This window comes from Paroedura picta, chromosome 8 (genome assembly GCF_049243985.1).
Source record: "Paroedura picta isolate Pp20150507F chromosome 8, Ppicta_v3.0, whole genome shotgun sequence".
In the NCBI taxonomy this organism is placed as follows: Eukaryota; Metazoa; Chordata; class Lepidosauria; order Squamata; family Gekkonidae; genus Paroedura; species Paroedura picta.
Genome location: NC_135376.1, coordinates 40431998 through 40649773, shown reverse-complemented (window position 1 = coordinate 40649773; position 217776 = coordinate 40431998). Strand labels below are relative to the sequence as shown.

Sequence of the window (217776 nt, the reverse complement as noted above, 5' to 3'; positions counted from 1 at the left end):
TGCTTCAGTACTCCATCCAACCACCTCATTCTCTGTCGTCCCCTTCTTCTTTTGCCCTCAACCACTCCCAACATTAGGCTCTTCTCCAGGGAGTTCTTCTTTCTCATGAGGTGGCCAAATTATTTGAGTTTAGTCTTCAGGATCTGGCCTTCTAAAGAGCAGTCAGGGCTGATCTCTAGGACTGACCGGTTTGTTCGCCTTGCAGTCCAAGGGACTCGCAAGAGTCTTCTCCAGCACCAGAGTTCAAAAGCCTCAATTCTTTGACGCTCGGCCTTCCTTATGGTCCAACTTTCGCAGCCATACATTGCAACTGGGAAGACCATAGCCTTGACTAGATGCACTTTTGTTGGCAGGGTGATGTCTCTACTTTTTAGGATGCTGTCTAGATTTGCCATAGCTTTCCTCCCCAGAAGCAAGCGTCTTTTAATTTCTTTGCTGCAATCCCCATCTGTAGTGATCTGGGATATTTTATTTTATTTATATTTTTATTATTTATATTTATAAAATAAATATTTATATTTTAAATATTTATAAATTATAAAATAAATTTTATAAATCTATAAAATATTTATAAAATACCTTATTATAAAATAAATATTTTATTTATTATTTAGATTTAATTAGATTTAGTGGAGGTCAGTAGCACTTATTGGGGGCCGGCAACAACCAGTCAGTTAGCCATAGCTAACTGCAGCATTCTCTGGGGGATATAGTCAGGCAGGCTGTCACTTATATATGCAGATGAAGATGGCAGTTCTTTGTCTTAAGTATTTTTCTACAGCCTAGCAGCCACCTATGCATCTTACACCATCATTTGAAATACAAAGATGGCTGCATCCTTCTCAAGGTTTTGCCCCCAAACCCTCATTTAGCATTATGTGTCTGATGAACTTGACTTTCACTTAATGAAAATCTATGCTTCAATAAATCTTTTAGTCTTGAATATAATACAATAGACTTCTTTCAGTTTTCACTGCAAGCAGCTACCCCACTGGCATTTAGCCTTTGCTTATCTTCACCAACTGAATTGCTTCTATTAGATTTCCACAAGACTGGTACAGCTAAAGCAAGCAGGCTGGAAAAAATGGCAAGTACAAAAGACAATTCATGCCTTGCAAAAAGGCACATGGATAATGAAGATGCTGATAAAACAAATGCCCCTAAGAAAAACCCTCCCTGATCTGTTCTGAATGATTCTTCCAAACCTGAAATATCTTCACGCCATTCAATACAGAAGGATTGATTTGAAGTGATTAAGTAAGAAGAACAATTGTATCATCAGAGCAACCAATCCATTTACTTGGATTATATAGGCATTTTAAGGAATCTGAATTTATCGTTAATGTTGTCTAGTTCTTCCTGTCCTGAAAACAATGGGTTTTATTCATAGCATTCTGTTCAAATACTTGTTCTTGGAAATAACAACATCTACTAATTATTATCCTCCATTCTAGTGTTGCTTCAGCAGTGGGATATGAGTCCAGAAATTACTGGTGCAAGATCACTTTACATTATTTAAGCCTTTTCGGAATATCAGTTACCCTTAGAGGAAGGTTAGGTATATAGCAAACAATTTCCACATGGCTAGTAAAAAAAGAGGATTTTTTTTACAGTGGAGATAATTCAAGTGGAAGCTGTTTTAGCCTCAGCTAGCCCCTTTCATTCTTGAGTTTCTCATTTCATTAGTCCTTAACATTTGAACATGTGTTCTGCTGGGGCACTAACATGTTCATTTCTGTACATTGCTTAGAGATAGTTCAGCAGGTGGCAATGAAACAACCAGGAATGTAAGAAACAGAACCTGTACTTATGTTAATATTACCAGAAGTAAAAGCTGCTGACCCAAGTACAATTCAATAAAAGCTTTGTTTTGTCTATAATGAACTGCCTTGGGTGCACTTGTGGTTTCTTTCTTCCTACTTATTCTTGAAGGCAGTGGCAACTGGTAAGAGTTTTGAGAACTAGCTTGGATCCAGTTGAAGCTTCCACTGATGGAAGTCGGGTTATTTTTGCACATTCCCTCCTCGATGGAGACCTCTAGCTTCCCCCCCCCCCCAACACTTCTAGGAATGTCCTATTTCCCTGCAGAAATTCAAAGGGCATTTTGGCCTTCTGCAGGAGTGGACAGGAAAGGAAGGTCCACTCCACTAACAGGAATCCCTTCCATTAGGTCTGATTTGCCAATGGATCTAATTCTTTGTCTCTAGCTGAAACCAAACATTACAAAACCCATACACACAGATTTTATACCTTTCAAATTTCACAATAGCTCCCAAAGCAGCATGCTCATCCAGGTCACCAGGAATTGAAAGGGTACAAAGGAGAGCGATGAAGATGATCTGGGGCCAAGGGACCAAGCCCTAAGAAGATAGGTTGAGGGACTTGGGAATGTTTAGCCTGGAGAAAAGGAGGTTGAGAGGGGACATGATAGCCCTCTTTAAGTATTTGAAAGGTTGTCACTTGGAGGAGGGCAGGATGCTGTTTCTGTTGGCTGCAGAGGAGAGGACACGCAGTAATGGGTTTAAACTACAAGTACAATGATATAGGCTAGATATCAGGAAAACATTTTTCACAGTCAGAGTAGTTCAGCAGTGGAATAGGCTACCTAAGGAGGTGGTGAACTCCCCCTCACTGGCAGTCTTCAAGCAAAGGTTGGATACACGCTTTCCTTGGATGCTTTAGGATGCTTAGGGCTGATCCTGCGTTGAGCAGGGGGTTGGACTAGATGGCCTGTATGGCCCCTTCCAACTCTATGATTCTATGAATTTTACCAAAGCTAAAATGAGAATATTTGGTTCTTTGTCACAATCAAAACAGCTACCACACCATGCAAAAAAGGAACACATGGTTCACTCTCAGAAACAATTGAACAGGCCAAGGCATCTTATCCACTTTATGTATCTTAGAACAGGGGTAGTCAACCTGTGGTCCTCCAGATGTTCATGGACTACAATTCCCATGAGCCCCTGCCAGTGTTTGCTCTCATTTCAATTTTACTGTGGGGGTGAGAGGACACAGCAGCATAGACCAGCCCCAGTCCTGTTTCTGCAGGCTCACTTTAATGAAAAACAAACAGGTAGCCAGCCCAGAGTGTAGATATGTTTCTGTTCACAAATCATCTGAAAATATTTGTCCTGTGGGACTGGCCTGGTGATATCACATCCGGTGGGAGTGTCTGGGTGATGGCACTTCTGGTGACATGTGACTTCTAGGGGCATGATAGGAGGGTGTATCCTGCTGACATTTCTGGAGTTTCTCAAAGCCTGAAGAATCTTTCAGGGGTTTCTCAATGATAAAAAAATTGAAAGACTGCTCTAGGATAACCAGGCATGCCCCTCAGAATATTGTCCCGCCCACACTCTTGGCATTGGTAAAAATTGGTAGAAATACAATTATTTGACACTTTCAGGAACTAGTCTTTGTGGCTTCCTGAGCATTAAGGTCAGAATAGTAAACCAAGAGTTTACTTGGTGCAACTACTCTATGCTATCATTAATATATTAGAGTACATCTCTTAACTTTGATATGAAGTACAGACACATGTTTCAGAGTAGAGATCTAAAACAACAAATTCTGAAACAGAAGATGGCACAAACAATTTCATGCTAGCATTTGGCAAGTTAGAAATGTTTTATTTGTATAACTAAGCAACAGAAGAAAAATAATTCAACCTTTGTACTGTATAAAACATTTATTATAAATATAGCTAAAAAGTGTGATTTTTATCAAATATAATCTGTGGACTTGCAAATAAAGTTTTAATTGTTTAGTGGTTCTCCCACTCATTGTTTAGAATATGATGGACCCCCTTTTGCTATTCCACGCTCACAGCTTAGTATCACAGTGTAAGAAGCTAAAAACTCAAAGTGAAAATAAAAACCAGAATGTGGTATCTGTTACATGGACTGAGAACAAATTTGACAAAGAACTTGACATCCCCCCTCCTGTATATAAATAGACATGTATACACATGTCTGTTCTGAATATAGTACAAGCCGATTGGACAGTATTAACATGCCACTTCCTTGTTTTGGAACCTAAACTCTATTTCCCTTTCAAAGCAGAAACACTGCCAAACGTAACTGACAATTTCAATAAAGTAATAGCTCTAAAGAAGTAGTTGCATTCCCACACATGACCATAAGAGGGTAGAAGATCTCCAGAGGTGGCCAACTGATGTGCCACCAAACAATCCCACCCACTTCAGTGTCAAATTTATCCCCTCCACACTGGAGGAAAGAGGATATGGACCCAACACCTTAGATGCAATGTGATGTGACCAGAGATGAGAATCAGAAAATCTATTAGTAAGATTTGTTTTTTGCTTAAAAGAGAGCCATTTATGCACGCACGTGAAAAGGTGGCTGCTGTTGCTTAAACATTTAAATGGCATTGTTTCAAAGTCAAATTATATTAAAAAGACACTCCTCCCTACCCCCACTAATGAGACTGCCCCAGAAGCCTGCTTGCTAGGACAGAGAGCACATGAAAGGAAATTAGCATGTGCAAGGGTCTGGCACAATTGTTTGCACACAAAAGAAATACAGGTTATATCTAAAAGAAGCACCTGCTCCCCTGGAAGCAATAAATGGTTTGGGGAAATTAAAGAGGAATTAAAAGATATACAGAAGGGAAACGTAAGAGTTATATAACTATGAGGCAGGGACATTCAGAATAAAAAGGGAGAATAAGATACGATTTTCTACCTATTTTCTGACCAAGATGTACTTGTTCAGTACAAATGTTACTTATTAGGTGCTCCAATCTTCTGCCTCAGACTTCAGCATTAGAATGTTTTCATTCTTCTAGGCCACACCTATTACAGTAAAGAGTCATCTGAGCCATTTTTGGCATGATGCAAATGTTACTTTCTGTGACATATTTGCAACCAGCTCAGCTTTTTTGTTCATTTTTTAAAAAGAGCTTCAGATCTGTTATGATTCCTCTTGAGGTGGGTGCCCAGTCCACAGCACAGCTTGTAAGAATGTACGCCAGTCTTAGGTGGCAAATGAGGTGCCTCAGTTATTGACTGAATGCTGACTTGAGCTCTCGGAAAGCTGCTCTGCGGTGCTTCCTCTCCTCTTCCTCACGTTTTCGTTCATCCTGTTCTGCTTTGATCTCTGCTTCAAACTTACTGGCCGAAGACAATGCTTGAACCTATAATGCAGTGGTAGAAATGTAAAGAAAGGCCTGTCATTTCTCCAGGACTGTTAAGGTCTGGTAAATTGTAACATGAGACTGATGGCGAAATTTCTTTAGGAAATTCATAATAACCCATTTCCTCTAAAAAAAATACCTTTGGTTGGGTAAATTTTCCATTAACAGAATGGAGCTTTCCTGCCCGGCCCCCCTCACTGCTGCTCACATTAGAAATTAATTTTAAAAGCATTATTATTGAAAAATATAAAGTCCCTAACATCCACCCAAGCACACAGAAGAAAATTAAAAGCTGAGCGGTTGCAACAGAGGATTAAGTTTTTCAGTCAGCAAAGGCTTGAAGAGCTACCATCCAACGTACAGAAGTCCAATGGGGGTCCATGTAGAGAAGCAGCAAAGACCAAGCTAGCATACAATTCCAGGTGAATGTTAGGTCCAAACCACCACACTGGTCTGAGCCAAGTGGTGTATTTTTATACCCAAAATGTATCCTAGAGCTAGGTTTGGATTATTAGCTTCTAAGACAATGTGTTGCCAGCATGAGACAATAAAATGGAAACATGGCTAATGAGTGAGCCAGTCTTTGACAAAGAAGCCTTAATTGGCTCATTGGGAAACAACTGGGGAGTTCCTCAGGTGTTACCCACATTTGCATTCTGCCCTGTCTTGGGCGAGACAGACCCACCCTACTGGGAGTATGATGTGCCAGCAATAAGGATAGGGAAAAGCTGCCAAAAGGATGACTTGACTGGGAAAAGACATTAAGGGGAAACTACTTCCAAGTATAAAGGGTCGTTGAAGAGGTAGCTTGGTGTAGTGGTTAAGAGTAAGTTGGGTTTGATTCCTTGCTCCTCCACATGCAGCCAGCTGGCTGACTTTGGGCTTGCCACAGCACTGATAAAGCTGTTCTGAGCGAGCAGTAATATCAGGGCTCTCTCAGCCTCACCTACATCACAGGGGGTGTCTGTTGTGGGGAAAGGGAAGGGAAGGTGATTGTAAACTGCTTTGAGATGCTTTCTGGTAAAGAAAAGTGGCATATAAGAACCAACTCTTCTTCTTAAGATATTAGCCAATTGCCAGACACTGTTGCTTCCTTTGTCCTTATTGTTCCAGAGTGCGGGAAAGAATTGATGGCCCAGCCCTGTGTGTCATTACTCTGTGACAGCCAGATTCCTTTGGAGAAAACATGACTAACAATTAGAGCAGGCTGTCTCAACCAGGGTTTTGTGAAACCCTGGGGTTTCTTGAAGGCCCTGGAAGGGTTTTCCAAATGGGTGGTGGTATGTAATTTTTAATATATTTTTAAAATGTGTTAAACATTCATCAGGTTTTATGGCCATATATGGTCATGTCGACCTGTTTCCCCCTTTCAAAACGGCCAAGGAGGGGGTGGGATGGGGAGGGGTCCTGAGTGGGAATGTACACAGCTATGCTTCATAATCATATTCTACACAATTGCGCCACTTCTGGAGTTTCTCAAAGCCCAAAGAAGGTTTCAGGGGTTCCCTACAGTAAAAAAGTTGAAAAAGACTGCATTAGAAGGAGCTTGGCCTATTTCTGATGATCAAGACATCCCTGAACAAGTTCCCTAGCCTAGCAATCCCCAACCTGTGGGCCGCGGACCACATGTGGTCCTTCGACTAATTGGAGGTGGGCCCTGAAGGACGCCTTCTCCCCCCCCCCCCGGCCCTTTACTTCATCCCCCCCAGCCCTTTACAACACACTTCATTGTTGTGGCGTGTCTGTATCTTATTTTGAAGGGATGTTTAAACATTACCATAGCAATCAGAGAGCGCTAGGGCAGTGGTTGAGAGTAGAGGAGTAAACTACCCCCCACTGGGCCTCAGTAAAAGGCGTTGAGTGGTCCCCGGTGATAAAAAGGTTGGGGACCACTGCCCTAGCCCAGCCAAGTTTTGCTAAGGATGCATCCAAAATATTAATACACACAGAGTGAAGGGAGCCTACAGCCCTAACACACTGCCATGCACCAGTGTTGAGGATCTGATCCTAAACCTATCTTCCTGCTTGTACCACTTGGAGAATTACAATATTTTGTATCAAAGTGCTCCACGTCACTCTACATATCCTTTATGTAGAACGACCAATGCAGCTTGTTGTGCTCAAAAATACAACAGGTTCTAGAAAACATGCTGGTAAGGGCTGGCCAGAGCTCACTGCCCAGGTAGAACACATCGACAGCATTCCACCTCCACCTCAGTCTGTAGGCCATCCTTCATCTCCACCATCATTGCTTATCTCCAGGCTTTAAAGATCAGGTCCCCAGGTGAAAATGGCTGATTTGGAGAATGGACAGGATTGTTGAGGGGGATGAAACACTTGAAGCCCACTGAACAGGATTGTCAGACAGAGGAAACGTTTGAGGCCTACCACATGGGGTTGTTGTGCAGATGAAACAGGAGGCAAAAGAACCCCTGCAACTACATCCAGTTTGAGTCCGGCGGCAAGGGACCAATCGGGAGCCGCGCTGTGCGCAGCTCACAATTGGTCCCTTGGCGGCGAACGGACACTCGGAGGGCCCAATCGGCAGGCGCTTCGCGTGTCAGTCCGGGGGAAGGGGCCTATGGGCACCCTTCCTCATCACGGACAGGGCCCGCCACCATGGCCCTTAATGAATTATTTAATCCGCGGAGCGGGTTAAAGATGATGATGATATATGGCAAGCATGTGGGCATGCCTAAGTAAAAAGGGGCTTGCTGTCCCGTCCTCCTGTCTTTGTTTCAAGGCTTAAGGCAGAGTCACTAAGCAGCTGACATATGAGTAAGTTTTCTCCAAGAATTCCCTGTCAGACCAAATACTGGATTTTATCAATTTTATATTTACTATACATACATACTGAAATCAGATATTTGGGAGCAATCTGTGATCATATGGAACAATAGAGAACATTACACAAACAGGTCCAGGAGCAGGCCTAACTCCACTATGTCACTCCACCCCCATCTGGTGCAAACTGAGAGAACTACTGAACAGCAGTACCCCAGTATGCGCCCTGTAAGGCCTGGACTTAACCTCACCCACCAGCTGCCAAGCCAGCCAACGCAAAAGCAGCAAGGACAGGAACATTGCCACATCAGTGATGTAATCACGTCAATCACCAGCAACAGCTGCTGGCAGTTTTGGTAGGGTAATGGGAGCTGAAAACAGGCTACAGGGCCAAGATTTCCTCTCTCCCAAGGGCTCATGAGATGGCAAATTCCCAGGAGACTGCAGGGGAATTGGCTGAGCATGTGCTGCCCACTGCAACAGCTGCATAAGGAGCACAGAAGCAGTACAGCAAGGAAGTGGTTGGCTTCTCTTTCCAGGTTGTACAAAAGAGGCCCAGTCAAAAGGAGGGGAACTGGGTGCTGTAAACCCCCTTCCCCTCTTCAATTCTGAAGCTGTGCAAGCACAAAAAAGGGCAGAGTGAATAATGTAGTTATTTAGGGCAGAAGCATGGATGCCCTTAAGCCTCCCTTCCCCACCCCAAAAAAGCTGCCACTTAGATATGCTAGCAATATGTAAACATCTCTTCATCTTGAGATGAGGATCATAGCTGCCCCTTCCCCACCCCAGCACTTGAGTCCAACAGAATAAAGACAATTCAAAGTCTTTCTAGTTGGGAGGTTCCTCTCTGAAGCAAAAAAAAAAACTTGTGATATAAATAAATTCCTTCTAAGAAAGTCTTTTGATCTATCCGTTCCAAAGTCAAGAAGAGAGACATGTACAAACTACCACATGGTGTGCACAATATAGGAGGAAAGTGGTGTTAGACTGGAAATACACCTGAGGTTTCTCCCCATTGAGATCATTGAGGCATTGACAAAATGTCCAAAAGAGGGAAGCCTACTTTTTAATAAAATCCTATGTATAAGATATAGTTCCTAGTATGAAAGCCAACAGGTGCTCTACTAGGTAACACTATAATGACTTATGAAATTCCAGTAAGCTTTAGTTTCCTCCCATTTCCAAAAGTTCTGTTTTTTGTTTGTTTTTTTCACCTTTGCTTCAAAGAAGTTCTTGGCTCCTTTTACCCCTTCAAGGGCAACATCAATCTCTGAGAGTTTCGCCAAAGCCATCAAACCACTGTCTTCTTCAAGCTCTCCAGCTGCAGCTTTGTGAAAAATGAGCAGGAACTAAGTAAGAAAGAGTGAAAAAGAATTGCTTAGGAAATGTAATTGAATGACCCCAATATATAAGCATGCTGGGTGATGCTATAAACCTTTCTAGAGAGAGAAAAATCAATGGTAAAATTGTATTTTGTATTCATTTGGTTACCGTACTGAAGACTTCCATTGCTCTAGTTAATCAGGCTGTTTCAGAATAAGCACCCACCATGTTGTTGGCACTGATTTCACTGTTCATCTGGTGCAAACATGCATTCCTTCACTAGAGGACAGCAGAGTTTCAGGATGCCAGAAACCACATCCAGTTCCTTTCATGAGGAAGTTAGGCATCTGGTAGAACCCTTTGTTCCCAAGCTTACCCCCACCCCCACCCCCAGCTGCTTACTAATGTAGTTTTTCAAAAGAGAAGTTTAAAAATCTCCAAGTCTCCTGGGGATGGGTGGGGAAAGGTCATTAAACGGGTGGCTGTTTCCAAGTTCCGAATGTATGATAGGAACATTCACCCAGCTAATTTTTCAGGACCACAGCTCGACAGGTCCTTGAGCTGATTCGCATTCTTGAGCCCAACACGTCTCTGAACTGAGACATTGCCATTACTCACCACAGAGGCCAAAAAAGGGGTGGTGATGAAGGGAAGGGCTCTCTGGCTTGACGATCACACCCTACTTCTGGATTTCTCTCCAAGATCCTCATTTTGTTCCTCGTGCGGAGAGACTGACTAAAGTTTCCTTTGCGAGCTTAAAGCATACGAAGCAGGGTCAGAACATTCATTCAGTCTAATATTGTTTATGAGTAGCAGCAGCTCTCCAGGGTCTTAGGCAGAACTCACCCAGCCCAGCTGCCTTTTAACTAGCAATGAAGGGGACTGAACATGGGACTTCCTGCATGGAAAGCAAATGCTCCACCACATAGCAATTTTACTTTCCAAGTTTGGCTGATGCCTTGTCATACTGATGAACGAACTCTTTCCATGCTAAAAGAAGCCCGGTACAAGGAGAAGGTCTGACAATCTCTGAATTATAAGCATGTGTAAAAAAAAAAAAAAAGTGCTTTTGTGAGTAAAAACTACTACCACTGCCACCAACAATTTTATTTTTTGTGTCCTCCAAGGAGTGCATGGTTCTCCCTCCTCCTTCATTTTATATTCACAATCACCCAGGAGATTAAGACTCAGAGAGTATAACTGGTTCAAGGTTACCCAAGGGAATGTCATGGCTGAGTGGGATTTGAACTGGGGTTTAACTGCTTCCCTCCAAAGTGTTTCTCTTTAGTTGGTGTACATAGCTGCCAAAAAGTGTTTATTTAAACGTCCAGTTAGCTGGACAAGCATTTCAGCCAAGACACATACACAGGGGAACAGCAAGGACTTGACAAGCATCTCATTTTCTCTCCAATTTTCTGAAAGCACCTCTATCCTCTTCTGTCTCTCTCTCTCTCTCTTGCACCCACCAATTTATCCACCATTACCCCCCTCACCCCAATCTTCCGCTTTCCCTCCTTCCCTTCTCCTGGCAGCCTCTCCCTGGTTACATTCTGGCTGAATTGAGCAGTACTGTCACCAGGCCAGGCCCAGCTGAACAGTGGAGAACCTTCAAGAATCTGCAGGAGGCACCTGTTATCCCTTTATTCCCCTTTACATACTATATCCTCTTTCCCTCTCGTGAAAATCTTTCCCTGCTTTATTCTGTTCTTCCCAACCAACCACCAGCTACCTTCGGCCACCCATCTTCAACTACCTTTATTATTTACTTACTTATTATTTATTTATTTAGCATTTATATACCACCCTTCCCTGAGGCTCAGGATGGTAGAGAGCCAGCTTGATGTAGTGCTTAAGAGTGGCAGCTTCTAACCTGGCAAGCCGGGTTTGATTCCCCACTCCTCCACATGCAGCCACCTGGGTGACCTTGGGCTCATCAGAGCACTGATAGTGCTGTTCTCCCAGAGCGATAATGTCAAGGATCTCTCAGCTCCACCTACCTCACAAGGTGTCTGTTGTTAGGACAGGAAGGGAAGGCAATTGTAAGCCACTATGTGACTCCTTCTGGTAGAAAAATCAACTCTTTTTCTACTTAATTTGTACCTAACCTTTTTGAACAATGGGAACCAAAATGTGTTGCATTGTTCCTTCTCTCCTCCATTTTATCTTCTTGAGGTAAGTTAAGCTTAGAAGTTGTAAAAAACCTAGGGTAACACAATGAGCTTCCATGGCAGAGTGGGGATTTGAACCTAGAGCTTCCAGATCCTGGTCTGAAACTCTAACCACTAAACAACACTGGCTTTCAGCAGTGAGTCCTAAGGAGCCACACAAGTCACATGGTATCAAGTTGCCAGGCATGGAAGATGAGTCTCCTTTCAAAGGCCAAAACAGTCCTGGAAAAGTCCTGTACTCTACTTTACTAAAAGTATCCAGGCTTGTAGTCTGGCAATACTATTGTGATTTCCTAGTAATCCCAACAAAGTACAGGTGCTACTTCTATCATTTGGAGGCTTTTAAAAGCCACTTATGTACTTTTAAAATATTTCACATTTTGTCTGTAAACCTGGGGCTTTTCCAGATTTCTTGAAAGATCTGTCTTGTTTGTTTACAATGCCAATCTCTGGATTTACAATTTGGCTGTGTTAAACCTTAGAGATAATAAAAAGTGGGTACCTATAAGGAATTTGCAGGGACGGGCTCTGGCTCAGTGGTAGAGCATCTGCTTGGCATGCAGAAGGTCCCAGGTTCAATCCCTGATTCTTCCAGTTAAAAAGATCCATTAGAAGATGATGTGAAATACCTTAGTGAGGTGCTGCCAGTCTGAGTAGACAATACTGCAGTGGACCGATAGTCTGATTCAGTATAAGGCAGCTTCAAAAGTGTGTATGTTCATCCTCCTCCTTTCTACACCGCACTCATAAGTAAACTTCCTAGCTTGCCTATTGATTACCAGCATGCAGCTTTGAGATCTAATACCATTCTAGTGCAGGGAACATTAAGCCACTGCCTCTAAGCATACTAGCATGACCAGTGTGGGAGAATGAGAAAGACTCCTCAGATCTGGGTAGGTTCCCCTGTTTGGCTGACAGAGCAGGAAAATATGCTGTTGTACCAGCTGACACGGTCAACTGAAACCATGTGGGAATGACTCACTAAACAGCTGGGAACAGATCATAGATGTAAATTGCCAAGTTCATCATCGATGCACAGGGACTGGGCTCTGTACAAATGGCAAATTATTTCAGCACATTTTTATCATTTTCATGGCTTTTGAAAAGATACTTTGCAACATCTTTCCAACTTTTAAGCATATATTCCACAAGCATAATGTGTTTAGAAACTTGAATCAGGGGTCCTGCAACTCTATAGCGACTCTTGTGTTTTTTAGAAAGGGAATGACGAAAAACTCACACCACTCCAGTGCAAGTAGCTAAGCCAACTGGCTGCTTCCAAGAAAAATTCAGGGTGCTACTTCTTTCCTTTAAGTCCCAACATCTTAGGACTGGAGTATACCTCCTCCGTTGTTGTTCAAGCCTTCCAACAAAGATCTTCATCTGAAAATGTACTTTTTGTGTCCATGCCTGCAGAAGCGTGGTGGGCAGGAACCAAAGACAGGGCTTTTTCGTTGGTGGCACTTTGTTTTTGGAGGCCTGCCCAGCATAATCCGTATCCCAGGCTATTATGAAGCTTTCAAATCAAGGATTCCATATTTCAAGCTATGCCCTGGTTCTAGCCCAAGGACTGTTTTATAACCATCATTTTAGGATACTAAATTTTTTGTGCAGTTTTTACACCCCAGCTTGTTTCATTTTATATTATTCATAATGTCTAACAGTTTTGTTTTATGATTTTGCTTTTTTGTTTGTGAACTGCCTTAAGCAGGTCTCTGGAAAAGGGGCACAGATAATTTTTGAAAAAATGAATAGAATAGTACAACAGATAGTTCCAGTGTGTCTCATATAATGCTAATAGGCATGTCCACTGTGGAATTCTCACAAGCACAGTAGTCATCCCATAAAACTGCAACACAGATGGATTCCTCTTGATGTGATCCACCAGGGCCACCTACAAAATATGGGGGCCACACACATGCGTTACAAGCTGAAGAGACACAGTCAAAGTAAAATCACAAAAAAGAAACTGCAGTGCCACTTAAATACTGATATGATGAAAAAATAGTTTTGCTGAAGACCCTCCTGCACTAATTAAAATCTGATGATAAACCTCAGCTTTAAATGTTCTCAATAAATCCATACCTAAAGGTGTCCCACAAACACAGAAATAAAAATGGAACCACTTCATTAAACATTGAAGCAATTATAGAAACTGAAATTTAGAGCATGGATAGAACAGTGTGTGACAAAAAGCTTTTGCATTCATACTCCAGAAATATTTGTAAATTACATTTCTGTTGTGCTGGATTTTACCTCACGGAAACTGAGTTTGCTATCAAAATCTTCATCTACTTCCTTGATCATGTTCTTTAAGCCCAAATGAGTCTGAGGGGCACCAAGTTTCTCCATCATCAGCTTCAGTTCCATAAGGTCAATGTAACCATCCTTCCCTGAGTCATATCTGAAGATGAGAGAGGAGAGAAACCATAAGACATAAACTAAAGGCTGGCCAACAGATTATTCTCTACATATAACATAAATCAAGCTAGTTATTTTCATTGTGGACATTTTTATTTAGGATGTTTTGAAATTCATGTGAACTGCTATTAAGCACACTATACAACATGAAAAATATAATATAAAGCTGGAGACCAGTGGCTTCCAACGACCATCTGGAACATACCAAACATTCCACTAGCATTATAAACAGGTAAATCTTGGGATTGCAATACTCAGTCAGTGGAAGCCAGATACAGTCCGATATAGGATGTACAAGCTAACATTTCAAATGACAGTCTTCAGAAACTAGTAGGAGAACATTTTAGTCTTCTAGGACATTTTGTGGCTGACCTGGATTATTCTCCTATAGAATTCTATGAGAAACATCCCAATTAACATTCATTAAAAAGCTTAACGTTATCCAAACATGACTTAACAAGGCCCTGTTTGTTACCCACTAAAGGCGTTAATATTGCATGACCCACCCCTTACAACAATTAATTGGTTTAGCTACACTTGCATATTTTTCTAATTGAGCCATGCAACTATATAGCATGGTTCATCCAGCACTATACCTATTTTATGTCAAGTCTATTTCACCTATCAACAGTTGGGAGTGGTTCATATGTATCCAAAATGGGCTGTTTACTCTTTTGATTTGTCTTTAGGGGTATGCAATATATATTTAGTTGGGATTCTGTAGTTCAGGTCTATAAGACCTGAACAATTTGGAGGATTTCCAAAAAAATTCCAGATCTCAATACCATATGTGGTCATGTTGACTCCCCCCCCCCTCCCAAAATAGCCAATGATGGGCCTGGAGGGGTGAGAAGGGGAAGAGCCCTGCATGGGCATGTACACAGCTATGCTTCCCAACCATATTTTGCACAATCACATCACTTCTGAGGTTTATTGAAACCTGAGGAATGTTTCAGGGGTTTCTTAATGGTAAAAAAAAAGTTGAGAAAGGCTGATCTAAGGTGTCATCACCTGTTCTGGATGGGGTTGCACTTTCCTTGAAGATACAGGTTCATAGCTTTGGGGTGCTCCTGGAACCAGGCCTCCTACTGGATAGGCAGGCAGCATCTGTGGCTAGAATTGCTTTTTACCAGCTTCAATTGGTTTGTCAACTGTGGCCTTTCCTGGGGCAGAAAAGATGTGGCCACTGTGGCGCCAGCTCTGTGGTAACACCTAGATTAGATCATTGTAATGTGTTTTACATGGGGCTACACTTGAATATTGTTTGGAAATTTCCAACTGGTAAACAGTGCTCCAACCAAGAACATAAGGACCATGTCCTGTCTTGGCTCATGTCCACTAGTTTCTAATTTGGTCCTAATCACCATTTAAGGTGCAGGTGTTGACCTGTAAAGCTCCATACAGCTTGGGACCAATACACAAGGACTGCCTACTCCCATACAAAACTACCCTATTGCTACAGACATCTTCAAATTCCCATGCTATCTGAGATCAGGTGGGTAGCAATTCATGAAAAGGCCTTTGCAATTATAACATCAAAATTGTGAAATGCTCTTCTTAGGGAGATTCTCCTGTCTCCTTCTGCCACTGCCTTCTGCCAAAAGGTAAAGAATTTTATTTTGAGGGTGTGTGCTTATCATTTTCCCAATGATCCTTTCTTCCCACACAACATTACTGTTTTTCTGTGTTTTTACATTTTACAAGTTTTGATTTTAATGTTTTTTAATGATGTATATTTAACTGTTACCCACTTTGAAGGGGCTGAAGGGCATTGTACTAATTTTGCCAATAAACATGTCTCAGGAAACTCAATTCTTTCTACACCTACTTAGCCTGTGCTTGTGGAAATGAATTTTACTTGGCCACTAGCTAAGAAAGGAATAATGCTGCAGAGCAGCCACTTTGGATGTTATTTATGCTGCTTCTGTCAAAACAAGCAGGGACATTTCGCAAAAGAAGCAGTAGCCCTATGGGTTAACTAACTGTACTTGGGATCCATAGCCATCACAACAAGTCTCACGTATCCGTCATTCTAGCACACAAGCAATACAAAGCAGGGATTGTGAGAAAGTGGGTCTTGCCAGCAGTGGGCTGAGATGGCAAAGCAAGGCACTGCCCTTGTAGGACAATAGGTGTTCAGTGCACTGTGTCAGAGCCACCCTTCAAAGCAGTTTCTCAAAATTGTGCAGCCTCTATAAACTAAGTAGCTACAGAATACTCAGTCTGTTCTCAATTCAGCAGGACCCAGGCAGCAGACGAAACAGCTGAATAACACAAAAGGAGATAAGGTTCCTTCCTTACAAAGTCCTGAGAAACAGAACAGAGATTTTTTTAAAATATAGTCAGTGGGTGTGGAATGAGGAAAGCAAACTTGTTTTTCCAGCCCAAAAAAGCTTGGTGAAGATTCTGTGGAAAGTAAAGGTTGCATAATACAGCTGAATAGCAACATTCTCTACAAATGGAGAAGCTGTTTTGCAGCCCTATATACAACTATTTAACTATTGATGACATATGTTAGCTCTTTGTCAAGAAGCTACAAAACTACAGAAAGAAGTGCCTCCCTGAATTTCAATGAAGCCTGTTATTCTACAATCAGTGTTAAAGACAAAATAATCATAATACATGAATTATGCTGTCTCTTTGTTGATGCCTCACCTTAGGTGAAATAAGTTTGTCTGAATACTTTATGCATGCATACCAAAGCTTTGTTATTCTTAAAACTTTGTTATTCTTAAAGGTGCCTTTGGACTCAAATTTTGTTCTGCTACTAGAGACCAACATGGCTATCCACCTGAATCTATCTTTATGTGAAATAAGTAATCAACCCCCCTTCCCTAAACCTAGCATTCTAGTGAAAATGCTTCCAAAGTCACATGGCTGCAGATCTGACTATATTTTTCTTATAGAAAACAGAGTTCAAAATCACAGGAAACTACTACCGGCGATAATACAAAAGGCACCAAAAATAACTGTAAAAAATGCAGCAGATCTTATACGCATGAAACTGAAAAAATCATTTTAGATGATTCTACAAGTAGCAAGTTAATAGATGCCAAATTGGACTGCATTACCTGGAAGTTGAAAGAACTGTAATCCCTATAAACATTAGGTCATCTTCCTTAAAGACAACCTGTTTTTCTGCTGCTCTTGGATAGCTTTGAGAAGGTTCTGATGGATTGCTGCTCTTTCAAAGAAAGAGACTCGGTTTTCTGCTTCTTTATTCTAGGCAGCTCTAGGACATCCTGGATTCTATTTTACACATCACCAATCTACTCTTCATTTTTAAGAAAGTTACAAATTGCAGACTTTGAGGTTCTTTCAACACAAACTGAAACACATACTTTTTAAACTATCTAACCTAATGAACACTTCTGGGAAACTTGAGTGCTTACACTCCCTATTTTTGACATTTTGTTTGGTTCTTGTTGGAATGGGATATTGACCTAGTCTCTTCACATGAAAAACAAGGTAATATCCGTAGAAATAGGAAAAGCCTCGGTTGATAAATGGTATAAGCTGAACAAGACTCCCTGGGGTGGGGGGTGGGGGGAAAGAAGGGGATCAAATTCCTCTAGGTGTTAATACTATGGCTTCACAATAGGTTTGTGACATTCTCATATAAACTCAATGTGCAGGGAAATAACAAAACACAATAAGAGAACAAACATTTGTAAAGAACTAAGCAAAGCTATACAGTTAAAACACATGTCAAGAACGTGGCGATCTGGCTGGTGTATCGATCACCCACTGCCCCCCCCCCCCAGATTCCCTGCCAGGCCTGCTGGAGGCGGTGGCTGCCTGGATGTTACAGTACCCAAAACTTTTAGTTTTGGGGGACTTCAACGTTCATGGGGATGCGCCGTCTTCAGGACTTGGCCTGGATCTAGTGTCAGCCATGGAGACACTAGGGTTCTCGCAGATTGTTGCTGGTCCCACCCATCAGGCTGGTCGCACCCTCGATTTGATCTTTGGTGCAGGTGTAGCGGTAGATCTGGTGGTGAATAACATCGTTCCATGGTCAGACCACCATGCCCTGAAGGCTCGACTGAGGATACCACCCCCTCTCCGTTTGGTGACGGACGTATTCTAGTCCGCCCGCGGAGACTCATGGAATCTGTGAGATTCCTGAATGCCCTGCAGGACCCGATGCCCTCCAGCACCTCGTTGACGGCCTTGGTGGAGGACTGGCAGTCCCGCCTTACGGCCGCCATTGACAAGATTGCTCCTAGGCGCCCTCTCCACCTTCGCCTCAAACAGGCTCCATGGTACTCCCAGGAGCTTCGGGAGAGGAAGAAGGAAGTGAGACAGCTTGAGCGAGTGTGGAGGAAGACTCGTGACGAAGCTACAAGGACATCTCATCGCACGCTTATGAAGGTGTATGAGAATGCGGTGAAAGCGGCGAAACGAGACTTCTACGCCGCAGAAATCGCATCCGCAAGCTCTCGCCCAGCACAATTATTTAAGGTAATTAGATCACTTACCGCCCTCGAAGAAGGGCGACAAACGATAAGGGAATTGGAATTGAGCTGTGTGGCATTATCGAGCTATTTTGCGGACAAAGTCCTGTCGCTCCGCCATGACCTACCTGCCACGATTGATACAGTTAGTGAACTGGAAGCTCCGTGGCCGTCAAGGGGGTTAGTGTTTGATGGCTTCAGGCGGTTCTCTGTAACCAAAGTGGACAAGTTACTGGGTTCAGTGAGGGCGACCACTTGCCCCTTGGATCCCTGTCCATCCTGGTTGCTCAAATCAGGCGACCAGCGGATAGGAGGCCCCTTGATGGAGATTGTCAACCTCTCCTTAATATCTGGAGAGTTTCCTAAGGGGCTCAAGGAAGCAGTCGTACGCCCCTTACTGAAAAAGCCATCATTGGACCCGCGGAACCCCACCAGTTACCGCCCAGTTTCGCACTTGGCGTTTCTGGGTAAGGTGATAGAGCGGGCCGCGGCGGACCAACTCTTAGGTTTCTTGGATGAAACTTCGGCCCTCGACCCATACCAGTCTGGCTTCCGCCCTGGCCACGGGGTGGAGACCGTGCTGGTCGCCCTCATGGATGATATCCGGCGCCAGCTGGATCGGGGCGGCTCCGCCATTCTCGTGCTTCTAGACCTGTCAACCGCATTTGATGTGGTCGACCACGAGTTATTGGTACACCGCCTCGCCGGAGCTGGAATAAGGGGGACTGCGCTTCAATGGCTGGTCTCCTTCCTCCAGAACCGGACGCAGAGGGTTGCAATGGGGGAGAGTATGTCGAGCCCTTGTGAGCTCCCTTGTGGGGTTCCGCAGGGGGCGATATTCTCTCCCACACTTTTTAACATCTATATGCGCCCTCTAGCCCAGCTGGTCCGGGGCTATGGGCTGGGTTGCCACCAATATGCGGATGACACCCAGCTCTACTTCCTAATGGACGGCCGGCCGGACTCCACCCCGGATACATTTGCCAGCTGTTTGGAAGCGGTAGCTGGATGGCTCAGGCAGAGTCGCCTGAAACTCAACCCCTCCAAGACAGAGGTCCTGTGGCTGGGCAGAAGAGGGCAGGACCAGGAAGCGCGACTCCCATGCCTGAACGGGGTGCAATTAACACCTGCACCAGTTGCCAGGAATTTGGGAGTGACATTTGATGCCTCCCTCTCTATGGAGGCTCAGGTCACCAATGTAGCTCGGACGGCATTTTTCCATCTTCGCCAAGCCCGGCTACTAGCGCCCTACCTGTCCTCGGAACACCTGGCCACAGTGATCCATGCAACAGTCACTTCCAGATTAGACTTCTGTAACTCGCTCTTAACTTAAATGGACTCCGGGAAATGGTAGAGGACAGGAAGGCCTGGAGGATCATTGTCCATGGGGTCGCGATGGGTCGGACACGAATTCGCACATAACAACAACAAACTCGCTCTACGCGGGCCTTCCCTTGTCTTTGACTCAGAAGTTACAGCTGGTCCAAAATGCAGCTGCCAGGGTCCTCACACCTTTGAGGGCCCACATTCAGCCGGTGCTTCGTCATCTGCACTGGTTACCAGTCTGTTTCTGAATCAGATTCAAGGTATTGGTATTGACCTTTAAGGCTATACGCGGCCTGGGTCCCGTCTACCTGCGGGACCGCTTGGTTGCTTATGCCCCCCGCAGGGCACTCCGCTCTGCGGGTATGAATTTACTGGTTGTCCCGGGCCCACGGGATGTTCGCCTGGCCTCGACCCGGGCCAGGGCCTTTTCAGTCTTGGCCCCAACCTGGTGGAATGAGCTCCCATCCTAGGCTGTAGGGCCCTGCGGGATCTACCAGCTTTCCGCAGGGCCTGTAAGACAGAGCTCTTCCGCCAAGCATATGGTTGAGGCCAGGGCAGCTCTCCCACTAATCCATTAGAGAATCCCCTCCAATATTGAGAACTCTAACATCGAGATCATGGTTAGATCTATTGTATTGGTGCCACCCTCTTCTGAACATTATTCTCTCCACCAGGCTGAACTAAGATCAGAATTGTGACCACCGCTGCTATATGTTATATGTAACTTTTAATTGGGGTTTGTATGGGGATTTTATTGTGTTTTAACTATTGTAAACCGCCCTGAGACCTATTGGGAGAAGGGCAGTCTAAAAATTAAATAATAATAATAATAATAATAATAATAATAATAATAAGTGGAGATTAGGGTGGCCTAGGACCATAACTCTAGGACCAGGCAGTGTGGGATGGGAGCATGAAAGTTACCTCAGGAGGAAAGAACCAGGAAGTAAATACGACATCCCTGCATCACCTAGAAATCATGTGGCATGTTGCTGACATCAGGGAGTGACGTTCTGATTTGTGGGCAAAACCTCTATGGTAGAATTATCTTCTTACCATAGAGTTTTGCACCAAAACCACAGCATAGGCCACCCCCTCCCCCCAAATGTCCCAATATTGCTTCCAAATGATGCAGGGATGTCGCATTTACTTCCTGATTCCTTCCTTCCACATGCTGGAAAATGCATTTTCAATGCACTTTAGAAGTACATTATCCTGTTCCATGCATGAAAATCCAGCTGCAAAAGCACACTGAAAGTGCATTATCCAACATGTGCATATTGGGCCCTAGTAAGTTCCTCTGGTTTCTAAGTCTTAAAACTGGAGGAGAGACTCAAAACTGGGGGACCCCTTGGTCCCAGATATGGATTGGCAACCCTAGAGGAGATTCATGCCACCTTCATTTCCTTCAAGGAAAGATTTAAAAGATAGTAAAGAAAAACAAATTGCAACTTGCCAAGAACAAAGAACTGACCCACACCGGATATTGCACCAGATACCACACTCCTAAAGAATCCCCCAGTATATTGCTACCAAGTATGAGGAGACATTTGGTCTAGAAATTCCTGCCTGATTAACAGTGCTGATGTAAACAACAAAAGGGATGCTTTAGATCACCCTAAAATCAATAGGTAAGGCTACACTTTACACACACTACACACTATACTTTTCACCAGCTGTAGTATGTTGTCATCCTAAAAATTCACTCATCCCCATCTCTTTTATCCTTCATGGTCTCCATGTACAGCATACAAACAGCATTAGAAAATGCATTTTCAATGCACTTTAGAAGTTGATTACCCTGTTCCGTACATGAAAATCCAGCTACAAAAGCACATCCAATGTGTGCATAATGGGCCTTAGTAAGTTCATTTGGTTGCTGAGAATCTTAAAACAGGAGGATGGGCTCCAAAACTAGGGAATTCCTGAAATCTTACTTAAATATCACCGTTATTATACAAAATTAGCACCCTTGGCTATATTAAATAGAACTGAGGCTGCAAAGGTATAAATACTGGAATATATTCCACAAACAATGGAATATAAATCTTCCAGTACAGCATCAATTAAAATTTTTCATTGTTATAATGAATATACATCATGTTAATCTGTAATTAAGTTAAGCAAAAAACTATTTATAAGCCCATCTCCAGTTCTTTTCCAAGAGACATTAAATGCCATTGAAGGTACACAAGTGGATCAACTGGTCGACAGCTTTTTATTATTGTTGTTTTAAATATGCACACCAAATATTGATCCACTGAGCTGAACAATTTAGCTGCTTGGTGTCAGTTCTGGAACAGAAATGCTTATGTTAACTGCACAAATAGTTTATGCCCTTCCCAAATGGAAAAATGGTTGGTGTGGTGTACAGCAATTTTCCCACAGCCATTTCATAGATAGAACTGTAAAGAATAACTGAAAAGAATATTACACATACATTTTTTAAGATCACCCTTAACTTTACTGTCACTTTGGCAAGGGGGAAGCAAAACCCCAAGGGGGAAGCAAAACATTTTCCCACAACCAATGGCTTCATATGTCATTGGCTAATGCTTTAGTATTATCATTCCTTGCTTGGATTGTCTTGTCCAAATTCAGGAGATTATAATAGTACAATGCCAAACATTATGTCTAACCTAACAATGTATATGATACAGGCCTTGGTATGTTATCTATGAATATAGGGACCAGCCTCCAATTTTATAGCCACATTCATATTGGATCCTAGGCTGTAGTCTTTCATATCTCCCAGTCCCTATTCATTTAAACTGAAGCTGAACTTGGAACTCTCTGCACAACGTCAAAGAAGCAGAATAGCTTGTCCATACATAAAATGTAGTTGGTGAATGACACAAGGATAGTATAGTAGTTATTTACGTGTGCAGATTCAGGCTTGATGGAGCACACATGCAGAAGTTAACTCAACCTAGGGCAACTCCGGCTATTTTAAGTGGCAGGGGAAGAAAGTTGTGAACACTGTGGCACCAACTATAGGAGAAATACCTGTTCTAGATGAAATAACTGTAGCAGGTATTTCACCTAGGCAGGCCAAAAGACTCTTGGCCCTCAGCTTGTAGTCTATGACCCTGAGTCAGCCAGCCCAGTGGAACTAGGATTAAATCTGTTCTGAATTATGCTGCATACATACTTTAATGAAATTATTTTCCCCTTTTTTGTAAGCTACTATAAGTCACCATGGAGAGGTGTCATATTAATATTTAAATAAACATTTAATACCCCTATAATACCCCTTTACAACTGGATCACCAATCAAAAGATAGCCATTTTAAAAACATACTAACTGTAACATATGCATCCGTCATACTACATCAGGGGTCCCCAGCCAGGAGTCCGTGGATCACTAGGGATATGTGGAAACTCTGGAGGGGTTCCATAGCCTTTCCTCTCTTACCTTTATGAACTTGGCCACAAGCTAGGGAACTGGCTGACTCCATCCAAAGGGGGGTGGGGGGTGGGAGCGAAAGGAGGGTGAAGGGTGCAAGTGATGTCACTTCTGGTGACATGTCACTTCTGGGAGGTATGGCAGGGAGGTGTGCTCACCCGACTTCATTTCTGGGGATCCTCGAAGCCTGAACATTTATTTCAGGGGCCCCTTCACAGTTAAAAGGTTGAAAAAGGCTGTACTACACCTCTGCAATTACAATTCAAGATACTAACTGCAGAGGGGTAGTAATATTAGCTTGGTGTACCAACAGGAACAAGAGAGTCTTACAGCATTTTACAAAGCAATATTTACTGCTGCATAACTTTAATAAATTAAAATCCACTTTGTAAGATGCGTGGTTTGTTAACCTGACAGGCTTATACAAGCATACATAAAAATGGACAGCCTATGTCATATTATGGAATCAAAAAACCAAATCAATGTGTCCCACTTTTATGCGGTGCACAAATAAATACAAGAGCCAATCAGGGTAGGAGTGACTCACTCTAGAATAGTGAGTTACTTTACAGAGTAAGAAAAAGGCCATTTTCAAACTGCCTTTGTGTTCTGTTTTAGTAAGAGGACATATCTTTTTCTGTCATTTCAGAATGGCCCGTTTTAGTAGCCAGCTGCTAGTGGAATTTATTTACCGGTTCTTATAAACCAAAACACCACTTCAGTGCTATAGTGACATCACTGAGATGCCTTGACTCCATTAAATAAAAAAAAAAACCTTCAAGGAAGATTGTGTGGCAAGGGGCAGAAGGTGGCAATGTTTGAAATGGCCAAGTATTCAAAGACAGCTCATTAACAGAAGTAAATTTGCTGTATGAAGAAGAAGAAGAGTTCGTTCTTATATGCCACATTTCTCTACCCAAAGGAGGCTCAAAGCAGCTTACAGTCGCCTTCTGATTCCTCTCCCCACAACAGACACCCTGTGCGATGGGTGAGGCTGAGAGAGCCCTGATATCACTGCTCAGTTACAACAGCTTTATCAGTTCTATGGCCAGCCCAAGGTCACCCAGCTGGCTGCATGTGGGGGAGTGCAGAATCGAACCTGGATCTCCAGATTAGAAGTCTGGATTCCTAACCACTACACCAAACTGGTTCCCATCCCTGTATTACTTTACTCAAAATCAAGCCGACATCTAATAACATACTGATTATTACAGTAATATGAAAATGTTCACAGAGTGTAATTTACAAATAATCCTTCTTGTAGTGAAAAAAATAGGTAAGAGATTACCACTGATGTCCCAATTTTAGGCATATCAGAGTTCCTGAGAATCAAATTTCCTATTACCATGTAACTTCTTTCACTACTTTGGGGACTTTTTACTGCTTCAGTGCTTACAAACATCTGGAAGTTCTTTGAAGGCCCAACTACAACTTCCTCCTCTCCAAGAGAGTGAGACAGGAGGATGACTGATGGCAGTGTGATATGATTGCTCTCTTCCTGCCATGCTTTGATTATGAAAAGGTCCAGGCTTTGACTCTGTAAATCTGGCACATTCCCTATATAATTAAAGAAAACTGCTTTTAATCAAGGCTGAAAGATTAGGCACCAATAGTAACAGGAAGTCTTATTCCATTCTTAGACAGTTTACACAAAGTGCTTTCTGACACAGAAACACACACATATTCTCTACTAGGCTAAAATTCAACTGAAAAAAATATAACAATGGGCTGGATCCAGGCTAAATGTGTTGCTAACTTCTGCTAATTGGCAGAAATTATGTATTGCTAACACATGTAATTTCTGCCAATTCCCCTTCCTGCTGTGTACCCCTGATTTGGACCTCATGCCTTTTATGAAGAGTTAGGTCCTCTATTCCCCAAGTGTATTTTTTGGAGATCAATGGGCTAGAGTGGGAGTGGGGAGGTAGAAAAGTTCTGCTATACTAATGGAAGGAACTTGCATTAGTAGAAAATGTTATGTGGAACCAGCCCAGGTTATTTTCATAGACTGGTACTATTAAAATAAATATTCTGAATACTTGTGGTGCAAGTTAGAGTGTCAGATTAGGATTTGGGAGACCCAGGATCTAATCTCTACCATGGAAGTTTGCTAGCCAGATCACTTTGGGACTTTAAAACACTTTCAGCTGAACCTACTGTCTCTAGCAGAAGACCACTGAAAAAATAGATCCCTTATGACTAATGAACCAGTCTGTTTTTCATGTTTCTTGCCTGATCAAGACAATAAATTTATACTACACAGATTGGTTACTTTTGTTCGGATGCAGACAATAACTTCTTTCCTGTTTACTTTCACTGCAAATAGAAGGAATGTTTTGAATCTGTAAGGTCAATTTCATTGGCAAATGGCTTGAAACTAATCAGATAACCCATGCTCACATAGCTATTGTGATTTTCATTATAGGCTGGTCAATCACACTGGTATTCTTTCTGTTTATGCTTCCAAATGTACAGGGCTATCTGTAATTTACAAGTCTATCTCTAATGGTCTACCATAAGACCTGTAAGACTGTCCTCTGCTTAAGGGACTTTTCATACAGGAACCTTGTCCTACAGGACTCAAGTAGTTGCCAGGCTATTAATAGAACCTGGAGATCTTTCTGGTTTTTTTTATGGTCTCTTTAAGTATGTTCTTCTGACCTTATGGTCACCATTGCAAGCTGTTTCAGCTAAGAAAAAATGAGATATAAATACTTTTAAGTAAATAAATGAATGGACAGCATCACTCTTTCCAAGCAATGCTGTGCCCTCCACATGGAATGAATGTTGTCATGTGGATGTTCAGGTGCTCTGCGCAATACCTGTGTCCTAGGCCATTGGTCCCCAACCTTTTTATCACCGGGGACCACTCAACGCCTTTTACTGAGGCCTGGTGTGGGGGTAGTTTACTCCTCTACTCTCAATGTTTAAACATCCCTTCAAAATAAGATACAGACACGCCACAAATATGAAGTGTGTTGTAAAGGGCTGGGGGGGATGAAGTAAAGGGCCGGGGGGGGGGGAGAAGGCGTCCTTCAGGGCCCACCTCCAATTAGTCGAAAGACCACACGTGGTCCGCAGCCCACAGGTTGGGGATCGCTATCCTAGGCCATTGCTGTTATTTCCGGTCTCTTCCTCCTAAATTAATTATGAAGTGTCTGGGCCAATCCATGTTCCCATTTCTCTAGATCATCTTAAAGAATCCAAATCATTTCAAAACTTGGAAGCAGAATTCTGCAATATGAACCACATCCCTAGCAAGTTTACAACATACATCATTTTCTCAATTTCACAGAAATTTATTCCAAACAAATGCAGAACAAATTCCAGTGCATCTTGGTTAATTTTCTAAACCAACAAACAGACCAAATGAAACCTCTTGATTTGCAGGGCACTCTTTATAAACATGGCATTCTTTCCTCCCTCCTCAGAATGAATATCCCAAACATCCTTTAATATATGTGGGGCATATGTTAATCTACGTAGAAACTATATTTTGGGGCAATAGCGGCAATATAAAACACATATAAAACACAAAAGGGGTATGTGGAAAGGGGGTACTGAACCATTCCTACAACTTCTTTATTATTTTATTTCTTACCCACCACTCTCGGCATACTGGCTCATGGTGGGTTACAATACAAAAAGTTCCATAACAATAACCCCAATAAACCCCCCCATTAAAGCCACACATAATGCACAAAAAAACCCAGTATGGCAGGGGGGGGAGGGAACCCTACTGCCCACGAAATGCCTGCCACCCAGGCAGCAGGGGGTTGTGTCAAAAAAATATCACCCAAGATAGTGAAGGGTGGCATACATCTCGATGGTATACTTCCTAATGCGGGGGGGGGGGGGACCAGATCTTCCTCCTACACTGGCCTCAACCATAAATCTGGCAGAAGAGCTTGGTCTTACAGGCCCTGCGGAAAGCTGACAAATCCTGCAAGGACCACAGCTTTCCTGAGAGCCCATTCCACCAGGTAGGGGCCAGGAACAAAAAGGCCCTGGCCCTAGTCGAGGACAAGCAAACTTCCCTAGGGCCGGAAATGACCAGCAAGTTGGTACCCGCAGAGCGCAGAGCCCTGCAGGGGGTATAGAAGAAGAAGAAGAAGAAGAAGAGTTGGTTCTTATATGCCGCTTTTCCCTACCCGAAGGAGGCTCAAAGCGGCTTACAGTTGCCTTCCCATTCCTCTCCCCACAATAGACACCCTGTGGGGTGGGTGAGGCTGAGAGAGCCCTGATATCACTGCTCAGTCAGAACAGTTTTATCAGTGCTGTGGCGAGCCCAAGGTCACCCAGCTGGTTGCATGTGGGGGAGCGCAGAATCGAACCCGGCAACAACAGACATGTAGGTCTCAGACTGCCTGACCTGTACCTACATGGTTAGTGAGGCATCCAAGTTCCTGGCTTGGGCACAGTGATCAATTGCACCCCGGCCTGTACGGGCAAACGCGCTTCCTGTTCTGCCCCCCTCCTACCTAGCCATAGGACCTCTTGTCTTGGAGGGGTTGAGTTTCAGGCGACTCTGCTCAAGCCATCCAGCCACAGCTTCCAAACATTCTGCCCTTGTTCCACTTTCAGCTGTCCCTTCTCCCAAGCCGGGCTAAAGCAAAGAAGTGGGAGCATTCAGCAGTCTCACTGACCCCTTCTTCAATTTCAATCACACTCTTCCCACACAAACCTTTCACTGTGATGTCTAGTTTGATCTTCAATATTATTGAACTCTGTAAACCACACAGGATGGAAGTCTTGAGGCTCTGCCATTCACAATGCCAGTTATTCAGCCTACTTTTGCTGCTGTCACCCTTGAGGAGAAACAGAACAGCTTACAAGTGGATATTTAAGAGCTCACAGGCCACTGAACGGGGAAATTCTTATCTCTCCCATTATTTCTTCATGCCTTCTGTGACTCTAACATGCATCGCTCTAAGATTCCCCCCCAAATTCCATTCTCTACCCTAAAGACCACTTCTGTTCGTTAAAATGAAACTAACTTTACATTGTTAAAGAAAAAAATCTGAAATAATACTGCCAGCATAAACTCAAACTTAAGATCATAAAGATTTTAATTTCTTTAACCCCCCCCCCCCCAATTTCACAAGTCCTAAGCCAGGTCTGCATATACAGCAGGATATACAAGAATGGATGTGACTAAGAGTGGTAGCTTCTAATCTGGAGAGCTGGGTTTGATTCCCTGTTCCTCCACATGCAGCCTTGGGCTCATCACCGCATTGATAGAGCTGTTCTGACTTAGCAGTGATATCAGGGCTCTCTCAGCCTCACTTACCTCACAGAGTATCTGTTATGGGAAGAGGAAAGGGAAGGCAACTGTAAGCCACTTTGAGACTCCTAGTAGAGAAAAACAGCATATAAAAATACAACTCTTCTTCACTCCAGATTGCAGTTAAGCTTCAAATGGTCTTTTGCATTTTATAAAAGCAGGCAAATACCAGCACATCAGGAAGATATGGTTTGCTTGCTGTGATCACTTTCTATTTTCACAGAATTTTTAAAACAGGATATGTTATGATCCTCCAGCTGCATATTGAAATGGTACATTCCATTCTACAGATTCACCCCTCAGTGTTTCTACAAGTGTGAACCAGGCCTTAGATAGAGTACCTAACTTTTAACCTTTTGTTTAATCAAAATGGTTGTTTAATCAAAATGGTTGTTGCTTCAGCTGCTAGTAGACACAAACAAGGGCCAACCAAGAAACTTCTGTTGCTATACAAGTTTTCAAATTGTCCACTACAATATACAAGCTCTAAACTAAGAAAAATGAGGTTTTCACTGTAAGTAAAGCTGCATAAATATACTTAATATAAATTTTACACAGAGAAAGTAGAGATGGAAGTATGAAGATAGACATTATGAGATGAAAAGTAAACTGTTCACATTTCATTGTATGCATCCCCTGGCCCATTCTACAAGGAGCTTAGGGTATTATACATAATCCCCCATTTATCCTCACAACAACCCTCTGAGGTAGGTTAGGGGAGAGGTAATTACTGGCCCAAAGTCACTAAATAAGCTGCACGGCAGAGTGAGGATTTGAACTCTCCCCCCCCCCCCCCGTCCAACACTTTAACTACTCTACCACACTAGCCATATTTCTATTTTCCTTAGCACTGGAATATATTCCCTGAAATAACTTTTTATTACATGCAAGTATAGTCTTGGGTATCTGCAAATGCCATTTAATGTTGTGACTCATGAAGAAATCCAATTTATGCATATTTTTGTATTCTTATGCCATGATCCAGAGATTTACATGCACAGGACTCCAAATGTCAGCTACAGTAGACAAACTTTCATGAGAATCTTAACAATCCTAGTCAACAAACAATAATGTCCCAGTGGATTGTTTCTAGCCTTTTTGATATCCCATATAATTAACTTAATGTACCAAGGAATCCCTTGGAACACACAGAAGAACAATTTCCATTTGTTCAAAGTGATCATGTGCCACAAACTACGGTGAGCAATATCCTACTTATTTATTTACTAGGAGCAAAACCTGTTGTACCCAGGAATACAATGGGCGCTAGCACACATGCCTGCACTGTGGCTTTCCTGGGTGCTGACACTCCCCTGTCCTGTTCCTGTCGATCATGAGATCTAGCGTGTTGAAGGTGATTAAACAGTAGGAGACGCTAATCTTAAGAGCCCAGTTTGATCGCCCACTGCCTCCTCCATGTGCAGCCAGCTGGGTTGCAGCCTCTAGGTGGAGGCTTAGAGATTCTTGGGAATAACAACTGATCTCCAGGCTCCAGTTCTTCTGGAAAGACATCTAGGAGGGAGGGAGAATAGACCCTGATGGGTCCCATGGGGCTGGTGGGCAGCCTTTACTCTCCCCCCCCCCTCAGACTCTTCCAAAGTAGGGTTGGGCACTTTGGTGTCCAAAGTGGCCAGCTGTTGTTTTTTTTTTAATTATTTGCAATGCCAACAATGGTCTTGTGAGATCTTTGTTAGGATTTCTTATTTATTTCTTATTTAAACTTCTATGCTGTCCTTTCTCATGAGACTCTTAATTAGAGTTGTGAGGTTTGAGCAAGGCAGACTTCGTGTCTCCAAATATATTTTGGAGGGGGAAGCTTCTGCAAATCGAATGGTTCTCCTAGCTTTATTTTTTAAAATCATTTGAACATGGCTCCAGAATGCTAGTTGTTTAATCTACATTCAGGGTTCATTGGGCAGTATTTGCACAAAGGTTGAAATTTGCACCACAACAGAAAGTAAACCTCTAACGCTACCTTCTTCCCATTTTCTCATTATTTTGTTACTGCTTTAGAAAGTTCCATTTAATAGAATACTGCAGTCAGTACAGTTAAATAACTGGTTAAGATATGAATTTATCCATCACCACTAAATGATGGTGATGGATCATTTAGTTAAATTTACCTATAGTTAAATTTACCTATAAATGAGCCATGGCAACCACTTCATGTGCTTTTATTTTTATGCTATACAACATACCACTATGATGTAACATAATAAAGAAGCTTTGTTCTTCCACTTATAATTGTGGAGAAGCTACAATAAAATCATTGCTAACAATACTAAGTGCCAAGTTGAAATTTCCAGATATCACAGCAGCCTAGTGCCCTGGCTGTGCATAGCCCTGCCTAGAATCGATCATGGTATTATATTTACAGAGAAGATACTAGGATAAGCAGACTTGCCGCATAGGGCCTTGTAAAGCTGTATAATTTTAAGTGGCAAAAAATTAATACAAATATCATAGGGGTGTGTTTTCTGGAATTAAAAACTAGTTAGGTCTTTTAGCCAACATTCCAGCTGTGTGCATTTGTCAACTTTTCCAGGAAGATTGACTAAGGCTCTTCTGCAGAATCCCCATGCTAAATAGTAATTGTTTTGTTTTGCTATGTGTTATTTGATCTGGAAGAGACTCATTACCACTCTTTTCCTCCTGGATTTGTATGTGTTTTCCCAAGATCACCTGCCCCCACCTCAGGATGATTTAGTGTAATTGGCAAAGTACCATGTTCAATTTAAAGGCTATTTTATATATTCTAAATAAAAGTGACTATTAACAAAGGGTCAATTAAGGTTGAACAAAGAAAGTTGCATCAGCCCGACTCCCTCGTGCGTTTCAAAGAAGCAGCATGTTAACTTTATGAGCATAAGGGGAGCCCACAACCCAACCAACTTGCTTCCAAACTTTGCAGTAAAGCCAAAACCAGATGCAAAAGGGGCAGCCCCACATGCACCCCACTTTGAATAATGATAGCTGTTGATGTGTAAATTAATTGAGCTTGGTTCTAAGAGCCTCCAAGGATGTTCTTCACTCGAGCTTTCCCACTTATAGTGCAGGCTTTTACTACTGAGATTTGGAATTGCTTCATTTTATATGAGAACTGTTGCTTCATATGATAGTCAGATTATATAAGTTCTCAGTTTTAGGCAGAAAATCATAATGACAGAAGAGGGGAAAAGTTATATCAACAAGGCCAGTTTTGGTAGTCAGGGTGCCAGATCAATACTAGTTGCTCTGAACTGTAATTGTTTACTCAGCAACAAGGGCAGATTTACTCCCACATTGAGACTCTGCAAATTTAAAGCTTGAATATTTCAACACTGACATGTTTCAGAAGTCAGCAAGCAACCAAAGTTCTGGATTTCCTGCCTCCCAACTCCAGACCACCACCACCAACAGGAAAATTAGATATTTACTCCTTTTGGGGAATGATTAACAGGAACATAGGGGAAAAAAACCCTGTTTCTTCTGATTGACTAAGGCCCTCAAGCTTGGAAAATCTATACCAAAGATAGTGTGAAATGGGTTACAGAATTAACCAAGCCCCGAAATAAGTGCTAATGAGGAATCCAAAAAAGCGTGTGAAGTACTTGACCATTTCCACATGAAGAATATTTTCCCAGACAGCCTCCCAATGTTGGCAGCTTTTAGAGACCCCTCCTCATGACACTGCCAAAATCATGAGGCTGTCCAGTAGCTGGGTTGAGATTCGGCCATTTTTAAAGTGTGATGCGATAAATCCAGGAAAGTGGATTTACCACCCTCTATTGCACGTCTCTTGTGGTTCAGAGAGGGAATCGTGAGATAGTGTCCTTAGTGTTGCCCACCCTCCTCTCTCCATTTCCCACCCGCTGCTTCCAAGGAAGCCTCTTGACCCGGGGGCCCCAGCATGCACCCCTGCCCTGCCTCCTTCCCAATGGCCCCTGCAGCTGCTGCCACCACTAAGTGCCCACCAATGTGTGCACCTGGCTCCGTTTTTGTTAAGTGTAGCAAGGGTCACTGCCTCCTCCCCCTCCTCTTCGGTGGCCACCTGAAAGGTAGGCCCAGGCAACCCAAGCACACTATTGCTGTGTGGCAGCAGGGAGAAGGCGCTGGGCGAGCAGGCAGCCTCTCAGCACGGCTGGGGGATGGCACCACGAAAGTGGCCATGCTGGACCTGGGCATTGCCTTCACAAAGCTCTTCAAGCCCCCCACCTCTTCCTCCTCGCCCCCCTGTGCCTTGCCGTCCCTGCCTCCCTTGTCATGCCCTCTGCTAGCCAGCTACACCATTGCCTTGGCACTCATGAGGGGCTCGTCCAGCACCAGCTCGATGCGGACGGTGCCTGGTGCTGTGGCCAAGCCTGCTGCCAACAACTTGTTGCACTTGGCTGCACCACCTTTGTCCCGGGAGCCGGGCGTTGTTGTTGGTTTTTCTTTTTGGTACTGTATTTTCTGTGGCAACGCATACACATTGCATAGGTTTCAATTTTTAAAAAATTGCATTCAGGGGAACTCACAAACAGCAGTGATTGACAGGCCAAGGAGCGGTGAGTAAATTACGCTTTGATCTCTCTTCTACTTTTTAACCACTAGTGAGGAGGGGAATAGGCACGATACAGCAGTAGAAAAAAGTGGGAAGGCTTTAGAGCAGTGGTCCCCAACCTTTATTAGGCTGGGGACCGGCAGGGCATCGGGCTGCGCCCGCGGGGACCGCGCCCGCGCGGGCCACGCCCACGTTTCGGACCGCACCCGCGAGCCACGCCCGCGGATCGGGCCGCGCGGGCACGGCCTGCACGGGCGCGGCCCGGCCCTGATTCCCTCTCCCCACCCTCCCGCAGTAAGTAGCTTCCCGGGCCGCAAGCTTGCGGCCTGGGAAGGTTTTTACTGCGGGGGGGGCGGGGAAAGGGAGCCGCGGCCCGGCGCCGGGCCACGGCCCGCAGGTTGGGGACCACTGCTTTAGAGTGTGTAGGGGCGAAAAAGTGCCATATACTATCCCACAATTGCAGGCAGGAGACAATATACAATTTGGCCCTCTGTGTGGAAATTATCTTTATGGTCTGGTTCAGGTTAAATTCTCCCCAGAAGAAGCCCAGCCCTCCTGCACAACCAGGCAAGAAGGTCTTGGCCCTGACTGAGGCGGGGTGTATTTTTTAGGGCCAAAGATCTTTAGCTGGTTAGTGTTGCTGGATTGAAGTGCTCTCTGGGGAACGTATTCAGTAGGGCCATATGGCTGAGTACCAATAGGATTGTGGTTGAAGCATAATCACTGTTGAAACAGAGTTCTCTGTCAAACTGGTGAAACTTGGAAGGAAGAAGTAGAGGCATCAAAGCTGTAGCTCAAATCAAAGCTGTGTGACCATTGAGACCTTGCTGAGAAAACAAGCCACCAGAGTATCTTCAATAAGCAAATGCTATTGCCACCCTTTCCTGGATGCCAATCCAACATACAAACATATTCTGAGCATTCCCTAATTTGTATTTTGACAAATTACTATAGATTAGATAGAAAGATAGCAGAAAACTAGGTCAGGAATTTCTTTATAGGCGATGTTCAGAATTTCATCACAGAAAGGTTCTGGGATAAAGAACTGTTTGCACAATGCTGCTGAAAGTTTCAAGTCTTTTTGTCTATTTCTCAAGACATTTATTGGAAACACAGGTAAAGCTGGTTAGCAAATAAATTCACAAAAGTTACTAACCACCATTTTTAGTCGCCCATATATTTAGCATTTGCAGCACATTAACATCATTAAAGAAAAAACAAGCCAACTCTCATTTTACAATAGTTTCCCTTCCTTGTTGGCAGGAAGCAATTCCTGCTCCCCAAATTCAGATAGGCAAATATATTCAAGACTGAGTGATTTAACAACTTACTACCAGTCATCTCCTTCAAGGGAAAAAACCTATCAAAAGGGTGTGAACTATGAAAGGCTGAACACAGACCACATCTTAGAGCTCCTGCCTATTGCCATTCAGTTGTAATCTGAATCACAACCCCTTCCATCTAAGATCAAGGGATCTACTTCTTGTTTTGTATGGCAGTCTGATGGCTTGGAGGGAATCTATTTTAGTTCCTTGTCTCTAAGAGAAGTGGAATAAAAAACAATTCTCCTTTTCAGTCTTCTCATATTCTCCAGGGTTCACAGCCTCCCTTCACTAAACTTGGAACATACTTTGTGCCCCAAATTGCTATCTCAAAATATGGGATTAGGTCTGTACTTAGCACTTAATCCTGGTTTTACCTCCTATATGAGACACTAGGGAGAAAGAATGGCTAAAGAGCCATAATGACAGGCCTTCTAAAGGTTGCTCTAAGACAGTGGTCCCCAACCTTTTTATCACCGGGGACTGGTCAACGCTTGACAATTTTACTGAGGCCCCGGGGGGGGGGGGGGGTAGTCTTTTGCCAAAGACGTCACCACCACCTGAGCCCCTGCTCCGCTTGCTTTCCCGCCCGGCGCCCCTAACTTCCCGCCACCCGCTGGCCTATTAGAGCCTATTAAGTAAGTCATCTGTAAAGGTAAAGGTATCCCCTGTGCAAGCTTTGGGTCATGTCTGACCCTTGGGGTGACACCCTCTAGCGTTTTCATGGCAGACTCAATACGGGGTGGTTTGCCATTCCCTTCCCCAGTCATTACCGTTTACCCCCCAGAAAGCTGGGTACTCATTTTACCGACCTCGGAAGGATGGAAGGCTGAGTCAACCTTGAGTCGGCTGCTGGGATCGAACTCCCAGCCTCATGGGCAGACAGCCTCAGACAGCATGTCGCTGCCTTACCACTCTGCTCCACAAGAGGCTCCTTAAGTCATCTGTAGACCAGCCTAAATTATTAGCACAAATTAAGACAATGTATTGTTCGTCAGTACACTCACAACTGTCAAATTACTTCATCCAGAACACTCATAAGCCTATGCAGATTTATTCAGAAGTAAAGCTCAGTGGAGCTTTTTCTCCAGCAATAACACTGCACCACGAATTTATCAAAACTAACGGGGAGTATCTGAAATGTCTCTTTCAATGGGCCTTTTAGCAGCTTTGGAATATGTGACAAAATGTCTTCTTTCATGACTTGGAATGAAGCAAGCTAAATATAACTGCAGTTGACTTTGCAGAGCTGGGGAAGGGCAAGCTTTTTATTGCAACTGGACTTTTAAAAAGCACTAGTCTCAAGTATGCACTGACCTTAGGCTCAAGGGAAAATAAGGAAACAGGAAAAACCTCAAGGTTAACAGAGGTCTGCAAGGTGAAAACTTCAACCTACTTTTATGCTATTAACTCAGCAGGGAATTTAACCGGCCGTACTTTCTCCTTCCATAAGCATTTGTGCATCAACAATCAACAGTAATAAAGGCAGGAAGGGCAGGCATCTATATGCTATCACGCACTTCCATCAGAGGACTCAACAGCTCACTTCTGCAGAGCAACCATTGCGGAAGAAGGCTCTGCTAGACGAACCGCACACTCCCCCACTTTCGGACAGGACAACAAAATGTGAGGACGATCCGATCCAGAAAGTGCTGCCACCCGAGACAATTCGTGCTTGACAAGCCGGACTGACTCCAGCGCTTCAGATTTTAGGCTCGCTCCTACTATCACGACAGTCACACCTTTCAAACTCCACTGAAGTCAAGGGGCTTCGAATGGTGCAACTCTGTTTGGGGCCGCCCTGTGAAAGTCGCGCTTTCCAACAAGGCTCCGTGCAGGGACCAGCCGGTTTCTCTCTGGGGCCCCGAGCAGCATGTCCACGCGGAAGGGGAGGAAGCCGCCAAGACCAGGAGCGCGCCGAGCACGTGCTCGCAGCGCCTGCCTTAAGGAGACAGCGGCTGCCCAAGGACACCGCCCCCCCCCCCCACACCCACCCCACCATCAGTTATCAGTTAAGACTCAAGTACACAGTCCGGGGAGTAAAAGCCCCTGAGCGACGCCTGCAATCTAAAACTCATGGCCAGGGATGCCTCAGGGACTGCACGCCGCAAAGATGCTGCCGTCTGAAACCCGGACAAGCGCGATCCACTCGGCCTAGGGCCGCGGCCGCAGTTGGCCTGAACCCGCTCCGAAATTAAAGTCGCCCCTACGGCGGAGACCGAGGGCGTGTGGAAGGGGGAGGACGCGAGGCGGCGCTTACAGGCGGAACAGGCGCTCCATGTCCTTGATCTGCCGGCGGGTGAACTCCTTAAACTCGGTGTAGGGGTTGAAGACTTGGGCGAAGCGGGGCCGCGCCGCGCCCGTGTTGATGTCCTGCCGGCGGTTCAACTTGGCGCTCAGCTCCGGGTCGGCGGCGGCGCTGAGCACGATCCGCTCTTCGTCCGGGTCTCCAGGGCTGGTCTGCGGGGAGGACGCCGCCGCCGCCGCCGCCGCCGCCGCCGGAGCGCCCTCTTCACTTGGCTCCTGGTCGGGAGGGGGCTCCGAGCAACTCCCATCCCGCTGTAATCGCCGCTGCAGCTTCTGGGCCAGCTCGGCCGAGGCCATGGTATGTGCCTGTGTGCGTGTGTGGTGGGAGGGCGCGGGGACGGACGAGCGGCTCCCGCACCTCGGCGCAACCGCCACTACCAGTTCCTCGGGCAGACCCGCCGGCCTCAAACTTCGTACTGAGACTTGGGCGAATTGGCGGGGAAGGAGGGGTGGGGAGGGGCCGGAGGCTGGGCCGGGGCTTAAGGAGGCGCCGAGGAATTCGCCCAGGAGGGCGGGCCTCGCCGCCGGTTTTCTCCGGAGGGCCCTCCGAATGGGTTGGCTCCTCACCCTGAACATTTGCCGCTCTCCTGTGGCGATGTTTGCCCTGTCGTTGATCGTGTACTCTTTATTTCTGGTAAAGACGGCCCAGAAGGTTTGCAGTTCAAAAATCATTCCCAAATAAGGGTCATAATAATATTATTTGGGCATTTCAGGGTTTTTTTTTTGGGGGGGGGGGGACAGAGGCAAGATTTCTAGAAACTTTAAAAGCCCATATACAAGTATCTCCGAATAAAGTTCCAAAAAGTGATAGCTGAATAGCCCAGGCTCTCATCAGAGGAAACTAAGCAGAGTCAGGTTTGGGTAATATTTGAATGGGAGATCTCCAAGGTATGCCAGGGTCTTGATATGGAAGTGATAAGCAATAGCTAATCTCTTTTGAAAGTCCCTCACCTTGAAAAGCCCACAGGGTCACCATAAAGCAGCTGTAACTTGATGGCAAAAGAAAGAAAGAAAAAAATTGTAATGGAAAATTTAAGGTTATCTGTGTTTAAAAAGTTCTGACAGTAGCAAGTGGACACCTGGCTTAGGAAGAAAACAGATTTGTGTATTTACATATTGTGAAGACTCAACACAGCCTGAACCAAGGCTAAGAGGCATAGGAGTGCAGTCCTCCTGAAGCAGTCAATCCTCAAATCATATATAATGTCCATGTCCAGAGCTCCCACCACAAAAATAATGGATCCATGTCTTTGTGGTGACACCATGGAGCACAAACACAATTCTGAAGCATGGATCCTCATAATTCCTCATGGATCCTCATAATTATTGCATTGGGTCACCCCAAACTCACCGTCAGATCATCTATTATAGCCACAGCATACTCTACAAAAATTACAGATTTTTGGTGTCTTCATGCCATGACACAGAGCAAAAACATGGTTCCAAAGCACCTTACGGATCCCCTCAGAATTTTTGCATCAAGTCTCACCATTAGATTACTTACATTATTGATAGCCACAGCATATACTACAAAGATCACAGATCCATACCTTCATGGCTATGCCATGGAGCAAAGACATGTTTTGGAAGCATGGATCCTCAAGGTTTTTGCATTGAGTCACTCCAAATTCACCAGAAGATCACCTCTTCTATCAATAGCCACAGCATACACCACAAAATCATAGATCCAAACCTTTTTGGCCACCCCACGGAGCAAAACAATGGTTCCAAAGCATGGATACAAACAAAGCCTCAGTATTTTGGCATCCAGTCACTCCCAAACTCATCTCAAGATCACCTTTTCTATCAATAGCCACAGCATACACCCCAAAAAATCACAGGTCCACGCCTTGGTGGCAAAGCCATAGGGTAAAAACATGGTTCTGAAGCATGGATTCTCGGGGATTTTGCATCTGATCTTCCTCAGCTCACCTTAAGGTCAATGATTCTATCAAAAGTCACAGCATACACCAAAAAAATCACAGATCCACGCCTTAATGGCCATGGCAATGCATGGCTGGCATTCTACTACCTCTGCCAAGCCAAACTACTAACTCCACCAAAATACATTGTCACACCAATGTCCATTGAATGACCCCCAAAAAGGTATCTGGAATGGTTCTACATTAATATGTAACGTTGACTAGTTTTAATGTAAACCACCCTGAGCCTTCGGGGAGGGCGGTATATAAATCTAAATAAATAAATAAAAATATAAACACTGTATTAAAAAGAGTAATTACATTCATGTACACAGCCTCTACTGTAAAGAATTGTATCTGATGCCACCAAGCTGCAAAAATATCCAAGGCAGATATTGTCATGGGCTCATCTGTGCATGTAGAATATCTAACCCATTGAGACCACCAAATTGTTGTTGTTGTTGGATTTATTGCCTTCCTCTTTCAGCAAAGCTGTCTCATGGTGGGTTACATAAGATAAACCCTCACAAATATAAGGTTAAATATTAAAATTCTACTCAATTTAAAATTCTACTTAATCATGAAAAGCAATAATCTGTCTTAGGTTGATTCTACTACAAATGGTTATGGGGAAAAGTTGGTTGTTTGGTGTACTTTTTTGTAATTATGAATGTAGGTTTGACTGTGATTTTTTGGGGCCAATGAATTTTATCACTGCAAACTTCTAAATCAGTGCTCTCCAAATTGGCGTCCATGGGCTCCAGGACACCTGCTGACACCTCTCCTGGTGCTCATAGAGTATTTTTAGAAAGTGGCAGGATCCGGGTGGTCTTTTCATTGGAATCATTTCACAAAGATAATTCTAGAAGAGTGAAATTTTGTTTCATTTGGTAACTAACCAAATGCCCTGGGTGGTCAATGAACATGGTAGAGAGGTATACACCTTCTTCTGTCTCCTTGCCCTGGTATTCAGAAGTTTGTGCAAGGAAAGGGTGAGTCAGACTGAATGGATTAGTTTGAATCACCCACAGCATAGTACTGAGTTATCAAAATCAATTTGGAAGTGTCCAAATTGTTTCGGCGCCATTGAAACCAATGGCAGTACTCAAGACTATGGAGATTTCCCCCTTTCTATGTTTTCTGGGTTCTGGGTATGGGGTTGAGGTAGAGACACAAAATTTGCATCATAGCTGCAGGAACCTCTCATCAAAAGAACCTCCAAGATTTAAAAAGTTTTGGCCATTGGGATCCTAGGAGCATCCAAAGAGGAGGCCCCCAACATAGTAGATTCTCTGATTTGTTCATATAAAAGAGGCTAAGCAGGGCAACCTAAGATTGGACCCCCCAGTCCATTTCTTTTTGAAACTTGGGGGTTATAAGGAGAGGCTCCTGCAGCTACACTTCAAGTTTCGTGTCTCTACCTCAAAACCCGACCCCACCCCCAGAGCCCAGAAAAGTCAGAAAGGGGAACTTTTATGAGAGTCACTGCAGTGAACTGGTGCCAACACAGAAGACAGTCTCAGGGGTGAGGGGGGCCAAAGAAGTTACAAAACCAGCATGCATTAAAGCCCAGCATCAAAACCACTCTCTACCCTAACACTGCCCTGGAGCACAACCAAGCCAACTATTGCCTGCCCACCCAGCTAGAAACAGAAGTGGGCAGACACATCACCCTAGCATGGCCAAACAGCTCTGCCACACACATCAGCAGTGCATAAACACAATCCCAAGGAAGAGAGGGTGATTCACAGAAGCAGCATTCCAGCAAACTAGAACAACAAATCCCCAGGACTCAATGCCAAGTCTTCAATATCTCTCTTCAAGTAAAGCTGAAGGAAGAGCATTGCAACAAGCTAAAGCTAAAGCCCTCTGGTGACTGGATACCTTAAAGGTAAAGGTAAAGGTATCCCCTGTGCAAGCACCGAGTCATGTCTGACCCTTGGGGTGACACCCTCTAGCGTTTTCATGGCAGACTCAATACGGGGTGGTTTGCCAGTGCCTTCCCCAGTCATGACCGTTTACCCCCCAGCAAGCTGGGTACTCATTTTACCGACCTCGGAAGGATGGAAGGCTGAGTCAACCTTGAGCCGGCTGCTGGGATTGAACTCCCAGCCTTATGGGCAAAGCTTTCAGACGGCTGCCTTACCACTCTGCGCCACAAGAGGCTCATTAAGATTAGATAAATATTCCATGGGAAAAGTGAGATACCTGTTGCTTTCTCCACAAGTTGGTTAAAAATGTTGTTCAAGTGGCTAGCCATGTTGGTATGACACAGCAGAACAAAGTTGGAGTCCAGTGGCACCTTCAAGACCAACCAAGTTTTATACCTTGAATAAAACTTGGTTGGTCTTAAAGGTGCCACTGAACTCTAACATTATTATAAAATTTTTGTGTTGTTATTTGGTTTTGGTAACCTGGCTCCACAAAAAGCCTTAAAATAAGTATAAACTCATCAAAAATGGTGCTTTCACACATGCTAAATAATGCAATTTAAATCTACTTCACCAATTGTTTGCTATTTTACATGGTAACATCCATTTGCAAGGTGTGCTGAAAGTGAATTTAAAGAAACAGCAAGCAACAAAAAAACAGTAATAAATGAAAAACTGACAAACTATTTTTTTAAGTCAACATACCAGGGTTGTCCCTTGTCACCTCTTCTGTTTATCTTAGTGCTGGAATTCCTAGCTACAAAGATAAGGCATAAGGATCAAAGGAATAGGGGTAGATGATATATCATTTTAAATTAAAAGCTATGCGGATGATTGGTATTCAGCTATGAATCCACAGGAATCACTGCAGTATGTAAAGAACATACTGAATAATTCGGATCCTTTTTAAGATACAAAATCAACAGGAAAAAGACAAAAATGTTTATGAAATTTTTAATGCAGCAAAAAGTACAAATTGTTACAAAGACTCCAAAATGTACATTAGCTATAGATCCTATCAAAAATTTGGGAATAAAATCTGAACAAAATTGTTTAAAAAAAATTATCAGAAGACCTGAAAATCGATACAGTTTCCTGGCTGGGTAGAATTTTAACAACAAAAATGAATGTCCATCAGTACAGTGATTTATCCAAGAGCCTCTCACAGTTCCTTCTCTCTCCCCCCCCACCCACCATGGATGAGAGTAGCCAGGTGCCATAGCTAGAGTTGTGTGTAGTGATTCCTCACAGTTGCAACTTTAACACCTGAACTGCACATGACCTTGGCCCCTGGCCACCCACTGGTGCTCCCACTAACTTTTTCAGTGCCAGCTAGAGAAAGCAGGTCCTGAACAGGATAATCCCTGCAGGAAAAAAAGGAAATCCATCTTTTGTTATTATTACAAGTGTTTCAATACCCCAAATACAGCAGGTTCAAAACAAATGTTATTTTAAAATCCACATTACTTTACACAATACGATGTTCATGTGCCATTTTCCCCTACATAAAGCTTATCTTTGAATACAAGAAATGGCAGTGGGAAACAGCCCTGTATGGAGCAATCAGGTTTGGGAACATACCTGCATCTTGCAGGAGGGCCTGCGGACCTTCCATAAAATTTTTACTCTACCTGGGGTCTCCAGGATACAATCACAAATGCAATCACAATCAGTCAAGGCAAGAGATAAGAGCAAGGTTGACAAACCAATCCAGAGACAAGGAGTCAAAGATCAGGGGAACAGGAAGATTTGGAGTTCAGGGTTCAAGCTTGGTTTCTTACTGGGAAAGCATGCACAGATTAAACAGGACAGGAGAGCAAGGTGGCGTGGTAGTCTACTGAGTGGGTCAGCTCTCAGAGAGGATAATGAGCAAGGCTGCTTCCAAGTGGAGTCTTTTTCTGATTATTCCTTTTGTCTGCCTCATTAGCTGACATCTCCTGAACCCAGGTGTTACTTCTTACTGCTGTTTTCACCCCTTTGCCTTCCTATGATTTTGTCATTCCTGCTTGTGTAATAAATCTGCTCCAGGAACTAGCACTGATTGCTGTCATGCAATCTGTCAGGTGCTCTCTGCATCTTAGGTGCTCTGCTGATTCAGGAAAAACTTCAGTAACTGGCATTCTGATCTCTGTCCCATTTCTTTAATCTCCTACCAGAATGAGCAGGCTGGCTAGGAAGTGTTTCTTTCACTGGGTCTTATTCTAGACCCAGCTGCTCAAGCAAGCATTCCACTGGTTCAGGGTCTGATTCTTCCATTTCCTCATCCTCAGTGGAGGAGGCAGTTGGCTAGCCCATGACCCTTATGCAGCTCCCAGCCAACAGCCTGCCAGCCATGGCTTCTCCCCCTGCCCACCTCAGCCATCAATGACTGCAACATCCCCTAATGGCTCCCAGCCACCAGAACTGCCAAGGCTTCTCTCCCCCATCAGTGGTGACAATGTGCTGACCAAAGTTTCTCTCACCCAACTTCACTGGCAGCAAGCCCTGCACAGTTCACTGCCTTCACTTCTAGGCCTACTATGGCTTCCTGCCTCTACTGCTGCTGTTTGCCAGAGGAGACAGGAGCACTGTCTGCACATGCAAAGGTAATGCTTTGTTTTGGGGGGGATTTAAAAACTCCAGTTAATTTTTTTTTTAATTCAGATTTCTCTGCAAATCTGGTGAGTCCGCCAAGTTTGCGGATCTTTCTGTTTACAATCAGTGTGGCCACAATCCATGAACGTAGATTTCAGACTGGGCCATGCTTTACTATTAGCATATACGATTGAGATAATGGGGGAAATCCATTATTTCCCAGATTAGGTGGTTAAAATATGGAGAATATACAGTGGTTAAAATATGGAGAAGGCTGTGCATTATGCAAGAAGGTAATTGAGAATCTCCCTCTTAGGACTGCAGCCTTAGCAATTGTTGACTGATAGAGGTAAGACAAACAAAGCATTTAGATAATTTTTAAAAAGGTTATGATGAATAAATCTGGAGCCAATACTTCCTTCCTTTCCTGACAAATAATTAACAAAGTGAACACATGTTAATGGAAAAGGCTATGATAGTCCAAGTATTTCTTTTCTGTGGGAAACAACTGGTATATTTGCTCATGATTTATAGTGAATGTGAACTGCTGCATGAGAGCTAGTGGTAAATCTCAAAAGGCATGTCCATTGAAAATGTAAACACAGCTGTCAGTGATGAAAGAGTTATAAAGTTTTTAGATGAAATCCAAGATGTTACAAGTTGCCTTTTTCTTTGTGCAGAAGCTAAACTGCATCTCTTCAGCCTACGTTTGTACAAAGTCTTCAGCTATCAGCTACAGGAAATAATTACAGCATACAATGTTTATTGCAGGAAAAGGATTCATTTTTGAGATTTCTGTCTACAGTTGAAGCAGGTTTGGATTGCCATCTGCTGGACATTATATGTATGTCCTATTTACAACAATATTGTAAGGATTCTAAAGAATTAGTAGAAATCCTCCTTAAGGACCATGTAAGAAAATGCAGAAATCACTACACAAGCATCTGTGACTGCTATGAGCAGCAGTCTTCATAATTCGCTAAGTCCTAAGTGGGTGGAAAAAGGGGCGGAGCCAGTTAAGGTGAGGGGCCAATCAGAAGGCACAAAGCACCTTCAGATTGGCCCATTACCCAAATGGCTGGTGTTCAGCGGGTGTGGTGGAGGCTTCCCTGCGGACCTCCAAACAGGCCTGCCATGTCGGGGACATAGCAGCCCTGCTTTGAGGCCTGCAAGGAAGCCGGGCAGTTGGTGGAGAGGCGGGGGAGGCTTCGCTGCGGGCCTCGGAGCAGGGAAGCCATGTCGGCGACGCAGCAGGCCTGCTCCGAGGCCCTCCGAGGCCAAAGTCGGGGATTTGCTGGGGAGGGGGACAGGCGGCTGGGGGGGTCCTCGCACGGGGGATGCGGGGGCCGCCACTGCAGGCCCCCCCTTTCAAAGCCTAGTCTTATACATAAAATGTGATTCATACTTCTGACAACATACTGAAGGTTCCAAAGACTATTGTTGGAATCTCCACTTCCCTCAGGGTCAATTGCTGGTCTTGCTCAGGATTCTGCACCCCCCTCGTCCCTTCAGGCCCGTTGTGAAGGGAGCCTCTAACAGCCCTTGAATGAGGTGAGGGAGGTGTTTCTGAGAGCAACTCAGAGGAGTTTGAAGGCATGTGTGTGCTTTCCTTTGGCGGGGGGGGGGGAGCTTTCCCTTCTGCCTAACTGCTGGCTGACAGGAAGGCCAAAGAAAAGCCCCTTCTGGGAAGGCGGTATAAAAATCTAATTATTAAATAAAATACTGCTGTGGCCAGTCTCGCTGCTCTATGGCAGATGTAGTCAAGCCATGCATGTCTCTTCTCCTCAACTCTGTGAACGTTTGAGGCCTACTACACGTTTGAGGTGCAGATGAAACTGGATGCTGTTGCAGGGGTTGTTTTGCCTCCTGCTTCATCTGCACAACAACCCTGTGCAGTAGGTCTCAAGTGTTTTATCTCCACAACAACCTGCATGGGAGGCCTTAAATGATTCTTCTGTACAACAACCCTCCAAAGCAGCCATTTTTACCTTGGAAGCTAACTGTAAATCCAGGAGCTCTCCAGGCCCCACCTGGAAGTTGGCTACCCCTGGGTTGGGAATTTTCCTGGAGGTTTGGAGGAGGGCCTTAAAATGGTACAATGCCTCAGAGCCCACCTTCCAAAGCAGTTATATTTGCCTGCAGAGCTGATCATTATAATCTAGAGGTGAGCAGTAATAGTAGAGACAATGGTAGAGACTTGCTGACTGAGGTTGGGGTAGACTGGTGCGTGTATGTCCCACCTGGGCTATGGGCTTTGGCAACCCTTACCAGCAACTGTTTATATTTTGGGGCACAGACAGACAGACAGACCAGCATGGGTCTTGCAAATCTGGAAAGTGTAGGAAGATCTAAATAAAGAATATTTACAGCCTGAAACTATAAATGTTGAACAAGTAAATGACTGGAGAGACTTAGGAACTGAAGTGACTTTGCTCAACCTCGGCATGGTAAATAAAAATCAGTATTTGCCAGGAAGGTCCTACGAAATCAAAGGCATAAGTGGCCCAGAATTTCAAGTGGAGTTAGCTTTATAGAAAAGTAGACAGTGAGAATTGGGGGGATGCACTTTTATTAGGCAACAACTTGGCCTTGCAAACAACAACAGGTCCTGCAGTTGCCAGCAGTAGGCCTCAGGCTTCACAAGAGCAGACATCACCAGCTAAGTAATAAACTGTGCTAGCCAACTGTCTGTGGCCACATGCATTCCTTTTGAAGGGGAACATGGGAGGGGGGAGAGCTTTGCCTTCAGCCTAACTGCCTGGAGATCAGCTGTAGTTCCAGGGGATCAGACCTCACCTGAGGATTGCCCTCTCTAAACCTCAGTGGGGTACAATGCTACAGAGTCACCCCTCGAAAGCAGCCATTTTTGCCTGGGGAGCTGATCCTTATAGCCCAGAGATGAACAGCAATTCCAGGAGATCTGCAGGCTCCACCTGGAGCTTGGCTGTCCCTTGTCTAGAAATATTCCTTGAGGTTTGGAAGTGGGGCCTCAAAAGAGTATAATGCCTCCGCAGACACCTAACCACCCTGACCTATTTCAGGTCAAGAAAACATTGCAGAGAGGAGGTAAGGTTGCCAGATTTGTGTAGGTTCATGTTCTGGAATTCCACACTACCTAGATGTGCATAAACCTGACTAGGGTCAAAATTGCCATGCACAGAGAGACCTCCTCTTAGAGTTGCCAGCCTCCAAGTGAGGCACTAAACCTACACCAAACCATAAGCTAGCACTGTTGTATTACAGAACACAACAAGCTTTACTACTAGTTTCCACATAAAAGTGGAACATTCAATCTGTGTTGTTGTTTTTCCTCATTTACAATTGTGGCTTTCAAATATACAGGGGGGGAGGTGTTTGGGGTGTGTGAGTGTGAGACAGAAGGGTTCCATAAAAATAAAATGTAAAATGAAGTGGCCTGACTTTGCTATTCCCAAGCTACTAGATTCCAAAGTAGTGTAATTGAAGATGTTGAATTCAATTGCTAGAAACAGAAGGCAAAGTAACAACTTTCACACTACCAGATGTAGGATGCATGAAAAATGAACACTGAAACATCTAGGTAAGTTCTTTTCTTTCCAATAACAATAAGCTAATGTAGAGTCTTACTGAACTCTGATCTGGATAACCTAGGCTAGCCTCATCTCACCAATCTTAGAAGCTGAGCAGGGTCAGCACTGGGTAGTACTTTGATGGTAGACCACCAAGGAAGTCCAGGATCACAGAGAGGCAGGCAATGATAAACCACTTCTGTTTGCTTCTTATTTTATCATTTAATTAATTAATTACATTTGTTGACTTCTGGGAGCTCATTCCACCAGATTGGGGCCAGGACCCAAAAGGCGTGCCTCTAGGCGTGCCACCTGTCTTGTCTTGAAAACACATGGGGGCCACCAGGTCTTGGGTACAACTCGATGGCACTTTACGCACACAGAGTGCTAGTTCGTCTTCATTCTTCTGTATGGTGCTGTATTTTTCTCCAGTTGCAAAGACAAATTTTCTAGCTCAAAGGAACTGAAAGGGCACAGCAGAAATTCTGAGAGCCATTCCGCACTCGTTCTAAATAGCACAATGGTTACAAATTGAAATCGCTACTGTTTTGCTGTTATACACAACGTCGTTGACAATCTGTAACACTCCTGAAACCGATCCGCAAAAAGCGCTTCGTTGTAGCGCTTTCAGGGAAATCCCAAAAAGTGGATTCACCCTCTGGAAAGCGCTACACTCTTGCAACCAATCTGCAACATTAGCGGGAAAGTTCTGTGTGTTACCATTGTTGCAGTTTCTGCAAAGTACCTCCCCCTGGCTCTCTCCTCTGATCTTCCAGCGAAGTGATCGCCATTTTTTTTTCTCGGAGCAAGCAGAGATCAACGCACCGGCGAGCCTCCGTTTACCCAGTGAGGCTTCCCTGGCTGCAGTCCCTCCCCAGAGCTGTTTTAAGTCACCAAGCAAGAAACAACACACAGCCCTGTTTGCTGGTTTATTCTCCCTTATTCTTGGCCGAAAATCGCGCCCGTGCGGGGGGGGGTGGTTATTTTTTTTCACTCGGGGGGAGCGTGGCAACGATGAAACGGCAGCTCAAACACCACCTGCTAGCTAGATGGCTCTCTCTGTTGCAACGAATCAATGCAGATTTGTTGCAATGTGTGTGTGTTTTTTTAAAAAAACCTTCTTTAAAGGGAAAGGGGCTTCTTGGGATCATGGTAACGGCCGCCCATTGGCTGCTTGACAGCCAGGGGCGGGATAAAGCTCGGCAATATCGCTTCCTGGCTAGCGATTTTTGCCGAGACCGGAAACCTGTTGGAAACGATAGAAACGCAACTGGATTCCACTACAAAGCCAGGTATGCATAACGACGAATTCCACAATTTAAAATGGCGTTTTTTCGTTCCGCAACCAATTTGCCACATAGATCCTGGTGCGGAATGGCCCTGAGAAGCTCTAGGCTGGGGTCAGAGTTTAGCTCCTGCAGGGAATCCTCTATTGCAATGTTCTCCCTCTATTGTATCTTCCAGTGGAGTGTGAGCTACTGGTTCTCCTGCTTGCTCCCTCTGGCTTTTCTCAGAACCCTCATATGTATTTATTGTAACAGAAGTCTCCATACTCCTCTGTTTTATCTCTTCCTTCTCTTCTCCAATGATGGTGTAAGGATCCACCAGAATACAGTTTCTAACTTGAGGTTCCAAAGCAGCAGAATTATGAGTTTTTCCTGATAGCAGCAATTTGAGAGTCCATTGGAAGAGAAAGGAAAGTGTTTATTATAGGTGTAATTGTTTCAGATAGGTACAGTTCTTTTCTCTAAAGTTTTACAATGGCTACTTAGGCTAATAACTTACAAAAAACTTAGTTTCCTAACTTGCTGATTGGGTTATGAACTTTGACCAACAACATAGGGTCTCTCAAGCTCCATATGCTCCCTCCCCCCACTCAACTCTTTTCACATACACTCAACTTCTTCCTCCTGCACAAACCAATTAACTCCACCCTGTAGGGTGTAACTACTATCCAATCAAAACACATTTCAATCACTCATCCAGCCCCGCCCCTTTCTTACTTTGGTGCCTATCTTTTAACCTACTGTAAGATACCTATAAAACCCTACATTGAATTACAGAAATAAAACATGCACAAAATATTTACATAGAGAAATACCACAGAAGCCTTCCAGTTTTGCTCAGTGTATTGGTAGTATACAAGCCAATAATAATTTGAGGGAAAGCGTTTCAGAATAGGAAATACAGAAATGCTTCCAGGAATATGAATCATGAATATTACAAACACTCAGGAACCTAAATTCCACCAATGCTGAATGACTGCTTCCCGTTCTCCACCCAAGTCACAAAGTCTGCCAATCATCATTGCTTAAGCATTGTCTGCATCAAGCTTTTGTTCATTCTGACTCATCAGGGAATAGGAGAGCAGTAGGACTGCAGAAACTGATTTGGATAGGGTGGAAAAGGAGATTTCAGAATCAGTATCATCATGAATCATTGAAGTGGCAAGACTTCAGAACTGCATACTGTCTATACTGGCCGCATACTGGCTGTAGTATTGTTCAGTTTCCTGAGCTGTGATAAATTTCAGGGGCATCACACTAGTTATGGTTCCTCTGGATGGGAGTACACTGGAAACTTAAAGGGTTTCAATGGTTCTGTTCAGTTAACAATGGTGCTTGTTAGAAACCCAGAGATGTAGGAATGCCTTGAAAGTCAAAGGAGTACGAAGTACTCTGGGAACATCTCACTTTCTCAAGGAAAATGTGCAAACTGTCAGCAAAATGGAGATGTATTTCTGGGAAGAGATAACCAGTTGCTCTAACTGCCAGGAAAGGCAAGATAGATAGCTGTTGTTAAAACATGAGCTGACTATTGAGGCATGTGGGACATGCACTCCCTGATGTTTAGGAGATAGGAATATAAGATCCCACAAGGGAGAAGGCTCCCTAACTGCATTGGGTAAGGAACTTCTAGCGAGCTTGGGCAGGAAGGGTTAAAAGTTTGAACAACCATGTAGCAGTGTTTAAATGGATCGGTTCCTATTATATGTAGCAGGTGGAAAGTCAAAATCAGCATTTGTTCCGCAAAGTTGAAGTGACAACTATAATCTTAAGGGTAGCTTAGAAATATGACTTTTCCTTTTCTTTTCCTATGTAACAAGTTTACACGCATTTACAAATGCAAACTGAGGATAGCTGTGAGTTCCTGCATTGTGAAGGGGATTGGACTAGATGACCCTAGAGGTCCCTTCCAACTCTATGATTCTAGGTTCATGATAGTGTCTTCCATGCACAGAATATGCCTCTTTTGCTGCACAAAAGTAGATAACATGTGATCACAACATTAAAAAAAAACTGGAAACAAACAGGCAATCACTGTAATCATAGGTCCCATGTTTTCTAATAACTGGAAATAAATTAGATATGAAAATTAATTAAACAGTCAATGTGATCCTGTAACATAAGCCTAAGGAAGTCCTAGCCTTATGATATTGCAAACCAACTTATATAATGAGTTGAAAACAAGCAGACAAAAGTCCTAGGGCATTTCTGCAACCATTAAATGTAGTGAAATGCTTACCTTTCGTAGTCGTTATATGTCGCCATATTATCATCCAACCTGTGTTTCCCACAGAAACTGCAGGGCTGAGAAGGGCTGACATAGAAGCTGTATCCAAAAAACCCAGGGGGCGCTTTTTGTACTCCTGTGACCCCTTTTTTCTCACGTGGCTTGAGAACAGGTGGGGAGGGAGAGAAGGGAGAACATTGTCCTGCACTCGCCCCAACACTCACTCTGCATTCCAGCTCCACAGCTGTTCAGAAGTGCAGTTGTGACAGCAGCACCTGTTTTCCCCTTTACTCTCCCACTTACCTCTGAGTCTGGAACATCCATTTGCCACCCAGTCCACATACTAGCCTTCCTCCCCTTCTCTCCCCTGATACCTGTCTTTTCCTTGGCAAACAGCTACTCTGCAAATCCCCCAGATGGTCACTTTGAAAAAATGCAAGGCCAGTTGGTATGGCAGTGCCACCGCCAGCCAGCCAAGTCCCCTCCATTTAGTGGTTTTGCTGTGGTCAAGGGAGGGGGGAGGGGAACACTATGCCTCCTTTTTCTCGTCTTTACTGCCATTCCCCCACACACACTATTTTACCTCAGTCTTTTAGCCACACCTTTCTACTTTTTGACAGCTTCAATCATACACACCTCTCTGCGTGCATCTGGTCCCTCCCCATGACCCGCCTTCTGCCTTCACTCTCTGGCACCAGGTGCTCGAGGGCCGGATAAAAGCCCTGGGTTAGTTCCAGTCCATGGACTGTAGGTTTGACACCTCTGGTATAGAGCATGAATCTAGTCCAGGAAGTGCTTTCACAAGGCAGTAGATCAGCTGGAAAGATGTTATCTTCTATAAGTTCTAATGTGATTCTTATTCAAAACCATATCAACCAACTATCATGGATGATTAAACAAGATTCTGCTTAACAAAGGAATAGTTGGATGACAGCCTTAATATGCTGCAAAATTCCTATAAACTGACAGTTTGGTGAAGGAATGAGTGTCTTACCACTGTGCAGTTTGAAAAAGCATAGACACTTTTTAAAAATGTGATCACATCTATGTACTGAGAAGCTGTGCCTGGCTGTGATCTGCAAGATGTGGAAGGATGGCTCTACCACAGTAACAGATTGTGATAAAAATGAATTAAAATGTATAATTTGTAGGCAATCCCTCTTCAGTTGAGGGGGGCACACAGGAATTAGCAAACTATGCAAGTTCTGAGGGTTGTTCAATAGGAGGCTTGCATTAACAAAAGTTTAGGCAGTGGAACTCACTCTGTGGATCAGGTAGAGCCATGGTCACCATTGCATCAATCAAAAGAGTCATATGACTACTGTATGCCCTGGGCACCACACAAAACATTCACAAACAATAATATATAACCTTAACACAGTACCTCTGTATATATAAGGCTGTCTTTCCTCACCCCTGGGAGGTCTGATTTATGAACTTGCATTCAGCAGTGACAGGCCCATCCCACCACCTTATTCAACTGATTTGTCAACCCATTCTCAAACTCAAAACTCCTGCATTTGCACAACCCTAAGTAATCATGGGCAAATTGTGTTGCATTTATAAGTAAAAGAGTTTTAACATGGGTCCATATTAATGATAAAATTATTTCAATTTCTAAAAAAACTGCCCACTTTTATGGAACATGGGTTAGGTACTGGAAGAGTGCTCAGAAGAGCCACACATAGAATATCAGAGCGCCATATATGGCTTTTGAATCACTGAGACTGTTTCCGCACTTGAGGTTTCGTGCCAGGCTGCTGGCTGGAGTTTGAGCTGGGGCAGGTTGCCCCACCTCTTCCTGCTCCCACAGGGGGAAGCATTTGGCCCAGTGTACCTCGTCATCTCCAGATTTGTGCTTCCATACAGGAGCCGGGACAGGAAAGTTCCCAGTGTGGAAATGGTTTTAATGAGTTAAGGTCTGCCACTTATTTCCTGCTAAGGTTTCTGTGCCTTTAGCGAGAGGAGGAAACACTGTTGCGAAAATAAGTTTGGCGATTGCACAGACATTTTTAGTTTCATTTTCTGTGAAACTGATTGTCTAGTGAAGAATTAGTCAGTTTGTAATTTTATTCTTTTTAAAAACACATTTGTATCTATTCAGTTATTTTTTCAACCCTTTGCTCACTCTTCACATCATCTCTAGGTGCATCTCTAAAGATCGAAAAACAGCCTTTGAGGTAAGTGAAAAAGAAGGTCCTGTTAAAGCATGTTTGGTGTGGAATCTATACCCTAGCCTTTGTTTGCCAAGCTTTTTGTATGAAGAGATTATATTACCATGGTAAACACATGCCATTGCTTGCTGTTCTGTCCGGCAGTGCTTTGTGCACTGCAGGTTGATGTCTTTTTTACAGCTTGTACCACAGCATAGGGCAGCTTCTACAGAGCTGTTTTGATGTAGCAAGTGGAAATATATAGCCAGTTATAAGAAGATCCTTGACTTGATCCGCAGCCACACAGTTCTGACTGCTGCATTATCATTAGCAGCTAGGGATCCCAGCCCCCAGGTGGGACCTGGGGATCCCCTGGAATTATAGCATCTCCAGAGTCGAGACTAAAGAGATCAGTTTCATTGAAGAAAATGGCTGCTTTGGTGGGTGGATCCCATAGTATTATACTTCACTGAGGTCCCTCCATTCCCCAAATCCTGCCCACTCCTATCTCCACCTCCAAATTCTCCAAGTATATCCAACCTAGATCTGGCAACTCTGTTAGCAACTGGATTGTCTTGGCTACCAAAGAAAATTCAGTTAAGAAGGATTTCTATAGCATAACGAGAGCATAACAGCAACAATGTGATGATGCAACCTTAAAATATAGATTAGCTTATTATTAGAATTTTTGTTCTTAAAATCTTGGAGCTTATGATTAAATTGCCATTTGCCAAGGCAATGCAATAATTTGATTTGAGTGACAAGGAGCTGGTATAAAGATTAGAAGCCAGGTTTTAGAGTTAATGAGTAGGATATATCACTGAATAGTAACGCCTCTTTTATGTATTCATTCCTGCCATTCATTCATTAAAGTGAAATTTGATGTTTTTCTAAACTCTGATTAAAATTAGGTTCTATATCATACCTGGCTTCATTTCAATAGGGCTGGCTCAGTCATACCTACCAAACTGGGTACAGGTAGAGGGAATTTGTTGGAATGAGGAGAATACTGGTTAATTCAAAATTCTGAACCAGGCCAGGTTAAATGTAGTGCGTCTTTGCTACTTTTGGAAATAAAATTTTCAGTGCTTAATTCTAGAATTTTGGATTGTTATTAGTACATTTTTATCCCACTCCTCTTCCATGGAGCTCCTGGCAGCATACATTGTTCCCTGCTCCTCCATTTAGAATCCTGTTAGGCTGAGAGGCCATAATTGGCCTGAGGTCATTCAGTGAGTTTCATGGCAGAATGGGAATTTAATATGGGTTTCCCAGAGAGCAATACTAAGTGTGCAGAATCCTGTTCATGCTATCCCACTGGGACTTACTTTCAGGAAAGTGTGCTTAGGGTGGCTCTGTTGTGTTACATCACAGTGGCAGTGATTCACACAATCTTTAAAAAATATCTATATGCTTTTCTTTTAGGTTTAGAAGGCATTTGAAAATTACTCTGGCATTGTTTATAGCATGTCTACTCAAAATTCTAAACATGTGGATGAAATCTGGAAGAAATTCAAAATGTCCATATCATCGGCAATCAATAAGCTGTCTCCATTCCTCTACATTTTAAGAGATGGAGAAATAATTTCTCAAGAAGTGTTGGAGGTGAGTATTGTTGTTTATAATCATAGAATCATAGAATCATAGTGTTGGAAGGGGCCATACAGGCCCATCTAGTCCAACGCCCTGCTCAATGCAGGATCAGCCCAAAGCATCTTAAAGAGTTTAGGAACTCACTGTTTAAACCCCAGCTCTGAAAGTTCATTGGCGTTGTTCTTATTCTCTGATTCAAATAGTGTTCTTCCTTTCTTAAAAGAGCTGAGGGAATAGAATCATAAGAGTCTTGCAAGATAACATCAAAGTATCCCATCTTGTTCCCCAAGGTAAAATCATAGAATAATAGAGTTGGAAGGGACCTCATGGGTCATCTAATCCAACCCCCTGCACTATGGTTAATTAGATGTCAGGCCATGAGGTCAATAGCCATCCCATGCTGGTGGCTCTGAGCAACACTATATTTGAACATGATAGTTACATTTAGACTTCATAGAATCATAGAGTTGGAAGGTACCTCCAGGGTCATCTAGTCCAACCATCTGCACAATGCAGGAACTCACAACTACCTGCCCACCCATGGTGACCCCAGTTTTATGCCCAAGTAATCCCTCAACCAAAAATCATGTCCATCCCTCCATACATTTGTCCAACTGGGTTTTTAAGCTTCTAAGCTACTGGGCATCACCAGACACAATGGATTGTAATAGGTAAGATGCTGGACTTGGACAGGAGAGACCAGAGTCAAATTCCTGCCTGCTTTGAAAGCCTTATCAGACTCACAGGGTTGTTCTGAGGATAAAAAGGGAAATAGGAAGAGCTCCTTTTGGAGGAAGGGTGGGATAAAAAGGCATTAGACATAAATAACCTATGGCTAGGAATTCCATCTATTAATTATGCATTTTGTGGTGAAGTCTATCCCTTTGTCTGTCCTGTAGCTCCTGCTCAGTTTAAACGTAAGAAGAGCCCTGCTGGATCACTTCAAAAACTATCTAGTCCAGCATCCTATTTCATACAGTGGCCAACCATTCCTTTGGATGGACAGCAACAGAGCACAGATTCCTTCCTAAGTGTTGCCACCTAGATCCAGGATTCAGAGGATTAGTAGCCATTGATAATCCCCTGTGAATCTATCTAATCCCTTTTAAAGCTGTTTATTCCTGTGGCCATTGCTACATCTTCTGGCAGTGAATCCCAGTATTTATCATTTTCTATGTAAAATAGAGAGTATGTAAAATAGTATAAGAGCCTTTTGTGGCGCAGAGTGGTAAGCGGCAGAAATGCTGTCTGTCCATGAGGTTGGGAGTTCGATCCCAGCAGCCGGCTCAAGGTTGACTCAGCCTTCCATCCTTCCGAGGTCGGTAAAATGAGTACCCAGTTTACTGCTGGGGAGTAAAACGCTAATGACTGGGGAAGGCACTGGCAAGGCTACCCTGTATTGAGTCTGCCATGAAAACGCTGGAGGGCGTCACCCCAAGGGTCAGACATGACCCGGTGCTGGCACAGGGGATACCTTTACTTTTACCTTATGTAAAATAGTACTTCCTTTTGTCTGTCCTGAAATTATTGTTCACGATCTTCATTGGATGTCCTAGAGTTCTAGTACATTGGGAGAGGGAGAAAATTTTCTCTTTGTTAACTCTCTACTCCATGCATAATTTTATAAACATCTATCATATTAATCCTTTATCATCTCTTTTCTAAACTGAAAAGTCCTGGACTCTTCAGCCTTTCCTCATAAGGCAGTTGCTCCAACCATCTTGGTTTCCCCCCTTTATACTTTTTTCCAGTTCTGCAGTGTTTTTGTTTTTGTTTTGTTTTGTTTTGGTTTTTTGTTTTGAGATATAGCATCCAGAACTGTATACAATATTCCAAATAAGGCTGCAACACAGGGCTGTGTACAGGGCTATTACATTATCAGCTGTTTTATATTCAACCCCCTTCCAAATAATCCCTAACACAGAGTTTATCATTTTTATACCTGCAACACACTGGGTTGATATTTTCGCTGAGCTAGCCACTATGACTGCCTTTCAGTCTCATCCCCATTAACCTATACTTTAAGAATATTTCATGAGTTTCTCAATTGTAAAAATGTTGAGATAAACTGACATAGAGGCAGTAATTGAGAAACCCTATGTAAATGATTTGCCAACCAATATTTCATGTTTCATGTAACATATAAGTGTTTTTTATTTACTCTGATATTGAACTGAACTGAAGAACATACTAACTGAAAGGAATTCAGTTCTTGAAGCAAATTCTGAAATCAATTAAATATTTTCATTAAAAGAATAAACTGTGAATTTTATGCTTATTGTTATTAGCAATTACTGCCACCCAGCATTTCTTTTTGTTTCCTACCTGGAGCCTGGCATCCCTGCACCTCCATGGGATCTGAAGCCAGGACTTTTCTCCAGGAAGACTGATCTCTGTTGCCTGGAAATGACCTGCAATTCCAGCAAATCCCCAGGTTCCAACCTCTCCCATCCTGCAACCTCTCTGCCAAAAAGTTCCCCCCTCCCAAGCAAGACCTTTCATCTCCAGGGGCCTGGGGAAATGAGTTGTCGTTGTAGAGTTCCTCCTCCAAAACAGCCATTTTCCCCGTGGAGCTGATCTTTATAATCCAATTCCAGGAGATTTCCAGGCCTCAGCTGGAAATTGGTGACCCCTAGGTCAGGAATGTTCCTTGATGTTCGGAGGCAGGACCTCAAGAGTCCAATGGTAGGCAAGGGCTTTTGCCATGTAGCCAACCCCCAGGAAGGTCACAGTGCAGGTGTGTATCCTAGTGCCCATTGTATTCCTGAGTACAATGGGCTTTGCCTCTAGTCCTGAATAAATGTGTGTCATCTACAAACATGGCCACTATGCTCACCCCTAGCTCCAGATCTTTTATGAATAAATTAAATAGTACTGGCCTCAATTGGGATCCTTCTGAGAAAGTGTTGTTTCTTTCCCTCCATTGTGAGAACTGTCCATTTATTCCAATTCTTTGCTTCCTGGCCTATTACACACCACAGTTTACTGCAGAGAATCTGAGCAGTCAAGCCTTCAAGCTTAACTTCAGATTCTGTGCATGCCTTATGTATCATTGTTTTCGTGTGTATTTATTCTGCAATTGTTCTCAACTGCAAAAGTAGCTCTGCTACTTTTGATTGAGTTGGAATAACAGTCAAGTAGTCCCTTATTATAGGCAGCAATAAATTGTGTAGGAGATGGTTATTCTATATTGCCACTCTATGAATAGGTATGTGAAACAAGGTTTTATGTTTTTTCCTTCTAGAACTGTGAAAAGAAAGCTTCAGATCCAGAAATTAATCTCGCAATATACAGTGTGCTTGAAAACCTTAAGTTCAATGAGTTAACATACAAGAAGCTCTTCTGCAAAGAGAACTTGGATGCATATGAAGATTTACAGACAATATACAAAAATCTAAGCAATGGTATGTGTTCATGCTGCTGTGCTAAATATGCCAAGCTAGATTTACAGGCAGGTACCAAAATTATAAAAGTATTTTGCAGGCTGTTATAGTTGGTGTTGGAGAGTGTGAGCCAGCAGATTTTGGGTTTGAACTCTGTTTAGTGTGAATTCACAATAGGCAAAACTTGGTTCTGTTGTTCTCCTTCTGCAATATTTATTTATTAGATTTGTATACCACCCTTCCATATGGCTCAGGGCGGTTTACATATAATATCACGGGGGATAGATGGAACGAGCTAAAATATAACATAGTCAAATACAGCAACAATAATCTAACAGTGGTTCTGAATAACACAATTTCAGTGATCTTAAACAACAACAATATAACAGGAATGGTAACTTAGCTAAGGCCCCCAGAGAGGTCAGACTGGTTCAGACCATGGTCTGAAGAGGACCTGTGGATGTTATTTAGGTTTGGTTGGTCTCAGGCAAATGCCTGGTGGAGGAGCTTTCTTTTGCAGGCCCTGTGAAATTGTAGGAGTTCAAATAGGACCCTGATCTCTTCAGGGAGCTCGTTCCACCAGTAATGCTCTTTTGGGGGTATAGTGTAATAACATTATTCTTGTAATGAGAGATTATTCCTGAAGCATTTAAATACTTAAATACTACAGGTGAAAATATATGCATATCATCAGTCTTGTAACACTTTATACATTCCAGAGTGTATTATGTCTCTGGAAGGAATTATTACTTGATCAGAGTAAGTGGCTGACTAAAATGGTGACTTCAGCTAGGTGTTGCAACTAGCATTTGTTGGGCTAAACTTCACTCCTTGGTCTACCATGTATTTCCTAGGTGTGTTATGCATGGTAAGAAACCTTGCAAAAAATCTGCACAAAAAGATTTTGTTGTTGTTATTTCTGTACTTTTTCGCTGTGTGAAACCCATTGTTTTATTTTTGGTTATGCATGGCAGCCCCTCCTCATATTACTGGCTGAGTATTTTTAACCATAATATCTAAAACTAGCTTTGCAAAGACTTTTCTTATGTAACGGTACTGAGGACGCACTTTTTTGATGCAGAAATGTTAGTGTGTTTTTGGTCTCCTCCCTTGAGTGCTTGTAGTCCTTCATCCACCAATGGGAGATCAAGGCACTTGCTGCTGATTTTCTGCCTCCTCAGTGTCAGCGATCACGTGAACATGCAATTTGGTTCAGTCTCTCATTGCTTTGTTTCACGTGGCTTTTTCTTAGGAAGGAAGGGGCTTTGCCTTAACTCTGGGTGGCTCTCTGGCAGTCAGGTGGAATTTAGAGCGATTTTCCCCACAAAACAGTCCTTTGTAGCTTGTTTTATGAAGAACTAGGGTCTTTGTCTTAAAGAATCTGGCTGCAGCTCTGGGCAAAGCTGCAAATAAAATGCTAATTGAGGACAAAAACTAAAGATGTTGGAATGTAAATGGCATTGTCTAGCAACAGAATTCCATCCTTGAACGCTCCTGAGAGTACAAAACTAGCTTCTCTGTAGAACTCAGTCACACAAGTAATTACTTGCAGTGGCAGTCTACCCTCTGATCAGTGGCCACGCAGGGGCTGCCTTTTGATCAGGCTGGCAAAGCAGAGGGGTCTTCCCTGTGCCGCTGTTAGCTCAGCAGCTGTCTGAAAGACATTCAAAGGTCTGTGTGTCCCCAGGAAATTTCTCATTAGGTCTCCATGTCTGGGGACTACTATTCCCATGATGCCCTACTGGCAGCATGTGCCAGAGTGGTGGTCAGGTGACATTGCAGCATAATGGAGGAAGTTCCCCCTTCCATCAAAACTTTTTAAGGTGCATAATCACTGAAAAAAAAAAACCAACACATTATAACAGCACATGCATAAATGGGAATGTTTTAAAAACCTTTTTTTTAAGGATGATTTAAAAGGGTTGGCGAACTGACTGCAGTGAAAACTGCCACATGCAAAATAGGCTCTAGTTCCTGGTCAGGACAGTCTCCTTCAGAATGTGTTGAATAGTTATTTAATAACATTATTGGCTCTGATGCCATTTAAAAAAAATCAGTAGACAGAAAGAAGTAGTTTTCAAGCTGGCGATGGCAAAAACTTTATTCAAACACTATAAGCATAACGAGTTCCTAGGTACAGTCTCATTTTTGTATTACTTCATCAGTGATACTTTATCAATATTATGCTGTATTTTTTAAAGTTGGTTTCTACAAAGATTACTATTTCAGAAATCAACCTTTTATTTTAAGACATATATCTTGTATATGAAGAAGAAGAAGGGTTGGTTCTTATATGCTTCTTTTCTCTACCCGAAGGAGTCTCAAAGCAGCTTGCAATTGCCTTCCCTTTCCTCTCCCACAACGGACACCCTGTGAGGTGGGTGAGGCTGAGGGAGCCCTGATATTACTGCTTGGTCAGAACAGCATTATCAGTGCTGTGGCAAGCCCAAGGTCACGCAGCTGGCTGCATGTGGAGAATCAAACCCGGCTCGCCAGATTAGAAGTCTGCACTCCTAACCACTACACCAAGCTTGCTCCAAATATCCAAATTCTCTTTTATATTTAGTAACTCTCAGAAATGGGTCCACTAATATCAATGGTCCAACAAGGTACCCGTCCTCTCGGGTATCTTATAAGTGGCTGATGGGTCGTCTTTGCTTCCATTAAAAAAAAATCAGAGCAAGCAAGTTTTTCAAAAAGATTGTTCAGACATGCTGACATTTTACTTCAAGTGCCATTAAATTACAAATCAGTTATAGATTATGGTTGATTTTTTTCAGAGCTGCAGCATGCTGAATACTGGTCTGCTTCAGAACAAAAGAGCAATCCTGTGTCCTCTCTTAGAAATGAGTGTGAGTACCAACGAGGTGTCACTTCTTTCTACTCCAGAATACAGAAGAATTCTCAAGTCTTGTACCTGAAAATCTGTCAGTTAATAAAGGCTGTATAAGTGTAGGAATAAGTATCATCCCCTTCCGTTGTTCATCATCAATAGGGGGCAGACTAAGGAAGGCAAGAAGCAGCTTAAAAAGGCAGAAAACACTACTAGAAGGCAAACTATACATTTTTAAAATCAGACATGTTTACAAACTTCTATAATTGTCAACAACCGGGGGGGGGGGGGGATGTTCTGCTTCTATGTAAAGCCTTAATGAGATGCTATTTCCCAGGTTATGTTATTTACTTCCATATCATGAAAAGTTTCACCTTCTCATTTCCAAGCATGAATTAGTTAGTTAGTTAGTTGATATTAAAGCAAAAGAACATACATATATAAACAAATTTAAGTGGCACAAAGATAGAACCTGATTGATTCTCTTTCTCAGGCCTTCCAGTAGGCTCTCATGAGCCAGTTCAACGCAGATCTATTTCTCTAAATAAAGGTAAGTGTTCATGTTGGCTGTGTTAAGCCTGCTGTACTCATTTTCACAAAACTATCACAAGCAAACAATGCATTCTCTAACTTCCATTACTTGTTTTCATGTAGGAGAAAGAGTACAGAAGGAAAAGAAAAACCAAAATTCAAATTCTGAGATCAATGAACTGAAAGTATGCTGTGGAAAAGTTAAAGGCATTTTGTATAAACATATTTTGGAAAAAGGTAACAGTTTGGAAAGGTAGAATTATGTTTTTAGTCTGTTCACAGGCAGGTCCGCACCTGTGCGTTGGCGGGCACCAGCACCTCTCCCCCCCCCTCCGCAGCACGGCACTCGCTGTGCCGGGAGGTGGCTGATCGCTCCCAGCGCAGCAAGCATGCGCCGTGGGAGGGGAGGGAGGCGTGACTGCTGGCGCTCCAGTGCCTGCACCTCCCTCCCCCCGCCGCAGCCCAGTACCGAGGCCTCCACGGCCCAGGACCGGGCTGCAGCCCAGTTGTTGGGGAACACCGGATTAAAGTGTCTCCTTGGGTAGCAGGTAGGAAGCATGTATCCATGTGATCAGCATGTATCACTTGTATTTTGGAAGACTATTTAAAAATTGTTTTTCCCATAAGACAAAGAGATTTTCAATATATCACTTAGCTCTGGGGGTTCCAGCACCAAGAGAGCTTTTTTAACCTTTTGATTACCAGAGGTTTTCATCAGGCTAGGTTTTTTAAAGGGAAGGTCACAACTCTAAGGCCTCTTGTTTGTACCCCATGTAGCATGGCAGAGAGGCCTGAATACACTACGTAGTGCTGGATATGGAGTTGATAGATGGCATTGTATTTAGTCTTTGGGAAGAAGGAAGAAATTGAAGCTTTTAGCTGAACACATGAAAAATAGCACTAACCATCCTAGAAATCTAAATATGCCTTGCATTCTATACTGGACACAGACAAGAAGCCTTACAATCAAGGCTTAAAACATCTCTCCTGTCCTCACATAGGGTTGCCAACCTCCAGGTGGGACATGGGATCCACTGGAATTGCATCTGCAGACTACAAAGATCAGCTCCCCTGCAGACAATGGATGATTTGGAGGGTGGACATCATGGCATTGTCCCCCACTTAGATTCTTAGCCTGTTTGGCCTCCATCCCAAAATCTCCAGGTGTTTCCCAATCTGGATCTGGCCACACTTATCCCTCCATCCCCCACTGGCGGCCAGGTGGGACCTGGAAACCCTATGTACATCCTCCATTTTAATTTCTGACCTGATGAAAAATTCTGACAAAATGTGAAAACCTAAATACTGTTTTGCGATGCTGTGGTTCCAGTAAGAAGGAGGGCCCACATCCAGCCTCTGCTGAGGCAGCTGCATTGGTTGTCAGTTGTCATTCGAATCCAGTTCAAGATTCTGTTTTTGACCTTCAAGGCCATACACAGTCTTGACAGGTGGCAAGGAAGCTCATGCTCCCCCCCATAGGAGTGGCGGTAACGATTTCCATCTGTGCCCTCTGCTCACCCTTTCCCTCCAGAACGCATTATGGGTATTGTTAGAACTGGGATGAGTTTTTTGCCACAGCATCTTATCATCATGGGGCTTTGAATTGTATTAGTATTTTTTGTCTGTTTTTATGCCTGTTTTAAGGGGTTGTATTGGGGTTTTATCCAGACATTGTAACCCACCCCAAGCCTTCCGGGATAGGCGGGCAATAAATTTAAATAATAAATAAATAAATAAATAAAATTAAAGAATTATTACATGGACTTTGGTTCCTGGATTTGTCTTTGAATCAGGGGTTACCTGTAACTTGTATCCCCTTCCCTTCAGTGAGCTTTGCTGAGTATTGCATAAGTACAAGCTGTTCTTTGTTTTTATAGGAGTCTCAGAGAAATGTATCAAGGATAATCGAGGATGGTGGTTCACACCAAGAGAGTTTGAGAGTGAAGGAGGGTATGGACGCTGGAAAAACTGGAAACAAACCATTCGTAGTAATGGTGTTCGATTAAAGAAATATATAGAGGTATGCAGTTCACTTACACTACCTGCAGCATTAGTAGTTATTTCCTGCTTCTAATCCTAAATGACCAGAAATACATTTTATTTTTAGCACTGTCATGTCATGTCCTCATGCCTCATGTAGCAGAAGGGAGGGAAGCACTATTCCACTTTAATTGATTTAAATTGGAGATGTATGCTGCAGTAATCTGGAGGTTATTGCTACTTTAAATTTTTTTAAGTGTATCTAAAAACTGAAAGCAAATTTGTATAAATATGAGCTATAGATGAAATCAGCCTTTCTTAACTTTTTTACCATTGAGAAACCACTGAAACATGCTTCAAGCTCAAGAAACCCCAGAAGTGCCACAATAAGTGCCCCCCCTCCAGGCCCATCATTGGCCATTTTGGAGAGAGTGGTATGTTGACATGACCATATATGGTCACATCACCTAATAAATGTTTAACAAAAAATTAAAAATATATAAAATTAATTAACTCCCACTCATCCAAGAAACCCTTCCAGGGAGATCAAGAAACCCCAGGGTTTCACAAAACCTAGAAGAAGGAAGAAGAAGGAGAAGAAGAAGAGAGTTTGTTCTTATATGCCGCTTTTCTCTACCTGAAGGAGGCTCAAAGCAGCTTATAGTAGCCTTCCCTTTCCTCTCCCCACAACAGACACCCTGTGAGGTGGGTGAGGCTGAGAGAGCCCTGATATTACTGCTTGGTCAGAACAGCTTTAACAGTGCCATGGTGAGCCCAATGTCACCAAGCTGGTTGCATGTGGGGGGAGCACAGAATCGAACCCAGCATGCCAGATTGGAAGTCCGCACTCCTAACCACTACACCAAACTGAATGGAATGCACAGTGGGAATAAGAATAGATACAAATCAGCTCATAAACCTTTGTTCATGACAAATTTTGGTCAGTTTGTAGTTTTTTAACTGCAGCCGGTTTGTGGTTAGCTAGCTGCTGCCCAGTCACAAATCTCCACGAACGTTAAAGGTGGTTTGTGGAGGTTCTTCCCTTTGAAAGTAGCCAAAACAGTGGCTCAGCTGTTTTAAGGGGCTTTCTTGGGCAGCCAATCACTCAAGTTCCCTTCCCAAGAAAGCCACTTTAAGCAGCTGAGCTGTGTGGAGCAATTGACTCCATTCAGCTCAATTGTTTAAAGGGGCTTTCCTGGGTTCAGCCCTGAGCCATTTGAACCACTATTATCTGCTCTCTGTGACTTTCCAGGAGGACTTCCTTCTTTGGAAGTTTTTAAGCAGAGGCTAGATAGCCATCTGAAAGAAATGCTGGTTCTGTGAACTTAGGCAGTGTAAGTGCATGGACAGAAGGGGTTGTTTGTCGATGCTTGACTTCTTGTGGACCTTTCTTGAATGCCCAAGGAAATGCCAATTGTCAATTTGGTATAGAGAGGTGAATTTCCTCCAGACCAGACTGGCCAGGGATTCTGAGGGGTTTTTTTTGGGGGGAGGCATCATCTGGCCATGAAATTGGGGTCATTGGGTAGGCTGTTAGTTGTGAATTTCTTATATTCTGCAGGGGGTTGGACTAGATGAGCCTGGAGGTTCCTTCCAAATCTATGATTCTATGACTTGAAAATAGTGGTTTAAATGGTAGAGCACTACTCATCTGTTTGGTTTTAATGGTGCAGACTTATTTAAGCCTTTGTTCCCCATGCAGAGTTGTGGGGAGCAGAAAGCAGGGTCATGAACCCATACAAACCAGTTCAATCCACAAACCAGTCATCCAATTCATATAGGTTTGTGGTTTGTTTTCTGGTTCAGCAATGAATTTGAAGCACAAAAATGCAGTTTGTGTTCACCCCAGCTGGGAATCCTACTGAATGGCAAATCCTTTTAACCTGAAGGTTTAGGGCAGGGGTAGTCAAACTGTGGGCTTCCAGTTGTAGTCCAAGGACTACAATTCCCATGATCCCCTGCCAGCGTTCGCTGACAAGGGCTCATGGGGATTGTAGTCCAAGGACATCTGGAGGGCCGCAGTTTGACTACCCCTGGTTTAGGGGGTTCATAGCGGCCAGAGGGTGTGTGAAAATAATCCTGGCAAGCAAGCGAATAGATTCATCTGGGATAGAGGCCTAGTATACGTATATGTTGCATGTGTGTATATATGCAAAGGATGAAATTAAATACATGAGAGAATCTATAAATGGAGCAAAAGCCCCTTTCAGTTTTCTCCATTAAAAATGGGAAATCTTAAATCAGGAACCAGCTTCACATTTAAAAAACAGGCTGGGCTTGTGAAAAGGTGGGTGGGTGGTGTGTAATTTGACAGTGGTTGCAAAACTAGATAGGCTTAAGTTGCTGAGGTAAGTGTCAATTGAAGGTAAGCTGCATGTTCAGTTGAAAGATATAGTAAGAGGTTTCAAGCACGTATGAAAGGATATATTAGTGGCAATAGTGTGAACAAGTACCAGCAGTTGAGCTACTTTGAACAACCTGATGGTGTTTTGGATTTCGGTCATCCTTTGATATTTATTTCAGGACGGATCTCTTCCAAATCCATCGCAGACAGACCCCAGGAGGAAAAAGGTAATAATTCCTGGATATTTATCAAATTGACCAGTTATTCATAAACCATCTAATTTATCCTGAGGGCCTATTACAATTTTATGTTTTTGGCTTGTGCCCCTGCTATCCTACACTCTTTTGTGAGCTTGCCTTGTGTAAGTTCACAGGGAGCTCCATGCAACAAAGTTTATTACAATGTGAATGTTACTATATCTTTAACTGTAATACACTGGAGCCAAATGTGCTGAATTTGGAATGGGACTTGGCATGTTTCTTGTGACTAATGAGCTGCACCTGTTGCATTAGATAGCAAGGCAGGCAAATAATGGTCACTGATAGTGGTTAGGTCTAACTAATTAGGACCTAAAAGCATGATGAGCTGAGAGTCCATGTGAGAGTTAATATGGAGCAGTTGAAAATATTAAGAAAAATACTATGAAGGTATGTTTTGATATTTAAATGCTGCAATTAGGTGGTAATTGGTGGTTTTGTTTATATTATTTATTATATCATAATTTTTACAGGATCACAATCACTGAGGAAGTTTGGGAAAATGGGATATTATTTACCTAGGAATCCATTTTGGTTGTGATTTATTTCTGTTATGATAATTTTGGATGAATTATAAAAATTTTGAATTATTATAAAAAGAAGAAATAAAAAGATCCATTATTGATTTGGAATAGCCTGGACAATTCCTATATATTTTGTTTGGCTTGCTGTAGAACTTTGTCAGAAACACTGGTGATTTTTTAAATTTTATTTTCTTCACATTTCATAATTTATAGTCTGCCTTTCTCACATGGACTCAAGGCAGATTACACAGACTGAGCCAATGCAGCCAACAAACTGGCATATTCAATAACTAATGTGTTAGAATATTAGAAGTCTGGAACCACTAGAAAGAACAGCATATAATAAGTATTAACATGGCACATTAAACAGTGCAGGAATTCCATAATACTTATGGCATTAATACTTACAATACACTATATACTAGGACAAAGCATTCAGGAATACAACAGGTGCTAAATTGGGTGATGAAGCCGGAAGAACTCTGCAGATGGCCTCTCCCTCCCCCAGGACCTGGAAATGCTGCATGCTGGAGGCCCCTGGGAAGGGAATTCACTGGCAGGGGCAGCTCTCACACAGCAGGGATCTGCAGCCTCAGAGGGAAGTGGAAGAAGGAGAGGGTGGTCAGGGGTGGGGGACAGATGGCAATTGGCTGGCTGCTGGACAAACAGCCAGCCAAACAGAGGAGACACTCAGAGGCAAGACAGCTGCCCTGAGTGTGTATTAAGTGCTGAGTAGCACTTAAGCCATGAGACATGCTCCTCCTAGGCCTTACCAGAAATATTAAGTGGAACAGATAGCAGTAAAGACCACAAGTCCCTATCATGAGTACTGACTGATGTAACATTTTCATAGCAGTCATCTGTAACTGTGGATTCGGGCTCTGTCATAGCTCTGGAAACAGTACTTTTGAGTAGCATCCATCCATACAGTTGCCAAGTGGATTCAACAAAAACACTGGACACACTTGTTAAACTGCATGGGGACAATGTGGCTTGGCAAGGCTGAGCAAGAGGCACAGAAAGAGGCCAGCCTCATAGTGCCTCCTATGTTGTGTGAGCTTCATGCCACACCAACACTGGCAGGCTGATCTCTTAGGGGGAAAAACTGGGGTATAAATGAAGTAAAATATTTAAACCCTCTTTTCCTCTATAGTCATTGTAGTTTTCAGGGGAGAAGCTCCTGCTTCTGATTGCCAAGGAAAGGACAGAATGTGAAAGACAAGACTAGTTCTGTGGGGTGAAAATGCCCTCTGAAGTGATTTTGGGAACTACTGCATGGATTTTGAAAGAAGGCCAACCCTCCCCCCCCCCCCCTCATTTTGTCAGCCAGGAATGTGATAAGGCATAATAGAATTGAAGTACTTCATCATGCTGGCTGCCAGCATTTGCTTAGACTATTCTCCCGCTGCCTTACTCAGCCCTTTTATTTTAAACTTCCTGGGACAGAAAGGGAAAGAGAAAAGCTGTCTGCTTTTTCCCACACAGGAGCCAGAAGAGGCAGCCAGCTTGTAGGGGCGGGTGAGGCAAGGCAGGCAAATAGCTCCCCACATGAAAAGCAGGGTGTGGGAGGGAAACAAATGACCAAAAGTTAACTCCCCATCTTGCATCACAAGAGAGCGACCTATCTCCTCAACACAGATACGATAAAACTGTATCTGCTTCTTTCGGGGAGGAGAAAAACCAGTCTGTTACTTAAGGAGGGAGGTTTTATTTTCTCCCAACTATGGTTTATTTTCTACCATGACTCCCACACAACAAAGATCAGGGTTTGGTTTATTTCTTTGCTTTATTTTCTCACATCCTTTCTATTTCAGCCCTTGAACTCTTCTCACCCCAACTCTGTCCCTTTGGAAGAGGCTGCTCCTTGGAACTTTTAATTGGGAAACACTGGGGGAATTTCCACATATTAGTAAAAATAGCATCACGCCAATGGAATGGCAAAGCACAACATATCACGCCCCCATCCCTCCTCACATTTTTGCTGCCTTGCCTTTGTCTGCCTTCTTTTTGCACGTCTTACCCTCCTCACTTGCTACTGGAAGAGACGACTCTCCGTTGGATATAATGGAGAGATGGGGGCATCCTCTTTGGGAGTCCCTAGATGTGGACCGCCTGGACCAATAATTTTAAAATTGGAGTGGAGTCAGGGAAGAGCCTCCCAGAGCTACCCTGAAAGTTTGGAGGCTGTACCTCACACCCTCAGGCCCTGGGAAAGGCAGAAAAACTGACATTCCCATTATAGTCTATGATGCCATTGACTTCCATGGAGGCTGAAGCCAAAGCGGCAAGAGTCCTTTGATAAATGAGTAAATTAATATCGTTACTGATTTTGGGGGGTGGGAAGAAAACCTTCTAGAGGCACACTTTGTTGACTGAAATATTCTTTTATTTCTGGCATCTCCTACACACGTGTCTGCCTATTCATTGCTCCAGGAAATTCACCATTTTTTAAAAAGTAATTATCATCCCCAGGAACAAGAGAAAGGGAGGAAGGGGTGAGGGTGGGATGCTGCAGATGCCTTTAGCGCGTTTGAGCCTCCATACCTTCCTTCTGCTGGTTGCCTGCTGGTTGCTCTCCAGTCACTAGTGCTTTTAGGTTGGTGAATCCATTTTTTGGGATTTCCAGAGAAGCGCTTTAAAATGGAGGATGTAGTGAGCAGTCAGCGGGCTAGACGCTAGATGTGGACAATGTCAATGGACTATTCAGCTTGCATTTGACTGGCATGATGCTACATTTAAAGGGTCTGGAAATCTCCTGGGCATTTGTAAGCTGTGTCTTTTCTCAATTTATTTCCTGGACATAACCCACAAATATTGGACTCTGGTTCAAAACTGGGCACTCAGAGATCATATTTATATATCACTAGACTAGATGTTATGCTATTGTATTCATGTGCAAGTGTATTAACCTGTGGAGACAAGAAAAATAGACAAAAAGCCATTGTGGTAATAAAAGTGGGCAACATTTTACTACAACGTCTCTTGATTCTTCAAAATTATAAAAGGATGACATAGCAAATGGTTATGCAAATTAGCCTCAGAACCTCATGCAACTTTCTTGGATCTGTATCAAAATTTGTGAAATGATACTAGTCTTGTGATGTGTTAAACAGAAATATTTTACAAATCTTCACTTTGAACGCCAGATTTCAAGACGACGTCTACAGCGGAAGGGCTCAGTCTCAAATGATGGTGTAGCTCCACACACACAGCACATGACTCAACATCCCAATCTTGCAGATGCTGATGCAGTTTCTCTTTCCACAGTATGTACATAGCCTTCACAGGTTCTCTCCGAATTCTCATGCTTGCAACTGCATTGCAAATCCCCCTTCTATCTGGTAGATATTGCTCACATTTCATATGTATATGATCATCTCCCCTATTCAGCAATCTAATGTCATTGCAGAACAGTGAGGAAAAATAATGGTTAACCAGCTATACAAAGATATGTGCTGCCTCTCATAACTCCAAGATAGTCTGCAACATTTTACTACAATGTCACTTGATTTTTTGAAACAGTACAAATGGTAACAACGCAAGTAGTTGTGTGGGGCAACCTCATGCAGCTTTCTTGGATCACTGTCAAAATTTGCTAAATGATACTGGTTTTGTGATGTGTAAAATATTATCTTACAAACTTTCATTTTGAAATCCAGAATTCAAGACGATATCTATGGAAAAAGAAGGTTACAGAATTTTCACAGCTGTGTGGTCAAGCAGAAATGGTAAGTGATGATGGAACTCTGGACCTGCAGGGCTCAGCTTCCTAGTTCTGCACATGATGATCATAGAATCATAGAGTTGGAAGGGACCTCATGGGTCATCTAGTCCAACCCCCTGCACTATGCAGGACACTCACATCCCTGTTGTTCATCCATTGTAACCTGCCACCCCCTTGAGCCTTAAAAGAATTAGCCTCTCCGTCAGATGGCTATCTAGCCTCTATTTAAAAATTTCCAAAGATGGAGAACCTACCATATCCTGAGGAAGCCTGTTCCACTGAGAAACCTCTCTAACTGTCAGGAACTTCTTCCTGATATTTAGACTGAATTTCTTTTGAATTAATGTCATCCCATTGGTTCTGGTCCGTCCCTATGGGGCAAGAGAGAACAACTTTGTTCCATCCTCTATATGGCACCCCTTTAAATACTTGAAGATGGTTATCAGATCCCCTCTCAGTCGTCTCCTCTCCAGGCTAAGCAGACCAAGCTCCCCCAACCTTTCTTCATATGTCTTGGTCTCCAAACCCCTCACCATCTTTGTTGCCCTCCTCTGGACACGCTCCAGTTTGTCTACATCCCTCTTCAACAGGGGTGCCCAAAATTGAATACAATACTCCAAGTGAGGCCGAATCAGAGCAGAGTACAGCGGTACCATAACCTCCTGTGGTCTGGACACAATACTCCGTTTGATACAGCCCAAAATCCCATTTGCCTTTTTAGCCACTGAGTCACACTGCTGACTCATGTTCAATGTATGGTCTTGATTCTTTGAAACTCTGGACCTGCAGCTCAGGGCTCAGCTTCCTAGTTTTGCACATGATGGTGGGAAGCCTCTTTCCATGACATGTACATAGCCTGCTCAGGTTAACTTTGAATTCTCAGTGTTGCATCTGTGTGGCAAATCCCCTTTCTTGTATCTGCTATACACTATTCATATTTAATGTCTAGCTGATAACCTCCCTTATCTGTCCTGTGTTTTGGAATCCAATTAAGTATCATCCAAGGATGCATGATTAGAAGAAGAAAAAGAAGAGTTGGTGTTTATTTCTCGCTTTTCCCTATCTGAAGGAGTCTCAAAGCAGCTTACAATCACCTTCCCTTCCTCTCCCCACAACAGACACCTTGTGGGGTAGGTGGGGCTGAGAGAGCCCTGATATTACTGCCCACTCAGAACAGCAATAACAGGACTGTGCCTGGCCCTAGGTCACCCAGCTGGCTGCATTTGGAGGAGTGCGGAATCAAAACCAGCTCGCCAGATTAGAAGCCGCTACTCTTAACCTTGCTGGGGGGTAAACGGTAATGACTGGGGAAGGCACTGGCAAACCACCCCATATTGAGTCTGCCATGAAAACGCTAGAGGGCGTCACCCCAAGGGTCAGACATGACTCGGTGCTTGCACAGGGGATACCTTTACCTTTTTACTCTTAACCACTACACCACATGGTATATTTAATAGTGCAACAATCTAAACCAGTGGTTCTCAACCTTCCTAATGCCATGACCCTTTAATTTAGTTCCTTATGTTGTGGTGACCCTCAACCATAAAATTATGCAAGTGTTCTTTCACAGAAATTAAACTGAAACTGACCAATGACGTGAAGAGCCATTGTTCATGAATGTATATAAATTGGTTTTTTTCCGGGGTTTCTCAGTTCAGTTCTGCCTCTTGTCCCACCATGCCGATCTCGCTCTCTTCTGCCTGCAGGAGGAGCATCAACAGTGGCTGCAGCGCCACCCCCCCCTCCCGGCCAAGCTGTTCACCCTGCCAAGACACCTGTGAAAGGGTTGTTCGACCCCCAAAGGGGTCCCAACCCCAGGTTGAGAACCACTGATCTGAACTGTTAATATAGATGTGATAGAGTTGCCATCTTTTAAACTGGTTCCTTCGGGAGTCTCCTTAACATCAATTGGACCAGGAATTACCAGGTGAGGTTGTTTAGGTCTGTGCCATGAAAAACCTAAAATTGTCCATTTCCATATATTAAAATTTTAAAAAGTCAAAACCGCTTTTCCTTTTCCAGTTGGCAACTTAGCTTGGCACTTTATTTCTGCATCTGGCTGGTTTCATCCCCCCAAAAAAACCCAACAGCAACAACAACAGATTCATGTAGAATATGCAGAGGAAGTATTTTGGAGATATAGTTCTGGTCATTTGGGTACCTTTGTAGTCACAGCCGGTCTTCAAAGAGAAAGAATCTTTGAATATGTTGTGTGGGAATATGTGATTTAGAAAATTATTTTGAGTTTTTATAGGGCATATTGCTGTCATCAGGATGATGTCTTCAGATAGGTTGTTTGTGGCAGAACACTCAAGGATATGATCAGGTTTGGTCTGGAGCAAAAAATAATTGGGGGGATTGTGATTGAAAGATATGATGGGTCAAGTTCTATAGGATCTTTCAGAGAATAGATCAAATGAAGAGGCCAGAGTGAACCGATGATGACAGAATGATGTGCATGAGAAATCAGCAAGGCAACATGGTATTCTTGGCAGCAGACAAGGTAGGTTTTTTGTTTGCCCAGTGCAAGAACCTTGGACTGACTTAGGAAATTCTGTGAAAAGGAATGTGGCAAAAGCCAATTAGACAAGAAGTGAAATAGGCATAGACATTTTCAGGCATCAGTGTGTTATAAATATGTGATCTTTAAGGGCTCCCAAGAACTACTTTTGTTGAATAATGTTGATTTTGTGGGAGTTAGCTTTATTATCTGTCTCTCTTTTTATTTGTCAGGAAGAGAATGATCCAAGGTGCTTATTCCAGTTTCAGTCATCAGGTCAGTGTCAGTTTTGGTTGAAGGGTTTCCCTATCTTCCCCGACTGTTTGGTCGCATATAGAAAATCCAGTTTTAAACCCCTGCTTGCTCACTCATGAAGGTCACTGGGTGGTTTGAGTTCCTGAGCCAAGTATAAAATAAATCTACTGAAGGAATGGCATTGCAGTGGGCTATGATAACTGCGGGGATTTCTATATGGGATAGGAGCATAATGCAAAGCGTTCTGCCTCCTAGTATTGGATGCCCCCTGAACATGGCTAAATTTTATTGGGAATTTGTGTCAGTGGGAAATGATTGGTCATAGATTTTTTCAAAGAACACACACCTAAAGTCACACACACATTCTTCCTCTGACTTCTGGTTTGATTAGGAATTGCAATTTATATCTGCATATCAGCACTTAGAGCATTATGTGGCTGTCTACAAAGGAGTGTTGATTTGGCTTTCTGAGGAGCTGATAAAAGTGGCAATTTGAGTAGGTTTACCTTTTCTGCAACCTGAACCATAACATGGGGTTTCTAACAAAATATACATTTCACCAACAATTGCTAATAGAAAATGAGCTGTTAGTGTTTTTCATTCACAATGACTGAGTAGATGACAGTTTTAAAAGAGTCATTGCAAGCAAATATCTATCGACCCTAACCAGCAATGAAAGAGGTGGCCAAGAGTGGCAGGCAGCACAAGGTATAACCGCACACTTTGGTGGGGTATAAAAAGGCCACAACTTTTTACTGTTTACAGCTGTAGAGATTTGGCTTGTTAAGGTCCCTGCATCCAGCATCAGGCAACCCACCTACTAATTGATGAAAGGCTCCATTCTTCAGCCCACCTGCTAAGGAGAACACTCAGGGATGGCATGATATATTCGGGTGCTGGGTGATGTGTATGCAAGGCCCAGTCTTCCACTAAAATGGATCCAGCCCAATGCCAAACCACCCACTAAGTTGTGATGAGAAAGAAAGACACAAACCCCCTAAACTCAACATTCAAAGCCCATAGAAACCAAGACAAAGACAATGAGCATGGTGAGTGGCTCTTGGCACCATACCTATGGAGTGCAAAAAGGACCTCAGGTGAATCCAGAAATCCATGCTCCTTCTCCCATTCTGGTTATTGGAAGCACAGAAGCAGGATTCTCCCCCCCCCACACACACACATTTGTAAGGTACTTTATTACTCTCTTGTCTTCATCAGGAATTCCAGTGCAGTGTGGTGCTGTAACAGGAGTACTGTACAAACATAGATTTGTAGCAGGTGAGTGGCAGGTAATAAATTGAAAAGTAAGTAAATAAATAAATAAGAGGAGTATGGTAAAATACCAGATACAAAATTATGTGCACAGGATTTCTCACTTCTGTTTTTCTAAATAAGTTTTTTTTTTTGTTTTGTTAATGTGCAGGGCCACTTATAAAAAGCATCCGAACAGAAAAGCGGTGGTGCACTCCTGAAGAGTTTGTGGAAATGAATTGTGAAATTACTAATGGATCTTGGGAAAGGGACATTCATTCCAAGGGAAAACCTCTATGGGATCTAATAGAGGTAATCCCTTTCATGGCATGAAAGGCTGTCTTTTCAGCATGTGTCTTTGCATTGTTACCAGAACACATATGTTCCTTCATATTGTTCCAAAGTGTTTGTGCTAGTTAAGTCAAGCACCCTGGGCTGCTCTGGGATCTGAAAGCTAGCTTAGTTTTTCTCCATTGACATGATGATTTCCTGAGTGATCACCCTTCAATCTGGGAAACTATTTTCTAGGTAATAGAGGAGTGAGACTTAACATATGATTTCCTGGCTGGCTTTCTCACTGGAGTATTGTCAGCAACTCCTGAGGGTCATTGTGGCAAGGCAGCAGTACAGGATCCAATGAAACAGACAATAGAAGTTTGAGGACTGGAAGCAGTGAGAGTTAGAAATGGAGAGGTAGGAATGCAGAGAATAGAACTGAGTGATGAATAGCTTAACAGGGAGGTAATCTTAGTGGTTCAGTAGGGATCAGATTTTTCATTGGTCCCATATACTGTTCTGGAATTGAGTGTTACCTGTTAATATTTACCACAGTTAGTGTTACTTCAAATAAACTTAGTTCTTGTTGATTAAAAAAGAAGAAGCCACAGATTTCCCCTGAATGGAAAATGTTAATTGTAGATAACTAATTTAATAAATAACTGGCTGGAATGCTTTTTGTAATCTGCTTTACAAGCATTAATAAAAAATGATTCTCTTGGATAGAATGGAAGCTTGAAAAATCACCAAGGAGACTGTTCTTGCTATGTTTGCAAAGGAAACAAGTGGGTAGGTACAGATCACTCAACTTTGCATTTTGATTATTCCTTTTAACTTTGATATTCATATAGGTTGCTTCATAGCTAGGTTCAAGTCCAGTAGCATCATAGAGGCCAACACGTTTTTTTGGGTTTAAGCTTTTGAGAGTCAAAGCTCCATTCCTCAGTGGCTGTTCCACTGCTACTCTTTGAATCAGATCAAATCATGTAAAGTGGCACTGCCTAGCACCCCCCCCCAGTAACGATACTCTGTTTTTTTCATTGTATCAGCTGATTCAGTGCAGTGGCAGTGCATTTCCCCCCTCTGGCAGTCCCCCGTGTCTCATCTCCGTCTCATGCCTTCTCCTTCAAAGTCTTATGGGCTTTTCTGGGTTTGTTTAAGTGTTAACTGAAAAATCAGTATAGCCATTCATCAGTTACCAATTGCTGCAGTCTTTCATGAAAGAGTGTTACAAAGTGGGTATAGAAAAGGTCACAGGAAAGCCAGAGAGTAACTGGAAGCGCACCATGAGAGCACCATGATATTATGTGGAAGCAGGGTGGTGGTGGGTGGTGGTGGGAATATGTCCCATCAGAAATAAAACTGGCTCAACTAGCTAGTGTGGAAACAACCTTGGCTATTATTGAATTGAACCACTACATTTTAAATGTATCATGTTTTCCTTTTATGAAATGAACAATAAGATTTTCAGAAGGGCAAAATAAAAGGCTAAGAGAAGAGATGTAAGGGGGGAAGGGGGAAAAGAAAGGTGTTAAGGGGGAAATAGGAAACACTCATTAAAGCGAAAACTGGTTTTCCTGCAAACATTAACACATACACATGGACACAGACAAACTGTTCACTTTTTCTTCAATATTGCAGACCCAGAAGAATCTACAGTTAAAACTATTTTCATCCACATAGCATGACTTGCTTCACTTTTGGCAGTGATCTAACTGAGATCAGGAAATCTGGCATTCCGCAAACTATGCAAAACTGAATTATTCAGGACAGAGGGCATTTTTATTCAGATAACAGATTTATAGCAAAACTAATAGACCAGCTTAGTATGATCTCCTCAGAGCCTAGAAGTTAAGCATGGTTGGCCACAATTAATACTTAGATGGGAGATCCCCAAGGTTGCTATGCAGAGGAAGGCAACCACCTTCCTCAGAAGCAGAAATGTTAACGTATCTACAAAGGATAAAACATTTTATATGAAGAATGTCCACAGTCCCCTATCATGATAATGATGCAATTGGCAAAGAAAAAATTACTGAATATAGGAATAAGGAGATGCCAAAGTGATGTAATCTAATACATTAAATAGTTACAGGGACTGTTGTCTAGATAACTATTTTCTGGTTTGGTGTATGCTTATTTTTCACAGTAATCTTTTCTTAAAGGCAGAAAATGATGACACCTGTGCAGTTTGTAAGCAGGACGGTTCCTTGATCTGCTGTGATTCGTGCCCTAGATCCTTCCACAATGTTTGCCATATTCCAGATGCCTATACCACAGAAAGGTTGGTTTCATTTCTTTTATCTCTAGCTCTCTCTGTGCATGGAAATTTAGAATTCTATAGCATTAGCAAGGCTGAATATGAAATGAGCAAGTCAACAATGTCAGTGTTTGCAAGTAAAACAGCACCTACATCTGGCAAAGGGAGCAGCGCTACACAACCTTAATTGCAACCAGTACCTATGAGAAACCAACAATGTTACTCTAATAAACTCTAGACTGTCCTAACTGTGAACCCTTGAATGAACATTAACAAAGGGATTTAACATCCATTGTGCTGAAGACTAGTTTTAGTATTCTCCTGGTATAAAAGCAAAACTGCACTGATGGAGAAACAATGTAAATAATATTTCTTGTTTAATGAATGGAAAAGAGCTTTCAAAAGCTGATTCCATTCAGTGATGCAAACATGCTAGCCGGCTATGGTGGCAGCACCATGGGACTGGCACCCCCTCATTCCACACCATTTGCTACCCCTCCCCTAGTTCCCCTTCATTTCCCCACTGTGCTTCCAGAAACCCACACTTTTCCTTACCTAGCTGAGCTATTTTGCTACAGTGTGGCTTAGTGAGTAAAGAGAAAAGGCCTGTTGGTGGTCCCTGGCCCAAGGGAAGTGGGCCGTGACCAGGGCCAGGAGCTTTTCGGCCCTGACCCCAACCTGGTAGAATGAGCTTCTGAAAGACCTAAGGGACCTGCAGTAGTGTTCACAGTTCTACAGAGCCTGTAAGATGGAACTCTTCCACCAGGTATTTGGTTGAGGCTTGGGGGCTTGGGTGGGGTAGCATTCAACAGTGAGCTGCAATAGAGCATGGCAATGGAGTATGGAGAACTCAAAGTAGCTGCTCTGCAGCTTCTCCTTTGAAATGAATTAGAATTGGTTTACTTTTTGTCCAAATTGAAAGGGAAAGCTCTGGGAATGGCATAAATCTTGCTCAGAAGAAAGCATGTCATGTGTATATTCCCCTTTAGTACAGGGCTTTTCTGTTTTCCATGTAAAGAAAAATGCATATGTTTTAGTCAAAAGAACAGAATGGATTTTCTTTTTGTAACTGTAAATTAACTGTAACTGTAATTATTTTTGTAAATAATTTTAGGCATTTAATAGCAAAGAAAACTATCATTATCATCCATTTCCTTCTTGGGTGGGAGCTAATATCCAAAACTTGAGAGTCAATCTATGTTTAAGAATGTCTTGATTAAATGGGAGGTCTCACTAAATATTGTTTGTTCAGTATAAATGATTGTGCATTAGTTATGAGCAAAGTGCTCCTAACACTATCCTCTCATTTTGTACTGCATTTTAGCAAGAAGTGGATATGTATCTATTGCAAAAGTGAGAGCCAGTTTTCAGCAAAACCCTCCAGTTACATGGAACAGTTTGTCCTAAGACGTCAAATGACTCCTAGACAACTGCTGGTAAGTTGTGTTAGACATTGGAGTGGAAGGGACTGAGATACATTTTGTCCATTACTGTTGAATGGTATGCAAAGTAGTAAAATCCCTGGAAACAACCTTGCCAAAGAAAAAATAATACACTTTGCTGGTAGGTTCTAGAGCAGCTTCATTCAACATTTTTAACACTGAGAAACCCATCAAATATTCTTCAGGCTTTGAGAAGCCCTAGAACTGGCGTGATCGTGCAGAATATGGTTGAGAAGCATAGCTGCATACACTCCTTCCTGAGGCCCCTCCCCTTCCCACCCCCTCCAGGTTCATCATTGGCTATTTTGGGAGGGCTCGACATGACCGTATATGGTCATATCACCTGATAAATGTTTAACACATTTTAAACATATATAAACAATAAACTCCCACCCATTCAGGAAACCCTTCCCAGGGCTGTTGAGAAAGCTTGCTCCAGAGTGTGATGGAGGCTATTTCTACCTGGTTTATTAAGTTTGGCCATGATTGCTGTAAAGCCTGGACAGCTGTTGGGGAAAAGTATAGAATCCCCTCGTGATAGCAAGTTATATTATGTCCTGCAGAGGCAATTTGATATTATTAGACTCTTTATAATGATCATTAAAGTTTGCTCCATGGAGTCACTGATGAAGAATTAATCAGGGCTACTTTTGACTCTCCTTTTGACACCCCATCAATAGGTATGGAGATATGAAGAGAACGTTTCATGCAAAGATGGGTTTGATAAGGGACCAAAATGGTAGGGACCTCACAGAAGCAGAAGAGATTTTAAAAAGGTGGCAAAATTATACAGAGGAACTATACAAGAGCAAGCTTCACATCCCTGATAACCACGATGGGGTAGTTACTGACCTGGAGCCAGACATCCTGGAATGTGAAGTCAAATGGGCCTTAGGAAGTCTGAGCAACAATAAAGCTAGTGGTGGTGACAGCATTCCAGTTGAACTATTCAAAATCTTAAAAGACGATGCAGTAAACGTGCTACACTCAATATGCCAGCAAATTTGGAAAACTCAACAATGGCCACAGGATTGGAAAAGGTCAATTTACATTCCAATCCCAAAGAAGGGCAATGCCAAAGCATGTTCAAACTACCGCACTACTGCACTGATTTCCCATGCTAGCAAAGTTATGCTCAAAATCCTACAAGCTAGGCTCCAGCAATATGTGGACCGAGAACTTCCAGAAGTACAGGCAGGATTTCGAAGAGGCAGAGGAACTAGAGATCAAATTGCCAACATATGCTGGATCATGGAGAAAGCTAGGGAGTTCCAGAAGAACATCTACTTCTGCTTCATTGACTATGCTAAAGCCTTTGATTGTGTGGAGCACAACAAATTGTGGCAAGTTCTTAAAGAGATGGGAATACCAGAGCATCTTATTTGTCTCTTGAGAAACTTATATGCAGGTCAAGAAGCAACAGTGAGAACCGGGCATGGAATCACTGATTGGTTCAAAATTGAGAAAGAAGTTCGGCAAGGCTGTATACTGTCACCTTGCCTATTTAACTTGTATGTGGAGCACATCTTGAGAAAGGCGGGGTTAGAGGAGTCACAATTTGGGATCAAGATTGCAGGGAGAAATATCAACAACAGATATGCAGATGATACCAATCTAATGGCAGAAAGCGAAGAGGAACTAAAGAGCCTCTTGATGCGGGTGAAGGAGGAGAATGCAAAAGTTGGCTTGAAACTCAACATCAAGAAAAAAAAAGATCATGGCATCCGGCCCTCTCAAATCCTGGCAAATAGATGGAGAAGAAATGGAGGTAGTAACAGATTTTATTTTCCTGGGCTCCAAGATCACTGCAGATGGGGACTGCAGCAAAGAAATTAAAAGACGCTTGCTCCTGGGGAGGAAAGCTATGGCAAATCTAGACAGCATCTTAAAAAGCAGAGACATCACCCTGCTAACAAAAGTGCGTCTAGTCAAGGCTATGGTATTCCCAGTTGCAATGTATGGCTGTGAAAGTTGGACCATAAGGAAGGCCGAGCGTCAAAGAATTGAGGTTTTTGAACTCTGGTGCAGGAGAAGACTCTTGCGAGTCCCTTGGACTGCAAGGCGAACAAACCGGTCAGTCCTAGAGGAGATCAGCCCGGACTGCTCCTTAGAAGGCCAGATCCTGAAGATGAAACTCAAATACCACCTCATGAGAAGGAAGGGCTCCCTGGAGAAGAGCCTAATGCTGGGAGCAATTGAGGGCAAAAGAAGAAGGGGATGACAGAGAATGAGGTGGCTGGCTGGAGTCACTGAAGCAGTAGGTGCAAACTTAAATGGACTCCAGGGAATGGTAGAGGATAGGAAGGCCTGGAGGATCATTGTCCATGGGGTCGCGATGGGTCGGACACGACTTCGCACCTAACAACAACAACAATAGGTATACAATAAAAGCACATGGGAATATTTTCCGCCAGCTTTCTTTTTGTTTGATTATTCAATGGTTGATAGGTCTTCAGTTTGCCCATGTGAAAACCACCAGAGTATAATCCTGAGAATGCTTTGCTGGAATAAACACAAGTGAATAGGCTTGAGTGGGATTTTGAGAAGACTTGCTTAGGATTGCTCTCTAAGGACGCTTACTGTGAATGTAACTTCCATTGAAATAAGTGAGACTTATCTCCAAGGACCAGACATTTTACGTGTTTATGCACAGCAGGACAGCAGGACAGTCTTAAACAAACAGGTTTCTTCTATTTTGTAGAACTGCCAGTTCCTGTTTCTGAAGACCTCTTGTCAAGATGCCAGGTTTTTCACTGAGAACCCAATCAAAGTAAGTAATAGCAAGATTAAAGCAACAGAAATATGGGGTTATCATCACAGAGAGAATTATTTCATTCATATTGCAAAGTAGTGAGATATACAGGGATTATATTAATACTAGAAACTAAATCTGCTGTACTTTAAATACAGCGGGCGCTAGCAGGCATCATGTGTTGGGTGGGGCGGCTCTCCGTCTGCCCAGCCCCCCCCCCGCAGCGGAGGCCAGCCATGGGGCGGCTTGGGAGCCTCCCCCCCACATGCTGCCGCCTCCTTCCGTAGGTGGCGGCGAGGCAGGAAATGGCAGCGGGCAGGCTCGGGGCTGGGGCAAAGTCGAGGCTGGCGCTCTGAGGCCCCTGCAGCTGCCACCGCCAGCTGCTCTGAGCTGGGTGGCCCGGCAGCAACCTGTCCTCTTGGCAGGTGCTGCGGCCGTCACGAGCTCCTCTTGGCCGCACGGCCAGGCTGCGACGTGTGCTGTCTGCGGCGATGGAGGAAATGGCGGTGGTCGGCCACATGCGGCCGATGTTGGAGGGGGGCGGATCGGGAGGCGCTTTGCGCCTCCCGATTCGTCAGTCCAGAGGAAGTGGCCAATTGGCACCCTTCCTCATCCCGGACAGGGCCCGCCTTCGGGGCCCTTACTGTTTTATTTTATGCGCTCCGCAGGAGCGGTTAACGATATTTCCTAGTATTCCTGATTTGTAATTGGGCTTTTGATAAAGAATTCCATTTGTCTTTAGGTGGTAAAACAGAAGCTGCAGAAAGATAACTATCTATATGTAGGCTGTTTCATACAAGATATGCGTGAGATCTTCAAGTCTTTCCAGGAGAATGCTCAAGTAAGCATTAATCTCTCTACCCCTTGTCTATGGATGGTTAAGTATGTCACTGTCGGAGTGGGGTGGAATCAAAATTCCATTCTGTATTAAATTTAGGAATAAAACCCTTCAGAGTTGAATAAGGACTAGAGGTGACAATCCAGTAGCACTTCCATCCATCCCATGCTGTACTCACTGAGAGCCCCCCTCCCAAGCCACCCAGCTAACTAGGCTACCTAGGGAATGCCAGGCTCTTGGCCAGTTTTTAGAAGACTGGTGCAAACCTATTTATGTGGGCTTTTTTCTTAACTGGGTAGCCCATGTCGCTATTTGTTTAGTTGAGATTTCATAATTAAATGTTATTGTGGTGATTTTCCTGTATTCTTAGCTATTCAGTATTGTAGAGTTTCCAGGGAGCAAATGTTGCTCCCTTTCCTGAACCAAATGGTGAGGTAGAGGCAGATTTGGCTGTGGCAGGCAGAAAGGGAAAACCAGCCAAAAAGCTTTGCAGGAGTTAGGGTGATCCAAGGGAAGGATGCATATGAACCAACCTCAAATGGGCCCACTGTTAGACTTCCCAACACCCAGCCCTTTTGACAACAGCAAACAGAAGGCCCACCCTCCCTCCTTCTACTTCAGAACAGGTGCAAGCCAGTCACTCATTTGTGAGCTGGGTAGGAATTTTTTGCCCCTCCGGCACAACTGGCAACAAGTTTTTACCTTCCTAACTGTGACAGGCAGGAATAGTGTGGGAAAATGTTGTTTTGATGGTGCAGCTGAGTTGAGTACCCTGAATCATCACTTTGGTGATAAAGGGGTAACTCTCAGCCTAGGAGTCTAGGGCCTCTATGCTTTTATGGTCCTGGGACAGGAACAGTTTGAGGGGTGCCTCTAGAGTTCCCTAGTAGGGGGCTAGGATGTAGCACACCTCCCTTGAACACTAAAGAAGCATTGGCAAGGAGGAGCATGAGCCTCAGGGCTTAAAGCCAGGGTGGCCTTGCACATAATTTCAGGAATGCACAAAACAGAGGAGGCCTGACTTGCATCCCCACTGGTTGCTCACACTGCAGTTAGGTCTGGAATAGAATTTTGTTCTGTGTGCAATGCAGATCCCCCTGGAACAATGAAAATTTAAGCTGGTCCTTCAATTATTCAAGTTTATGGTGGTGGCTCCCCTCCTTCCCCAGCCATGGACAAATATGCCTTCCTGTGATACAAGAGACTTTTCCAGTGGTGAAAGAACATTTTGTGTTTGGTAAAGACTGTTCTCATTGGGAACAGTGCTAACTGTTAGTTAAACGAATTTGCAGGGTCCAACCTGATAGAGCTAGTGTTGTGAAAAGGAAATTATAAATAAAACAAAGTACACAATGTTCAAAATGAGATTTTAATCCCTTATTTCTTTAGGACAAGAAGATTAAAGCAATGGGACGGATACTACAAGATGAATTTGAAAAGAATTTTAGGGAAGTGTTTGCCATTAAGAACCCATGATTTGAAGCTCCAAAGATTACTACAAAATATCATCATTATGAATGTAATATTGGGGGGAAAGCAAATTATCTATTTAACATTTGCACAGAAATATAAAATGTGAATCTCTTTTTCTAAATGTTCAGGATATCAAAGTATCATCTGGATTGCTTCAGGAGTTTTGATATGCAGCAAGCAGAAACAAACTTCCAAATACCCAGAGCGTTTTCCGCCTCATAGATATGTATCTGGGTTTGCTTAGAACACCGTGGCTTGAGCAAAAGTTGTTAATTATTATCTCAGCTCTGGCAAGATTTTGTAACTGGGCATAAATCTGTTTTCATTTTGAAAGTAGGACTTTGTAGCCCACATATTTTATGGAAAAATATGTCATCTCAGTTTCAGTAGACTTCAAAAACACTGCATTTTTCACTTGGTGTGCCTCTTTCTGCTCACATAGTCCATTAAAAGATTCTACTATATACAGGATAGATTGCCTCCTGAGACGATGTACTTTATGGAGTGTCATCCTCTGTGCCTCTGCAGAGTCATTTGGCAACATGGGTATGAGGGAGGTTCCTTCTGACCCTTTGGCCTGGCCCATCTGTCCTTGCAGCTCTTCTGCTCCTGTGGAGCCCCAACTCATCATTCTAAATTGCAAAGTGCCTTTGGTGAAGATGTATAAATATAACAAAGCCTTTGTTCTCTTTGTTTTTAATATATTTTCTGTTCATAACTGTCGACTGCTTGGCTTTTTAGAAGGATAATATTTACAGTATTTTCCAGACAAAACAAAGTAGCATGACTGCTATAATCCCTTTTAAACATCCACATGAATGTGTGTTATGCTGAATCTGAGTATCACTTCATTAAGGTCAGAGCTCTTTGATCTGTGGGTATGAATTTACTGGTTGTCCCAGACCTCTAGGACGTTCACTTGGCGTTGACCCGGGCCAGGGCCTTTTCAGTCCTGGCCCCAACCTGGTGGAATGAGCTCCCAGAAGAGCTGAGGGCCCTGCCGGAGTTGTCAGCTTTCCACAGGGCCTGCAAGATGGAGCTCTTCTGCCAGGCCTATTTATGAGGCCAAGGCAGAGTCCCGGCATTCCAACTAGGATCCTCCCGTGGCCTATTGGGTCGATCCCCACTCTCACTGAGAATGAACTCGGCCATTGGGCTGAACAAGGTGGGACGGATTGGGATTAAGAGAATGTGTCCACTGTCGCCTTTGTTGGTTGTTGTTCTTAAATTTGGGAAGTTTTTATTGGGGTTTTATGTATTTTAATGTTTTATGATGTAAACCACCGCAAGACTCTTCAGGGAGCAGCAGTATGTAAATTAAAATATAAATAAACAAAGTATTGTCTACTCAGACTGGCAATGGCTTTCCAGGTTGTCAAGTAAAAGCCAATAACATCACCTAATATTAATGGCTTCTCACTCTTTTCTGTTGGACTAAGGCTGAAAAGCAGAGATCTGGATAGTTTTTGATAGCTTCCTGGAAACTAGCCTTTCCAAAAGGGACACCTGTGATATTGTGCCTGGCCCTTTTAACTGGAGCTGCCAGGGATGGTGTTTAGGACTTTTTGTATCCAAAGCATGGGCAATTCCACAGAGCCACAGCCCTTCACCCAACACTTAACAAGTCTGTCTGTGGTTAGATATAGCTTTTTAAATTACCAGCATACTCTTTTTTCACAAAAAGAACTTTGCTGAATTAGACAAGAGGTTCACCTACACTAGCATCCTTGTTGCCAGCAATGACAAGCCAGGGATTTTCAAAAGCCCCAGTTAGGACACAAAGAAGGCAACAGTCTGTACCTGTATAGAAGAACTAACAATTTCAGTCTATTTCCTAATAATTTCTAAAAAGCGACTGGCTTTGATTGCACTCTTGAGAACATAAGAGTCATTTGCCATCAGCCCATTGTATGTGAGATTAGGAAAAAACTTGGCTCAGTGAATATCATTTTAGATTACTTACCCTGACTGTGAACACATGGACCCACTCTATATTGAGCCATATCAAGGTTAACTTTGTATACTGTGACTGCTGGTGGCATTTGCTGGCAGGGGCTTCTGGGAATTGTAGTCCATGGACATCTGGAGGGCCGTATTTGACTACCCCTGTGCTAAAGACTGAACCAGAAACCTTTGGCAAAGCAGATGCTCTACCATTTTTTGCCCACCTACCCATTTTTTGCCCACCATGCCAAACACAAAAACTATTTCCTTCATCCTATTTGGATATATGTCTGAACTTGAACAAAACTCATTGGTCTGTTGGTCCAAATTCCCATTTTAAAGCCTTCTGAAATTTAGGCATTTAGCTTATTCAAATACAGTGATTGGTTGATTTAAATTCATAATGAACATCTCCTAAAGACTCAAACTCTGGGCAACCAATTAGCTTAAAAAGCCATAAAAACAAATCATCAAAATACAATAAAATGCAAGTACTGAAGTCCGCTAAAACTCCTTTGGTAGTTTTGCCTATTCATGTCTTGATGCTTACTACGATTATACAGATTAACTTGGGTTGACTTTTTGTGAGTTTCCATTTGAGAGAATTCTGTAACTTTAGGGCAACCACCAAGAATGGATGTTGTGCCCTCCTGCTCTTTGACCTTGGCAAGTGGATGGCAGTATAGTGCCTGTGAAAGAGCATAGCAGAAAAGCAGAATCAGTCTATAAAGGCCTACAATATCCAATAATCATGGTTGCAGCACTTCATTATCAGCTGTCTTGAAAAGCCCCAAAAGTCCTAAGGACCAAGAGGGCAAAATTTCCCTATTGAGTCTAATATTAGTAAGCGGTTGTCAAAATGAGATCGGCTCCTCATAATGATATAGCAAGGACATAATGAGTCAGAACCCATACCTCATTTCCTCTAAGTTCTCATCTGGTGAAACATGCTGTTTCCAATGAATAAAGACCTTTACCATCAGATAGCCTTTCTCCTTCAGAATATGACTTCCTCTCTTCAAAGAGTTAGCAACAGGGATTCAGAAGATCCATCTTTGTAGAAAGTTACCATAGGACACAAGACACTGTTTATCACTCTTGATTTCTCAATACAATGGGCCACATTTTAGCTTAAGATGAACAGATCAGAATGGGTTCCTAAAAAACAATCAACTCTCAAAAGTTGAGCTACTAAGGCAGCAGAAGATTATGTAACTACTGAACATGATACAATGCTTCATGTGCATTTTTCCCTTAGGCATTCTTGGTCTTTTTGCTCTGTCCCTTCTTGTTGCACTGTTTCTTCATCACACACTCCGGAAGCAATCATATATCCTGCAACCATTAGAAATATTCCTCATCACTTTGTATGGTGCCTATAAGCAGAAAATATCATATGAGGAGTAATTTAGGGAAACCCTGTGGTCAGACTTGGACAGCAGCATGCTATATGAACACACTTAGAAGAAAAACAGAAACACCATGTCAGCCAGGAAACTTATAAGAATATAATAACTTCTAATTTGTTAATTCAAACTCCCTTGTACAATAATTTGAAGATAATAATCCTAGGTTAAAGTACAAACTGGAAAAAAAATCCGTTCCATAAACTTGAAAAAAGCACAGAAACACTGTTTTAGAGACTCATCAGTAAAAGAAGAGAGGCTGTGTTAGAACAATTCGGTATGTCAAATTTCTTCCACAGGCAGAGGATAAGTCTGATGTTAGTACAAGACAGTGCCATATCCAAGGGCCTAGGGAAAAAATCCTTGGGTGTCTGGTGCGGGGCGAGACATGCTTTGGAATGCCCAGTGCAAGATCCCATCAAAAGTATTCTGGAAGATAATAAAGAACAGAGATACTTGTCTATCTAGCTGGTAATAACTATTTAAATACACAAAAACAGAACAGACTATAGGCATTAGTGCTAGAACCATTCTCATACTTTACAGAGCTATGTTTGCTGACTGTGTCCAGGTACAAATCCACAAGGCATGATGATTTGATTTGGCACCTTACTAATAAGTTGTGGCAGATCCTACTGCATAAGGCAATGGGAAGTTATGAAACTGCTCACGTCATAACTAAAGCACCAAGTGGTGCAATTATTGGCAAAGTTATACTAGGAGAGATAGATGAAGGTGGGTAAGTAAAAGCACAAGGATAGTTTCCATTACCTCCCCTAATAGAGAGTCCAGCTCATCTTTATTCAGAACTGGTTCAGTCCCAGCAGATTCTTCTATCACCTATGATTCAAAAGAGAATCTTAGTAATGTAATTAACTTAACATATTAATGCTTGGCAGCATAATCAGTTGCAGTAAGGGAGCCATACTTAAGTTAGCAAATCCCCACTAACAGGACAACACTTTGAACAAAATTTGAATCCAGTGGCACTTTTAAGACCAACAAAGTTTATGCATGAACAAATTCAGATATACTGAAGCACTAGTTGCCAGGAAGGGCTAGTTAGAGTTAAGATACATAAGTAACTGAGGGATAATGAAAGCTAAGATTGGATTAAAACAGTTGGTAAGACTTATGAATAGTAGCAAATTAGCATAAAAATAAAAGAGAATTGATATGAGAAAAAAGTTTGAGTTGTTCATTTCCATGTCTTGTCAAGACAAAAAACTAAGATTCACATATTTGTCTAGCAGGTTTCCAAATAAGAGACTTTTAGTGAGCATATAGCTTACACATAACTGATCTTTAATTTAAAGCTTGTGCTTCCCTTTTTATTTATAGTGGGCAGTTTGAGTATATAGAAGAGGCCAGAGTGGGGGACTGGATATTCTTCAGTCCAGAAGGCAGTTGCCCCAGAGCCTCCACCTTATAGTTGCCACAATGACCAATAAACAGGACAGGTTTAGCCAAGCAGGATATCTGGAAGAGCTAAATCAGCCCTAGTCCACTTTGTTTTCATGGCAGAATTCATTTGGTCTCATGCCTTTTCTTGAAACAGGGTAGTGCCTACCCTGCTGGTCTACAGCAACAACAGTAATATATTACGTTGGAACTAACCCTATTGGATCGTGCAAAAAGAAATAAAAACTTTGAGGCTGTCAAGTGTTACCATTAGCAAAATGGGTAACTCTTTCAACACAACCAAGTTTTGTCAGTCATGCTCCCAGGTACCCTGCATCAAGAAACTTTGCAGAAATAAAAGGAATTGTCTTTAGATATCCTGGTGGAGGTGCAGTTCTTTCATAGCAAGCTCCCTCTGCTGCTTTCACTTTTACCCCCAAAGGCTGAAAGGATTTTGGACATCCTGACCTTCAGTGTTCTTAGCGCTGGGCTGTTTGAGGTTGCTGATCCTTCCACGGTGATAGTAGCAGGTCTGCCAGAACAGGACTTGCAGATCAAGATTCCACTGGAAGACAAGAAGGACTATCACGATCTTCTTGAAGCTAGGAGGAGGAAGGGGTTATTTAATTTAAAGGAAAATTTCCTAGTAAGCTGCTGCCCTAGAGGGCCATTGGTGGCTAGCAGCAAACAGAGCCAGGCCTTGATAGCATTGCCAGTGCACCAGGAGCCACTCGGCTGGGACCTCCAATGACAATGATAATGCACTGCCACTATTGTCAAGCTCATATCCACTATTAGCAAGGCTGAACTGAGAGGACCCTGCAACTCTTCTGTACAACACTGCAGAGGGGCTGCTCAGCTTGCCTGCTCCAGGGCCATTTTAACTTCCTAGTCTGTCCATGGATGCTTTGCCACACCCTGAACAAAGACATCCCCCTCCACATGAAAGAGAATAGATGTCAGACTGAATGCTAAACTTTCTGTCTGACATCTAGTTCAGTATTTGCAACAATTCCACCCCTACGGCAGAAAATTCCACTGAGCCCTCACCTCTCAATTAGGATGGCCCAGATGATATTCTCACCTGCTGTTTGTGAGACCACGGCTTAAGATGGGCAGGCAAGCTGCATGTTAATATTAAGGCTGAATTACATGGCTAAAAACTGGCCCTGGCTGCAGCATATAGCTATCTTACAAAATGATCAGAAAGCTGCTTTGTGAGGTATTAAACTTACTGTGCATTCAGTGCAACGAAGGCCAGCGGAGGATACAGAATCTGTTGTAAAATACCTTTGTGCTGTAAAAAGGTTCTGCAGACTCCGCATCAAGATCCTGGTTGCAAGTAAAATACTAGAACACAAATCAGATGGTCCTTGGAATGGTTCAGCACACCTGGCATCCACAAACCATCAAATAAATCTGCAGCTCCCAAGCTGAATCCTAGGCAGAGTTGCATTCTCTTAACTCCACTGAAGTCAGTGGACTTAGAAAGGTATAATACTGCTTGGGATTTGCAGTGCTAACCAGGTCCCGTAGACCAAGAAGTCCAGAGAATTAGTAATATTTGTGTTCTCAAATGTAATTGGTACCTGATTTGTTCTCCATGGGCAGGAAAATGGCAGTGCCAGTGGAAAGCCCTGAAACATTTGCTGCAATAAATCATGTCACCTCCTTTTCTGCATACCCCACACCTTTCTCCAATGGTCAGTTTCTGCAAAACAGACAAAGGAGTCAGTTTGTTTGGCTCTCGAGTCCTTCAGAGCCATCTTTCATGCAGGATGCTGCATGGGAATGGACTTCTTGTAAGTGTAATTTCTAACCAGCTCCATTCTTAGGACACTGTCAGATGAATAGTTGAGTAGACCTGCAAGATTCAGATCAAGGCAGCTTTGATTCTTAAAATCTTGTTCTTTAAGGCTCTACCACACTTGAATCTTGCTATTGTTATTACAGAAAAGGAAGATGAAATCAAACTTAATACAATAAGCACAACTAAATGCCAATTTAAATACATACACAACAGAGCAAGAACAGTTCCAGCTATTTTATTGTCCAGGTTCTTGGTAATACTGGTGGACTTATTGTGCATTACATGATAAATGATGCATATTTTGTGTACCTCAAATAACAACCCCTCTTTTTCAGAATTCTGCCATAGCCCTTTGGATTTTTAATGTGTCACAAAGCCCTCTGAGAAGGAAGGAGAAGGGAAGTATCACTACATAAACAAAATACTTTGATGGTCACTGGTTCTTAAAGCATTTGAAATGGTCAAAGCTTATTGAAACTTATGTAAAGTTCTATAGCAAAGTGAGCTACTGACCAGCTGGGTCTCTGTTCCCACACTCTGTAGCGTTGGTAGTACCGCCACAGACACTGGAGATGCAGAAGGCAGAGGCTGCCTGAAGGAAGCCCCAACAGGTTCTTTGATGAGAACTCTCTTCCGATCTTCAGTTGTCTTCTGGCCACAGGGAACAAGAGAATCCTATGCAAGAAACATCAAGCCAGTATCCATTTATTCTGTGGCAATGAAATCAACCAGAGGGAGGCAGTGCAGGACTTTGTATGCATTTCAGCTGTTTGTCTGACCTATGTAAACCTTAAAATGCTTGAAGAGAGATCGATGGACTACATTCTTATGGAGGGTGACTGCATTTTGAAGGTTTGGGCCATAACCAAGAAAAATTCAGACTGGGCCATGGCAAAGGCACATGGCAGAGCTCTGCCTACTGCTACAAAGGGCAGTGGAAATAAAGGCAACTCATTTCGTGTATGATATTGCTCTGCCCAGAAAAGCTGCACATAGAGACACTGAGTTAATGGGAACTGGAAAATTATGGATCACAGTTATACCAGAATTTGAGAAAGTTGCCTTCTGCTGCTTCCTTCTTCACTGTGCCTGTCCTGCTTCAGCTTCCCAGGAGAGCAGGAGTCACACCTCCATGTTCCGCTGCCCAGTATCCCAAAACAGAAAGACAGGGATGTGATCATCAACAACAAGGAAAGAAACGAAAAGGCTGAACAAATACAAATAGACATTATTTGCCCTTGCAAATGACATCTCTGTGCAACTAAAGGAAGAAGAACAGTATGTTTTGTACCCTGCTTTTCACTACCCAAGGGAGTCTCAAGGCAGCTAACAAGTGTCCTCCAAGGATGCATGATTAGAAAAAGAAAAAGAGTTGGTGTTTATATCCCGCTTTTCACTATCTGAAGGAGTCTCAAAGCAGCTTACAATCGCCTTCCCTTCCCCTCCCCACAGCAGACACCCTGTGAGGTAGGTGGGGCTGAGAAAGCTCTGACAGAACTTGTCTGTGAGAACAGCTCTAACAGGACTGTGACTAGCCCAAGGCTGCATGTGGAGGAGTTCGGAATCAAACCTGGCTCTCCATTCTGAAGAGTTGTGTTTGATTCCAGGGAGGATATTTTAAGGTTTGCTGTAGTTTAAATGTTCAGTGTGGTTACCTGGGAATTTCGGTCAGCGGGGGAAGAAGGCAAGCCAGGTGAAAGGCTTTGGGGCATCCATCACAGCAGATCAGCTCCCCACCATCTCTGCAGACAGCACATTCATCATCATTCTTCTGGCACAACACGTTGCAGCAGGATCAGAGCAGAGACAAAACTCTAGTTATTAGCTGGTTCCTCTGCATACAGCTTGGCAGTAGCACCCATAATGCTTTCAACCCACCAAATCAGACCATCATCCCCTGCTAACTATCATAGCTTTATCTTGCACTTCTTCTAACAGCTCAGGGTGGTGAACACTGTTCTCCCCTTCTGTTTCATCCTCACAACAACCCTGTGAAGTAGGTAAGGCCAGGTGACAGTCATTGGACAAGGCTAAACTCTCAGTTTCATGGCTGAGTGGAGATTTATACCCAAATTCCTAGCCCAACATCTTAAGCACTTCGCCACACAGGCTGTTTCACTTTATGTCATCTCTTGGTATATCAGTCCTTCTGTTACTGTGGACAGCTTCCATTGCCCTGAACTTAAAAGACTGTACCTGGGACCTATTATCAAGATGCAATATTTCAGATTGGATAGGGAACTGGTTAGAAAGCCACAACCAAAGAATAGTTGTCAATAGTGTTTCATCGGATTGGAGGGAGGTGAGCAGTGGGGTGCCACAGGGTTCGGTACTGAGTCTGGTACTTTTCAAAATTTTTATCAGTGATCTGGATAAGGGGATGGAAAGGCTCCTCATTAAATTTGCAGATGACACCAAATTGGGAGGAGTAGTGAACACCCCAGAAGATAGAGAGTTCAATGAAATCTGAACATGCTGGAAAAGTGTGCATGAAGCAATTCAATATGGAAAAGTGCAGCATTCCACATCCAGGTCACAAAAATGAGAAGTATGCATACTGGATGGGAGATACATTTCTGGGTAGCAGTGTGTGAGAAAGGGATCTTGGGATACTTTGTGGACTGTAAGTTACACAGCAGCAGACACTGTGATGCTGTGGTAAAGAAGGCAAATGCAATCTTGGACTGTATCAACAGAGGCATCACATAAAAATCGCAAGATGTCATAGTCCCAATCTAGACCACATTGGTCAGACCCCACCTGGAGTACTGTGTGCAGTTCTAAATGCCTCACTTCAAAATGGACATAGACAAAATGGAGACAGTTCAGAGGAGAGCGACAAGGATGATCTGGGGCCAGAGGACCAAGCCCTATGAGGAAAGGCTGAGAGACAAGAATATTTAGCATAGAGAAGAGGAGGCTGAGAAGGGACATGATTGTTCTCTTTAAGTATTTGAAAGGTTGTCACTTGGAGAAGGGCAGGGAACAGTTTCTGTTGGCAGCAGAGGATAGTAATGGCTTTAAACTACACGTAGAATGGTACCAGATAGATATCAGGAAAAGAAGTAGTTCAGAGTAGTTCAGCAATAGAATAGACAGCCTAAGGAGGTAGTGAGCTCCCCCTCACTGGTAGCCTTAGGCTGATCTTGCATTCAGCTTTGGGTTGGACTACATAGCCTGTATAGTCTCAACTCTATGATTATCATGAAAAAACTATGGTGCAGAAGCCACTTGTAGCTACGAAGAAATTCAGTGTGAAGGCTTGCCCTGTCACTAACCATTTCTGTGCTCTCTATGTCATGCTGATGGAATTCAAAAGATAATATGGTCTCTAATGTTCTAGTGTAAGATATTCAAGAAATTAAATTCCAAGATAGCTCAGAAAACTGTCTTTTTTCTAACCATGGGGTTGACCTGGGGAAGAAAAGTCAGTGCTTATGGTTAGCTCAGCCATATGAAGGCTGCCTAGTTCATTGCGCTCAACAGCATGGTTCAGTGTGCTCCCCAATGTCCTGTTACTGCCATACCAATACTGAGGTTCTGAGCATCAGGCTCCAAGTCTAATAGCAAGGCAAAAGGAGCAGTCCAGCATACCAGGAAGTGTAACAAAACATTTCAGCAAAGACTGGGAAAAGGCCACAGGAACTGTCCAACAAGGCAGCCAATGTTACTTACATCAAAGAGCAAGGCAAGAAAGGTACTGACCAGCTATGTTCAGGTAGCTGTTGAAGGCTTCAGTTCATGAATGGAGCTGAACCATACCAAACTAAAACTTAAGTCAGGAACTGGGTCAGTACTAGGAAAAGTGCAAAGCAAGAACTCTGCCTAATTAGGCTGGCTTTAATTTGGGTTCATCAGCATCTTGCTCCTACAATCAGAGGGGTTAAGAAAAACTGTACTGCAGCAGGCTGAAGATGGTTGCAAGGGATGTTAACTGAACACCCATAATTCAGCAGGATTTAAGGCCAGGTGTACCCAACAGTCGGTATCCCAGACTTATCAGATGTTTCACCTCCTTTTGCCTCCAACATGTACTATAGTGCTTGTAATTAATCCACATCTGGAATTTTTATAGTGGTGACTGTCCACACCTGAATGTCCACACGTCTGATATTTCAATTCAGATTTTGGGAGCTGGTAAAAGCATGACATGCATTTATAGACAAGACAAACTGGAAACACGGAACTAAAGAGTGCTGCTAATTTCCAGAGCTGATCTTTCTGAATGTGTCCTTAGGGCATGAGATCAATGCTAGCAAAGAAGAGAAGGAAGGGGTCTGGAGAAGGTGGTATGGTGATAATAGACACTGGTTCTTAAACTCTTTACCTTAAGAACTTTGATCATCTCTATAACAGTAATGATGTGTTACTTTCTATGTGAAACAGTGCTTGTTCTATTCCAAGTTTTAAGTTCTTTCACCTGCATGGACTCTGACAACACTGATAGCAAGTGAAGAGGTGCGAGCATCACTAATTTGTTTGGCCAGAGGTTAAAACAAGCAAAAAGAACTAAGATGGGTAAGGTGGCAGGCAATAATGACTTGACTGCAGTAATGACATTCTGTGCAGTTTTAAAATCTTTGGGGAATTCCATCTTGGCACAAGAAAGACAAATTCTATCAAGGAAGAATTTTTATCCTGATCGAAACCTATCCACATTCAGGGAATCTGGCACAAATCCAGGTAGATAACTTAGGAAACCTGGGACTTCCCACGTTGGGCAGAACTGTCAGAGCATAACTAACTAACCTCACCCATGCTTTGGTGGAAATAATGGGAGAAAGGGTGGAAGCACAAGGAGTGGCTTCAAGTGTTCATATGACATGGATTGTACAAAGAGCAGCAGGGGGCAAAGCAAATGTAAACATGAAGAACAGGGATAAGGGGCTGAAAAAGGCATTATCCTAGTGTACAAGAAGAAAAAAAGTTATTTCCATTACTTGCTGGAGGGCTGGGTCGACTGTATGAAAAGAGATGGTGGGACATCTGCCCTGCAAACTTCCTTTCTGTTCTCCATTCTGAAGACAAAGAGAAGTGTTAGGAAGTACAAATGAACATGCTGAACAAGTTGACTACTTAATGTACAAGGCAGGCTTTCAATATATTTGTAGCTTGACAAAGATATCAACCTACTGTTCCTCCCTGGCTCACCTAACCCCATAATGGCAGAAGCAGGAAAATTGTTTCTTCTAAGTGAATTAACAATTAAACAATTAAAAAAGGCATAAATTCAAAGGGTGAGACATATTTTACTTACACATTTTTGGAACAATGTGTGCGACAATACCAAGTTCATCTTTATCATTTTCTTTGATCTGGTGTAAATGGCGGAATTATTTTATGTTGATAAAAATATTTGGGGCGGGAGAGAAATGTCCTTCAGCAGTCAATTAACAGTAGGACATTCTACAGCAGTTTGGTGAGCGGAGAAACAGGCATCTCCAGGATTTTTGTGTGAGAGACACCAAGGCATGTCTAATCCAGAGACTAGGGCCATAGGTTCAGCAAGAGAGTTTTCATTGTTACTCCTTAAGGAAGACTGAGAAAAAGTAATGCACAAAAAGGCAGACACCAGCCTCCCCACAGATATTAACCAAAACAAAAAGGGCCAAATGAATGAAGGGCTCAGGCCGTGAGCTGCAGTACTAAAGACCGACACACACAACTTCTAGGTTTGTGGAATCAGCTCTTTCAGCTGCTGACCACTCTGGGTCATGTGACCTGTTTGCCTGTTTTGCATCAAGGCAGAGGCATGAAACGCTGGCATGCAGAACTAGCTGCAAAGCTATATGGGTGTGATGCACGCAATGATAAACTAAAGCACCTGCTTAGGGCATATGAACGTTAAAATTATATCTATATCCCACTTTTTGGCTTAAGAGCTTACAACATGTTGATTACAACACAGAAATAGCATTTAAGATCTTAGGGCTACACAGGGGGGTGTATAGAGAATGCTTCTGACCCCTGTAAGCTGGTATAGCCCAAAAGAGTTACATTAGACAATAATCATATCCCCATTTCCCCAATAACATGCCACAAGTACTCTACATTAAAACAATCATACTACAGTCACTACCAAGAACTTGTGGCTGTAGGAACTAGTACTGTGTTAACATGGGCAGGGAGAGCCAGCAGAGTATAGGATACCCTTCATTGTAAATGGGCCTGAGAAAGTCTGGGGGAGACAGAAACATAGTGTGGTACATACATATTCAGGGGCCTGGGATTCTTTGGCTTTTGCACTGGGCTTTTGTTCACAAGTTCGGTTCTTCTCTTCAGGATCTGCTAATTTGCTTGTGGCATAAAAGTCACCACCAACTTTGATGCATTTCTTAATATCTCCTGGAAAAGGAAGTTTACACTAATGTTATGTCTCCTGTACTGAAATCAGTTGACTTTTTCTAACAAGGAACATGTAATTGGCCCAGTTAAGACATCAAGCTGAACAATGGTTTGCATTAATTATAGGTTAGACTCCAAACCCTGGTCTGAGTGCCCAAGCATACAACCAGCATGGCATAGATAATGGAATGGAATCATAGTTTTAGGCTATTTTCTTGGCATGCAGACCAATACATTCACTACCATTTCTACAGTGCAGGGACCTCAGAAGGCTGATCTTCTGTTGTAACTACATTTTTTTAAAATTCAAGGATCACCCCATTGTTCACAAGTTTGGAAGTCCAGTTTAAACCATGATTGATTTTAGCTTGCGGGTCAGTAGAAAAACTGTAGTTTCTTAATTCAAGTATAGTTTGAATTATAGTTTGAACAGACATTTTGAATTATAGTTTGAACAGACATTTTAACTATAACTGGAAGGTTAATCCACTTATTTATTGTTAAAATGTACTGCGTAATCATGTATGGAAAATACCTTTTTCTTCACCTATCCACCAAGATTTCTAAAATGTCATCATTTGGTATGCTCTCTGAAGCACAGGAAAAGGGAATAAGATTTAGACATTATGGAGAATGTCAGACCCTGTTTCCTAGAGTTGAAGTGCTTTGGATGCTGAAAATGCCACAGGTACAATAGCCTGTTGTGAAAAGTTTAGAAGAAGAAGAAGAAGAAGAGTTGGTTCTTATATGTCGCTTTTCCCTACCCGAAGGAGGCTCAAAGTGGCTTACAGTCGCCTTCCCATTCCTCTCCCCACAACAGACGCCCCGTGGGGTGGGTGAGGCTGAGAGAGCCCTGATATCACTGCTCGATCAGAACAGTTTTATCAGTGCCGTGGCGAGCCCAAGGTCACCCAGCTGGCTGCATGTGGGGGAGTGCAGAATCGAACCTGGCATGCCAGATTAGAAGTCCGCACTCCTAACCACTACACCAAACTGGCTCTCCGTGAGACAAGGAATAAGGAAGGACAGTGCTTGAAACAGTGACGGAATCAGCAGGGGCACAGCAAAGCGAAGGGTTTACCATTTGGGAGTGGACAATGCTGAAGTTCCATGTTCTCTGCTTTCTTCACTGCTTTTGCCTTGGACAGAAACCCTGTTGATCCATAATGCAGGGTTACAATATGCCAAAAGCAAGATGTACAGCAGTTGGGCATCTCATTAAGCTAACACATGCATAATGAACCTTGGTCAGAAACTCACAAATCATTTGCAATGAAACACTCATAAAAGGTATTAGTGGAGCCCCCGCATCATGAATATAGCTTCCAAAGAAAGAAAACATAATGTTGACATAAAAAGGATTCTCCCTTTGGGACTTATGTATCATAACTTGAAAGTGGAATGTATGTGTTTAGGGGTAACATTTGCAGGTCATCTTTTGCACTTTTCTGTTAAATTCTAATGCCAACAAATAGTTCTATACCAAGGTGTGGGTCGCCTTTCACTAGAGGATGAGGATGGTGTGAGGGCTCCTTCTCCTCTGTTGCCTTTCGCTTTCCATGAGACTTCTGCTGAGCCTGGACCTTGGGGCTGCCTGGGAGCTTCTTTGCCCTGCGGTGCCTACTAAGATCCATATCTTAATAGAAAAGAAAGCAAAATATAATTCAACAAAACAGACATACTACTGGGTTGAAACCAGTTAAAATCAACAGCATCAGATATGGATAGAGTTGACAACTTTTACTCTGGTCTCTCAACCTGTGTCTTTATTATTAGTTTGATCTGCACTAAATATGAGGTGATGTGGTTTACCGTCATGCCTTGAAAAGCTTCAACTGCACATTTCAACACACTAAACCTCTAAAGGGACAGGAAACATTTCCCCTGGCTAGTTGCCTGCTGCATATATGGGTAGCCACAATTAGAAACTCCCTCTCTATCAGCAATTTTACAGCAGCATTAACAGTGCCATCCTATACAGAGTTACAGCATTAGAAAGCCATTAGTGTCAATGGATTTAGAAGAACTCTTCTTAGGATAGTACTTTAAATGAGCTTTTTGTGACTGTGGACTTTCAAGAGGGGAAAAAGGTACTTGTGTGAAGATCAGTCTATCATTGCTCGATTCTAAAGTGGAGGGAAATACCTCTCCCCTCCCCAATATAATTCAGCTACAGGAGTAAGTTTAGTTTCTTCTGGGCTAGAGTGATCTCAATTGATACCTTTGGGAAAGCTGTTCCGAATGGCCTGGAGTTTGGAATATCTCTCCAGGTTGTAATCCTTGAAGAGGACCCTCCAGAAGTCCTGGATAGATGGTGACTCCTGGCTCAGCAGCCAGGTCAGCATGGAGTGAAAAGCCTTGGGGCAGCCCTCTTTCTCCTTCAGACGAATAGTGTCCTTTAAGAAAGGGGGGAGGGGAAAGCCCAAATCAATCTACTCCTCAAGTGGATCAATCTGCTCTGTTAATGTAGCTCAGTAAATATTTCATTGTTAGCGAATGTTCAATGCAATGGCATTATAGTTGAGGAATGTACACTTCAAAACTGCAGAACACTCTTAAGATGTGAAACACCATTCATTTTGTAACAGTGAAAACAAAAAAGTTACAAACAATAAAACAAGGAACTGGAAGTTGCTATAGAAGAAGAGTTGGTTCTTATATGCCACTTTTCCCTACCCGAAGGAGGCTCAAAGCGGCTTACAGTCGCTTTCCCATTCCTCTCCCCACAACAGACACCCTGTGAGGTGGGCGAGGCTGAGAGAGCCCTGATATCACTGCTCGGTCAGAACAGCTTTATCAGTGCCGTGGCAAGCCCAAGGTCACCCAGCTGGCTGCATGTGGGGGAGCGCAGAATCAAACCTGGCATGCCAGATTAGAAGTCTGCACTCCTAACCACTACACCAAACTGGCACCATAGCACAACTAGCAAGAAAACTAACCACTACTTAAAAATAAAATACATACTTCAGCACTTCCAATACAGTTTAACAATCATTTTCAAGTGGATTTTGACAATTCACCAAGAAAAATCCAATTACAAAGTGCCTTGAAAGTGCATTATCTGGTATGTGTGAAATGATGTCTACTCTACAGCACAGCTGCTAGGAAAGGAGCAGCAACTCAGTGGTAATATGCACTGTTTGGTTTGCAGAAGTCCCCATGTTTTATCCCTGGGGTCTCCAGTAAAAAGACCTGAAGCAACAGGTGTTAGAAAAGACCTTTGGCAAGATGCTAGAGAACTGCTGCCATGCCCATTAAAGCAGAACTATACGAATCACTAGACTGTTTTGATGCAAGACAGTATCATACGTGCATAGTTTCACAGAGCACCAGATTTATAGTTTTGAAAATATGTTCAAAAAATGATGTGAGCAAACAGACACCAACTTTCCGGAGAGTATGTTGAGAAGATGCAGTTGAAGCACTACAGTCAATCAACTCCTGATGGCACTTTTTCCCCTTTAACTAGACTCAGATAAAGGTATGCATAAGCAGAATATAGCACATGGGAAGTCCTGAAGAAAGGTTACTGTGAGTTGAAAATCAAAAAAGTAGCAAAATAGATCCACAAAAACCCTCAACACATCAAAATCTCTTAGATTTCCTATCTTCCTGTTTACCAGAGAATTAGTGTCTACATTTCATCGTTGGGATATAGCCCCCATGCCTTGCATGCTGTGTGAATGTGAGATTCTTTCCCATAACTATGGATTTTACGTTTTCTCACCTTGAACATCTCTTCAGTGACAACATCATGATCCACAAGTCCATGAAGCAACGGGAAGACATCATCCACTGCCATGGAAATTTCCGTGCGATACAGCTTCAGTAATTTCCTCAGGTCCCCTTCTCCCAAAGGTCTGTCAGAACTGAACATCCTGACGCAGAATAATGTTCATAGGGTAGTTAGAAGTATCTGGTTATTGAAGACATCACAATCTCACCTTTATTCTTGGTATAGCTCTGCTTTCTAATGGCAGGTACAGGGAAAAAACAAGAATCTTTTGTACAATTGAACCTGTAGTGTAGAATTGTGGACTAAACCTTCCTTCTAAAGTAAAAATGCAACAGCATTCTGGATCTGTGCAACTTTTATTGTCACCTCAGTTCTATCTCGTGTTAAACCTGGAAAATAAAAAATATTTTCATTTTGTTCTTTTTCTATGATTTGTGGTCTTTCACCTCTTCAGTGGCAACTAATCTGTGTTTTAATTTTCCTTTTCCCCTTGTATTATCAACCGCAATAGTGCCCTTACCCATCACAATGCTGCCAGCATTTATTTTGTTTTCTGCCTTTCCTTGTTCCCTTTTTTATGCAAGGGTGAGTAGGATGGGCAGGTAAGTGGCTATGGAGTAGCAAAACCCCCCACACCTTATCAAATAACTAATATCATACCAGTGATGAAGGTCTGGTAAATTTAGGAAGCTGAAACTGTATCCAATTAAGCCTATTCAGCTGTTTTGTGGTCTGAGAGCTTCACTCTGCCTTGTTCCACCTGCATTCCATGTATATTATCTTACATGAGTAGAAGATAGAAACTTTACACTGTATCTGGATAGTTTTATTTCGAATGCTCCAGTAGAGTTCCATGCCCTTAATACAAAACGATCAATTTAGTATAACTTAGAACAATTGTATAGTGTCTAAAAGGGTACAGATAATGAACCAGTCATCTAGAACTAACCCCCATGCTTGTTATTAGTTCGTATCATTGCAGTTGATTTTTAAAAATACTGACCCCTGGGAAGAGTGTAATGCCAGATCCAGGGCAGGCAGAGCCATATCAATATGGGATGGTACAACAGCAGAAAGTAGCAGGTTAGGAGCAGAGTCTGGAGAAACTTGTAGTCCAGAGAAAGTGGACAGAGCCTGCAGGTTACGGATGGAGTCAGGTCACAATATGGTGGGTCTTGGCCCAAGCTGCAGTAACAGCAGAAACCCGTGGGTCTCTGAGTCAAGATGGAAGCTGTCAGATTATGGATGGATTGTAATAGCATCAACAGAACTTAACAAAATTTTTATTTTACTAGCTTTTGGAATAGTGGTACTGGTTATCTAAGATGAGCCCCCCCCACACACATATATACAAGCTGACATATTTTCCAGACAAGCTGACATACTTTCCAGACAATAGCCAAAATGAATTCCTTATTTCAGACTGACTGTAAGAAATTCTTGTGCCCACAAATGAAAGCCATATTCCCAGATCCCTTTTGCACCGCTTTGAACACCTCTAAACAGCTTGTTAGCGAGAGATTCCATCTAAGAATGGAACCCTGGATACTCACTGTGACAGCTCCTCCTGTTCTGAGGTTAGGAAGGCATCTTGGAATGGGTGATTCCCACTTGAGATGCAGGACTAAACTCTTCAACTTCCTGACTCCCAGCTGGGAGTCGCCCTGGAGTCAGTTTTGACTTTCCATTATACCCAGCCATTATCTCTGATGCTTAGTTTCCCTTCCACTGAAAATGAGCTATGATCACAAGAATGGGTACGCAACTAAAATCACACACGGCCATTTTATGTTTCTTTACTAATTAAGCTTAAGCCCAGAGTAAAACTTGTTGGTCTTAAATGCGACACTCTGCTTCACCTCAGACCAACACACCTTCCCACGTCAATCTATCAAAAAGGACAAAATCATTTCACTTCATTTTCTTTTAAATCCATTCTTAGCCCCCCTCCTCCCACCTGATTCAAGTCACCCAACCCAGCCTCCCAGAGCCAGTCCCTCTGTTATTTCCACTTTTTCCTGTTTCACAGCACTGTCTGTTCTACTAGCACATAGTATGTGTGCAGGGAAACATTGCTGTTCTCTTGTATCGCCAATTCTCATCAAAACCTTTCTGCTTACCTACTAGGATTAATCTTTACTCCTATTTCTTATTAACTAGATGAAACCATTCTTGTTTGTTTTCCCCAGTGAGGCAAGTAGCACCTGAGAGTATATTTTATATTGGCAGAAATGGTGGGCAGGGAATATTACTACCAAAAGCCATTCTTCCTTAATCTGATTCCCACTCATTTGCTTTGAATTTTTAAAATTTTCCTACCTTCACCAACCGTTCTATACCCCATCAGCAATCCCATGTTCTTTCAATGTTGCATATGGAGAGCGGTCTCAATGCCTTTTGTAAAGTCTTACAACTTTCAAATAGATTAGCTATGACTTCCAGTGCAACTAGAACCTTGCTTGCTACAATAGACCAAAGGGTAAGCAAACAGATCATTCAGGCACTGGGGATGGAGGTGCCAATGCTACATCTAGTAACGTCTTAGCCCTAAGATCTAAGGAATCTGCAGGCCTTTTTTTATAGATCCCAGCTGAACAATGAAATTAAGTTTTGGCTTCTTCATCAACATATATAATGCATTTGCTAGCCATTGATCTTGTCAAATCTGTTTACTCTAATCACACTTGGTTAGAAAAAAAGCCACATGATCCCAAAAGGTATAAAACAATTGCTTTGCCACTGCATCAGGGCCTTAATTATGAAAGAGGCACTTCAGCAAATCTAAGTCCCAAGGGTTTGAGTGATTCTTACCATTACAAGAGATGTTAAACAGTTATAGTATACTGCAGCAAAATGACAAATATCCTATGGCACTTTAAAGACGAACTGGCCTATTATTAACTAAGGCAGATTTGTCCACCTGATTTTGCCACAGTAAATCAGTTCATTTTAAGGTGCAACTAACCTATTTGTTGCTTTTAATGACACAGGATCACAGACTGGCACTTTGCTCCCAGACACTTGTGCCAGCATAGCTGCCTATGCTGCTATTTCCCATCTGATAACTCTGGGTAGAGGATAACATGGACTAGTTATCTTGGTTAAGTGGCCTTAGAACAAGATACATGGCTATTGACCAAAAAAGACTTAATTTTCTTTTAAAAGGCAGCTATAGGTATAGAAATTAAAGTATATGAGGAAAAACTAAGGAGGCAATGAATACAAGAAAGCAACTTCAGCAGCTTCTGGGCCTGCTCATGGATGCATATTTATCATACATTCACATTAGCATCAAATGGGGATGTACAACCATTCATAACCATAAATGGAACTTTCACATCACTCATTGTCAACTCAAACACATTGTTTAATAAAGACAGTTCATATCCAGCTGAGAACCATCAAGTGATATACATACATCTGTGAACCATAGTTCCATAAATCTGCACTCTGGCAATATTGTACATCTTACTGTACATCAGAAACATTTACTCATAAAAAGCTGTATTTATGGAGGATATGCATACTGCTGAATTTCTCAGATCTTTTCTTGTTTGTTTGAGGTAATATTACACAAATGGGATATATGCATGTGTGTTTCGGTCCATGTCACCCACCAGATCATGTAACTGGCACATACCACCATGCATATAGTATGTTTGGATCTCAACCTGCCATATCTATCAAAAAAAAAAGGACCAGAAAGCAAGAAAACAGGACTTTTGCTTAGTGCTGAACTGGAAACAAAAATGCATACAACATACTACTACAATCTCTTCCTAGGCTTCAAAAATAAGAAGCTTCTGGTTCAATGGATTTTACAATTGTATTACCACTACATTTGGAATTCATAGTCTTTATGTACTCCCATTCCATGTTATGTTCCATTTCTTATACATATTAGTTTCATGTGTCTGATTACAAATTCTACTTCATCACAATCCTTCTCACCACCAATGATATTTAATTGCTAAGAATGCAGAAAATAAATAGTTGTCACCACATTTATATCTAAAGCCACTGAGTACATTTCCTGTTCTTTTCTTTCCACACAAACCCATTTTCTTAGAACTTCACAAGTCTCTTATAAACTAGCCATTTGCAAGGGCAGGCCAAGTAATCAATTTATCTCCTCCTGTGAACGCCTAGTTTTGAAAAGTACCAAACCCCTTCAAATCTCACAGAATTGTAAACTGTAGATGCTTAGTTCCTTAAAACTCACATATGGATTGAGGGGTTTTTTTTGAAGGAAACTAGAGCACTTCTGGATTACAGTTTCACAATGGGAGGGAGGCACTCTATTGGAACACCTAAAGAGTCAGCAGTTTACTGTGAGCCTCAAAAAGATCCTGCATTATGCACAAAGCTCCAAGATAATTGTCCTCCTTTTAATAACCATATGATTGGTTACCATTATTTTCTGAGTTATCAATCTTCCAGTCTTAGAGACATGGAGGATAGAATGGTCAACATGACTACCATTTTGGAGAGGAAACTGCATTGTCTCCTTTAGCAGGCTTCTATACTACACCTGGGTAAAAACTGTTATTTTTAGAAGCTTCCAGCCCAACATCAGGGCTACAAATGATTGAGAACGCCCTGTCTTTCCAGATAGCTTAATTCTGTGGTTAAATTAACCCCAAGTGAATTAACTTATTAATGTGCACTTCCAAACTAGTTCTTCTGCCTTCCTTGGCTACGCTACAGCCTTTTAATATCTAGCACTTTTAAGCTGTGAAGATACTGATACAGGCCTAAACAAATCACATCTTAACCTTCTTAGTAAGCTAAAAGCCAAGTTTCTACTGGTGTCATTGCTTTGGTGCTGTTGCTGTACATTTATGGAGCCCAACATAATATCTACATCAACTTCCAATTGATCAGGTTATTTTAAGACCTCTCCAAACTCTTTTTCAACTTCAACAGAAGCAACCTCCTCTAGCAATTCACATGTGAACTTAGCAATTTTCATATTTGTCAAAAGTCTCATAGAACCCTGGTCTGACTTTTCTGATGCTCATACGTATATGCTGACATTCATGAGGAACTGTCTCGCCATAGCTAGTTGAAGTTGCAGTCCCAGTAATCCATCCAGAAGACAGGCGCTTCCTTTTTGCCTTATGTGAAAAGGCTGCAACTCCCTTACTATGTTCAAGACAAGAGTCATCTTTATTCCTATCACTGACTTCTTCATCCGGCTGTTCCTCTCTATTGGAAGCCATTCCTTTACGCTTACAAGTTTCTTTCTCTTCTTCTGCAATCTTCCTGAAACGTTCCAGCGACTGCATTTTTCTTCGTCTTTCTAATGTTTCCATTTGCTTCTTGTCCATGAAGTCCTCAAAGTACATTTTTCTTTCACTTCTTTGATCTTCAAGAAATTTCCACTCAATGTCTGTCATCTTCACACCACTGTATTGCTCCAGTTTCTCTCTTGTAACTGTATCTGTACAAAATATATCAAAAAGCTGTTCTGAGCTCCTGTTGAAGTCATCTGCTTTCTGTGTAAACAGCTCATTTTTTCTTCGCTTTCTGGACTGATACAACTTGGAGAATTCCTCATATACCTTAAGTATATGATTTTTTATGCTATGTGTTGCTATGGTATACAAATTGCAAAATAACCAGTGTTCCTGCAAAAGTTCAGCAAGCAATTGAGCAGCATCTTCTTTGGATCTCTGGGCCTGCCCAGCCCTTTTTGGGTGCAACAGATATAGCATATTTTGGATGACATCCTTCTTTGTAGGCAGAATCCCTTGTGCAAATTCTGAAGATTCCACATAATCAACAGTTCCTAGAGTTTTCTTTGCTTTTGCTTTAGTATCCAAAGCTGCCATTGTCTCTTTCCAGATTCACTTTACCTCAAAAGCTACAATAAAAGAGAAAGAGATTAGACATTTGAATCAGAATATTCATAGCAACAAAAATACAAAAGCTGTATTTTTGAAGCTACTCACCATCAAAGCCTGATTTCAAAAGAATTCAAACTGCAATACTAGGAAGGACTAAAATATCTATAATCAAATATTTTCTACACAATTTTTCTGAACACCAACTTCTAGGATGAAAGAGACTTGAAAAACTAATAAAAGCATCTGCAAAATTAAACTGTCCCATAAAGCACCGTAATATCTCAATAAGATATTTAATCCTTGTTACCACTAACCTACATTTCCGCCAATCTTTCCGTTGGTATAGAAAGCATTTATTCCAGCAAAGCAAAAATTTAGGATGCAGTTCAGTGGCAAGAAATATAACAAACTGATATTTTATTCAGTGAAGAAAATAAGTCCATGTTTCTCCACTATAGATTTTTAGTTTATATGTATCATATGACTTCAATATGAACTCTAGATTCTAGCAATGGTTCAGGGTTTGTCTACACTACAAGCAAGTGCACCACTTATCTTACTGTCTGTGAATCAGACACATTTTCAGACCACACTATAATGAACAATCCAATGGCTGTTTTCTGCCCACTAAAAATGAATAGTATGGTGGCAAAACTGTCTTCAAAGAGCAGCATTTTCTAGCTGTCTGGAGATGAGTTACTCTTGTCTTTTCAGAAATATCTGCCACTGTTTTGAAAAGCCCCAGCTATGGTAATATAAATTAACATAACAAGCTGCTAAATGTCAGTTATTTGTACTGCCATACACTTTCTCCATATGAATGATAATGCATGTTATCAGCAAAATTCAGCCATATATTTTAATTTCCTGAACATACTTGGACAAAATTTCCTAAAATATTTAAGGGGCAGGGGTAAAAGCCTTATGCTGACTACAGAACAAAAGTATCCAAGAGGCAGCATACACAAAACATTTCCAAATGTGTGTGTTCACTTCAGCTGCTTTTAAAATCCGAATACATGCTGTCAAAGGACTCAGAAAGGCACCTTTGTCAACTTTCACAACTTAATCATCCAACTCAGTTGAGGAGACTTCAAGAATCAAGAACTTACATAAATTCTGAAATCTCATCTTTCTTTTAAATACATCTGAATAAATCAGTGGACCATCCATCATGGGGAACGCTTTCCTGCCTAGCATCTATCAAATTCGGTTTACGGAGGCTGTGGCTGGGTGTGGGTTAGCTGAGCTAACGTTCTGCTTTAAAAACGCGAGAGAGAACTACGGAGAGAGCTGAGATCGCTGGTCTGACGGGAAGATCTACATAAATGCCCGCCTAGAATTGCCCCGCCAGTACGCCACAGGCAAAATGGGCATAGCAATTCGTCCTTCACGCCTCCCGGCCTTACTCCCCCCTCCAGCAAAGAACGCCAGAAAACCACCTCCGCAGGCGAAAACAGCCCAGGTCCGAGAGGCGGCTTGCAGTGGGTGGGGCGCCGTCCTCCCTCCCTCCCCGCACACCAGGCCTCCAAACGTTCCTAGTCAGCCGGCCAGCTCGGATCCCGCCTGCCCCTTCGCCTGAGACCTGCCCGAGAGCCTCGAAACTAACCGAATCCGGGAGGACGCCAGCCGCCCGCTGCCCGTCCACCACCATCTTAGAGTAAAGGATCGCTACGCAGCGGGAAAAGGGAAATTGTCGCCCGCTCCGCCATCTTGGAAAGGGGCACGGCTCTCATACCTTGCAGCGTGAGCTCTTCTATCCTAGCGTCTCTATGGCCTAACGCGCCAGCCTCATTCACAGGCTACTTTCAAAAATCATTCCGGGGGTTGGCGACTGGTCTTTCTTCCGCACTCTCTATCTGAGGCGAAAAGAAGCTCAAAAAGGACGCGAATTAAGGAACCAACCGGGAGATAACAACGACCAATCGCTGTCAGGTAACGTTTACCGGTGGACGAAACGCTCCGAATACCGGAAGGGGAGCGGATTCCATAGGGGTTGGGTCTATCACATTCCTTCGGCGAAACCGATTGGAGCTTCGCTTTCAGCTGATTGGACGCTCAGGCACAACGGTCATAATGAGACCTTATGAAGCCCTTGGGCGGAAGCGACCGCTTCCCAATGCAAAACGCCACCGCGGGGTGGTACGTTCTTTCCAGGGACCCGTAGTCTGATTTACTAACGAGAGGGGGGCTGGGAGAGAAAACCCGCATGACGGCCGGTCTAAGACCCGTGGTTTACTATGTCGCCGTGCTAATCTCTGTACGTTGCGATGTAGAAATATGATTGGTCCGATATATGAGGAAAAAGTGTAAAGGCAGCCAATAGCTGTCGGGTGAGTTGTAGGATACGGATTGGTTGATTGTTTGAGTGAGCGTGCCGCTGTAGCCAATGGTTGCGCTCTGAGGCCTGGCGAAGGTTGGCCTTGGTAGTTCGGAAGCTCCCTGGGAGTTCTGTTTCCAGCAAGCGCTCGCCGTGGCGGCTGTGGAAGCCCAGTGGGCGGGCGCGAAGATGATTGGCGTCCCCTGTTGTTTGTCTCGAGCCTGTGCCCCTTCGAGTACCGGCTCCCTGGTGAAGGTGGAGGTTTTGTCGGGCTGTCATGGCTAATAAACTGTTCAGGGCTAGCCTCCATTTTGCCTTTCAGTTTCCACAGTTAACATCTTGCCTTGCGCGGCTTTAGTGTCAGTTTCCATGGTTGAATATATGCAAAAAGGAGTCACCTTTTCATTTATGTTCTTTCCCACCCAAAGCGAGGGAAAGCACTGAGCTCCCACTAAAGAGTCGCGTGTGCTGGAGGGAAATGTCAGTAGTCAGGTTTGCCTGGGTCCTGAAAAAAATCATCAGCTTCTGTGAATAGGCTTTGTGGACCGCAAGAAACTAATTTTACGAGTTAAGAAATACTGAGATGTCTGGGAAGGCTTCTTATTACTGTTGTGTGGTCCCTAAGTGTTCACTTTAGCAGTTAGATTCTTCATTTTTTCTTTCTTTACCCCCCTTGGGATGGGAAATCTGTGCTAAAAAGGCAGTATCTAAGCATTGAGGTGCTGGGAAAAGATGGCATGTGCTGTCTCAGCTACGCTGTCTGGCCAAGGACATGCCCACTTCATCATAATTATCAATACAGATGGTTGTGTTCCTATTATTTGATCAACAATAGGCTGTGGTTCTGTATGAGCAGTGGCTGCTAATCCACATCCCTACCCACTGAAGAGAGAGGGACCCTTGCCTAAATAACACTAACTGCAAATGTATATTTTAGTGGGTGGTTGTGGTGGGATGAGAATACCAAAAAAAAAATGGATGAAGCAAAGCAGGAAGCAAACAAAGGCATATAGTTTTGCTTTTGTGTTCTCTGTTGCCAAATGTACAAAAAGAATTCTTGTAAGAACTCATGCTTGCTTGGTGCACTATTAATCTTAATATTTACTATCCGTCTTTGTGCTGCAGCCCCACATTGGAACTGTGCAGGCGTAGGTCGGATGCAGAAAACTTTTCATTAAAGCTATAGGAGACTTAAAGCTGACCCCTCAAAATCATGCATGCACCTGCCTTCCCACTATGTATTCTAGGGGTGGAGCGCCCCCTTCCCCCAGTTCCTTTTTTGCCACTACAAGTGGAAGACATCTTTTCAACTGCTTCAATTGTGATTGTTTCAGGTTTCTTTTTCCCTTCTATGGCCTCTAAGGCTATTTTTAAAAAGTGCTCTAAGTGTGGAGTGAAGATGTCCCATGCTGATGATCATAAACACTGCCTTCTCTGCCTGGGAGAAGCTCACAATGTTGGCGCGTATTATATCTGCCAGAAATTCACTCCCTTATATACATTTTTCCCCAGGGAAAGTTGTGCTGCACCTTTCGAGAGTTTTCCTCCCCAAGATAGTCTCCCACTAATATTTAGCTCAGGAGGTGTTTCTCCTGGTTTTCTATCCTAATCCCTCTTCAAATTCAGAATGCTCCCTTCACTCCTTGGATGTGAAGAGGGCTTTACTTTAGATCGGACACGAGATTTTAGGAGATCAAAAGCTTTATTCATTTGTTATTGAATAAGAAGGGGGAATCCGCTTCAGCTAATTCCATTGCCTGCTGGGTGGTCTCTGCTATCCATGGTGCGTATGAAGTGGCTGGATTGTCCTCTCCCCTAGGGGTTCAAGCACATTCGATTCAAGCTATGGGTTTGTCCACAGCTTTTCTTCGCAGGGTTCCCCTTCCTGAGATCTATCCTGCTGCGACTTGGTCGCAAGAGGACACATTCATCAAACATTACACGTTGGATCTTTATGATAAAGACAATGCTGGTTTTGGAAGATCGGTTCTGTAGTCCTTGTTCAGGCTTACCCTTCCTCCATGGTAAGAGCTCATGAACATCCCACTGTGAGGCTGCAACACAATTGACATCTTGTGTGCAGACATACATTCCCTCCCTCTGTCCTCGCTGTGAGCCTATGGTGTTCCTTCGTGAGTTGAGCTGGACTGAGGTTTGCTCTGACCTCCCCTTCATATATTTCCTGGGCTGGCAGAAGCGTGTCAGAACTGAGGGAAAGGGGTACTGCACCCTCGGAACACATGGTGCGCCAGGCGGGAAGGTGAGCACCTGCATGGTTTTGAGTGGTCAGGAGCGCCCCCAATAAGAGCTTTAATGAAAAGTCTTCTGCAGCCAGCCTACACCTGAGCAGTCTCAATGTTTGTCTGCACACAAGACGTCAATGAACAGTGGTTATAGTAAGTTCAAGCCTGTTTTTTTTACTGCTCTGGCAGAATGTCCATCAGCTCCTGACAGCAGGAGTTCATAGCTGTGTTCCCTCTATTTTTTTTTCCTTACTGAGCCGAGCAGTTCACAGCCTGAGCAGAATATAACTGCTGTAATCTTAAAATAGGCAATGGACAGTGCAAGTCCCTGTATGGCTCGAGAGTGCTGCTGAGCAGGGCTTCCTGTTTAATGCTGCTCATGTGCACATCTTAGCAGGAACACTGGTGTCTAGCATGTCTCAAAAAAGGCGTGAGTTGGAAGGACAGATAGATGGCTAGATTTGTTGCAGGCTCTCTCACCTCTTGTGCAGTGGCGACCTGTTAGAGATCTGAACCAGTATGTTTTGAGCCTCTGGTATGTGAATTCTAAATTGGTAGTCTGGCAGTGCTTCATGCGCCAAGTCAGACAGATTTTAGTATTTGCATTTTGGGTGGCCCCATATCTAGCTTTAACTTTATCCCCACCTGTCCCCCCAGGGGTAATCTCAGGCTGAAAGCAAATTGCTTTCCGACTCAGCATAGAGTCAGGGAAAAGTCAAGCTTTAGGACTCAAAAGAGCTGGCAATAGCATTCCCCGAAGAAGAGGCTGCCCAAGTCTTGTCAGTAGTTCCAGCAACTGTTGAGGCAATGTCTCCAGATTTGCTATGGCTGCTGGCAAAGCTGGCTTCAAGTGTGCAGGTGTGGTGGCTGCAGTAGGGGACTATGGCAGCCTGTCTTGCTGGTTTTGCTACAACTGTTGCAGAAATGGCAGGTGACTATTTTGGTAATGAGTCTCCTGGGCATGGGCAGGAGCTCACCACTTAGCGTTTGCCATTTCTTCCTTCCTGCTGCTGGTTTTTCCTCTCAAGGTGTAGCCAGTCATAGAAGCCCCTGTTCTTGCCTGTTACCACTGCTGCCTACTTTTCTTGGGTGTCTGTTGTGGGGAGAGGAAAGGGAAGGCGACTGTAAGCCGCTTTGAGCCTTCTTCGGGTAGGGAAAAGCGGCATATAAGAACCAACTCTTCTTCTTCTTGGTCTGGCATATCCCTTTTTGTCCAGTCAGGAAAGTACAGGGATGTACCATGTGGTCCCATCACTCACCCAAAGAGAACAGATGTTCACTACTGGCATTCTCATCAGCAGACATTGTGGTGGGTTTCTCTGATCTAGCACTGGCTATTCTGAGTAGCAGCTGGTCCCAGTACCCTTTTGTTGCTCAATCATTTGGGGTCCTTTAACTAGTGGTGCCAAGAGATAGACCTCATACCTAATAAGATAACACAATGCAAAAGGGGAGTGGGAAGACTGGAGAAGGCCCACTTGGTAGAAAAAACACAGACTTGTGGGAAGGATGGATGAAAAAGAGGCAGAGGAGGCGTAGGCCTGAGGAAGGAATAAGACCAAAAGCTTACATGAGTCCGAGGGCCAGGAGGGACCATACACTCTGAGCTGTGGAACTGTAGGCCAAAGGGACCTCTGTAGGATTATTATGGAGGAACTGAGTGCCTCATTTTGACTGAGCTGGGTTTGTCAATCCCACTTACTTTCCCCTACTGATTATGCCAGAAAATTGAGTTCTTAGCAGAAGTAATGTGCATACAGCATGAGGGGTAGACAGTATGACATATCTGATTTGAACTAATCATCCCGGATTTTGTCTGTAGAATTATGTCACAATATTTCTGAAAAGTCAGTGCAGTGGCTATGCCTTATCTTTGGTTAATTGGCATCTGTACAGTTTGAAGTTTTTTAACAGTATATTACTTCTTTTTTAAAGGAAGTTCATGGACTATGGAAAATGTTCAAGCCAAGAAGGTGTTAGTGAACAAAGCAAAGGAGATCTGCGAGGAAATTGGCTGTGCTGGAGAAGGAAAAATGTCATCAGTCAGGTTTTCAGTTCATCTGATTTCTTTAGAGCAAGGGGCGGCTGTTTTTCATAATGCAAAGTTCCAAGATACTCTTATGTGAGCTAAGATACTCATATGTCATTTAATTTGGAAGTCAGTCCAGTTGAACTAAGTGGAAATTACTCCTGGCAAAATGCTCAAACGATTGGGTTGCAAATCTGTAACAATTAAAAGGGTCTTAGGCCAGATGTCCAGAAACAGCAAGATTATTAGTTAATTTTGCAAGTCTGATTATGAGCAAAAGCAACAAAGAATTTGGAGGTGTCAGATTCATGCATGCTTCAGATGGAGTGTTTATCAAAGCTGTTGTCACTCTTCAGTGCAAAAGAAAGACAGCAATTTTGTAAACTTCCGAATACTAGTGTCAGCTGTTCACTAAATGTAGTGACAGTTGTTCCAGGGGAAACTTTTTTCAGGTGGAAATTGTTCTTTTAACAGTCATAGTATTCATGCATCTAATTACTGGCAAAATTTTAAATTTAAATATGCAAAGAGGGGTCAAGCACCAAGCTGCTTAAAATAATAAAATAGTTTTATTGTGAAGAGAAACAAACTCTGTATAGAAAGAGGAGGGAGAGACCTAGCTGTCTCATTGTTGTATTGTTCTGCAATTTAGTCAGTCTGTTGTGGAGGCAAGCAGGGGGCAGTGTGCTCAAAGGAGCAGGAAGTCTTCAATTGAGCTGGTCAGGACACTAGAGAAGATTATTTGAAAATATCAGCAAGTTTCTGTTCTGACTATGCAAATAACACATCTCCTCTGATGCCCCTTGCAGAATAGTCTTCACATGCTGTTTAGTCATGCACAGTACAGATCTTGCATATTCCAACACTAATGCCCCTTTTATGGTAACAATCCTCCTGTTCATTTTCCTGCAGAAAGATTTACATGGATTACAATGCAACTACCCCTCTGGCACCCGAGGTGATTCAGTCAGTTAGTGAAGCCATGCGTGAAGCATGGGGCAATCCTAGCAGTTTCTACGCAGCAGGTGAGAGCAAGCTTGTATGGAAGCACAGTATGAGAGTTTCTCCTTTTGCATACAAATGGGTCTTCAGCCGAAGCTCAATTCCTTGTTCAAGACACTAGCATTAAAGATTTAGGGCCAAACTAGAGATGACAGCCAATACAAGGGAGCTGTGCAACAACAGAGAAATGCTTCAATTTCTGGTGTAATCTAGATGTTCTTCCTCAAAAGAGCACAGATATTGGAGAAACATCACATTTTCCCATCACAGTTTACAAAGCAATGGGTCAATGGAAAAACATGATATATTTGCATGTGAATTTACATTTGACTTCACTTAATTTACAAAGGTGAAACTCTGCTCAGGATTGCATTGTTAGTCACATTAATTCAGTGCAAACATTCCGGTTGTTTCATCATTGTCTGTTTTAGATAATACATTTCTTGGAGACAGGAACCTATCTACATTTGCTTGTGTAAGTCTCCAAGTCACTATTATTGCCTGTTATTATTGCCTGCAATGAAGGTTCTCCTCTATTCTGACTTGACTCTGCACATTTTTAAAGGAACAGAGATTATATATGCATTTATCTTAAATACTTTTGAGCGCTCCTGCACCATAACGTTTAAACTCAGGAATATTCATGCTGATTTGAGAGTGAGAGAGAATGCAGAAACAACCTCATTTTACTGATCATATGGAAAAGCCCTGACTGAATCTTTATCTTATTAGTGTCACTCGAGACATTCTGGCCAGTTATAGGCCAGACTTGTTTCTATTTTCAGTTTTATCCAAGTTTTCAAGATATTGTTATGAAATGGCCTTCTTTCTCTGTGAACCAGTCTTTATTACTCACTGGAACAAATATTTTTGCCACGACCACAGAACCAAATTCCTGGAATTTGTTTTTGTTCCTTAAAATCTTTCTATTGTATTGGAATAACACTTGCGTAGGCATAACCTTTCAGTATTACTGTCTTTTGAGGAATATTGTTTTCTTAGTTCTCAGTGAATTAAACTTTGGGCCTTGATTCTACAGGTCAAAGGGCTAAAGAGATCATAAATGAAGCTCGCCAGAGTCTGGCTAGAATGGTAGGAGGACAGCCTCAAGACATCATCTTCACTTCTGGTGGGACAGAGGTGAGATGGAGAAATGGCTCAAAAAGCAGTCCAGAACACACAAATAGGATTTTCTGAGCCTTCGTGGTCTACACACTATGGTTAGGGTATTGAGCTAAGACTTGAGAGACCTGTGTTCAGATCCCCATTCCGTCATGAAACTTCCTGGATGACCATAGTAAAATCATTCTGGGCCCTGACTTTCTTACCTCTCAAGGTTGTTGTGAAATGGAGGAGGGAAGAACACCTTGAGTTCCTCAGAATAGAATAAAAAGAAAAATATGACAGACTTTGGAAGAAGAGTTGGTTCTTATATGCCATTTTTCTTTACCAGAAGGAGTCTCAAAGCGACTTACAATCGCCTTCCCTTTCCTCTCCCCACAACAGACACCCTGTGAGGCAGGTGAGGCTGAGAGAGCCCTGATATTACAGATCAGTCAGAACAGCTTTATCAGTGCTGTGGTGAGCCCAAAGTCACCCAGCTGGTTGCATGTGGGGGAACGCGGTATCAAACCCAGCTTGCCAGATTAGAAGTCTGCACTCCTAACCACTAAACCAAGCTGGCTCTCTCTTTATTTGTAGTTCCAGGTTAGTATGGGGAAAAAACATTCTGAACAAACAAAGAGTTAGGCCTCTCCTGTAGAACAGGTCTAGTTTTATTTAAAACAGGTAAGGTGTGATTGATTCTTTCAAAGGATAGCTGTGATGGTCTGCAGTAAAACAGCTAGTTCCATGTCCAGTAGCACCTTTGAGCACCTTATAGATTGATTGTGTTACTGAACCAAGAGATAGACTAGTGCATTGCCCTCCAAAACTGGATTTGAAGTATCCGATAGATTAGCGATCCCCAACCTGTGGGCTGCGGACCACATGTGGTCCTTCGACTAATTGGAGGTGGGCCCCGAAGGACGCCTTCTCCCCCCCCCCTCCCGGCCCTTTACTTCACCCCCCCCCGGCCCTTTACAACACACTTCGGGTGTCATTGTCTCCCATCACTCCCAGATAGGACTATCTCGTTGCAGAGAAACAAGCTCAGGGTTCCCATTGATTTGTCATTGTCATGAGTTAAAATTTCCATGAAAATAAAATGTTCCTTATGTTCATTGTTGTGGTGTGTCTGTATCTTATTTTGAAGGGATGTTTAAACATTACCATAGCGATCAGAGAGCGTTAGGGCAGTGGTTGAGAGTAGAGAACTACCCCCCCCACCGGGCCTCAGTAAAAGGCGTTGAGTGGTCCCCAGCGTTGAGTGGTCCCCGGTGATAAAAAGGTTGGGGACCACTGCGATAGATGACAATAGGATTTGTATTCTATTCTTTCCTGCAGGCAAACAACTTGGTGATCCACACTGCAGTGAAGTATTTTAGAGATAGCAACAAGCAGAGGCATGATGGGCTTAGAGATCAAAAGAAAATTTGGGGGACACATCCACATTTAATTATTTCCTGTGTTGAACATGACTCAGTCCGCCTCCCTGTGGAGCACTTGCTGAAAGAACGTGAGGCTGGTGAGTATTAACGACTGTAGAAGATGGTCAAGGATCACTGAATAATTTTGCTTCCTACCTATTCTCCAACTTTGAACTTCTCTTGTCCAGCAGTTGCAGTTTTACAGTTTCCAAGTGAGGCACAAATTAATTAATTTATTTATTAATCAATTAATTTATTTATTAATTTATTTATATTTTTATACCGACCTTCCCTACGGCTCTGGGCAGTTTACATGAAACATTTAAAAACGTTTACATAGAACAAATGAAACAAGATAGTGGTAAAATAATAAAAGCAAGCCAGATAAACATATTAAAAGAGTCACCTAACTAAAACTTTAGCTTCCCAAAATGATATTAAACATGAAAGGAAAGAGCAATCTCTGAGTCCTCTTGAAATTACCACTGTCTGGAGTATGGCTAGTGACTGATTTCATAGTTCATCAGTGGACACCAGCCTTGTCCCAGACTGGATCACTAAATGATTCTCAGAGCCAGATTTTAATGATCAAGAAGGTGCAGCTTCAGATATTGTAAAACTAGAAAAGGACATAATATGCTATGATGATCTTGCCCTCTTACTTGCAGGACTTTCCCTTCTGTCTTCTTTCTTGCTGAGCAGTTTGCATATCTATTTTTTTCTTATTTGTTGGTCTATGGCTTTTCACCTAGTCACTTTATTATATATACACATATACACATATACACACACATATATATATATACACACACACACACACACACATATACACACACACACACACACACACACACATATATATATATATAAAATAAAGGCCAACAGAAATACATCTAAGACGTCTAGTTGGGTCTCTCTCACCTGCTCTCATTACCTCCTCTCACTCTTAGAGAATCAGAATGGATATCAACTGGTTGCTGATAATTATTGATTTTTGTCAACTGTTTTTAACATGTTTTAATGAATATTATCTGTTTTTTAATGTGATGGAATTGATACTACATATTGAATGTTGTAAATTGTCCTGAGACAGCTAGTCTGAGAGAGATGATATAGAAATTGAAGAAAATGCTGGCTCAGCCAAAGGAACTTATGGAGGAGACAAAATCACAGTCTTATATTTTTGAAATGGCACACAAGAGGCTTTGAAAGGCCAAAATAAACAAAATGCTTTATTTAACTTGGAGGAGATAGTCATGTGGAATCAGGTGTAGGATGTATGAGGGGAACAGATAATAAAACTGAGGTAACTTTGTATTCACACACACACCAGATAATTTGTTGCTAACAAGTAAAGTCTGCTATTCAACAAAATCCTGCTTTATACACAGACCCTGGATCACTCCTCTTTTCTAGAAGCTATTTCTCATGTGGGCAGAGATTACTTCTCTTTACTAGAAGCCATTTTCCTTTTTTGTTTGAATGAGAAACCTCCTTGATCTCTCTTAGCTTCCTTCCCGGTCCAAAGTCATTGCTTCACTGTCTCTTCTTCAACTTAGTTCCCAACTGTCAACTCCTTAACCGACTCTCTCAACAGAATTCAATTCAAATTACCTGTCATTCAAAGGTTTTCAGACTCTGTTAGGCGTTAAGCTTTGACAGTCTGTCACCTAGGTACATGAACATTAATTTCCTATCATGCTGCTTTTCCATTACACATATTCTGAATCTGATCCAAGAAGTAGTGGAATTGTAGACAAATGCATTGAGCCTTAACTTGTTTGCATGCTTATTTTCAGAAGCCAGTTTTGTCCCAGTGTCCAAAGCAACTGGGCAGGTAGAAGTAGATGATGTTGTTGCAGCAGTCCGCCCAACCACGTGTCTTGTTTCAGTCATGCTGGCCAATAATGAGACTGGAGTTATCATGGTGAGTTGCTCCTTTAATTTTTATAGCCCACATGCTCATGGGGAAAGACTTAAGCTTTCTGCATGTGGCAAAATAATTCACCAGGCATACCTAAGCATATCGTCTCAGAATCCTCAGGCTACTCCAGAGATTCCTAGCCAGGGTTCTGGGGAATCCTGGAATTATGCAAGATCTCCCCAGGAGTTATGTGGCCTTTCCCAAAAGTTTGGATGGCCATTGACATCACTAGATGCCACTGGAGTCCACTTCCCCCTGTTGCTGTACAGGCCTGTTCTCTGAATGGAAATGGTAAATGATTGATCTGATTGGCTGGCTCCCACATCTTACTTATGCACCCTCTGAAGGGACAAGTCACAACTTCCCGGGTTCCTCAAAATTATAAACAAAATTTCTGGGGTTTCTCCATGGTCAAAAGGTTGAAAAGGCTGGGCTATTCAATGCGGTTGATTCCCAGGGAATAGCGTTTAAAAATGGAACTGTTAATATTGAATATTCATGGAGAAATTTCATTGGTTTTCTTCTTTCTCATTCTCCCTTTGCATTAACTGTTTTTCTTTCCCATTATTCTTTTTCATGTTACACTGTTAGCTAGTCATGTATCCTACAAGCTTTCTCCTAATAGTTTTTCAGTAGCTTGAGTTAAATTATGCACACAAAATAAAACAGGAAGACCAGAAAAATAGCAAGTAGCAGGCAAAGTATCAGTTCAAGATCAAAATTGGAGTTCTAAATGACTTCAGCAATTCTAGTCATATTAGAGATTGGGATGATACATGAAATAGACTCTTTGACTCAGGATAAGGACTGATTCAGCAGTATCCTTTGGGCCCCCAGACCCTCTCCTGATCTGAACCCAAACTAACCAACCTATGGGATCATGGCTAGAAAATTGTTGTTATGATAAATATTACAATGCTTGTTGCCTTCAGCTATGGAACCCACTATTATTGTTGTTGATGTTGATGTGATGAATTGTTCTGTATTATACCTACATTTTGTGTAAATAACACTGAGCCTTATGGGAGAGTGGTATATAAATAAATAACATAATTAACAAATAAAGTGCAAAGCAGCCCTAAGTGGTCACAAGTCACAGTAGCATCAAAGGTGGTAAGTAGTACTTTCCTCAGAGCAAAGCTCCCTGACCTCAGATTGTGTTTGTTTTCTCATTAGCCCATCTCAGAACTCAGTCAGCAGATTCAAGCTCTCAACAAGAGGAGAGTGGCATCTGGTCTGCCACAAATCTTTTTACATACAGATGCAGCCCAGATGATAGGAAAGGGCCGAGTGGATGTGCAGGATCTGGGAGTGGATTATCTCACCATCGTGGGGCACAAGGTATGGCTGTCCTCTCTTTGGACCTTTCTGTATGTTGTGTAAGTGATGGCAACCAAGGTAATAGTGATGTTGGAAACTGCATGAGGCATGCATCTTCTAACCATAATTCCCATTCCCAGTCTTGAATACTGTCAGTTTTCACAGCCTGTGAAGCCTTTACAAGTAAGAGTTCCATAGAAGAGGATTAATTAAGATTTGACAAACAACAAACTTCCAGCCATAAATAACATTTCTCCCCATCAAAGACCCTTTCAGCTGTAAAATCAGTAGAGCCCCTATCAATGTAGAGTAACCTGGAACGGAGTAGGATGAAAAGAGGGTTAGGAGATGTGCACCATGAGATATGCACTTTCTGAGCCCAATTGCTGCTCCAACCTCCCCTGTGCAGAGTAGGAAAAGGGGAGGTAAAAATACCTTTCTCTCATTCGCATTGCCCAGGTTTGGAGTTTGATGCAGAGATTGCTTTTAGGATTTGTTCAGCAGGAAACTTTTCATGTGTAGGTTGGATACACACTTTTCTTGGATGCTTAGGGCTGATCCTGCGTTGAGCAGGGGGTTGGACTAGATGGCCCCTTCCAACTCTATGATTCTGTGATTCTGTGTACTCATGCTGTAGTTCTGAGGGTAAGAGAAATCACTTATCCCAACTTTTTTAACATCATAATTCCAAGGCGGACCTAAGAGTGCACAGTGCACTCTTTGTGTTTAATGCATATAAAAAATTTCCCCACTAGATGGTGCAGAATGTTCAAAGTTTTTGCACTGTGTTGGAGCATGACATGGCCGGGCCATGATCCATTATAGCTTTCTCTTATTCTCTGCCAGGATTCATCTGAGTGTTTTGGTAAACCCGAATATGTAATTATTGAACTAATTGTGATATCTGAAAGTATGTTTACTGTGTGGTTTTAAACATGCAAAGCTACTGACAACAAGTGGAGGAAATACGTGGATCTGTCCATTGTATAATGTATAAAGGTAAAGGTAAAGGTATCCCCTGTGCAAGCACCGAGTCATGTCTGACCCTTGGGGTGATGCCCTCTAGCGTTTTCATGGCAGACTCAATACGGGGTGGTTTGCCAGTGCCTTCCCCAGTCATTACCGTTTACCCCCCAGCAAGCTGGGTACTCATTTTACCGACCTCAGAAGGATGGAAGGCTGAGTCAACCTTGAGCCGGCTGCTGGGATCGAACTCCCAGCCTCATGGGCAGACAGCTTCAGACAGCATATTGCTGCCTTACCACTCTGTGCCACAAGAGGCTCCTTGTATAATGTATACAGAGGCGCTAAGAAAAGTATAAAAAGTGATCTGTGACAGTGTCTGTAAGATCCCTCTATACTTTTATCTTTGTTTTCCTTTGGTAGCAGCCAAGTTTTCTCTCTCAAGCATTAATTTTCACTTTTCCTCTTTGGGTGAAAACTCATTTTATGACCTATGCTAGTTTTACTTGTCCTTGTTGTCTCTCATATTAGGATCTTTACTTAGTTCTTGTCCGGAGTTCAAAGTTATATTTGTAATTTATTGTTGCAGTTTTATGCCCCGCGGATCGGAGCTCTGTATGTGCGAGGACCTGGAATTGCCACCCCTCTCCATCCCATGCTGTATGGAGGTGGGCAGGAATGTAATTTTCGTCCTGGGTAAGACAGTGGAAGGATGGGTGGGCCTAAAGCCATTGAGAGGCCAGTATTGGAATCTATGAGCAAAGGCTCCCCTGTTTTCTATTGAGATTGACAAGTTGCAAGATGAGGCAGTAAAAAGGAAATGTTATTAATCTCTTCAGATATTTTCCTGTGAACCTATGTTTGTACACTGCATGTACATAAACAAGTAACTGAAATTCTCATTTGTTGGGAAATTTGCATTGCTTAGTTCATTAGTCATGTTCTTCATGGTGCAGGGAGTTTAAGGATATGCAGGTAGGCAGTATGCCAAGACTGTCCAGAAAGCTATCTCTCACTGAATGTGTATGTAGGCTACTTATTCATAGGAGGTGTATGGTGAAGGACGTTTTATAATGTTTGAAGGTTGCCATAGATCTTAAATATTTCTCTACTGGTTTAGAATAGATCCCCTCTGGACTTTTGGGTTAACAAGAGCAGGCTTCTTTTTCCACTTACTCCGCCATCTTCAGTACCTGAGTTAATTGACCAAATAGGTAAAGTACCTGTGCTGCGTGCATTGTGCTGTGAATATCTACAAATACTCTTCTTTTTTTCTGTTTTAGGACTGAGAATACACCAATGATTGCTGGTCTTGGTAAGGTGAGTTAATTAGTAATAATAAGGCAGGTACAGACTGAACACTGATGCGATCTTTGTTGCACAGCTTTCTCTAGTGTATTGTATTCCTTTGCTAAAAGGGCGAAGCAAGCACATCTTCTTGTAGCAAAACAAGGTTCAAACTCAGACTTAGAACATTGCTGTTATATTTATTTAAAGGCAACACAGCCAAGTGAGCTGGGATTTCCTCCTGGAAGTGGCAGTGCTCTCATGCCAAAGAAAGGACAGAGTTTTACGTTGTGTTATTTTGATTGGCATGTGAAGCAAGAGCTCCCCATGCGCGCTACTTGCGTACCTGTGCAGCACAGAGCAGTGCTGAGGGGAAATGCCTTCTAGCAAACACAAGGAGGGCCCGTTGTTGAGAATTGGATGAAAAACCAAAGGCTGTGATTCTAGAAGCATTGTTGAGAGCAATTGGAGAAACTGTCCAATAGCTACAGGAAAAAGATGGTGATACCACACTGGCTGCTAAGTATGTAGGGGGAAGAGAACAGTGTACAGAGGTATGGATGCTGAGCTTTCTTTCAGCTGATGGTTCCCTTGGAGGTGAACAGGAGAATGCTCAGGTAAAAAATCTGTATAAATTTTCCACCATCTCTGACAAACCCTCTGTTAGATCAACATAAGGAGAGGCATTTCAGATAAGGTCTCTGAGGATTCCATTCAGATAGGTTAACAGTGCTGTCCTGCCAGTTCCAGCACTAAATCTGGTAACTGATGACTTGCTTTAGTTTCTGTCTGCTTGGACAGTCTAGGGACTTATTATTCTGCTATTTTTAAAATCAGACTTACATTTAAAGTTTTTCTTTTGCAGGCAGCAGAACTGGTGAACAAGCATTGTGAACTATATGAAGCTCACATGAGGAAAATCCGGGATTACCTGGAAGAGAGGCTTAAAGTGAGTGTCAATTTTCAGCCTTTGTGTGGGGAAAGGAGATGGTTTCATGAAAACTGTGTTATGTCAATTTGCTTATTTAGATGTTTATAATTGGCATTTCTCCCCAGCGAGGAGGACACAGAGCAGCTTACAATACTGTTCTCCAGATAATAACCACCCTGTGATATAGGTTAATTTAGCCCAAGTTCATTCAGTGAGCTTCCGTGCAAGAGTGGGGATTCGAACCTTCATGTCCCAGCTTCTAGTCCAACAGTCTCATCGTTGTACATCTCTTGAGTGTATTTACACATATTGGAATCAGAAATCATTTTCACTCTTGTTAGGAGAGATTGAGAAAGCTGAATTCAGATAACGATGGGGAGATAGACAAACTCTGCCGAGGAGTGGAAATAGAAATGGGCACCACCAGTATTTTCTGTTTCCCTGTCACCACCACAATGAATGCAGAGGCATTTGCATTGGCCACAGATTTCTCACATCGGAGCTTCATGTGTACTCTCCTCTGTCAGCTACCATTTCCCTGATTGCCCCCCCCCCCCACATGTCACCAGTGGGTTTCTTTTACTTAAAATATGGTAATTACTGTTGTGTTCTTACATTATAACAATTTATTGCCACAGTCTATTCATTTCTCTGAATTCCCAGTTTTCATTTTTAAAAGTCCTTGTCATAGTTGATAAACACCTTTCCTCTTATGTCTCCACAATGAAAATTGCTGGGGACTTACTTTTTAAAACCTGAAAGCTAGGAATTCTGAGGAGCTGGTAGATTATGATGATACATGGTTATTGTGCAACAGTGGAATGATGCAAGAAACATGGTGCCAGTGAAGGTGGGCCCTTTTAAAGTGTACATTTTCCCACCCAGACAACTTGCTGAGGCACTTGGGCTACACTGTTTTGGAAAAATTGTACCAAAACTAGTTAAAGAAAGAACGTTGAGGGTGGGAAAAGTATGGAGAGTGGATGAGGCAGAAAAAAATCTGTGTGTGGACACAGCCATATACTGAAAGAGTTGGGATGGGAAAGACAGCAAATCTGTGTGCAAGAGTCCAAGCTTCTGTTTACTTTATTGGGGCAGGTGCAAGAGGTGGAAAACTACTGGGATTCTTGAATTCTTGAACATGCTCACTTCATCAGGCCTCTTACTGGTAAAATGCTATTTATACGAATGATCATTTTGGGTTATGGTAACTACCGCAGCATGGCCGTAACATAGGAGTAGCCTTTGCTGTTATGCCAGCAAGGCTCGCAGTCAGAATAATAGCTCACAGCCAAAATAATTGCCATTTCACAAGACTCACACCCCAAATAATTAAACCCAGTTGGGGTGGGGGAATCGGTAATTAAAGACATGTTGAAGTCTTATTTGCAATATTCCAGGCTGTGTTTGAAGAACAAGGAATCCATTTCAACTGTCGACTGGAAGGCTCTAGGCGACTCTGCAACACCAGTAATTTTTCTATACTGGGTTCAGGATTACAAGGTAACCCACTATGGCTCTAAATGTGCACAATCCCCATAGGGCTGCCATCAGACTCAGGAGGTATAATCCATATCCAACAAAAATAGATGATAGTTTTGCTTGTACAGTCCAAGACTGTCCTGTTGATACATTTTTAATTTTTTTAAATTTGGGGCAAATAATTTCCCCAGGTGCTATTTCAACTTGGGTGAATGATAGATGTGGACACCTGAGCAGAATCAGGCCTCAAGACTTTAGAAATAATTTTCTCTGCAGTTGCTCAGTGGTTGTTAAACTGTATTGTGTAGTTTGGCCATCTTATCTACCTGAAAAAGAATGCTTGCTGTCTTCCTGAAAGAGTGGTCTAGAAAAGTACTGAGAAGCATAAATGAATGTAAGGTTTTAGAAGTGTGAACTTCTTGCATGAAGCAAGAGAATATAACTTCCAAACATAGCTTTCTTGGTACCCCCCATACTCACCCCCCTACTGATTCCATGTAAACTGACTTTTGCCATTAAAGTCCAACTTTTTCTTACATGTAAATGTGTATTTGACAATTGTAAATGTATGATATGAATTGAACTTGTAGTATTTGCGCTTCTTACATTCACACCAGCAATAAGGATCGGATGCTGTGCTGGGCAGGTTGGCCTGGTTATGTATCTTGGCTGCTGGTTGTTGAACTGTGGCCTGTTCATGCACCCATGTCCTTGTATCTCGTATGAGATGAGTGAGGATCTTTGCCTTGACTTCTCTGCAGGTCGATTGGTGCTGTCGCGGTGCAAGACTCTCCTTGCCAGTGTTGGTGCTGCATGCCACTCTGACACGGATGACCAGTAAGGAATCACATTGGTAAAGCTGGGTTTATTGTTTTGGAGGGAAGAAGTCCAAGACTGAAGGGAAAAGAATACAGCAACTTTGAAAGCAATTACTCCACTTGGGATTGCAGCCTCAGAGTCATAAATTGACTAAATGCTGTTGAGAGTATCCTGAAAAGTGTTAGTAGAATACTGTTGTATTAGGACTGACTGTATTATCATGAACCTATGAATGCTTGCGCTCTGCTGGCCCTCATCACAAGACTCGGAATGTGCTGCCAGGGTCAGGGCATATCAGCTTCTAAGACAGGAATGAGCAACATGTGAAGGAATACTAGGAGAGGGAATGGCTGCCATTGTGTTTCTGTCCTGCATTATTACCAGCAGTCAGGGAGCAGAACTCATGCAAGTCTACTTGGAAGTAGGTGTGTGCACACAAAAATGGCATTTTTGAGGGATTTGGTTTTTATACCTCACTTTTCGCTACCAAAATGTGTCTCAAAAAGGCTTACAGTCGCCTTCCCTTCCTCTCCTGACACAGCTGAGAGAGCTCTGACAGAACAGCTCTAATGGGACTGTGTCTAGCACAAGGTCACCCAGCTGGCTGCATATGGAGGAGCAGGAAGTCAAACCCGGCTCTCCAGATTAGAGTCTGCTGCTCTTAAGCATGACACCATACTGGTTCTTGTTTCAGAAGGTGGTTAATGCTGAATGTCTCTGGACAGTGCAACAGAATAATCCTGTTGTATTAGTACCAACCAAATTGTCACAGAAGAGTGAACAGGCTTTTGAGTTGCCCAGAATTCTTGGAATTCTCATCAGAATAGATGTTTCCTTTAAAAGAAAAGTAGGCATGAGAGAAAAAGATGTTTCAAGGCATGATGGTATGCCCCAAACTAGCAGTTTGTAACCTTCACAATGGAGACTGGGAGATGTTGCATATTTAGATCATTACAGAGTGATAAGCACAAAACACATTTTGATCTATCGTAAAAATAAAATCCAGCAATTTGTCAGAACTCCATCAGTAGAATGTTTGGCCAAACTGGTTTATGTAAACTGTTCTTACTCCTGCTGAATGCTCACAGGAGAGCTGCATTTAGCTCAGTCTTCTGGGACTTGAAGCAGGCACTTCAGACTGGTCACTGAGTCAGATGATCAACCTAGGATGAGAATGCCATAAAGTGCTTTCAGTTTGAATAGAAGCTTCAGTGTAGTATGACAGATCAAGTGTCCCAGCACTGACTTGCTCCCCTGCTGTTATGTGCTGTTTATCACAAACAGTGGGGACAAGAAAGGTGAAACATGAACACCCACCCCCTGGCCTTGTGCATGAGCACATAGACATGGCAGTTTGGTAACCTGGGTAGCTCTGGAGCCAAATCTGTAATTGTGACCTAACCAAAATTTAGGCCTTCCGCTCCAAGGTCTGTCCCAGAGAAAGTATGTGTACTGTCTTTTGTGAGTGCATAGGGGTGAGTCCCCAGAATGACAGACACTAGGTCAGTGGGTGCCTGGATTGGCCATTGCAGTCAGAAGTGGTGTCCCAGACACTGTTCCACCCCTAGCGGCTCTCCCAAAATGTTAGAGCCACCAATGGTTATCTCACAAAAGACACTCCTTCCACTGGCAGACCCTCCTAACCTGCATAGCACTCCAATGTAATTAGGGGCCATAATGGATTTACCAAAAAGCTAAGAATAGCCAGAAATAGATGCCCACAGTGCTACAAACATCAGCACTATCACATACCCACCACTCCGTTGCAGGATGACATGGGAGGGTGGACACCACCTTGCCTAGGGAGTGGGGGAAAGGATAGGAGGGCTGATATGAGCTTCCTGGGACCCTGTGGGCAGTGAGGAGAGTGGGTGCTGGAGTGGGGCAGCTTTGCCATCCTAACTCAGAGCACCCCAGATCCTTGGTCTGGCCCTGTTTGGGGAATGCTGGAGAAATTAATGAGAACACAAATCTATGTGTTTAGGATTGTGGTGCAGGTTTTCTGCTTTACAGACATAGGTTTCTCATATGCATTTCCTAAATTCACTTTTACTTTCCAGGCCATCCTCAATCCTGCTTAGCTGTGGAATTCCTTACAGTGTGGCACAGAATGCCCTGCGCCTCAGTGTGGGGCGAGATACCAGCAAAGAAGATGTGGACCACATTGTGGAAGATTTGAAGCAGGCTGTGGCTCAGTTGCGATAGGTCAGATTCTCAATAGGTCAAGCCACAGGAGAGGCTGGGAGTTTTGTCAGTGAATTTCTCTGTGGAGCTCCGATTGGATCACGGCACCATTATCAGAACATTGTTTGCCTGCTTTGTAAAAGGCGGGAAACCTATCTGAAAGCTCACTCACAGAATTCCCAGCCCCTTATGTAGATTAGCTCATGGTTGCCCATGGTTGCTCACTGGCATTATTAAGTAAGCTAACCCAGTCTCCGTTTCCCATTGCTAACACTTGACAGCATCAAGGAGAAACTACAGCCTTATTTATTTATTTATTATTGGATTACTATACTGCCCTATTCCCATAAGGGCTCTTCTCTCTCCTCTGATATTGGAATTGTGTGGAATGACTACTAATGATTCCTAAACCTCTGAGTGCAGTGGACCATTCTGTGTAGTGATGAAAGTAGTACTTCCTTTGGAAATCGGTGTTCATAAGGCCTTTACTTGGAGGATAATCTGCCTGTGATGTTTCTAGCTGGGTGGATGGGTGAGATTCCTGTATTTATTTATTTATCCTTTAGATTTCTATTCCATCACTTTCCGAGGACTCGTGGCAGCTTACGTATAAAACAATAAACCCCCCTATAAAACCAATCAACCTCTTAAAATAGTCCCCAATCCTCCCTGATCTTCTACCAATCACTACAGGGTGGGGGTTTGTCTGATGGTACAATGTTGGCTGGAGGAGGGGCCCAAGTTGTTCCTGACCCCGGCCTCAACCAAAGACCTGACAGAAGAGCTCCCTTTTACAGACCCTGAGGAACTTAGATAGCTCTGTCAGGGCCCTCAGCTCTTCTGGGAGCTCATTCCACCAGGTCAGGGCCAGGACCAAAAATGCCCTGGCCCAGTTTGAGGCCTGGTGTGCTTCCCTGCGGCTAGGGACCACAAGCAGATTAGCACCCTCAGAACAAAGAACCTTGTGGGGGGGCATAAGGAGACAAGCAGTCCCTCAGGCAGGGCCCAAGCCACGGTTGGCCTTAAACATTAATACCAAAACTGATCTGGGCCACAACTGGCAACCAATGCAGCTGTCTCAGCACAGGCTGGATGTGGGCCCTGCAAGGTGTACCTATGAGGACCCTAGCAGCTGTGTTTTGTACCAGCTGCAATTTCCGGGTCAAAGACAAGTGCAGGTTCACATAGAGCTACATAGAGTTACAGAAATCGTTCCACCTAAATCTCCCCTAAACCTCTAAGCCAGGGGTAGTCAAACTGCGGCCCTCCAGATGTCCATGGACTACAATTCCCACGAGCCCCTGCCAGCGAATGCAGTTTGACTACCCCTGCTCTAACTCATTAAGTTAGGCATTTAATGCACCAACTTTAAACTCTTGAGGCGGAGCCGTCATATGCTGCTACCACCGTCACCACCATCTGTGCTTGAGCTTGGAATGGCATTGTAGATTATGGAGGTCTCAGGGTGGATTCACGGAAAGCATCTGAACACTGCCAACTACATGCACAGGTGGGTAGCCGTGTTGGACTGAAGCAGCAAAACAAATTTAGAGCCCAGTGGCATCTTTAAGACCAACAACGTTTTATTCAAGGTATGAGCTTCCATGTGCAGGCACCCTTCCGCAGATACAGTGTCATGGAAAACTGAGTTGCCCGACTTGAGCAGACAGGGATCAAGGGGGCAAGTGGTTGTCCTCAATGAACCTAGCGATTTGTCCACTTCGGATAAAGAGAGCCACCTGAAGCCATCAAATCTAAGCCCTCATAAGCGTAATTGTGTATTGTACACTGCCCTGAGGAGGGTGGAATATAAATGAATAATAATACATTAAAGTAATACATTGATTTAACCCTTGACCTGACATGGGCTTTGACTCAAGTCTGGTATTGGCCCTTTAACACTAGAAAAGGAAGGGAGATAATGCAGAAAGTTTTATTTTCTAGCATGGAAAAAAGGCAACTGAAGAGAGATGGAGAGGGCAGGAAGGAAACTGAGAAAGAATGGCAAGGGATAATTCGTTCAGGTTTTATAGCAGCAGCCTGGAATTTTGTAACCCTGATAGGTATTTAAGTGGATTATTGTATGGAGGTGCTAAGGATAAGAGTGTGTGTAGTTAAAATACTGGATGCTTTGTGTAGGGTAGACAATATCTATTATGTAAGTGCAAAATCTGTGTGTGCATTCTGGCACAGAAGGAAATACGTTCAGGTGCCACATTTCAGTACAGAAGAGGAAGTTTCTCTTTCCTAGAGCATCATTGCATTCCCTGAATTTTGTTCACTGGAACTAATCCCACAGTTAGAGGATAGTTCTTTTCATAACCAGGAAAATGGGAATCATTGACTTTTGGGAAGACAGACTGTTCTCATATATGGATTTGTTAGGAATGCAGGAGATTTCTGAAATACAGGAATTTTGCTATGCCCTCTTTGCCAGTGATTGGTACTAGATGTACCTAAGGATTTATCACATTTGTAGGAATAAACAGGTAACTTTTTGGTTTCTTTCCTGGCATTTGGACAATATCAGCAATCATTAGTATCTCCGCTTTGGGTCCTTGAAAAGAGGACTCATCAGGCACAGGAAAACCTCAGATCTACCACTGGTGAAGAAAGATTGTTTGAAGAAGTGACTTCTGAAGACCGGGGAAAGTGAGGACACTTGCATCAGTCTGAAATACATTAGTTTAAATTAATTTTTCTTGAAATCTTTTGGGTTTCATGACTACGGTAGAAAGGATTTTGACCAAATAGTTAAGTCAGATCTTGAGGAGACCAGGGTTTATACAGGTTTAAGGTATTGGTACTTACCTTTAAGGGCATTTGTGGTCTGGGCCTGGTGTACCTGGGGACCACCTTTTTGCCTACATCCCCTGCAGAGCCCCAAGGAAGTACATCTGGCCTCAATCAGGGCTAGGATGTTTTTTGGTGGAATGAATTCCCATAGGAGAAATGAGCCCTGACAGAGCTGGCACAGTTCTGCAGAGCTTGCAAGACGGAGCTCCTCCGTTAAGCTTTTTGTTGGGGCCAGTAATCCTACGACCTCTGTTGGAGCACCCTTTTTAAAAAATGCCCCCACGAGAACACCTTGACATGGAAACAGACCCACTGAAAGGGTTGGTGCTCGAAATAATAATAGGTGATGCTGCTTTAAGCTACGGTTGTGATTTTAAGTGGTTTTAGATTGGTTTATTATATTATTAATTTTAAATTATTTTGAACCTCTATTATTGTTTGTTGTGATGTTGCATACCACCCTGAGCCAGCTGCTGGGAAGGCAGTATAGAAATCAAATAAATAAAATTTAAAATGTGTATTTCAACTTTTTTCACCACACTTTTCTGTAGTCATTACCGTTGATTTTGTTAGTGGAGATGAAATAAATAATTCATGCACAAGTTCCCAATCTACAGTGCTTCCCATCTACAGTTAGAAGGACTGTGGACCTTTGAGGAAAATGGCTGTCCTCAGAAAAGACGAGTCCATTCATGTATGACAGCTGTTTATCATCACACAGACCAAGTATGTACAGATGGGGGGTACACTTTGTAATCCAGGAACATCAGACACAATCTGACAAAATGTATTCTGGATGGGTTTTTATGTGCATATCCGCAAATTAAAACACATTTGTTGACTTTGAGCAAGTAACCATAGAGTAATGAAAACTCAGGATTCCTCTTACTCAAAAACATTTAATTTTTTAAAAAGCAGCTTGAGAGGTCATGTTTGCTGGAATTCCTCTGCTGATTGTGTGTTACTTTGCGAGGATTTAATTTGAAATATTTACAGGTATAGCAAACATTCCTAGCAATGGGATCACACAAATATACACATCTTAACACAGCCCGTGGCGCCGTGGGCGCCGCAGACTAAATAAAAGGATAAGGGCTTGGGAGGCGGAATGTGTCCGTGATGAGGAAGGGTGCCGATTGGCCCCTTCCTCTGGACAGACTACTGGAGGGACCAATCGGCAGGCGCAAAGCGCCTGCCAATTGGTCCCTCCGAGTCCCTGCCGGAGCAACTGCAAGCCGCGTGCAGTGCGGCTCACAGTTGCTCCTTTGCCGGCAGCCTGATGCGGCGAGAGGCGCAAAGTGCCTCTCGCTGCGTCAGGCCGCTGCCCAAGGAAGCCCCCGGCAGCCGCGCTCCACGCGACTGCCGGGGGCTCCCATGCCTAGCGCCCGCTGTATTTATTTTACAGCGGGCTTGATTACTAGTATATCAATAATGTGGCCTTACATCTTGGCTACTGGTTTGATCCCTCCTAGATCTCCATGCCTGTGAGCTGATTCTTCTCTTTTGTGGTTGCCAAAGACACCTCCTTAAGTGCTGCTTTTGGAAAATGGATGCTTAAGAATTACTTGGCGTGGAATTTAGAGATCACCTGCAAGAGGAGGGATTGATGAACATGGCTCCTTCCTGTGAAAATTTAGACAGGATGCAATTCTCTTGATATGCTTCCAGTGAAATGCAAGAATCTGCCCTCTTTGGCAGTGGTGCAGCCATTTGGAATGCTGTGGATGGTGGTGGAGGATTGTTGCAGTCCCAGGATGAGAAGAGTCTCCAGAAGCAAAAGTCTTAACTATTCTAAATGATATAATGAGTTTTTGTGTAGGAGTTTTCATAGTTTAAAACAGAATTCAGTTATGGTAAAATTTAAATAATCGGGGAAAATACCTGCAGACCTTTCTATTGGAAGCTGTAGTGAACAGGAATTCGAATCTAGCTCTCTGAGTTCTGCAGGGCCTGCAAAATGCAGGTCTTCCTACGGGCCAATGGTTGAGGCCATCTAGATCAGTGGTCCCCAACCTTTTTCGGGCCGGGGACCGGGGGGAAGAGGGGGGACTGGGGAGGAGAGGGAGGTGCCGGCGCTGGTGGGCGCAAACGTGCCAGCGCGGAGCTGCCGCACATGGGTGTTTGTGCCTGCTGATGCAGCAGCTCCGCACCTGCTGGTGCCCACGCCTCCCCCCTGCAGCATAGTGCTCACTGCGCTGCACCGTGAGAGGGAGGAAGGCGCGCCCACTGGCACGCCAGCGCCTGCACCTCCCTCCCCCCTGCCACAGCCCGGTAACGGTCCATGGCCCGGTGGTTGGGGAAAACTGAAGATAACCGCCACAGCAAATTTTGGGCTGCCCCTTTCTGCCCTCCTTTCCTCCTTCAGCCCTCACCTGATAACTAACACCTAATAACTTGCTGGCTATAACTTGATTTTAGGAATTAGGACTGATGCAACAGCGATAAATTGTGGTTTTATATCATTCTTAATCTGGTTTTATCTATTTGAATTATTGATTTACCAAGTTTTAGACTATGTAAACCGCCCCAAGTTGGGCAACTGAGAGGGGTGGTATATAAATCACGAAATAAATAATAGAGGAAAGATAAATTGTAAAGACTATTTATATTTTCTTCGGGAGAATACTTGCATAAAAGTGAGCCAGGCAATAATTTCATTTTTGAAAATGCACCTGAAAGCATCATTTTTCTCAAATGAGTTACAGCATAAGCTTGCCTTATTTTGTTTCTGTCTTCAGTTACTTGGTAGTGAGGTCTATGAGAAGAAGGAAAGCTAATCCAATTCGAACTTGGCCAGCAGCTTGTTGCTGTTCTCTTGCCAGCCATGCTCCATCCCAATCCCCACTGCACTGCATATGCTCCCTGCAGTTCTTTACCAGGTAACCAGAGACACACACCATCTGCCTGGTTCAGAAAACAAGAGGCTCTGTGAAAGCAGGAGCTTCCAGTGAAGAATACAGGAAGGTTCCCAGGGATGGGAGATCACAGGGCTATTAAGGCTGCCAGGGCTGGAGACTTGACTACCTTGGAACAGCTGTACATAGATGGTGCTCTGGGCCAGAACATTACTGATAGTCTGGGAGCAGGCCTGGTCCATCATGCATCACGAGCAGCCAGACTTGAGTGCCTCAAGTTCTTGGTACTGCAAGCAAAGCTTCCCGGGAATCAGAGAGCAAACAATGGTGCAACTCCAGCACATGATGCAGCAGCTATGGGCAACTTGGCTGAATTGCAATGGCTGATCAAAGTTGGAGGGTACAGCATGCAGGTAAGATCAAGGCCATCGGGATTCCCAGCTTGACAAATGTGTGTTTACCCATGCTGCTGATTTTGGAGTAGTCCTCTATTGTAAACTTGGTCAGCAATCTGTGCCTGCAAATAGCTGTTCAGGCTACATTTAGGCCGCCCCGTGTAAGCAAATTGCTCCTTGACAAAGGGACATTGTCTGTTTGTAGTGGGGGCTGTGTGTGTGGGTGAGGGGGTGGCAACTTTTGTGCAAGCCGCTCTGTTGCAAATGGGGTGCATTTTGGGATGGAGCATACATTGCACGACCTGTAAGATCTTCAGCCATTGAATACTGGGCCAGCTAGTGTCATAGACAAAGGGCAGTTTTCCCTCTCCTCATGACAGTGGCCCAGAAGAAAATTTTAAAAGCACACATTCACCTGCTGGGGTCAAAGAAAACAAAGACACCCAAAGACATTTATTTGTGTGTATGAGGAAGGGTTCAACTTGTGCCTCTTCACTGGGTATGATTGAATTCTGGGACTGCCTCCTAGACAGCCTTCATCTGCAACCAAGATAAAATATTTTCCAAACATCATTAATGCCAGAAATCATTTTAAAAACACACTGTTGACCACATAGGATGAATGCTTCCAAATGGAACACTGAGATTAATCGAGACCTGGGTCTTCTGATCTTATAGCTGCTGCTGTTTTGTTAGAATATGAATGATATATCATCTTCAAGAAAAGAATGTGACATAAGAGCATAAAGAGATACCTTGACTTAGTTGATTTAACAGTTGTGGTGAGAGATCTGTTCAAGTAGGCCGGCCCCCTTTGCATTGATCCCTAGAGAAGCTGGATCAGAAACAGGAGTCACATGAAGCTATGGCTCTTTCTCCCTTGTCCCTTTTGCCCTATTTGCTAGAAGAATTGAAATATAGTTATGGCACAGTCCCCTCGCTCCACAGGAATGCCTGACCTCATCTTAAGCTATTTTTCACACAAAACACTCCAGTTTACTAAATGTTAGATGCACGCGTCACCCAACCACATCATTGTCCTGTCATCCCACCGAGCCATGACTCTGCTATCTGATATCCCAGCGATTACTGGCGGTGGTGTTTGACAATCTCCAGACGGTTGTACTCCACATGGTCATGTGCTTTATTTATTGTCACTCCAAAATATCCCTGAGAAAACTTTAAATAGCCTTGGACTGTAGTTAGAGCTCAGACAGGCCCTGGGGAGGAGGGGGGAATATTGGCCAATCTTTCTAAACTTTGTCCTCCTTTTCCCAGGAGGAAGATGCTTCCGGGGCTTCCCCCCTTCATTTGGCTGCTCGCTTTGGGCATTCAGAAGCTGTCAAGTGGCTGGTTGAGGCAGGTTACAGCACTGCATTGGAGACCCAGGAAGGAGCGCTTCCAGCACATTATGCAGCTGCTAAGGGAGATCTCACCTGCCTGAAAGTGCTGGTGGCTGCAGACTGCAGGTATGCTAATGCAGAGGACAGCACACCCACAACCCACCAAAGAATGCCAGGCATCATATCCCTCCCTCTTACTTTTCACTACCATCTGGGTTGAGGCAGTGGAGACTGAGGCAATGTGCGGATGGGACCACTTTGTACAACAAATCGGGGTGAAATTTTTAATGCTTCCCCATATTTAATTTATACTCTACCTTTCACTCTGAAGGCATCTCAGAGCAGCTTACAATTGCCTTCCCTTCCTCTCCCCACAACAGACACCCTGTGAGGTAGGTGGGGCTGAGAAAGCTCTGAGAGAACTGTGACTGGACCAAGACTGGATGCATGTGGAGGAGTGGGGAATCAAGCCTAGTTCTTCTGTTCTTAACATCACACTGCCTTTTAAAAGAAATGCACTCCTTACAGAGAGAAAGGTTTAGTTCCAGCCTACTTGCTCTTGTATAAGCATTTCTTCAACCTGTGAGAACATTTAAAATTAGATTTCCCCATGAACAACCTGAAGGAGAAATTTCCATTCCATGGGCTTATTCTCATTTTATTCTGTAACACAGTGGTCCCCAATCCCCGGTCCGGGGATTGGGACTGGTCCGTGCATCAGTTGGTACCGGGACGCGTCTCCTCCTCCCTGGCTGCTGCCCCGGGGGCTGCCCCGCCACTCTGCCGCCGGCTCACTTTTGGTGCTCTCCACTGGCCACCATGGCTGGGACTCCCCCTCGGCGTGGCACTGTGGGAAAGCAAATGGAGCAGGGGATCAGGCGGTGGTGACGTCCCTTGGCAAAAGACTACACCCCCCCCCCAGGGCCTCAGTAAAATTGTCAAGCGTTGACCGGTCCCCGGTGATAAAAAGTTTGGGGACCACTGCTGTAACACATAGATAAGACCATACGACCTGCCCATATAGCCTTCAATAAAAGTCAGTCAACAATAGCAGATACTCTATTTTCTTCCCAGGCATCAGCATCCTGGGTACCCCAGTGCCTAAGATGCCATGGCAAAAGCATTGTGTGAGGCAGGTGGGGGTTCCTTTGCAGTGACTTCTGCATTTTTGGTGCTAATTGGATGATGCAAATTGCTGTAAAGTATACCTGTGTGTTTTATGTTCACATATCCAGTTTTGAAGAGTTAGCTGCTTTTCTCTACCCAAAGGAGTCTCAAAGCAGCTTCCCTTCCCTCTCCCCACAACAGACACCCTGTGAGGCGGATGAGGCTGAGAGAGCCCTGATATCACTGCTCGGTCAGAACAGCTTTATCAGCGCCATGGTGAGCCCAAGGTCATCCAGCCGGCTGCATGTGGGGGAGTGCAGAATCGAACCCGCCAGATTAGAAGTCTGCACTCCTAACCACTACACCAAACTGGCTCTTTTCATGTAATTATGTACCTTGGGATCATTAGTATGCAATAATGACAGGAAAACAATCCTGTGAATAGGTCCAAAAGATTCTGAAAGCACATAGCTAAGTAGGTCAGCAGAATGGAGTTTTCCGAAGTGGTTTGTTTCTATGCCCCCACATATTACCAAGAGGCAGATTGTTTCATGTATGGTTCATAAGTTCAATGTAATCCGCCCTGAGCCTCTGGGGAGGGCGGTATATAAATATAGTAATAAATAAATAATAATAAATATTCAGATGCTCTGCATTTGCTCTTGAACAGGACCATTTTTAAAGTTCCCTCCCATCTTCCCAGGCCGCTTTGGCAGCTGATTTGCTTGCGGCCTGGGAAGTTTCTCATTGCGGGGGGGGGGGGCGGGGAGAGGGAGCCGCGGCCCGGCCTGGTGGTTGGGGACCACTGATCTAAGCCACTTTAGGTCCCTATTCAGGTGAAACATGGTATGAACAAAGTAAAGAGATAAATACAGTTCTCCCTCGGCCTTCTTAAAAACTTCTAAAAACTCCCAGAGTTTTAATGGGAGTTTTTCATTCTCTTATTTTGATGGACTGTGAATCAGGCTCACACAGGGATCTATTTCTTGTGATGCCTAATGCAAGTCTTCCTGACACTCTTTCAGCATGATGCTTATCAGTCGGATGAGTTTTCCAATATGGCCCTCTGGTAGATATTCCCCAAGGCTCATGTTTCTAATTACCAAGAGGCAGTTGCCACTCTAGTCCCTCGTGTGTTGTTACAATTCGCTCCAGGAGACCTTGGGCTCATCTTTCCTTCAGTGGTCACCAAAGATTTGTTATCTGCTAGGATCACAGCTGTTGACTGAGCTCCTTCTTGGAGGGAAACCTGAGGAGCACAAATGCTGTGGGAGGGAGGCCATGGTTTCATGCACAACTGAGGCAAATGAAGCTGTGGAAGCTTGGAACACTAAAGAGTGCATAGGAGGACGGACAGAAGGAAACAGCCTAGAGCAGGGATTTCTGTTCTTCAGTGAGCCATTTCACCAAGTGTTACCAAGGGTTTTTATATACCATAAACATAACAGGGTCTAGGAAGAACACCAGAAAGGAAGCTATCGACTAAGCAGTAAATGGGGGGGGGGGGAACCTTACACAAGAAAGGCTTTAAAATTCCCTGAAAAAATCCTAGATGATGTGGTGGGTCCCCCAAGTTTAAATCTGTTTGTGAGTTATGTTCAACCGCTGGAGTTTTTTTTTTTTTAAGCTTCCTGTTCCTTTAAATAGGTTCTATTCCCCAGTGGTGGGAGGTGTATTTTGAGTGTGTGTGTGTGTGTGTAACGGTTGGAAGCCAGGCTCTCTGGAGTAAATGTCACAATTATTACTCTGTCCGTTCATGTTACCCCTTTTTATTCTGGATGCTCTTTTTTTGTAGTTTAACAAACCAACTGTTGCTGTTGTTTTTCCTTAGTGCTTCTGTTATTTTGTTTAGAGTCTAAATCAAGATAGTATCCATTCCAGGAGTCAGTACATGCCATCCCACAGCTGGCTGAAGTTGCAACCAACTGGTGGAGATGCCAGGGGGTTTTCAAAACAAGAGACTTTCAAAGGTGGTCTCTCACTGTCTGCCTCGATGTAACATTCCTGGGCATCCCTGGTGAACTTAGTTTCTGAGATGTGACAGAGCCTGAAGCAGCTGGGGCAGGATATCAGGATGCTTCTCCAATTTTTTTAAAGGTCATGTAATTGAGAAAATGAACATACACCTTTATATGGATAAAATGAGTTTTGAAGTGAGAAAGTATCCTTTCTTTTTATATGTTCTATCCATGCATAGTGCTCCTGATTCCTTGTTAAGAGGCATTCCCTCTTGTGGTGGGAATACCTCTTCACGGATGATAGTTGCCTTCCACAATTTCTATGTGCCTGGATATAACTGGCTTTTAAAAATGTGTTTTCCTGTTAAGTTCGGGCTACCTTCTTAGTTGATCAATTGGTTTTAAATTGGTTAACTAAAAAGCTACAAGCAGCAATTTGGTGTTTCCCATTCATCTGCAAGGGAAGTCAAACTGCGGCCCTCCAGATGTCCATGGACTACAATTCCATGGTGGCAGGGGCTCATGGGAATTGTAGTCCATGGACATCTGAAGGGCCACAGTTGGACTACCCCTGATCTACTGGTTCCCGTGAGAGGTGAGATGGAAGAAGCATGGCTGCCCTCTGCTGGCACATGGAGGCAACTGACACAGTGATGCTTATGTGATTTTGTTATATGGTAGCTGCAAATTCTTTCATAAGTAGGTATTCTTGCTCTAGTATCTAAGTTTTCACTTTAATATATTGATGTGTATTAATCCAGTTAAATTTATGTATCTTTTTTTTTTAACTGTTATTCCAAGGAGCACTCTGAGTGGCATACTCCCCCACCCCAAGCCTTCATAAGAACCCAGTCAGGTTGGTTAAGCTAAAGTAGTAACGAGCCCATTTTGCCATAAAACTGGGTTTTCACAGTTTAACCATCTAGGGGTGTAAAATACAGAGGGGAGGCAGTGGGTGTTAAGCCCCCCCCTCCCCCTGGCTGTTCTAGGCAGCCATGCACCATTCCGGGCTGCCAGGGAACATCATGAAGCTGCTTAGGCTTAGGTTGTGCAGTCTTATGCTCTCCACTCTCATAGAGGAGGCTGACAACTTTGCTTTCTTTCTCTGGGATATCAAATATTTCTCTCTACTACCTTACATCCTTTTTCCCTTGGGCTATTTGGAAGTTCTGCCAAATGGCCTTACTTCCAACTGTGGATCATCAAAAGAGACAACGTACTAGTGATTTTGGGACTTGCAGCTTGAGAGAGAGAGAGAGAGAGAGAGAGAGAGAGAGAGAGAGAGGGGGGGGGGGGAATTGTGATATTTCTGCGCTTAGCTGTGTGCATGTATCGCGGGGGGGGGGGGCAGAGGCCTGTGGCATAAATGCTGGGAATTAATGTGATTTTGGTATCCTGAGGCTGTCAGTTTTAGAGAAAAGGAAATGGAAGAGATGGGAATCAACATTTTGGGGGCATCTCTGTACATTTGAACATTGGGGGGGGGGGGGGAGAGATAAAACTGGTTCCGTAATTTCAGGTCAGGCTATCTTAGAAGCCAGTCTTTTCTGTGGATTTACTGTGGATTCTGAGATACATTTGGAGATTCGTATTTGATTACCCAGTATACAGTAAGTGTGGTTGTCATTGTGTTGGTCTAAGATTAGTGAGACCGCAATTAAAATCCCTGTTTAGTTAGGAATAGGGGTGCCAGCCCTCAGATGGGACCTGGGGATCCCCCAAAATTGCAGTTCACCTTCAGACTATGAATATCAGATCCTCTAGAGAAAAGATGCTTTGCAGCATGTACTCTTATAGCACTGTACCCCACTTTCGGTCCTCTGTCATCCCCAAATCTTCAGGAGCTTCCTAATCTTCAGGATATGGGCATCCTACCCCCCCATCCCTCCGCGATGACCAGGGGCGACCTGGCAACCCTAGCCACGAAGCATATGATGTGACCTCAGGCCAGTCACCTGTGCTCAGCCTAACCTATTTGATTAGATGGTTGTAAGGAAAAGAGACCCAGGGAGGAAATATTTCCTTTCGTACACAAATGAAATATTCATTCCTCTCACAGAGTCCTCTTTCTTTGATTGAGACTGAAACTATTACTACTGAGAAAATTTTTTTTAAGCCACATGATTAATTGTTGATGGTATTTAATATTTAAATAATTTAATATGGATTAATAAACATGGGCCCACATTCTTTCTGACTTTACCACCTTAATGACAGACATGCTAGCTATTGAATCAAATGCTGTCAGTTCTGCCCCTCTAATATGCTGCAAGCAAGCTTGATGTTCATCTTTTATTTTTCAAAGTGCTACACGGGTTCATTTGTTGCCTGATTAATTCAATTATTTTTAAAGTACCAGATTGGGGATTGCATTTGGATGTTTCTTGGTGACATCACAGGAATGAGCAGACCAGAGCTATCTACAAAAGACTTCTGTTGCAGAATTGCAGAACCCTTTCCTCCCCTGACTTTGACCCTGGACAGTGGAGGAATTTGGGGATTGAAGTCACTTGCCAATCGGTCATTGTGAAAATGCTATTCCTATTTCCCCCTTCAGCTTGGCCCTATTGCTGAAATACTTTGTGTGAACAGAAGGAACAAAGAGGTCTTACCACCACTTCTGAACTCTGCGCAATTCCTTTCTTTCAACAGTTGTGTGAACAAGCAGACTCGGAGCGGGGCCACTCTGCTGTACCTTGCCTGTCAGGAGGGCCATCTTCACATCACCCAGTTCCTGGTGAAGGACTGCTCAGCTAACGTGCACCTGAGAGCACGTGATGGCATGACGGTATTGCATGCGGCTGCCAGGGGTGGCCACTATGCTGTTGTCATCTGGCTGGTAAATATTGATTGATTGGTTTGATTTATTAAACTTATTACCCGCCACTCCCGACAGTCCGGCTTGTGGTTGGTTACAACTAGATCCCAATACATAAAATCCCAATAAACCCCCATTAAAACCCATTAAAATAGACAACATCAACATAGCAGCAAAATAATATGTGGTAAAAATATGCAGCCATTTCAAGCTGCAAGCAAGGTTTCTGGTTAGTTGCAGAAGTATACTACTCTAAATCAGTGGTCCCCAACCCCCGGTCCGGGGACCGTTACTGGTCCGTGGATCAGTCGGTACCGGGCCGCGGCTCCCCCTCGTACTCCTCCCTGGCTGCCCCCTCGGGAGCTACCCTTCCACTCTGCCGCCGGCTCACCTTTAGTGCTCTCCAGTGGCCGCCATGGCTGGGGCTCCCCCTTGGCATGGCACTGTGCAGCTGCTGCTGGCAGCACCCCCCAGTGGGTGGTGGGAAGTCAGGGACACCAGCAGGAAACCAAGTGGAGCAGGGACTCAGGCGGCGGTGACATTCCTTGGCAAAAGACTACCTCCCCTGGGCCTCAGTAAAATTGTCAAGCGTTGACCGGTCCCCGGCAATAAAAAGGTTGGGGACCACTGCTCTAAATGATTCATCTCTTAATCTACAATTCGAGGGAAAGCACAAAACAGATACATATACTTTGCAAAACATATTATACATACATAGTTTATTTTTGAGGAGCACTTTCAAAAGGTTTCTGAACAAATGATCTCTTCAAAGCACAATATCTCCGCAACTATTCTGTCTGCTCCCTAAGTAGAAAAAGGCAAAACAAAAGGGGAGAAAATGTCTTTCTGTAAAATGGTACCATTGCGTATGCCCAGTCCTGGAAGATGTTTGGGGCCTGTTCTCTCATGCACACCACTAATGGAAGCTTTCACTCAGGCTGGTCAGATTTTTCTCAGCTGTGTGGTCCTGTTTCTCCAGCTTTGCTCGAAACTATGCTCCCCTTTCTCCTACTCCCACCCAATAAATCATAGCTCAAAAATCTCATAGGGAAATAACTACTGTCATTTTGTCCTGGGATTAAGCTTGACAAACTGAAGCAGATTGTTTCAGGGTATTTGGGTTCTGGTGTTAGAGCCTTTGATTTGTATGTCTAGCCTCAGCCACAGTTCTCTGCTACATGTACTGTAATATGCAATTATGTAAGAAAAAATTGCTAAGACTGCATTTCCACTGTCTTCCTATTTTCCCACTCTCTGCCCACACTTTTATCACTTTTGAGAAAGAATTGGACACTCAGCATCCAAGTCAGCGGGTCAAATGGGCTGAAAGCTCTTTGGGCTTTTTAGGATCAAGTGGTAGTTGCTTAACCGCCTACATATCTTAGTAATGCAGCTGGATAATTTTGCATGAAATTGTCTCACAGTTACTTCTGACTGGATGCATATTAGCCACTTAATTATGTGGATCATTGTAATTCTAAAGGGCAAAATTGATTTAAGGCCAATATTAGTCATTCTTCCAGAGAGCAAATGCAGGACTTCATTATCTTACCCAGTCTTCTAAAATTACAAGTTTGCAAATACATTGACAGTTCTTGATCTAAGCCACATGCCACTTTTATTCTCTGGTACAGGTGTGCTTCTTTATTCAACTCAGCGTTGTCATGACCCTGGGTTATTGACATAAATAATAGTGCAGTGTGTATGGTTTTCTGTACAGGAAAGAACCATTTATGGTTAACAGATTTGTAGGATTTTTGCTGCATTGTATATTTCTGGAATATAAAACTTATATTTCACAAATTGATATTTCACAATTCATTAAAAAAACCCCACATTTGAAAGGGGATTGGCCAAAGTGGCAGGTGAGAAATGCACAGAAACTGCATCCTTTAATCTCACTGTTTCCTGCAATGCTTCATGTTTATTTATACACAGCTCAGGTAATGCAGTCCTGTGCTGGTGTAACAATCTTTCCACAAGGGCATCTATTTTTAAAGCAAAAAGTGCCAGGCATGCCTGTGTTCCAGGTGAGTGCAAAGAAGGACTTGGTTACTGTGATAGTTCTCATTCTATTCTCTAACATGTGATTTATGTATGATGATTTCTCATTGTGAGAGACTTTGCTCTTCCTTGGCTGTACCTCACTTGTGATTGACGGGTCATATGAAGACCTATTCTCAACATTTTTCACTATTCATGGGGAGGAAACGACAATGCATATTGTCTTCTAGCTTTTCCCAATGCATGAACTAGTTGAAGACACCCAATTCCATGCCATGAAATAAATTCACCAAGTGTACATTTCAGCATATTCAAGACGTCTGGTTTTCCTTTGGACCACCACATGCTGAAATAATAATGAGAACAGAGTCATAGTGTATTTTCCAAGACTGCAGGCTAAATTTTTTGCAAACTACCATGTACTTACCACAAGTTACAATATGCAGAATCGCATCTTGGTCTTATGGCAGGTACTCCATCACTATGGGCAGAGGTGGACGGACAGAAAGAGTCTTTTGCATTAAGTCTGGACTTCTGTTGCTGAAAAGTCACACTTGTACAAATGTCAGCTGCAGCTGCCAGTGAATGAAAAGATAATCATAGCCATTTATTTATTTATTTTAGATCATTTGCAATGTTTTAAGTGTTCACATACATCATGTGCAATGTTTTAAGTGTACACATACATGAGAGCCAGCTTGGTGTAGTGGTTAGGAGTGCGGACTTCTAATCTGGCATGCCGGGTTTGATTCCCCACTCCCCCACATGCAGCCAGCTGGGTGACCTTGGGCTCGCCAGGGCACTGATAAAATTGTTCTGAGTGAGCAGTGATATCAGGGCTCTCTCAGCCTCACCCACCTCACAGGGTGTCTCTTGTGGGGAGAGGAAAGGGAAGGCAACTGTAAGCCGCTTTGAGACTCCTTCGGGTAGAGAAAAGCGGCATATAAGAACCAACTCCTCTTCTTATCTTGTAATCAGTATTCCCTCTAATAGTGTATGTGAGTGGCCACTGATTAGTGTAGGATGCCCCACTCAACAGAAGTCTGGAGCCACACAGGGCCTTGCACTGTCCATTGGCCATGTTAAGATGATCACAGTTATATTACACTGATTGTAATGTTCTTACAAACATCACTATTATTATCTCCTCTACTAAGGCAAAGCCAAAGGTCATGTAGAAAGTCTGTGGCAAAGAAAGATCTGAGCTGGAAACTTCCCAGATCACATCTCATTCTACTGCCTGTTCCTATCTCACAACCCTTACAGACAATCCTTGCAAACACTTCCTTTGTCTTTGTGTAGGCAACTTTCACTGACATCAGCCTTGGAGCCCAGGATGAGGAAGGAGCCACTGCACTCCATTTTGCTGCTAGAGAAGGCCACACGGACATTGTGGACAGACTGTTCCTTTTGGGAGCTGAAGTGGTGCTAGACTACTGGGGAGGAACCCCCCTCCATGATGCAGCAGAGAATGGGCAGCTAAAGGTAGGTTGTGATACCACGTAGGGACCTTGAGTCTAATGAAGAAACAAAGGGGTGGGCAGAGCTCAGTTAGTGACCATGGAAGACCATCCCAGTGGTCAATTTCTAGGACCATTCTGCACAATGACCAGTGTTGCTAAATGTTTGCAGTATGCAGAAATGCTATATTTAATAGTGGAATTTCGTCATTCCGCATACCTTCAATTCTAGTGGAATATTGAAGTCCCAGTAGGGGTCTATTCATTCCCCACAGGTTTCTGGTCTTGCCGGAATCGCAACAAAGGAAGCAATATTTTTCCGCATTTCTTCCCACCCCTGGCCGTCAATCAAACAGAACAGCCAATGAACTGTTGTGTTCATGCTCCTGAAAAGCCCCTTTCCCTTAAAAAAATGTTTTTTAAAAACCTGAAAACACCAGTAAAAATGAGTATTTGTTCATTCGATCTCTCAAGACCTTTTTCGCTGGCGTAAGAACTGGCGCTTAACCGTTTACATGTTCTTCAAGTAAACCCCCCCCCCCATCGGTGCAATTTCTGGCTGAAATTACGGGCAATGTCGAACAGGGGGCTGTATTGCAGAAGGGAGGCTTGTTTTACTGTTAAGCCCTTCTGAATTGCTTGTGGAGGGACTTCAGCCAGAGAAGCCTCTCTTATTCATTGCTTTCACCGGTTTAATGGGGAAACCTTGCATCTCTGGAAGCTCGAGGGCGAAACCTAGGGAGGGACATTCTTTCTACCGCTACTTTGAGAATGCACATGTCTTTCGGTTGTGCTCAGAAATGTAGCGTTTTTTTCAGGGGGAATCCACTTTTCTGGATTTCCCCCTAAGCACTATACAATTCCGATTGTTGCTGGAGTTTGGTGGGAGTTTTGCGGTTTTTTACGACGTCATGCCCAACGTTAAATTAATAGTGTTTACAAAATGTAAGACTTTGCCTACATTTAAGTTGTGCGGAATGGACCCTAGAGTTGGCCAAACCTAGTAGTTTGAATAATCTGCTCCTGTGTTTTGTGTTCATATCAAATGGAATAACCATACCTGAGGTTACAAGTTAGAAAGTGATTTTAAGAGGGGCAGAGTAGACATATGTCCATACATATGCTACTGTCTATATAAAATGCTGTCCACCACACCATTCCATTATCGTAATATTTAGTATACAACAAGCAAGCTTTCTCTTTTGAAAATCCAGACATGTAACATGTTTCTTAAATCCATAACATGCTGGCGGGGGGGGGGGCAGTTGAGATAATCTCTGGATGGTCATCTATTACCCCACCTTCTGAACTGTGGCAGGTTTCTGCTGAGAATCTTATGTGTTCTGTGGTCAGACACCAAAGATGTTTCCCTGGTGCCACCTCTGCTACCTTTCAGGTAGCAAGTGAATTCTTACTGGTCTATAGATGCAGCAGAATGGGGCAGTAGAATCGAGGCGGTAAAATGCTCCTGTACCATTTCTGCTTGGAAGTGGGGAGATTCATTTTTTTAATGTTTCCTTATATAAAAATTCCCAGCAAATAAATAATTACTACCTCAAAGGATCTAGCCTGGCTTTTTGTATGCTGTGATAATTTTTTCTCTTACAGGGAATTATTAATGGAGAGGAACTGATACTGATAACTACTCCAAAATGGCCTGTTTTATTTTCAGTGCTGCCAAATGTTAATCTCCCACCAAGTAGATCCTGACGTACGTGATGGGGACGGTTACACTGCACGAGACCTGGCAGAATACAATGGACACCGACAATGCACACGTTATCTGCAAGAGGTGGAGAAGATGGTAATTGAAACATTGTTATATAGATATCTTGTAGGATCCTGAAAATGCAGATCAGGCTTCTGCTTTTTAAGCTATCTGCATATAAGACAAGATAAGAGTATCATATCATGAGGCATGTTGTTTTCCTTTTGAAAATGCAGTTTTAGCAAGAAGCATATTTAAAACAAGGTAACAAAGGTTTATAACCTGTGAGCCACAGGTGAATATGGGATCTCCAACCCCCTTTCCTCCCTCCTAGAGCCCTTTACAACCCAAGGAAAGAGCAAAGTTTGAGTCCAGTGGCACCTTTGAACCCAGCAAAGTTTAATTTTGGACATAAGCTTTATTCCTGTGATCAATGGAACTGTACGGACTATTAGCCATATTATTTATTATTTATTGTTTATTTAATTACTCAAGGTGGATTACAAAATGTGAGATAGTACACTCAACAAAATGGGCATTAAAAATGGATTAGGATAATCAAAGCCTGGAACTAACCTGAGAGAACTGAAACATGGCATAAGTATCAACATGACACACGAAGCATCAGGATCCTACTTGCAGTAAACTATACACAGCAGTATAGACGGCAGTTTCTAATCATTCATCCAAGCAAATCTGTGAACCATTTTGTACAGTGTAGCCCTATTGCCTGTGTGGACAAGACCTCTTGAATAATTCAATTTTGCATAAATTGTGGAAAGCCAGGAAACTGTGGGAAGCCAAATCTCCTTGGGCGGGGCATTCCACAAGGCGGGAGCCCACAGAGGGAGCACATCTACAGGCAAGTTGTATTGATCAGGTAGCTTCCGTAGGGAGGGAGGATGAGGCAAAATGGCTCTTTTCACCTTCGTACTGCAGCCCCCTGACTCAGAACGCTGTTGTCTGCACAGGTCTCTCATCTCTGGGAAGAAACTTTCTCATGGAGGGGAGAGCAGGAAAGAGTGGAGCAGAAGGCGAGGGGAGGTACGCAGGCAATGGCAGCGAAAGCGAGAGCAGCAGGCCTGACAGTGAGGGGAGGCACGCAGGTGATGGAGATCAGGCATTTCTCTCACCTGTCGCTATTATGGGTGGAATCCCATTCCTCCTGAACTTGCATTCCAGATGGTGGGCCTGGCCCTGGAAGATGGGCAGCAAAGTGAGGGGCCTCAGTGCCAGGCCTCGCCAGCTGCCACTGCCCCCAATCTGCCTCTCTCCGTGCCAGCCTCTGCCCAAGGCCAAGCGCCCTGGTGTCCTTCTCTGGCCTTTGGGCCGAGATAAAGGAGCCTGCCACGGGGGCAGGAGTGGCCCCTGGGTCAGCGGCCGCCAGTGAGATTTAGATTATCACAGATTATGTGTTTCCACAGAATTATGTGTTTCCGCATCATCTGATTCTCACAATTTTTTTACATAATACACCTTATAAAACTAAGTCCCAGCTTACTGGCATAAGGACTACCTTTTTTCCCCCCTGTCTCTGCCTTATAAGGGACCTTTGTGTCATTATCACTAAAAGCTGGTTCAAATTACATTACCAAAAGGAGAAAACCATCATTGCTTGTTTTTCTGTTGCAACTCAAAATCTGACCAATACTTTGAACTTCTAACCCAACGGTGTATGCCTTATGTGCCTTTCATGTTATATCTTTACAAACTGCATTCCATCAGGCTTTTCCATCATGAGCTGCAATATCTCCCCCACCTCTTTTTTTTGTTAATGAACATTCTGGCTGAAGAAGTGTTCTGTGGAATTCAAAATCTTGCCCATTACTTTGTAACATTTTAGCTGGTCCTATTAAAAGGCATGATACTGCTGTAGACCTAGGCCACCACCAATTGAAGGCAATCAATAGTTTGTATAAAAGCAACTGTAAAGGATCATTTTCCTGCACACACACACACAGAGAAAAAGTGTATCTTAAGTATGGGTTTATATTAAAAAGGTGGGCATGCTTGCTATAGGATGAGAATCACGCTAAGTAGGCAGGAGATGATATTTGTGGGGGTTCCTCTCTGGTGTTGCTTGCTTAACAGTGTCTGGCAGCAGCAGAAAGACTCATATCGATATCATATCATTAGACACATCAGTCGATGAGTGACTCTTGACTTGAGCCCTTCCCGTTTGAGTCCTTCCCTTAGATCTGGTTGACCTATATCCATTCTCACCTAGAGAAATAGGGCTTGCTGCATTTCCACAATCTTCAGCAGCCTCTCAAAGCTGGGACAAGGGCATGGCTTCCTGCTGTAGCACTGAAGGAATCGGATCTGGGTCCCTCCTGCCTTTACAGCTATTTTTGGTTTGCTGTCAGTAGAGTGGAAACTTTCCCCCTAAGTCCCTGGCCGAGGGTGACAGGGCAAGCAAGTTGCAGAACCTTTTGACTGTCTCTGCCTCAGTTAGGACATGGATACTAGAAGGCAATTAGCGGGCGACTGATGGTGTGATAAGAAAGGTCCAGAGGAGTTCATAGGGCACTCTTGGAGGAGAGTCTTCAGCTAGATTCCCAACTGTTTCTATGGCTGATGTTCTTTAGCCAACACAGGGCAGGCAGGAGCGGAATGGGGCACTGGAGTGGCTCTGCCGTGAACCTGAGAAGCTGGCACTGAAATCCTAAGCAAGTGCTCGGGTTTCACTGAACAAAGCCTAGTAAATCCTTGCCGTAGCCTGAGATTTGGAACAGGGCCTTCTGAAACCAGAGCTTTCTGTCACCACTCAGTTTCCCATTAAAATATTAATGGCGACCAAAAAAAACAATCTTTCCGGAACACTACTTGATATTGACTAAAGAAGACAGCACTGCTCAAGTGTGGGACTGGAGCTCTCTCTGCGCTACTCTGCAGGCACATGTGCAAAGCGGAGTTCGTTTTTCTCCTACAAAGAGGAATAGTAACCCATGATTTAATATGTTCTCAGTTTGTGGGGAGGGAAGTTGTTCCAGGTGGCCTGCACTTGGACACTGCAGGAGCTGCTTTATTATTATTATTATTATTATTATTATTATTATTATTATTATTATTATTATTATTATTATTATTATTATTTCGATTTTAATCAAGGTGTTGCTAATGGGGCACAATTCAAAGGACTAGCTTTTACTTCACACTCCTAACAATATTGGTGGAGTATCTGAAAGATCGTTTCTTCCTGTCTCCACCTGCCTGTCCATCCATTGAAGTATCCATCAGAGTTCCTTCTTTGGGTGTTCCTGCCTTCAGAAGTGGTACAGGAGAGGATCAGAAATAGGGCCTTTTCAGTTGCAAAAGGCAGGGTCTGGGGTACAAAAAAGATTAGAAGACCTTGCAGGGGGCAGCAAGAAGGCAACTAGATAGGATAGTGAGGCCAGCACCTTCTCTCCTGTTAAGAGACCCGTTCCTTGTCTGTCTACATTTTGCTACTCGTAGGGCAATTTCTACTTTTTCTCAGAACTGTCATACTTAGCCTTATCTTCTCTCTCTCAGCTAGAGATGTAGGTAGGAATATCTCTGTCTCTCCTTTTTCCTATCAAGTGTATCCCTAAACAAACCATCTACTCTTTAGTCAGGTTATGCACTGTTGTTATGTTAATTCCTCTGCCATCAGTGCTGTGACTCTGGAACACCCTTTCTCATGAGGCTTGCCTTCACTGTTGATGATCAGCCGTCTTTTAAAGTAGCGGTCCCCAATCTTCTTGTAGTCGGGGACCGCCTCCGAGGGAGGGAGAGAGCCGGCGGCCCGGCCACAGCAGCTGCACGTAAACATGCACGTGCAGTTGCCGCGCATGCATGTTTTTGCCACTAGGTGGCGCTAACACGTGTGCGTTTTCGCCAGCAGGGGGCACAAACACGAATGCACGGCGGCTCTGCGCGTGCGCGTTTACGTCGCTGGCATGCCAGCGGCCACGCCTGCCTCTTCCCCCCCTCTCGCTGCAGGGGGGGGAAGGCAGGCGCGGCTGCTGGCGGCCCGGTACCATGGCCTTAGTGGCCCGGTACCGGGCCGCTGACCGGGGGTTGAAGACCCCTGTTTTAAAGTTTGTTTAGTGATTATCAGTGACTTCTGTTTGTGGTGACTAAAGGGAATTGGGAGAGGAAATGTGTCTCCCCTACCTTGATGGAGTACAACTAACAACTTTGGGGGTGACTTTTGATGCCTGCCTTGCAATGGAAGAATAAGTCACACAAGTAGCTCACCAGATGTTCCACTGTCTGTGCCAGGTGAAGCTATTAACAACCTACCTGGCCCCTGAAGATCCAGCTACAGTGATCCATGCAATGGTCACCTTCAGACTGGATTACTGTAACTCACTCTATGTGGCCCTGACCCAGAAATTAGAACTGGTACAAAATGCTGTTGCTTATTTGACTTTCCTTCCAGGCTTGCAGGAATACTGAGTACAGCCTGAGAAAGAAGAAAGCATTTGTTTTCTATGTGTCACTAAATCAAAGGGAAACCACTAGGGTAGAAATGGTCAGACTTCAGCTTATGATCTGTGCATCTGTGGGGAGTTTCAGCTTAACAGGTTTCATTAGGAATGATTCATTTCTTGTTTCCAACCTCAACTAGGGACTGATCTTTTCTTTGTTACGGCTCAACTCAACTGGACAAGACTGGGATCAGATCTCTGGATAACACAGCAACGTGTGTGGGGAAGAATATTTGGATGGTGGCTAACAATGCTAGTGGAGGGAGTTGTCTCCCCACATCCTACACTATTTTCAGGAATGTAAATTGGCCTTCCTAGTTTGATAATAGCTCTTGAGGTGGGGAAGGGAATCCCTTACTAGGGCTTATGGCAGTTTGGGGGGGAGTTAACCTTTCCTCCCTCAGCATTGTGTGGCCCCAGTCTAGCCAGTAAGAAGGGCCCTTTGCCTGTGCCTTCACAAGGGCAACTGCTGCAGAGGAAATAACCTCTGGCTAATGGCTGGGGCCTGGCAGATCTCATGTTCTCAAGAAGTTCTGAGACCATAATTCACATAGCTTAAGATATAAGGGCGTAGAACTACAACAGATGTGATTCCTGCTGGTCATCTAGGAAATAAGAGTGGTAAAATTGGCATGTGTTTCTTATGGCAGTGACTGAGGAGACACACACACACACACACACACACACACACAATGTATGTGCTAGATCAGTATCTGGCCTTTCCAGAGTGGCAAAGACTTGAATCAACAGCAAGTTTTTCAGTGCACTTCTGTAGCTGCATTTTAAGACAGGATTACAGGCATATAAGGAGGGAACCGTCAGCTAAAAGTGCTTTATGAAAGTCTGAGCATCAAATGAAGGCAGCTAAAAATAAGTCAATGTTTAGTGACTGACTCATTGCTGTGGACACACCAGAGCTCGTTTTTGGGAAGTGCAGTTGGTCTGGCTTGGTGTAGTGGTTAAGAGTGGCAGTCTCTAATCTGGAAAGCTGGGTTTGATTCCCCGTTCCTCCATATGCAACCAGCTGGGTGGCCTTGGGCTCATCACAGTCCTGTTAGAGATGTTCTCACAGATCAGTTCTCTCAGAGCTCTCTCTTTTTGACCTGATTCATAGAAAATCTGTTGTGGGGGAAAGGAAGGGAAGGCAATTGTATGCTGCTTTTTGACTCCTTTGGTAGTGAAAAACGGGGTATAAAAACCAACTTCTTGCTAGTTGGGGTTAAACTGGTAGGTGATGGGGAAGGAGCTCATTAATATTTTAGCTGTTTCATTTTAATGTTACATGACATTTTGAATTTTTGACTTGACCTATTGTCATTCACCCCAAGAGTTTGGGACTGGCTTGTGCTTTCAATAAAATAAATATATGCTTAGGAAATGAAGAAGCTTCTCCTGAAATAATACTTGAAAATTTAATTCCTTTGAAAATTCTTCATAGGCAAGTGGCAGTGAATACCTCCCTGACCTCTACTAATTGCTGAGTTCATTTGTCTCATGACTCACTGTTTTATTCTAACCTCTTTAGTTGAATTACACTTTTGTAAGCTATCCCTGCCAATCCATTATATTCATGTATAATGTATGGAACCTACTCTGATGAAAGAAGTTGTCCATGTATGTAAACCTTCACTGAGGAATCTGGGAGAGGGGAGGAGGCAGCTCTGTCTCAGGTGCCTGGGAAGACAGAAGGAGGTTCACACAGCTCCTGAGACTCATCCTGCTGGTCTATAGCACTATGCTGGGCAAGAAGCTGGAGCCTTGTGTGAACTGACCCTAAAAGGAACCTTATTGTTTGGTCTCTGCTAAATCTAGCTGAACAGTCTCTCTTTTGGTACAGAACTCATAGATTTTAAGAAAGGTGCTGAAAAAGAAGAAAGGCAAGGGCAGTTTGGGCAGCAGAGGAGGATGTATCTTACTTTCTATAGCTAAAAAAAGCTCCAGCCCCTTTGCATTGCCCTGCCATCTGATGCCCATCCTTCAAATATTAATGCAATGCTAATTGTGACTCCTTGACCTCCACCCTTTCTCCTGCTGCCATTTACCACACAATGCAGTCTCTGGCTGCCTCTCGACAGAAGGACTGAAGTCTCCCGTTTCTGCTCCTTTCAAGACTGGTTATTATTCATTGGTTTGTTAAATTCTGACCTTCTTAAGGACCAGATCCAATCAGAGCACTATCCATCTTCTGTATTGTGTTCTATATGGACTTGCAAGACACAGGGATGGCATGACTGGTATGTATCTTTTAAAACAATTCCATAATTTGTGTGGTCATTTATGCTCATCAAGGCTGAAGCTCACAAAACATGTAACATCAGGGCATATGGAGCCCTCTGCTGGTGGGGATGGGGCTACCATCATTTTGTGAGCTCACTCTCTACCAGTAGATAGATGTTGTAGTGTCTTGAATTCTAATTGTTTTAGAATGATTACTTTGGGTTTCATTCTGTGGCCTACAACTTGTCTCACTGAATTATAATATTTCAAAATTGGAATCTGTATTTCTACTGCTTGAACTGAGAGCCCAATCTTACCAGAGCTCAGAAGCCACATCTCGTTGGCCCTGAGTAGTATTTGTATGGGAGACCACCAAGAAAGTCCAAGGTTGCTATGCAGAGGCATGCAAAGGCAAGGAACCCCTGAACTTCTCTTGCCTTGAAACCCTTTGGGATTACCATAAATATGCCGCAATTTGACAGCACTTTATACACACCTACATCTTGGGCTGGATAGATTGCAGTTTGTTAGTGGGAAGAGAGTTACAGGCATGTTGTCAATTATTTGAGGTTATTTTGTTTCAGATGCATTGTTGTAGTAAGGAATGTAAAAAGAAAATGTTCAGTGTGGTCTTTCCTTTTAATGAGAGTGGGTAGTTTGGGATTGGTAAACTGCTAGTTAATATTTATTTTCATATTTCATAAAAAAAAGACACCTCTATAGATGTTCTGGTGATAAAGACACATATTTCAATTACATGGTTAAAAGGTAGAGGATTAATCAAACATTCTATAATGGGGTGATCATCCCTCAGTGCTCTATGGCACTGGCTGCCCACACATAACCCTCCACCCCACCCCACCCCACCCCACCCCTGCACAGTCACGGGCCAGAATACCAAGACATCAGAGACAGAGGGAACACCTACACAAGGCTTCTCTCAATGCCATGTTTAGATGACCACCACCTTCTCAGTCAGATTCTGTCTGTGCTTAGGGATGAGAATATGTTCTGCATGCACCAGAATTCTGATAGCAGCAAATAGTACCAAATGCACTCACCCACAGAATATGACCCTAGCATCAGCAGAATGAAGGATAGTGCTCCAGGAGCACACCAGAGCTAAAGCATACATTTGAACTATAAAATGGATCAACGTTATTTTTCATCAAGTACTATTAAATGTGAAGTTAAATGTTTTATGAGTTTGTATGATACTGCCATTCTTTCTGATATTATTTCTTTTGTGAATCAAGCGCGACTGCAGTTTCTCTCATTGACCGTTTACGCACTGGGAACTTCACTGCCCCAACTTCCATGCAGGAACACAAATTGGGGGCAGATGAGGTGCACCAAGCCAAATGCGCACTCATGTGGGTGCAGGAAGAGGTGAGGCAACCTGCCATGACTAAAACTCCAACCTGCAGCCCAGCATGAAACCTCCAATGCATAAATGGTCATTGATAAAGCTACACGTAGCGTAAGGTGTGTTCCAGTGTTTTTCTCACAACTATATGTGCTTACTGAGGGAGCTGGCAGGGTGAACTGCTATGTTATCTTCTCCACTATGTTAAGCTCTGAAGATCAAGGGGGGACAGGGACCCAAGATGGCAATGGAAATGTGCAAGAAGTCATTAGCAGTCAGACCCCTCCTCTCATTGAGGGGTAGTTTATAGATAGCAAATCATAAACAATCCTTCCTTCAATATCATTTCAAATATTAAATGCAATACACTGGATGGCTGAAAATGACACCGAAATAGATTTGGTCTTAAAGGTGCAACTGGACTCTGATTTTATTGTGCTGCTTCAGACCAACATGGCTACTCATTTGAATCTATCCCACTGAAATAGATGTCAGCCAGATTGTGCAAATATACTGTCTGGCCCAACAGGATACAGAAACAGATGCCAATCAGAGACATCTGGATATATAGTTTAGAACAGGGGTAGTCAAACTGCGGCCCTCCAGATGTCCATGGACTACAATTCCCAGGAGCCCTTGCCAGCATTCGCCAGCGAATGCTGGCAAGGGCTCCTGGGAATTGTAGTCCATGGACATCTGGAGGGCCGCAGTTTGACTACCCCTGGTTTAGAATGTGTGAAAAGGAATGGCTGACCTGTTAATGACATCCTCTGCACTCCATGGAGATGCATCATTTAGAACAACAGGTCTCCCAAGAGTTTGGTAACAATTTAAGCAGTTTCCAGTCTCATCTACCCTTCACTCATCTATCCAAATTAGGCAGCACTTAACACTTTTCTCAAACATGATAACTTTCTTGTCATGTAATTCAAGGGTCATCAAGAACCATTAGCACCTATAGTTCAATGTCCGGTAATCCCATTACACTTCTCCAGGATCATTCTCCATCTACATAGGTTGGCCAGCAGTGTGATTCCAACAGCAAAGGAACCAAAACCGAGGACTTCAAACTAGAATTTAGAAAAGACTCTTCACAGATACTGAGTGATGATGCCACAAGTATGGAGAATGGCCAGGTAATGGTTACACTCAGTTTTTTTGTGGGGGGAGGTGGTCCCATCACGTTATACCATGAATTTCTCAGTAAACCTGTTCAACAGCCAAACTTAGCCTATTCAACACCCATCATAAGGCTGTGAACTGATAAGACATTTTCAGATTACATTGAGAAATTCAAACTGGTGCCAAACAAATTTGCAGCTGCCTGTTGGTCAGGAGTTGACTCCCAGCTGATTGGAAGATCAGGTAGGAGTCAAGTTAGGAAAACAGCCACACAATGACATTGCAAAAGGGAGAAATAGCCACATTGCAAAAGGGAGAAGAAATATAACTCATTGTCTCTTCCCTCTCTGAGCAGGATAGTGGCGATTCTTTTGCTCTCCCCACTGCAAAAGGAAGAGAACTAAGAGCTTGTTTCTTACCTTTTCAACTGGGTTTCTGATTCACCATCACCACTAAATTTGCTGGATCTCAGCAGACATGGCCACAAACGTTTCTAGGAAGGGAGATCAGAAGCATCCAATTTGCAATTGATTATCTGGGAGTTGGTTCCTAATTCTCCAAACCTTTGCTGGGCACAAAGCACAATTTGGACATTGGAGGTCAACCCTCAGCTGACCACTCATCCTGTGAATACAAACAGGTTGTGATCAGCCGACGAGCCTGTTGATTAATTGGCTGCCTGATCATCACTAGTGAATGGCGAGGAAACCAAACTGGTTGGTATTCAAGTATCCCCATACTCAGGTGTCATGAGATCATCTTTTGGCTTAAACAGTGACGGACTTCTCCTTATTGCCCATGTTGCTTGACTACTGCAGATAGAAAATGCAGGAATTTGCCTCCCATCTAAATGAATGCTGGTGGCACAGCAGGAAGCAGAGAGCAGCAGTGCCATCCTAAAAGTTACACCCTTGTAAGTCCACTGAAGATACGTCTGCTTAGGGTGGCATTATGGGTGTCTTCCATTTCAGAGTAGCCCCCTAATTACTACAGATACTGAAGCTGCTGTGTGGCTCTATGATTTAACATCAAATAGAAAATAAGGGAATGTTTTAACATAAAATAATTGCTTTCAATTTTCAAAGATGAAACTTCTAAATGTCTTTTATGCATTTTTGGACCCAGCAGCCAATGAGACAATTTCAGACTAATGCCAATCATACATCAAAGATGCAGAAAAAAGAAATGAGCAACACTTTCCAAAAAGCAACCGGTGAGTTAATCTTCCCAAGAAAACTAGAATGCAAAGACAACAAGTTCTGAGTACACATAGAAGACAAAATAGAGAGGATCTAACAGGGAGGTGGTCCAATTAGATGGTGCAGGGAAAACTTTTACTGCTCATGCTTGTTATGATATTCAGAACACGTTATATAAATTCACCCTGCATGCCACCTTATACTCAACATAACAACCTCAGTTCCCACCTACATCCTTCTAGCCTAATCACAAGGCTTGTATAAGCCACTTTCTCTGAGGCCAGAGGCTGAGTGTCTATTGGAGGTTCCCCTTCTCTCTATTTTCTCTAGCAATTTGCTTAGCTAAAAAATTAGATACGTGTTTAATCTTGCAGAGGGTGTCTATATTTGGCATCACATTATGTTTCTAAGGTTACAGTTCTACTAACACGGGTATCCAAAGCACTTACAGCCTTTTAAGTCCATTGAAGTCAATTGGCATACATATGTAAAGGGCTTTCATGGCAAATGAGTGGCACAGGTGGTTTGCCATTGCCTTCCACTGCAGAGTCTTCATTGGTGGTCCCCCCACCCAAGTACCAACTCTGCTTAATTTCTGAGATGAGAAATTGGGCTATACCATTCCATTCCACATCGTCAGTTGGCTTTAAAAAGTATGGTTATAAGTGATGTCTTGAAACACGCTGCAAATTTCAGGTTTCATTCATTCATTTTGATATATAAAATATGTCTTGGTTTGAACGATTAATAGTGAGGATGTCTACATTTTCCCCATTGAATAATCAAAGAGAGAAGGTTAACCTGTAGGACAGAAATGTTTAAGATTACCCATGAAAGGCACTAGCATTTCTTCAGGCTTCAGCATAGAACTTTCGGTTAGTATTGTAAGCCATGCTGAGTCTCGATTCAAGACAAAAGCAGTTCAAAATGCATTTTAAATGAACAAATATGTGTATATTTGTCCTTTTGTTCCAGCTCCCAAGACCTCCAGCTCACTGAAAGCCCATGAATCCAACAAATCAGTAGCAGAATTAAAGATCAACAAATCTCTTCAGAAGGCCAGGATCACAGCATTGTTTTCAAACTCTGTAGGTTGAATAGTGATAATAACCAGTGTTTTTCCCTCATCATTCTCTTGCCTTGTCCATGATCGTCCTGGGATAATGAGTGGCTGTGGAGGAGGGACCTGAGCAAGCAGCAGCCTCACAGAATGAGGCAAATATCTGCTGAGAGAAGTGTGGGATTCTAGAGCGCAGTAACTTTAAAACAGATTCCAAAAGGAGGGCAAAAATAAATCTTGGGGAAAAAGTCTTGCAACCGGGAACCAGGAAGTCTTTGAACTGGCACCCAGCCAATCAGGGACAGACTGCTTATCTACCTCAGCGGGGAGGACGTTAATTCAGCAAAATGCATATCTACACTTTAATACTGGGAGCCCTCAAAGTGACTTGGTCAATTATAGCAAGTTATATCTGCTCCTGGGTATCATGGAGGAAAGGTAGGGTCACCACAAATCAATCATGCATGTTGCAGAGGGAAAATTTAAAGTGCCCAGAATCAAAATGGAAATCAAATACCGTGCAAATGGGAGGGATTTATTCGATCTGGGGTAGGATAAAAAGCCCCGTTCAGACTCAACCCTGGTGTGCCTTTCTTAAGCTGATATAAAGGCTACCTACAAATACAACTGCTTTCTATGCAGGGTGAAAAGAGAGTGCAAACCGAAGCCACCGTACCAAGTACTCTCCTTGTAACACTGGAGGAGCTGGGAGCCTCAGATATCGATGCCCTTGTGCCTACCCATGATGAAAGAGGATGCTCCATCCCAGAGTGGAAACGGCAGGTGATGGTGAGGAAACTGCAGGCTGAGCTGGCATCTGAAGAAGGAACGAGCAGAAAGGTATTATACTGAGCTAACAAAAATAAAAGGTGTCACTGCTCTGTTTTCTTACACTGTTTGACTTCCTAAAAGCTATTTGTTGGATTTTCTACATTTATTAAAATTCCAGTGCTTCCATTCTGATTATTTCACTCCATGCACCAGTATAATGGAAAACCCTTTTCATGTCTTGTTCTGTTACCTGGAGTAGATAGATGGATTTGCAGAGGGCTGGCCAGTATCAAGATATCAGCCCAGCTATGGGTGGCGCCTAGCAGGTAGAACCCACAAGAAATGAACTAGCTATTCCAATCTTGACTGCAGTTTGAATTTCAGAAACAGACCTGTGTTTTGCTGGAAAAAGTGAAGCAAGCCAAGCTTCAAGAATATCAAGTCATGTATACAAAGGAGAAGTTGCTGGGCCACAGTGACTGGGTGTGTGTGTGAACTCTGCTGTGTCTGTGCTTGTGTGGAAATGTTATGGAGGGAAAGGAGGAGGGGCAGAGGAGGCAGAAAAGGCAGCAGCAAGCTGCATGGGGACTTTCCCACCTGCTCCCAGGCATAGTGCTGCTTCCATGTCACCGGTGTAGAATTCAGCCCTGGTTGCCACTGTAAAAAGGTGGTTTCTAATTCTGTATTTACTAGACTCTGTGATTCAGGCGACTACTTCTTTGGCTACTGATCTGGGGGGCATTAGGGAAAGGGAGATGGATTTGGCTTGTAACAATTCTGTGTTGCAACTTCCTTGCTTTCTTCCCTTTTCCAGAACAAGGACAGCTGTGCTCAGGAGCAAGATGCCTGGCAGTATTCCCAAGCACACAATGCCATCTTGGGTCCCTACGGGGAGCTGCTCACTGAGGATGACCTACTGTATTTAGAAAAGCAGATTGAGAAACTGCAGATGAGGAAGAGGTGCCAGGAGTACGAGAGTGAGCTAGGACGCCTGACGGAAGAACTGCAGACAGTACTCCCGACTCCCATTGTCAATATCACAGTCAACAGTCAGATTCTGCAGCAAGGATCTGAGGAGGACTGCCAGGAGCTCCCTGCCTGGTGCAGCCACATGTCTGGAGTTGTCAAAAGCATGTCCCTGTTGCTCAACAACCTCAATGGGATGAAAAACGAAGAGAATGAGAGACTAACTTCAAAAGCACTGCCTAAATCGAGAAAGACTGACATTATCACTGGAGAGTCTGCCAAACGAGAGATCCTGGAGTGTGGTGTCTCTGTCAAAAATCTGAGAGGCAGTTTTGAAAAACGAGCCCTCTTGGGACAGCACAAACCCTTCGAGCTCCAGGGATTGAAAGTCATGCCCTGGGAACATGGGACAGGGAAAGAGAGAAGCCCACAAATGTTATCATATATTTGTGAGGGCAAGAAGAAATGTCTTTGTGAGGACCATGAATTTGGAGACATGGAGAATACCAGTGATTCTGGCATCAGCTGTGAGGAAGCCACTTCTGATGTGATCAGGTCTCCTGTCTCCATAGCAGAGTCTAGCATGCTTCGAAAGGAACGTATTGTGCTCCTTTTTTTAAGCCACTGGAAAAAATCTGCCTACATTCCTTCCATGAAGCTCATGGCTTGGAAGACTGTAAAACCCTCAAATTCTGCAAAGGTGGGTCTGGTAGACCTTATGGCAGAAGTTAAGAAGCAGCAAGCTCCTATTCAGAAGCCCTTGGTGGAAATGAGCAAACTTGGCCACTTAGTTCGGCAGAGATATGCAATCCAAAATTTAATTGACCACTGGAAGGACATAATTTCTCTTGTGCCATCTCGGCAGATCAGGCACCTCAGTCACCAGCACACTGTCTACTCCCCTGAACAGTTTCTCCCATATGTGAATGGTAAGCCTGTTGAATACAATAGCTTAACTCTTGACCTGTTTATGCTGGGCTATTTCCACATCCTAGAGCTGGACCTCTCCCCAGAAGAACGGAAGAGAAGGCATCTCCTTTGCTTTGAAGTCTTTGACCACTTAGGTAGACATCGATGGGAAACAGTGCGTGCCTTTCACAAAGCAGTGATGGATGAGATAGCTGCAGGCAAAAGAGACTGGAAAGATAGTTTTGAGGACATAAAGACAAGGTTTTTTGGTAACCCAGTCAATAACATGGAACTTAAAGCATCATCTGTTGAAACAAATCGGAAATTTGCAACCGGTGACAGGGTACAGAGTATTGCTCTTGAGCAGGGAGATGATGTCCCACGGAAATGCTTTGAGCTAGGAAGCTTCAGTAATGATGAAATCTGCAAGTACATTGAAAGGAGCTTTGCCTTCTGGAAAGAAAAAGAAGCAGAGATGTTCAGTGTTGAGGGTTCAGGTCATAGTTTACATTAGCAGTCTTTATTTATGAACTAGATTTCAAGCCCATTTTAAATTTAAATAAAATGGGCACTAGATGGGCTGGGGGGGAGAGCCCGTCCCCCGCAGAAGCCGGAGGGAAAAGGGGGGCTGGGAAAGGAGGCTTCTTTCAGGGCGGAGATCTCCCTCGCGGGTGCGAGGGAGAGCTCAGCCCCGGCAGAAGCCGGAGGGAAAAGGGGGGCTGGGAAAGGGGGCTTCTGTCGGGGCGGAGATCTCCCTCGCGGGCGCGAGGGAGAGCTCAGCCCCGGCAGAAGCCGGAGGGAAAAGGGGGGCTGGGAAAGGGGGCTTCTGTCGGGGCGGAGATCTCCCTCGCGGGCGCGAGGGAGAGCTCAGCCCCGGCAGAAGCCGGAGGGAAAAGGGGGGCTGGGAAAGGGGGCTTCTGTCGGGGCGGAGATCTCCCTCGCGGGCGCGAGGGAGAGCTCAGCCCCGGCAGAAGCCGGAGGGAAAAGGGGGGCTGGGAAAGGAGGCTTCTGTCGGGGCGGAGATCTCCGTCGCGGGTGCGAGGGAGAGCTCAGCCCTGGCAGAAGCCGGAGCGAAAAGGGGGGCTGGGAAGGGAGGCTCCCGCCCCCCCCACCCTCCCCAAAGGCTCCCACGGCGTCCTGTCGGCCCCGGGAGCGGGCTCGCCGGGCGAGGCCGCAGCCGGGGCCGACAGAAGGCCGGCTCCCACCACCCCGACCCTCCCCCAGCGGCGAACGGCGTTCTCTCGGCCTCCGGAGCGCCCTCGCTACCGCGAGGGCGCTCCGGACGCCCAGAGAAGGCCGGCTCCCACCACCCCGACCCTCCCACAGCGGCGAACGGCGTTCTCTGGGCCTCCGGAGCGCCCTCGCTACCGCGAGGGCGCTCCGGACGCCCAGAGAAGGCCGGCTCCCACCACCCCGACCCTCCCACAGCGGCGAACGGCGTTCTCTGGGCCTCCGGAGCGCCCTCGCTACCGCGAGGGCGCTCCGGACGCCCAGAGAAGGCCGGCTCCCACCACCCCGACCCTCCCACAGCGGCGAACGGCGTTCTCTGGGCCTCCGGAGCGCCCTCACTACCGCGAGGGCGCTCCGGACGCCCAGAGAAGGCCGGCTCCCACCACCCCGACCCTCCCCCAGCGGCGAACGGCGTTCTCTCGGCCTCCGGAGCGCCCTCGCTACCGCGAGGGCGCTCCGGACGCCGAGAGAAGGCCGGCTCCCACCACCCCGACCCTCCCCCAGCGGCGAACGGCCCCCGAAGCGCTTACCTGTCGCTGTGTGGGTGAAGCAGGGAATGGACACTTGGATGGACACTTGGAGGGGCCAATCAGGAGCCGCTTCGCGGCTCCTGATTGGCCCCTCCGAGTTTTTATCCCGGACCGGTCCCGCCCTAACTCCTCCCCACTACCCCTTACTCCTTTATACAGTCCGTGGCGCCCGTGGCGCCACGGGCTGTGTACAGATGGGAATCTATGATCCAGAATACACAGAGGGGCCTGCTGATGCTTCTCCTAACACTGTCAAAGAGCTCTACTGAAAGTCTTCATGGAAAGACCAACAATGTTTGACATTGTCCTTTAACATATGATGACTAATTATTCCATGGGCACTGCATGATATAAGTACACCCAACTTGGTAACTTTGTAAGTAGCTAGAAGTGCCTCAAGACTTAAAAGGTTGGTTTTTTTTTTGGGGGGGGGGGGGGAAACTACATACGCTGCAATCAGGGTTAAGAAAGCTATAGTGACCATTTCTCCACTGCAAAATGTTCTGGAGGAAGGACAGGAGTGAATAGGGTGCTTAACTCTAACTAGTTCTTTGCCCCTGAAATTTCCCCTGCCCTGGCAGATTTAGCCTTTCCAATATTCCCAATCTATATTTACCATGCAAATATTGGAAGAAACCCAGTGGGCATAAAAACAATAGTGATGAGGATTTTTTTTGGGGGGGGGATTGAAGGTTAAGCACTCCCTTCCCCGTTTATTCTTTCTACCCTTGGGGGAAGATGGATAAACAATAGGAGCCATCGAGGATCCATTACATACTGCTTTAATATAACACATTATTTCTTCTAAGCTGGAGAATGTCAGGGCACCCATGACGTTAGCCACTCTTTAAATACTATTTTCTTACCCATTGTTCTTAAATAATGTGCTCTGAAATGGCCTGAAGATACATGTGTTTGTAGCATATGAATTCCCACGTGCATATCTGTTCATCTCCTTAAAGACATGTTTGGTAAGCCACTAACAGAAGATGGTCATTTGAACAAGTGTCTGAAAGCTGAAATTATTATGTATCTGATAATTTCAAAATTGCTAGGATTCCCATGTTACAGGCATTTTCCATTAAGCACTGTAAGGCCAGTTCCTGTATCTGTCCTCCCATGGTACATCTGGCTATTAAATCGAGATTTAATTATTTTCAGATTTTTATATCCGCCATGGTTAGCATTTGTATTTTTCAAAAAGTCATGACTATGTAGAACAAAAGAAATGTGATCTGGATTTTTCCATTCTCTATACATTTACTATAAATAACAGCAAAGTAGTGCAACCTAAAAATGTTTTCAAAGAGGTTTGCAACAAAGGGTCCACAGCCGTTGGTTGGCTCTGTCCTTGGTACATGCTGAGTCCCTTGGAACACTGTAGTGGGCCTTATACTTATCTGAGTGAAAATCACCGTATAAATGTTTCATTTTGTATTTATATATATTTTTAAAAGTTATACTTCTTTCTGTTTTTACACAATTACAGGTTTTAATAAAAAGAATTCTGAATTCTCTTAATGTAAAATAGAATTATTCCACTGAAATGATTGGCAAGAGAAATTATAGTTGAAAATCATTATTCAAAATGCAGTTTTAGCTTAAGGTTCCCCACCACCACCACCACCACCACCACCACCAAAACACAAAAATGGTATCCATTTATCCCAAGGTATAGCGAAGAGGAAGAAACTCTGGTTCAAATGTTACCTGTTATAAACTCAAGGCATACCTTAGGCAAATTGTTGTCATCCTCAGCCAAGCAGCATGGGATAACAATACCAGCATACCTTGCCATTGTAAGGATTATTCATTTGATACAATTATACATTGCCTTTCTGCCACTGCATTCCAGATGTTTTTCATTCAAACTAGCATCTACAATACAATATATACAACACAAAATTGGAAAATATCCAAACCACTTTTTAAAAAAAATAGTTACTATAAAGGCTGAATTCATACCATTGTCCAGTCTAACTGTGGATAAATAAAAATAAATTCCAACGCAGCTTGTGTTTGGACTTGTATACATGACTAGTACTTTTAAACAACTTAAATCTCCCAAGTTACTTCTACTAGTGCATAGTAGTTCACCGTTCAGTGGGAACTACCCTGACGAATACTGGGTTGACGGGGTGTTATTAATCCTAGTTTTATCGATTGGCTTCAAAATGGCATTAATGTTGTATTTTGGAGGTTTCTTTTCAAATATAGAAGTACAGCACAGATGGGCTCTACTGGTATGGCAGGAGATATCAGATCACCAGAAAGAGAGAGAGAGAGATGGCAAAAGGCTTCAGCCCACTCACAGCTCCATCTGCTTGTTTACTTGCCCCATCTCTTGATGGAATCTTAACTGCCCTTCCTTTTCATACCAAGACAGCCCTCAGCTCCAGCCCTTCAGCTGGCTGTATGGGAGTCACCTTTTCCAGGCCCTGCTGGGCACTTGGCCAGAGCCATATTGATACTAAGGCCCACTGAAGCCAACACATGGTTAACACATTATTATTCCTTTTGTCATGCAAGTTATCCTGATCCTCAGTGAACAGAAACATATGACAGCAGTGGAACTGTGAAATGTATAAAGATGATCTGTGTGTGTGTGTGGGGGGGGTTAATTTTATTACTCCCACATTGGGAGAAAATCCTTAAGGAGACACCTTAAAAATTTGGATACTAGTTGTAAAGATTTAGGGGGAAAAAAGATTAAAATTTAAAACACTTGACAGGCACAGTAGTATAGGAAGTGGTAAGGTAAAACTATTAGGAAGATGAGAAAAACTATAACAGATTTGTAATATGTCTTATCTGAAAGCAATTAATAAGCCAACTTTTAATTATCATTTTAGCTTTTAGATCAAGTGACCCTTCCCACTGTGTTATCTTAAAGCACAATGCATGTGCTTTCCCTGCATTTTAAAAAGAAGCCTCTGTAGAATAAAGGATATTATGATAACACATAAAATGTAATCACAGTTAAAGGAGCAAAAAATCCTACCTACCCTTCTAGCTTTCAGGAAAAGTGACTCGACCCCCCCCCTTTTTTGCCATACTGTGGTTTAAATGTCTATTTTAGCAACAATAATGTTTTAAACAACTCACAAATAATCCAAGCAACACCATAGCTTTCTCTCTATTGAGCTAAACATTATGAGCAAGTACATCAACAATACTTAGTGGTTTCTGTTATTGTAACTGAGAGGACTCTGAACATAGATGTGATTGTTTTTATATCATTGTGTTGCTATTTATTCATCACAACCTGTGATTGACACCTGCTGAAAAAAAATCTAAAATCTGCAAAAGAAAGAAAGAAAAGAATCCTCTGTTTGAGAGAAGATCTACTTTACAAATCAGTGGATGGATTTAAACTTGGTTACCATCACCACCACCAGCAGCATCTTGGCTGATCAATGATCTCACTTCCCAGTGGGCACACGTCTTCCCAGTCTGTCTTTCTTGCCTCTCCTTGGTGTGTTGCTTTAAGAGCAGGTGGCCTGGAGAGAATAACTGTCAAAGAAACTTCTCAATGCGTCCCCACCCTCATTGCAAGCTCCAGTCTAAATATACACACATTAGTTGTCATTACTCTACATCTGCCAAATAAAACTCCTCTCAGAGTAACTCTCTCCTCTCAGGTCAAAGCAAGCCGCTCCTCTTTGCATTCTAGCTGATCAAACTGGCGGATCGGATGTAAGAAATTTACGAGGTAAGAACTGAGATTTGGTCAGATGTGATTTCTTGCAGGGCAGAGGGCACAGCGGGGGCTGAAAGGAAACAGCCGAACTAGATACGTGGGATGGGGACTGTTACGTTTGGAATAATATATAGGCACAAGGAGGAGTGGCAATTAATGAGTTGCGAGACAACTCAATTGCAAAGATTTCCAGGGAATAGTACCAGGAAGATCTATAAATGCAGCAAGAGGTTACTGCAAGGAAGATTTCCTGGATGTACTTCCTGAAACAAAGGAGTGAGTATTCCAACTAACTAAAATGAGGGGAAAGCCACTAGCATTCTTACTGAGGGTTTGAATACTGGCTGTGTTTGGCTGATTAATATAATACTGATGCCTATGTGGTCAGATCTCATAGAATATGCAAGAGCAGTGAGGCAAAAGCAAGGAAACAAAGATTCTCCTTCCAGTTTTCATGCTTATATTTTATGAATAATATAACAGAGAGATAGGGCTGCAACGAACTATACAGTTTTATTCTCATACATGTATCCCATGATTCTGTGTAAGCACACGGAAGTACAGTACATTGTATGAAGTGCGAAATTCTTCATAGTCCTGAGAAATTCCGCTTTCACTTTTTGAAACAAGGCTATGAAACTGAGCTTGAAGGTGGATCTGCTGCTGCTCCAAGAGTATGGAGACTTCAGCAGTTCCTGCTCTGTTTATCCCAGAAGATTCTTTATTGGTTATTATAATATCAGGACACTCATAGTAGTTGACACCCATTATGCTTGTGTCCAGGAATAAAAGCTTATAGCTCTGAGATTTGGAGGTATCAGGAACACAGCTTCTTTATGTACAAACTACAGTTTAGCGTTTCTGGTTGTGAGGTGCCTTTCAATACAAAAAAGGGCTAAAAATACCCCCAAATTGCTATTTTATTGGGTAATTCTGTGGGGCTTCCTGAATTTGACATAGTTCAGGTCTTTATCATGTCTTAATCCAGCCCTGGTCAGTGAGCATTCACTTGTTTGAAACAATAACTAAGCACAGATTTCATTTTAACTCTCTTAACTGAGACAAGATATTTCTTATCCAAAGTACAAGATCTGTTCTCTTCTGTTTTCTGACTAGGGTTGGGGAGAGGTTTCTTGTTCGTCTAAGGTATCCAAGACCATTTCTTACAACAGGAGTGGGGTTTTCTGGAGAACATCATGGTGAGGAATGTAGATGACTTCAATTTTAGTCTTCCATCCCATCCTCAGTCCATTCTGGAAGGATTACAGGCCCTGCGCTCCAATCCCAAACTCTCAGATGTCACCTTGATAGTTGGGGGACATGAATTTCCTTGCCACCGCAGCATCCTGGCCCTCTGCAGTCATTACTTCAAGGCTATGTTTGCTGGTGACTTTCTGGAAAGCTTTTCAGCTCGTGTAGAGATAAAAGAAGTGGATCCTGTTGTTATGGAGACTTTGATTGACTTCGCTTACACTGGAAAAGTAACCATCAACCAGGGAAATGTAGAGGCTTTAATTCAGGCATCCAACCAGCTTCATTTCCCTGTTATTCAAAAAGTCTGCAGCCGGTACCTGAGACAGCAGATGGATGCAACCAACTGCTTGGGCATTTGTGAATTTGGAGAAATGCATGGCTGCCCAGAAGTATCATCCAAGGCTTGGTCATTTCTGCAGGAGAATTTTGAGCTTGTGTCTCAGCAGGAGGAGTTCCTTCAGTTATCCAAAGAGAGGCTGATTACTTACCTGTCTAACAAACTACTCCAAGTGCAGGAAGAGCAGAGCCTGGTTGAGGCTGTGCTTCGGTGGGTGAAGTTTGAAAAATCTGCCAGAGCCATGCATCTTCCGGAGCTCCTTGACCTGGTGCATCTAGTCACACTGCCAGATCAGTATCTGCAGGACCTCTTGTCATCAGAACCATTGATTCAAGAATCGGATGCTTGCAAGACCATTATTACCAAACATCGCAGCACGGTCAGTGCTCAGAGGTACCACAGTAACTTGTTCTCCCAACGCTAGAAAAGTGACTATATAGTTCAATGACGACAGCAGTTCTTCCTCCCATTCTCTCTCTCATATATCTATGGCTTGAGAGTGTAATAGTAACCCAAAAATGTTTTAAATAATCAGCCATTTGCATGCTTGCATATTGGTCTGAACGGAGGAGCCCTTGAATCTGTGTTAAAATTAATCACCTGGCCATGACCAGCCACATTTAGTAGGGTCAGGGATGCACTGTATTTCCTGTACTGGCCTGTTTCTGCTCCTCCATCCCACTCACCCTCCCATTCATCCATTGTCTCAGAACAAGCAAGGATGGGGCCACTTTTAAAAAATGTGATCGTGCCCAATTTTCCCACGCTGAAGATATTCTGAAATCTAAAAATGAGTTAGTGAATGCTCCCCACACCCAAAGTAGAAGCTGTACCCCCCTCCCAAATTTGGCACTTGTTTTTATGGGGGGAGCACACACTGACTCTTTGAGACCACTCTGGATCTGCCTTCAGGAGAGGTCTAACCTCTCCTGCCCAAAGGAATCTGTAACAGGGAAAGCCAGGTTATCCAGTGTGAAGAGTGACAGGCAAATTTCACCTCACTATAATGTTGGTTCTAAATATAGAACTTTATTCCTTGACATAAGAATGGCTGACAGCCAGACACTTATATGGGTGAAGGTATGCACTCTTCTTTGGACTAAAATGTGATGCTCAGTCACACAAATGCTTTCCCAAATGAGATACAGTAAATTCCAGTCTGAAGTGGAATATGAGTGATTGAGGGACTTGCTTGTGGGCATAAAATATGTCTGCTAGGCTTTATTCCTCTTTGGAGGAGCAATTTGACCCTCATGAACAACTGTGGGTGGGGAGTGGATCAGCGTCTTCCGCTGAATGAGGAGTGTGAAGGTGTTTTTTTATCATATCCCATTACATCCCAGACAGCAGCCTATTTATTGTGTCCAGAAGAACTCAGTGGGAACTTCAGATAATGAAGCCACCTTTAATTTTCACACCTTAGTCCTGAATTTTATGGTTGGGACATATTAATGACATTGCTTCAGCCAACAGACTTTCTCACTCAACAGGACATTTTAAACATATACTATTAGGTTTACCGTTTTAAAAGTGGCTCAAGTCTAACCAAATCAGTGAATCTATGTAAAATGGAGGTAGAAAGAATCATGTAGAGGTAGAAAGAGACCTTCACCATTAATTATCCTGGATGCTTTAGGCTGATCCTTCTTTGAGCAAGAGGTTAGACTAGATGTTCTGTATGGCCCCTTCCAGCTCTATGACTTTATGAGACTCCTTGTTTAGGATAAAAGTGTGTGTGTGTGTGTGGGGGGGAGCCAATGGAATAGAATAGATGAGGAGAATAAGGCTATATATTCTGAACTTAGTGATATTGTTCTTTCTTCTTTCCACAGGTGGAGAACAGGCCATTTGTCCAGCAGAGACTTCAGGCCCTTCCACAAAAGCTTGAGGAGGTCCTGGTAGTGGTGGGAGGCAGAGCCCTGGAAGACAACGAAGGAGAAGATGGAGAAGCACAACCACCACCAATCTCCAGGAACTTTGCCTTTTATAATACAAAGACAAGTAAGTGCCCGGAGCAAATAATGCCAAAAACTGCAGCTTTGTATATACAGAATACTCCATTTAACTTGGAACATGAGTAATTTAAGGGAAACTAGAAGGAGTCATTTGGCGCCTTTAGCTTTGAAGATGCCACATGACTCCTGCTTGTTTTCCTTATTTTTTTTATTCCAGTAGCAGACTGATGAGGTGTACTCTAGCCCTCAAATGCCTATCACTAAAAATGGGATAGTCTTGAAGTTGCAGCAGCAAAACTCATGTTTGTTTTTGCTGAAACAGACTGACACACCGGGCTGGTTTGCCATCCATGTAGTTGTTTTGGGAGCCTGACTGGCAGTGGGGTGCAATGAGAGAGAAAATGAATAGGTGTGGCTTGGACCTGACATTATCTTGCTGGCTCTAATGGGCTGTAGAGAGACCTTGTGCTAGGGTGGCACAGGGTAAGGAAAACACAGGGCCATTCCGCGCTCGTTCAAAATTGCACAACGGTTGCAAATTGAAATCGCTACTGTTTTGCTGTTATGCACAACGTCATTGACAATCTGCAACACTCCTGAAACCGATCTGCAAAAAGCGCTTCGTTGTAGCGCTTTCAGGGAAATCCCAAAAAGTGGATTCACCCTCTGGAAAGCGCTACACTCTTGCAACCAATCTGCAACACTAGTGGGAAAGTTCTGTGCGTTATCATTGTTGCGGTTTCTGCAAAGTCCCTCCCCCTAGCTCTCTCCTCTGATCTTCCGGCGAAGCGATCGCCATTTTTTTTTTCAGAGCAAGCGGAGATCAATGCACCGGAGAGCCTTCATTTACCCAGCGAGGCTTCCCTGGCTGCAGTCCCTCCCCAGAGCTGTTTTAAGTCACCAAGCACCAAGCAACACACAGCCCCGTTTGCTGGTTTATTTTCCCTTTATTTTTCACTCTGTTTTCGGCCGAAAATCGCACCCGTGCGGGGGGGGGGGGGTATTTTTTTTTCACTCGGGGGGAGCGTGGCAACGATGAAACGGCAGCTCAAACACCACCTGTTAGCTAGATGGGTCTCTCAGTTGCAACGAATCAACGCAGATTCGTTCAACGTGTGTTTTTTTTTTAAACCTTCCTTAAAGGGAAAGGGGCTTTTTGGGAGCATGATAACGGCTGCCCATTGGCTCTTGACGGCCAGGGGCGGGACAAAGCTCGGCAATATCGCTTCCTGGCTAGCTATTTTTGCCGAGACCGGAAACCTGTGGGAAATGATAGAAACGCAACTGGATTCCACTACAAAGGCAGGTATGCATAACGATGAATTCCACTATTTAAAATGGCGTTTTTTCGTTCCGCAACCAATTTGCTACATAGATCCTGGTGCGGAATGGCCCACACTGTTCTCCATGTGTGCCACCTGAGTTGTAGGAGCGCACAAGAGCAGGCATGCTCCCCAACCCCGATGTTAAAACAGGGTTTCCATTTCCCCCCTTGTGGCAGGTTAAATTCTCCCTATTAGCCACGATCTCTTGAAAGACTGGGGAGTGGGGGTGGGTGGGGAAAATGGCCACTGTGAAAGCAATACTGTATCCATTTTCCCTTTATTGCTTGGAGCCAGGTGGTCACAATAGGAGTATGGTGGAGGTAGCCCAGCTCCTGTGCATGTCCACAGCTTGGAATGGCAAAACAAATGCTGCCCTTTCAGCATTAATTAGCAAGTAATGAGAGTCTGAACACTATGCAGTGTGCACTGTAGTGGAATCACCAGTGTATTCTTGTAGCATTTTGAGATCAGAGGAATAAAATCTACAGCAGTCTCTGAAATGTTGGCCTTTACAGAGAAGATGCTTACCTCACTGGGGATAACATTCTGTGATGTATTTGAAAGAAATTGGCATCCATTATGTTTGAGTTCCATCCTTCTGTTATTCAGTGCAAAGCAGTATATGAAGATATGAGAAGCCATCTAATGGGGACTCTCAGGAGGGGGCAAAATTCCATGGCCCTTAGAGCCAAGCAAATAACACAGTTTTTTCTCCATACAATGTTTGGGTTGTATTTTTGTGTTGTGAGGGCTTTCCAGAGGGAATTTATGTGGAGGCCCATCAGGGCCGGCAACAATGTGGTTTCCAGAATGTCCTCTATCTAGGCATTGACCTGAGACTTGGCTAGTTTCAGGAAGCCGCATCATGAGCTTTCCAGCTATATCCTGGGAAAATACGTGTTTCTTGTACTTCTTACAGTGCATAGGAAAGATGATACCCACACCCAAGAGAAAGAATGAAAAGTAACTGAATGTAATTTTTAAAATGATCCTTTAAACTTCAGTTTCACCGTTTTAGGAAACGATGTTGGTGCCAGCAACCTTCTCTACAGGAGAGTTAAAACTGGAGGGTTACTCCACACAGCTCCGATCTTTATTTCCTTTTATGAACTTCCTCTGAAATCTGTTGTAGAATCTCCTTCACCATCTCCAGAGTTGTCTCGGTGTTAGCAAATTTATTTGAAGCACTGAATGGCCAGTTTTAAGTCTGATCTTCACTTGCTCTGTGCCTTATATAAGAAGTGAAAGGGAGTGAGATGCAGGCGTATAATCTATCATCTAGATCTACAAAAACAAAATATCTTTTATCATATAAACCCATCCTGTGAAACAGAAACACTCATGTAGGCAGGAACAACTGTGCCTTGGACTTCAGCCTAGAATAGTGCAGTTACTGGGAAAGAAAGGATTCAAGATGACGTAGCTGCTCTGGGTCTTTTTGGCATTTGTCACTGCTCAGCAGCTGTATTCCTCCCAGGCTGACATTGACATAGGAAGCTGTTGCACAGGTCGGCAGCAGATTGTGTTGGGGAAAAAAAAACAGTTTCTAGGGAAGGATGGAAGCCTGAGAGAGATAGAGAGACCTCCTGTGGTCTGAGCATAACCTGAACAATATGATAGTGTCAGAGGGTGTTTTGACTCCCCTGTGAACATAGAACACAGAAAACCTATGTCTATGAGTCTCCTCAATGTCCCTAATTTTCTTTGGGGGGGGGCATTTATTGTTGTGAAGTTTAGTTGATTTATTACCTTTGCTTTTTTAACTCCTGGACTGTAACAACTTGAAACTTGATTCTTCTTTGCATGCCAGGATATTCACCGTATATTGGCACAACAGTCTTGAGATGATGTCCTGAAAATTGTACTTTCCCCACCACCCTCTACTTTATTTTGCACTTCCCAGCCTGATGGAGAGTTCTGGTGAATTCAAAAGCTTGCATACTTATGTGTTATTTGGTTGGTCTTTGGTGTAGTTGTTAGGAGCACTGATTTCTAATCTGGCAAGCCAGGTTTGATTGTGCACATGCAGCCAGCTGGGTGACCTTGGGCTCGCCACAGCACTGATAAAGGTATTCTGACCGAGCAGTAATATCAGGGCTCTCTCAGCTTCACCTACCTCACAGGGTCTGTTGTGGAGAGAGGAAAGGGAAGGCGGCTGTAAGCTGCTTTGAGCCTCCTTCAGGTAGAGAAAAGTGGCAAATAAGAATCAACTCTTCTTCTATATTTTCAAGGGAAAGATTCCATGAAGAATACAGTGTCTACTGGTTTTAACTATTTGATAATAGTTGTATTTCTCTTGTATTTCTCTTTTTAGAAGAATGGCTTGCCCTTCCTGATTTTCCAGATTATAATAAATGGGGATTTTCTATGATTGCTCTAAATAACAATGTTTATGTCACAGGTAAGTGATTCTCTCTCTTCTATCAAATGTAGATCTCCCATGGGTCTCTCAGAATATTTTCAGATATTAAAGAGAGAAGTTATATTATGGAAATTAAATTATCTTAATAGACAACATTTTAACTATTATAGTACGCTGCCTTGAATCATGAGGAAAAGTGGAATATAAATGCATGTTTTAATAAAACAAATAATATTTTCACTTATAATTCTGCAAATGCTAGAAAGGTTGCAAAAAGTTAAGAGCCCTGAGCACAAAATAATGATGGTTAATAGACTTGAATTTAGTGTCTTAACTTGGTGTAAAGAAACCTCTAACTCTCCATTTGTGATGGATGCTTCTGTTTTCAGGTGGCTCCAGGGGTTCACAGAATGATACCTGGTCCACAACCCTGTCATGGTGCTTCTGCTTCAAGAAGGGCACCTGGAAGCCCATTGCTCCAATGCTAAAGCCTCGAACAAACCATGCTACGGCTATCCTCAATGGAGAGATCTATGCCATTGGTGGTAAGGAATGAGATCTGTCAGCTTCACTCATCAGCCATGGATCAGCAGAGTGAGCATTCACTTGGGCCATACAAAAATGTGCCACCTCCATTTTCCAAAAATGGCCTCCCTGCACATCAGAAATGGCAGGAGACAGGAGGCACCTGAAGTAGGCTATCCCTGAGAAAAGGCAGAAAAACATGCTACTAGATAGATAAATGGGGGAGACTGATGATGAGTTAAATAGCTACTGCTGTGTTTGTACAGGCTGCTGAAGGTGCTACAAATCCAGGGGCCCCTGCAACCTTCTATCCAAGGGTTAGGGATGGGGAGAAAGAGGTGTGGCTGGAGATGAAGAGTAGACTGGCAGTCACAGCAACAAGAGGGAAATAAATGCCTGGTCCTGGTGCCATGTGGAATAGACCATTGATTTGTGGGTTAAGTTGACACCCATGTTGCTCACTGCTCATGCTTTGTTCCATAGCTGTCTGCTTTACCAAGACAGACTCCTGTCCTCTTTGTTAAATCTCCCATTTAATCCATAGGTACCACTGTGGACATAGTGGAGGTGGAGTGCTATGATCCGTATAATGACAGCTGGTGTTTTGTCAGCCCTGCCCTGAAGTATGTCAGCAACTTTTCCATAGCTGGGTGTCTTGGGAAGCTGTACCTCATAGGCTCTTGCGCTGTCAAATACAACGCATTAACTCTGCAGTGTTACAACCCAGCTACAGGTAAGAAGGAAGAGAGAAGAAAGAAGAAAGGCACCGAGTAACCAAGCCTTGGCTCACTAAACTGCTGTGCTAAGAGGTGCTAAGAGGTGCTCCTTTGGGTTGTGCAACTCTGAAATGGGTCACTTAAGGAAACAGAAGATGTTCAGGTAGATGGTAGTGGTGGAGCTGGAAGATCCAAGGTCACAGGTAGGGCAATGTATTGGTGCACAAGCGTGGGGGAAGGGAAGGGCATGGAAGGCTTTTGAAGACAAGGATAAGGGGTTGTGACTCCAGCCACTGAGAGCCACTGCTTCGGTTTACAAGTCCTATCCTTGGGTTTGTATCTTGGCCAAATTAAAGTGTCACGGATGGAACGCTGGGAACCAGCTCTTAGATATGAATCCCAGGTCTTGCTCTAGATTGCCTGTGACCCGCTTTGCATGTTTAGACCCTGTTGTATTGGTATGGCTTTTAATTTTATTTGTGATGCCTAAACAGTAAAAATTATTAGGTGGAGGGTGAAGCAGTTTATGGTGTGTGACTTCCTGCATGGCACACAGCCCAGAAGTTTCTTCACATTCGCATTACAAATGGTTTGCCTATTTCTGCAGAAGCCACAGGCTATACCTTCCTTATTTTAGCTCTCAGGGTTGCTCGAGATGTTTGTTTACCCAGTTGCCGAGACCTGTACATCAGCATGATGTCACCATGCACTGACAAACCTTTTCGTCTGAGAAACTCTCAGCTACTGTCAAATTTCTCCTTATAGTCAATGAAGGCTTTAAGTACAGTGCATGCGACTCACATTTGGACTGTCTGAGAAATCATGGGGTAGCTTTTTGCCATTGACTAACTGTGGCACTGGCTGCTTTCCTCTCATGTTATCCTATTGATGGACAAATCATATTCATCAGTGTTCTGTGTAGGGCACCTCTCCCCCCATCTCACTGTGGTACATTCCACAACTGATCATACTTCAGGACTTTGAGTCAGGACTTGGAGAACTAGGTTTGATTCTTCTCACCTCCACATGCAGCCAGTTGGGTGACCTTGGGCCATCCACAGTTCTCTCAGAGCTCTCTCAGCCACACCTACCTCACAGGGTGTCTGTTGTGGGGAGAGGAAGGATAGGCAATTGAAACCATTTTGAGACTCCTTCTGATAGTAAAAAGTAGGGCACAAAAAATTGCTCTTCTTCTAGCATCTCTGGCTCTTTACATTTGTCCTTCACACAGTGCCTCTTTAAGCCAGTAAACTACCAGCCATCTGTTCATTCTTATTTCTGTTGCTATCCATGGAAAATACTCAATTACATTTAGAGATATATCTGATGTGACAAAGGTAATGGTGGTAATGCAACAGAATACCAGCAGTAGCTATCTGCATGGGGAAATTATAGCTCATGTCCAAGCTCTTTGTCAGAGCAATGTCTGGCCTGAAATCCTAGATTTCTGTTGCAGGTAGCATGCAATGCAGTGATCATGTTTATAAAATTATACATGGAGTGGAGAAAGGGGATAGAGAGCACTTTTTCTTCTTTTATAAGGCAGGACCAGGGGACATTGATGGGCAATAGATTTGGGATGGACAAAAGTACAACTTTAGTCAACAGTAATTATCATTGCTCGACATAGATGCCAAGAATAGAGAAGGGTTTCAAAAGTGATTAGATGGATTCTTGGAGGATAGTTTCATCAATGACGACTAGCCTGGTGACTAAAGGTAATCTCCAAATTCAGAGGCAAAGAACCTCTGAAATTCCTAGTGCTAGACTTTAAGGTGCTGTTGGACTCCTGTTTTATTTTGTTGCTGCAGACTAACACAGCTATCCATCTGGAATTACCTTCAAGCAACTACCTTCAAGGCCTGCCAGTCCCACACCAAATCCTTTCCACTGCCTATGGAATTATTTTGTCATTCTAATAAGAAATCTTTTTAATGTGACAATGTCATCCTTGCATAAGGATGCGGAGGCTTTTCATGAAAACAATGGCCTTTTATTTTTTTTTACAGATGTCTGGAGTGTCATTGCCTCCCCTTTTATCCCCAAATACCTCTCTGCTCCTCGATGTGTCTCTTTGCATGGTGTCATCTATCTTATTGGAGACAACACAAAGAAAGTCTATGTGTATGATCCAGATGTTAACATATGGCAGAAGGTAGGCAAGAGTGGGTGAGCTAGAAATTATTTTAACCCAAAACAGAGGAATGGAGGATCAGGCAGGGGTTCAAATATCCAGCTAACCATGAAACTCATTGGATGATCTTGAGACACTCAGCCTAACTCTTCTTCATGGGCCCATTGTAAGGAACCTGTATATTTTAAACAATTTTATTTTGCTTCTCCATGGTGTAGTTTACATAAAAATAAAAACAAGTACTTCAATATACAAAAAGAGTAAATATTAAAGCAAGTTAACAATTGAGTACAAAATAATGAAAACAGAGTTAAAGGGAGGGAGTGGAATAATTTATTTTATTTGTTTAGATGTCTCTGCTGCCATTCCCAGGGTCATTTGCCCTGAGTTCTTTGATTAAAAGGCAATATAAACATGTGATCAAACACACAACTTTAACTTTACTATGAACAAGTTAAAAATAACATTGAGGCTATGCCTGACGTGATATGTGTGGATGTGAAGGGCCACATTTCCCCATTGTATGTATGACTAAAAGGGGGACTCATTTGCTTTAATATTTACAGACCAGTGATCATGTCCCAGAGGGCATTTTTTGTGTGCCCTGTCCTATCATGAGGGTATCCCAGCCTGCTGCACAAGGCAGTTCTGCTCCCCTGGCCCTTCTGGCTTTAGCAGCAATGTGTGTAATGTTGTCGGAGGGTTGGGTTACGCAGCATCATTCTCAAATCTCGCTGCAGCTGTTCGCATGGCGTCAGTGCTCAGCTGACTGTGCATCACCCACTCCAGTCCTCAGGACAGGTGCAGAGTGAGTCCTGCCAGTGTCTCCATCTCTGTAGATTTATGACTCATGGTCAGTGTGCGGTCACTATCCAGCCATCCATTGGATACGCTGGTAGCCTCTAATGTTGTAATTCTAATTGTCAAATGCTTTCTCTGTAGGCAAGGGTCTTTTTTTTTGGGGGGGGAGATTCCTGGAGAGGGGGTTGTCTCCAGTTGGAGAGTAACTGTAGCTCAGTGAAAGAGGATGTCTCTTGCATACAGAAAATCTGAGGTTCAGATCATGGCAGATGGTGGGAAAGTTTCCTATACCTGAAACCTTGGGCAGCCATGAGCTAGGTGGATCAAAGTTCAGGTTCATTTGAGCTTTTCCCACTCAAGTCTAATGAAATCAGAGTCCAGTGGCACCTTTAACACCAACAAAGATTTATTCAAGGCATGAACTTTCAAGTGTAAGCACTCTTCCTCAGACTTATTGTGCTATTTCAGACCAACATGGCTACCCATTTGAATCCACCCAAGTCTACTCTGTGTTCTCTATGGAAAGTAATGGGGACTATACATTATGGTTGGCCAGTAGATATATAAAGGAGGGACATGTACCAGTGGATGGTAATCTTTTTAGCAAGGCTAAAGTATGGCAATTCTCCTCCAGCATGCATTATATTGATGCTTTGTGATGACTTTTCTTTTAGTCTACTGAGCTATTGAATATGGTCTTGCGGGTTTCCATACCAAAAAGGGGTGTGTGGGGGGGGGGATGGGAGGTAGGCTACCGGTTGCTGTTTCTTTACATACTATCTCTAAAAGCTAGTTCTGTTAAATGCTGATTCATAAGATAGGACTGCTAATCACTGTGTCCTTTTAATGTGTGGCTTTCCAATTCTATGCTTGCTTTCACTGTGATTCATGCATCAGCTCAGCTGGAAAATACTGTTCGGATGGATGGGGGTAGGTCAGATCAATCCAGCCTTCAACTGGATTCTTTGAAAGTAAACTTTAAAGTAAACTTTGTAGTCACAAGGGGAAAGTTACCCAAGAACACTCCAGTTTAGTTCCCATCACCTGCAATCCAGGGCTGTGTTGAGACTAAAGCCAAATACCTCCTCCTTCACCACATGTAGGCGGCCACTGTTCCTACCTTCATATGTTCTACCTAAGGACAAGTCCTAGAGGAACCTATTTTCACCTACAATAAGATCTTTGCCCCAGTGATCCATTTGTAATTACAGCTCTGAGCTGGACAGTGTTATCTTTTATTTATTCCCACCCACCCCCAACTTTCCTTCCCACTGTGGTTCCCTAGTGGCTCATAACATTCTCTCCTCCATAATTTTATATTTTTCACATTACTGTTAGGTAGATTAGTCTGAGTTTGTGTGAGTGGCACCCAGCAAGCTTCCAGAATACAGTGGGGATTCAACTTGCCCAGATCCTAGTTTGAAACTCTAACCAGCATTCCAACTTGGCTCACAAAATAATCAAGATAGCAAAAAGTGATGTAGTGGTTAGGAGCAGCTGCCTCCAATCTGAAGAACCAAGTTTGATTCCCAGTCCTTCACATGCAGCCAACTGGGTGACTTTGGGCTAGTCATTCTGTCTCCGCCTCACCTACCTCCAGGTGTCTGTGGTGCGAAGAGGAAGGGTATGTGATTGTAAGCCACTCCGAGACTCCTTCAACTGGTCAAAGGCGGGGTATAAAAGCCAACTCTTCTATTTGCATTCTGCAATATGCACATTCTGCTCATTGCCATTGCCTAGGCTCGCTCTTCCAATCTGAGAATGGTTCTAGGGAAACAGAGAACAAGGGGAAACACTCACACCCTCTGTTTTATCACATATATATGACCCTGTATCTTGTTCTCTGATAGAACGGTGGCTGCCCCTGTGAGTAGATTTCACATCTCATATAGGAAGAAAAGTTTAAAAAACAACATTTTCAGACATCTTTGATAAACAGAGCTTGAAGAACCAAACATGTGCCAAATCAGGCTTCCCGTCTCTTATGGAAGAACCCTTAGAATCTCATATTCCTGTCAACAAAAGGGAGTCAATTGGCAGTGAGCACACCCAAGTGCTTCTTTATAGTCACACCTTTCCACCACTAGATGGCAGCATCTAGTTTTTACAGCCATCATATGAAAGCCCACCCACTGGACAACTGAGAACTACTGTAATCCAAACAGCATGTCGGGGTGGGCTCATACACACCCACGTAGGAACAATAAATTAAATAAAATGCTTGTATCCAACCATTTCTTGTGGCTCAAGACAACCTCCTGACCCGACAAGATACCTGCAGTTTATACTCCATTCAAAGCATTGGCAAATAAAATAGCCTTGCAGTGCTTCCTAAACATTTCTAAAGAAGGTGTCCCCTTTATCTCCTCAGGGAGACCATTCCTAAAGTGGAGAAGGTGTGTGCTCTGGCTGATGCCAGGTGGGCTAAGTGAACTGGGTATGAAAAACCAGCATTTCGTTTTTTTCTTTTGGTGTGGAATATTTGAGTTTGGAGTAGGACAATGATATTGGGTGGAGGACAAGGGCCATTCCACACAATGACCAATGTTGCTAAATGTTTGCAGTATGCAGAAACACTGGGGCTTTTCGCACGCCTTCAAAATCGCACAATGGTTGCCAATTGAAAACGCTACTGATTTGCCGTTATGCACAATGTCGTTGACAATCTGCCACACACCTGAAAACGATCTGCAAAAAGCGCTTCCTTGTAGCGCTTTCAGGGAAATCCCCAAAAGTGGATTCACCCTCCGGAAAGCGATACACTCCTGCAACCAATCTGCAACACTAGCGAAAAAGACCTGTGCGTTAACATTGTTGCGGTTTCTACAAAGTCCCTCCCCCTGGTTCTCTCCTCTGATCTTCCGGCGAAGCGATCGCCATTTTTTTTTTCTCCGAGCGAGCGGGGATAAACGCACCAGCGAGCCTCTGTTTAGAGGCTTCCCCGGCTTCAGTGCCTCCCCTTCAGTCACTAAGCACAAACAAGAGAAGCCCGTTTGCTGATGTATTTTCCCTTTATTTGTTACACATTCATTCAGCCGAAAATCGGGCCCGTGAGAGGGGGGGGGGTTTCACTCGGAGGGAGCGTGGCAACGAATAAATGACAGCTCAAACACACCAGGCAGCTGGATGGGTCTCTCCGTTGCAACGAATCAACACAGATTCGTTGCAATGGGTCTGGTTTTTTTTTTTAAAAACTTTCTTAAAGGGAAAGGGGCTGTTTGGAAGCATGCTAACGGCTGCCCATTGGATTTTCAGCCGAAAATCGGGCCCGTGAGAGGGGGGGGGATTTTTTTTTTCACTCGGAGGGAGCGTGGCAACGAATAAATGACAGCTCAAACACACCAGGCAGCTGGATGGGTCTCTCCGTTGCAACGAATCAACACAGATTCGTTGCAATGGGTCTGGTTTTTTTTTTAAAAAAACTTTCTAAAAGGGAAAGGGGCTGTTTGGGAGCATGCTAACGGCTGCCCATTGGCTGCTTGACGGCCAGGGGCGGGACGAGCTTGGCAAGAGCGCTTCCTTTCTAGCGATTTTTGCCGAGACCGGAAGCCTGTGGGAAACGCTACAAAACGCAACTGGATTCCACTACAAAGGCAGGTATGCATAATGACGAATTCCACTATTTTAAATGGCGATTTTTCATTCAGCAACCAATTTGCTACAAAGATCCCGGTGCGAAAAGCCCCACTATATTTAATAGTGGAATTGCATCATTCCGTTTACAAATAGTAATAGTATTTCCTTTTCTCCTCCCCTGAAAGCTCCTTTATCTTCTGTTCCTTGTGTCCTGCTTCCTTGTATCCTTGTCAGCCACCTGCTTAACCTACCCTTATCTGCCATTCTGTCTTCAGCTTTTCCTCTCTCTAGCAGCCTCTGGCTGGGGAAACTGTGGCCCAGTTGTACAGTACCTGCTGCCAGGCTGGGTGAACTTGAGTGCTAAGGAGGCACCTCACCCCTGTATCTACTTCCCACACTGTTTCCTCTTTCCCTCTTATTGGCAGCTTCCATATCCTCACCTTTCCTATTGCCTTCTCTCCTTCCCACCCATCAACTATCCTATTATCTGCCTCTCATCAGCTATTGTTATCATTTACTTCACATATACCCCACCACTTCCTCTTTTATCCATAATTGTGGGGATCCAAAGTAGCTTATGTTATTCTCCTGTACTCCATTTTATCCTCACAAGAACCCTTTCAGGCTGAGAATGTATGGCTGGCTAAAGGTCACACAATGCACACCACGGCACTCAGTGCACCCCCAGACCTAATCTGAAACTCTGATCACTACACCATACTGGTTTTCATGGAATGGCTGCTGTTGAATAGTAGTGAACAGTTGGGTCTGGACTGGGACATCCATAGGAATGTCAGATTCTCAGATGTCACTTTTTTTGCCACTGGCCAGCTGACCAGCAGGGATATTACCACTACCACCCCATCAGAGAATGCTGAAATTAAATGTGACATGCCTACATGACCCAGAAGTGACATAGACATGTTGGGGACTTCATGGAATGACACTTTGGGTTTTGCCACCAACCCACAACCCCAATATACCTACTACACTTCCAGGTTATGTAGGCATTTTGCATTTATTTTTGGTGCTTTCCACACACACACACGCGCACGCGCGCGCGCACACTCCTTGTAAATTTACTCCATCTTTTGCTAGCTGGCCCAAGGTAACTCACATGGTATCAAGTCAAATGATCTAGTGATTGCTGCTGGACTTGATATTGATTAATATACCCTCAAATACCAAAACAGCCCTCGGAAGGGCCTTGCCCCATTTCCCTGATTTTTACTGGCAGAAACCAAGATTTCAGTTGGTAAATAATGTTGTATTGCCTAGCAACAGTCACGGTGGACCTTTGGTTCTTAAAGCTAAAGGTGCTGCCTCTGTTATTTGGGAAGTGTTAACCTCCCAGTGTTTTGTTTTTTTTAAAAGGTTCACATTTTTCTGCAAACCTGGGGCTTCCCAGGTACTTAGAAAGATCTGCCTTGTCTATCCATGGTCCTAATCTCCATATATAAGTATCTGCAGATTTGGCTATATTAAGAATCAGACATGTTGATGGAAGGAAATAGTTCTTTAGATATATGGTACTGAGGCTGTGAAGGGCTTTGAAGATCATAACTAGTTCCTGGAATGGGACTAAGAAACAAATTAGCCAAGATATGTTCCCACCGGCAGTAAATAGGTTGCTGTGTTCTGAATCAGCCGATGTTTCTGAGTTGTCTTCAAAGGCAGCCCAGTGTAAATTACGGTAGACCAAGAGTGAGGTTACAAAAACTTGGATCAGCATGGCCAGATCAGTTGAGTCTGAGAGTTGGCAAATTGAATGCAGATGATAGAAAGCACTCTTGATGATGTCATGTCTGTTGGCAGGTGCAACAGCTCCACACCCTGCATGAAAATGGAGGGATGGTGTCTCTTGGAAGTAAACTGTTTGTTACTGGTGGACACTGGAAGGGCATGGATGGTGACTATCAGGTGGAGATGGAAATTTATGACTGTGCCAAGGATATGTGGACAAGGGAAGGTCCCCTCCCATGCTTATGGCTCTACCACACTGCCTCTTCTATCTTCATGGACACTTCAAAGTGGAGGGAACCATTCTTGGGAAACCAAATATGACGGGCAATAGAGGACAAGGTCTCAGATATCAGCTGCACCTGTGAAAAGGAACAGAATATTTTCGAGTATCACATTTTTACATTTTCTTTTGCATTCACCTTATTGTTTGGACTTTGTTTTCATCCATTTATGTGATAAACCAATTTGCCCAGAGATTAGGATAAATAATGCTTGTCATAGCTACTGCATTAAAAAAAAACTAGTGCTGATTGGAGATGAAGATTTATAAAGCTGGTAAGAAAGTGGGGCAGGAGGAGAGGTTGGAATGGAGTTAAAATAATAACCCTACAATAGTGTTTGGTCAAAAAAAACCTTTCACATTAACGCTAGGTTAAGAAAGGTAAAGCAATATCACTGCTACATGTAACTTGCAGCCTTTGTCTTCATGCACAAGAGTATTTACTGACACCAGCAGTGAAATGTGTGAAGCTACAGAAACTTCTTCAGTTTCTAAAATTGCAGAATGCACCTTTCCCCCCCCCTCCCCAAAATGCTACAGATAAAATAGCTTTCAGTGGGAACACGGTGCTTATTCTGAAAATGCTACTCAGGTAGCTGAGTTCCGTGGACAAAGTGAAGCGTACTTAAGCACACTGATTTCAGTGGATGGGAGAATAATTCTGTGTTGGATGATGGCTGGTGGCTGAAAACACCCCAAAACAACATGGGTCATCCCTAAGTCAAAACCAGAGGTTCTGAGGTTCGAATTGGAGGTCATGGTAAGTAACTTTAATGGTTGACATTTGTGATCCAATCTGAAATTCCTATTTGTATGTCTATTTTTTATGGGGCTCAGAATATTTATTTTATACACACACACACTATAATACATTATGAAACTACCTATTCACATATTCAAATAAAAATGACAGTGATCCTGTAACTCTTCCAGGGCTCTTCTATTTACTAAATTTGTTAGTTTGGCCATCCTACATAGTTCACCCACTGTATTAAACCAATCAGTCACTTCAGGTGGATCTTGTTTCCATTTCAGAGCAATTAATAGTCTCGCTGCAGTCGTAGCATGGAAAAAATTATCTTGCACTAAACTGGTAGATTTTCAGGAAAGAAACTTAGTAACATATATTCAACATACAAAGGAAACTTCATTTTTACCATCTTTTCCATCGTGATATATATTTTCATCCAAATTTTAAAACTTTTAACAGTGCCACCACATATGATAACAAGAACCAAAAGTCTCATGACATCGCCAACATTTCTCATTGTGTTGGTCTGCTAATCCCTTTAGGAGTTACATACCATCTATAAAACATCTTATACCAGTTTTCCCTCAGTGATGTGGGATTTGTAAGCGTGGGTGCTTAGAATATTTCTATCCCTCATGATGTAAGTCAAATCAGAAGTTCCCCAACATGGCTTGAAGTCACACATATGACAGGGGACTCATCTTCAAAACACTGTGGACCTGATTCTGCTGTAGAGCACAGTATGGTGGAAGGAGGGGTATCATTCTTCCCTCTTGCATGACTAGGGAAGCCTAGCCAGCTTCAAAGCCAATAATTCCTGTAACTCTGGTTGCTGACTCCAGATTGGGAACTTCTGGAGATTTGGTAGTATCTAGGGAGGGTGGAATATGGGAAAGGGAGGGAAATCAGTAGGGATATAAGGCCAGCATGCTGGCAGGGTCTCATGGTAATTGTAGTCCATGGACATCTAGAGTGCCACAGTTTGGCCACCCCTACCAAAGGCGTCTGTCCTCAAAAGCTGTTATTTCTTCCAGGTGAACTAATCTCTGTGGTCTAGAGCAGTGGTCCCCAACCCCCAGTCCGTCACGGCTGGCATTTTACCACCTCTGCCAAGCCAAACTACTAGCGCCCTACCTGGAACCAGAGCACCTAGCCACAGTGATCCATATGATGGTCACCTCCAGACTGGGCTTCTGCAACTCGCTCTACGCAGGCCTACCCTTATCCTTGATCGGGAAACTACAACTGGTCCAGAACGCCGCGGCCAGGATTCTCACTAAGACATCATGGAGATCTGATATCCGGCCGGTACTCCAAGAACTTGGTTGGCTCCCAGTTGAATTCCGGATTAAGCTTAAGGTTTTGGTAATCACCTTTAAGGCCATACACAGTCTGGGCCCAGTGTATCTAAGACACCGCCTCCCTGCCTATACCCCCAGAAGAGCGCTACGCTCTGCCACCTCCAACTGGCTACGGATCCCTGGCCCTAAACAGGCATGTTGGGCCTCAACAAGGGCCAGGGCCTTTTCAGTCCTGGCCCCCACCTGGTGGAATGAGTTCCCCAAAGAGATCAGGGCCCAGCCGGAACTTCCACAATTCCACAGGGCCTACAAAAAGGAGCTCTTCCACCAGGTATTTGGTGGGGCCAACTGAGCCATAACATCTACAGGTGCCCCCCCAGACTGAGGGACCGAACCTACTGAGGGATTGTCAAGTTATTGTGGAAGTGCCATTCTAATTGTTCCAGTTGATGTGTTGTTGTTATTGTTATACTGTTATATTGATTTTGATAGTGTTCTATGTGAATGTTCAAAAATGTTTTATGTAAACCGCCCAGAGCTGTAGGGAAGGGCGATATAAACAAACAAACAAACAAACAAACAAAACAGTAGAAAGGGAGACAGAAACGGCTAAGGCTGTATCAATTTCAGGATAAATGAACTGCTACTAAATTTTGCAGGATTATGCCATTTGGCTCCTCAAACTGCAATTCATAAGTAGATCTTAGTGATTTCACTGGGAGCTATGTGTGAATGTAGTTGTACTGACAGGATTATAGCCTGTTGGTTAAGAGCACTCATTTTTTTCTGGAAAAAGTTGTAACTAGTGGAATTCTTGTTGCTTTAGTGCACTTTTTGTTATTTATGTCTACACAGAAGTAGTCTTTATCAGGACGTTAGCATTTGTCCATGCAAAAAACCTAAGTTAATTGTCTGCTTGCCTTTAATAGTGGATAGTGGAGAGGAAGGAAAGGTGATTGTAAGCCTTTTTGAGACTCCTTTGGGTAGTGAAAAGTGAGGTATAAAAACCAGCTCTTCTACCTACAAGATCAAACTAACACCATGGCCTGAAAAATCTTTTAAAATTTTGTAACATCCAGCCAGACAAAGAGTTCTAATAAGCTTGAAAGCTTGCACAAAATTTTGTGACAACTTGATTGGTCCTAATAAAAGATACCGAACATGTTTCACTCTTGTTGGTTATGTTACTTGCCTTTATTAATCAAGAATTTTTATTTGTCCATCCAGCTCTTGAACCCAGTGGCAGGTAGGAAAATATGTTAATCTGGGCTGCTTGCGTTGAACCATGGTGATAAGCCTCTTCTGACACGTTTGGTACCTGAATGGTCCTTTCTGAAGTACAAAAATGGAGAACTACTTCACATGCTATGGGAGGGGGTCTGAAGCCAATGAAAGTGACCAATTGTGGCTCTCAATGTATGTGCCCTTCATACATTAAAAAGAATTGCTGATCCTCTCATACTAGGATACAGGGACTCATCTTTTTCATATGAGGTGGCTCTAATGTGCCAGGTTTATTTGGTTCATTTTCTTTCTTTATATCCTACTATCCTCAGTGGCTTCATCTCCTTCATTTTATCCTCACAACAACTCTGGGAAGTAGATTGGACTGAAAGAATTGTGACTGGCTTCCATAGCAGGGTGGTTATTCAAACCTGGATCACCCAGATCTCATCTGACACTGTAACCACTATGCCATACTGGCTTTCCAATTCTGACAGGGAAAACCGATTTAAAACTTTAAAGTATACAGACGCATTGTTTTAGCCCATGGAAGAACACATACCATCTATTAGACGTATGTATGCACAGACTTCTTCTACCATATGAAACATGTTCATGCATTTTCAAGCTGAAATGCAACACTGATTTACTTACCTTTTCCACCACCACCCCTCTCTCTGACTGTTTCTGCACTAGGGACTTTGCTGCCCTGGCTCCCATGCGGGAGCACGAATCCAGGGCAAATGAGGTGCACCAGACAAAAATGCCTCCCCATGCAGGAGCCAGAAGAGGTGGCACAACCTGCCTCTTGTGTGGAAACAGTCTCTCTCTTATTTCTGAACAGATTTATGAATGTCTACAGGATTGGGCTTTATAAGCAAAGCATCAACAAATGTTTGAGCAGATATAAACTCAAGATGTCTTTTTTTTTTAAGTGGATCCCTCTGAAGCGTGAAGAAAAAAACCTTGGTCTACTTTATTCAGAGCCAATATCAGTCAAGGAACAACACTGGAGGAAAGCAAATCTCAGGCTACAGCTGGAGAAACCTGCATTCATTCTTGCTTCTAGCTATATCTGTATCTATCATCCTTATGGGGACAACCTAGTCCCTTGCCCTCATCTTTTGCATGAAGCTTTCCATACAGGAAACCCCCCTGCTGCTGACTTCCCTTTCTCAGCTAGTAACGTTCTTACACTTATAAGACGATGCCTGTGCATGTGGGGGAGATACTGGGGCAGCTCTTTCACCAAGTCCCTCCTTTCAGATTCCACACATCACCCACTAAGCCCTCTGATCAAGCTGTCTGTGATAAGTTAATTGACATTTCCCTCAAACAGTCTCCAAGTGGTTCTCAAGCAGCTGGTGCCCTTTGATAACAGCCCTTGGCAGGCACCTGCCCACAGCTGCCTCCCAGGGTACCTGACTGTTGCTGAGTTCTTCCTACAGAAAAGGGAAGGCCAACAGCTGTTAAAGCTTCTGATAGGTAGGAGGCCAAGAATATCTCTCTCCTGCTATCAAAGAGTCTCTCTCTCTCTCTCTCTCTCTCTTTCTATCCCTATCACTCTCTCTATCTCTATTTCTATCTATCTAATTTCTATACCGCCCTCCCATAAGGCTCAGCTGGATAGACAACACCTCCTGCTCTTTTGCACTGACTCTATTTACACATTTCCAAATTCAAAATAATATAACATATCAGAGGGAGAGATGGAGATTCTGCCCATATGTAGAATATAAAAAGCAACAAAACTATTGGTTGCATCATCCAGTTTGTTAGATTTGTGCAGTACTTTTGATAGCCAGCACAACAAAAACAGGCCACAACATACTGAAACACCTCATCCTTAGAAGTGACTCACATGAACATGGGGGTTGCTAGGGCAAGCAGTTTCCACTATGCAGCATGGATGCTAATGCACACAATCAGTTTTTGAATAGCTGCAACTAAAACCACTGAGAAGACGCTCTATAACAAAAGGCTAAAAAAAATCAAGGTTAAAAAGAAAAACAGGGCAATGAGGGAGTTTTATAAAATTATACAAGGTAGAAAAAGTGGCGAGAGATTACTTCTTCTCCCTTTCCCCAAATATATGAACTCATGGGCAGCTTGTGAAATTGATGGGCCAGACAGTCAGAAAAAACCAAAGGAGAATACCAGTGTGTAATTGTGGAACTCAGTACCATCAAAGGCAGTTATGGCTACTAGCCCATGGGCCATTGGATACATTCATGGAATTAATCACCCATGATGGCTAAATGACATTATACCCCCAGTGGTGGTGGAAAGTATTGCACCAGACTTATGGTGACCTCAAAGTGTCTTCAAGGCAAGAGATGAACAGAGATTGTTGGCCATTGACTGCTTCTGTGTAGCAATCCTAGATTTCCTTGGTGGTCTTCCATCCAAATACTAACCAAGACCAACCTGTCATAGCCTGAGCAACTCTAGTAAAGGACCTCAGACTACCAGTTGCAGGCAAAGCTTGGTGTGAGCCAGTTTGGTGTAGTGGTTAGGAGCACGGACTTCTAATCTGGCGAGCTGGGTTTGATTCCCCACTCCTCCTCCACATGCAGCCAGCAGGATGACCTTGGGCTCACCACAGCACTGATAAAGCTGTTCTAACTGAGCAGTAGTATCTGGGCTCTCTCAGTCTCAAAGGGTGTCTGTTGTGGGAAGAGGAAGAGAAGGCAACTGTAAGCCACTTTGAGACTCCTTCAGGTAGAGAAAAGCGACATACAAGAACAGACTCTTCTTCTTCAAAAAGGGTAAGGCCACAACATACTGTGACAAGCCTTCAACGGCATCTGATTGGCCACCGTGAGAATCAGGATGCATGACTGGTCTGATCCAGCAAAGTTGTCCTTACGTTCTAAAACGCTGTTTGATTACTGACAGTGTCAGTTGCCTGGAGCTTTGGATAAGGCAGGGTACACACTTTCAAATCAGAAAATTACATGGCTATAGTATGTGTGTATGTGTGTGAGTGGGAGGGGGTTAATTTACCTTGGTTTATGAACTCAAGACAAATGCTTTAATTAGGGAGGGAAGCCATGTGCAGTGACTGCCCTTCTACACTGGTTTGTTTTCAACAACAGATGGAGTTTTTATTCCCATGACTTCATCTGCATGGTCCTTCCCTGCAAGGAAATAGGAATGGGTGTGTGGGGGGGAGGGAAGAACAGCTTGGTTGCATCACTCTGCTAGGAACAGTGGGCCAAGGCAATGACATGACAGCACAAGAACGAGAATTAAATTTCACTGGCGCATGAAGGAGAGAGGAGTGGAAGAGTGCATTTTTCTTCCCTCTCTTCTCCACTCTGGATCTGCACATATCGTTAGTCATAGATACCCCTATATGTTACTAATATTAAGAAGACACCTCGGGAAAGAGAGTCATAAGTATTTCTAAGTGCAATGCAATGGAGAAGGAGGTCTTGGATGGAGGAGATCTGGATCTTTATTCATATGTAAATCTCACTGAGTGACCTTGGGCCAGTTACTAACTCTCTGATTGGTTTATGTCACAGAGATGTAAGGATAAAGGGAATGGGTGACAAAAGTATGCATGCTGCCCTGAGCACCTTCAATAGGAGGTGGCATGAAAATGCAATAAAATACTGTAAATGATCCTCATAACAATCTTATGCGATAGAATAGACTTAGATGTTGTTATTTGCTCCAAACTAACTTATGAACTTTTTCAATTAGCAGATATATACATATTTACAACAATCCTGTCTTGATCTCTGTTGCCCCTAAATGCACAGAGAGCAAAGACAACCAAGTAGCAAGGAGAATTTATCCTGGGGTAGCAACTCTCTTGTACAAACAGAAAACACTGCTGGATAACTTCCTAGTAGCCTTCTTTCATTATAAACATGGGCCTCTCTAATGCTTTTGTTTTGACCTCAGCAAACATTCTCATGAGCATTCTGAACACAGAGCAGCTGATCCCTTTGTAGATACTTCATCCTCGTGTAGGTCTCATTACTCATGAATTCACTGAAGGACTAAACCGATTTGATCTGGCTTGCCGGCAACCTCTATGAAATCATCAGGATTTCTCACATTTGGAAAATAATTTTTTTCGACATGGCATCAAGCCCATGATGTCCATAAGAGCTTATACAATGGGGCTCTGACTAACGCTTTTATTTTCATAGCTGAATAGGTCTGGCATGCTATGCTAGCCTTTAGCTCAGGGTTTCTCAACCAGGGTTTCCTGATCGTCCTGGAAGGGTTTCCCAAATGGGTGATGTTAATTAATCCTTGCCATAGTTCACCGCTAGAAGTTTTCTGCCCGGCGAGGAGGGCACAGACCTGGTGAGAGCCCTTAGTGGGCTGGCCACCACATCCGGAGGTGTGCAGCTGGCAGCAGGGGCCTTTCCTGACCCGCTTGGCCCGCGAACGGCTCTCGCCACATTGTCAAGAGCCCTTCCTGGCCCAGGAAAGCCCTTCCCACTGGCCGCGCAACTCCAGAGGTTCGCAGCCACTAGTAGGGGCCTTTCCCGGCCTGCTTGGCCCACGAATGGCTCTCACTGCATTGCTGATGTAGCGAGAGCCCTTCGTAGGCCGGGAAAGGCCCCTCCCGCCAGGCGCCCACCTCCGGAGTCGTGCGGCCACCAGCGGGGGTCTTTCCTGGCCAGCAAGGGGCTCTCGCTGAGTTGGCAATGGGGCGAGAGCCCTTCCCGGCCAAGGAAAGCCCCTCCCGCTGGCTGCGCGCCTCCGGAGATGTGCAGCCAATGGCAGGGGCCTTTCCTGGCCTGCTTGGCCGGCAAAGGGCTCCCTCCACATTGCTGATGTGGCGAGAGCCCTTTGTGGGCCAGGAAAGGCCCCTCCCGCCAGGTGCCCACCTCTGGAGGTGCGCGGACGTTGGCGGGGGCCTTTCCCAGGCCGCTTGCCCTGAGAAGGGCTCTCGCCACGTCGCCAACACACCGAGAGCCCTTCGCTTTGCATGCCTTGTGGAAAGCCAGGAGTCAGGACAGGGGGAGCGGTGTTCCTTGCAGCAAACCAACCAGGGAAAGGAAATTGCTTCCTTTACAAAAAGCATTGCATTGGTTATAACTGAGACGTAAACTCGTGAAACAAAATGGTATTTAATCAAAAGATTATTTCTGTAAGAGGTCTGAAACATATGTCTGGGCCCTGTGTATCTGAGGGACTGCATCTCTGAATACATTCTGCAGAAAGCTCTTTGACCTAGTAATACCAATCAGCTAAGGATCTTGGGCCCCCAGGAAATATGCTGGGCCTCAACCCACACCAGGGCTGTTTTTGTCCTGCCTCCTACATGGTGGAATGAGCTCCTGAGAGAAAAAAAATAATTAGCTTCCTCAGTAATTATGACTAATGCTGACAGCAGTTTTATCTGTGATTTTTAAAAAATGATTTATGTTTCTTATATGGAAACGTTATTGGTTTTATTGATCTACCTAAATTGTGTAAACTGCCCTGAGATGGCATCTCCAAGAGGGGCGATAGATAGATAGATAGATAGATAGATAGATAGATAGATAGATAGATAGATAGATAGATAGATAGATAGATAGATAGATAGATAGTTGAAAGCTTATATCCAGAATACAACTTTATTGGCCTTAAAGTTGCCACCAGACCCAAACCTTGTTCTGTTGCCTCAAACTCAGCTGCCCACCTGAATCTATTTTTGTGTTTTGATCAGTGGAACTCTCTCATTGTGAGTATAAGAAGTGGAAAACAAATGCACATACATTGTCATTTTCAACACAGTGACTTTGGAGACATGAGGACCATAGAAGCATTGCATCAAATGAGGACCAATGTGTGCTGAGTCCACCCACTCACTCCGGATGAATTAATCCAGCTCTTCCTCGCTTCCATGGAAGAAATGGAGCGGTGCACTTTGTTTTGCGCCTGCCCCTCATCACTTAAACTCGCCCGTGCCGCCTGCAGCCTGCCTGTGTCAATCTCCCACAGACTCTCGCATTTCAACGTGGGCCAGGAGCGAGAGGTTGTTTCAGTTTGCTGCCGGTAGGTGGACCTCAACCCCTCCTCTTCAACTCGTTGGCTTTTGTAACTATCTAGTCACGGCTGTGCCTAAAGAATTACGTCAGCTCGGCACCCAGAAGGAGCGCCCGTGAAGGCGGGGAATTCAAGCTTATTAAAGGGAGGGAAGTCAGCAGAGCGATTCAGGCCAGGAGAGAAGGCGGCGGCGGCGGCGCGGTCCCGTGCGGAGGGATTCCACACACATACACACACCCCGGAGCCCAGGTCCTAGTGCACAAAAAGAGGGGACCCTGCAAAGAGGCGGGTGTCCTCAGGCGGCCAGACCGGTGACTAGAAGACCCAGTGGAGGATTTTTGCATTTCTGATTTTAAAAAGAAGCTAAAAGCAGATGCAGGGAGGAGAGGGCAAGCTGCCACTGCACCAACTGGACACTGCTGTTTTCGTTTGTTTGTTTCTTCCCTCCAGGGTCCCCGACTTTCTGACTAAGCTTTCTGAGTTATAAGGATTTATTATCGGTGAGGCCGTATGAGGTGTTCCTTGCCACCCCTTCTTCCCTGCTCAGGAAATTGACTGACATCTTTTCACCCCTTGGAAGCACCAGGCTCTTAACCGGTTGTGGTGTGAACTTAATTAAGAGGTTTTTAAATTTTGTTTGGCTCACTTTCCCCCTCTTCATTTCTAAAAAAAATAAGTTTGTACATTTTAACATTCTTGATTTGGGCTATTGTGAAGTGTATATATTAGATCCACCCCCACCCCAGTTAATTATTCTTTGTGGACTCTGGTGAATATCATCTGTGGGACTCATTCCCTGCCTGTTTGAACATCTGTAGCCTAATTTTCGTTCTGCTTTTGAGAGGTCCTTGGCAATGCCTAAATCCAGGGCTCTGTCTCCATAGAAACTTCGGCATGGTGATATGCCAGAGGATGGCAGGACCTCGCCTTTCCAGCTGTCCACTTCTCCTCTTGGCCATGGGGCTGCTAGAAATGGCCTCTTGTGCTGGCTCTGTGGAGACCGAGAAAAATGAAAGCAGAAGGAGCCACGAGAAGAAATCCCAGTGGAATGAATATCCCACAGGACAAAGAGCAGGCAGCCTCCGGGTGGCATCAGCCCATGGACCGGTAAGCATAATCACTAGTCCCCCAATGTGGTTTCTGGAGAAGTGTGCATGCACATGAAGACTTAAACCTAGAATTAAACTTGTTGGTCTTAAAGGTGCTGCTGGACTCAGACTTTGTTATGCCACACTTGCTTCCTTACTAAGCGCTTTAGCCCTTTCCATGGTAATAACTGAAGTGTTCTAACTCAATGGAGCTGTTTTCTTATTCATCTGCCCAATAAGTCTGGCACAAAACTAACTCTAGGGTGTGTCGAGAAGCAAAAGTAGTGCCCTGTGAGGGGACTGGAATTTATTTGGGGATGTTTTGTGCGTCAGAAAGTGTGCATTTCTGCCTACAGTGTCAAATATCCATAGTATATATGTGGGAGTGTCATTGGGATCAGTGCTTTACAAAGTTTGTGTCCAGTGACACCTTTAAGACCTACCAAGTTTTATTCAAGGTTTAAGCTTTTTATGTGCATGCACACTTCTTCAGATATAATGAAACAAAATTTCCTCAACAGTTACAAAAGTGCATTTTATTTCTGAGTACAATAAATATGCATAGCATCGTTGGGTTGTAAGTTTATGTGTAATCCATTTTACTTCAGCACTGTTCACACTGCAACTTTGGTATGGATCTCACTACTGGTTTTCTGTCATGGTGCTATCTCATATCTTCTTGCATTGAGTAAAAGAGCGTGGGAGACAATGCCAGTTGAAAAGGACACACTATCTAGTTATTTCTATCAAAGAACAGAAGCCATGCTTTGAACTTCCACACACCTCCTTCAAATACTTTAAGCAGGGGTAGTCAACCTGTGGTCCTCCAGATATTCATGGACTACAATTCCCATGAGCCCCTGCCAGCAAATGGGAATTGTAGTCCATGGACATCTGGAGGACCACAGGTTGACTACCCCTGCTTTAAAGTACAGATAGAGGGATCTGAGCACATGTTATTCATACAAAGTAATGTGAAGTTAAGGCTGCAATGATACACACCCAATATGATTAAGTGCTAAGAAAGCATGTATGGCATTGGATTGTACATCAGTGCAATTATTTGCCGGCATATAAGACGACTGGGTGTATAAGACAACCCCTCAACATTTCCACTCAAAATATAGAGTTTGTTACATTACATTACAGCAATATGGGCCACTATGGGCAGCTATGTCTATCCCAACTGAAGTGCACCCGGCATATAGGACGACCCCCCCACTTGGAGGCATGTTTTTCAGGGGGGAAAAGTAGTCTTATACGCCAGCAAATACTGTATATATTTTCAGAATGGCCATTAATTTTACATAAGTTAGAAGCTGATGTTTGATTTTAACATATTTTAAAGTTATATCCCGTGTTTCCATTTGCATATATCTGAGACAATTTAGATAGTTTATGTAAGCCATTCTGAGCTGCCAGACAGAGGGTGGGTGATAAATAATAATAATAATTTTATGATAATGATGTTTTTTCTATTAATCTTCAGTCACCAAACAAAAACAAGTAGCAGTTAAGGCCTGATGTAATTTTTTAAAAATCTGTTTGTTGTATCTTGCCAAAATCCTTAATAGTTTTTACCTGGCACCTAAAAGATTTTGAGAAGATGCTTGACAAACATTCTGGGGGAGGATATTCCATAAATAGTATCATGACATAAATAGTTCCTGTAGAATCTAACATTTGAGGAAGAAGGCACCTAGGCAAGGTTTCAGATGAAGACCTTAATAAAAGGACAGGTTCATGCAGAAGAATGTAATCCTTCAGAATTGAAGTATTTCACCTGGAAAGAAAATGACTGTGAAATTCACCCAAATCTGGGAAAAGTATACATGAAAAGATTTACAAATCTTGTGAACTATATAATGCATCTGCATGGGTCTGCATCCCTTATGTGATGTGAAGAGGTCAGGACACCTTACCAAGTCTAATGTGTCTATTATAGCTACCCTGACACATTTCCCGGTTGCTCCAAATGACCTCCTGAAAGTAAGGTATCCTCAGGAAGAAATGCTGGAGTGGACTATTTTTTTTTTGGGGGGGGGAGCAGGGGTAAATAAGGAGACACTCCCTGGGCATAGATCAGTCTGATGCAATCAGGGGAATCAGAAGAGTTAAAAGAATCTAAACTGGTTGCAAATTATAAAAGGGATTCTTAGAAACTATTCCAGTCTATGCTTTGAGGAACAGGGTTGGATCTAGAAATACTTTTACGCTCTGTACTCAATTGAAGAGGGTAAGTGTGACTCCATCTAGAAAGGGGTCCAGTTTCTGAGGAACATCATCTTTCCCAACAAATGACATCTCTGTTATGTCTGGATTCAGCCGCAGGTTGTTTATCCTCAGCTACTTTACCACAGATTTCACAGATAGCTGAATCTGGAGGCTTAGATAAAGAACCGAACAATGGGGTATGATCAGCGTATTGCAGCTACTCTACTCCAGATCTTTGGATGTGATTTCAGGTTTTTGTTTTTAATGTCTTGATTCTTTTTATTCTTTTATATACTTTCATGGCAAGCTGATTTAAAGGGGAAAACTAATAATAATAAACTGACATTGAAGTGTATGAATGTGTGAATGCATATAGTAGGCCTCATAAAGATGCTGAGCAAATATCATTCTCAATGCCTTTTAAAGAAAAATGTTATCTGTTTGATTCTGTGTTCTCTGGTTGTGCTTCCACGTGTCTACCTGCACCGTTGACATCCTTACTCTGGTTTCTTTTACTTCTCATTACATAAAGGAAACTGTAACTGGAAATGCTCACATCGATCCCCGGGATGCCTGGATGTTCTTTATGAAGCAATCAAACAAAGGCGCAAACAGCAAAAAGAAGAGCAAAAGCAAATCCAAAAAAATCAAGGTAATTTTATTTTATGTATCAATATTGCCCTTTTTTGCCCTTGCATTCAGGGCAGTTTACAGTACACAGTAATACCTGATGATATATACCATAGAGAGGGAAAAGTCAGGCAGTCGTATAAAACTATTCCAAAATGATCAGATGACATGGCCACTGCAGAAAGCAGCTCTGGGATTGTACCCAGGCCGATGGAGGGAGCTTTGCTGGTTCACCTGTCTCTTCTTAGGTAGCCAGTTAAAATGGCCACAGAGAGACACACTCCTCCCTTTTTGATGATTTAACTTTTACTTTTGTATTATTTGCCCACTACATGTGCATAAGTTTTCCACAGCAAGGGTTAAAGCAGCTTGTGGCAGATGGTAGCAGCAGTGATTTTTAGCACAAAAACCTCACAAGGGAAAATACTTCTATAGCAAAATAGAATCTGTCTAGACAGTGGGCTCCCAGATTTTGATTTAGCAAGTCTCTCTAACTTATTAAAATTAGTAGAGCCTTCCTACATGTAACCAAAAGTGCATTGTTAGTCTAGCCGTAGATTGGAGACAGATGTGTGCTTTAAGAAGTCTAGAAGAATTACAGCTTGGAAACAATTTTTTTTGTAAAATATGAGGGTTGACCTCAACTTAGGACTCATGAGAAATTAAACTTTTGTATTATCCGGGCTGAATAATCAATATATAGATCTCAAAAACTGAAATGTTGTGTTAGAGGGTTGGGCCAGGACCAGGGAGGTATGGTTTCAAATTCCACTAAGATGACTGGGTGACTTCAAGGCAGGTGTTTATATCGAGTATAAAATGGAAGAGGGGAGACCTCTGAGCTCTTTTAAAAAGGTAAAAGCTTTGCAATGGAGCCTGAACAATGGTGAGATGGTTACATTGTCTCTCTTGGAAAACTATACTTTGAGAAACTGATAACTATATTTTTTTACTTTTGAGCAAAGTGCTTCTCAGATTGTAATACCTTCATGTTGCAAATGAGCTGAGCCACCAGGCTATGTAATTTAGACTATTAAAAAAAAATTAGACTATAAAACAGCAAACGCTCATGGGAATTGTAGTCCATGGACATCTGGAGGGCCAGTTTGACTACCCCTGCTATAAAACTCTTAAGTAGCTGTTAATTTTTTAAAAATTGGATCAGGTCTCAGTTGCACACATTTGTGTAATTAGCTCCTTAATGTGCTTCTTATGTTATTCTTTCTACATATAGAATAACACCCAGTAAAGCAGTGGTCCCCAACCTTTTTATCACCAGGGACCACTCAACGCCTTTTACTGAGGCCCAGTGGGGGGGGGTAGTTTACTCTCAACCACTGCCCTAACGCTCTCTGATCGCTATGGTAATGTTTAAACATCCCTTCAAAATAAGATACAGACACGCCACATATGAACACATATCAACTATGAACATAAGGATCATTTTATTTTCATGGAAATTTTAACTCATGACAATGACAAATCACTGGGAACCCTGAGCTTGTTTCTCTGCAATGAGATAGTCCCATCTGGGAGTGATGGGAGACAATGACACCCGAAGTGTGTTGTAAAGGGAGAGGGGGGATGAAGTAAAGGGCCGGGGGGGGGGGGGAGAAGGCGTCCTTCGGGGCCCACCTCCAATTAGTCGACAGACCACATGTGATCCACGGCCCACAGGTTGGGGATCGCTACAGTAAAGGACTAATACCTGTGTATCCTTGTAAACCAGGCAAATTATGCTATTTCTCATATTTTTAGCATCAAATTTTTAGCATCAAATTGACCCCTAAATAGTCAGAGGAAAATTTGTTTTGACATATTTGCAGTTAATTTGCCAAAAGCTATATCATAGTGTAGCATTAAAATTTTAAGCTGTTCCAAAATGCCACGCTATTGTCAGCAGTTGGATGCAGGGCTCATATTGCCCCTGTGCTAAAAAATTTGCATTGACAAGCTTGTCTCTTTTCCCAGGCACAATTCAAAGTGATGATTCTTAAAGTCCTAAATGGTTAGGGGCCCAGGCATTTGAAGGATTGTCTGTACCCATATTTTCCAGCTTGCCAGTTAAGAATCCCTTCTGAAGCCCTAGTTGCTGTACCTGGGCCTGCCGAAGTGAAGAGGGTGGTGACCAAAGTCAGGGCTTCTTGAGAGGTGGTGCCTCACCTTTGGAATGTCCTCCTTCTTGAAGCTCACCAGGTGCCTATCACAAATTAAACAAGCTGTTTCACCCAGGCTTTTAGCGAAGTGGTTTTATCTTTCAAACATTTTATGGCCTGCTTCTTGCCATTTTAGGATGCTCGGCATGTAATTAATACTGCTGCCCTGGCTTGTTTTAATGACACCAGCCTGTTTTTATAGGGTTTTGAGTCCTAATGATGTTGGCCTTTTAATTTTTTAAAGATGGTCCAGTTTTAAAGGTAGTATATCAGTTGCAAGCATCCTCAAACAGGTCTCTGGAAAGGTGGCATACGCATTTTACAGATAAATAAGTCACTTGGGAAAATATGAGCCAATTGCCATTCCCATACTAAAACGGTTATAGAACCCTCTGCCAGCTGGCTTGTTTAATATGTAGCAAGCTTATGGCTGACATAGAAGCAGGCTTTGGAGACCAGCAATGAGGACAGTTAACCATAACAAAGTAAGTAATAGGTTTGCTAGCTCATTCTGTAAAAGGGCACTGATGTAAAATGTTCTCCTGTAATTGGGTTCTAGTTTGGCATTCCTGGCCCCCCAGGGCCAGCTGGCCCCCCAGGACCTCCTGGAGCTATGATCAGTCAGGAGGAGCTGCTACGGGAATTCCGATTGCTGCTTAAAGGTATGGAACAAAAATTGTACACTTTGAGCAGTCTACTATAGCATTGATGAATTGGGCATTTATGATTTAATTGAGTGTCTTAATGATCTTTCTGGGTTCGGTGATATTAATTTTTTGAGTTATTTGCTTCTTTCTTCGGGACTCTGGTATTCCTAAAACAAAAACTGAGGGTTATTTTTTGTCCCCAAGTCTTATAATTGGAGATTTTTCTAAATGTCAAATATCAATATACTTTTAGTCAAATTGTGAACACTGGCAAGGCAGACATCCCTCCAAGATCATGGCGTCTGAGAAGGGTCTGCTCTGAGGAGATTCTGTGTAGAATCATGATCATAGTATTCTTCACATCCATATCATTTTTCAGGTGGGAAATATAGATTTTTTAAAAATGTCAATGGGTAAAATTCACTCACCAACTGGTCCACAAGAATCAACATTCAATTGAGTATGCTAGTCTACATTTCTGAACCATTTCCCTGCTGCCTTAGGCAAGCAGTTTTGGAAAGGTGATAGAAATATTATAAATATGCAACAAAAATGTACTTAGGAACAAATGAGTGTCCCATTTTAGAATATTTACTTGGGTCCAATCCCAACACAATCTTATTCCGGAAGGCAAATTTAAGTGGGACCTTGGCGAAATTTCCACTTGCACAAACAGAAGAGCAGGAGAAATGCTGTGGCAGCCTCTTGTGTGAGTCAAACTTATTGTATCCCTACATGTGTTTTCACTTGCACGACGTCTTATGCAGGCAGCTTCTGGTAACAGCAACCTATGGGGTGGGGGGAAGTGCTATGTGTCACGCACACTCCTGCACTTGTAGAACTGTGATAAGCCAGCTTGTTTCCTCATGCTTAATCTGGGTCCAATCTGAACACAATGTTTTTCACATAAATGCTTAATCATAAAATTCTTCTGGGATGGAAATCAGGTTGATAACCAAGTCAGTGACGGTGAGCTGGCAGTTGCCACATCCAGACTTCATCCTGATGCTAACCATCTCATCACGTGCTGTTCTGGATTCATGTCTCAGTATCGTCCCATTGATAAAGGCAAGGATGTATCAGAGGTCTCTGGAGGGCAATGTTTTAGTACTAGGAAGAGGACAGGTGACCTGGGGCAAACCTGAATGTGGCACTGGTTCAGTCAAAACAATATATGCACCTGCTGGACTTCCTGCTAGCTGACTACGGTTGCTCTCAGTGCTAAAGGAGAGTACCCTGCATTATTTCAGAGACCTCTGGCACATTCCCTTCTCTTAACACTTTTTTCCATGGGTGAAAATAACCCGCCAGGAACGTTAAGCTGAGTGGGAGGTAATTAGTAGTAGTAGTAGTATTTGGGCTCTCTGGCCTATAGGCAGTTTAACTGGAGAGAGTCAGGCCTTCCCCCAAGCCAAGCAAGTCAAGCATCTTTGCTGTCGTTAGCGATAAGTTATTTTGTGCTGATTAGCCTTACACTTCTTTGTTGCATAGTGGCATTTCATTGTATTGAATAGCATTGGGGAACACTGAAGCAAGCTAGATGCTACAAGGATATCTGGTTAGTAAAAGAGACAGCTCAGTAGAAAGGTAGTTTGATCTGGAAGACCTAGGCTCAAATTCTCACTGTGCTATGGAAGCTTGCTGGGTACCATCGGGCCAATCACAAGTTCTCAGCCTTACCTATCTCAAAGGACGGTTATGAGGATAAAATTGAGGGGACAGAATTATGTTAGAAGCCACTTTGGGTCTCCAGTAAGGAGAAAAGCAGGATATAAATATCTAAAAGATATGAGGATAATACAAGCTTTGACAGCGGAGTGAGGAAACTATGGACACGGAGTTGTATAATATGCTATCTTTTGCTAGAATGTTACCAAGGACAGGCAGGTTATCAGCAGTCATATGTGTGCTTTAACACGTAGCTTGGACCTGAGACATCAGGAGGTCAACATTTCTTCCTTCCCCTCCTTTCTGCTTTGGAAGTGGATACTTTTCGCACTGAACTTTGGCTGTGTAAAAGAACCCAGATGGACCAACCACTGGGATGAGCTGTGCTAGGATACGAGTGGTGTGATTGCCAAATCTCCCTAGGCAAACCTTTTGATTGTTGAAAGCAAATGGGTTTTGACCTTTACTTCCACAAAAACCATGATTAGACCCAGCCTTGTTAAGTGGTTTTGTGTTTTGGCTGCCCAGGGATAATCAGGGAATGGGAAGAAATTAATCTGAAAACCTGCGACAACTGCCAGGAAGAGGAGGAGCGGGCCAGGAAAGAAGAGAACTTTTTGGCTCAGATAACTGGCTCACTATTCATGAGCAGGGAGCAGGGGCGAGTGAAGGCAGCCTTCCATTGCCGGACCCGGAAGAACATTTCTATTGAACGACGGTCCCTTAAAGAACTTCATCTGTACTACATAGTGAGTAGTGGGGGAAAGGGGGTTGACGTCATTTTCTTTGCATCTTTTCAGCAGAAAGATAGATAGGGTTTTTAAAAATCTCAGAATCCCTAGAATAGGGGACAGCCAACCATTTAGACTTGCTACTGTTTCCTTATTTAGTAAAAATATAGTGGTGTTTTTAAGAAACGCAAAGATCAGAGCGATTTTAATGACACTATATTCTAATAAAGTACTTATTCTTCTGACACATGTGAGATATAATTTTCTTATGGCCTCAGAATGTGTTCCTTCTTTTGGAGCCCTTCAAGGCGGCAAACCTTATAAATCCAAAACTACATTCTCAAAAATCACAACTTATTAAGATCTATAGAAATAGATTTTGGATGTGATTTCTGATACTTGGGCTTTTATAGTGTGTTCTGCAACCACATCTAAGCTTCTTTCTTAAATAAAAACTAGTGTTCTCGAATTTGAGAAGCCCTTGGGGAAAATGTTAATTTATCTAATAAAAAACTCAGCAGGCTTTGGGATCAGTCCTTACTTATTCCGCATTGTAAAATTTTAACATATTTTATTATCTCAGCTATGGACATTAACAAGTGACCCTGTCCCTTTTTTCTCTGATGTGAGTACATTCTTGGGAAATCCAGTTTGGCTTTAACTTGCAAGCTTAATATGGAAAGCTAGACTGATGTCTCCCTCCATTGTTCATGAACCTTCATTTTTTTGCTCCTAGCCTAAATCAGGGAAGACATTCCATCGTGGCCTGGGGCTAAACCTTACCAATGGTCAATACAAAGCACCTCTAAGTGGATACTACATCTTCTCTGCTACACTGCACATTGGTAAGGGCTTAAAGCACAGAAATACTAGCAACATGGAACTATCAGATGATATAAATCAACTGAGTGTGAAAAAAAAAATGTTTCCGTTTTTCCTTCCACATCTTTTGTAAGTAATCTAAGTAAAGCTGATAGAACAAAAGGGACTTTTTAATTGGTTTACGAAATGTCTATTCCTCAACTGCAGAGACCTGCTCTGGATTGGTGGTGGTGATGGAGCGTGCAAATTTAGCCTCAATAGGATAGTGTTATCAATTTCAGCTGGTCCTTTAGGCATTTTTAAAAATACCTGTTGAAGAGATAATCTGTAAAAGATCCTGGCATTTGAATGTTCATATCCTTTGTTCAAATGAGCCCTTGATGCCCGAGTGGTTCTTGGCTAGAGGTGGGGTAACAACTGTTTTCATGTAGAGTTTTTGAACACTCGGGTGTGAAATGGCTTAAGAAGGGAACATAGAATGGAGTTATGCAGTTGTTGTGACCAGGGAATTATTTCCAGCTGCAGGTGCTGTGTTCTGTACCTAATGTGTTTCTGTCTATTGCAGCTAACAGGAATCATTCCAACAAAAGCCAGTCATGCACCCAGGATCGCCTGCGCTTACTAATCTGTGTTGAGTCACTCTGCCAGCAGAACATGTGAGTATGTGTAGCATAAGGAGATCTAGGGCAAGAAAATATCATTTTTTCCTCCTGATCTGCCCCTACCATTGGAGAATAGTAATCTATAGCTAGTTTTCTCGACCAGGATTTTGTAAAACTCTGGGGTTTCTTGATGGTAATGGGTTTCCCAAATGGTTGGGAGTTGGTTAATTTTTAAATATATTTTTTTAAATTTGTTAAACATTTATCAGATGATAAGACCATATAGATGCTTGCTCCTAGAGAGGAAAGCTATGGCAAATCTAGACAGCATCCTAAAAAGCAGAGACATCACCCTGCCAATGAAAGTGCGTCTAGTCAAGGCTATGGTCTTCCCAGTTGCAATATATGGCTGTGAAAGTTGGACCATAAGGAAGGCTGAACGTCAAAGAATTGAGGCTTTTGATCTCTGGTGCTGGAGAAGACTCTTGCAAGTCCCTTGGAAACCGGTCAGTCGTAGAGGAGATCAAATAGTTGAGAAAGCAACCTACTCTCAACCATCCTGTGCGACTGTTAAAGAAGTCCAAATTTACACATAGATGCCTTATTTGGGTTCTTCCACATCCAAGTAAAATATATTGGGCTCAAGCATCACACCCTGTTGTCACTTTGGTCAAGGCTAGAGCCCAGACCTGCTGAAAGCAGGAACAAAGCAGAGAAATTTGGGTGGCTACAGTCTTCTTGTGATAGACATGATACACTTAATAGCAGTACTTGCCTGGTTACATATAGTAAGTGGGACATCGTGGACACAAATGGAAATCTAGAAATTTATTGTATACGAAGACAGCTCCACACAGAATGCATAACTTTTACAAGCCATTTACCAGATGAAGCAACCATCATGTCTCTCCATTAGTACAGCACATTGCTAGTGACTGCCTGCAATGAACTAGAGCTGCTTATTGTTTGAATGAGGCAGTTGTCTTCAGCCCCACTATAAGGAAACATCTCTACTAGTCCTCCAAGACCACATTATGTAAACAATTATGAGTTGTCCCCACTGTATTCTAGTATGATTACGAAATGTTATTTTATCTCCTGAGTGTTCCCGTTCTGCAACTGATCCCTCCCTATCCAAAAACAGGTCTGTCTACATCAGGAATGTTTTCCCCTCAACCCCCCCCCCCACACACACACACACAGGATTGGGTAAAGATGTGTACACACTACCTTGGGAACCTTGTGGTTTCTTCCTTCCAGACAGCTTTGAAACATACCAGGAATCCAAAATTCAAGTAATTCTCCCCATATTAGTTTGGTTTTGTTCCTGCCCCTACACAGACACCATGGCCACTTTGGACTGTAATCTGGTCACATCTCTCATCTTGCTGAAAAAACTTCTAAGTCATCTTCAAGAACTGATAGTCTTGGAGAGAGCAAAACTCTCTCTTTATAGATTACATTTTAGGGACAGGCACCACATTTCTGTTATGGCACACTGACTCTTCCACACTACACACTTGACAAGTTCTAAATTGCCGTGCTGCTCCCAATCACACCCCAGGTATCTTGATGCGTGGGAACTTTTACCTATTTGCCCTGCTTGGGGCTAGTCAGCTGCCGTTACAGTATGACACTTTCATTCAGAACAGTCAATTCTGTCTACCATCACAAATATTTATTAAGAGTATAACATGCAGCCCAGTAGCTTGTCAAACAGTAGGGGCCACTTGAACACATTTTTCAAAACAGAGGCACCTTCTGTTTTCTGGCATCCAGTTCAGTTGCTGAAGATAACGGTAACCTTTTGCTTTCAGTTCATTGGAAACAGTGAGCGGTGCGGACAAATACAGCAAACTTTTCACTATTTCAGTCAATGGAATTCTCTTCCTGCAGGTAAGCATTTGCAAGTGCACAAATGTTGCCAAAAGCCATAAATAGACAGCTGGGTATCCTTGGCTGCAAGACTGGCTTAAAAAAACTAAGAACTTTCAATGCAAGGCTTTTATCATAACATGTATACAGGAGTGGCTAATTAAATGACAAAAGATTCTGACCCACCACTTTTCTCTCTGTTGCATCGAGCAAGAAAACCAGGAGTCCAAGGGTTAATGTTGCTTTAAACCTCAGGCAACTGGCAGGACTTTGGGTTTAACATTTACAGTAGTTTTAAGAGGGTTGTGTGAATGGATATTTGCATGTAATCCTCATGTGGTAATTTAAACACTATACAAGATTGAGCTCATTTATTCACATTTAGCTTCTTGGTTGCAGGCTGGCCAATATGCTTCAGTTTTTGTTGACAACGCAACAGGATCCTCGCTCACAGTACAAAGAGGATCAGACTTCAGTGCTGTTTTTTTGGGTCTCTGATTGGCCCATTAAGCAAGAACCCAGCCCTAAGCTCAGTTTGTCCTCTTCAGTCACATGCAGTCTTGACTGCAACGACTGCAACGAAAAGCATGCAGCACCAGCAAAACTATAAAGCGGCAGGATTCATGTTCATGCAGCACAGGAATACCACATACGGCTGCTCCATGGTCAAGCATTGGGAGAGAAAGAATCTTCTGCATGTAAAATCCACCCTCGTCTCCCTCTCCAAAAAAGGAGCAAGTGATGAAGTTAGTGTCATTAACTTAGAAATTCCTCTGTTGTTGAACATTTACTTTTTGATGTATGTTTCACAGTCCCTTATAAATGGTGGTTTGTAGAACAAGTTTAAGCCCATATACATAATCATGTTGAGGCAGTACATGTCTACTAAAGAGGAGGCCGCTAAGTGTTTCTTAACCATGTCCCAAAGGACTTTTGTTTCAGTCTGAAAAATTCCACCTGCTGGTCTCATACAGCCTTCTTCTGCAAGGTGTGCAAATAGTCATCCCATTTACAATTTGGGGACATTTTAAAGTAAGTGCTAGGGTGCTTATTATTCCTCCAAGGTGTCCTCAAAGCTTCGAGGCCTTAAAAACATTGACGAGGAATACCTTGAGCCACCCACTTTGAATCTGATTAAGGGCTTAGCACTGGATGGGCTGAGCTATCCAGTGCTGCGGACATGATAGAAATAATTTCTATTTCTTAGTAAATTTTTGTGTGGCTGCCAGAACTGCAGAGTGATATCTAAGAATTTTGACACCACTCAGCACCACCCTCCTGTGCTACAGTAACAGTGGCACGTAGGCAGGCAACTGAAGAGTTCTTGCATTTTGTTTAATTTTCAAAGAGGGAAAAACAGCCACACCACACCCTTATCTATTTTAGCCGGAATGTATACTTCTGTAGCAGGTGGCTGTGGCTGACTGTTCTACTTATTTATGCTGCTATGCTACATAAAAGGCAAGAAGTTTGCATTAGAGCAATTTTCCTCCTGGAATCACCAAAAAGCCTGCTTCAGCAAGGTGTGCTTCTTGAGCCCTGATGCCCCAAACCCATTGCTACCACTTAGGAAATCTCATTTCAAATACCCAGCAGCTGTGCATCTTCCAGGAACTGGATCTTTACAGTCCACAGAACTACATTTTTTCAATATTTTTTTCCATGTAAAGCTCCCTGGACATAAGAGCACTAGCATGCCATGACATTGCCTTCTAACATGAAAGGAATTTTTGATCTAGGGGAATATTGGGGCAATTTCCTTTCTCTGTTTTTCTTCACCCTCCATGAAAACTGGGAAAGGCAAATACCTTTGCCTCAAACCCAACCAGATACATGCAGTTGCTAGAACATCTACTCTTATAATTTGTGAACTGGACCAATTCCCAGTAAGCTGAGCACCCACCCTTCTCTCTCTGGCAGTATCAACCTGATAAGCCCATGTCGGTGCCCTGCCCTGCCTCATGAACACACTTGCTCTTCCCCCTACAGCTGTTTTGTAATGCTTACATTAATATATGATATAGAGTATTTTATGAGCTGCTCTATTTATTATATTAAGAAATATATATATTTATGTACTTGGCTTGTTAAATGCATCATTTAATTTTTTTAATACAGTGAAAAACAAAAGGTTCTTTGTATATTCTCAAAAATAAAAGCACAGGTCCCAAAAATGCACACCATTTTAGGGACAGAAAGGAGTCATATTGATTCCATTTTAAACCTGCTGATGAATTAACAGACAGTATAAACACTATATGCATATATATGTATGTGCATCTAAAAGAAATACATGCAACTTGGGATAAATATCCAGCTGAATTCAGTGATATTTAAATACCCACCTGTGCAAAGAAACAAATTTGTAAAGATGATCACAAAAAGTGCATTTGTGCTTTTCAGATCTTGACCCTAAAAACTTCCAAAGGACATATTTCTCAGAGCATATAACTATAAAGTGCCCCATAACAGCAACTGTTTGTGCTAACCAGGGTTTCCCATAAACTCCTGAAGGGAATGAAACTCCAGTTAATGTAAAGGTTCAGCTAGTTTTTTCACTGCATAGTGTTTTCAAGTTTTTAAATGTTGCGAAGTGATTTATTACATCAGTCCTCTCCAAAGTATGTTCTTAAATCTGTTATCACAATAAAGCGTAGTGCACTCCAATGGACATGACAAAGTGAAAAGTAAGCAGGATTCTTATTTTGTTTCAAGGTGAGCCAACCCGGGTTTTTTTCCCAGTTCACTCAATGGCCAACTTACCCATTAGAAGATCCTGGTAGGCTGCAGCAGTGCAAAATGCAGACATTGTGAGACTGGTTTAAGTTAGCAGAATAATTGTTAGTGTCAGTGGGCCTGTCATCAGCATACTTGCCTCCCTGAACCCAAGGTCTATCTAGGCCTCTTAAACCCAACTGCTCTTCCTTTCCATATTCCTGTGCTCATGTGTATTTTAACTAGGCATTTGAACCTATGTACACCATTGATAAGTAACATTAGATGAACCTATTTTGTACTTGGAGATAACAGAATCTAAGGGCACACTGGTTTAGGAAAACTACCAGACAACTTGGCTTCTATAATACAATGAACTGACATGAACAGTTAGAAAAAACTTCTTTATTTACAAATAAGAGCATTCATATGGAAAACAACACAAACCCTTAGACACACACACACACATACTCACAGACACACTAATTTGTCTCATTAAATTCACTGCATGCTACCACAGACCTCACTTGCACAAGTTTCCCATCACTGTTCAACCCGGACTATCACCACTGTGACGTTATCTGCAGACCCTCGCTGCACTGCTTTGTTGGCCAGCCTGTTACAGGCTGCTTCATACCTAGCATCAATTGCTGACTTGGCCTCTCTGGTTGGGATAGTATTGTCCTGTAGAAAAGTGAGAAAAACACAGAACAGGGTTGTTCTTCCTATTGACCTTTGGAGTTGTGAAAAAACACAAATACAACTAACTCAGGCTTTCAAGAAATGACTTGCATCGTTCCGGGAAACCAATATTTTCCCCACACACAAAAGCAACCCCCCAACACTACATCCATCCTGCACAGCCAAAGCAATGCTGAATGAATGCACACCGTATAGTCTTTCAGTAGCTGCAAAATTAAGGTCTCCACTGCTAGAGTCTATGGCAGTGGAAATGAAGGAACAAAGGACACAGTGACAGGTAAGTCCAGCCTTAGGGGCAGTGTAGTGTCCTCAATCTCTGTTCTGGAGTGCATTTAAGAGGCTAGGCCTACGGCAGAGTCAATTTCCGCTTACCTCTAGGCAAGACATGATGAAGTTCACAGCTTCCTCTGGGGAGAAGACTTTGAAGAGACCATCACAAGCCAACAAGATAAACCTGGAAGAGCAATTGATCACTCATTTTACCCAGAACCTTAGAAAGACAAGAAGGTGATAAGGTCCCAGAGCATTTCTTTTGAGGCCCTCAGCAGACATGCCACTTTTATTCTTCTCAGTACTGGGCCAGATTCAGTTTTACCTGTCATTCTGTGTAAGTTGGCAGCGTTTAATATCTGGCACAGAGATGACCCCAAAGCGCTTGTACTGTCCATCCCCAATGGAGCGAGAGACCTCCAGGACGCCCAGAACACGTCCTTCCCTGTGAGGGTGTGAAAAGCTGCATCAGTTTGCCATCAGATTAAGCCTCAAGTTCTTTTCTCTAGTTTGAGAACAGCCAAAGGCCAAGGGAGAGTATATTTTGAGGAACCTTCCCCTACTTTGCTTCATACTACATTCTGATGAAGAATCCTAAACACTAGGAAATCCTAAATACTAGGAAAGAAACAAACGAATCTGTTAATATGCTAAAATTCAGACACAGCAGTAAACTGTTCTGAAGATTTCCTAATCCAGGAATTTGCACTGGGAGGAAGCAGGGAGTTCCCAATCCTGAGTAAATGAAATTTATGTGTCACTAGTTCATAACCCCTAACAGCACCTCAAATAAACACACGCACGGTAGATGCAACTGCACACCAATTCATCCTCACAACCATGAGTATTCTAGGCTGTATTTAAAACTATGGCTCGTTTCAGGGTGCAAGCACCAGGTGTGTGATCCACTAAGAATGAATGCATGCACTGGGTGGGAGGGGCGGGGGACCACTGCCATCAAATGCCACTCAAACCCACTACGGTGTTTCCTCCCCACCCACACCCAACAGATTAATCACTCATCCCAAACTCTTAATTACCTGACGTTTCCCCCAGCCTTCTGGATTCTCATCCGCTCATCATACTGGGTCGGGTTATGTTCTTTACTGAGACTTAAGGCTGTATATTTCTGACTCTCTTCGTTATAACGACACAGAATCGCCTGCGCTGACAGGAGAACCCTTGTGAGCAAGTATTGCAAGCTCAGCTGAGTCTCTTGATTTAAAGTATGCAGGAAGCAACTGCCTTTGGACCGAGCCCTTAACAAGTTATAAGCAGGATCCTGCTTCACCCGCTTGCATCATCATACACAGGGGGCCACAGCCACCAGGGATTTCCTCAACATTAGCCTGGATCCAGAAGAAACTTAAATTTAACTGGCTCTACAGCACCATCTAGAGTTCACTAAGAAAATCCAGAGAGAAAGAGAGAGCAAGAGCGCCAGAGAGAGAGATCAAGCTACTCAAAGATATATATATAATTGCCTGCAGCTCGCCTGTATCCCAGTAGCTTCTGATGCAAAGCCCTATGGTCTTATTACATGAAAAAGAATCATACGCAAGTTGGATGCAGCTCCTTGGTATGGCTTACCCGGCTGTCTCCCAGGTTGGCAATATACAGAGTGTTATCAATCGCCAGAACACAGGTTGCTGTGGAGCCATCCTTCCAGGCAGGTTTCCTGCAGGCATCAGACGTTTCATGGCAAAATGGTGACGTCGTATTAGAGACAATATCCAAAATATATTCGAAATTCCATTGTACAGTTAATGGGAGTCAAAAAGTACAATACATTAAGAGATTGCCTCCCTTTTCAGAAATGTGGGGCACCATCCTCCTTAACATGTGACAGACTGCATGTCTGAGCACCAGTTCTGGCCTCCATGCAACTGGCAGTTCATGGCCAAAGGAAAGCTAGCATAGTGACTGCTGTGCCTGAACTCTTCTTCAGGTGGCACATTATTAAGGAGGAGAACACAGGAGAACATTCAAATAGGCAATCTCCTCCTCCCCAAAACGACCCATTTCCATACTTTTTCTTTTTCTGAAGATGCAGACAGATCTGTATATTTACTGCATGCAAACATATGCTTTCTATATTTATACTTACTGGCTGGAAGCCTGCCTGAGAAACTCCTCATCTGTGTGCTTGAAGGTATCCAGGAGGCATCTTCTTATTGTTTTCTCCACACTGGGTATCTCTCCTGCTAGATAATCCAAAGAAATACATCACCCATTTTTCCTACTTGCTGGACAACAAGGCATGTTTGTTGTGCACTGAGCATATTTACATTCCAGTTCAGGAAAATTCCTTTTGTTCTCAGCACAAATTAATTCCATAGTCAAAAATAGTTTTGCTGAGTCTTGTTTACTATTGGAGACAGCACTGAAATCCAGTTTGTTGTCTCAGTAAGTAATAAATTTAGAGTCCAGTGACACCTTTAAGACTAACGAAGTCTTGAATAAAGCTTAAAGGTGCCACTGGACTCTAAATTTGTTCTGCTACTTCAGACCTACACTTGAATCTAATTTTCCCAAGCTAACAATAACTGGATCCCCTTCCCCTCTGATATGTTTCCTTGGCTTAGAATGTAAAACAAAACTGTATCTACAACAGAGATGGCCGCTGATGAAGCTGCTGATCCTATGCAGTACTATAGAATCATAGAGTTGGAAGGGGCCACACAGGCCATCTAGTCCAACCCCCTGCTCAACGCAGGATCAGCCCTAAGCATCCTAAAGCATCCAAGAAAAGTGTGTATCCAACCTTTGCTTGAAGACTGCCAGTGAGGGGGAGCTCACCACCTCCTTAGGCAGCCTATTCCACTGCTGAACTACTCTGACTGTGAAAATCTTTTCTTGATATCTAGCCTATATCGTTGTAGTTTAAACCCATTACTATAAGAATTAACATGTTTCCCACAAGGGTAGCATGTGCTTACACCAACATTATGCACCACAAGAGAATTCTGGGGAAAGACAAGCTCTTCGACATCTTGAAGGAAGCTTGTAACTTATGAAGAGATTCCAAATAAAGCCAAAAACGTCCCTCACTACTCATTTCCCATATTTAATATACACCAGGTTGTATACCTGAAGAAGCTAGTGGATATCCTTCATGTACAAGTTCAGAGAATTCTGAATAATATGCTTTAGGTGAGAAGTAAGTTCACAGTAACAGACTTCAAGGGAATGATGCAGACACTCTCTGCTTCTTATCCTCTTACCTTTAGGGAACTTTCTGATCAAATTTTGGTGCAGATTTTGTGCTGCATACTTTGAAGCTCTAACCCCTCCATGCCCATCAAAGACAGCAAAGTACGACACACGAGTACTGCAAGAGAAGATATATGGAGATCCATTTATCTTTAGTCTGGAATTCAACACAAAACTGAAGACAAAGCAAGTTTACTTATACCATTCTTTTCAATGAAATGGAAAGCAAAACCTTAATTAAGCTTTCCACTGATTTTGTAAACAGGGCTCTTCCATTCTCTATGCCTGTGAACAAGAGAGGCAGTGGTAGATACACAGCCTCAACATGACACATTATGAACCTACATTTTTTCAGTTCCAGAATTACTCCTTGGAGATTAGCTATTGACCAAGCACTGAACATTTTATACCATTTTACCAGGCCTTCAGAAGGGCCAATATCTCCCAGGCAAACATAACTAAATTCCAACACATAAAGGAATTTGCAAGAAAACCGTGAATGTGATGCAAAACAATTCTATTTGCAGGTTTCTTCTTTCACATGGAAAAATCATCTATACATAGAAATTTGTCAATGTGAAAAATAGTATCAACACCAGAAATCCCAGCCAATAAAGTTGCCATTAAAAGCTACTCTTTTTAGCCTACACATTCCCAAATTCTTTTTCTCTTGCAGATTTCTGTTCATACTTTGGATCTGAACTCACATCTTTATTAATAAGGATTCTAAATGAAACCCATTAATTTCTGATGCATATATTCCAATAGTTTGCATCCAATTTTCTGCTCTCCTTCTTGAAGCAGCAGGAACTGGTAGAAACTGTGTACTGGAGTATGTGAGCATGTGTAGCTACAAAACTGCAAGGCTGAATCATTGACCAATAATCAAACACCTAATCCAGGGATTCCCAGCAGAGGTACTGGGGAAACCTGGGGTTGTTAGAGCTCCCCAGGGGTTGAACAGGAGTTTCCTGGAAGTCTGAGCAGCCACCTGCCACGGTGTGGTTGGGCAAAGACACTGACCAGGGGTTCACACTAAGTTGAGGCTGCCAGCTCTGTGTTGGGAAATATTATACACGACAGTCAAATGTAGGTGGACATGGGGCAGGGTTTGACACACCAATTCTGATAATGCAGGAGGAGAGGGGGAGGTCTGGCGACATCACTTCCTATGAAGTGGCTTGGTTACATCCAGTGGGAGTGTCTGGGTGACATCACTTCTGGGGGCATGGCAGGGAGGAATGGCCAACAGACAGCACTTCTGGGGGTTCTCAAAGTCTGAAAAACATTTCAGAGGTTCCTTCACAGTCAAAAAGTTGAAAAAGGCTAATCGAATCAATAGCAATTTGTAAATTCTTGGCTGCATGAGGTAGCAGTGAACTTCCTAGCAGAGCCACAGTGCAATGGTCCGCGCGTGCGCACACACACACACGCACGTGTGTTAAGAGTATAGCCAAATTTTAGACTTACATCTGAGCAGGCAAAGGGCTGCACTCCTCTGTTATATCATTCAGAATGATGTGAGCATCCTGCATCTCTTCTCGCTCACCCTTCCTTTCTGCCACATAACCCTTCAGACCAAGTATCCCTGAAGAGCCTGAAGAGAAAGAGCAAAGGTATATGCATGATTAAATCTTCAGGACCGTTTCATGCAAAAAACATTTATCATTTTACATAGGAAGCAGTATTCATATAAACACAAAAACACACTAACCAATCACGAGGGACGCTTGTGAGTAGAGCTTTACCCTGTGATACTAATATTATGAGTGTTTTTTTGATATGAATAAACCACACGTATACCACTCAAGCTGAACAGAGGGATAATAGATTTTGAGAGAAATGGCTAGCTCTGAGGTAGTCACACTTCCAAAAATTAAATTGAGGAAGACAGAACTCAAGGTAATAAAACCTGCTAGACATATTTCCTCTGCACTGTTGAATAACAATGAAGCTGAGACCATTCTACTGTAGCCACATTACAATTCAGAAGGGAAATCTAGATGCAGCTTTGTAGCTGTTTCAGATAAATTAAGAAGACACTTATGAGAACACAGCTCTCCTAAAACAGGCAAATAAATGGACTGGAATCATGTGGCACAATGACAAACAGAGTTGCCAGCCTCCAGGCAGTGCCTGGAGACCCCCCAGTATTACAGCTCCCGGCATCAAAGATCAGCTTCTCTGGAAAAAATGGCTGCTTTGCAGAGTGGACATTATATCCCACTGTGCCTCCTCCTCTCTCCTCCACAGCCTCCACTCACCAAAATCTCTAGAAATTTCCTAACCCAGAGCTGGCAACCCTGGAGACAGATGGCAGCTGATGCCAAAAACACATGGCACAAACCAGGAGGACAATACTCAGCTTGGGCCAGAAAGGCCTGCATTCAAATCACAGGCCAGAAAGGCCTGCATTCAAATAACTTACTTTTGCCTTCAGAATTTGCAGCTGCAGGTATTATTTTGTTATTCTAAGCCACCTTCAGGCCCCGATCAGTATTTTTTACACTTCTAACCTAACATGGTAGATCTGCAGAGAAAAATGGAATGACCCCTGAGCTCCCTGGAAGAATGGACCAATGCAAATATGCCCCTAAGTATGCCTACCGAGGCAACTCTGCAATTGATTAATAAAAGAGATGTCCCATCTCTTCAGGTGGGAGGCAGGGAGGGAGCCCGGATATTAGAGATGGGAGGAACAGAAGAATGACTCTTGCCCAGCAACAGCTCCTTTTCCACAAAAGCAGGATGTCCTGAGGAACCCATTTCATCTTTGCCCTCAATTTAAAGCAACACTAAAATAGAAATAGTTGGCTTCAGATTGTCTGAAAACCTTTACAAACTTTCTTTTCCACAAGTTCTTCACTCCCATTCTTCTCTCCCTCTGTGGACCTCCTCTTCATTCCCCTCCCATGGCTCTCTGGAGAAGAAACACGCTCTGTGGGATGAGAACCTGGAGAACAAAACAGCGGCTGTTATTACAGGTCTTAGCGCTCTCAAATGTACAAAGATTTTTCCTGCTTCAAGCCCACTGCCTCTTTCTCTTTTAGCCTGACTGCTCATGAAGCTGCTATTAAGTGAAGACTCGTTCTCCCTGCCACTGCCTCAGGCCAGGTTTCTACTTAAAGAAATGATACTTTCTGAAATTTAAGACTTCACTCCTACAGCTTTAGAAAAGCGTCTTCAGGAAGAATGGGGATGACATGCCCTTTCCAAAGGCCATGTTTCTTTAAGGCCCATTATGCACAGCCGCCGAAACGGCGATTTCGGGTCACATGGATAACGCGGAGGGGGAAGACGCGACGCATACCGGTTATACACGGGGCGGGGCGCAACGGCGGCAAAACCCAGAGTAACCGATTATGCACGCGCCGATCCGGGCGCCGCTTCTGGTTGCGCCCCGCTCACCCGGAAGCTGCGCTTTCTTCCGCGTTTCACTGACGCGGCTTTTTCGGCGGCATGCACCGAAGCTGCAGCCGGTTGCAGCCGGCTCCGTGCGTTATCCGTGATTTTAGTCGCCGCCATTCCACCCCGAATGTGCGCTAAAAACCCCGTGCATAATGGGTCTAAGAAAGGCAACTACAGTCAGAGTTTCTGTTGTAACATTTGCATTTATTCTACAGCAAAGCCCATACTTGTTTAAAGTCTCACAGAAATCATCCAAGCAAAAATGCATGCCAGAAACAGGAGCAAGAAACTAATCTCTGTCAAAACTTAATTTATTTAGCCATTTTTCTCTAGGTCAGTGCTTAACAGGCAGGGGTCCACGGGGGGGGGGGGGGAGGGGTTGGTTGGAAGGGGCTGCCGGCATTTCTCCTGCTGCCTTAGGTAGGTTTGGGAACTGGCCATTTCCCTCGTACCCCCTTCCCCTCAAGCATGAGTGGTATGTCCCCTGATGGTTTTCCTGGCTGGGAGGAGGTGGAGCCTGCATATTTAAGCTGCCTACTGTCTCTCCCACAGCCACAGTCCTTGTCAAGCCTGCTTATTAATATTTATGCTCCTTGGAGAATGTTCCTTTTCTGCAGTGCTATTGGGAGGTTCTGTTTTTCTGCCTAAAACTGTGATCTTTGGGAAGGGTCTAGGGTTTGTGTGGGGAAGGTGACTGGGGGTGGGGAGAGAGGAGGCTGGCTCTTAATAGCCCATAGCCCCTCCCCCTGCTCCATCTCCTGTTGCATGCCCCAATAGCAAGGAAGAAGGTAGAGAGTCCCACATGGAGACTGGCACCCCTGACCCTGTGTTGGGCACAATGCCACAGAGTCCATCCTCCAAAGCAACCATTTTCTCTAGGGGAACCGATCTCTGTCACCTGGAGATGAGCAGTAACTCCAGGGGATCCCAGGTCCCACTTGGAGGCTGGCATCCTTAACCAAGACCTACTGCACCTGGATCCAGTGCAAGGACTGTGCACAGCCTGCATAAGGATTCCTTTGTTCCCAGGTTTCCCTTGGCCCTGGCAGCCATTTCTGGCTCTGAAAAAATATACTTTCAGGGCCTAGGATTGCAAATCTCCTGGTGTTGCCCGGGGATCTTCCCAGAATACGTCCAAATCAAACAGTTCATTTTCCCTGAAGAGAATTTCTGCTTTGCATGGTAGCTTTATGACAGGTGAGATGAGATGAATACTTCCTCATTTTGTCAGGAAAGGTTTGCTATTTAGCATATTGCATACACAAAAATGAAACTAACTTATTTAACAAGCATTATATTTTATTTTAACACTGGTGCTTTCTCATCCCAAGTATTGGGGTTTCCAGCCTCTTCTGTGTCACCAGAATTGACATATCTATTAGACCCACCCCACTCCCACCTACATAAGACTTTCAAACATTGGTAGAGATGCCAACCTCCGGGGGGGGGGGGGGGGGGGGCTGGCAATCTCAAAGAAGTACAAACTGATCTCCTATACTTCATGAACAGAACAATACCTGCACTCTGGGCTGACTGTTTGCTCTTCTTCAGGAAAAGCTGCCCGAGTTGGATTCAAGAGGCTGTGGCCAAAGCCTGAGCAAGGAGGCTGGACTTCTCCAGGCAGGATAAGGTATCCTCCCTCCGCCAGAAGCCTAGTGCCTGTCCACAACTTCTTACATTCAAGAATTATGCCTAACATTTAGCAAATGAGCTGTCAGAGAGGGAACGTAGCCCCAAAAGGACTGAAAATTCTCAGAAACCCCAGAGTGTGAACGCAACCCAGATAAAGTCTAAGTCCAACTGATCGCCAACTGTACTTATAGGGACATTTAACTACCACTAAGTAATATTAATGTTATAGTTATTTATACATATGGATTGTTTCTTGTATAGTTCTAAGTTCTATGTAAACCGCCCTGAGCTTTCAGGGAGGGCAGTATATAAATGCGAAAAATAAATTAGTAAACAAATAAATAAAGGGTGATTTCCACTGAGACCTGTATAAGCCATTGATTTTTTTGTTCCCTAGAGGGGGATGAAAGAAACAGGGTCATAAACATTTACTCATTATGAGCAGTTACTTTACTTATTATGAGCATTGCACTCTCTATCTGAACTGGTTTGTGCAACCAATTCTGATGGGCAATGTGATGACATAGAGACCATGATGCCATCACACATCCTGCAGGCTACATAATACCTAATCAGTTTGGGTGATATAAAGCAGCAGCTGCAGCCACCTTGTTTAAAAACAAACAAAAAATAGTGCCACCCAGATGGTGAACCACCATCCAACAAAAGCAGAAGAGCCAAGTAGATTGATGGAAGACATATTTCACCTTCCGTACTATTCAAGCACTGAACATATTTGCATGTGAACCACTCGGGTCAGCTCCTGGCTTATCTAATTCAAATGTGATCTGAGCACCCATAAATCTCTTTCAATGTGGCCGTAATGCAGTAGTCCGTGCCAGTGCAGCCTATGGCAAAAGACAAACATGAAAATTGATGCAAATGCTCACCTAAGTTGTCACTGCTGGCAGGTGGGAGATCATCGAAAAGCAAAGAGCCTCCTGCTCCTGAAACAGAGGAGAACACCTTTCCAGAATTTGAGGCACACCTTGCTAATTCCGTTTTCAGAGCTTGTGACAGGTAATACACAGAAATCCTGACCAGTTTCTAATTCAATACAATGTACTGGTTCTGACTTCAAAGGCACTGTGAGCAGCTATATGAATGGTGCTTATTTAAATACCCTAGCTGACCAAAACATAGCATAAGACAAGAGTTGGTAAAAACATCCCTTTTAACTCCTAGCACAGGACTTCCTAGGAGGGCAGTATACAAATAAAAAAATAAAATTAAGGCAGAGTCAATCCCCTTCCTTCTAAATTGTAGCAACCAATTTTTGTGCAAGCAATGATTTTTATGTAGGAAACAGCTAAAAAACATTGAACGCTCTGCAAAATGTTCTCTGTAAAAACCACAGTGAGATACAAGGGAAGACAGTATATAAATGTGCAATCATCAATAAATCCATAAAAGGGATGCTTATGAATGCAGCGGAAGAATCAAAATAAAAAACATTAGGCCTGTACTCCCACATTTTAACATATGGAACCCTTACATTGCAAATAGTCAGAAATAAAGATAATTTTAAAATGCATAAATGAAAAATATTGACAACACTCATACCCAAGTCAGTACTGCTGACTGCCGGAAGATCATCAAAAAGCACAGCCTCTCTCTCTCCTTCTTTCTCTAAAACACACCAAAACATAAAGTTAAAGGCCACACTGACAATATGGGACGGTCAGATATAAGTGGGGGGCGGGGGGAGGAATACTCCCATGACCCCTCAATAAACTGTGTAGCCCGCCCAATGCTGACAGCAATCACTGTTACTCTCAGGATTTCACACATAATAAATGCAAAGCCTTAAGATCGCAGTCTGCGGGACTCTGGGTCGTGTTCACCCAACAGCTTCGCAGCCTGACAAAGCGTTCTGCAGTACTCGAAAGTTTGAACGCTATTCGTGCGTCATGTGTGCTCGTCCTCGTCAAAGCAATTGCGCGGCTTTTGTTTACAGCTGCTCTGCTCAGGCGCTCAAGCGGCAGCACCGCACGTCTGCCCGCGCGCCCAGGAAGGCAGGGACGCAGTGGGCGCTGCGCGGGCACTCTCACGTCAACACAGACCCGTGCATCGGGAGAGGGTCGCCAGCGCATGCGTGTTGGCACGGCGGCGGGCAGAGCGGGGCTAATCCGCGCCCTCTGAACGCCGCCGCCGTCTGGAGCCTTTGCTGCCCTTCACAAATGCCCCTGCGCGCACGCGCCAGCTCTCTCCCGGCCAGGAACTTCGGGGGGGGGGGAGCAGCCTGAGCGCGGACGCGGCTCTTCCAAGCCCTCACGGCCCAGCACGCCCATCTCCAGCCGGCGGCGGGAGCCCAGCGCCCACTTACCTGCTGCTGCTGCTGTTGTTGCTGCTGCCGCCGCCGGAGGCGCCGGCTCCGGAAGGTCCCCGAAGAGATCCATCCGGCCTGGAGCTGGACGGCCGCTGCGGCCGGTTCTAGCCGCTTCCCCCTCCTCTTCCCGCAGAGGCCGCCTTAGCTGCCAATCATCCCGCCAGGCGGAACTAAGTCGCCTCACTCGCTCTCCGCTCGTCACTCACGAGGCGGCGCTCGGCCGTTTTGACGCCTGACAATCACTTCCTGGGGGCGTGGCTGGATCGGCGGACGTGAGCCTTTCGCTGGCCAATCGTCTTGGGGGGCGGGATGAAAACATCCTCTGACCGACAGGGCCGCTCGGGGGAGTTCTTACCGCGCGAGGGGCGGGGCTAATAGCAGTCCTGTGGCGCGTTACGGGCTTAGATGGATTTTATTTCACGCCCTACTTCATGCTGTGCATGGAACAGGGTTGCCAGATCTGGGTTGGCAATTTCCGGGAGACTTTGGGGGTGGAGGCGGGAGTGGACGGAGGGACCCCAGCGCAGTGTCATGCTGTGGAGTCCACTCTTCAAAGCAGGCATTTTTTCCCAGCGGGACTGATCTCTGTCGCCTGGGAATGAGCTGCAAATCCGGGGGATTCCGAGATCCTACCTGAGGACTGGCCTCCCTAATTGCTGGGACCTTTATAACCAAAATTGGGAGGGGGAAAGTTGTAACGTTTTAGGTTAAAGGGACAGGAGCTGGGGTAGTTCTTGCATTACTCCTCGTTTGAGGGAGAATACCCCTAAGACGCAGGAGGTACATAGGCTGTGCAGACTTTTATGGCAGCAAAGCTTTTGAGAGCAAAACTAACACATTGAGCCAGTAGCACCTACAATTCTGACTTCCTGGAAAGATCTGGGCTTGCACTCTTGTTTAGTCATGAAGTTAGCTGGGTGTTCTTGGACCTAACCTATTTTCTAGCCAATTGTCATCTGGTA

General features: G+C 43.4%; 9 protein-coding genes across 37 annotated transcripts; 5 read left to right on the top strand and 4 right to left on the bottom strand.

The window, feature by feature from the left end:
- Positions 1-3611: 3611 nt before the first annotated feature.
- EFHD1 (EF-hand domain family member D1) lies at positions 3612-36917 on the bottom strand. The gene is made up of 4 exons (XM_077349280.1): positions 36431-36917; positions 13689-13836; positions 9156-9290; positions 3612-5157 (listed from the first exon to the last, which is right to left on the bottom strand). Exons 1-4 carry the CDS (start codon positions 36772-36774, stop codon positions 5023-5025), a joined length of 762 nt encoding a protein of 253 aa, XP_077205395.1. The 5' UTR covers positions 36775-36917; the 3' UTR covers positions 3612-5022.
- On the top strand, positions 36594-83681 carry LOC143843346 (nuclear body protein SP140-like protein). Of its 5 annotated transcripts, none has more exons than XM_077349258.1 (20): positions 36594-36775; positions 52112-52145; positions 53544-53723; positions 56956-57115; positions 59875-59946; positions 60421-60477; positions 60582-60695; positions 62336-62478; positions 64962-65009; positions 68710-68829; positions 69223-69291; positions 72021-72063; positions 73261-73320; positions 73466-73605; positions 74296-74358; positions 75735-75853; positions 77154-77265; positions 79973-80041; positions 80766-80864; positions 82251-83681. In XM_077349258.1, exons 3-20 carry the CDS (start codon positions 53586-53588, stop codon positions 82335-82337), a joined length of 1713 nt encoding a protein of 570 aa, XP_077205373.1. In that variant the 5' UTR covers positions 36594-36775; positions 52112-52145; positions 53544-53585; the 3' UTR covers positions 82338-83681. The 5 variants fall into 5 exon arrangements, with proteins under 5 accessions (XP_077205373.1, XP_077205377.1, XP_077205375.1 ...); XM_077349259.1 differs by lacking the exon at positions 36594-36775 and adding an exon at positions 46442-46463; XM_077349262.1 differs by lacking the exon at positions 68710-68829.
- A 2082-nt stretch (positions 83682-85763) lies between these two features.
- AIRE (autoimmune regulator) lies at positions 85764-102172 on the bottom strand. Of its 9 annotated transcripts, none has more exons than XM_077349264.1 (15): positions 100530-102172; positions 99980-100190; positions 98968-99118; positions 97462-97636; positions 96724-96876; positions 96322-96393; positions 95107-95240; positions 93836-93913; positions 90551-90666; positions 89939-90035; positions 89409-89570; positions 88675-88796; positions 87554-87650; positions 86456-86524; positions 85764-86113 (listed from the first exon to the last, which is right to left on the bottom strand). In XM_077349264.1, the coding sequence occupies exons 2-15, from the start codon at positions 100021-100023 to the stop codon at positions 86033-86035; spliced, it is 1551 nt and encodes a 516-aa protein (XP_077205379.1). In that variant the 5' UTR covers positions 100024-100190; positions 100530-102172; the 3' UTR covers positions 85764-86032. The 9 variants fall into 9 exon arrangements, with proteins under 9 accessions (XP_077205379.1, XP_077205380.1, XP_077205381.1 ...); XM_077349265.1 differs by having other exon boundaries at positions 99980-100110; XM_077349266.1 differs by having other exon boundaries at positions 101296-102172.
- A 150-nt stretch (positions 102173-102322) lies between these two features.
- Positions 102323-106867, bottom strand: LOC143843352 (uncharacterized). Of its 3 annotated transcripts, none has more exons than XM_077349284.1 (2): positions 106731-106867; positions 102323-104842 (listed from the first exon to the last, which is right to left on the bottom strand). In XM_077349284.1, the coding sequence occupies exon 2, from the start codon at positions 104808-104810 to the stop codon at positions 103935-103937; it is 876 nt and encodes a 291-aa protein (XP_077205399.1). In that variant the 5' UTR covers positions 104811-104842; positions 106731-106867; the 3' UTR covers positions 102323-103934. The 3 variants fall into 3 exon arrangements, with proteins under 3 accessions (XP_077205399.1, XP_077205398.1, XP_077205396.1); XM_077349283.1 differs by having other exon boundaries at positions 106564-106784; XM_077349281.1 differs by lacking the exon at positions 106731-106867 and adding an exon at positions 106435-106577.
- SCLY (selenocysteine lyase) lies at positions 106600-129173 on the top strand. 7 transcript variants are annotated; one of them, XM_077349275.1, is made up of 13 exons: positions 106600-106760; positions 111324-111435; positions 112330-112442; positions 113459-113559; positions 114865-115045; positions 116747-116874; positions 118048-118212; positions 119744-119850; positions 120438-120474; positions 121307-121390; positions 122773-122875; positions 123616-123691; positions 125734-129173. In XM_077349275.1, the coding sequence occupies exons 2-13, from the start codon at positions 111338-111340 to the stop codon at positions 125876-125878; spliced, it is 1338 nt and encodes a 445-aa protein (XP_077205390.1). In that variant the 5' UTR covers positions 106600-106760; positions 111324-111337; the 3' UTR covers positions 125879-129173. The 7 variants fall into 7 exon arrangements, with proteins under 7 accessions (XP_077205390.1, XP_077205391.1, XP_077205394.1 ...); XM_077349276.1 differs by lacking the exon at positions 106600-106760 and adding an exon at positions 106879-106967; XM_077349279.1 differs by lacking the exon at positions 106600-106760 and adding an exon at positions 106981-107085.
- A 1570-nt stretch (positions 129174-130743) lies between these two features.
- Positions 130744-158981, top strand: ESPNL (espin like). Its single transcript, XM_077349256.1, has 10 exons — positions 130744-131921; positions 133182-133372; positions 138964-139150; positions 142436-142618; positions 144266-144397; positions 153355-153474; positions 154586-154673; positions 155635-155747; positions 156362-156559; positions 157305-158981. The coding sequence occupies exons 1-10, from the start codon at positions 131628-131630 to the stop codon at positions 158877-158879; spliced, it is 3081 nt and encodes a 1026-aa protein (XP_077205371.1). The 5' UTR covers positions 130744-131627; the 3' UTR covers positions 158880-158981.
- A 4713-nt stretch (positions 158982-163694) lies between these two features.
- On the top strand, positions 163695-184240 carry KLHL30 (kelch like family member 30). Of its 3 annotated transcripts, XR_013233538.1 has the most exons (9): positions 163695-163837; positions 164942-165795; positions 167249-167417; positions 171011-171097; positions 171448-171603; positions 172128-172316; positions 174309-174454; positions 180626-181593; positions 184113-184240. XR_013233538.1 is itself a non-coding variant. In XM_077349254.1 (8 exons), exons 2-8 carry the CDS (start codon positions 165022-165024, stop codon positions 180872-180874), a joined length of 1770 nt encoding a protein of 589 aa, XP_077205369.1. In that variant the 5' UTR covers positions 163695-163837; positions 164942-165021; the 3' UTR covers positions 180875-184040. The 3 variants fall into 3 exon arrangements, 2 of the variants coding, with proteins under 2 accessions (XP_077205369.1, XP_077205370.1); XM_077349254.1 differs by lacking the exon at positions 184113-184240 and having other exon boundaries at positions 180626-184040; XM_077349255.1 differs by lacking the exons at positions 163695-163837; positions 184113-184240 and adding an exon at positions 163892-164101 and having other exon boundaries at positions 180626-184040.
- A 5972-nt stretch (positions 184241-190212) lies between these two features.
- Positions 190213-205220, top strand: ERFE (erythroferrone). 3 transcript variants are annotated; one of them, XM_077349253.1, is made up of 10 exons: positions 190298-190361; positions 190563-190734; positions 190997-191219; positions 193947-194066; positions 196760-196862; positions 199044-199264; positions 199983-200091; positions 200634-200724; positions 202488-202566; positions 202945-205220. In XM_077349253.1, exons 3-10 carry the CDS (start codon positions 191007-191009, stop codon positions 203041-203043), a joined length of 1035 nt encoding a protein of 344 aa, XP_077205368.1. In that variant the 5' UTR covers positions 190298-190361; positions 190563-190734; positions 190997-191006; the 3' UTR covers positions 203044-205220. The 3 variants fall into 3 exon arrangements, with proteins under 3 accessions (XP_077205367.1, XP_077205366.1, XP_077205368.1); XM_077349252.1 differs by having other exon boundaries at positions 190213-190734; XM_077349251.1 differs by having other exon boundaries at positions 190214-190612.
- Positions 205221-205645: 425 nt separating this feature from the next.
- ILKAP (ILK associated serine/threonine phosphatase) lies at positions 205646-217032 on the bottom strand. Of its 5 annotated transcripts, none has more exons than XM_077349247.1 (12): positions 216812-217029; positions 216049-216114; positions 215376-215432; positions 212279-212398; positions 210916-211042; positions 209457-209563; positions 208340-208433; positions 207823-207910; positions 207273-207394; positions 206558-206677; positions 206335-206416; positions 205646-205944 (listed from the first exon to the last, which is right to left on the bottom strand). In XM_077349247.1, exons 1-12 carry the CDS (start codon positions 216882-216884, stop codon positions 205804-205806), a joined length of 1197 nt encoding a protein of 398 aa, XP_077205362.1. In that variant the 5' UTR covers positions 216885-217029; the 3' UTR covers positions 205646-205803. The 5 variants fall into 5 exon arrangements, with proteins under 5 accessions (XP_077205362.1, XP_077205360.1, XP_077205361.1 ...); XM_077349245.1 differs by having other exon boundaries at positions 208340-208436; positions 216812-217027; XM_077349246.1 differs by having other exon boundaries at positions 208340-208436; positions 216049-216116; positions 216817-217027.
- Positions 217033-217776: the final 744 nt, after the last annotated feature.

Excerpts from the sequence above, each read along its gene's own strand:
- EFHD1 (XM_077349280.1), bottom strand. The coding sequence starts at position 36,774 with ATGGCCTCGGCCGAGCTGGCCCAGAAGCTGCAGCGGCGATTACAGCGG. Across the intron at positions 13,837-36,430 it reads ATGGAGCGCCTGTTCCGCCT|ATATGACTCAGGGAAGGATG; the intron begins GTAAGCGCCGCC and ends TCTCATCTTCAG. Across the intron at positions 9,291-13,688 it reads GCAAACTCAGTTTCCGTGAG|TTCCTGCTCATTTTTCACAA; the intron begins GTAAAATCCAGC and ends TTTCTTACTTAG.
- LOC143843346 (XM_077349258.1), top strand. The coding sequence starts at position 53,586 with ATGTCTACTCAAAATTCTAAACATGTGGATGAAATCTGGAAGAAATTC. Across the intron at positions 72,064-73,260 it reads ATTCCAGTTTCAGTCATCAG|GAATTCCAGTGCAGTGTGGT; the intron begins GTCAGTGTCAGT and ends TGTCTTCATCAG. Across the intron at positions 74,359-75,734 it reads TTTGCAAAGGAAACAAGTGG|GCAGAAAATGATGACACCTG; the intron begins GTAGGTACAGAT and ends CTTTTCTTAAAG.
- AIRE (XM_077349263.1), bottom strand. The coding sequence starts at position 100,023 with ATGGCTCTGCCTGCCCTGGATCTGGCATTACACTCTTCCCAGGG. Across the intron at positions 99,119-99,979 it reads GCATTACACTCTTCCCAGGG|GATGTTCAGTTCTGACAGAC; the intron begins GTCAGTATTTTT and ends ATTCTGCGTCAG. Across the intron at positions 96,877-97,461 it reads TCGGAACAGCTTTCCCAAAG|ATATGGATCTTAGTAGGCAC; the intron begins GTATCAATTGAG and ends TTTTCTATTAAG.
- LOC143843352 (XM_077349284.1), bottom strand. The coding sequence starts at position 104,810 with ATGGCAGCTTTGGATACTAAAGCAAAAGCAAAGAAAACTCTAGGAACT.
- SCLY (XM_077349273.1), top strand. The coding sequence starts at position 110,622 with ATGTACCATGTGGTCCCATCACTCACCCAAAGAGAACAGATGTTCACT. Across the intron at positions 111,436-112,329 it reads GGAAAAATGTCATCAGTCAG|AAAGATTTACATGGATTACA; the intron begins GTTTTCAGTTCA and ends ATTTTCCTGCAG. Across the intron at positions 123,692-125,733 it reads CACTCTGACACGGATGACCA|GCCATCCTCAATCCTGCTTA; the intron begins GTAAGGAATCAC and ends TTTACTTTCCAG.
- ESPNL (XM_077349256.1), top strand. The coding sequence starts at position 131,628 with ATGGGAGATCACAGGGCTATTAAGGCTGCCAGGGCTGGAGACTTGACT. Across the intron at positions 131,922-133,181 it reads TTGGAGGGTACAGCATGCAG|GAGGAAGATGCTTCCGGGGC; the intron begins GTAAGATCAAGG and ends TCCTTTTCCCAG. Across the intron at positions 153,475-154,585 it reads CAAGTATGGAGAATGGCCAG|CAGCCAATGAGACAATTTCA; the intron begins GTAATGGTTACA and ends TTTTGGACCCAG.
- KLHL30 (XM_077349254.1), top strand. The coding sequence starts at position 165,022 with ATGGTGAGGAATGTAGATGACTTCAATTTTAGTCTTCCATCCCATCCT. Across the intron at positions 165,796-167,248 it reads TTACCAAACATCGCAGCACG|GTGGAGAACAGGCCATTTGT; the intron begins GTCAGTGCTCAG and ends TTCTTTCCACAG. Across the intron at positions 172,317-174,308 it reads GTGTTACAACCCAGCTACAG|ATGTCTGGAGTGTCATTGCC; the intron begins GTAAGAAGGAAG and ends TTTTTTTTACAG.
- ERFE (XM_077349252.1), top strand. The coding sequence starts at position 191,007 with ATGGTGATATGCCAGAGGATGGCAGGACCTCGCCTTTCCAGCTGTCCA. Across the intron at positions 196,863-199,043 it reads ATTCCGATTGCTGCTTAAAG|GGATAATCAGGGAATGGGAA; the intron begins GTATGGAACAAA and ends TTGGCTGCCCAG. Across the intron at positions 200,725-202,487 it reads TCACTCTGCCAGCAGAACAT|TTCATTGGAAACAGTGAGCG; the intron begins GTGAGTATGTGT and ends TTTTGCTTTCAG.
- ILKAP (XM_077349245.1), bottom strand. The coding sequence starts at position 216,884 with ATGGATCTCTTCGGGGACCTTCCGGAGCCGGCGCCTCCGGCGGCGGCA. Across the intron at positions 209,564-210,915 it reads AGCCCTTTGCCTGCTCAGAT|TACTCGTGTGTCGTACTTTG; the intron begins GTAAGTCTAAAA and ends CTTCTCTTGCAG. Across the intron at positions 207,395-207,822 it reads CCAACCTGGGAGACAGCCGG|GCGATTCTGTGTCGTTATAA; the intron begins GTAAGCCATACC and ends CTGTCAGCGCAG.